Genomic DNA, 240431 nt, shown 5'->3' on the forward strand with positions numbered 1-240431 from the left:
CCCCAAGGCTCCATCCTGGGCCCACTCCTGTTCTCTCTCTACACTCGCTCTCTGGGCCCCCTCATCGCATCCCATGGTTTCTCCTACCCAGGGGCGTCGCAAGGGGGTAGGCATCCTAGGCAATTGCCCGGGGCACCCAAATGGGAACCCCCCCCGCTCTCAAGGAACCAAACTCCACCGCACAACTGCACCCCGACTCTCACGGGAGAAAACTCCGCCGCCCTCGCCCCCCCTGCGGCTTCACCATCAGGATTTATTTTGCCTGGGGCCCCCACTTACCCTAGAATCACATCTGCTCCTACCACTTCTATGCTGATGATGACCAGATCTTCCTGTCATTTCCCTCTTCTGACCCTCTCATCCCCTCTTGCATCTCTTCCTGTTTGTCTGCTATCTCCGCCTGGATGCACTCGCACCACCTCAAGCTCAACCTCTCCAAATCGGATCTCCTGTTTTTCCTCCACTTTTCCTCACCTTCTGCTGACCTCTCCATCTCAATCCAGCTGGAATCCACCACACTCTCTCCTTCTTCTTCTGCTAAAAATCTAGGAGTCACCCTCGATCCTGCACTCTCCTTCTCCCAGCACATCACCACGCTGACGCGCACCTGCAGATTCTTCCTGAGCAACATACGCCGGATCCGTCCCTTCCTCACCGACTACTCGACTCAGCTGCTCGTCCAGTACCTGGTCCTCTCCCGCCTGGACGACTGCAACTCCCTCCTGGCCGGCCTGCCTGCATCCACTACCCGCCGCTCCAGCTCATCCAGAACACTGCTGCTCGTCTGGTATTCTCTCTGCCCCGATTCACACACACTACTCCACTGCTCCGCTCCCTCCACTGGCTCCTGATAGTGGCACGCTTTCAGTTCAAGACTTTGACCCTCACCTACCACTGTCTCGACCACACTGCACCAGCTACCTTCAGTCACTCGTCTCTCCATACATCCCCTCCAGACCACTGCGCTCCTCCAGTGCCAGAAGACTAACTCTACCTCCTCTCCACTCTCCTTCCTCCAGAGCCGCTCCTTCTCATTCCTGGCCCCTAATAGCGCTTTTCCACCCACAAGGAGCCGGTGCTGGAGCCGGAGTCGCTGCTCGACCTGGAAGCAGCTGGTCTTTAGTGAACCTTCGCGCTTTTCCACCGGTTTTGGACCCGAACGCTGACGTCACTGGTGTGGGCGTTCCCAAGCGCGGAGTAGAAGAGAAACACAGCGATAATAATAATAATAATAATAATAATAATAATAATAATAATAATAATAATAATCAGCACCGAGGACTTTAAACCCTATTATACATCCCAATCAAACTCAATAAAGCGTCACACACAGCAGTAATAATCAGCACCGAGGACTGCGACTTTAAACCGTTATACATCACAATCAAACCAATTGTAAAAAGAAAAACAAAAAACACATCACATGTAGACAAGCAGAAACGCAAATACAACTATACGAATATGCTAAGATAACAGCCTTTTATTCGCTATTTCAAACACTTTTACTGTATTGAATAAAATACATCCATTCGTCACCGCGCACACAGTTCATTATGAATATACTTTGTATGAGTGGATACATTTTCGTTCATTTTGTGGCGTATTTTTACTTGTATTCTTGTTTAAACACAATGACTAGGGCCTGCCTATTGATTATGGATGCGGCTGTTTTGGGGGTGTTTGCGGCGCAGTCCTGGCAGATCAATAACCTGTCGGAGATCTCAGCTGATGTTAATGGTTTGATGGGAAATTGTGCTTATTGAAGTCTGTGATGATGGTCCCAAATCACTCGCAAAGCGCGTCACTGTCACAGATCTTACTGTGTATTTGATCTCTTACTGTACAATATGTATGTTTTCTGTAATTCGCCCTGCGCTAAGAAAATGAATGTATTCATAAATTATGAATCATGCGCAAACCAACCGCGACACATGACTCGTAGGGGCGCTGGACCAGTTAATGACCAGTTCATTAACAAACAACATTTCTGTCCAATCTATATCGTCGCATTAACTCTCCTCATAATCTCGCTGTAACACAGCTTTCCTTTCCCGGAAGCAGCGCTCAGTCGTCTCTCATTGCTGCCATTTGCCAACTCCTATAGTTATTGACCTGGTGAGACATATTGTCACTGTAGTGTCTCTCTGACAGACCGCTGTTGCTGCTGATTTCGCTCATTTCTAATCAAATCTCTCCTCGCTGCTCGCGTCTCTGCCGGCATTTTAAACATGGCGGCTGAACTCCAGCCAATCACTTTCTGTGGAGACGACGTAACCCCGCCCCCTGCCCCTGACGTCACTGGTTCATAGGTTCCAGACCAGCAGGTTTTTGGTGCCAGAAAAAGCGGCTCCGTGCGGCCGGGAGACGGGTCTTCTGCGGGGAAAAGCAAAACATGGGTCCAAATTAGGCAGCGGCTCCTTGTCGGTGGAAAAGCGGTGGAACGACCTTCCCAACGAAGTCAAAACAGCAGAGTCCCTGACCTCCTTCAGGCTCTTACTCAAGACACACCTTTTCAGACAGTGCTTGTAATATTAGTCCTTTTAACCCCCTGTAAGGTAGCACTTTACAACGTTTCACCATGATTCTTGCGTTGCTAATACTTGTATTATTGATTTCCCCCTTGCTCCCTTTCATGTAGCCCTTGACTGTGACCTAACAGCACTCCAGGATGTATGACCTCACTTTACTTACCTGTATAAATTGGAGTTTGTACAATGTATTATACTTTGAATTGCTTTGTATAATGTAAATTTGAATTTGTAATGTTTGCCTTGTACTTAACTGTATTCTTGCACTTTGTATTGCACTTATGGTGTAAGTCGCCCTGGATAAGGGTGTCTGCCAAGAAATAATAATAATAATAATAATAATAATAATAATAATAATAATAATAATAATAATAATAATAATAATGTCCATATTAAAAACTTGCGGGTCTAAGAAGTTCAAACCAGGCGAAAATGGTGTAAAGACTTAAAACATGTATTGCCCTTTTCTGAAGCCCTAAAGTGACGGCCATAGAGAGGATGAATGACACAAAGGCAAGGGCTTTTAAAAGTGATGAGATTATCTGGAACATGAAGTCTAAGATGATAGGTGCGAACGGCTTGATTATCCCTCACACTAATCAGTGCAGTGATAAGATAGCTGCCCTTTGTCATTGCAGATGTTTCCATTTGAATGACACCTCAGTCCCTGCCTATTCTTTAAGTGAAGTAATGATACCTACAGACTAGTGATATCGGGCCATATTCAAAACACTTGTTACCTGTGTGCTCAATTAATGCCTGTTTTTCCTAATAAACAGAAATAACTGTGAAAGAATTGCATAAAACATTAGACTTCTGATTCAAATTAACAAAAGTAAATAAAAACATGTTGTAGCGTTGGGTGTCTGTTTTTCACATTTTTTGATGTGGTGAATTTAACAATATAACCTTAATATTAAATATGTATTAATATGGGCTATAGGGCTAAGTCAGAGGTGTGAGTGTGTGTGGCTAATGATTTCAATCACAATTTTTTCTCTCTCTCTGTTTGACTGTCCTATCTGTCATACACATGTAAGACTGTACTTTTGAGAACCAAATGATCAAGTCTTGTCTCTACTTCCTTATACCCACACTCAATGATGGTAAATTTCACACCCCTGTGTGTTGTAATACAGTCCCATAGTTTTTTTTCCAAAACAACTCTCTAATATGAATAGATGTTGTTATTATTATTATTATTATTATTATTATTATTATTATTATTATTATTATTATTATTATTATTATGTTCTTAATTAATGTCCTTGTTTAAGTGGACAAAGGAAGTACACTTGTTGCCTGACAGCTCCCATTGTGATACTGGGGACGGGGGACGTGGGCTGCACACACACACCAAATATAGAGATAATTGTAGAGTACTCATTTATGGACTAGGGCTGAGGTAGTGGGATAGATTGTTAAGGCTGAATTGCTTTAGACTTTTAAAGAGGGCTAGGAATGTTCTCTTCACACCCAGGCTAGAGAATGGCCCAGTCGTTTGCCTTCAGGCACCGTGTATTCGAGTGTGTGGGTCCCAGCTGTCCGCAGATCAAACGGCCTGCTCTCCTGTCTCTTTGTCATTCCCACAGTGCTCAACACACACTCCACCTTTTATTATTCAATTTATAATTGAGACTGAATACAACTACCGCACATTATAGTGGAATTTATCAAAAACTGTTTTTAGGTGACGCAATATTAAAATCCACTTTCTGTTGTGTTGTAAATAAAGTTTTGAAAGCTAGTCAGCCTTCATATTATGGAGTGTCTACTCTTGCTCTGTTCATTTCATTTCTCTATTCTATTTCATTTCTGCTTTTCCTGTATGCAAACATGAACTGGGTGTACTTTTTATATTTCATCACTTACTTTCATTATCATTGAGGTTCTTCCAACATTGCTGGCACAACCATAACATATGAGTACATTATACTTAATGCTGCAGGCTACTGAAATACAACAACACACTTCTGTTATGTGTTTTTTGTTTTGTTTACAGAGTGTCAGCTTTGTCATGGCCAGCCTGCATCAACTGAATCTGTCTGGTTTCAGTTTGAAGTCTGGAAAAGATACAGTCAAGGAGTGTTGTTTTGAGTGACTGTCAGACAGCTAAAAAACTAAAACACAGCCCTTACATATTTCATTTCATGATTTCTTCATCGTGGTTTTGTTTTGTTTTGAAATCTAGGAAATGTTCTATCAAGGAGGATGCATAAGAAGATCATACTATAATCCTAGTAACTCTGTATCAGAAAGGGTAATGGCAACTTTGTAACAAAACCTGCGTTCTGTGCGTGCATGACCGAGGTGGTATCTGTCTGGTTCTCACAGCCCAGAACCTGGTATCTTTTTTCTGCTTGTGCTTTTCCTGTAATCCCTAAAATACTGCTTTAGGTACAAAGGTCCAGTTTCAGAGTTCTGTTGCTTAGTAGCTATTCCTGCCTTGACTACTGATAAGCAGTATCATTCATTTTCCATCACAAAGCTTGTGCACAATGTACAGTAAGTGAACAAATAAAAAGCAGGAAGTCGAAAGCCATTTCTCCAAATCTTTGTTGCAGGATAGGAAGAGAAATACTGCATTGTGTACTTTGCTCCAAAGCATAAGGAACTGTGGCGAGTTACAAGTTCTGTGGAAATGGCAGTGAAGTATGAATAAGACATTTGCAGTTCCCAAAAGCATCATGATGCATCAAGGGACAAGGAAATCATAATTATTATTTTTCAAATACTGGCTTTAATTTGATTCAAGCTACAAATCTGGTCAATAATCAGTGATTACATATATGATAATATGAATCAAATGCACAATTCCTTACCCACACGATGTTGAGGTGAATCTGAAGACCTAATGTATGCCATCAGGGCCAAAGCACTAGTTACACAAAGGCAATAGCCCAAAATGTATTACAACTCTGCTGAGGTTTTGTTATTCAGTGGGGGGCATCGGCTAGATTTACTCACTTTATTATGCTGCTGTCACTAAGTCTTGCAATTGTTTATTATTCGTTTTGCAAATCAGGACAAAAGTCAAACTACTGTTTCCAAGGGGGTAAATAATACATATTAGTGTATTGTTTGTGTATTTAGTATTTACAAGCTGTCATGTATGGTGTTTTTTCGACCATAAATACAGTGTTTGACGGCGTATACGAGATATACGAGTCCATCGTTTCGTTTCCAGTAAATCACCTCTCTTGGGCGAAACCCATCACTGTAATTCCCGCTCTGCTCTCCTGGAAATTACCATCTCTGTTTACCTGTGCGCGCCGCGCTGATTGGCTGAGCCGGGCGGGACCTGGTTTCTCGTTGGTGGGTAACTATGCAGCGACCAAACTGGTATTCAGTGTCAAAAGCACATGACCGGGCCAGCCGGGCCAGCAGCGCACGGATCCGCAGATCAGACCAAGAATGGAAAGGTGAGTTCGGGCTTCTTTGGTTCGGATACAGTTCTAGCGATGGAAAATCCCAGCGGCAAATAAACGACACAATTCAGCTGTAATGTCCTCCTTGTCAGCTAGTTTAAGAAGTGTTGGTGACATATTGGATGTCTATGAATCCTTCTACAATGAAACCCTAATTTTCAATACAACTACTGTAAATCAATTTAAATTTAGGACAATGCATTAGGGTAGCACATGGATAGTTTGTTTCTGTTTATTTATGAGAGGAAGTTAAAGAATAAACAGAGCTAACTGTTAATACCTGCCACAGGTGTACACATTTGGAATATTATACTTTTTTATTTTATTACAATTGCTACTATTCGATTAATTGAAATTAAGTATCGTGAAGCAAGTTGATTTGTTCAAAAAACAACGAAATCCAGTGTATTTGTACATCTTTATAATATCATGTAAGGCTAATACTATCATCAAAACAAATTGTTTATCATTAGGCTAAACCACCGAAAACATTGATCTTAGTCATCGCTTCTTTAAACACGCTTGTAGTGTAGTGGTGGCGTTCGTGTAGCGCAGATTTCCGTAGTTCTGCGCAGATCTACAGAATCCCTCCGTTCCCATTGGTGGAGCCGCGCAGACCCACGCAGACCTGCGGACATCTGCGCTGCAGGAATGCGAGCTGAGAATAGAGGAACTGCTCTGCTGTCCACTGTAACAACAGGCTGCCCAGCACCTAGAGCTCGCATGGCTTCCGTAGTAAGACCTGGGTGTTTCTGAGTCACAGCTGAGGTCTGTTGAAAGCAGACACCCTGACAGCCATGCGCCGACCCAGCGCCCTGTCGTCACACGGTACTTCCGGGTTCGAGTGCACTAGTCGGTAAGTGGGACAAACTGAGCGTCTGACTGCGCGATTTTATCATTTAAATCGGGTTCGTGTTTCGCACGCCATGGAATTACGTTTTTAATATATATGCACTACCGGTCAAAAGTTTTAGCACACACCCATTTTTCCAGTTTCCACTTTGTTAAAATGGGGGTGTTGTAAACCTTTTGACCGGTAGTGCATATGAACACAGTAGGCAGTAAAGGTGCTCTGTCTCCAGATTATGGGACATTGCTATGGTCAGCAAAACGCTTTTAAAAACTTTTATCTTCTGTGGAGTTTGGCTTACAAGGATAAGGCTCAGTAATGCGATATACTGTAAGGACTTGTACAGTAATGTCAAAGCCTCGCAAAGCTAAGGCATCAGCATTGTTAAAAAGCTGCTGGTGGCGCCTAATCGCTTTAATTGAACCATGTGCAATGTTTTCACCCTTGTGTTTCAATCTCCATTTCCGTTTCTAACGCCTCCAGGGAGTTAAACAATGGCCTTCAGTTGACAATGGCTTGTGTTGTCAGGGCTTGAAATGTCCACTGTATTCATAAGACAAAAACGCACATTGTGAAGCGCTTTATGCTGAATTTAGAGAACATAAATAGGCAGTATTTCTACAAGATATGGGCTAGGTACATCATGTGCAAAGTGGCATAAGTATGAAGAATAATAAATGGGGATTTGTGTGGGTATTATTAATGACATTACTCCAATTCAAGTCAGTCACGGCTGCACAATCGAGTATAAATACCCAGCGAGTAAAGCCCAACATCCTTACACTTAATCCCTCGCAACTGGGTCTGTACAACCGCTGAAGCAATGATAGTGGCGATGATTTAACTGCAGTAGCACCGCTTCACAAACTTCCCACAGGGCCGTTTGTAGTACTCATGTTGTGCTGGGTCCTTTTGCTGTAGGGGGGCTCATGTCTCTCGTTTGTCTTGTAGGGCTTCCACAATGGAGCCGGCAGTGGAGCGGAGAGCACAGAGGAGCCAGCCAGGGGACCCCCAGCTGATCTTCCTGGGGCAAAACGATGTCCAGAGGGTGCTAGAAGTGTATGTGAAACGCACCTTGAGCCTCAACGATGGTCAGATGGACAGCAGGCAGGCGGAGAGGAGATCCCGCAGGTGGGGCACCATGGTGGAAAGCCATAGCAAGCTGGCCGTTCGAAGGGCGTCTAGCGACTCCTCGGTGCACTTGGAGCCTGAAAAGAACTGGGAGGTGGTCTCGGAACAGGATCTCTTCGCCAGCCCTGCAGTTGCCCAGGACGGCTCCATGGAGCGGGGGAAGAAGGACACCAAGACCTCCAAGAAGATGAAGAAGGCATCCTTTTTTAAGAGCTTCATGAACTTGTTTACGAAGAAGGAAGGCGAAGACAAGGAGGACGCGGAGCTCCACCTGGAGGAGACCAGATGCTCCGAACCGCCTCCCACCCCAGAGAGTCCCCCCGCTGCGGTGACGTGTCTGCCCATTCCCCGGCAGGGTCCTGCACATCCCCCTGCTCTCCGTGCAGCCAAATCCCTCAAGAAGAAGAACTCCTTCAAGAGATTTTCTTTCAAGAGGGAGGATGAAGGAAAGGCCAGAGTGCTGAAGAAGCCCTCCTCCCTTGCTCTCAATGTCACTGTGCACAAGCCAGAGGGTGGGTGTATTATTATTATCATCATCATCGTAATTATGTATTCAATTGGCAGATGATTTTATTGAAGGCTGTTTCCAAAATGATGGGTTTATACGTCCTCAGGTGTTAGAAGGAGTGTGAAAATATAGTATCTGTGATTTGTCTGCTCAGTTCTGTCTGATTATCAACTTTTAATACTTAGAAGTGTAACCCTCTCTAAAAACGTGGCAACTGCCTGGTTCCCAACGGAGAGCCGTCTCTGAGTATGGGGATGTGGTGTGACATCACTTACCTGATAGTGAACGTGGAGAAACCTGTCAGTTTGTAATGCTCAATAAACTCTCATCCCCTTGTCCTGATGGATTATTATTGCAGTCATTCCCCCAGTCGCTCCGAACAACGAACCCCGGGTACAGCAGTACTATGAAAAGCTGTCGGAAGAGATGCAGCGGATTGTGAAAGAGGTGAAAGACAGCCCAGATGAGGTGATGGAAAGTGTGACTAGCAGCATTGAGGCGGACTGCACAACTAAGGGTAGGTGCAAAGTGGCTCTTTCTGTTCATATAGATCCTGTCTTCACGTTTTGAGGGCCTGCAGGGTCCCATGCCCCCCTCTGGTGACTGACTTGATATAAATACTTTCTCAATGGGAATATGGATTGTTTTTAGTTTTTACCCAAAATGGGACACTTTTTGGGGTCTTCAGAGAGCATTCTCTCATTCCCCAAATCCTCTGGCTACTTAAGTAACTAAGTGTTGGGATGAAAGAAGTAGTCATTCTTCTGAAATTTTTCCATGTAGTTTTGAACTTTCACTCATGGTGTTTAAACTGTGTTCTGTATATGTATCTATTCTCTATAGATCTAGATTAAATATGTCACATAAATTGTGGTCATTGAAGGACTCTCGCTTCGGGCACACTTATTATTTATTGTTCTGTTTTGTCCACTTCAGAAGAAGAAATCATTCAACAGATCGTCAGTTGTCTTCAAAAGAGCGGGGATGACATCAATGGAAAGGTAAATGCCGTTCAAAAAGTCAAAAAAGTGTAACACAGAGGAACTAAAGCAGGAAACGTCAGAGAGATCATGTGCAAAGTCTTAAAAGCAGCCGAGAAAAACTTGCCCCACCAGTTAATCAGTCAAATTTTCAGTGTAGACAGAGATAAGAGACCTTGTATGAAAAAAAAACTCAACCACTGAGGAAATAAAATAACCACATGATTACGTAATTATTTCTCTTGGTCTGCACAAAAACAAGCACTGACCTACCTTTTTGTTTTTGTGGTTATTACAGGACCAATAAAGTGCGTCTCTTATGTTTACAGATGCATGATTTTGATACAATTTTAGCTTGCATCAAACGTGTTCTTTTGGGCTGGAGTGTGTATAGTTGGTAAACTCCAATTTCTGAACGTTAGTATGAGGCAGCCTTGAAAACTTAACACAGTAAACCATGCCAATACTTGTCTTCTTCACTGTGAGATGAGCCCAGTACTAAGGGTGCAATAATGAATTTGAAAGTGTAAAATGTAACATGTTAAGACATGATTTAATATAGGTTTAACCTCTGCTAAGGGTTACTGTAAAGAATAAGACACTGCCAGACAAGAGGGGGGAAATTGAAACTGTATATGAAAGGTCTTCTGAGCACTGTTTCGTAAGCAAATATTTCTAAGCACTCCATTTCCTTATTAAAATGAGGAATATGCCTCATTTGTTTGCCTTCTAGAACGTCCCATTCAGTTGCTTCTAGTTGTCGATGCAACATGTTTGTGTGGCATCGCTCTCAAGAAACACCTTTCCTCCAGAGACCATGTTCCCAACCCCCGCAACTTGCTGTGTAAAGACCCATCTCTGGCTGAGGTTGTGAATGCTGCTAACCCTGCTTTTCCCGCTTGTTTGTTTTTATTCCTCACACAGCTGAAGGAGAGCGCCAGCCTGAGATCTTTCTTCCAGAGTCTGACCTACTCCTCGTTCCGGGAGCTGGCGGATCGCTACGTGGAGACCGAACTCCATGTCGAGAAAACCCCACAGGCACCCCCCCTGGAGCTGGTCAAGTTCGCCGTCACTCTGGACTTCACGGCCAAAGTGGCGGGGATCTGCAACCACACCGTCGGCCGCATCATGGGCTTCGGAAACCAGTACCTACAGGACCGCTTCACCCAGTACAAGAACGGGAGGGCACTGGTAAGGATTGTGGGAGATGCATTTATATTAAAAATAATAATAAGGAAAGTGGTTTTCAGTAGCAGCTCCTGGAGGGAATGTGTTTCGCATCCAAAAAAGAAAAGTAGTTTATGAAGGAACGAATAAGAAAATATTAAACTAATACAAGGCGATCCAATAGTATTAATTGTTGCGTGTTTTAATCCAGATGCCTGATATTTCTCGGTAATTAACCTTGTTATGAGACACATCTGGGCTTTTTTGTTGAGGAGTTTGTGTACTATATATCCTCTGGTTTGCCTTCTCCAGGACTCAAATTTCAACACAACAGACACCATGCAGAGTCCTGACTGAGGGCCGCTAAACTGGACTGGAATGGAACTGAGAATCATTGTGTGGAACTGGGAGCCAGCAGACGTCAGGGGCTGAGTCAGGCAATACTGAGACAACCTCAGGATTACACACAGTGGCAGGAGCTAAAGAACCGTCTGATCCCGAGAAACCTGTGAACAGAACGGACCGGCAGTGGAGACTTTGAGACGGATTCCTGTCATTCCTGGGAACGAGGGGCAGGTATGGGCGAAAATTAGACTGTCGGCACAGGGATTGTGTGCAGCCACTCCTGTTTAATTTTATAGTCAAATACAGTGTTGCCAGCCCCACCACACGGTAACATTAGGTCTGTTACTGAGCTTTCATCCATACAATATTGCTAGCTGTGGACATTACTTCAGTACTGTTAAGAGGTGGCAATTGTTTACATTGATCTTAAATGTTATTTTCATTTATTTTTGATTTTTGTATTTAAAAAAATATAAGTTTTATTTTACTATTACTGTAAATGCTGTCCCTGCTGTTACTGTGAGGCCAGCAATTGTGCTAATTCTCCACTAGTTGGCGTTCTTAAATAACAAGTGTTCATGGATTTAAAAAATTATAAAACGTGGGACATCAATTTATAGTTTTGTTTTTTAAATAAGCTTTTGGTACGCTATGCCATTTTACTCGCCTTTTACATTGCATGATTCAACTTTGTTTTGAAAACCATTTTACAGTCGCTGCTAATGAGTTACAGGTCGCGCTATAAAACATGCTGGGTTGTAAAATGCAGAACATGCAAGTTAATGGAACGACAGCGTTTATAGGATGTTTTTAGGAAAAAGAACATGATGACTGATTTATATTTTTCTTTTTTGTAATTCGAAAGACAGGATTTCTGAAGCAATTCAGTTTTATGCTAAACCACCTGAGAGTTTGTTATATCAGTCATGAGAGATGAGGATTTTAAAATGGGTAAATGTGAAGGAATGCCACCTTTTTCTATTTCTCAGATGTTTATTAAAATAAGCAGCATCTTTTACACAGGGACACATTTAAATGACAAATATGTGAATTCTGATTTGCTTGAAAACCTGTGCAATTTGTAAAAAAACAGTTTTCTCTGGATTGCTTTCCTTTCTGGTCATAATGTGACTTAGGGCTACTGAATGCATTGTTGAAAATTTGCGTTTTTGATATAAATATGTGTTCTTCCTATTTGATTATATACCAATATGGTGATCTTCCATATTGTGAGGTCATAATATTGGAAAATGTGAAATCTGCTTGTGTGAATGAATGCTAGTATTGTCCAGTATACGGACTGATCACAAGGAAATGGCAGAACGCTGACTTGAAGACGTACTGTAAGATCACAGGATCTCTCACAGCCATCACTTGTGGAAATGTGATTGGGCACACTTTGAACTTCTAGTCTTCTCAGAAACAGCCTCTTTGAAGCAAAATGGGACACCTACCAGATCCATGTGTCTTATTTTTGTGTTTACCAGCTGTTTCTATTGGGTTTAGATGAAAATGGATGTGCAGTACCATTTTATTTGTACAATAACATAAACCTACACACATTGTACTACTGTTGTTCCAATTGCAAAGAAATAAAACACTGTCAGTGTATTATGCTTTAAAATAAATGTTTTATTTTCTTCTGCTGTGAAAATGAAAAATGAACTCATTCCAATACATCAGTGCCTTTCTACCATCAACACTTTATAGCACCAGCCGCACATATCCCCAGTTTTCCTCCTGCCAGTCCCAGAATTTACTGTATAATAAAGGAAAACTGTACATAAATACGTTGTCTTTAAAAATATATTTAGAATGACTATTATATTCTACATGCAGAAAAATGTTGACAGTTTATTTTTTTAAATGTACACTCACCTAAAGGATTATTAGGAACACCTGTTCAATTTCTCATTAATGCAATTATCTAACCAACCAATCACATGGCAGTTGCTTCAATGCATTTAGGGATGTGGTCCTGGTCAAGACAATCTCCTGAACTCCAAACTGAATGTCTGAATGGGAAAGAAAGGTGATTTAAGCAATTTTGAGCGTGGCATGGTTGTTGGTGCCAGACGGGCCGGTCTGAGTATTTCACAATCTGCTCAGTTACTGGGATTTTCACGCACAACCATTTCTAGGGTTTACAAAGAATGGTGTGAAAAGGGAAAAACATCCAGTATGCGGCAGTCCTGTGGGCGAAAATGCCTTGTTGATGCTAGAGGTCAGAGGAGAATGGGCCGACTGATTCAAGCTGATAGAAGAGCAACTTTGACTGAAATAACCACTCGTTACAACCGAGGTATGCAGCAAAGCATTTGTGAAGCCCCAACACATACAACCTTGAGGCGGATGGGCTACAACAGCAGAAGACCCCACCGGGTACCACTCATCTCCACTACAAATAGGAAAAAGAGGCTACAATTTGCACAAGCTCACCAAAATTGGACAGTTGAAGACTGGAAAAATGTTGCCTGGTCTGAAGAGTCTCGATTTCTGTTGAGACATTCAGATGGTAGAGTCAGAATTTGGCGTAAACAGAATGAGAACATGGATCCATCATGCCTTGTTACCACTGTGCAGGCTGGTGGTGGTGGTGTAATGGTGTGGGGGATGTTTTCTTGGCACACTTTAGGCCCCTTAGTGCCAATTGGGCATCGTTTAAATGCCACGGCCTACCTGAGCATTGTTTCTGACCATGTCCATCCCTTTATGACTACCATGTACCCATCCTCTGATGGCTACTTCCTGCAGGATAATGCACCATGTCACAAAGGTCGAATCATTCCAAATTGGTTTCTTGAACATGACAATGAGTTCGCTGTACTAAACTGGCCCCCACAGTCACCAGATCTCAACCCAATAGAGCATCTTTGGGATGTGGTGGAACGGGAGCTTCGTGCCCTGGATGTGCATCCCACAAATCTCCATCAACTGCAAGATGCTATCCTATCAATATGGGCCAACATTTCTAAAGAATGCTTTCAGCACCTTGTTGAATCAATGCCACGTAGAATTAAGGCAGTTCTGAAGGCGAAAGGGAGTCAAACACAGTATTAGTATGGTGTTCCTAATAATCCTTTAGGTGAGTGTATAATATAGTTCAAATGCTTAATAGACTTAAACTGTGTAATACAGGATTTTTATATACAATAAAATGCGAGGGCTGCCATGCACTTCTGTATTCACAGGGCAAGGTGTAAGGTTCAGCAGTAAAACTGTATAGATCTGTCTTGATTAACTCAGCCAGTCGCTTTGCCAAGGCAGATTCAAAATTCAGGAAAGAAACGGATTTAAAAAATGTTTAACCTGCACTTCTAAATAAAATACACCTGGATGTTGGTGACCTGAAAAAAAGACCTTTTCTAAATGCTATATATACATCAGCGGATGAAGGCGTCCCCAAGATGTTTCCATTTGCGTCAATCTAATCTCGTTTCCATGTCACGCCTGCACAAATTCTTATTTCATCTTCTCATTGTTTATGTGCTCGTCTCTATGTCTTTGTCCATCTGTTGGGATCCATTCAATAGCTTCCTTTCTCCATCTTTGTTCATCTTGCAATATTTCTAGCTGATGTAGTTTTTTCTTTGTGGTTATGTTTGGAAGGTGGACTTATTGGCAAAGATGTCCTTTTTCACAAGGTCAAAGCGAGATCTCCTGTAATCCCAGGTAACTAAAAGGGGGCTCTTGGGAGATGGGGGCGATCCCTGGCATCACTGTGTTCCCATTAGAGTCTAAGAGCATTCCAGCTGCTGTGGGACAAAAGACATGGCACTGTACGCCTCCTGCGGTGCCTCGACCTCCTCCAACTCCAGCAGGGTGATGTTCGGGGAGCTGGGCACTTCTTCTGGGCTTTCCTTGAACTCCAGAGGGAAGTCTTCCTCGGTGCGTGTTAAGGCTGCCCTAGGCTGGCTGTCCAGCTCCAGCTGCAGGTTCAGCAGGAAGGTGAAGGCTGGCGGGTCTGGGTTGCCGTCGGAGTGAGAGTCTGTGTCCTCGGGGAACGAGGAGCTGGAGGTGGAGAGCTGGAGACGTAAAACTGAGCGCCGACGGAGACTGGGAGACTGGCTGGGGATGTCTGGCTCCATCAGGACCCCCAGCACAGGGGACGGGAAGAGCCCGGGGATGATTCTACAAGACACGACGGTGAAAAGCTTACGAAGGGTGAGCAGATCTAGCATGTTTTTTTATTTTGTATCTATGAATAGTGAAAAATGGTGGCACACAAAATGGATTTGGCAAGCAAGCAGAAACCATTCAAATATTGTTGCACAAAGCTAACGGGACCCAAACTGGATGTTTTTTAAAAGATTTCATAACTATTTAGTTATTCACTACCAAAATACTCAGTGTGAGTAACGTCATAATAAGGTTTAACATGCATCCAGTGGTATCAAATCTATCTATGGCCAAAACAAGGGCCAACAGTGTCTGTGTGAGTTTCAGAAAGTCATGCTTTAAGCCACTTTTCATTGGTAAGGCTGAATTACAACCGCAGGGTTACATCGTGTTTGTCCAGATGGGCTTGCTGTACTTCTCCAAGTCTGACTCGGGCTCAGAGGGGAAATTGAAGTCTAATGTGTTTTGAACACTGTCTACTTCCACAAAATCATAATGATACTAAAATCTGATGAGAATTGTTCTTTCATTTCCTTTTCTGTCCATGCACCTGTGTTGAGTGCAGACCAGAAAATAACAGCAAGCCCAAGGACTTGTCTATGTGACCCCTGTGTTGTCATTGATTCAGCCTCACCCATGTATATTTGTCACGTAAAGCACAACATTCTGCTCGACCTAAACACACATGAAAACCCCACTGTAGTTTCAGGATAGCTCTGTCTACACAATCCTAATATAGTTTACTGTAGTGTTTACAGTAGGGCTTACTACTGTTTTACTGTATTTAATATAAGAACCAACATTCAAAGTATCCAATGTCCTAGTTTGCTTTAGGTCCATAGTTACATATTTTCATATTAGGCACAACCACTACAGATTAGTACATATTACTTTGATGATTCGTACATTAATATAGTCATTTTGCAGTTTTGTTTTTAATAGTGTTTTATATTTTATTTCTTACAATGAGTATGGTTTGTTTAAGAGACACAGTGGGCGCCTCTCGGCTCACTGTTGATATCAGTAGTGAGTAAACTGCACTGTTATCAGTCTCGTCATCAAAGGTGTCAAGTGGGCGAGTGGCTTTTAATTTAGAAACTGTAGCCACCACAATAAACCTGGTTTACGTGTATGAAACATAAATGCTGTGGTTTGTATCTTGGTAAACCTGAACTACACAGAATCCCATCTTCAATTGGACCCGATCCGTATTTTTTCTTCTCACCTTTCTGCCAGGTTCTTCTGAAAGCTCCTGACCACAACGTTTGTGAGGACAATGCTGAGCTGCTTGACATCCTGCCACAGCCAAAACACCTCCTCTGGTATGTTTTCCAGCCACCGCAGCACCCTGCAGAGAGAACAGCTCAACTCCTCAAACACCGTGGCATAGCTTTCAACACAACAACCCAACCAACCCAATCTTGGTCCAGGAGAGACCCAGTCCAGCAAGCTTCAAGGGCCACCCTCAATGGTCAAGTTATACAGGCCTGGAAACACTAACTTCTGATCAAGTAAGAAGGTGTTTGAGTAATTTCAGACATTAACAGATCACTTACCCTGCCATAATCGCACAAGTGACTTGCTTAACTGACCAACGCATAACTTTCAGTTTTGGATCTAATTAACTGGTCTTGAGCTCTCCAGGGTCAAGGTTACAGACCCCTGAGGTACGAGATGAATAAGCAAGAGTCAGTGAAGGGTCATAGTTTTGAAAACAGTTGGGATTATTCTGTATTTCCCTATTTACTTTAATTTGGAGTCCACAATAGAGTCTTTTTTGTTTGAACTCCCTCCCAGTTTGGAATTTGTAATCGTTAACCATCTCCGCTCACCACGACAACGTCTGACCTGACAGATAGAAGTCAGGCAAGAGCGAAGACACAAATCCTGTTTAGCAGGTTAGGGGACTAGTAGAGTCTAAATGTTTTTTAATCACCCATTATCTGTATTTTCTTTATTCTGTAGGCCACTTATGAGCTGGGAAACGTCAATACTGTTCAGAGCTGAAAGAATGCAAAAATACCAGTGCCTTACTTCTGGCCGAAGGAGAAGACGACAAAGATGGGGAGAGTGTAGGGCAGGAGCAGGTACGACAGCAGGTGGGCTGGGAAAAAGCTGTTCTGGAATCCTGCAAGGCCCAGCTGTACCACTAGGTTGCACAGTAACGCTACAGCAGCAGAGAGAATCAACAGGGGCTCAGATCAGGGCTCATTGTTTTAACCGTACATTAGAGACTAAACACACACAGACCAGACACACAAATAGAAAAAACATCATAATAATTTCCGCACATCATTGTAACTGCCTTGGTAGATTGGCGAACCAGGAACTGTAATTATTCCCGCCCAGTTTTTGTCCTTGGTGTAATGCGACACAAATGTTGTGTGTATCCTGTGACTTATAAGAAATAGCCTCCGATCCAGTTTACATAACAGTGCCAGGCAAATTGAGATATTTCTGTACAGCCCCTGACATACAAGTCAACCCAGAAAACTCCTAAAGGAAGACCAGGACTGTGAGAACTAGCTCTGGACTGTGTTTCCCCCATGCACTGTTCCTCTGCCGCATTCTGTCATTTAGAGCCGTGTACCTCCCTGTATCCAGGCTGGCAGACCGTGATAGAAAGCCTGCTCCAAGGAGCTCAGATCCCAGCTCACATCGTCCACCGGATCGCACCGCTCCTCAGCCGAGTCTGGGCTCCCCTCAGGGCCTGCTGGGGTCTCCGTGTCGCTCTCAGCCTCACCCTGCCCCCGCTCCTCTTCCCACAGAACAGTCTGATGCTGCATTGAAGTGTCTGAGCACAGGCTGGACAGACAGGGGTCGCTGGGAATCCAAGGAGGCTTATTTTCCATCAGATCTATAAGCAGACATTTAGAGAATAAATACAGAAGGTGAGGCTTAAAGGTTTAACAGTGGATTCCCAACCCTTACCCTGCTTTACTTCATTACTTAATTGAACCCTTTCACACATGCCAATGATTTCAAAGCTCCATGCAGGTAAAGTTACAGATTAAACTGATTCAGTCTTACTTGTCTGTGCTCCTGGTGTATGTCCTTCTCACTGAATAAACAGGAAGTAACAGTAACCTTGCATTGACCTCCACTTTCTACGGGAGCTCAGCTGACTTCCATGGGGGGGGTGCCTCTGTTCGTTTTGGAGTGAGGGACAGGGCACCAATTCGTTGGAAGAGGTGTCTGGGACCCTGACAGTCTGTCCCTCTCTGCACTGCATGTTGCCACATTTCTTTTCAGCGAGTAGGATCAGAAATCTGGTCAACTGTTGGCAGCATATTTCAGTCTTTTTTAAACCTTGGCAATTGGTCTCTACTGCATTGTTGCCACTTGTTTGACAATATCTTTGGACTCCGTCTTACAGAATACCAGTATGTCAATGCTGTTGAACTCTTAAACCCTGAGAAAATCTAAATATGCTATAGGAAAGTGTTCACTGATTGAATTGATAGGTTGTGAATTTGACCTGGCCAGTGCAGCATTGCTTTTAGCATTTAATAATAGCTGGTCACCTTTTGGCACATAGTAGGTAGCTATGAAATTAGGAATAAGGTGAAGGAGAGGGTTGGAATATACAGCTTTTTGTGGAAACCGTTTCTGAGCTTCAGATGTTCTAAGATTCCAAGTGTTTAGTGGCTATGCATGATCGTAAATGTTTGCATGCCCTATGTCTTTGTGAAGGTACCCACTATCGCATAGAGGCAGCAGAGTTGCCAGTATCCCAGGGTTCCCTCCCCTTGGCCTGGCCACATGCCCTTTACTCGTCATGCCAATGAGAGAAGCTTGGCATTGTAGGACAATCAGCTTGTGTTGTAAAGTAGGCCTACTCTGGACAAGGAAACTGAGTTCTCCAAATTGTCAGCAGCTCCACTGTTGATAAATATTTATCCAGTGAAAACAGCTGCCACCCCCGGTTTCTTTTCCACAGTTTCTATTAATAGGAATACTACTACTACTCACCCCTCTGCAATAATGCTTGACTGCAGGGTGCAAAAAGTAAATCAAAACAAACAACCGTGATATTTACCATTGGACTGCAGGAAGAAAATTGTATCTTGGTATCCCCGGTAATAGGCCGTATTTAGAGCCTAGAAAATGAAAAGACACGTGGAGTTTACAGCCTTACAGATACACGACATCTAATGCCCACATTCTGTCTGTCTTCAAACGGTAGGCATGTGTAGTCTAAAATAGTGTACGTATCCCATCATGTCATGTTCAATCGTAGCAGAATATGCCACTGATAATTTACAATGTATTTTGGAACTACTAAACTTGGGTGTGTTTAAAAAAATATATGAATTAAAAAAATAATAATTAAAAAAGCAGTTTACTCTGCAATTTAATTAGGTCTACATATTCTGGGAAAGAGGATTTGAATCTGGCAAATGCATAGCAGCTCAATGCTGTGAATATCAGTCTTGTGATTCTGAGAGCATAAAAAAATCATTCCAGTATGAAAAATGCATCAAACCTTTCATCTACGTAAAAGATCACTGATTTGCTGTAAAGGGGTGTTTTTATACACCATGATCCCATGGTCCTTCCACACACAATATCCATTTAACACCATGGGAATCAACTAAAGGTAGACGTGGTACACTTACCCTACAGTGGACATTGTGCACTGGTGATTAAGTAGACAGGGTAAACATGTGCTTTGAACGAGTCAGGAATAAAGGACAAAGATGTTTGTTTATTGCCATTTGTTTAGTTTGGGAACAGGGACATTTGGGAGGGGAAAATTGGTGTTGAAATGGCTCAGTATTGCTTTAGCATATGGCAAATTATGTTTCAGTCTAAGAAGGGACGCATTTTACTGCCTGTGAATTTTATTTAAAACCGTCTTAACCGCCTGCTTACTTATTTACCAGCTATGGTATGCTGAACAAACGCCAACTAGGTTAAGCCACTGTGATGTTTGTCCTATAACTCCAAGTATCCGGCAGGGGGCGCTTTTATGCGTTTTTAATAGCAACTCCACTTTTTAAACTGCACAATGTTACAGGTAGAAGCACAGTGGATCAATTACACTACAGTATATGTAAAACTGCACATTGTCCTTAGTAGTAAGGACTAAGTAGTAAAGTAGGACTAGTAGTAGTAAAGACAAAAGCACATGGTAGACTTCTAAGGAGAAGTAAAAGCTTGATAATATTTGATTGTAAATAACGGGATTTGTTACAATTTTTGAGCTTACAGGCTTTTAATTGCTTTCAAAATTAAGTGACATTTCATTTTATGAATATATTAATCTAAAAAAAGGAAATTTACACAACTGAGAGTTATAATTGTTATCCAAGAAAAACAAGCTGACATTTTTTCTTCTGATGAATGTTATCAACAACTTGTAATTACAGATTTTTTTATAGAGCTGTTTATAGAATGTGCATTTTAAACATTTGACTAGCTATGTCACTGAAGCGCACTGTGTTCCTTCCAGGTGATGCTCTCCCAACATTGCCACAGCCAGGTCTAGCAGGCCAGAGCGCTCACACTCCCCAGCACAGTGTCTAGTGTCACGAAGGGTGAGTGCTCAGACTGCAGTGTATGTTTGAATGTTAATTAAATAAAAATCAAAGCCAAATGAAAACTAACATTGCAAAGCAGGAATTGTGAAATGAATACGGTATTCACCCAAACCCTCGCACATTGTAATCCAGTCACACCACCTTCCCAACACCACCTCTCCCATCTTGCCTTTTCTTTACCAGCAGGCCAGGTGCCGAGGCCTGGGCGCAGGGCAGGCCTTACCACGCACGCGGGGGGGAAGAGCGCGTCCAGCATCCGGAAGAGGTTGCGCGTGGTCAGCTGGAAGTTGAGGCCGCTGAATTCCAAGTTGTAGAAGTTGAGCGTCCGGTCCTGGGGGCAGATGTCCACCTCGCCAGCGAACGGGCACACGGTCAGGGTCTGGGAGGAGTCCTGGATGGGCTGGATGTTGGTGAAGCCCCCATCAATGTAGCGCTGAGCAGAAAAGAAGAGTCAGTCCCCAGAGCGCTGCAACTTGTTCTGCTTGGCAAGGGGGATCTTTCCATTAATCTAGTCCAGTGTTGGCCAGGGCTGGTCCTGCAGATTTCCCAGGTTTTTCCACATCGTCGCAGAATACCTTCAACGTGTGGTCATTATGACTCATTAACCTCAATAATTGAATCACTAAAATTGTTAATGGTCTGGATAAAACTACTCCTTACAGAGGAAACCGTGTCTCTCCAGGGCCAGGGTTGGCCAGCCCTCCTCTAGTATTTTATCAATCGGATATATTTAACAATCGACAGCTTAAAATACTATTTCAGTGTCAGGTGCCAGTACCCATTTAACAGATTGAAAGCCTGAGGAGAAGCATTTAATTTCAGTTTGTCAATAAATCAGCCCAATAATGAACCTAGGAGCTTGACTGAAACAAAGGCTTTGACTACAGCTGTATATCAGCAATTTCTGTAGACTGGGAACAGGCCAGTAATTGATCAGCTCCGCCAGTCAGTTGTTCTCTGCTCTGTGTGGGTATTTGATTTTGTTTTCCTATTGGTCTCTAAGTGACTGAGTTTACAAAAAGAATAGTCTGCTTAACAGGTACAAACTGACGTGCTTCCAATATGTTATATAGACCGGCAGTGAGATGTCCTCTTTAACTCAGTCTCCCAATCTCATATGCTAGGAAAGGGCAACTAGGAAATATAGGATACACGCATTAGCTACACTATTTTTTTCAAGACAAAGTCCTTCTGTTGTGTCCTTCTTGTCAGGAACTTACTTTGCTAAATCCAAGGTATTGCCAAGTCATTCAGTGTTTGGATTCCAGTCATGAATATTACCAAACACAATCTCGTTTCAGAATAACAAAGTTGTTTGTAAGATTAGTAAACCTTTTACAAACTTTTATATAAACTACCATGAAGCTGGCTCATTTTGTTTAAAAGGCTGCCTTTTATGCTCAATCTCAATAATACAGATTGCGGTTGTATTATTATACAGATTAAGAAAGCTTTTAAGTGGAACACTGAAGAAGATTTGAAGACTACCAAGGAAACAAATGTACCTTTACACCCACCTAACTCCAAAGTCAGAAAATTGACAATCTTCACTTCACTGCATTAATAAATAGTAGCATATTTCACACTAGAAATAAATGTGTGCTGTGCTGTATCCTTACCAATAATGTACATCTTTTTCTTGATAAATGTGTTGCCATCACATTGCAAATATGAAAACTGCATACTTTATATAAAATATAACTTGCAACCTTAAAACAGAGGAAGCTCAGCCGTACTTTATTCTTGGGTGATTATTTATTATTGTACAGTACATTATGCTCTCTCTCAAGATTCATGTTTTCTTACAAAAAGCTTTGGGAACTTTAGCCTTACCTCTCCTCTGAAGACAGGAGGCAGCCATCCACAGTAGATGGGAACAAAGCAACTGCATAACAGCGCCTTGAAGAGGAAAGGAAGCGCACTGGACTGAGTTACTGTGCTAAACACCTCTGATACATTCATTCAGCGATCAACCAATCCTGGTCCCAGCAAATCCCTGATCCAGGTGGGCTGTAGGTCAGCCCTGTGCTTCTAAAGACTGGGAATGAATGTCAGTTATTGTCCATTTCTGCAAGCCCCTTGTCCAGTTCCATTTCTTGAGGTGCTGAAGTGTGTCCAGGTGTTTGTTTCACGTGATCACGTGATCGTGGGTGTAATCCAAATAATGGTCACTCATACCATTTGTGTGCCAGAGGGGGCAGTGTGAGGTTGATATACCAGAACTTTGAGCAAATGACAGCAGAAGCCTGTGTGGTTCACTGCATGCAGTGCTTTTGTGGAATCTGGCAAATTGTGAGTTCAAATCCTGGTTGAGTACCACTCTTCTTAAAATGCCTTTGTCTTTGGTTTGTGTACCAGAGGGGGCAGTGTGAGGTTGATATACCAGATATTTGATCACTTGCACTCTGTGACCTCTGTGGCTGACTGCACAGGGTGTGGGTCTTGTGGCCAGCAGGACCCAGGTTCAAATCCACACTGAGGTAAATCTGTTACCATATGTATATAGACAATGGTGTGATGGGGTAGGATGTAGAGGGAGCATTGAGGACCTGCTTAGGTCTATGAGGCAGCATAGGATATCCTCTAGTAGATCGGAGCAGTGAGCAGAGGACCACTCTAGGGTAGAATGAATGAGGACTGGTCCATGCTGGGGAGAGGTGCCAGCTTATGGTCTGAGGGAGAGAGGAGGAAGGGCAAAATGTTCTCTCCCACACTGCTACCTTCCCCTATCTCACCTCATTGTGGGCTCACTCCACTCCACCTTATACTGGCCTTCTTTACTCCCTTTCCAATACTACCCAGCTACCTACCCCAGCACACTATTCTCTGTATATCTACCTCAGTCACCAGTGGGGATTTGAACCTGGGTCCTGCTGGCCACAAGACCAGCACTCTATACAGTCAGCCACAGAGCACTACAACTGAAGATCTGGTATATGCACCTCACAGTGCCCCCTCTGTCACCAAAACACAGAACAAAAAACATTACTGCACTAAGATTTGAACCCAAGGCCTGCTACATTTCATGCCAGCACTCAATGCAGTGAGCCACAAGGACTCTCCTTCTAAATCATCCAAGTTCTGGTATATCAACCTTTGTCCCCTCTGGCACAAAACCTGAAGACAACAAAGGCATTTTAAAAAGAGAGGGGCTACACCAGGATTTGAACTCGCAACTTTTCCAGGAAAAGAACTGCATGCAGTGAGCCAGACAGGCTTCTGCTATTACCTGCTCAAAGACCTTGTATATGAACCTCATGTAAAGCCAGTCACATAGAATATTTTGACTTGCGTGGTTTTCAGACAATTTTGCCAAACAACTTAACTGGTTGGGGTTTAATGGTAAGCGTTCATTATCCACAATGGCAATAAAGACCATGATTATACAGAAGTATAATTTTAACATTTAACATGTTTAATATATATTCTAAAATAATAACTATAGATGGTATAAACAAATGATTTATATTTCAACACCAAGTTACGTCATAAACATACCACCAAGTTTGTTTTCAAACCAATCTTCTGACTTGCTCCATTTCTCACCAACATAAACTCATTGTTATATGCGATTATAATAGATAAGGAATAAATTATGTATTTATATATTTTCATTTTAAAATTAATACTGTAAAATAGTAGTTTATATCGATTGAACCCTTTTTTGTAGAGAAAATGTATACAATAAATTCATGTTAATAAAATTGTTTTGTTCAAGTACTGCTCATTGTTGCATGCAATTATTTAACATACTGTAAAGTCCGTTGCCTACTGATTTATATTTGAAAATCCAGAGACTAAATTTAAATGTGAACTCCTCCAAAGCACTGTTTAGATTATGCCTACCTTTCTTATCTTCTTTTATACCTTTTGTTATTCTCTGTAATGTGTAGATTATTTCTTTACATAATTGCTGGTTAGTGCTTTTTAAACCATGCAAGTGGTCTTCTTGGATAAAGGAATCTTTTTAGTACCATCATAATAATACATTATGCCACATATATATATATATACACTCACCTAAAGGATTATTAGGAACACCTGTTCGATTTCTCATTAATGCAATTATCTAACCAACCAATCACATGGCAGTTGCTTCAATGCATTTAGGGGTGTGGTCCTGGTCAAGACAATCTCCTGAACTCCAAACTGAATGTCTGAATGGGAAAGAAAGGTGATTTAAGCAATTTTGAGCGTGGCATGGTTGTTGGTGCCAGACGGGCCGGTCTGAGTATTTCACAATCTGCTCAGTTACTGGGATTTTCACGCACAACCATTTCTAGGGTTTACAAAGAATGGTGTGAAAAGGGAAAAACATCCAGTATGCGGCAGTCCTGTGGGCGAAAATGCCTTGTTGATGCTAGAGGTCAGAGGAGAATGGGCCGACTGATTCAAGCTGATAGAAGAGCAACTTTGACTGAAATAACCACTCGTTACAACCGAGGTATGCAGCAAAGCATTTGTGAAGCCACAACACGTACAACCTTGAGGCGGATGGGCTACAACAGCAGAAGACCCCACCGGGTACCACTCATCTCCACTACAAATAGGAAAAAGAGGCTACAATTTGCACAAGCTCACCAAAATTGGACAGTTGAAGACTGGAAAAATGTTGCCTGGTCTGATGAGTCTCGATTTCTGTTGAGACATTCAGATGGTAGAGTCAGAATTTGGCGTAAACAGAATGAGAACATGGATCCATCATGCCTTGTTACCACTGTGCAGGCTGGTGGTGGTGGTGTAATGGTGTGGGGGATGTTTTCTTGGCACACTTTAGGCCCCTTAGTGCCAATTGGGCATCGTTTAAATGCCACGGCCTACCTGAGCATTGTTTCTGACCATGTCCATCCCTTTATGACCACCATGTACCCATCCTCTGATGGCTACTTCCAGCAGGATAATGCACCATGTCACAAAGGTCGAATCATTTCAAATAGGTTTCTTGAACATGACAATGAGTTCACTGTACTAAACTGGCCCCCACAGTCACCAGATCTCAACCCAATAGAGCATCTTTGGGATGTGGTGGAACGGGAGCTTCGTGCCCTGGATGTGCATCCCACAAATCTCCATCAACTGCAAGATGCTATCCTATCAATATGGGCCAACATTTCTAAAGAATGCTTTCAGCACCTTGTTGAATCAATGCCACGTAGAATTAAGGCAGTTCTGAAGGCGAAAGGGGGTCAAACACAGTATTAGTATGGAGTTCCTAATAATCCTTTAGGTGAGTGTATATAGGGAGTGAATTACCAGATTAAGGGCATATAAAGGAGCATATATAAAAGCTTATCTGAGTTGGGCCTTATTGGGCCATAAAATATTCATGAGCCTGCAGCAGGGTCTCCTACAGCTCTGGAAACAATTTAGACTTAACATTGATTTCTGAACTTGGAGTGGTCTCCTAATTTTTTCCAGAGCTGTATGTCTGTGTTCTGGCTCAAATCCAGTAGGCACATTTGCTTCAGAAGATGTGGGTCAGTTTTGGCCCATTGTGCAAATTGACACTCATATCAGGTATACAGTTTAGCAAGTTTAGGCCTCGTTTTCAGCTCCTAAAAACTCAACAGTGAATAGGGTAAGGAAAAAAGGAAGACAGGGTCCTGTGTTTTACCTGAACCAGGTCATCTTTGGATTGGAAGTCGGACACCAGGATGTTCTGTCCATCCTGCAGGCGCGTCATGGAGATGTGCAGGCGGCCGGCGGCGAGCTCGTGGGCGTTGTCCGGCAGGCTGCGCAGGAGGCAGCACTCCAGCTGCTTGAAGAGGCTGAAGGAAGGGTGCAGGGGGCCCAGCAGGTGCTTCCTGCTCTCCTGCGCTGTGGCCACCATTTCGTCCCGCAGGCGCTCTGTGCCGAAGCGGACAGCAAGGGTTACAGTCGAGAGGGAGCGGGGACGTGTGTGACATTGGGCCCCCATGTGTAATGAATTTATATTTAAAGTAGTAGTAATAATAATTACACATCCATTACTACTGTCATTAGAATATTAGTAGTAGTTTGTTTGTTTGATGGGCAAGAACCTGCTAATGTTTTTGTTTTTGTTGTTTTTATTAAGGGTTTTGACTGACGCTGTGCATTGTTTCACAAACAACTGAGTTGTAGATGTAGATGACTATTGTTATGATGTGGTATTGTATGGCTGGCGTTGTTCATTACATTAACAAATGATAAGCCTGATTTATTGGGACTGGATTAAACCCAGAACACCAGAACAGAGACGTCCAAACCAGAAAAATACTTATTCTTGGGATTTCAGCAGCTTGTGTTTTAATTGAAAATATTGTGATATATGATGTAAATAATATTAATAATTAAGTTACATTAGTATTATTATTAAGTATACACACATTTTCTACAATTTGTTAAACTGAGTAGAATTTGTAGAAGTAATAGTAGTTCCAAGATGAAATAGTACTATAAAAGTTTAATACTGGGGAACTATTTCCGGAACTGGGAATAGACACCCTATTGTTTCCATTTAGTCTATTAATGAGAGATGTTGGCTTTCCAAGGCTTACTTTATAATTTTTAAAAGAAAGTCCCCAAAATCATTCTAGTAAGTAGGAAGGGTCCTACAGTAGTTTTCTGCTGGGGAGCTAATTATGCAATGGCAAGTGTCCTCCCACCACAATTTTCTATTAGATTGGGTTGTTAGCGTTCCAAGGGTTGCTTTCAAGCGATAACCTTCTATGTTGTTTGAGGGTTTGTTTTTTTAACCAAATTAAATATATAGTCTGTACACTCACCCATGCTGGAGCCGCACACCACAGCCGCTGCAGCCAGAGACCCGGCCGAGGCCCCGAACACCTTGGGCGCGGAGCGGATGAGCCGGGGCGCCACGTCCAGCAGACACTGCGCGGCACCCAGCTGGTACACCGCCAGGAACCCGGAGCCGGAGAAAGACAGGGACAGGAGCGGCGGCGCCCCGGAGCACAGCCCGCCGCTCGAAGACATCGGTGACCCGCCGACAGATGCTTCTCCCGACCGCAGTGAATGGCGGGCTTCTTATATCACAGTTGAAACAAATGTACTAATTGCTACATTAACAACAGAACTCGTATAACAATGTGCCAAAGTGGTCCCGAATCAGTACGTTTGAACCAAGAGTAAGAGTAAAGGGTGCGTCAATAATGAACCCAAGAATAACAGCGCTGTGCTCCATCTCAATTTCTATCATTTAGAAATATAACCCTGTTTACTCTCATTTCTATCTTTGATTTAGGGTTCCTTTTAGGAAAAAAAACGGATACAAATCCCAGTAAGTATAGCTTTTCAAAATGAGTGCTATGAAACGGTCCCTCTGGTTCTAGCACATCTGTGTGAGAGGCTGCTGTTCCTGAGGTTTTAAACTCGGCTCTCCCCCCAAGCTAATGAATGACTGACGTCATAGGATTGATGACACTTAAAACGAAAACCCTTCTGGAAAATATCAGGACATGGATTTTACACATTTGACAAAGTTGTATGGCCATCATTGCAAGCATCAACAAAAAAACTCCACAGATAATGCATAGCTGGAGAATATATGGATGCTTTATAGGAGATTGGGGGACATGGAGACACCCGGACAATCTTACTGGAATTCAACTTATTGAGACTTTTTTTTAAACTAACATATTGATACATATAAATCTTAAAAGGCAACACAAGGACCAGTGAGGTTTTTGTTAGCTTCTACAGCACATTTTTCTCACCACAGACCCTGGCAATTATAGGAAGACTATCCCTCACATGTAGCAGTGCCTTTTGGTGTTACTGTAAGTGTACGCATTGATTGTACTCTCATCTCACTGCCAGACCCCACGTGGACTTCCTGTTCAAGTGACCTCCATTACTCCTCCCAGTCTGATCTCCGTCACGCTCTTCTCCCAAGTATACTACCATGCTACGCCCGCATGTGGGGTTTGTATCTTCTGCACAGAAGCGAAGAAAATCCAGGGAAATCAGTTGGACAGGCTATGGCAGCAGGACACACCAGTTCCAATCGGTTTGTCCTCCATTCAGACCCGAGGCACAAACAGCAACTGTTCACCGCTTCCTGCACACAAATCAATTCGTCCAGGGCATTGGAAAAAGCCTTTCCATCCTTTTCATGTCTTTGGCAGAAGAGCAACACTAATGCATCACATGGCCATGTTTTGAACCCTGTATGTTTGTACACAAAACTGATTTTCCATGGACAAAATGCATGACAAGAAATTGTAGCTCCAATGTGCGCCCCACCATGAGGTTAAAAGGACAGCCCCAAATGTGTGAGAAAGACATAACAGAGAAAGCTTCTCGAACTTCACGACATGGTGAGAGCACATCATTGTGGAATAAAAAAAAACTGCTCTTGCCCTGAAATAAGACTACTCATTTAAAAATACTCCACAAGCGCTGTCAGAAATACAACAGCAGTGTGTCTTTGATTTGTGAAGAAAGACAACAGCAAATAAATGCCTGGCAAAGAGCCCTGGAAGAAAGTCAGTGCTTCCAACTGTTATTTCAGCCCAAACCTGCACTGGAAATAAGTTCCTGCATCAGGTCTCCACCAAGGTCAGAAGGGTCAGATTTGAGCTCTTGCCTAAAGCTCGGAGTTAGGGTTTCAGCTAAAGCACTCCTCACACCTGCTCGAGTATACTATATTACATACCATATAACAAAGAAAGCTAGGTATTAACATGCTTTACATAATCACAGCATAAATCATACCTTTAAAAAAAAAAAGGTACTGTGGCAGTAACAAATGTCTACACAGTTTCAAAAAACAAGTTGAAGTTGTTTATTTCTCCTTACAAAGAAAGTATTGTTTTTAGAAAAATAAAAAAGCATAAAACCACAGGAGAAATCAGATTAAACATGACCAAAATAGATGGTAAACACTTGTTTTGGAGGCACATTGTCCTTAATTCAGTTAATAAACAAATTACAAAGGCCTTTGTTCAAATGTATTTTTCCTGTCTTTATTGCTTTTCCGATTGAAACAAGGTTAATCGAAGAGCCCAAAGCCCATGTCTTCATCAGACTCCTCAGATTCCTCTTTCTTCTCTTCCTTTTTCTCTTCCGCTGCAAGGACAGAAAACGTGTCACTAGTTATTACTTATATAACACATGTATAACTAATACACTGCACCATATCTTACTGGACCAACTGTAATGTCCACTATACTGTGTTTAAGACAGACAAGATGTTTCACGGGCTTCCAAGTGTTAGAACATACCTAGAGCCTGAAGAACTATCAACTACATACACTGTGATGGCAAAAGAGGGGAGAGAATGACATTTGGTGGAAAATGTTCACCCTTTGCAAAATGAGTCACAGGTGAACGACAGGAACACTCAGACTCAAGAACGAGAATCATCCGTATTCAAGGTCAATCTTACCGGCAGGAGCAGCTCCAGGCGCAGCAGCCCCCGCGGCAGGAGCAGCGACCACAACACCCCCTGCTGGCACGGAGGCTAACTTCGACAGTCCTGCGTCAGGAACAAGAGAGGCAAGCAGCTCAGATTGGCTCAACGCTCGAGAAGAGACTTCACTCTCAACAAACAGCGATATGAAGTGGCTGGTTTTTGTTCTCCTCAACCTCAGACTTAATGTACAAATCATTCATTCACATTAAACGTAATCAGATCTTTTGTTACAAATCGGCTTCTTTATATAAAATCTGTCAACTTTAATTTGCACACAAAACAACTTTGGCCGCACGTTGGAAAGACGGACCCCTAAGAAGTTAACCTTATTAACCTCTCACCTGCATTCATCACTTCATTGACGTCCTTTCCGTTCAGTTCACTGATGACCTAGAGCAATGCAGAGGGAAAGGTTATTTGCTATTTTTGTTTTTACAGGCTATTACTTCTCTACTCTACTGCTTTTAAGATCTGTGAGATGTTTTAGACCGTGAATCTATTAGTAATGTCCATTTTGAGATGTCAGCCCTAAAAAAAAAAGTCCCCAATCCTATGGATTCCAGCCCCCCAGCCCGAGCTCAGCCCACCTTGTTGAGACGCTCATCGTCGGCCTCGATTCCTACACTCCCGAGGATGTCCTTGATGTCTTTGGAGGAGGGGCTGGTTTTGCCACCCAGCACAGCCAGGAGATAAGCGGCCACGTAACGCATTCTGTACAGGAGAGAGGGCAACGCAGGCATCAAGAACGACACTGTGCACACATGTACATAATTCATCTTAAGGTGTGGTCAGAATTTCTAATATAGTGTGAAGCTACACACAGTTTAAAATACGAATATGTTTTGGGTTTTTAACACAGCAAACATGTTCAGTTGCGTAACCATGTGTGAGCACAGTAACTTATTGGTTCAACAGATGATCACTCTTGTTCTGCAAGTATGAAGTGTTTTGGACTGTTCACAAAAGGCTGGCAGAATATAGGGAAGGTCTGAATGGCTTAATGTGGAAAATGCTTAATACAGGTTAATGTATTTAAACATTTTTCAGAGTTTGTACATTTACAGTTCAGTATATCCTAATGCCACCTATACACGATGAACTTGTAGTAAAATTAACAATAAGGACGTTAAACCCTGCATATAATACATTTTAAAGTGAATTGCGTTTAATGTTGAAGGACTTGGTTACTATACTATAACAGTTCCATAAAATATTACAATTACATATATTACAACTGACAAGACAATCACCTCCCAGTCCAATATACAAAACATCAGATGTTATAATAAATATTAAATGCATAATTACCAAATTAAGCCCAATTATAATCAATCGTGCTTAATATTAATCAGGTTTAACATTATTTTTCTTTTAATATTCGTTTAAATCTTCAATAATGTGTCTATAGCACTGACAGGTGTCCGTTTTGTCATTTGTAAAATTTGGATGTAATTATTTACATTAAGTACATTAACTAGGTTAAGCATATTCTACATTATTCACGTTAGGTGGATTATATGCAGGGTTTAACGTCGTGGTTATTGCTTTTTATTGTTTCACAAAACATGTCCATCCCTTATGCACAGTATTATGACGTGCTATACTGTAAATGTACAAACTTTGAAAAAGTAATATTTAACGCACATTGATGCATGTGAAGCATTGTCTACAGTACGGTTTCAGGCTCTGCCTGTGTACAGTAGTACACGGTGGATCAACCTGCTCTAACTGACCACGCAGCGGCCGCATGTTTCTGCGTGAATGTGACCGCAAGAGCAGGCAGGCGGTAAAGTAGGCCTTACTGATCCATAGTTGTTCATAACCATTTATTAACGTATTAACGACAAAACAAATCAGAAAACTGCGACCTGTACAACTATATACTAACAGTGGAAAATACTACCGGTCAGTTCGCGGCCAATGCACTCCTCACATCCCTTCCGATATCGACGCAAGTTTCATAAGTTGCTACGTATTTCTCTGTCATACTGATCAAATGCTGCTTTAAGCATGAACGATGTACTTCTGTCTGATCCGATGTCAAAGATCTCACTACAATATTCAACTGTGTTAAAATAAACGGGTAAAGCAATGTCGGATCTGGGAAGCGACAGTGAATACTGTATTGATATCTCGGAGCACATGTCAACATCCTGCTGCTACACCAGCTTTATATAGAGCGCATGCGGTCACTTTCTGAAGTATTACAACAACACAAACGCCAATCTTTTCGCATTTATGGGCATTATAAATGCCTATATTTTAATTCGCCGACATATCTGACAGTTGAGACCTACAATTGTAGAGATATTTAAGAAAACGGTACCCACTTTAAGTCTGTAAAAGACACGAAACGTCAGATCCGCTTGAGAGTCAGGGCGAGAGGGGCGACACGGGGCTGCCAGAAGGTTTCCGCAGCTTTCGAGGTCAAAGTTCACAGTAACAAAATAATTCGATTCATTCACTGTTTTTCAAAATAATTGATTTACCCGCAATTCACACTAAATATAATGAAAATATTTATGTTAATACGCACAATATTATTTATTTAAAAATATTGAAATTAACACTCGTAATAATATACGCATGCGCAGTCAATCTCCACGGAATGATTAACCCAAATAACGTGTTTTAAGGAAGACGCCATTATTTCACACTTCGATGTTTTTTATCTTCATATTTTTGTGTTACGTTTATTTATACCTTTATTTATTTATTTAGGTGTGTGATGGTTTGGTTTGTTCGTTAAAGATCTGTAACGTCTGCTAGTCTCTGCTGCTTCTTTCTACTTGTACCACTTAGCTAAGTACTACAGTACTACTGGTTTTGTACGACAGGGGGCCCTGTAGTTTGTATTTGTAATATTTTAACTAAAACTTTGTGAGATAAGTGAAATAACTATTATTATTATTATTATTATTATTATTATTATTATTATTATTATTATTATTATTATACAGATAGAGGGCCATAATTGTTTCACAATTTGATGTACTATTGGACGTATAAATAAAGTTACTCTATAACTCTTGATTGTCTAAATCTTGCATCATTCATGACAACATTTATAATCAGTGGAAGCTTTATTACCACTAATTTAACTCCAATGTCAGAGACTAGGGGGCTTGGCAGGCAACATATACTGCTGGTGATTTAATTTTGTCAATTCTAACTTTGGAGTCTCTGTTAATGAGCACCTAAGAGGATCATATCTGAATGGATCAAATCTGCTTGAAGTCTGAATTTTGCACAGAAAAAAACAAGTTTTACACACGAACAGTGTGCATGTTTGGTTTAAGTGATGTAACAGCTGTGTTTCTATGCTTTTTCAGTTTTCACACTACCTTGGGTCCATTGAATACTAAATGAAGTCAGTGGAGATCTCAGTTACAAATGATTGGGTGTTGATCATGTAAACAACATCTTTCCTCCTGCCACAATCATGTGTACATGGGTAATATCAAGTCACAGTTATTTCTAAAATAGAATGTGACTGTTGATCCCCCACTTCCACAGAAAACAAGCTAACAGACAAATCTGATATGTATTTTCTTTATTTGGGAATGTGTGCATGTCAAGTGAAGATTAAATAAAACATCAGGCTCTGTTTTAACAAACTTTAATAGGAAATGTGAAATATACAGGTGATACATTGGGCATACCGCACCAAAATTGCATTAAATTGCAATTTTATGCTATAACACTTAGTACTTTTAAAATCCAGATTTTAGTTTTAAGTTTTAAATACATTTTATAAATGCTAGGCTACAAAGTGCAAACAAACTACATGTAGTGCTCAAAATGCTTAGATGCTCAATTCTTAGAAATTATGTAATTTTCCATCTGGAGGTTTGGAAGATATCAAGGAAATGGTCCTAGATTTTGGATATTTCAATTTGGTAATTTGATAATTTCTACAAATCTGCCTCCTAAAAGGATTTGAATGCTGCAGATTGTTTCACAAACCATAAGTGGAACAAATACAGAAAGAGCAGTTTGATTATTACTTCACAAGTGAGTTACACAGACATTAGATGTTGACTAACTGTACTACACATAACAGCCCAATCCAACTGTAAAATTACCAATTAAGTGAATCTAGCTACTGGACAATGAGAATGAAAGAAAGTGAGAAAGAAAATGAATCACGGGGTTTCAATGAGGGAAACACCGTCTCAGTCACAGGCCACTGATCACACGTGTCAATCCCCTGGGATCTTGTAGGATCTTAAAGTTCTAGCAGCTCCTCCTCCTCCTCTTGCGAAAAGAGATGGGTGATGAGGGCCACAGTGTACTGGTAAAGCCCTTTCCAGTTGGTCACGTACCACACTTTGTAGGCTGTCTCCCCAAGCAGCACCAACAGGAAGATGGCTAGAAGGAACAGGAAGATGCGATCCACATAGTACAGGACCCTTTCTTTCACCGTGCGTTGTTCCCACGGCAGTGTGGCCCTCATCTCGCTGTAGTTGCCAAAGTGCAAGAGCGCGGCATCCGTCTCGGAGGCTTCCTCCACCTCCCTCTCTCCTTCCGTGCCTTCTGCAGCCATTTCTCTCCTTCCCTCTCTCTCAATCTCGATTTTTAAATATAAACACGCGCCTTGCTTTTCCTTGCCTCCTATCTGTTTTAGTTCAGTTGTGTTCACTGTCTCCTTTGTGTGTCAGGTTGTTCAAAATTGTTCACTCTGTACACTCTGCCTGCCAAATGTGGGTTAGAAAGATCAGCCGTCTGCCACTGAGGGAGCCGGGAAGGGAGATGGACAGTGATGGTTTTCAGTGTGATCCACTATCTGTGCTCTTTTATTCATTCCAGGAGGCTTATCAGGCTTGATGGGAGAATTTGTGGAGGCGTTCAGGTCCTGTCTCTCTCAAGAGTGGTCTCTGCACATCACCCTTGTTCTTAGGTCAGTTGAGCTTCAAATGAAATAAATGTGCTCCTCTTTGCAACGCCTGCCCAGTCCCCACTGTGCGTCTTTACTGTGTCCTCGCAATCATACCGATTCCATTTGGGTCTGTGAACCAGAATGACAGACAAACTACCTAGATTTTCAAACACACACAAAAGTGCCGTACTTGCTTTTTCTGTCCTTCAGTAACAGCTCGTCCTCTGGCTCTGGCTCTTTCCAATGCAGGGTGATTATGAGACAGAGACAGCTTAAGGCCATGCCATAAGGAGCTCTGGGGCCGAGGAAAGGCCACTCAGCAATTTTAAATCCAGATCCAGCAGGAGAGATGTATGCTGTCATGCAGAAGTTGAGGGACAAAGGGGTTTGATGGTGACAGAGTTGATATGCAGGAAAATCTGAAGAAAAGGTGTCTATATGGGCAAAGCAGTGGTCTGGCACTATGGTGCTGGAGGGCAGCAGGGTCACCATTTGTCCTCCTGCTCAACTGTTAAATTGCTCCTTTTTATCTTTTACAAAAGATAATTTACAAGTCATTTACCAAGGGCTTCCTGCCTTCTTGCCTAATCATAAATGATGCCTAGAGATGCGACTGTACTCTGAAGTACTTCAGTTTGTGGAGAAAAGCATCTGATATCGGAATATGTAGAAGTGCACGAATTAATAAACAGTGGCTGAAGTGGGTAGTGGATGACTATGGCTGGGCATAGGTCTCGGGCATGTGTGGTGTAATTACACTTTCGGAGACGGAGGGATTAACATTCAGTTTTAAATGGATGCCTCTCGAAAGCCCTGCAAGTTTTTAGTTTTTATCCCAATTGATTGAAGCTTGCATATTTTTAGGCAAAGGGTTTTCTTTTCCGGGCTTGGAAATCAGACACTGTGTTGGTAAAAGTACTCACATGACAGCTGTTTGTTATGTATTTAAAAGGGTATGAAACACTGGGCCTTCATAACTGCTATATTCAAAGAAGAGGGGGCACTTTTCTACAGCTTTTGGTATGTGGCAGGAGGGATACTTTCAGATGCAAATCAGATGTAAGTCTTCACCAGCTGTCTTCCTCTTCTCATTTTCTTCCCTCTCTCCTTTGTTTTTTTTCTTTTGGGTTTTCTTAGCAAAGAATTTACAATTGTTTGTATGAGACCTTCATAAAATCCAGGTAATTGATTTTATGAGGATGATTTTCATATCTCATATATTGGTAGCTATTTAAATCTAGGATATATGACCTGTATTTTACATTAACTGTATATTTTTTCTGTACACTTCTGAACCTGTAATTGTATTATGTCTTGATCTGTAATGTTGTACCGTAATACAGCACTTTTGTATTGCTCTTATATTCTGTAAGTCGCCCTGGATAAGGGCATCTGCCAATACCTTGCTCAAGGGTACAACAGCACTGCCCCACAACCTTTGAATCATGAGTCAAGAGCCCTAACCACTACTCCACAATACATACAGTGTAGTATCATGTCAGTTTGTGTGGTCACAATAGTGGGCGTAATTCAGTAATTGGGAAGGTAGTAATAAATAAAACCTGTAGCTGTATTAGGAGGCCTAGTTTTAGGTTGTTCCTCCATTAAAATAGGAAAAGGAAATGAAAGTAAGATTACAGAAGCAATGGTCTGAAAAGAAAAAAATGGAAATTGTAGCTCCTAGCATTTTGTAACCTGGCCACACCTATACAATAGTCTGTGTGAACACAGGTTGTGGAGCCAATCCACAATTCAGTGTTGACGGAGAATAAAGTGCTGATGAAGGTGTTTGCCAGGCAGGAATTCCCCAGGCAGTCAGATGACACAGGGAGGTATTATACTGTAAGACGATGAAGGAAATAGTTGACCGCAATAAGGAAGTGCGCTGTGAAGCGATCACAACATAAGGCATTGTGCTCTTGTGCTTGTATCATTGTTCAAGATGACTGCAGGGGAGGTGCAAAATACGAAAAGAAAAAAAGGCACAGTTTCAGTCTTCAGTTTGGGTGATTTTGGGAGTCAAAATCTATTATTCTAAACCTTTAACTTGTTTATACTGTCAACATACTGAAATAAGAGTCCTCCATTGCCCCATTTTCTGCTTTCTACAAAATTTTATTCCAGCTGTAGACAAAAAGGCTCAGTTTATAAAAAAACAAAACAATATATTTACAGATCCACAAAAAAAACAAAAAGGGGACACAACATTATGTATAGGCACTCACGCCTGAGAACAGTGCATTTGATTCTCTGAGGACAAAGTCGATGTTTGATTCACAAGGATACCAGAAATTCTTGCTAATCTTACAAAAAATGATGTGCATGTTAAAAAGAACTTTAAAAACTGCTCTGAAGTAATCTTTTGTCGGTACATTTTCCAGAGATAATGAGAGTATTTCTGACTTGTATTTCTGAAAGATATCTTGCAATTTAAAGCCTGCTTTAGTGTCTTTTTAGTAGTTAACGGTCTACCTTTTGGTGTGTATATGTAGAGCCCTGGTTAAAGTTATATTGAATATCCTGATTTTGTACCATTATAAAATGTAATTATTTGTACCATTAATGTTTCACAGTAACAGTAGCTCTGTTGAATCCTATGCATTTTGGAGAATCCTGTCAAATGTATTTATTGATTAATTTGTTCATTTGTTCCTGCCTGATACATTTTTATGTGATTCACGTATTTATGTATGTCTTTGTGCTGCAGGCCTTCTGAGCTGTAGTGGTGCTGGAGGTGGGGGCCTGAGGCTGTCCACAGTGCAGAGAGGTTGTGACAATTTTTGTTAGGAGCTTATGGGGGATGGGGAGCTGATGGGCGGCTCAGGGGATACCTCCAGACCCTCCTCTCTGTACTCGGGGGAGTGCTGCTCTGGGGAGTCTGCCTGCTCCACACGGTCAGTGCGGTTCTGTAGGATCTCCTCTGGGGTTTTGAGAAACCTGGTGCAATGGAATGACAAATATATGTTTATTCAAGCAGATGAATCTGATGGGTCTTACTTTAGCACAAATTGCACATGGAAGAGCCCATGTAGCATGAGTCCTGTCTATACAAGTGCAAGCTTGTCTAATCCAGACTGTCTCCCTACGCCCCAGGGTTTGAGGGTGAAACGAAAGTGGTCCCGACCACCCAGGTTTCCAGTTGAGATATCGATGTTAATCCCTCAAAGTCTTTGATAGTTCTGAGCTATTTGATTTCCTGTTTTGCATTTTGGAGCTCAAGTTTTACAGAAGTCAGATGATTGCTCCAGAGAGGGACTGGAAACTACCTCTCCAGTGCTTCCCAAGCAGCATCGGTAGGTAGCATAAACAATCATATATTCATGTATCAAAAATTAACAAGTGACATCTGCTGTGACAGCAGTCCAAGCCATTTTTTAAATGCATCAATTTCACAAAGGGCCACAAACACTCATTAATGAATTGTTTTCTTTTTCTAAGTATTCAGAGATTAATGTGTTGATGACTTTTATCTGAAAAAGAGTGGCTACAGAGACACCTACAGCACAAAGAATAGAAATATAATGCAAATAATGAAGTAATGCAAAACACATGGTCCAATCTGAGATATGCTTCTAAAAACAGAGGACAGAGTTGTTGAATGTAATTGTATTTTAGCAATATTTTCTATGAATTATTAGTGAACTATCATGAAAGACAGGAACAAAAACAAACAAATTCAAAATCATTCTGAAATGCAGGGATGTTTGTAAGATTGCCATGCCCTGAAATGTAACCACAGAACTACTTTTGTATCACTGCTTATTTCTTATTTAATAGCTGTGTGACTGTCACGGAGACCCAATTCTATTCAGTTTATTGCAGAGTTTAGGAATGTGTTTTTTCCTAATGCCAAATCACCCACATGGGCTGGCCAATAATGAAAAGTAAAGTCGAGTCTCCTCTTTATAGCTCATGTTGAAAGCAGTGGTCTGCAGGCCTGGTCTTGGAAAGCCCTGATCCAGTTAATTTGAGAAGTCACCCTAAATCACCAATTTTTAAAGACTGCGAACACGTGACTGTTTATTGATCAATGAATCAAGCGGAGTTGAAATAATCTTGTGAGGCTTTTGGGCAGAAGGGTATCCAGCCACCCAATGATCTTCAAACTGAATTTATCAGAGTTGAGTTCCCACAGTCTTAATGAATGTATAGTGTAGGATGGAGTATTATGACCTAATCGTGCTGAACTGGAGCTTTCCAGGACCAGGTAAGCAGGCAGGCAAGGCTGAAGAAGATCTGTGAATGGAAACTGCTGGCTGTCAGTTAGTCACTTCCTTACCGGAAAAGTAGTTTCTGTCCCGGCTCTTTCTTGATGATGTTGAGTTTGTAGTAATGCCGAAGCGCTCTGGACATCTTTTCATATGTCATGTTAGCTCTGTTCTGTAACAGAAAGAGGAAGCATTGAACTGACCCCACTAACCTGTGCCACAAAGAGGAATTAACAGACCACTGAAGGATTTCAATATGTCACTTCCAACAAAAGGCATCTGTCACTTTTTTCTCTCTTAGTCGGGAAATCTGAATATCTATAAACTGGACCAGTGGGACTGGAAACAGATTGTTGTAATAATTAAAAAAATATTGGTAGACTGAGCTGTCAACGGCACAGTTCCTGTTTCACACTGTGTAAAAGGAAACAGACAAACCAGAGACAGATATGTGGAAATATACTTTTGCATTGCTGCCATGGAAATGTAACCCAAAACATAATCCTACTAGAATTGATCCTTTTCTGACTTGTATTTCCCTTATTTCCGTAACAGAAATATTGCTAAAACTGCCATAATTTAAAGGCTTTATATTGTGAATCTAGGCCTCTCTTAGCAACGTCCTGCTATGTATGTAACAGGACTCATTGTGTGCATGAGCTCGATAGGGCGACGTATAAACCTCCCGTGTTGGGAGACCATTTGTTTGGCGTAGCGGAGACTTCCTTCAAAACTCTTAATTTTAATCCAAATCAAAGGGATTCGGCTATACTGCAGAGCGCAATTATTCCAAACTGACCACATGGTATATACCACTCCTCTCTGTGGGGACGGCACTATACATGCCTTTGCTTGGCCTCACCTTGTGATTGCCCCACAGACGGGCCAGGCCATTGGGGTCCACGACCCGGAACACCATCGCCTCCCTTTCTTCCCAGCGGATGTACGGTTCATAGCGATTATCCGACAGCAACTGGTAGACATAGTCCCAGAGCAGCCTGCAGTCTAATGAAAGGAACATTGTATTTGTTGCCAGCAGCGTTACAGTTTATTAATTCTTTGTTGTGTCTTTTTTTCACAGTCTGTTCTCCCAAATTAGATCAGCAAATGTCAATGAACTGGGACCCTTATTCCACCCCTTGTACAAACACAGGAAAGATGAAGACAACCTGCACACTTCCTCAGATATGTGCACTGGCAGGCGAGATGCTTATTTTGAAATAAGTCTAGAGGACTAACACAGCTCTCACAGAAGTGACCACTGACTTTGCAAGCTCACAGACAGTAGCAGTAGTATCTCAGATGCTTTTCCATATATTGGGATCTCCCATTATGTTTTCCCTTTAAACCCAATGTTTGAATCAGCAGGCAAATCATGTAGCTGCTATAGCTTGAGACTTCCTCCGAAACACATTGTCAAATCCATCTTCTATGGCTCAACAATGCAAGGCCAGAATGTGCATGCCCCAGCTATTAATCCAGTTGGAGAATGTGATCCAGCAGGAACTGCCAATTGCCTGAATCGACAGTGGGGTTTGGGAGTTGAACCTGCTTGCAGACATTTTCACCTTCCAGGGGCGACACAGGCAGTAAGATTAGGTGTTGTGTCTCAGCAGTTGTATTCCAAACAGCCCTCTCTGCAACCTTACCTGCAATCTTGCCATTGGCTTCATTGTGCAGCTGGGGGGTGGAGTAGGAGGCGGGAAGCTCCATCCTATTGGACAGGTTCAGCGGCTCCTCCTTGCAGCGCAGCACTGCTGGAGGGCCTGGGTGCGTCTGATTGACAGGTGGGATGAGGTGAGGGGAGAAAACGACTGAGGGGGCATGCAGGTGCGACTCAGAAGCAGACTGAGAGAGACTCCTGGGGATGTCTGCAAACAGGGGGACAGTGAATCGTATTAATCCACACCTGCCATCATTTGAAACAATTATGATTCTGGCATTGTGAGACCACTCACTCTCTCCTCAGATACAAAGCCCCCCTTCTCCATTAATGCTAAGAGTATTAGTGGTCATTTAAACATACACGTGATCATATATTCTTCAGGAAACATGTCTCCCTGTGGATGCAGGGCTTTAGATCCATAGCCCACTCAGAGACGGTCTCTGTGCTGGGGGGGTGACTCACCTTGGAGGATATGTTTTCCAGGGAAGGTGAAGAGAGGCGAGGGATGATCTCTGAGCTCTGGGTACTGGTCAGCTCCTGCGGTGGACACTCGGACCATGGCCACTGGGGAGCTGCTGGGGTGAGTGCTCATTGGGGAGACCGGCACTGACCTGTAAGAGGGACTGGAGGACAATATAGCCAAGGAGCCTGGACAAAGGAGAGAGAGGGAGAGATATTACATTATATGATATATTATACAGAGTTCAATATATACAGTTCAGTTCAGTACAGCTCATTGACATGTGTTGTTGAATTTCTGATTTCTGGATATGTATTAGTGAGATGAATACAGCAGAGCTTTTGAACTCTGGGAAGTTATCATTTTGGTTTAACAATTGACATTTGGACCGAGAACAAATAAGATAAATAAATGCCACTCTTTCAATGCGAGAACACTCAGATCTGGCAAGGAATGAATAAGGAGTTAAAAAAAGCATTTTGGTGTATGAAAAAGCCAATTTGGAGGCAAGGGGAAGTGGTAATATGCTCTGAATTGTATTCTGGGTGCTTTTAAACTGTCTGTTTAATATTTAATGGGCTGGATTCACATTCCCAGATCAGCACGAGTCGTGAACTATCCAATGTTACAAGACTAGTGCTAATTAAGATTCAGGTGTGAAATATGTTGCAAAATGAAGTTCTCTCTCTCTCTTCTTCACTGTGATCCCGACAGAACAAAGCAGAGCTGTCAAGCTCTAGCAGACCGTCCCCAGCCATGAATGCAATCATGCAGTTGGTAACAAACAAAAGAAAGTGGAAAGTAAACTAAGAAATACAATATTTCACAGGAGAGAACAGATTTAGAAAAGGCACTTTATTTAACTTCTGGTTCTTCATCAAAAAAGCAGCAGACTGTACAGTTATAAGCCATGTAATATACTTTATAATATAACACACATATATACTATTACTGTCAATTCTGTCATTTTTTGTTTAGATGTGCCATGATGTAATCATTGGTCTTTTCAAATAGCTTGCAAACTATTCAAAGCATCTCACCACTTGATCATTTGCAATTTCTTTTAAACCTGCTGAAAGCTAACTGCACCATCACACGTTGATTACACAGTTCACGTTCAAAGCGCTCATTTTCTTGCTGTGACTTCCTTTCCCCAAACAACAATAACATGTCAATGCAGCAAAACAAACATAAGATTTGACCAGATCGCCAGGTTTTGTCGTTGCTTCCTCATTTAGTGACTATAACATGAATCCTCTGGCTGTGTAGCAGACGTGCTTTTCTACAAAGCCATTGTACCTGCAGAAGAAGGGGAGGGCTGGGCTGTATTTCCTCCCACAAGAGTTGCCAAACTAGCTCCGGCGTTGCCACACCTATTGGCACAATGTCCTGGCTTAGCCGGCACCTTGCCAAACTGCCAACCTGTTTGTAGCCAGTGTGGAAATCACCTTATCTGTGTGGGCAGCTGCTGGGGTGTGTCTGAATGAGTGCAGTGTGTGTGTGTGTCAGTAGCTGGTCAAAGTTAGATTATAGATAGGAGTTGGTAGAGTGCCGTATCATCAGAATGGCGGCAAACTACAGTACAGTAAAACTGCAACACACCTGGAGCTTGGACTAATGCAAATTTCCATTTTCTATTATCTTCCCTCTTCCTATTTCTTTCTAAGGAAAGGCACAAATGTAAAGCTTTATTGCTCATCTGAAGGTGCCATACATTGTATTTATTTATTTATTTTTAATTTGTGAAACCTGAAAACTGCCTTAAATTAAATTGTCCTATTGCATATTCTAGGAATTGAGGCAAACTCATGCAGTCTTGCTTCATTCATTGATATCTGCCATTACCCACAGTGATGTAGCTGTCAGAATACAGCAGGTTGGTTTTGTTCTGTGTTGTATTATGGATTTGAGTTATGGCAAACAAGGGGCGTAAAAAGTAATAATATTAATCTGATTGATGCATTTGTGTGTAGGAATCAGAGCTCATTCAAAAACAATCTCTAATCTGAGCAATGTCATCCATCGAGTACAATCACAAATCCAGCTGACAGATTACAATGCAACAAGTTTCAACTCTTATATTTGTCAATGAAAGGTATTTCAAGAGTTTAAATGGAGAGTTTTGTGAATCTGTGCAGTGTGTTTTGATTTCAGAGGCAGAGGAGAAGTCGTTCTAAGAGCTCAGGCTGCTTCTCTGACATGCCAATGCAGGCCTCTTGTGTTATTCCCCTGATTTCGGGTATGTTGCCAAGAGCCACACCAGGAAGTCCTCGATTTAAAACTGACAGCATGGTTTAAAAAAAAACTGGAAGACATCGCTCATGAGGGGATTGCCATAACTTCCTCATAGAGACTTTAATCAAGACAGTGTAGCAGTTTCACATCCACGGGTGCACTTACACAGCAGCAGAGAGTCAGAGTCCCTGTGCTAAATGTTTTCCACAAAATGTGGAACCACCATTCACTGGATTGTCACAGTGACGACCACATTGCTGTAGCGGGAATGAGACGCAGCACTCATCCCTCGATACGCACGCCATCAAAGCCTTCCACTACAGTTGTTTTGGCACCATGAGCCCTCAATGCCTAAACCCAATCGATCACTGCTGTCAGAGAATTTAATGCATCTGGGACTGCTGAAACCCTGACCTTGCAGACAGCTGAGCAACTGCCAAATGCAATTGTAATTAAAAACTACTACACTAAACCTATCAAACAATGACTGATTCCCTTCAGTGTGAGTGCAGTGAGTGTGGCACGTGTGTGTTGTGTATGTGTGTTGTGTGTGTTGTATGTGTGTGTGTGAGGCTGCAGTCTGAGCACTCACCCCCCATGACGCTGGGCTCTCGGTGCTGGGGAGTGTGGAGGCTCTGCCCTGCTAGAGGCTTGGGAAGAGAGTTACACACCATTGCTCGCCTCTGCTGTTTCACATGCTGGAGGAGCTCATAAAGCACGTCACCTAGAGAAGGAACACAGAGAACTTCACTGACACAGCAGCTCTGGGGCCTGAGCAGACACTACAGCAGCCCTGGGGCCTGACCAGACACTACAGCAGTGCCATGGGACATCATTTCCTTTCACTGTGCCTAGCACCAGCAGCCGCCTCTTATGCATGTTTACCTGAGCTGGGGCACCGAAGACGGAAGTCCTCCTTGGTGAGAAGACACAGTGCCTTGCCGTTCATCTCGAACTTGGCCTGATCGGTCCTGCACAGAGAGTATTCCTTTTGGGCCCAGCGCAGCCAGTGGCTCACATCGTCCTTCCCCCATAAAGATGGGTTGATCCCTGGGACAACAGAAGCTGCATAAACCACCTTTGTGTGTCAAATAATGGAAGCATTAAGGCCAGTGCAGCGTGTGCGTTCAGAGCCCCTCCATAAATTCAAACAACCAGTCTCGGGCACTGACCCTGCTCAGCCCTGGTCATGATGTACCTCAAAAGTTTATGTTTCTTGTTCCAGCTGAGTTCTCAGTTACTTAATTAAATCCTCTCCTGAAAAATCTCCAACCTGCTGACAAGATTTTCCAATTAACCAATTAAGAGATCAATTACATTGCCAATTAAGTAAAGACCAGCTGGGACCCAAGCCTGCATACACAGGGGTACTCCAGGACCAGAGCTGAGGACAACTGTGTGACTGTACTCTGTGAAACACCCTTAAGCTCAATGCTGAGGAAATCTAGAAGAGATCTTCAGCTGTACCATAGCACTGGCCACACCGGTATTTCTGCAGCACAGGGGACAGGTTCATTCACATGGCCGAAGTCACACAAGGCTTGCTAGCATGTGTCCTTCTTACTTTTGATACCCATCTCCTCAAACCACAATGTCTTTATCTGTGGGCCATCCCTAGCCTTTTTGATTGACAGGCAAAATGAAAACAGGAAAAACAAACAAACATAAAAATAATAACATTTGTTTGCAAACTCTATTTCTGTGCATACCTGACTACACAAAAATGCATAACATCAACATGAATATATATAATGCTCTGTATAATGAATGAAATGAGTGACTTTTTTTGTGGCTGTGGCCAAAATTCAATTAGTATTCCACTTAAGAATATAATCATAACCTCTTCCTTTTATTTTCAGTGTCATAAAAAAAAAGAAACATATATTGTTATCTGATATATTTTTAAAATGTAAACATTAACCTAAGTCTCTCCAGTTCAGTTCCCTATCAGCTCCCATACGTGTGGACTTCTTACTTCTTAGCTTACTTAAAGCTAATTTACATCTCACTGACTGATGAACCCTTGTTTATAACTTCCTAAATAAGCTGCTATTCCGGATACTCACGCAGTCTTCCGGGCAGTTTGCAGAGCTCTTCCTGGGTCCCAGGGTAGACCGGGGCCAGGGGACTGCGTGGGACCATCAACATGGGGGGGCAGCTGGGGGGACTGCCGGTGCCTCCACTCTCCTGCTGAAGGAACAGAGCAGGAGCTCAATATGGGAAGAAACATGATCACAGAAGGTCCAGATCACACTGGCAGAGATCCTTTGTGCTGGGCCTTACCATCTTAATATGTATTTAATGTTCTATTGAATAATCTATTTAATGATTTAAACAACACAGTTTTTCATATCTTGTTTTGTTTAATTTGTTAATGTATTAATGTAATAATTCAATCATGTATTCATATTTTTCCACACTCTTAGTACTAAGGTGTTAAATTTAACACATTCTGCGTTTTTTCAAGGACAATACAACCAATTCACCAAATTACAACACAATATGTGTCTTTTTAACACAATAATGTGTTTTCACCACACAGTTTGTGTTAAAAAGGTACATTATTGGGCTGTGCTTTGGTGAATTTTAACACAAAGTTGTATTGTCCTTGAACAAACACAGAATGTGTAAAATGTAACATCTCAGTTATAACAGTGCATTGTTGTATTAATTTTGAAACAAGCAAATCTAAGCAAAATAATCACATATGCATTTCAAGTATCATACAATAACCAAAAATAATTATATTAATTTTGAAATGTTTACTTTTTGCATTTCATCAACGAATATATATATAATATATAGTACAGTACATTTGGTTTTATTATTGGTATCTAATGAGTACATGTCTGTCCAATTAGTAATTAAACAAATTAAATAAATAACTTACGTTCTATAAGCACCACAACAGCTAATCCGCCCAAACTGAAGCATGCCTGACCCGTGAGAGATCACGTTTTCTGTAAAAGCGAAAGCAGACCCTCGAAGTCCTTCGCTCTTTTAACACATTTATCCGAAAGGGCAGCAGGTCGGCTCTGCAGCCGGACTCTCAGCTCAGCCCACCCGGGCACTAAAGCAGCCGCGCCGCTCAGCCCCCAGCACCGGACCCCCAGGACCAGAGCCCCCAGGACCAGAGCCCCCAGGACCGGACCCCCCAGCACCGGACCCCCAGGACCAGAGCCCCCAGGACCAGAGCCCCCAGGACCGGACCCCCCAGCACCGGACCCCCCAGCACCGGACCCCCATCAGCGGACCCCCCAGCACCGGACCCCCAGCACCGGACCCCCCAGCACCGGACCCCCCAGGACCGGAGCCCCAGGACCGGAGCCCCCAGGACCGGAGCCCCAGCACCGGACCCCCCAGCACCGGAGCCCCCAGGACCGGAGCCCCCAGCAAATCCCCCAGGGGATTTCTGCTGGACGACACTGCGCAATTTTATTTGTCTTATAATTCCGCAAAGCCTGTGTGTTATTAAAGACAAATATCCATAATGGCCGTGGTTTGGTGTTTTAAAAAGAAAACAACGTCGTTTCCTGGTGTTCGGATCAAACTGAACTTACCTTCATCAAAGGTGGTGGCGACGAGCCGTCACTCATGTTACTTCACCTGAGACAGAAAGAAAAACGAACTTTTCCAGAATTGTGGAAAGCAGCTTCAAACCCGGACAATGTTGCGACGGCCAGGTTTGCAAACGAAACGCATCGTGTGCATAAAGCCGCTCCTGTGAATAGGATTGAAAAGCGAGCTCTTCACTTATTGAATCGCCTGTAATTTTCTATTCTTAAAGGATCCTTCCGGGAAATGAAAACGAAAGGGACCGGATCTGCTTATTGTATGTGTGTGGGGGGTGTAATATTATATATATATGAGAGAGAGAGAGAGAGAGAGAGAGAGAGAGAGAGAGAGAGAGAGAGAGAGAGAGAGAGAGAGAGAGAGATGAGCAGCAGCTGCAGGTCAGCTCAGTACATTGCGCTCAAGTTCATGGTGTTTCTGTTCCACACAAAGGAAAAGCCCCGTCTCGCATTTCTGTAGTTATTATTGTTATTATGCTCGTCGACAGGTAACGCACAGATTAGCAACCAAACTGAAAGTAAAATGTTTCCTGTTCTGACAAAGCAGAGGAGTAATAGCAAAAACGTTTGCAAGTGTACTTTTCACTTTTATTTTAATCGATGCATTATAGTTATTATTATTATTATTATTATTATTATTATTATTATTATTATTATTATTATTATTATTATACTTTTATTGTTTATATATAATATAGACAGATACCTCTGGAAATATAAAATATTTATAATTATACATATATTTAATTTTGTATTTTTAGAATTATTTAGAAGAAAAATGCATGAATCTGTATTTTGTTAAAGTTATATAAAGTTCATATTAATAATAGTTTTTTCAGGTGTTCAGGTTACCTCCCCAATCCAGATATTGTGCTGAGGCTGATTATCTAATCTAAAAGCCCGATATGAATGAAAGTAATACAATGTATTTTCACTCCACCTAAATGAAAGCGCTCTTTCATTAAGTGCTGCGATGTTTTTGTGCGTCCCCTTATTAAACTCCAGTCATTGAGCGCCCTCCCGTGGCAGAAATCAGAATTGCCGTCAGCGTTTTAGATGCACTGAATTCCCCAATAAATCACGAAAACATTTAGATTTGAGCTAAACATATATATTTATAAGCATATAAGACTAAATATTTATTTCGTGAGTCAGAGAGTCAAGTTACATATTGATTTCAAAGTTAAATATTTAGTTTGCAAAGCTTCATTATTTACTAAATCAGTAAAAACACACCAGATTTAAGTTAAATATGTGGAAAAAAAAATGCGGGGAAAAATGTGCGTTGTTTTACGTCGGCATCCCATAGAAAACGGCTCCATTTACTTTGACATTATAAATGTACACACACATACATACATTCCTAAACTCACACATACACACAAATGAAGGTATACATTGGAAGGTATTAAATAATCCAAACTATATTGTTATAAATGTAGTGGTTTAGTAAATCTCAGGATACACCGATGAAGAAGTAACAAGTTTATTATACAAAACATAAATCCTGTGAATGAGGAAAAGAACTAGAGCTGTGATGTGGAAGAAGCCCCTTTCTATCTTTGATAGACAATATGTTACAGCAAATCCAGCTCAGTCCAGCTGTATGAGTTCACTTCACCCGATGCATACTAATACAATTGTTGATCAGGTATTCAATGACAATAGCTGTAAGCCTACATATTCAAGAAACAGTGAGCAGTGAACAGTGAGGCAGTGACTTGAAGACAATTGTTTTGTATACAATCCAAGAAACAATTAACATGTTGCATGTAAACTAATAATTAAAGTAGTTCCCACGAATGGGCAGAGACGTCGCAACGGGACAGGCAAACCAGACAATTGACTTAAATTTCCCGGGCAACTGTGCTGATGGTGAGCCCATTTGCCCACTGCGGTGCCTGACACGCTGTGCCCTCTTCTGCAGTGCTGTGTGGCAGTGAGGTCCATTTCTGCAGGGCGTTCAGCGTTGGTGGTGCTTCTGCAGCTATAGCAGGTGTGCGCAGATATCCTGCAGCACCTCAGTTACTCTCTTCCTCCTCAGATGAATCCAGGGCGGGACGGGAGATGCTCCGTGGAGGACAGCTGAGGGTCTGTGTGTCATCAAGCAGCGCAGTCCTCAGAGAGGTCTGCCACACAGGTAATCGGCCATTTATGACCATTTCCGATGGTCATGTGCAATCTACCTAATCTCTGTTTCCGAAGGTAGCCGCAATAGGAGTAGGAGCTATTCAAGAAGGCGGAGACAGTTTTAATAAAAGATTCACCGCAGAGGGAGGGGTTCAGACAAAAGACACTCTTCCCAATTAAGGAAAGAAACAGTGAGCATCAAATTAATCAGATCCACAAGACCAAAAGGAAAATCCAATCAATCAAGGTCTGAAGTTTGGCGTCTTCCGCGACACCTGCCAAGACGAGATTTATTTAAACAGCTGTTTTGCCAGTGAGTATGTTTATATTATAATATACATTATTATATATTAATACATTGTTACAAGTGTGTAACACGTGTTTTATGTGTTTTTTATTTTTAAACTTTATTGTATTTATTAATTGTACTATATGCCAGGTATAATTGTATTTGAGAGAGAGAGAGAGAGAGAGAGAGAGAGAGAGAGAGAGAGAGAGAGAGAGAGAGAGAGACGGGCTGCGTTTCAGTGAAGTTTGTGTAAGGGAAGGAGAGTGATTCTATTTAAATAAGAAATTGTACAAATGAGAGGAGGCCATTCGACCATCGTGCTCGTTTGGTGTCCATTAATAACTAAGTGATCCAAGGATCCTATCCAGTCTATTTGTAAATGTTGCTAATTTTCATCGCTGGGGAGTTTGTTCCAGATTGTGCCGCCTCTCTGTGTGAAGAAGTGTCTCCTGTTTTCTGTTTTGAATGCCTTGAAGCCCAATTTCCATTTGTGTCCCCGGGTGCGTGTGTCCCTGCTGATCTGGAAAAGCTCCTCTGGTTTGATGTGGTCGATGCCCTTTATGATTTTGAAGACTTGAATCAAGTCCCCATGTAGTCTCCTCTGTTCCAGGGTGAAAAGGTTCAGTTCCTCAGTCTCTCAGTAGGACTTTCCCTTCAGACCTGAAATAAGTCTGGTTGCTCTCCTCTGAACTGCCTCTGGAGCAGCGATATCTTTCTTGAAGTGTGGAGCCCAGAACTGCACACAGTATCCAGATGAGCTCTAACTAGTGCATTGTACAGTCTGAACATCACTGCCCTTGTTCTCAATTCTACACTTTTGACAATATACCCTAGCATTCAGTTTGTCTTTTTTATTGCTTCTCCTCATTGCTTGGATGGAGAAAGTGAGGAGTCCACATAGACTCCTAGGTCTTTCTCATGCGTTACTTCATCTAGTTCTATTCCTCCCATAGTGTAATTATAGTGGACATTTTTGTTACCTGCTACCTTGCACTTGTCCACATTGAATTTCATCTGCCAGGTGTCGGCTCACAACTGAATATTATCCCTTTGAATAACCTGTGCTGCCGAGATTGTATCTGCTGATCCACCTATTTTAGTATCATCTGCAAATTTGATCTCTCTTAGGGTTTGACTGGACTGATTGTTAAGCTGAGGCATGTCATCTGTTTTCTCTTTTGTAAAAACCTCTGTGAAATAATCATGTAGAACATTTGCCAATGAAAGCTTCATTTTACAAGATACCTCCATTTTTGCCCTTTATCTGTTTCACGTCCTCCTTTATTGACCTCTTGCGGTTGTAATATTGAAAAAAGCTCTTTGCATTAGTTTTAGCTCCAAGAGCTATGTTTCTGTCTTTGCTTTCCTGATCCTTCTTAATGTCTCTTTGCAGCTCAACATATTATATGTATTTTGTTTAATCTCCATCCCTTTTGTATGTGCTATACAACATGTTATTCCTCTTGATATTTTTTTGCATACCTCTATTAAACAATTTGGGCCAATGTTTTTTGGTCCTCAATTTGCTAAGTTTTGGTACAGGTATAATCCCTGTTAAACATCCAGGTATTGCACATATTTACACCCCAGGACCTTAGTTATCTTTATTTGTTTGTTTATTTTATGGGTGTCTGAAAATATATGCTTTAGCTTAAATTATTATATTCTTTTATTTTTGAGAAATGGTATGAACAGGTGGTCTTAATTTCTAATGCCCTACAAACAGAATAATCCTAATAATACTGGATAGGGGTATTGTCTAAAATTAGTTGCATTTTATGTTTATGTTAATGTACAGGACAGGGATGTTATAATATTATAATCATATAATGGTCATTGATATGTCACATTCCATGTTTGGAAAAATGCAAAGAAACAGGTGCCTTTACTAATACAGTTGCAGCTAGATACAGTATTTTCAAAAGTCATGACATTTCGGTTTTAACTTATGTTAATAATATATGTTATTACTTAACATAAAACTTATATTAAACAAATATAGAGTACTGAATGCATAAGTTAACCATGTTATCTGTAATATAATACATATGATAAACTTTATACTTAAGTTTGGGGGCTGCAAAAGTCCTTGTAGATAATCTATAAATGGTAATATCCATTGGTAGTAAACATGAGTAAAAGTCCTTGCAGCATCTCTGTTAATGTATTTTGTTATGGTGTATTTAACATATTGATAACTTACAAACACGCAAAATGTATAAAATAATGTATCAGGAATGTTTGAAGTGAAATTTGCTTTATACTCCTGTTTATAAATGATGTATAAGAGGGACTCTTTTTAGCTACCTGTTCGACATGGTGGTTATTCCATGTATTGCAATAATTTAGTTATACTGAATTTATAATGCATTTATAATGTTTTGTAAAGTATCTATTAATCAGACATTACATATGTATAACTCATTAATAATAAGTGTTATATCATAACATCTTATGCCTCAAAAAGTATAGAAAACGTCTATTACCCCACAAACTTTGCTTTTGTGACCAGGACAGTGATATTTTGAAATTTACCTATTTCCAATGAATATGCAAAATTGTTACTTTTCGTTCAAATAAAGTCAGAAAAAAACAACATATGTATCCAAAATAACATGTACACCGATCAGCCATAACATTATGACCACTGACAGGTGAAGTGAATAACACTGATAATCTCCTTATCATGGCACCTGTCAGTGGGTGGGATATATTAGGCAGCAAGTAAACATTTTGCAGGAAAAATGGGCAAGCGTAAGGATCTGAGCGACTTTGACAAGGGCCAAATTGTGATGGCTAGACGACTGGGTCAGAGCATCTCCAAAACTGCAGCTCTTGTGGGGTGTTCCCGGTCTGCAGTGGTCAGTACCTATCAAAAGTGGTCCAAGGAAGGAAAAGCGGTGAACCGGCGACAGGGTCATGGGCAGCCAAGGCTCATTGATGCACGTGGGGAGCGAAGGCTGGCCCGTGTGGTCCGATCCAACGGACGAGCTACTGTAGCTCAAATTGCTGAAAAAGTGAATGCTGGTTCCGATAGAAAGGTGTCAGAACACACAGTGCATCGCAGTTTGTTGCGTATGGGGCTGCGTAGCCGCAGACCAGTAAGGGTGCCCATGCTGACCCCTGTCCACTGCCGAAAGCACCTACAATGGGCACGTGAGCATCAGAATTGAACCTTCAGAGGTCTAGTGGAGTCCATGCCTCGACGGGTCAGGGCTGTTTTGGTGGCAAAAGGGGGACCTACACAATATTAGGCAGGTGGTCATAATGTTATGGCTGATCAGTGTATTTATACTGTAATTTTAAATTCCTCAATTGGATTGACGAAGGGGGAATATGGTGGAAGGAAAATTAATTGGATCTGGGGGTGTGTTGAACCTTTCTTGGAAATAAATGGAAAAGTTGTTGAGATAAAGCAAATAGAAACTTTATTAACAAGCTAGCTTGGAAGCACCACGTCAGGGAATTCCTTCAGTGAGAAATTAGTTTTTACAAACACAAGGGAAGCTTTATAAGAAGATGAAGAAGAATGTGGTGATTGTTCATCCAATCAAAAGGTGCAAGCCGAGTCTGCTTGCGATCGGTCTTCACGGGGAGAGGCGTGGGATCCGCAAACCAGATGGCTTCCTTTGATGTACTCCGAGAAGACCGATCCCATGGTCAGCATTAACAACTATCAATCAATCATTATTATGTACATCTCCTGCCTCTCTGGTAAATATTAATTCCACAAACAGATTTTCAACCAACAAGCAGCTGTGGGCTCTCTGTCTCCACTGTGTTGTCCTTTTGTCATAGAGATGAATTTCTAACAAATGTACCTTATTGACTATTGCTAGCCTGATAAATCTAATTTGCTCAGTCTGTATACATGCTATTATTTCTGCTAGTATTAATATACAACATTTAGTTACTACAAAACACTTTCTTCAACTTTACAATACAGGTTCTTCAGGGTGGTTGATGAACCATTCTTGGATTAGTGCTACACAGTGGAAGCTCAAATTGTCAAAAAACAAGGAAAAGGTCCGACTCAATATGATTGTCCCCATTATATAGTTTCACTTTTGGATTCAGTTCGCCAAGAAATAAAGAAAATATCATAACCACAATAAAAACATTTAAACACAAAATCCCCCTTCTAGATGTCGAGCCACCATTATTAATTAGCAGATATATAGATAGATTTTTAAACCGACCAATCTGCACATGGTTTCTTTACTAAAAATGATCCAAATAAATACAGATTTGAGTGTTGCTTCTTATCACTTATCTATGCATGTATTGACCAATTCCGACGATAGGTCAGTTGAAGAAAAAAGAAATAAAAACGAACCAACACCGTATCATGATAGCATATGTGAGTGACTGTATGTCTGGTCTTCCATGTCCCCTCGTCAGGGGGATACATTTTCTGTCCTGTCCAAAATGTACTAGTTCATAGGCTAAGCTAGCCCTTACATCTTCTGTAGCCTGTAGCATTCTGTACGTATGCTTGTCAATTCACTGGAGGAGAGACCGAATGAGCCGAGGTCAGGCAGGGAGTCTGTTCATTACAAAACCAATCATTAGTCACATTAGGGGTGTTGGAGGTTTAAATCAACACCAGATTACATAAACAGCAAAGATCAGTCATTACAAGACAAATGGAAATGGTCACCGCCTCGTGGGTAAATCGGGGCGACACTATGCCACCTCCTTTGGTTTACGAGAGGGGAACCCGTGCTACCCACTGTCCCGGGCAGGCTCGACAGGACCCCAAGACACTCAACACGCACAGGTGAAAGGAATAACAGTTTATTAAATCAAGTTCCAGTCAGGGCACGAAGACTGTCCTGAATATCAAGTTGTACAGAAGCAAATGTAAATTAATTATCAATAAAACCTAACTAAAATCGCCTTTGATCCGAGCACTTGAAACCTTACCCAAAAATATAAACCTAAGAAGGTAGTTTTAGAAGTTTACTGCTTCCATTTCCATAGCACTATAACACAAACACAAGGACATGAATAGCTTTCTTCCCCCTTCTTTCACAGCGGTGATCAGCGCTCGCCCCGCACTGGTAAGTGAGGTGCAGCCCTGCCAGCGCCCCGGACACCGGCCAGCTGGAAAACAAGAGGGATAGTTAAAAAAAAAAAAACACGAGTTACAGCCCACCTTTCAATCTGCCTCAGTGGGGCTTCAACTGACCCAGTGGCAGCGGAACCTCCGGTGGGAAAACTCCATATTTAATGGTTTCTCGTCTAATCCACAATAATACCTTGTCCAGCTGCAGTTCAGTTGGAAGAATGCCAGGTTGAGGAGGTAAACGGGAGATCCAGGTCTCCTTGCTGTAATGCAGACAAAGATCAAAATAAAGCCAGTTCCAAAAAGTGCAAACGTCTGTGGCTCTTAATTGCCGCATATCAAATCTTTACCTTTTACTCGGTGCACTCTCGCTTACTGCAACCCCACTGCATCCACAAATCACCAAAAACACCTGCAAAATGCTCCTCTACCAAGCCCTTCGCGTACGTGACCACCTCAGGGGCCAGGATCTTCGCTTGCACTATTTATAATCCACCAAGGGAAGGGAGAACTGAGAAAGAGTGTGTTTCTCAGCTTAAATACTGAAACAAAGAGCCAGGGCTGCAGGTGAAGGTAATTAGAAGAGATCGGGCAGTGAGTCCAGGTGACAATGTGGGCTGGTGCCATGCGCTTGACAAGAAAAACAATAAATCAATCTAAACTCAATAAACCAATTATACAGAAAAGAAAGCTGATGCAACACAATAAGGAAGAAAAAACATACGTCATAAGAATAAGTGCACACATCTTACTAAATAAGTGAAAGAATAATATAATAATGAATACATTAACAGATATATTGCCCGTCACGGGACGCCCGTGACAAAATAACCACAGCGGGGCCGGGGCCGTCCCTGTGTAGAGACCTGCGGATCTCGTCCTTTTCCGAGAGAGACAGGAGCTGACCCCAGGCTGGCCTCTACTGGCAGAGGACTTGTGCTATTTTGTAAATCAATACATTCATTTTTAAATTCTCACTGAATGTGAATAATAGGCCTAATGGAAATTAATATATTGACGAGTTTTAAATGAATCCTAACTATTCATATGAAACACTAATTGGAACCATAATGGACAGCCCTGAACCCATTAATCGTATTAAATATATAGCTCTGGATAAAATGAAGCGACCACTCCAAGTTCAGAAATCAATGTTAAGTGGTCTCTTAATTTTTTTCCAGATCTGTATCTATGTCAAAAATATATAACGAGAAAATTGACAAATTATTTCAAATAAATAGTTGTAACTCACTTTTACTTGCTCTCTGCTCATCATCATAATTGTGTTGGACAAATATACAGTCTTTCTCTACTTCAAACGTTTTTAACAAATGAACTTCAGTTATAAGGAGCTGGGGGCAGAGTCTGCTCTGAGTCTGAGTGTATTGACAGGACTGTGCGTGCGGAGGGGGGGCGATCCCACCCTTATAATAATAATAAATCTTACACTGTAGCAAACAGATTTCAAGTTGCATTATTATTATTATTATTATTATTATTATTATTATTATTATTATTATTACATATTACATATACAGGATCCTCAGTGCTCTTAGACGCTATGCAGTTATGTTATTGTGGGGGGTTTCGCTTTTTTGTAATATTTTAAATAAATAGTATTAAAATAGTATTAGAAAAAAATAGTAAAAGCAAGAAAAAAAATCTTCACTCATTCGGGCGCACCTATGGATGGACTGCGCCCCTAGCATTTGCCTATTCCGCCTATGCCACGGGCCGGCCCTGGGGTATAGTAACGCATGTTAAGGGCTGCTGACAAGAGGGAGGACTTCGTTAACGATTAAGGAAAGAAACGCGTGAAAATGAATCAATCAAATCAAACAAACCATCAATGGGTGAAAAACACGTATAGTATATTAAGGGCTGAGGCAGCGTCTGTGACACCAGTCAAGACGCGTGTTTGTTGAATCCTATCGCTGTATTGACGGTGAGTATGTGTAATCTCATTATGCATATGATTTAAAATAATAAATTAATACAATTGTGCAGGGGAAGAAGCCGGGCTGGTCCCACATTATAACACGCCAGCATTTGACTCCCCTCGTGGGAAAGGAATAGAGCCCCTGGCGAAGCTTTGTTAACCGGCCAGCAGCAGCGTTTCTAGATGCTGGAAAGGGGATAATGGTGAGAACCGCCAGAAGGTACAATTTTCTTCAAGGAATTGGTCTACAAGAAACGCTTCTCGGTTCTTTGTAAATGGGCAGGTGTTGGTTCCTCCTAATGCAGGGGTGAAATGCGTGATTTAACTTTCGTATTCGCTTCACTTTACCAGTCTTATTGACCTCTTGTAATATTTTAGTTGTATCGTTTACATTCACTTTCTTTGGCTTGTACTGCTTTTAGTCAATCCATAATGACACTACTTTATATCAGTGGGATGCTTTCTGTTGGATATAGGCCAATATGGATATTTTCTTTGGGTTTCTTTAATCGGCACAATCCATAAAGCGGTTTATTTCGGATGGCTTGTAAGCGCAGGTATTTGAGAGAAAATCTGTTTGCTGTTATACTTGGGTGATATCGTTTTGGTCAGTCTGGAGTTTCAAGCCACGTCAATTTTTGCTTGGTTTCTGCTGTCCTACTCCGTGGCGTGTGCAGAAAACTTTGAAGGGGAGGGAACATCCAATTTTTTTTTAACCAATATAATTATGATGGTTAAACCCATTAAATTCAGCTTCGGTTTGGTTCTTCAAAATTCAATTCATAAATTCAGTGTCCTCATTGAAGGTTAATTTTATAGAAGGGTATCTGCATGCATTAGTAAATGTGCCATAATGGAGAAACCGTATACAATAACCCAAACCGCAGCAGCACTATACATGAGTATTGCTCACTTGTGGTCCATAGCCCAATAACCTATCAAACGGCACCTTTACAACAACTGAATTCAACTGTTTTTGTGCTGGGTGGCAAAAGGTTTGATAAACTTGTATCTGGATGTTCTCCGCATTGAGGCCAGAAGTGTACTCAATCCGTTAGGTGTTGGTGTGGTGCCTTCTCAATCCGCATTGTGCCGGCTTTCAAAGCCATAGTGTCCATTTTAGGACATTCTCACGCATCGGTCGAGTCAAGTATCGAGCATCGCCCACTCGAGTCTCGCAGTCAATCCTCACAGCTCGTCCTCCTGCTCCGGCATCAGGCATCCCGCATCAGGTCTGCTCCTCACGGCCCACTGTGCTTCCTTTACGAAATCCCAGCTCGCCCGCTGATCCAGTCAATCTTCATCTAAGTAAGGAGCGGGTCTTAGACGTGTGGTTGGGTCACTGCATTGCGGTGTGAGATACGCGGGTTTGAATCCTGCTTTGGGAATCCTTGACAAAATTGATTTTCACCTCTTAATTGATGGAAACGCATCTTTACGCAATGAAATGTGCTGTGTTTATGTAACAACCTTGTGATCGGTTTAAATTTACTGTATTGATCATGCCTTTAAATATTTAAGAATATGGGATGGAAATCCAAGATTGTATAATTTTAAAGACAAATATTTGCTCATTGTAAAAGAAATAACGTTATACGTCAACATATGTATACGTTTATCAACCCCCCTAAAATTAGTATTATCCAATACACAGTACATGCTAAACGGAAAGCCTAATTAAATTATGCATTTAATATTAAATGTGCAGAAGCCACTTGGAGAAGTACAGATCAAAACACAACAGTACGTTTCCCACACCGGTAAGACTTGCAAGATTGTCTATTCAACCACTCAGCCGAAGCATTAAGGAATAACGAGCACCAATTTTATTGACAAATAGTAGATAAATCATTTAAAAGAAAAAACGACAAACGTCTTTCTGGCTCCGTGCTCACACGCGAGATCACGTGTAGACGAGCAGAAGCGAAAATGCCGCTATAGGAATATGCTAACTGATCATTTTATTAGTTTATAATTTGACCAGAAATGAAAAGCGTTTTCCCATTATTTCTTCCTTTATTTGGACGTCAAGGTGCTACATGGAATTAAAATGCAAGATTTAATTTCTCATTCATAATCCCAAATGTACTTAAAATTGAACATTGTGTCCTTCCGTTGTAAATCGGAAATTGTCCACAGGTGGAAACACTGGGGTATATTGATGAAGGGATTTATACCGATTGGCCATTTCAGATTCTGTGTGGACTCAAATCCAAATTAAAGTTGACATGCGTTGACAGCGCGTACAGTTTATGAATATTTGTATGAGTGGATCACTTTCATTTTGCAGCTTACTTTTACGGTTACTGTTGAATATAGAATTGGTGTAATGTAAAATCATTGAATATAGGCTAGCACTGAAAATAAATGTGGCTATATGGGGATATCGCCGCACAGTCGTGGGGAAATCCATTGACTCGGGGAAACTCTGCTTATTGGAGGCTGTGCTGGTCATGGAGGTGAAGGACATTCAACAGACCTTCAACAATAGCCTTTTAAAGCCGTAAAACAAAATTCGGTGACTGCCACAAACTTCAAACCTAGATGTGATTTATTCAAAAATTCTGGCATTCCTTTACAACCCATGTTTTGAATACAAATTCTACTTGTATTGCATTTAAGGTGATCCAAAAATCAATAACGAATTCAGTGATTGCCACAGATTACATTATTGTACATGGTTAATTCAGCATATCATGTCATCTCGCTTGATTCTCACGGAGAATTCCTAATGCATAAAAAAAAAAAAAAAAACTTGTAATGAATCCAAGCACAACTTCTGAATGTTACACTGCTATTCTTCCTCCTTTTCTTTGTTTTCCATAAAGCGTAACTATCCTGGTAATTGCAAAAACCATTACGTTCTACAAAAGATCACGTACAATTTATCTTGTTGGTCAGAAGGTGAATTATTGTCATGGCATACTATTACATGCACTGCAAAATAAGGGTTTACTGATTGCCATAGGAGTATGAATCACCAAAGAGGCCCCTTCCACTGTTCATCTTTTGCTGTTGAAACCTCTCTTGCTCATTCCCAGACACTAGGTGTGGTACCATCACTGGCAGCTAGAACACTATCTGCAAAATGAACAACAAACCTATATAACTGACTCAACATACAGTACATATACAGATTATATAATGTAAACTGATGGCTGATACCTCAGGCAGTAGAGAACTGCCGATCCTGAAATGAATGAATGTGCTGGCTGATTTGGATTTGAATGCCTCCCAAAATGTAAGCAATACTGATGCATATTTTTAATTATCTTGATGGATGCCCTTATCCAGGGAGAATTAATTTTTAATTTTAAAAATCTACTCTCGAGTGGAACCTGGCAGAAAAATAATTTTTACTTTAAACTTCGTGATGGGATGCATAATAAATAGTGATGAAAGAAATGTGTTTTAAAATCAAAAACTTGAATTTGTAGATGTAAGCAGTCGATTGCAATAGTTGACCTGGTAAATTGCCCAGAGCTTTTTCGCAGAAATGAGTTTGAACACGTCTCGACTTTAACGTCCATATTTACGCAGAAATGTCTAGGACATGCATTGACATTGAGCGAGTTGAAAGGCACAACGGAATTACACGCATTCGTAAGTGTGCGGCAGACCTGACCTTTGACCTGTGAATCGCTTCGCTTGTCCTCCAACATGGCGGCGACTGGAACACGTGACGCTCTTTCTCCTGATTTCACCTATGCGTGCAGCCAGTTATTAAAGAGTCCTGTCGTTTAAAATGTAATGGTACACTGGGATTTGTAGGGGATTGGAGTCTTGGCAAAGATCCTTACATCTGGTTTGGGGTGCAATCGGCAGATGGAAACCCAGTCATTCTTAAATGGTGTATATTGTGCCTATTTAAAATGAGAAATGTAACCCATTTCAAATATTAACTTGTTAGTTAATACACTGTCCATATCAATTTAAAAAGTGGGGGTGGGGGCAGGTATTAAAATCTCTGTGGGGCGTGTCTTAAGTGGGTCACTATTGTTTCACAGCTAAAATAATGGTGTGTCAACTAGAGCAAAAATGCGACTCACGAGTGTAGAAAATGCAGGATTTTTTTTTTTTTTTTTTTTTTTTTTAAACGCACGTCTTGCCAATGGTCCTTATTCTTGAGTTGGCTTCTGAAAAGGTGGTGTTGAAATGTTCCCAAATTAAATGTGTTCTAAAGTCTTTACTGGGAGAATCTTCAGGAACTCACTTGGTGACCGTGTAAGGAAGATATCAGGGGAAATGTGGTTGGATTTTAAAAGTGGTGTTCAAAAATCCTCTTGTTTCTCTAGACTTGGCAGAGATGTTGCCCAATAAACTCTACCAGCAGCTGGTCCATCCCTCAAAGTCCCTGCTTGGATGGGTGGTGACCAGGTTTTTCCTGTGGCACCACAGATTGGCGCAGGAGAATGCAGTGAAGCTGCTCCAGATTCAGCCTGATGACACCGTTCTGGAGGTGGGGTTTGGGCCAGGGCTGGGGCTCCGGGCAGCTGCCCCTCTCCTCACCGGCCCCAAGGGCAAGCTGATTGGAGTGGACTACTCTGAGTATATGGTCAGCAAGGCCAGCCAGGCGGTGAAGAAGCACATTGCTTCTGGGAAGGTCACGCTCATCAGAGGCGATGTGGTGGCGATGCCCCTGCCTGATAACAGCATTGACAAGGTCTACCACTGCAACACCTCTTGTCATTGGCCTGACCTGAAAGCTGCGACCTCAGAATTGCACCGAGTGATGAAACCAGGTGAGCCACAGCTTGTTAAAGTCAGTCTATGATACTATTGTAGCACATTGTTGGAAAACACAATTGTACAGGTTCTGAACTTACTGGCATGTCTATAACCCTCGCCCAGAACAGATCTGCACAAGGTAGTATCCTGTAACTTGACATTGCAGGCTTGGAAAATCTAGACCAAATCAGGGTGATGCTGATGGCTCTGTAAGATTAGTGTGTTGAGTTAACAGCCTCTTCAGTTGTGATTCTGGTTAACTGCGATTTCTGATAACCTTAACTATAATAAAGTGAAATCCAAATGTAAAAAGTTGGTAGTATTCCTTATCCCAGCTTCCGTTTAAGAGCTGGGGGGCACAGGCTTTGTTTGCTAAAGCTGTCATGTCCCTCTGAGACTGAGCACTTAATACAGTACTGTGCATGGGGCAAGACATTCTTCAAATGTGTGCAGATTAATTGTATACTACAGTTAATCATGTGCCCTTAACAGAGTGTCTATAATGAAGAAAAAGCATGATCATACCCAGTTTATCTGGTCACATGAACACTGGGGAAGAGATTTGCATTTGTCACTGCAAATCTGATGACTAGTCTTGGTGTAGAGCAGACATTTGATATCCTTCCAGTGAGTGTTGGTCCTGTGTTGGCTGTATCTCTCCTTGTGCCCTGGCAGGAGCTCTCATGGTGACCACGTTCAAACTTCGCTCACTCAAGTGCGCCGTATACCTGAACTCTGTAAAAGGTGATAACTGGAAGCCTGAGGTCTACATGGAGACCCTCTCTGCCACCGGGTTCAATGATGTTTGGATGCAAGAGCTAAAGGAGGGGCGCACATATTTCCAAGCTATTTTTGCCACTGCTTCTAAATAAAGGTTAACCAGTTGCTTTTTCCTGCAACATTTAAGGCACTTGGTTTAAGGTTTAGGAAAATGCAAGATAAGTGAGACTCAATGTGATTGTGTCCATTATTGCTGTTTTTGAAGTACTTTCACTTTTGGATTTGGTTTGTTTGCCAAGAAATGTCAGCACTACAATAAAAAAATTGGATCCCTCCTTCATACCTGGTTTAACTTATTCAGGCTAAGCACATGTTAGCTGGGTTCAATTAATCTAATCGTCTGAATCGGGTTAGCTGAATTGAGGTTAAACTTGTCTCGTTAACTGGATCCCAACTTGGACGGTTTTAAAGAAACCTTTGACTCCAGTACCTGGAAGAGCGAGAGTGCCAGTGGTTTAAATCGGTGAAACATCGGGCAATGTGACTGGGTCGGGTATTTCTTGTGAATGTGTTGTTGTGGATGACCATTCAACCCCTGACATCAGAGATGGGACATGTACACTTTGATTAATATGTGGCGGGCTGCTGTTGTAATCCCGGTGTACTTTTGAGACCGACTCCTTAACTGAGTGAAATTAACCTGATAATTAGCTCTGAAGAGTCGTAGAAATCCAGAGATGTACATTTCCAATCAAAGGTTTTTATTACAAGCAGCTGGTTCAAGAGGCAATCTCCAGAACAGTCTTGTAGAAGTTACAAACTACAGGCACTTTTATGTAGACCAGACAGGAGAGAAAAAGATCAGGCCCACATGTCTGTCCCATGATGAGTGGAAGTTTGGTTTCTGCCTGACAACTGCTCAGGAAGACTCGTATACAGTCAAACTGGGGAGAATTAAGGCATATGTAACCTAAATTGCTGGTGAAAACTGGTTCTTATCAGACCCTGTTCTTCTAGGTATCAGCACCGTGACCTTGTTTACACTGACATACTGGGAAAAGAAATGCAGTTAATCAGCTCCTACACCTTAAATCAAATTTAATATTGCTTAATTATGCATGGCATCTGCTGTAACTTGGATAATTTTTTTGCGTTCATTATGCACCATAATATTTAATCCCTTCATATGAAGGCACTAAGTTGTTGTAAGTGGTTTACTTTGTTAATACTGTATTAAATTGCCATAATGTGCAATTACTCTCCCAACTAGTATAATTAATTGATTTAAATTTAGCTATTTTTGAACCACGTTCTGCCTCAATGTCCCGGGATGGAGGCGTCAAGTGGCAGCACCACGCATCACTGAGAGGTGTGTCTCCCAGCTTGGGAATTCTGTAAAAAATAGTGAGAGTAAGTTTATTAGGGCCTTGATAATGCACATGTACCTGGGTGAAACGGTATATTATATACCTATACCATGGTATCTCTTCCCTGGGTGCATAACATGTTTTTGTTGGTGCTAATGCAGCAAAACCGCTTCAGAGACCGTGAGCAATAGCTGGGCCCGTTCCTCATACCTGGTTTAACTAATTCAGGTTAAGCAGCCGTTAGCCAGATTCCATTAGTCAATTAACTTAAATCGGGCTATCTCCCAATTGTTTTGTTAACTGGATCACAACTTCAGACATCCAGCTGTGTGCGCATGCTCGTGCTGCCTCACGAGGGAGGATTGCGGTGCATCGAAACGCTGATCTGCACCAGAGATGTCACAACGGCAACTGTTTTCAGCCTGACTGAGCAATGGAAAGTTGTGGAAATGTCTTTATATTCCTCAGCTAAATGTAACACTGCTGCTGCTAAGTCCAGAGAGGAAGCATGGCAAAAATCTGCTTCATTTTAAATGTATGTATATTTTTTTTAATGCATTTACCCTGTTATAATTTCACATCCACTTTAAATCCACATGCTTGTAGTAATGGAATATGACATGGACTGAGAGTTTGCTGCATCAGAATCATTAGTGCTTTATTGTTTTGTCATATTTTGCTATTGTTATTTTAAAAATATAATACTAATAATAATATGTTTAGCTACAATGAAGAGGATGCATCGCTCAGATAGTGAAAAAATAAGGTGTGGGGGGGGGGGGGGGGGGGGTGTTAAGAGGACCAAGAGAAAAGAGAACATGACAGTAGTAAGTGTGTACTGCACTTCCCCCACCCACTGCTAGAAGCCCAAAAAGTAAATTTGCAGTGGGGGTGGTTTGTTTTCTAATGGATGTAGCTAGCTAATGTAACCCTTTCTTAGTTGCTAGTAATGTGACACTATCACTGGCACTGTACTAGCAACACTAAGGTTAATAAAATAGTTTGCTAACTTAGCTTAGCTAGATTGCTAGAATACTTTTCTACAAGCAGTTACCCAAATTGACTCTGTTTTTGGTTGTTGGAGCAAAAGTTATTTTGTATTGTAAAGTCTCACTTGTATTTAAAAATCTAAAAAGGTTATATAGGCCTATGTGAAATGTAGGTCTAAATCGACATTAATACAAATATAGGCCTAATGGAGACTACATTGGTTTGTGAAACCAGCATGTGCAAACTATTTTGTAAATGAAATTGTATGATATCTATCCCTCATCCAGATTTAGTTGAAAACAAATGTTTTCAACTGCTTCATTTTCTGTTAATATTTTTTTTTTTTTACTGTTAACCAGTGGTGGCTCCAGGATTTGAAGATTTACTGGGCAGGACAAAATCATTGATGGGTAACAAAAGATTAAACAAAACCTAAGGTCCCTAGCCCACTGACACGCAATAATGGAAACCTATATATTTTTTTTTTTAAATGCATCTAGGGCTGCAAAATCAATCTAATATTTATCACTATCAGAATTTTGCTATACTGATAATTGACCTGCTTATATGCATGCAACAAATTAAGGGGTCAAAGTACATAATGTGAAAGCAATGGGCACCATTGAATACACATGGTTTAAAAACACTATGCCATTGATAAACAATAAAATGAAAACTGAATTACAACAGTTTTAAGGTTTACTTCAAACAAATGATTTATTATACCACAGGTTAAACTTTTTTTTAAATTCAATTCTCTTAATGGTTTACGCAGTATGTGGGCATTAGGAAATGGCAATTACTTATAACAGGAATCATAATGCCATGTAGAAAATTAGTGTAGTTGACCATTTTTAGCAGATCGTGAATATGTGGATATATTAGTAGTAGCCTACCAATGAAGAGAACATATCCGTTCCAAACTCAAATCTACTAGTCCTACTAATTACTACTAAAGTAGGAGGCTGTGAGGTTTTGTTTTAAAAGTGTCTGTAACCTCATCATAATTTAAGCTGTCCGTAAGGTCCCTCTCGAATATCAACAGACACAGTGAGTTCAGGCACCCTGTGAGCATGGACCTCCTACCCGCTGTCTTCATATGGTTGATGCTGGAAAAGAGTCGCTTAACAGTGCATAGTCATTGGAAGGGTAATAAGAACCTTGAGCAAATTGTGTATGTTTGGAAATATCTGGTCACTGCAGTAGTCCAACAGTTTGACTACAGTTGGAAACATCTCTCCGCGTGTAGACTTACGAATTATGTGCTGCATGAATATAGACACCTCTGCCTCAGTTAGATTGATGCCATACAACTTGGTTGCCTCATGCAGCCTGTCCGTGAGATCTGGAGGTTAGACATGTCATGCTGCAGCCTTCAAAGGGCATACGAGTCTGATTGAAATCTACTGTTCAATTCACTAATCTGGCAGTCCAGGATTTCATTGGCCATAGTGCACAGATCAGTGTAGCTGTTTACCCTTCTAGATTTTCCTAAGGAAGTTGCAACAAAGCCATCCTCAAGCTTTCATTTGCGCGATAGGTGTGCAATGTCCCAGTTTTGAATATAATTTGTCTCAATTAGTTCTTGTGATAATTGCACAACCTTTTGGTAGACATTGCTGTCACCTGAACGCAGACCACTAAATGAATGCTTAAGCCCTTCAATTAAATCCATACATTCCGTTACAGACAGGCTTATTGTAAGCCTTTTGTGGCAAAATCAGATAAATAGTTGTCCTAATAAAATGAGCAAGAAACAGATTTTCTTAGTTAGTATCTGCTGTAGTAGTGACTGTGCGTCCAGCTGTGTTTGTCCAGCCACACCCTCGGAGTATTCTGTCAAACAAATCCACAATTGCATCAAAAAGGTTGAGCACCTTTCTCACTGAGGTTGACCTTGAGCTTCACCTTGAGCTCCACCTTGTGTCAGATCCCCGTTCAAGTTGAAGTGGCCTGCAATCAGAATGCATCTCTTTCTGTAGCTCCAGGAACCGGGCGTGTCGCTGAGCCCCATTCATGTACGCGTATAGCAAGTTCAGAGTGTCAAAAAAAGTGGCAGCGTCAGCTGACGTCCGTGCCATGGCTGATAGCGCCAGGTTTAAGCGATGCGAGTGACAGTGGACGTACATGGCATTAATGAATTTGCGTCTTGGATGGATGGCTTGAACTCCCCCCTTATGCCCAGACCTGACTGACGCCCCGTCAAAGCTGAGACCAACGCATAATTCAGGATCTAGTTCAAGAGGGTTAACAATCTCTGTTATTTTTTCTGCAGTGCCCTCTGCTGTCATGTCAGCAGTGTAAGAGAATTTTGAATGCTTGGTTTTTGAGTCAATCTAAATAAAAAAATAGTTGAAAAAAACTAAAGGTCAAATGGTTTCTCTTTTAAGATTCTTTTTAGAGGGAAGATGCGGTCAAATCACAGATGTGCAAATAATCATTTATTTTGACAAAAATAGGAAACTAATATCATTCAATTATATTACTGAAAATAAGTTATATTAAGCTTCTGCTGGATTACAGTAAGAAACAGATAATACCCATTTTCTTCTTTCTCCTCACAGTACAGCTTATAGGCCAGTCTGGTCAGGCAGGAAGCGTTGTGTCTCTCTCTGTCTCTCCTCTCCAGCTCTGTCTTGTCTCGTTGCAGAATGAAGAAGTTAAGAGAACTCAAATTCTCTTTGTTTTCCCTTTTATAAGGTTTCCTTCCAACCAATAGCATTTTGCCACCACCATGACTTGGGTGCCTTATGCTAAAGTAATTTAGGAGTGGGGGTCATTTCGAATTTGGCTAGGAGCCAATAAGAGGACAGGTCCCTTTTGGTCTTCTGGACATACAGATACGGTTACCAGATAAAAGGGAGGAAGTCTGTTTCCTCTACCAAAGCAGATGGTATAGAATTTCCCATAGAAAAATATATTCTAACAAATAATATCTTACAGCAGTCTCCAGGAAGCCAATAGCCCTCCCTTTGATCTCCCCATTATAAATATAACATAGACAGACTGCTACCATTTTGAAATGTCCTTACACTCATCAGCTAGGATAGCAAAGTAGGTGTCCTTCTTCTTGTGCAGCTGCTTATTTATTGTGTGCAGCAAGAGAGTTGCTGCAGAATCAAGGAAATCATTTTGTGTTTCATGGTTGGTCATTGTGGCGTTTTTAAGGATCGCATCAATCCTACTTTGAATCTCTGGATCATATTTGCACAACAGTTTAAATAACTCCCAGAAATTGCTCCTGTTATGCGCATCTTCATTTTCCCGATGTCCTCGAAGAGCGATCTCCTGTTTAGCACACAGCATCACGAGATCCAATACAACTTTAATATGCTCCTGATTCATTTCTATTCTTTTTGAATTTATTGTTTCTGAATTTAACTGGTGGAGCACAGTTCCTCTATCAAACTCAAGGGTGTGTTTGTAGCCACTATACTTGCTGACAGCTATGGCGTGAGCCTTGCTAGTTTCATGCTTGTTGCAAGCCATTCATTTGTTTCCAGTCTGTGAAACCATCATGGGTGAAAACATCCCTTCCCAAATTCTCCCCAAAATGCCGGCACATTTGACAAAATACGGCATCTTTTGATATGCTATATTCAACCCATTTCAATTCCTTAAACCAATGGGATGAAAAGCAGCGGGCCTTACCAGCTTTGTGCATTGTAGTTGGATAGATCTTCAGTATTGGTTGGACTGGTGGCTCATCTATTATTATTATTATTATTATTTTATTATTATTATTATTATTTCTTGGCAGACACCCTTTTCGAGGGCGACTTACAACATAAGTGCAAACAAAGTGCAAAAGCTTTATACAGTAAATAAAGCACAAGGCACCAATCAGTACAAATTCAAGTGAACTAAAACATAGCAATTCAAAATAATACATTTTACAAATTCCAATTTACAATTTACACAAGTACAGCAAGTGAGGTCCTACATCCTGGACGGTGAAAGCTAAGTGCTGTCAAGATGTAGGGTCACAGTCAGGGGTTATGGGAAAGGAGCAAGGAGGAAAACAATCAAGAACGCAAGAAGCATAATAAAACTGTGAAGTGCTATCTAGCAGGGATAGAGGACTAATATTACAAGTGCTGTCAGAAAAGATGCGTCTTGAGTAAGCGCTGGAATGAGGTCAAGGACTCTGTGGTTTTGACTTCAGTCTACAGTTGATAGATCAGAGGCCGGGTCTGGGTCTGGGGCTGGAGCTGAAAAGCCGGCATCGCTGGGTCCCTCAATGGTGGGCGGCATAATCGCCCCGTTTGTCCTGTTATTTTCACCCTTTTGTTCCACTGATGATTGTGTTTCTAATTCATCATGGACAAGGTATGCTGCGGTGGTGGGAGCAGTATGGGTGGTACTACCTGCACTGTGCGCTGGCGATGGCTGCTCAATGCATGCTCTTTTTACAAATTGAAATAGGCTCGTCTGTTTTGACATCTTCTCAACAATCAGGTTAATATTGTCACAATAGCACGATTCATGAGGGACAATGCTTGGTAATTTGATGCTAAATAGGCTATAACTAAGAAAAGGGTGCTTTTCTAACGTATACTGTAGGTAAATACAATTTGAATATTGGGAGTACGCTATGATTGGTTAATGGATGTAATGATGTCTTATAGGACGTAATTTACGCGTATATGTACTGTTTCATAGCAACAGCAAAATAACAAAATTCATTGTTGATTGCAGAGCTGTTAAATTATAATCTCTCTAGATGGCTCTGGATTGAATTGGCCACAATAATTCTGATATTTTACATGTTTATCTTGTGTTTCACAGCAACTACAGAAGGACAACATGATTGGGTATTGTTTCGATCCAGATCCTCACAAATGTTTAGGCGGGCCAATGAGTAAATTGGTTGTGCAAAGGCCCGCCCAGGCCCAATAGTGCAGCCATCAATGCTGTTAACCAATGTGAAAATAAAACTCTAATTCTGGAAATGTTTTTTGACGTTTGATAATGTAATGCATGTTCCGCAAATATAATGGTTATGAACATTAATTAAAAGGGTTATGGGGAAAAAAATATGGGATTTTCTGCATAGGGCCACTTCAGACTCTAGAATCGCCTCTGTAAGTGAGGTCAAGTCATGGATGATGTACAGTATTATCCAAAATCTGATACCCTACTGTCTAGCACAGGCATTGTATGATTGTTGTTAACATTGTCATTAATGTCATCAGCACCTGTACACATTAATGCTGTGAAATGATTTCCTGTTCACAAAATCTGCCTCATTTAGTCCAGAGGTGCCTTGATGTGGATCTGACTGTACAGCACCAATGACTTTGTGGATCTCTGCATAATAATGTAGTCTGTAATACAATAACAATAGGCTTGCATATTCATTAAATTACATATAACCTCGTAGCAGCGGCTTTGACCTGACTATAGGAATGCGATAATAGTAAAAAAGCGCAGGGCTGTGCATATAGTCTGCGTTACTGTCAAAGCACAGCTGCACCGGGCAGTTTGGTAATGCACTGCTCAAGTAGATTTATTAGGTAAATTATACCTTGCCGACTGAATCTGAAGCGCTCAAATAGGAAATCATATGAATGATGCAAATTATATGTGCGATCTCTCGGTACCCGTTCCCTATGAAAAGCTGATCTAATTCAAATTGCTGCTTGATCTCTAAGGGAGGGCGTTGCCACTTCAGTGTCGAGTGCTTTCTTTGGGTAGAAGAAAGTTTTTCCGCACAGATCCGGCTAACTCAAAGTTAACCTGCTCTGGAGGTTAAAGTTATTGTGGGGGGGAAATAGAAATCCTTTTGTGCCTCTGTGCTTTGTGTGCTGCGACCCTGGGGTTTTCTAACAGTAACTATTACTTGCCTTCATTCTTTCAAAGGAAACTTGTTCTTTTTAACTTTTCACTTACTCCCTTAGTTTATCAGCAACTTACATTCCTTAATTGCTTCTTATTAAAATTTGAATTGTTTCAAACCGCTTTGCTATCAGCAAATGACCTTCCAGTGTAGCTGGCAATTTAGAGGATAATAATTATTATTAATGAGTAGTAATGGTAATAATATTGATGAGATGGGAAGGCTTAGTTTAGAATGCCAATGAAATCACTGCTATAGTTATTAGAAACGAGCAATCAGACACTGTTTGTAAAATGTTCAAACCCCTGGAGGGTATGTCCCAGAACTGATATATAAGCTTTGTACTTCCTTGAACAGTTTACAAACCTCTTGTAATTGAACTAGGGGTGGCGGGACAATTCCTACACCAAGGTAATGTAATTCTGCCACCACTTACCTGGGGAGGGTGGGACACTAGGTCAGTTAGACATTGCAGGGGACAGAATTTTAAAGTGCTGTGTGTGCCTCTGTTTAGCATTGGCTCTCACTAGCTGTAAAAATACTTTTAGCAGGCACTGTAATGAGGGCTTGGGGAAAAGGAAATGTATGAAGAATTGAATGAGTTCTGAATGCGGTCTATACAGCTCATATCCCTTTGCCCTAAGTGCAAATTGTGTTAAGATTTAACCGACTCTGTATTTAATTAATGATTTATGAATTTAGTTAAGGTCCAAGGAAATTATGTCACACAGCAAACAATTAACATTTCGACAAGGCTAGTGTTTGACAATGATCAAATACATCTTTCAGTTTACTCACCAGATTTAAATTATGTTTTACATACCCAGATGAGCACTAGTCTGGATTTTCCTTGTCATATTAGGTAGTCTAAGATTACTTATGAATGCTAGGAATATTCTAGGAAAGCCCAAGAATGGTTCCATGAGCATGACAGTGAATTCAGCTGACTGCAGTGGCCTCCCAAGTCACCAGATCCCAATCCACCTGTGGGATGAGATGGGACGAGCTATTGAGAGCAGAGATACTTATTTCTTGTTACTGTTCTCAGTTTTTCTGCAAAATAAGTAATGTTTACTTACTTTTTTATGTCTGATTTGTGGTTTTCGAAAAATAAGTAATGGTTACTTGTTTTCAGTTTTTCAACAAAATAAGTGATTTCTGAACCACAGTTTAAAAAAAAAAAAACAGTAATGATTCCTTCAATGTTTTTGAAGTATGGTTACTTATTTTTACTTTTCCTTGTTGGTTACTTTTTCAGTTTGCCTGTTTTTTTTTATGAAATAAGTATTTTTTTTGTTTCTAGTTTTATCAAGAAATAAGTAATGGTTACCCCTTCCTTATTTCTGTTTCCCTATTTTTCAAAAAATAAGTAATGGTTACTTATTCTTATTTCCTGTTTCCGAATTTTAGCACATATGACAATACTTCAAGGTCTGACAGAGACGCGTTTTTCAATGAGTGATGCTTACTTAACCTTTATTTTCATTTCCCAGTTTAAGGACACTTATCTCTACTAATAAATATTAAGATTTGTACAGCATTACAGCATTTTTACACACCTGATAAAACTTTTGGACAGTACTGTGTGTATATATTGTAACGACCCTGTCAGGGGGGTCTCTTCTTCCGACACCAATGTAGCATTTCGACTGCGCTAATTAATTACCTTCCCTGAATTAGAACACACATAATGACAAGGTGATCTGGCAAATAATAGGTAGGATTTATTTTCCTGTCTCTGAACATGACGGGCTTTGTTAGCCAAGCCCACGCCAAAACAATAAACCCACAACAACTACACGTTCACTACTCTCCTGTGTCTCAGTGCCAGAAAACTTGCTCTGGTTGCTAATGCCAATTATTTGTACGGGTTGTGCTCGATCAGCACCCTCTCTGTGCAGGGTCTTCTTCACCATCCCCCCAGTAATCGCTATTTATAACCCCTCGATTCCCTCCCTTCAATCATTGTGTCTCCTTGGTCTCACCACTGACCCCCCAAAAACGTGCCAAGATCCCTGCGTTCTGGAACAGGGAGCCCCGGGGATCCACAGGACCTCCCACCCTGCAGACACACTTTAACAGCCCCCCTGCCCCCCCTTTTTAATAGCGCGGCTGGCTCACATCACAACAATGCCAATTATGTACAGTCCCTCCAGGGGAAGCAATACAGCAGTCCATACAGTTCCAGGATTGCTACTATATATATATATATATATACACTCACCTAACAGATTATTAGGAACACCTGTTCAATTTCTCATTAATGCAATTATCTAACCAACCAATCACATGGCAGTTGCTTCAATGCATTTAGGGGTGTGGTCCTGGTCAAGACAATCTCCTGAACTCCAAACTGAATGTCTGAATGGGAAAGAAAGGTGATTTAAGCAATTTTGAGCGTGGCATGGTTGTTGGTGCCAGACGGGCCGGTCTGAGTATTTCACAATCTGCTCAGTTACTGGGATTTTCACGCACAACCATTTCTAGGGTTTACAAAGAATGGTGTGAAAAGGGAAAAACATCCAGTATGCGGCAGTCCTGTGGGCGAAAATGCCTTGTTGATGCTAGAGGTCAGAGGAGAATGGGCCGACTGATTCAAGCTGATAGAAGAGCAACTTTGACTGAAATAACCACTCGTTACAACCGAGGTATGCAGCAAAGCATTTGTGAAGCCACAACACGTACAACCTTGAGGCGGATGGGCTACAACAGCAGAAGACCCCACCGGGTACCACTCATCTCCACTACAAATAGGAAAAAGAGGCTACAATTTGCACAAGCTCACCAAAATTGGACAGTTGAAGACTGGAAAAATGTTGCCTGGTCTGATGAGTCTCGATTTCTGTTGAGACATTCAGATGGTAGAGTCAGAATTTGTCGTAAACAGAATGAGAACATGGATCCATCATGCCTTGTTACCACTGTGCAGGCTGGTGGTGGAGGTGTAATGGTGTGGGGGATGTTTTTTGGGCCCCTTAGTGCCAATTGGGCATCGTTTAAATGCCACGGCCTACCTGAGCATTGTTTCTGACCATGTCCATCCCTTTATGACCACCATGTACCCATCCTCTGATGGCTACTTCCAGCAGGATAATGCACCATGTCACAAAGGTCGAATCATTTCAAATTGGTTTCTTGAACATGACAATGAGTTCACTGTACTAAACTGGCCCCCACAGTCACCAGATCTCAACCCAATAGAGCATCTTTGGGATGTGGTGGAACGGGAGCTTCGTGCCCTGGATGTGCATCCCACAAATCTCCATCAACTGCAAGATGCTATCCTATCAATATGGGCCAACATTTCTAAAGAATGCTTTCAGCACCTTGTTGAATCAATGCCACGTAGAATTAAGGCAGTTCTGAAGGTGAAAGGGGGTCAAACACAGTATTAGTATGGTGTTCCTAATAATCCTTTAGGTGAGTGTATATATATATATATATGAGAGAGAGGGAACATATAATGTAAACAATAGCTTATAGTCAGGCTGGGTCATAATTAATTTAATCAATAAAAAGTGGCTGTGCTGTGTCAAGGCCTGACTCGTGTAAATAGTAGGACTTGTTGAACGTAGTGTAAAAATGCAGATTTCCGACATACCCCAAAGTAATTATCTTGAGAGGACCATACACAATAAAGAATGCTGCATACTCCTAGAAAGATAAAAATCTAACGTTTCTGGTAAAAGTTGTCATAAATTGCTCATGAGCTCAAGTAAAAATATGATGAAAATGACATATAATTGGTGTAGTTTCTATTCAACAAATGTCGAGGGATTGGGTATGAAATGACTGATATGATGCACATTAATCATGGCTGGCATCATGTTACTGTTACAGTTACCTAGCAGGGATGTCAAGTGTCGTTTAATTTAGTAAATGTGTAAACATTACAAATAAAAGTGTAAACATTTAAACTGTCATGCAATCCCTCCCCCGCCACATGCACGATGCTTGAAAAGTGCCCTTGACCTTTTTAACGTTTTCTACAGGTTACCACCCCCCAACTCCCTTATTTTTTTATTTTATTAAATACATTTTGATGAAGATGTAACATGTAGAAACAGTTCAGCAATAACCTGTCTAATGTATTATACATAACCAAAATTAGTTCCCAATTAAACTAAGTATTAGGAGTAGCAAGTGTCACATTTATCGAATTGTTAACTAAATTAACTACTGTTGTTTTCATTATTAGTACCACGTTTTAAAATAAAAATAAGCTAACTTATGAAGAAAAAAGATGAAGCAGTGTTCTATTTAAAAAGGGAGCAGACATATCTGGATTGATGAGCTCGGTCAGTGTTGGGCTTTTCTATTGGTGCAGTATTTTATAGAGACAGCACATTTTGTAATATGGCTCAAGAAATGACACAAGCTTCTTGAATCCAATATCCTGAGCAATTGGCCGCGGCCACCCTGCTGTGAAGCTTGGCCACGCAGTGCAGATTTCCGCAGTTGTGCTTGGGCGGGTCTGCACGGCTCCACCAATGGGATCGGTGGAATTCTGTGCAGAACTGCGGAAATCTGCGCTACATCAACACGACCTTTGCTCTCCACAACAGGACAGCACTTTTTGAAACAACTGAACTGTTACGGGTGAGCAAATAACATCTCAAAACAACTTATCTTATATGAATGTGAAAAAATGTGTTGTGTGATCTACCTGCTGCATGTATTGTGCTAAAGAGTAGCCAAATGGTTTTTATTCAGAGATTTATTAGTTGTGTCCATGTTATAAATCTACAGAGATAAGAAGAAAGTGCTCTGTCACTGAATAACTGTACATATATGTCCGACTTGTGTACAACTGGAGTTGTGTGGTGGAAACGTGGGACAGGCTTTTATTTCCTTGGAAACAGTATTGTGGCAATATTTTTATTAAAGGTATGCAATGTGTTACTATTGTTATATATTTGTGCACTTTAATATCCCAAAATGAATACAACATTCAAATTTGAATGTAATGTGTACATTTGTCATCTACTTTGAGATGTGAGATTGACTTATTTTATACATTACTCATTGGAACTGATGGTTGACTTTCTGATGACAAGGCACTCTACGCAGAATTATCTTTTAAGATACCATAAGAGGAGTTGACCACATTTCTCCTGATGTGTCTTTATAATCACCTGTTACGCATGGTGTTCACAACATTTTGCAATTAATTTGAGAAACCCTCTTGTTTCTCTGGTTTTGTGGCAGAAATGTTGGCCCACAAAATCAACCAGCAGCTGAGCCATCCCTCAAAGTCCCTGGCTGGGTGGCTGGCGACCAGGTTTTTCCTGTGGCACAATAAGGTCCTGGTGAAGAATGCAGTGAAGCTGCTCCAGATTCAGCCTGATGACACCGTTCTGGAGGTGGGGTTTGGGCCGGGGATGGGGCTCCGGGCAGCTGCTCCTCTCCTCACCGGCCCCAAGGGGAAGCTGTTTGGGGTTGACTACTCTGAGTATAAGGTCAGCATGGCCAGCCAGAGGGTGAGGAATCACATTGCTTCTGGGAAGATCTCCCTCATCAGAGGCAATGTGTTGGAGATGCCCCTGCCTGATAACAGCATTGACAAGATCTACCACAGCAACTGCTATTACTACTGGCCTGACCTGGAAGCTGGGACCTCAGAATTGCACAGAGTGATGAAACCTGGTGAGTCGCAGTTTGTTAAAGCCAGTCTATGATACTATTGTAGCACATTCTTGGAAAACACAATTTTCCAGGTTCTGAAGTTACTGGCATTTTAATACATCTCTATAACCCTCACCCAGAACAGATTTGCAAGTGGTAGTATCCTGTAACTCAGAACAGCAAGCTTGGCACATATAGACCAAATGAGTGTGACACTGATGAAAGAATACATTTCATCCCTAACCAACTCTGAAAGCACAAATGCACAGCTAGATATGTTTTTAGTTAACTATAATCACACCTGAAAAGACTGTTAGCATAAATAATGTCTTTGTTAACCAGAACTATATTAATGGAGGAATGTAAAAGTAAAAATGAGTTGGTCATCTTCCTTATCCCCGCTTCCATCTGAAACAGGAAGGGTTGTTTTAAAACCTCTGTAACTGAAGAGATGGGAGCACAGGCTTTGTTTACTAAAGCCATCGTGTCCCTCTGAGACTCTGTGAGCACTCAGTACAGTGCCATGCATGGGGCAAGGCATTCCTCAAACGTGCAGGGGGAAGGGAATACAACTTGTATGGTACAATCAGCCTTGTGCACTTGAGTTTCTATAATGAAGAAAAAGCATGATCATACCCAGTTTAACTGGTCACGTGAACACTGGGGAAGAGTCTGCATTTACCACAGCAGATCTGATGACTAGTCCTGGTGTAGAGCAGACATTATGCAGTCTTTATTTGATATCCTTCCAGTGAGTGTTGGTCCTGTGTTGGCTGTATCTCTCCTTGTGCCCTGGCAGGAGCTCTCATGGTGACCACGCTCATACACTCCTCAATCAAGAAATCCGCATCCAGGAACTTCTTACGAGGCAACAACTGGCAGCCTGAGCTCTACATGGAGGCCCTCTGTGCCACTGGGTTCACGGACATCCGGATGCAAGAGCTAATGGATGAGAGCATAACTTTTGAAGCTGTTTTTGCTACTGCTTCTAAATAAAGGTTAACAAGAAAATACCACACATTACATGTCACATTTTCCTAAATTCTCATCAGTAACCTACTTGCTGACAACTTCTTTGCAAAAATCTCAGTTTAAAACAAGGTTATCTTACACCACAGCCTGGCTCTGTACCTTTAGAACTATAGCAACACACTTTATTAACAAAATATGCTGAGAGAATTTTCCCTCATGTCTGTTTTATTGATGCTTCGCAGTCAATGGCTGAAGTATTGTATCAATTTTGCAAATGTCACAAATACAGTGTATATACCTATAGATTTACACATACACACTCACTTGCACATTTACATACACATTTATGAAAATGTATACACACACGTACAATAACTGTGCACAATAGCAAATATGTCCTTATTGTATCTGTCCAAATGCCTTAAAATGTTACATGAAAAAGCAAGGTAAAGGTCAGACTCAATGTGATTGTGTCTATTATGGCTTTTAAGTGATCAACTGTTATGAGGCTGGAAGTAGTTTCACTTTTGGATTCTCTGTAGAAAGAAAATGTCGTAAACAAAACCCCCTCTAGCTGTCTATCCACCTTCAAGGAGCCATTATTATTATCTAACTAATTAGCATTATTAACTAATTAGCAGACATTTTAAAAAACAGACCATTCTGCATTCTGCACATTATTGTTTCTTGACTAAAACTGATGTTCCAAATAAATAATAAATAAATAAATACATATTATTTCTGGATAGTGAGTGTTGCTTCTTATCACTTAGCTATGCAGGTATTGACCAATTCCCAGGATAGGTCAATTGAAAAAGACAAAAACATAAAAACAAACACATCAACACAGTATCATGATAGCATAGTTGAGTGAATGTATGTCTTGTCTTCCATATCCCTTCTTGTTAGGTGGATATATTTTCTGTTCTGTCCACAATGTACCATTTCATGTCAGCTAGTTCATAGGCTAAGCTATCCTTTATAGCTTCTGTAGCCTATGTTTTCTGTGCATTGACAGTGCACTTAACATCATAGCCTAATTAGCATCTACTGAGAGGCTGCAGTGCCTCCAAAGTAACATCTGTCAATGCTTATACTAGTCGTCAAATTGGCTACAATACAAATCTGAATTTCCATATGACCTTGTATGTCCTTTATTCCACACCTTTGTGTGTTTATCAATTACCATTTTACAGTTACTCATTTCATACAGTAGTTGCTATGAGTTAAAGCATATACTGTTGTATATACAACATAATAATACAAATTATTTATTATTTATTTATTAGCGGACGCCCTTGTCCAGTGTGACTTACAAAATATAATCGCAATACAAAGTGCAATAATACAGTGCAATTCAAGGCATATTACATTTTACAAATTCACAATTTACACAAGTGTATATGAGATATACAGTAAACAATATATAAGGTCTTACATCCTAGAATGAAAAAGCTGATAAGTGCAGACAAGATGTTAAGTCAAAGTTAAGAGCTAAGGGAAAAGGAGCATAGGGGAAATCAAAATAAACAATACAAGTAATGCAAAGGCAACTATGACAAGAAATTGTATAAGTGCTTATCTTACAGGAGAATAAATTACTAAATTACAAGTACAGTCTGAAAAGATGTGTCTTGAGTAATTGCCGGAAAGGAGGTCAAGGACTCCTGTTTTAACTTCAGTGGGAAGGTCGTTCCACCACTTAGGGGCCAGGGATTAGAAGGAGCGGCTCTGGAGGAAGAGGAGTGGAGAGGAGGCAGGGTTAGCCTTCTGGCACCGGAAGAGCGCAGCTGTCTGGAGGGGATGTGTTAAGGTACAACGCTTCAGTTGAAGCAACCCTTCGGATCCCAGTGAATCAGGCACCCCAGTGAGTGCTTCCAGTAACAGTGAACACTCTCAGCAGGAGACAGGCCCGGGAAGTAAATTCACAGACACCAAAGTCGTTTATCTTCATTTATTGAAAGTTTCACACAGCCTTTTATACATCTATAAGCAATATTTCAAAGAAGTTTCGGGGCCGTCCCGAACCTGGATGATATTTTCTTGGCATGTGTCCCGGGGCAGTTCCGAACACGGGAAGCAATAATTCATAAGGTATTCTTTATAATTAGGGAAACAATATTTCATCCAGACATGGAAGAACTGGTATCAAGGACACAGCACACACAATACTGATAAGAACATGTTATATAGTTTTGGTTCGTTAACTAAAGAATGCCCACGGCAGTAAAAATTATCTCTATCTGCCACACAGATAAGTCTGAGCAGAGAAATCATAATAAGAACAAAGAAACCCTTATAAGAGCAAGTTTTAAATAGTAACTTACTGGAAAGTGTATGTACAATACATAGGGGCAATTTTACCCCAGCAGGATGTATGGAGAGACGAGGGTCTGCAGGTAACTCGGTACAGTCTGTTCGAGACAGCGGTATGTGAGGGTCAGTGTCTTGAAATGAATGCGTGCAGGGATTGCGAGCCAGTGGAGGAAGCGGAGCAGTGGAGTAGCGTGTGCGAATCGGGGCAGAGAGAATAGCAGACGAGCCGCAGAGTTCTGGATGAGCTGGAGCGGCGGGTAGAAGTTGCAGGCAGGCCGGCCAGGAGGGAGAGGACCAGGGACTGGACGAGCAACTGGGTCGAGTAGTTGGTGAGGAAGGGTTGGATTTGGCGTATGTTGCTCAGGAAGAATCTGCAGGTGCGTGTCAGCGAGGTGATGTGCTGGGTGTAGGAGAGCGCAGGATCAAGGGTCACTCCTAGGTTCTTAGCGGAAGAAGAGGGAGAGAGTGTTGTGGATTCCAAGGGGATTGAGATGGAGAGATCAGCAGAAGGTAAGGAATGGGCGAAAAAAGAGGATATCCGATTTGAAGAGGTTGAGCTTGAGGTGATGCTAGTGCATCCAGGTGGAGATAGCAGACAAACAGGAAGCAATGTGAGAGGGGATGAGAGGGTCAGAGGAGGGAAAAGACGGGAAGATCTGGGCATCATTTGCATAGAAGTGGTAGGAGAAACCATAGGATGCGATGAGGGGGGCCAGGGAGCGAGTGTAGAGAGAGAACAGGAGTGGGCCCAGGATGGAGCCTTAGGGAACGCCTGTGAGGAGAGGTTGGGGGTGGATGAGGAACCTCGCCTCACTTGATAAGCCCAGTCATTGAGGTAGGAGGAGAACCAGGTGAGAGCAGATGCAGAAATTGCAAGGTCAGCGAGGCAGGAGAGGAGGATGGAGTGATCAACAGTGTCAAATGCTGCGGAGCGATCAAGGAGGATGAGGACTGAGGATAGGGAAGCCGCCCGAGCACAGCTGAGGGAGTCAGTGTCTGCCAGGAGAGCCGTCTCAGTGGAGTGGGCTGTGCGGAAGCTGGATTGCAGAGGACCCAGGAGTGAGTGATGGGAGAGAAATGCAGAGAGCTGACGATGGACAGCACACTCTAGGGTCTTAGAGAGGAAGGGGAGTAGGGAGAAAGGGCAGTAGTTCTGAGGAGAGGTGGGGTCAAGGGTAGGTTTCTTGAGGAGTGGGATGACAGCAGCATGTTTAAAAGCAGAGGGGAAACAGCCAGAGAGGTGTGAAGAGTTGAGGAGGAAGGAGATGAAGGGGAGTAGATCAGGAGCAGTTGCTTGGAGGAGGCGAGTGGGGAGAGAGTCCATGGCACACGTTGTGAGTTTGTGACCTAAGAGGAGTCCGAAGTTCAGAGTCCGAGAGAGGTGAGAATGAAGAAAAGGAAGCTTGGTCGGTGGGAGACTTGGGCGTGATGGGGGAGGAGGGGGGACTGTTGAAGAGCTTGCAGATGTCTGTGATCTTGGAGGAGAAGGAGGCAAAATCATCTGCAGTGAGAGACAAGGGAGGAGGAGGCGAGGGGGGGAAAAGAGGGAGGAGAAGGTGGAGTAGAGTTTGCGGGGGTTGTTGTCAGTGGATTCAAAGAGTGATTGGAAGTAAGACTTCTTGGCTGAGGTGAGTGAGTAGGATAATGTGGCCAGTAGAGAGCGGTAGAGTTCGAGGGCAGCTGGAAGTTTGGACCTCTTCCACTTCTGTTCAGTGGCATGTAGACTGGATCGGGTTGAGCGGAGAATGGAAGAGATCCAAACGCTGAGGAGGGGAAGGATGGACAGGACGAAACATAAGAAAGTTTACAAACAAGAGGAGGCCATTTGACCCATCGTGCTCGTTTGGTGTCCATTAATAACTGAGTGATCCAAGGATCCTATCCAGTCTATTTTTAAATGTTCCCAAACTTTCAGCTTCTACCACATCGCTGGGGAGTTTGTTCCAGATTGTGATGACTCTCTGTGTGAAGAAGTGTCTCCTGTTTTCCGTCTTGAATGCCTTGAAGCCCAATTTCCATTTGTGCGTGTGTCCCTGCTGATCTGGAAAAGCTCCTCTGGTTTGATGTGGTCGATGCCTTTCATGATTTTTAAGACTTGAATCAAGTCCCCACATAGTCCCTCCTTTCCAGGGTGAAAAGGTTCAGTTCCCTCAGTCTCTCAGTAGGACTTTCCCTTCAGACCTGGAATAAGTCTGGTTGCTCTCCTCTGAACTGCCTCTAGAGCAGCGATATCTTTCTTGAAGTGTGGAGCCCAGAACTGTCCACAGTATCCAGATGAGCTCTAACTAGTGCATTGTACAGTCTGAACATTACTGCCCTTGTTCTCAATTCTACACTTTTGACAATATACCCTAACATTCTGTTTGCCTTTTTTTATTGCTTCCCCATATTGCTTGGATGGAGAAAGTGAGGAGTCCACATAGACTCCTAGGTCTTTCTCATGCGTTACTTCATCTAGTTCTATTCCTCCCATAGTGTAATTATAGTGGACATTTTTGTTACCTGCATGTAGTACCTTGCACTTGTCCACATTGAATTTCATCTGCCAGGTGTCGGCCCACAACTGAATATTATCCCTTTGAATAGCCTGTGCTGCCGAGATTGTATCTGCTGAGCCATCTAATTTGGTATCATCTGCCAATTTGACAAGTTTGCTAACTATCCCAGAGTCCAGATCATTAATATAGATTAGAAAAAGCAAAGACCCTAATACTGACCCCTGTGGAACTCCACTAACAACCTCACTCCAGTTAGAAGCAACTCCTCTAATCGACACCCTCTGTTTCCTATACATTAACCAGTTTATAATCCATCTACTTACATTACCCTGAATGCCTACAGCTTCCAATCTGAGGATCAGTCTTTGGTGTGGAACCTTATCAAAAGCTTTTTGAAAATCTAAGTATATCATATCATATGCTTTCACATGATCTACAGCTGCAGTTGCATTTTCAAATTCTAATAAATTAGTGAGACATGATCTGCCTCGTCTAAACCCATGTTGACTATCTCCAAGAATATGATTTTCATTAAGATGCTCCTCTATTTTATGTCTAATCATTTTTTCCAACATTTTACAAGTGATGCAGTTGAGACTGATTGGTCTGTAATTTCCTGGCTCAGTTTTGTCCCCTTTCTTGTGGATTGGTTTGACATTTGCTGTCTTCCAGTCAGTTGGCACATCCCCTGTTCTAAGTGTCATTTGGAATATTTTAGTTGATCTCTCTTAGGGTTTGACTGGACTGATTGTTAACCTGTGGCTTGTGATCTGTTTTCTCTTTTGTAAAAACTTCTGTGAAATACTCATTTATAATATTTGCCACATCTTGTTTGTTTTCCAAGATACTTCAATTTTTGCCCTTTATCTGTTTCACTTCCTCCTGTACTGACCTCTTGCTGTTGTAATATTGAAAAAAGCTCTTTGCATTGGTTTTAGCTCCAAGAGCTATGTTGCTTTCTATTTCCCTCTTTGCTTTCCTGATCCCTTTCTTAAGATCTCTTTGCAGCTCAACATATTCTATGTATTTTTTTTTTTTTGCATACTTCTATTAAACCACCAACCTAAAACCCTCTTCCCTATACCAAGCTTTCAACCACGTGTTGAACTTTCTAATCTCTGCCTGTCTCCCTGGCCTGGCACGTGGTACCAGAAGTATTTCAGAGAAAACTACCGTAGAGGTTCTGCTCTTTAGTTTTGTTCCTAAATCTTTAAATTTGTCTTGCAGAACCTCCGTCCTACCTTTTCCTATGTCATTGGTTCCAATGTGGACCATGACCAGTGGATTCTCCCCAGCTTTGGCCAGTAGCCCGTCTGCTAGTTTAGGGAGATCTGCAACCTGAGCACCAGGCAGTCAAGATACCATGTGGGTCTCCTTATCACTAGAACACACTGTGTGATCTACACCTCTAAGAATTGAGTCTCCTACTATAACTATAACTTCTTCTGGGGGGAGTGGGCACCATGGTGCTCTGGTGCTCAACTGCCCCCCCATCACCCGCTGAGCCATCACTGTCCAACTCGGTGTCCAGCAGTTGGAACCTGTTGGGCAATTCAAGCTCTTGGGGTATCTCTAGGGGTTGTGCACGCCCTTTTCTGCAGTTACGACCTACTGTAACCCAGCAATTCTCTACACTGTCCTGCTCTAAAGTCTCAACTCTCCTAGGTTTTGGCGTGCACACCATCTCTCTCATAGGCTGATTGACCAATTCTTCTATATCCCTAATACAGCGCAGATCGACAAGCTGAGCCTCAAGATCACAAACCTTGATCTCTAGGATTTCAACCTGCCAACAACGTTCACAAATGAAACCTTCTTGGATGAGTTCATCCAGGAAGGCAATTATTCTGCAAAACTGACACTGTAGTGGCCACATGCTTCTAAATGTTTTTCAGTTTTTTTTCCCCTAAGTCTCTTGGTTCCTGTTCCCTAGTCCCTAACTGCTTAACTTTTTGTCACCGAGTAACAGCACAGATCTTTCTCAACAGCTGCTTTAAGTAGCGTTTGTCTACCTTCCCCCAATTCACACATAACTGGCCCCACCTGGCTCCTCCTGCAACAGAATTCCTGATAGTCTTTGACTAAATCTCCTTTCTACAACCTATTTACTTTCACCAACTCAGCAGATGAACTGAATTGGCTTCAATTTAGGCAAACTACAGACAATGCTAACTTCAATTAAGGCAAACTTCAAACAAAATGAGCAATGCTAAGACTGGTCTGAAACTAGTCAAACAAAAAGATGGCTGCCTCTCACCTGTACTCTCCTGTCTCTGTCTGTGGCAACTTGTAAATACTTCTGTTTTCAAGAGGACAGAGAGAATCAAGGGAGGAGGTGAGGGAGGAGAACAAAGAGGAGGTAGCACAATTAACACAGATGGGAAAAACAATCAATGGAAGGTAAGATAGTGAGAGCAGTGGAGGGGGAGATGGAGCAGAGATTACAGGTGACAGAAGGTGACAGAGGGAGTGAGTGGGGTGGGGAGGGAGGGGAAAGAAAGGGAGAAGGAGATTAAGTGGTGGTCTGAGAGGTCCAGAGGTTAAAAGCAGATGTGATAGAGGAGAGAATGGGGGGAACAGAAGAGGAGAGAAGGGGAGAGCAGGAGCCCTGTGCCTCCTCCCTGCGCGGTAAGATGGGGGAGTGGGACAGGATGAGAGGATAGGGCGGCAGGTGTGGGTGAGTTCTTAGGGGAGATCCAAGTCTCAGTGAGAGCGAGGAAATCCAGATAGAGGTGGGAGGCAAAAGTGGAGATGAAGTCAGCATTGTTGGAAGCTGAGTAGCAGTTCCACAGGCCTCGAGAGAGGGGAATAGAGGAGGGAAGAGGCAGGGAGATGAGGTTAGAAGGATTAGGGAGGCAATGGCGTGCAGGTGCATGCAGAAAGGAAGGAGAGAGCAGGACTGGAATTGGAGAAATAGTCATGGCTGCCTGGTGTTGCTATGCAGCGTCTCCTCACAGTCTTCTCCTCACTGGAGTACCGGAGCTAGAGTTAGACATTGAAGGGGACAGAATTCTATCCCTGCCTGCACAAACAATCCCCAGTATGTAATACACAATACACAAGCCAACAGGACATTTTATAATCTAAAACAGTGGTTCTCAACCCTGGTCCTGGAGGACCCCCTACCATTCTGTCTTTTGTTCCAATGGAGCTCTTGCTTAATTGAAATCATCACTTTTCACTTTTTAAATTGTGTCATTAAAAAGCTGGTTGTTTAAGTCCTTTATACAATTCTATACTTAACTTAAAAAAGTTCAAAGAAGTAATTGAGATCTCTGTTGGAATGAAAACCAGCTGGTTAGAGGGTCCTCCAGGACCAGGGCTGAGAACCACTGATCTAAAAGACTCCCCAACCAAACAATGCAATTAACAAAATAAGTTACACTCTCTTTATGCACACCATAAAAAAATAAATAATAAATAAATGCATCTTAATCAGCTTCAAAACAAAGCTACTCTCAGGCTTGTAGATTCCAGCATAAACTGAGGAAGGGTAAATACAACCTGTGTGTCTGTTTACATAAATTAATTTAAACTTGTTTAAAACACAAACTACCAAGTGGGAGTTCAAGAAAGGTGTTTGTGGTCAGGAAAGTGTGGTCTCTGCTCCATGGCCAAACTCTGGAAAGTCTGCTGTTTTTTGCCCTGCACTCTCCCCATATATCAACACAAGCCTGCACTGTTCTCTGCCTCCCTTCTCCAAGCACCAGTTACCAATTATTTTACTAGGAAAATCAGTATGATCATAAAAATATTACACAAGATATCTTTTGTTATGGAATATATATAGTGTGAAGGATGCAAGGTAATTTTACAAACCAAAATCAACAAATATTGGTGAACTTAAATATTCATCAAACCAATAAATAGTGACCAACTTATATACTGTATTTTGCTAGCCCAAAGATATGATTTCACTGTTTTTCTTCTTGTGTGTGGGGGGGGGGCTTCACTTCATCCTACTTCAGTTCACAACCAGAGGTCCCTTTCTCCTGAATACTAAACCCTGTCTCTCACATTCCCTAGCACAAGGATTAATCATCCACTTAACATTCCTCTGCACCATCTTTCTCCTCTTCCCATTGGTCCAGCACTCACAACCCAGTTTTCTGCTCCCCTCTACACAGTATATATTCCCCTCTGTTCCTCAAGCACTTTGCAAAGTCTTGCATTCTCTCTAGAGTCAATTCTAAGCATTTGCTAACCCTGTAACTACCTGTGTGTTGAGCTTTGTCTTCTCGTTACTGACTACCTCTTTTGGATCTCCCCCTCTAGCCTGCAACTGCATTCATCATCCTTGTCCCTGGGGTCGCTACACAAATGTTTACAGAGAAAAATAAACTATCAGTTCTAGTACAAGGAAATATTAATCTACCTTTATAACTACAGTAGAATACAGAGTAGTCGTCTCCTTCTGCCAGGTAGTGGGATAAGTGGGACAAACTTTGGTTAGTGCTGTTTCTGCTCTCTTACTGTGTACTGGAAGTCCTGACTGAGCAGGTTGAGGTTAATATATAACTATGAAGTAAAAGTCATAGTTTAATTTGTTTTGTGTTTATCATTGTTTTAACACAGGCTGTCTGACTGTTTGCAGAGCTCTAACCTTTGAACTTAGAGAGAGAAAAAAATCAGAAACAGTGGCAAAAGTCACTTCCTGTCAGCGATACAGAGCTGACTGCAGTGATCATTTCCCAGTAGTTTTCTAGACTGGATTGGAAAAAAGGTAGGGGATTGCTCTTTTTACACTCATCATCATTAAACAAATAAGGTTCATCCATTTATATCAAGTTCTGGATTTATTCTGCATGTTGTAAATGTGAGGCAGGAAACCCAATTCAGACGGGATACTTGATCTGTTATCTTTAAATGCATGAAGGAAGGCACTGCTGTAATGCTTACTTTCTTAGTTTCATAAAACTTTATATGTTTTCTCTTATCCACTTTGATGCAATCTGGATCCATACACTCGCTATGCCTAGACAAAATGTAGTGTCTTTTATTTGAGCAAGTGCTGTGTGTGCCTCTGTTTAGCATTGGCTCTCACTAGCTGTAAAAATACTTTTAGCAGGCACTGTAATGAGGGCTTGGGGAAAAGGAAATGTATGAAGAAATGAATGAGTTCTAAAGGAGGTCTATACAGCTCATATCCCTTTGCTCTAAGCGCACATTCTGTTAAGATTTAACTGACTTCTATAATTAATTAATGATTTATAAATTCAGTTAAGGTCCAAGGAAATTATGGCCCACAGCAAACAATTCTAAAACAAGGACAGTGTTTGACAATGATCAAAGTCTTTCAATTTACTCACCAGATTTAAATTGTTTTACATACCCAGATGAGCACTAGTCTGGATTTTCCTTCTGATATTAGGTAGTCTAAGATTAGTTATGAATCCCATTCTGTGAAACCATCTGATAATCTGTTATTTCCTTTAATTAATATTCCTTATAGGAATATACACTGAGTGTGCAAAACATTAGGAACACCTGCTCTTTCCATGAGGTGAATCCAGGTGAAAGCAATGATCCCTTATTGATGCAGTCTGTTAAATCCACTTCAATCAGTGTAGATGAAGGGGGGGGAGACAGGTTGAATGATTTTTAAGTCTTGACACAGTTGAGACATGGATTGTGTATGTGTGCCATTCAGAGAGTAAATGGGCAAGACAAAAGATTTAAGTGCCTTTGAACGGGGTATGGTAGTAGGTGCTAGGCGTGCCGGTTTGAGTGTGTCAAGAACTGCAATGCTGCTGGGGTTTTCACGCTCAGACGTTTCCCGTGTGTATCATTAGTACATGCTTACATCATGCCACATGCCAATATTGAAGGCTGATGGTGGTGGTGTGATGGTGTGGGGTGTTTTTATGGCACACATTGGGCTCCTTGATAAAAGCAGAGCAACATTTAAATGCCACAGGCATCTGAAAATCACTGCCAATCAGGGGCATCCCTTCGTGGCGGGAGTGTATCCATCTGTTAATGGATGTTTTCAGCATGATATCGTCCCATGCCACAAGGCTAGGAAAGCCCAGGAATGGTTCCATGAGCATGACAGTGAATTCAGCTGACTGCAGTGGCCTGCCAAGTCACCAGATCCCAATCCACCTGTGGGATGAGATGGGACGAGCTATTCAGAGCAGAGATCCATCACCAGCTAACTTGACACAACTGTGGGAAGTATTGGAGTCAACATGGGCCAGCATCCCTGTGGTACACTTTTGACACCTTGCAGAGTCCTTCCCCTGACAGATTGAGGCTCCTCTGAGGGCAAAGGAGGGTACAACTTAATATTAGGATGGTGTTCATAATGTATTGTACAATCAGTGTATGTTTTCTTCAAAAAGTGTGATCCATAACTTTGAGCTTTCTTACACACTTTTAATAGCTTTTAAGTCAAGTTTGATCCTTTAAATGCCGAACATTGGTCAACTGATCTTTTCAGAAATATCTTTAGATTTGAATTGACTCTGTGAAGGAGTTGAAATCGCCTGACAGGAGTGTTTTGTCTTGCTATTAAATGGCACCCCTCCTTCACTTTAAACAAGAAAGAACTTTCTGTGATTTAAGAAAATACAATGTATTGTTTACAATGCAAAAGACGTGTACACATTCTTACCCGGTTTTATGAAGAAACTGAAGCCATCGCATACAGGGTGCACACTGTGTGAGATGGGGCATATTGTATTCTTGTTAAATGACTACAGGTTGCGTGAAAGTATAAACCTCTTTCAGAGTATTGATGCTGTTACTGTTTGCAACTCCCGCAGAAAAAGGCACATTTAAAAGCGCGCACACATTATGGTAATTAACATCGGAGGCTTGGAAAGAGAAGCAATGTGTATGGAAAGGGGGAGTCGGTAATAATGTAAACATAAAAAGTAAATGTGAAATGTATGTCTACCCTTTTAATCCTTGCCATTAATTCATTTGGAAGAGAGTGAACAATACATGTATATAATACTGTTATTATTATCATTCATGTTTCTGTGAAGAACATATTGTATCCATGGTAGAAAATGGTATGAGCTAGTGAGAGGGGCAGCCCATTATATAAAGGGCTCAGTTTTCCAGAAGAAAGAGAGTGTTACAAGTCAGAGTGAGTGGATGGGCCTGTTTAAAGAACCCAATTCTAAGTTAGGGAAAAACATAAAAAAAAATGTTTTGTTTTGTGTTTCCACTCTCTATATATTAAGAGTGTGTATGTATTTTGTTATTATTTTCGTTTTGTTTTATTTTGCCCTTTTTTGTTTTATTCCTGTGGACCTGCGCTGTCTGAGTCTTGCTGGCATAAAATAAAATCTTTTGATTTCCTTTTGATTTGTGCTCCAGTTGCCACTTCATTAATAAGGCACAGGGCTCCCTGATTACAGACTCACTAAGGTGTTCAATGGTGAAAATAAAATAAAAACTGTCCTTTATCAATGCTGACCAGTGCTAATTTCCACCATAAGAAGTATAGTTATTCCCAATATTCTTCATTCCTGAGTAGGATTCTGAGAAGGTGGTCTATTGTATTCAAAAGTTCCCACATAAAAGGTGTTCTAAAGTCTCCACTGGGAGGAAATCTTCAGGAACTCACTTGGCAAGAGAGAGCGTAAGGAAGGTTGACCACCTTTCCCCTGATGTATCTTTATATTCCCCTGTTATGAATGGTGATGCCAAAATACTCGTGTTTCTCTGGTTTTGTGGCAGAAATGTTGGCCAACAAAATCAACCAGCAGCTGAGCCATCCCTCAAAGTCCCTGGCTGGGTGGCTGGCATCCAGGTTTTTCCTGTGGCACAACAAGGTCCTTGAGGAGAATGCAGTGAAGCTGCTCCAGATTCAGCCAGATGACACTGTTCTGGAGGTGGGGTTTGGGCCAGGGTTGGGGCTCCGGGCAGCTGCCCCTCTCCTCACCAGCCCTAAGGGCAAGCTGATTGGAGTTGACTACTCTGAGTATATGGTCAGCAAGGCCAGCAAGGCAGTGAAGAAGCATATTGCTTCGGGGAAGATCTCCCTCATCAGAGGCAATGTGTTGGAGATGCCCCTGCCTAATAACAGCATTGATAAGATCTACCACTGCAACTGCTATTACTTTTGGCCTGACCTGAAGGCTGGGACCTCAGAATTGCACAGAGTGATGAAACCAGGTGAGCAAGTATCTGTTAAAGCTACTCCAACTTCTCTGACAATGTGGAAAAGTATTCCTCAAATGTGTGCAGAGGGAGGGGAAGACCGACTTGTATGGTACACTCAGCCTTTAGTGTCTATAATGTAGAAAAAGCATGTGATCATACCCAGTTTAACTGCTCCCATGAACACACTGAGTCGCCCTGGGAAGAGTCTGCATTTACCACAGCAGATCTGATGACTGAGATGACTAGTCCTGGTGTAGAGCAGACATTATGCAGTCTTTATTTGATATCCTTCCAGTGAGTGTTGGTCCTGTGTTGGCTGTATCTCTCCTTGTGCCCTGGCAGGAGCTCTAATGGTGACCACCCTCAAACACTCCTCAATCAAGACCATCGCATCCAAGAGCTTCTTACGAGGCGATAACTGGCAGCCTGAGCTCTACATGGAGGCCCTCTGTGCCACTGGGTTCACGGACATCCGGATACAAGAGTTAAAGGATGGGCGCACGTCTTTCCAAGCTGTTTTTGCCACTGCTTCTAAATAAGGGTTAACAACAACAAAAATACTTGCATGTGTACAAGGCCTTGATCTGAGAAAGTCTTAGTGTGACACAGTTGAGTTAAGGGACACAGAGGAGCTAAATGAAATTGTCTTGTGTGATGTGAAGACTTTTGTAGTTGTACAGTAATTCAAGGAAATAGACTGCAGTTCCAATGAAGTAGGATAGTAAGGACTCTGGATAATGAGTGATGAAGGGAATAGAATTTGTGCATGACCTGGCCATGAGGATAAAGCCATCGGAAGTACTTTCACTTTTGGATTGTTTGATTTCTAAGAAAAAAATAAAATGTCATAACTACAGTAAAAAATAGTCCTGCTAATAACTTTTGTAACTGTATTGTGTAATCTACTCCACAATGTTCTCGTGACTGCATGAAAGTTTGTATCACTCTTAACTATGTGTCTGAACTGAACTGAACACAAATGTCAAGTACATTTATATCTAGTGGTCCCTCTAACTATACTAATTCATTCCATGAAATCCATCATTAATTGAAATTACTGTTAATCGAATATAGGAAAGACCTGTCAAAGGTTTAATTAGTTCCAAGACAATTGGAAGTTGACATTTTTCACCCAAAAAACTTTCAAATGTTTAAATACACAATTTTAAACCTTAAGAACATATGAATTAATAATATCCACTGAAACATGGATAAATAATAAATTAACAGACATAAAAAGGTGCACAGAGAATAAAATAAATATTCTTACCTTAGGCTAAAATGGATAGCATAAAATCACAATACAATGTTTAGGCATATCTGAATTTGTTTTTTTAAATATCTCAAAATATTTCTCACTAATGCATCAATTTCCTACACACAGGCATGTACAATGAGAATTCTCTTCTACTCGTGCATTCAGACATTGTTAAATTATACTGTGCACAACTGGAAAAAATAATAATTCATACATTATAGTATGGTTTACTAAAAAAAGTTGTTGTGAACTTGATAGTGTGACTTTAAGAAGTTCATGGAAAGGTTGAGAGAGAGAGAGAGAGAGAGAGACATTTTCACAAGCAACACACATTAAACACTGAAAAGCAAAGCATCTGAGCTCCAAACACTCATAAAAAGTCCCGACTGGCTGAGGCCTGCGGAGCGCTCCGATTGGCCAAACTGTCTGCCGTGTGATATCATTAATTGAAAAAATGGGATCCTATGGGAGCCGGATCGTTAATGCTAATATAATTAATTGATAGCATGGTAAATCGAGGGACCACTGGATATATATTAATCATGCATATATAAAATATTAAAATGGCAATTGGCCAGACACAGTGGACTAAAGAATGGATATCAAGAAATTAAAAACTGCCAAGAAGACAATCACATACCAAATGGAAGATGACCCTTACAACCTGACTGTCTGTGCTCGAGCCACATGACCACAACACCAGGGAAACAACATATAACTCAACAGTTTTTAACTTTATTAAATCAAATTAATCACTACAACCAAATGGTCCCCCCACCCCCAGCACAGTCCAGCCAGTCACATATAACTCCAAGCAAGTCTGCATTCCTGAATATTAACTCCAAAACATATTCAGGCACCTCGGTCTGATATAAAGGCAATCATTCCTCGCTGTTCTTGGTGTGTTCGCTTGTTTTGTCAGGGCTGCTGACAAAGAGACCCACTACTGTTTCAAAAAGGAAACAATAGCCACAGAACCACTGAAAAAACAACTGTACTAAACTACAGTTTTTGTGGCTCGGGGAAATAAATGTCAATGTTTAATTTCAACTGTGGGGAAAAAAAAGTTAAATCAAGAGATTATAAAAAAAAAAAAAAAAAAGTATTACAGGATCCCTGATCAGCCTTTTGCTGGCGGTCAACTCCTGTGACTGGCAGGGGCAAGGAAAAAACAGACCAACTCCGTAAACACAGGTGAGTGTCCCCCCCCACTACAGCAGTGCGTTGTGTGCATCCCTGCCAGGCTGACAGGGCGTCCTGCAGGGCTCTGTGCCATGCCCTGGGGGGCTCTGAGTTAGAGCAAACCGGGAGTGTGGGACCTGCGGAAGTGAGGGCAGTCCAGTGTGCCCCACCACAGCCCTCCTATTCATCCTGCGTTCTCTCGCTGTGCGCCCCCCCCCGGAGCCGGGACAGGATGTGCTTCTTGGGGAATTTGAGTGTGGTGCAGCCGAACTGGCTGACCCCAGCCGTGTCCACAGGCAGCTTCTCCCGGCGCTGCACCCAGCTGCGCCAGCCAGGCTTCCAGCAGAACACGCTGTCGTAGAAGCGCGAGCCGTTTTCCCCACCCAGCACGTAGATCCTCCTCTTCCAGCGCGCCACCCCCCCCGCAGCGATGCGGCGTGGCAGGCCGGGGAAAACCACAGGGCTGGGTGCCCGGTCGCTCCCCCCACTGCCACTGGTGCTGCCCCCCTCGCGGCTGGAGCCCCGCCCCTCCCGGAAGAACAGCACGCGGCCTGTGGCATCCAGCGGCTCCAGCTGTGTGAAGTTCCCGTTCAGGAATTTGGTGACGTCGCGGCAGTACCCTCCCACAGCGCAAACACCTCCCCGCACCGCCACCCCCCCCGCACAACAGGTGGCGCCGGAATCCAGTCCCACGCGGGTCCACAGCCCACTGAGCGTGTTGTAGATGAGCACTGCCGGGTGCACCGCGGCACGGTTCTGCTCCAGCGTGGCACCGCCCAGCAGGTAGAGCCGGCCACGCAGGGCGGCGCAGGCGAAGGAGCGCAGGGGTAGGGGCAGCCGGGGGCCGGGCCGCCAGCAGAGGTTGCGCAGGTCAAAGCACTCTGCCGAGTCCAGCATGGCAGAGCGGTTGCAGCCACCCAGCGCGTACAGTGTGTCGCCGCAGCCCAGCAGCCCCAGCATGGCGCGTGGCGTGGCCATTGGGGGTCGTTCCAGCCACCGGTCCCGCACCGCGTCGTACTCGTGCAGCGTGGCCGACACCTGCCCGCTGCGCTGCACCCCCCCTGCCACGAACAGCCTCCCCTCCACCGCCGTGCAGCCCGGGCACAGCAGCGAGCCCAGCGCCGCCAGCTGCTCCCAGCGCCCAGTCCGTGGGTCAAAGCAGTCCACTGTGAAATCACCCTCACGCAGGGAGCCGTCCTCCCGCGGCTTCAGGTCGATGCACACGATCTTCTTCTCGAACATCCCCTCCCGCGGCCGCAGAGGCCCCCCCACCACCGGCCCCCCCAGCTCCTCCTGCAGCCGCCAGCTCTCCTCGGTGGACAGCAGGCCGGGCCGCAGGTGGCGCAGCAGCGCGGGCATGTGGGGGTAGCGTTGGCGAGGCTGGTGCTCAGCCCAGCGCCGCGCCGCGTCGTATACCTCCACCTCCGACTCCACACCCAAACGGTCAGAGCCCAGAAGGCTCCCCAGCGTGCCCGGGTCCAGCAGCAGGAAGTCGCGCTGCCGGGAGACGCGCGGGAAGTGCTGTGCCACCAGCCGCAAGGACGCGCGCAGCAGCAGGGGGTCATGGTGCGAGCGAGCCAATGAGTACATGCCCAGGCAGTTCTCCACAGACAGGTGCTCGAACAGGAACCTGCGCACAGAGAAAGACAAAACAAAAGCACACTAAGGTTTATATGTCTGTCATGGAGGCCTGGAGCTGATGTTGTGAAACAGGCACGAAGACTGACGTCATGTGTTAAAGATTCTTTACACTGGGCTTCTGCTAAACAGTTTGATGTCATGACAGTGTGCACGAGATCGCTGCCCTAGTCACCTGGAGCACAGGTCCTGCAGCGGCAGCACCTGCAGTCGATTTGCCGCCACAAACAGATCCTCCGCCGTGTCAAGGCTCAGCCCCGCCTCTCCACTGTAAACGAATCGGATTACAGTCTCCATCACCTGAGGCGTCACCTCCTCCAACCGGATCTCGGTGAGGCGAGACTCCACCAGAGGACTGGTGAACATCGCACGGAAATACGGACTGACTGCAGCCAGGAGAGCCCTGAGAGAGAGATTTATATGAATCAATTATATCACATGCTTTGGCAATACTTATACCAATAAAGCAATAAACCAATAAATTGAATTGAATTTAATTGAGAGAGAGAGGAGGGGGGGAGAGGGAGAAGGAGCAAAAGAATCAGGGATAGGCAAAGAGAGAAAGAGAGAGGGAGAGAGTGAGGAACAGGGGGAGAGCGCGAGAGCAGGGATGGGGGACAGGTTTTGCTTTATTAGCACAGAGACAGCACCCCGGGGTGCACTGGGCCGGTCTCTGGGGTCAGTGTCCTACCTGTGACACATGAACCGCCTGCCCTCCACCACCAGTGTCACATCACACAGCTGCTCTGCATCCAGCAGTTGCTTCAGACCTGCAGAGGAACAGGAATGGGAGGTGGTGAGGGAGAAGGAGAGTGAGAGAGAGAGGAGGAGGCAAAAAAGGGGGAGGGATAGAGACAGGGAGGAAAGGAGGGAACGAAAGAGAGAGGGGGGGTGCAGGGAGAGAACAGAAGAGGTTAATACACACTAATAGTGCCGTGTGAGTTGACAGTGAGAAGGTGTGTGAGGACTGTGCGTCTCCTCTAAAGGCAGGGGGCGCTGCACTGTTTTCTCCTCCAAACAGTGCGAGAGCCACCGTGACCCCTGACCCTAGTACCTTGTGTGACATACTCCCCCAGAGGCGTGGTGCTGTCATCAGGGAAGTCCTCCTCCTCAGAGTCGCTGTCAGAGAGGGGCTCCCCCCCCCCACCGTCCCCATCCTGCCAGGGCTGCGGCCTCCACATCGCCACGGCACCCCTCGCCGCCCTGCGCACAGACACACAGCCGGTCAGGTGCTGCACCACCTTCCTGCTGCACAGTGTCACACCACACACTCCCACTGTACACTGTCATTCATACAGTCACATGCCACTCCATACCACACACACGCACACCCTCATAGACAATCAGACAAACATGTAACCTCATGCACACACAGACAATTAAACAAACACTTCACACTGTAATATCTAAAGGCATATTTCTCTAAATCTGATCAAGCCATTTTATATGTTTTAATTAATGTGTTTATTTGATTATATATACAGTTATTATACATAAATATTTGGACAGTGACACAGCTGGGTTGTCAAAGTCAACAATCAAGAGAAGACTTCACCAGAGTAAATACAAAGGGTTTACAACAACAGGAAGACCAGATTAGAGTTTTCCAAAAAAACATCTAAAGAACCCTGTACAGTTCTGGAACAACATCTTATGGACAGATGAGACAAAAATCTACTTATACCAGAATGATGGGAAGAGAAGAGTATGGAGAAAGGAAGGAACTGCTCATGATCCGAAGCATACCACCTCATCTGTGAAGCATGTTATGGCATGGGCATGTATAGCTGCCAAGTGAACTGGTTCCCTTGTATTTATTGATGATGTGACTGCTGACAAAAACAGCAGGATAAATTCTGAAGTGTTTAGGGCTATTATGTGCTCAGATTCAGCCAAATGCTTAAAAACTCATTGGACGGCGCTTCACAGTGCAGATGGACAATGACCTCAAGCATACTGCAAAAGCAACCCAAGACTTTTTTAAGGTGAAGAAGTGGAATGTTCTGCAATGGCCAAGTCAATCACCTGACCTGAATCCAATTGAGCAGCATTTCACCTGCTGAAGGCAAAACACCCCAAGATCAAGCAGGAACTAAAGACAGCTGCAGTGCAGGCCTGGCAGAGCATCACCAGAGAAGAAACCCAGCATCTGCTGATGTCTGTGGGTTCCAGACTTCAGACAGTCATTGACTGCAGGATTTGCAACCAAGTATTGAAACTCACAATTTAATTCATGATTATGTTAGTTTGTCCAAGTACTTTTGAGCCCCTACAATTGGGGGGACCACATATAAAAATGGGTGTAATTCCAGCACCATTCACCCAATCTGGATGTAACTACCCTCAAATTAAAGATGAAAGTCTACACTTAAAGGACATCTTGACTCTTTCCTTTTAAATCCATTGCGGTGGTGTAAAGAGCCACAATGATGACAACTGTGTCAATGTCCAAATATTTATGGACCTAACTGTATATGTGTGTGTGTGTGTGTGTGTGTAGTTTACAATGATATGAAATGCATACAGGGTGAATATGAGTGAACATCACGTCCCTGATCTGCCCAGAAACAGAAGCAAAACAGCCAATAATATAATTATAGTTTTGCATAATAGTGATTGTATGGAAACATCCCCCAACTAGATTACGTCTTAAACTAGTAACTTGTATCTCGTCCCAAGATGTGAGAGCTGCTCAGCACCTAGTGTCTCGTTGCCAAAGAATGTGGCGAGTTCTCAGTTAGTTGGCAATAAGAAATGATCTCAGGACAATGACCCAAAATGACACTGTGTCCCTTCGAATTAATCTCACACAGGGAATAAAAGTCGTGATTATATGTATTCAGAGAAGCATTCGGTCATTCATATTGAAAGACAATGGAAAACATATTACAGAAAAACATCGATCTTTCATATTAACCCTTCACCAATCAACCCATATCCCACCATTCAACCACAGATCTGTCAGTTTAACAGGCAACTGCGAGAATGACAGACAGACACATAGGAGGTAAACAGCGCTTAAACAGCAAATCACAGCCGGTGCATCACCGCCCAAGCGCCCGCACCTCTCTGTCCTGGACCCGGGTCACTGCGGCCTGCTGTACCCGGAGAACCCCTCGGTCAGACGGACACGCTCTCCACCAGCCTGCCCGGATCCGCACACCGTCCCGGGCGTCTGTGCGCGTCGTGTCTGCGGCTCTGCGGCTCTGCGGCTCCGCAGCGGAGAAGCAGCCGGACAGCGCAGCCCTGCTCTCCAGACGCAAACCCCCGCTCCCAGCCCGGCGACCCACCCTGCCGGCAGCAGCGAGCGATAGCTGCCGCAGATGTCTCTCTTCTCTCCGTTTGTCGACAACGAGAAAAGAAACCAGTGGAAATGTGAACTGTAAACCAGCTACTCCATCGTGCCCAGCACAGACACCCGCACCGCCAGCACTGCCCCGCCGCCGCCGCGTCGCAAAACACTGGAATGCATTCGCCCCTCTGATTGGTCGACCCCTGAACCTGCAGGGGCTGGACTGGGAGTCCGCTGCTGCGATTGGTGCGTAACTTTTCCGGTTCAGCTTTCGTTACCTTTCCCTTCTCCAACATGGCAGCGTCCATGGTCGTGTCTCTGCGCCAGGGGCTTGTCTCTGTCCTGAGGACAACTGTCCCCCGCCGGCTCTGGGGGTTAGCGAGTATCCCGGGCCGCCGCAGGAGCCACACTATCCGCAGCAGACTGTACGAGCACGTCTGTGAGGGATACAGCGACAGACCTGACCTGGACATGCCGTTCGTGTGCGAGAACACGGACAGTGTCATCGCCGATGTTGAGAACAGGAAGGGGGATCTGCGGGGAGAGGACGTGCGGAGGATAGTGAGTCTCTGTGTATTAAATCCTCATACAGAGTTTATCTTATTGTGCAGCAGCAGCAGCATCACACCGCAGCAGGCGGATCCTCGGGGTGTAAAACCGTACAGACAGTGAAGGGTAAGGGGATGCTAGGTCCACCTGTTTTGTATTTTTAGGGGACAGTGTCTCTGTGTCCAGGGGACAGTGTGACACATTCTCTGTGTGTCCAGGGGACAGAGTAAGGACAGTGTATTGTGAGGTCAGTGTCTCTGTGTGTCCAGAGGACAGTGTGACACAGTGTCTCTGTGTTTAGGGGGCAGTGTGAGGACAGTGTCTCTGTGTGTCCAAAGGACAGTGTGACACAGTGTCTCTGTGTCCAGGGGGCAGTGTGAGGACAGTGTCTCTGTGTGTCCAGGGGACAGTGTGACACAGTGTCTCTGTGTCCAGGGGACAGTGTGACACAGTGTCTCTGTGTCCAGGGGGCAGTGTGAGGACAGTGTCTCTGTGTGCCCAGGGGACAGTGTGACACAGTGTCTCTGTGTGTCCAGGTGTCGGTATGGCAACAGCTGCAGGCTGTACAGTCTGATATTTTGAAGCTGGAGGAGGAGAAGCAGAATATCAGTGACAGAGTCCGGGCTCTGGTGGTGAGTCTGTCTGTCTGTCTGTTTGTCTGTCTCTGTTTACGGGCTGTCTGTCTGTCTGTCTGTCTGTCTGTCTGTCTCTGTATACAGGCTTTCTGTCTGTCTGTCCATCTGATTCCTCTTTCATTACATTTCAGGAGCAGCAAGACAAGGCCACCCTCCCCAGTGTAAGTGGCCGTGTGTCCCATAACGGTGTTTCTACTACTGTTGCTATTATGATGATTATAATGATTATTAGCTCCATATAATTGTATTATATTGGCCAAGCTTTTGCTGAATGCTTCAGTCAGGCAGGGCTGTGATTTAGTTGATTGACTGTGGGCTGCCAGACTTCTGCAGTCGTGTCAGTTTCAGAACATCGCCACTAGATGGGAGTAGTGTGTTAAAATGTAACTGCATGAGTTAGTTTACATTTCATTACTTCTGCCTTTTTTGTTTTCCTTCTATTTTTTCAATACTGTGAAGTGAAAGAGGAAGACAGAACATAATATGCTCTGTGTCGTGTCTCTGTCACTGTCCTTCAGCTGCCGGAGTACCAGCGCCTGCGTGTGGCCGGGCGGGACGCTCGGAACAGACTGACCCTACTGTACCCCCTGCGCAGTGAGCTGGAGCAGCAGCACTACAGCGCCGCCCTCAGGCTGCCCAACTGCACGCACCCCAACACTGTGAGATACACACACTCACACACTGACACACTGAGAAAAGTGTATCTCAGCAGAACGACACAGACCTGACGCTTCCATCCATTTCTTTACAGCCAATCGGGGACGAGAGCCAGGCACGGCTAGTGGAGCTGATTGGACAGAAGCCAGGTAAGACAGACATGTAATATGTGGGCAGGGTTATTTTCAGGGTGGGCGGGGCTGTGCTCTCACCCTATCTCTCTGACTCTTTTCCAGAGTTCGACTTCGAGGTGAAGGGGCACCTGCAGATCGGAGAGGAGCTGGACATCATTCGCCAGAGGTGACCGACAGCCTCCTCCACTCCCTGTCCTGCCCCACCGCCCACAGTCTCTCTCCTTCTCTCGCAGTCTCTCCCTCCCCTGCAAACACTCCCTCTCTCACACAATCTCCCCGTGTGCTGGGGGCCCATGGGCTGTGGTGGGTGTGAATGATGTATGAGATGTTTATGTGGCAGCTGCAGCCTGTGGGCAGTTTCCAGGTGTGACACAGTTATTCAATATCGGCTGGGGGGGCATTTGAAGCATTTTTTCCACTGTTTTGTCCTTCAGTGTAATTGAGGTAATTGACTGCAGTCACTAGTTGGTAAATGAACCTCCTCTCTTTCTGCCCCTGTCTCTCTCTCTCTCTCTGTCTCAGGCGGCTGGCCCATGTGTCGGGTCATAGGTCATACTACTTGCGGGCAGCAGGGGCGGGGCTGCAGGCGGCTCTACAGAGCTTCACCCTGGACAAACTGCAGCGCAGGGTGGGCACTCTGTCCGTCAGTCTGTCAACGTGGAACTGTCCAGTCAAACTTACTATACACACCTGGCACACGCAAGCTAACATGTAAGGTATTAAAAAACATTCCTCTCTCTCTCTCTCTCTCTCTCTCTCTCTCTCTCTCTCAGGGGTTCATCCCAATGGTTGTGCCAGACATCCTGAAGGGAGCAGTGTTTGTGAGTACTCCAGCGTTCAGGCCCATGCTGAACTGAGCCGCCGGCACAGAAACCTGCTCTTTCTCAGCGTGGAACTCAGTAACTCTCTCTCCCTTTTTCTCTGTCCCTCTCAGGAGGGCTGTGGGATGCAGCCCCATGCCCATTGCTCCCAGGTGTATTCTCTGGACCCCTCTCGCTTCTCTGACCTCAACTTGGCCGGGACGGGGGAGGTGGGGGTGGCAGGTAGGAGTGTTACTATATTAGTACAATAGGCTGTACAGTGTGCGTTACTGCAGTGACAGGGCTGTACAGTGTGACACAGTGCTGAGCTTGTGTTCTTCCTGGCAGGGTATTTCATGGACCACGCAGTGAGCTGGAGGGACCTGCCTGTCAAGTGAGTCTGTCTGTTAATGCCGACGCCCCTCTGAGTCTGTCTGTCTGTCTGTCTGTCCGTCCGGCCCTGGCTCCGGGACGTCCCTCCCCAATAAATGCTTTACTGCCTTATTTATGCCATTAGAAATAGAATTTAAAATATGTTGGGGAATAACACAATAGTCCAAATTTGCCTCTGATTCCCTCTCTCTCTCTCTGTCCGTCTGTCATATAGGACAGTGTGCAGCAGTACCTGTTACCGCGCTGAGACAGACACCGGCAGGGAGGCCTGGGGGCTGTACAGGGTGCATCACTTCACCAAGGTGATCCCACACATATTCATATTCTATGTTGCGCACACACTGACCAGGGTGTGACAGATTCTGCAGGCCGATCATGGCACCCCTGCAGCTCTCTGCTGTGTGTGCTCCGTGGTCAGAGTATGTCTGTGTGTTACAACGTCTGTTAGTGTCAGCAGTGTCCAGTGAGTGTCCCAGTGAGTGAGAGTTACAGTGGTTGAGTGTGCCAGTGTCCCATTAAGAGAGAGTTACACTGGGTGAGTGTCCCGGTGTAAGTGTCACTCTGACGTGCGCGTGGCTGTGCCGTGTGCAGGTGGAGATGTTTGGGGTGACCGCGGATGAGACGGGGCAGGAGAGCTCGGAGCTGCTGTCAGAGTTCGTCTCGCTGCAGAAGGAGATTTTCTCTGAGCTGGGGCTGCACTGCAGGTCAGTGTGGGCTGGAAGACAGTGCGGGTCCGTGGGAGGGAGAGCAATGCTGGGAGTTTCAGTGGGGGCTGTGTGCGTGTGTTTCTGTCTCTGTCTGTCTGTCTGTCCTGGCGCTGACCTGTCCATCTGTCTGCCTGTGTCCAGGATGCTGGACATGCCCACTCAGGAGCTTGGAGCACCCGCGTACAGGAAGTTTGATGTGGAGGCGTGGATGCCAGGGAGGGGCAGCTTTGGGGAGGTCAGTGCCAGAGCATTCCTGGCCAATCAGAGCCCAGCAAGCACTGTTTATCAAAATGAAACAATTGCAAGAAATTTAAGAAAAGAATAACTATTATTATTATAATAATTATAATAAACATGCATTATAAAATAAGTTTCGTTTTTCTCTGTACCATACTTTACTGGCAAGACAACAGTAATATTAATAATAATAATAATAATGATGCTCTCTCTCAGATCTCCAGCGCCTCTAACTGCACTGACTACCAGAGCCGCAGATTGCACATCATGTATGAGAACAAGGAGGGCGACCTGCGCTATGCACACACTGTGAGAGAGGCTGTGTGTCAGAGTGTGTGTGTATGTGTGTCAGTGTGTGTATATATATCTGTGCATCAAGGTGTGTTTGTGTATCTTTGTGTGTGTGTCAGGGTGTGTTTCTGTGTGTATTTGTTTGTGTGTCAAGGTGCGTGTGTTTGTGTTTATCTGTGTGTTTGTGTGTCTGTGTATCAGTGTGTCAATGTGTGTTTGTGTGTATCTGTGTGTTTCTCATTGTAAACTCTGTGCTGCAGGTGAATGCCACAGCCTGCGCTGTGCCCAGGACCTTGATCGCCATCCTGGAGACACACCAGACCAGGGTGAGCGGCACACAGGGGGAGCAAGGGCCATTAGTTATTGATTTCTGCCTACCAGGAGGAACTTCACTTGCTGCCACTCACTCCCTCTCTCTCCCTCTGTCTATCTCTTGCTCTGTCTTTAGGATGGGACAGTGCAAGTGCCCAAAGTATTGCAGCCCTATCTGGGGTCAGAGGTCATTGAGAAGCCCAAATACACCCCTCTGAAATATATTGGGCCCAACCAGCCGCAACGCAGAAGCAGCAGGTCTCCGAGCAAGGCCTGAGCCCCACACCCCACACCCCCTGCTTGTAAATAAAGTCCTCACTACATCAATAAAACTCTTTTTTTTTTTTACTCTGTCTGTCTTTCTGTGAGTGTAGCGCAGTAAGGAAGTAAGGGGCAGTGTGTGTGTGTGTGTGTGTGTGAGGATGTGCCAGTGAGACCGTCAGTGTTTCTGTTGGGGTCTGTCCCGGTGTCTGCTAGGGGGGAAGGGATCCAGAGAGACTTGCACCCACACACACACACACACACACACACACACACACAATGGTGAGCGAGAGACAGAGAGAGAAGAATGTTTTGTTAATACCTTACATGTTAACTTACGTGTGTCAGGTGTGAACAGTAAATCTGACTGAATCTCATGCAGTCACAGATCATTACACACAGACAGTCGGATCGACTGATGGACGTGCACACACTCACACACACAGGTGGAGCTGCAGGTGCCGTCTCTGTGACCGTCGGTGGGTGCGAGTTGCCGCGGCCCGAGGCAGTTTTCCCTGACATCACTCCAGCACTCTGGCTTTTGTGTTTTGAATCAACAACAAGTGTTGGCGAGACAAAGGATTCCCAAAAATAAAACAAAGAGTCATTGTGCAGCTTTTGTTAGCAGAGAGACAGCCAGTGTGGTGGGTAGGGCAGCGGTGCCCCCCGCCGGGCACCGGTGAAGCTCCACTCAGCCAGGTGGTGTGGGCGGGCTGCTCTTCACAGACAATCACCTTGGTTAATTATTGACACCTGCCTGGCTGGCATCACTGAGGCCCATTATATTAATCCTGCAGCTCAATTGTAGTGGCTGATGATCGTACTTAATTTTTACTTTCCTGTGCAACACATTCTGTTGTGTTAAATGTTAAACACGGAAGATCTTTAACACAGTTACTTTTAATGTATGTTTCAGTGTGTGTTTCATTAAATTAAGGCATCAGAAAATGTGTTAATAATAATAATAATAATAATAATAATAATAATAATAATAATGTAATTAAAAAATGTTTTTTTATAAGAGAGAGGACCTGGGGGGATTAAATGAAACTGTTTTCTGACTGAACTGTGTGTGTGTTTATACTGGAGTTACACTTACACTCACCTGTGTGTGTTTATAGAGCCTCAGAGTTGTGACAAACTTGTATGTAATTATCTGGCACTTTTTAACATTATTATATTTTTTAGCAGACGCCAGTGCAACTTCCAACTGTTACAATATATCACATTATTTTTACATACAGTTACTCATTAAAACCGCCGGGTTTGTACTGGAGCAGTCTTGGTACAGTACCTTGCTCAACAGCAGTGTCCCTCACTTGGGATTCACCCACAAACTTCTGCGCCTAAACACTACTCCACACTGGTGCCCACTGGATATGGACAGAATGCTATCATCTATTTCAATGCCCGTCTAATGTCTATTTTCAATAAAGTTCTGAATTCATGTTTTATGATCCTCGATCATTGCATTGCGGTGCAGGTGCAGGTGCAGGTGCAGGTGCAGGTGCAGGTGCAGGTGCAGGAGGGTCGTTTCAGCACCGCCTGACGGACGGACAGCTCCCGTTGTGCCACTCTCGGGGATGCATGTGGCTTTAGACTCCCCTGCCTCTGGCTTGGTTTGATAATTTATGTATTTATGTATTTATACCCTCTGATGGCCGAATGATAACAGAACACGGTACTCACACTGTACACACTTCAGACACGCACCGCACTCACTATGCACCAGTACAACCAGACTCTGGAGAACCCGCGGACACACTGCACGCAGGGTACAAACTAAAACACACTGTTCATTTACACACTGTGTCACTAACCCCCCCACCCAGTCACACACCTCTTCCTCCTGTAGCACCACCGCCTCCCTGACGTCACCGCCTCGCCGCTCTTAAAGCCCCGCTGTCGGCGCCGCCGCAGCACCGCTCGCCGCTCTTGGACTGAACACTGAGCATCCGCAGCCTCATCGACAGCCTGTGTGAGAGAGACCCAGAGACAGTGGGGATAATAATACACACACACACATCGCTCGACCCCTGTGCTCGGCGTGAATTTGCTCTGCCTTTCCCTGGATCCGGAGAACAGACGGCGACGGAGGCGGAATGCTGCTGCGAGTGTCGGCGCTGATCTGGGCTCTGAGCGGAGGTAAGCCCGGCCCGGTTTGTCAGTAGATGTGTAAAAAGCAGGTGTCACTACCGATAATAATATGATAATGTGCAATGTCAAATGATTGTGTGATTACGCATTCGGGCTGTACGGTTCTGCTTTGTGCTTTGTGGTTGCCCGGGTCAGTATAGCAGCATCCCAGCGACTCTCCCGTCACCGGACAGCAACAGCCTGAAGTTTCCAGCGCTGCGTAGCTTCCACTTATCATGCGGGATGGGAATGTGCGTCTGGATACTGCATCCACACACCTGCACCACTCACCGAAGTGAGCAGCGAGTGGGAGCAGGGCAGAGAGAGAAGAGAGGAAGGAGTCACAGCAAAACGGAGTGAGAGAGAGTGATAGTGTGGGAATGAGAGAGTGATGGGGAGATGGGATTAATACCGAGAGGGAGTGAAAGAGCGAAAAGGACAGGATTGGAGATGAAGACCGAGAGGGAGAGAGAAGGGGACAGAGACACAGAGGGAGACAGGGCTCCAGCCGTGGGGCCAGTTATGTAACGGCACAGTCTGTGCTCAGACAGGCTGCTCACTTTGAAGGAGCAAAACTCGCTGTTCATTGGTATTATATTTCATCACAAGTGTTCTTTGTGCACACACACGCACACACACGCACACCCACACAGTGGCCACACATGGTCTGTAGAAGTTCTAAAGGGACCTGAGCCCAGCTGGCTGTGCCCACAGACACAAGGACCAGACAGACCAGGGCATCTCCGGCAACCTGCCACAGTGTTGGCACCGACTGTGTGAAGGCTCTCTGTGTTAAAAACTCTGTATAGTAACTCCAGTATGGTGTCACCCAAACCCCAGGCTGTGGGGGGTGGGAGGCGCACTCCCGGGTGCAGGGATGGTGTTGGGGGCACTCCTCTCAGGACCCAGTGACAGGATTATTCTCACGTTGCCGTGTCATAGAGCCGCTGAGCTCTAAGCTGAGCTGCGATGATCACAGATTACCGACACAGAGAGAGTGAGTCTGTCTCCCAGTGCACATGTGCCCCCCCTGGCTCTGTCACCCTCACCACAGCTCTCCATGTGACTGACACTACAGCCCAGTCACCCACACGGCTCAATACACTCCACTTCAAGAACAGAAACACCAATAACCGGGACACTGCGGTAAAGGAGGTCTCCTGGTGTTTATACAGTTGGAAACGCACGTAACCTACCATTTCCTAAGACCCAGTGTGCATTGTTCTCATAGTTACTATATGTACACAATCAATCGGGGCTGAGTGGAAGTGTTGTGCTGCAGCGCAACTCTTTTAGTGCGGCTTTTCCCACGGTCCTTATTTCCAGCAGTCTAAGCCCCTCTGACTGATGGGGCCTGCGGTGATCAGCAGAGATAAAGCCCCTAAACTGGGATTTCAGCCCCTGGGACAGAGCGCGCAGTGGGGCAGCCCGGCCGGACGCAGGGCATATGAGTAGCCCTGGGTCTCGGGCTCAGTTCATGACAACGGGGCTCTCGCAGCTTTAGGGCGGGCAGGCAGGCAGGGCATCCATCCATTCGTGGTCGCGGAAAGATGACTTTCACTTTCCACTTGACTATTAATAGTGGAGTTCTAAGAGAAACTCTCCACAGTTAATCCACTTACCTCGTTACAGAAGCTCTGCAGAGGCATTTTTGAGTGATGGCCTGCACGTCAACAACAGCAACAACACAACACACTAAACTAAACTTACTCACTCTCTGTGCTCTCTCTCCATTCTCAGCCTGGACCCTGACCCTGGCCGCCCCTCTGCTGAAAGATGAAAAGGTCAGAATTGCATTTATATACTTATTTTGACATGTTTGTTTTTCATACATTGATACATTTGTGGAGCTTCAGGATCCTTGTGTGTATGTGTTTATGTATGTGTGTAGGGCCCTCACCTCTTTGTGCTGTGTGCAGGTGAGCCGCTGTGTGATGGAGGTGCTATCCGACTCGCTGTCCTCAGACAGCCTGGGGCCGCTGGACAGTGACTGTGCCCAAACTTTGCGCCAAGGTACCCCTCTCCCTCACACTGCCACCACACTGATAAACACACACACACACACACAAACACACATACATACACACCACTGACACCCAGCAGCTGGGACTCGAACCAGAGACACCCAGGTAACACAACCTATACCTGAGCTACTGAAACACACACAATATAGACAAATTAAACAACCCCACACACAGTCAATGCTATAGATACAGCCGCTCACCATCACCTGAACTCACCAACTTAGTCACTGACACTGTGTACTATAGAGACCCGCATCAGGACTAATGCCTGTCTTTCTCTGCCTCTGTCTCTCTCTCACTGCGTCTCTCTGCCTCTCTGTCTCTCAATGTGTCTCTCTGCCTCTCTTATCTCTCTCTCACTGCCTGTCTGTCTCCCTCTCTCTCTGCCTCTCTGTTCGTCTCTCTCACTGTGTCTCTCTGCCTCTCTTTCTCTCAATGTGTCTCTCTGCCTCATTATCTCTCTCTCACTGCGTCTCTCTGCCTCTCTGTCTCTCTCTCTCACTGTGAATCTCTGAATCTCTGTCTCTCACTATGTCTCTCTGCCTCTCTGCCCATCTCTCACTGTGTTTCTCTCTCTCTCTCTCTCTCTCTCTCTCTCTCACTGCGTCTCTCTCTGTCTCTCTCTCTGCGTCTCTCTGCCTCTCTGTCTCTCTGGGTGACAGATGAGCAGGTCAGTGCTCTGGTGAGACACCGTGGGCTGTTGAAGGAGCTGCAGGAGCTGGCAGTGCAAGGTCAGTGCACTGAGACCACAACACACAAACACACACATACACACATACTCACTCACACACAAACACGCACTCATGCTGTGACAGAAACATGCACACTCACTCTGACACACACAGTAGATGAAACAGCACCGTGTGTAAAATGTTCTGTCCTTCCGTCTGCAGAGAAAGAGGAGGACGCAGACCGCCTGGAGAAGAAACAGGCAAAGAGAGCGGGAGGAGAAGAGGAAGAAGAGAGAGAGCAGAAAGAGACAGTGTATACAAAGTCCACAGTGGCCAAAGAGGGAGAGACAGAGAGTGGGGAAATGGGGATAGGAGACGAAGAGACGAGGGGGAATGAGAAGAAAAATGACAAGGAGCTGGAAGAACTGCTGGGGGAATACAGGAGGAAAAGGGAGAATGAGAAAATTAGCAATAAAGAGCTGGAAGAGCTGCTGGGGGAGGAGATAAAGAGGGGGGATGTGAAAAAGAGCGATAGAGAGCTGGAAGAACTGCTGGAGGAGGTTCAAAAGAAAAGGGGGTATGAGTCAGAGAGAGAGAGAGAGATAGAGCAATTACTGGAGGAGGAGAAAAGGAAAAGGGGAGAAAAACAGGGAGAGAGTGAGCTGGAGGAGCTGTTGGAGGAATACAGGAGGAAGAGGGGGAACGAGAAAAAGAGTGATAGAGAGCTGGAGGATCTTCTGGAGGAGGAGATAAAGAGGGGGAATGTGAAAAAGAGTGATAGAGAGCTGGAAGAACTGCTGGAGGAGGTTCAAAAGAAAAGGGGGTATGAGTCAGAGAGAGAGAGAGAGATAGAGCAATTACTGGAGGAGGAGAAAAGGAAAAGGGGAGAAAAACAGGGAGAGAGTGAGCTGGAGGAGCTGTTGGAGGAATACAGGAGGAAGAGGGGGAACGAGAAAAAGAGTGATAGAGAGCTGGAGGATCTTCTGGAGGAGGAGATAAAGAGGGGGAATGTGAAAAAGAGTGATAGAGAGCTGGAAGAACTGCTGGAGGAGGTTCAAAAGAAAAGGGGGTATGAGTCAGAGAGAGAGAGAGAGATAGAGCAATTACTGGAGGAGGAGAAAAGGAAAAGGGGAGAAAAACAGGGAGAGAGTGAGCTGGAGGAGCTGTTGGAGGAATACAGGAGGAAGAGGGGGAATGAGAAAAAGAGTGATAGAGAGCTGGAGGATCTGCTGGAGGAGGAGATAAAGAGGGGGAATGTGAAAAAGAGTGATAGAGAGCTGGAGGGGCTGCTGGAGGAAATTAAAAAGAAAAGGGGGTACGAGTCAGAGAAAGAGAGAGCGATACAGCAATTACTGGAGGAGGAGAAAAAGAGAGGGGGAGGGCAAAAGAGAGAGAGTGAGCTGGAAGAACTTCTGGAGGAATACAGGAAGAAGAGGGGGAATGAGAAAAAGAGCCATAGCGAGCTGGAGGATCTGCTGGAGGACGATAAAAAGAAAAGGGGGTACGAGTTTGAGAAAAAGAGAGAAAGAGAGCAATTATTGGAAGAGGAGAAAAAGAGAGGGGGAGAAAAACAGGGAGAGAGGGAGCTGGAGGAGTTGCTGGAGGAATACAGGAGGAAGAGGGGGAATGAGAAAAAGAGTGACAGAGAGCTGGAGGAATTGCTGGAGGAGGTAAAAAAGAAAAGAGGGTATGAGTCTGAGAGAGAGAGAGAGATAGAGCAGTTACTGGAGGAGGAGAAAAAGAGAGGGGGAGGGCAAAAGAGAGAGAGTGAGCTGGATGAATTACTGGAGGAATACAGGAAGAAGGGGGGGAATGAGAAAAAGAGTGATAGAGAGCTAGAAGATTTGCTGGAGAAAGAGATAAAGAGGGGGAATGTGAAAAAGAATGATAGAGATCTGGAGGGGCTGCTGGAGGAAATTAAAAAGAAAAGGGGATACGAGTCAGAGCAATTACTAGAAGAGGAGAAAAAGAAAAGGGGGTATGAGTCTGAGCGAGAGAGAGAGTTAGAGCATTTACTGGAGGAGGAGAGAAAGAGAGGGGGAGAAAAACATGAAGAGAGTGAGCTAGAGGAATTACTGGAGGAATACAGGAGGAAGAGGGGGAATGTGAAAAAGAGCGATAGAGAGCTGGAGGAATTGCTGGAGGAGGTTAAAAAGAAAAGGGGGTACGAGTCTGAGAAAGAGAGAGAGAGAGATCAATTACTGGACGAGGAGAGAAAGAGAGGGGAAGGGCAAAAGAGAGAGAGTGAGCTGGAGGAGGAGAAGAGAAAGAGAGGGGCTGTGAATAAGAATGAGCAGGAGGAGGAGGAGAGACTGGAGGAGCTGCTGGAAAAGATGAAACACAAGAAAGCAGGAGAGGAGAGCGAGAGAGAGCTGGAGAGGGAGCGGGAGAGAGAGGAGGAGGAGCGTCAGAGGGAGGTGAGGGGCCCGCAGCGGAAGCGGGTGATGGAGAACGCCAGTGATGAAGAGAGCAGACAGTTTGCGGAGGAGGAGAGGGAGCTGGCGGCCTGGGAGCACAGACACGGCCCTCTGAGGGACGAGGAGGAGCAGATGGAGGAGAAAAGGGAGGAAGAGGACAGGGGGCAGGTGAGTGTCAACCGGACAGACAGACAGTACTGCCAACTGTACATCACTGACCTGGCAGATCTTGTGATGCGGCTGTGTTGTTCCTTTGACAGGGGCTGTCGGAGGTCGAGATGGAGCTGCGCAGGGTCGCTTCAGAGCTGAGGGAGCTGCGCAGGGGCTGACCGGAACCGAGACTGCTGTGAGGACACACACACACACACACTCACACTCACTCACTCCCTCACACATACACACACACACACACACACACACACACACACACACACACTCACTCACTCACTCCCTCACACATACACACACTCACACTCACACTCACACTCACACTCACACACACACACACACACACACACACACACACACACACACACACACACTCACACTCACTCACTCCCTCACACATACACACACACACACACACACACACACTCACTCACTCACTCACTCACTCCCTCACACATACACACACTCACACTCACACTCACACACACACACACTCACACTCACTCACTCCCTCACACACACACACACACACACACTGGCACACATATGCACAGACATACTCAACAGGCACCCATACACTGACACTCATACACTGACACTGTAGTGTGTTCCTCTGCCGTGGCCTCATCAGACCTCTGTTTTGCACAGTTCTCCACAGCTCCGCCCTGCTGGGCCCCAGGGCCACCTGCAGGGCATTCGTGTCCCCGCTCTTTAACACAGAAACTGCAGACGCACTGACACTGCTCCCCTCTCCCTTCACCACTCCTCCCAGACTGCTAATTTATTTACTCTTGTTATACAGAGATCGTTTTCAATATTATTATTATGATTATTTTTATTATTCTTGGTATCGTTGTTGTGATGCTGATGGTGAATGTGTGTGTGGTGAGTATTCTCTGGCTGAGCACTGTTATTCAGCCTGTCAGGGCAGCTCTACGCTGTGCCGTTACCAGCCAGGCACAGTGCAGAGAGCAACGCAGGAGGGACAGGCAGGGCTCTGACGCCCTCTGCAGCGCAGTGTAATGCCTGCGTCACACAAACACTGCCTCCCAGTCAGGCTGAGCGTCAGGCAAGCAGCACTGGCAGAACTGGACCTGCAGGACTGACGTTTAAGCACCAGTCTTCCTCACCGCTACCACCGAACGCTGAAGAAGACTGCTGCCAAAATTACTATTTACCAACCCAGTGAGGGTTAGTCCTCTCCAGCACTGAAAGGAGTCAGTATCAGTATAAACCCGCCTTTCTGTCGTGAACTAGTTTTGGCCCTCTAGTGGGTACAATGTTGTATGGCAGCTGTGGCCGAACTTAAGGTCCATCTGAGCAGTCAGACTTCCACAAAAGTGGAAGCAATGCGCTCTGAAGGACTCAGAAGGGGCAGTTGTGAGGTATTGGGGATCCCTGTATTGCATTAGCACACAAGGGGTCACAAGGGGAAAGGCCAAAGGTTAAAGTTTGAAGGTCAAAAGTAGAGGTGTCCAGGGAGGTGGGGCTTACCCTGGTCATGGCCAATCAGAGTCCTATGTTGTGCCTGCTGTCTACGCTGCTTTGTCAATCAATAAAGCACAGTTTAAAAAACAAATCTACTGTCTCTCTCTCTCTCTCTCTCTCTCGCTGTATCGGTCTCTATCTCTGAGTGAATCCAGAGTCTCTGTCCACAGCTGACGGCTCTCCCTCACCTCAGCTTAACCACTGTAACCAAAAAGCAGCCCTCAGTAAAGCAATGGTGAGACTAGTAAAAGACAACGCAGAGACAAAATGAACACAGCAAACACACTACATGAAAAAACATGGACCAAAGAAGGCTGATCTCTCTGGTGGAAGTAGTGGTTTATTAAAATCGGGGAGCCGTGACACATCTGTGCATCTGTCTGGGCCTGCTAGTCCTTCTCGGGGTGCGCCCACTGTGAGGCTTTTCTAGGCTGGGGAGGGTGCAGCAGAGCTGTGGTTTTCACTCAGGCGAGTCCCTGGCTTCACAGGACTCTCCCCCTGTCGCCCCCAGAAGAGTCTCAATATGACTGAGGAGAGCGGAGAAAAACTGATTCACACCTTCATACCCTGAGAGGAGAGGGAGACAGTTTGTGTGAATGTAGCCCACTGTCCCTCTAGTATACAGCAGTGTCACTGTGCTGTAACATACTGACCACACTGTCACTGTACTCTACTGAACTGTACCGGGGAAAATATTGATGTCGATGATGGTGAGTCTCTGCGTCTTGTTGTCCACGATCACGTCCACCCCAAACAGAGCCATGCCCAGCTCTGTCCTCAGCTCCGCCACCATGGCACCCAGCACTGCGTCACTCGGGGGGGTGGGGGGAGCCACCTCCTCGTCCAGCTGCAGAACAGAGAGAGAGAGGGCGGGAGGGAGAGAGTGAGAGCCTGTCAGAGTCTGTCAGTGTAAGGGTGTGTCAGTCTCTGTCAGTGTGAGTATGCCTGTGTCTCAATGTGGACAGTGTGGACAGTGCCCTGCTTGTCAGACTCACCGCTGTGAGGTTAGAGCAGGACTCTGGCTTGGACACCTCACGGCTGTTGAAGAAGATGGTCTTTCTGTCTGGAGACACAGAGCAGCATGAGACTGATCCCCACCCGATCCTGAGTTGACCCTGCCCTGACCCAACACTGCTATTACAGCACACCACTGAACACTCCCAATTGCAGGGGCAGGAGCCGAAATGTTTATGGAGAGCAGAGGCAATGGGGTAGACAGTCCGTGGGGGGGAGCGGCAGGGAGGGCAGTGGGGCAGCAGGGTGGAGGGCAGTAGGGGGGACTGACCGCAGGGCCCCGAGGGGAAGTTCTTGAGTGACGGCCGCTCCACGGTGAAGTGCGCCTGTCCCACCACAAAAACCTTATGCAGCACCGCGCCGTGACTCACGAAGCTCTGCAGCACACAGGGCGGCCGCACATCGCTCAGCCCGGCCACGCTGAAGATCAGAGCCATCTGCAGAGACAGGCACCCTGACACACTGACACACCAACACACAGACACCTGGACACACAAACAGTGCAACACACATGAACACTGACACACAGATACCACCAGACACTCACCTCATGAGAATTGGAGCCATGGGCCACTCTTGTTTTGCAGACTAGGAGCCACAGAGACAAGGGGACAACGAAGGGTGGGAGGGAGGACACAAACACAGAGGAATGTCACTTCCTGCTCTGAGGGAAAAATATTTTTTTACCGATAACATGAGCAACAACAGTGGTGGTGTCACAACACGGGCAGTGCTACAGTAATGCCCCCCGACATCATTCAATGGATATTAAATCATTTTATCAAACAGTGCAGTAGCAAGTGTTGCAATATTGTTGAGATATTGTTGCAGTAGTGTTGAGGTATTGTTTATGTATTGTTGCTGTATTGTTGCAGTACAGCTAAGGTATTGTTGTGTTATTTTGTTGCGCTACTCACTCAGGGGGAAGCTGAGCTGGTGCCGTGCCACAGCATCCCTGATCTCCCCCGGCTCTCCAGCGCTGAGCTCCAGGTAGGGGGGGCTGCAGATACGGTCATCTGGGAAGAGGTACAGCCGGACAGACAGCAATGAGAGAAACACAGACAGACAGCAGAGAGGGAATCACAACCAGACAGACAGTGTACCTGCCATGCTGTGCTGCAGGTGGCTCATGATGCGGTAGGAGGTGAAGCGGTCCAGTAGCCGTCCCATCGCGGGCAACGGGTCCAGCAGCACCGTGAGAGGATGGGCTGCCATGTACTCCTGAGAGTCACAGGACTGCAATCAGGAGTGCGGGAGTGTGTGTGTGTGTCAGTGTGTTTCAATGTTTGTGTGTGTGTGTGTATGTGTGTTTGATAGAGATAAAACTGTCAAAAATAAACACGTGTCTTACCTGGAAGTTTGCAAGCAGCTGCTGTGATTGGCAGTCGTGTGCAGCTTCCACCATGACATCAGAGAGTTTGTGCACAATGACATCAAATGGGCCCTGTGCTGCCATTGGGCGGCTCAGGTCTATCTGTAACACAGGGGGCGGGGCTGAAACTGGGGGAGGGGCTGGCTGTGACTGAGTGGAAAGCACATGCACTGCACACCACAGATACAATTAGTATAATAACATGGACTACCAATATTATTCTCATCATTATTATCAGTGTTATTGTAAAAGGTAGTGTTAGTGTAACAGGCAGTGTAAGTGTCATCATGAGTATTGCTGCTGGCAGGTGATCTCAGCTGGAGGTGACAGGGTCCTGACCGAATCTGCCACCATCTGCTCGTGACAGAGAAAAAGAGAGAGAGAGAGAGAAGTGGGAAGGGGAGGGAGAGAGAGAGGAGGATTGGAAAGACAGAAAGAAAAAGTGTGTGGGTGTGTGTGTCCAGAGAGGTGGGAAGTTTGGTCCCCAATCAACACCCCAGCTGACCCCGCTGAGGCCGCAGGGGGGGTTATATTATTATCTTTCTTAGCAGACACCCTTAACTAGGGCAACTTAGGGCAATATATCACTTTATTTTTACATACAATTACCCATTTATACAGCTGGGTCTTTACTGGAGCATTCCAGGTAAAGTACCTCGCTCAAGGGTACAGCAGCAGTGTCCCCCACCTGGCATTGTGGTGTCAGTGCGCATTCGCCAAGAAAACAGCTGCGCTGCTGCATTCTTAACGCTGGCGTTACAGGGATGTGTAGAGCGCCTTACAGCACAGCAGCAAGAACTCACCTCCACCACCTCAATACCTCGAGTCCTGCAGAGAGAGATGAGAGATCAACAGAGAGAGATGGGAAGATTAGTGGAGAGAGAGAGAGAGAGAGAGAGAGGCTAAATGTTGGCACTGCTGCGCTCCAGTACAGCATTAGCCCTGGACTAGAGTAGGATGGTAAGTTGAAAGCAGGTGATGAGAATCACACTGTGGGCAGGCAGACACTGTATCCTATAAGTGATATATCATTTACAACGTGTTATTGTTGATATTATTAATTATTATTATTATTTCTCACCCGCAGAGCTCCGTAAACGACGCCAGGTTAATTTTCTTTCTCTTCTTGTCGCTGAGACAGAACCCCACTCTCCTGCTCCTCCGAGCACCCTGCATCACTGACAACAGTAATAATGAGAGAGAGAGAGAGAGAGAGAGAGAGAGAGAGAGAGAGGGAGGAGGGCGGGAGGGGACTCCCACCTGTTGAAGGCAGGTCGGGCTGGTGAAACTGACTCCTGGGTGGCTGCGATGCAGGGCTTTTGACACACGGACAAGGGAGTATTCGGAGCCAACATGGCGCCCTAGTGGGAGTCAGTTGCTCAACCCCAGCTCACTCGGCTACCCCAGTTCCAGAATGTCTGAACTGGTGTCGAATTAGATGTTACCAACCCACAGTCGCAGGCATGTGTAGAAAATAAAAAGTCACTTTTTCGGAATAACTACGTTTTTCATATTGCTATAAAAAGTTAGCGCACAAAACGACCTAATAAAACACAGTCCAGCGCAGCGCAGCGCAATCTCCAGACGAGCGCAGGACACGCAGATGGACCGCAGAGCGACGCGCTGCACTAAAACAGCACAGTGACTGTACAGCGGGGTGTTTTTAAACGGACAGGGATGTTTGACCCTCTGGAGGAGGGACAGCAGTTATTGCTAGCGCCCTGTACAGCGAGCCCGGTCCTCATGGGCACAGTCCGTGAAAAAGAGAAAGAGAAAGTGAAAGAATAGGCAGTATATGGGAAGTGTAACACTGTCCTGCATCGCCTGCTGCTTCAGTCGGCCTCACAGACTGAAACACTCACTCACACAGACAGATAGACGGTTATCTGTCTTCTTCGGATCTTCTCTATCTGTTTTGTTATTTATTTAAAACTAACTGAACATAAACCCGTCGCGATGTCCCGGGGCTCGACCGCAGGTTTCGACCGGCACATCACCATCTTCTCCCCCGATGGCCGCCTGTACCAAGTCGGTGAGTCGGTGTCCCACAACCCGCTGTGTAGAAACTGTGGAAATGTATAACAATGTGTTGTATACTATTGGTCTGTTTTCTTAATTACTTAATTATATGACATTTCTTAATTGAATCGAGCTGGAGCGCAGAGGTAACCCGTCCTCTGTGTCAAACTTTCATTTATCTCCGGATGAGAGAATGCCAATGAAAGCCGGGATTGTTCAAACACATTTATCAACAAAACACACAAAGTGCACAAGAACCAGTGAAGGGATACCCAGTCAGCTCGGCTCAGTCCGGTCCTGATTGCCAGCTCTGACATCCCGTAAAACAGATTAGCAACACATACTCCCGACGTGAGTCTGCACTTTGTAAAATAAATTAGGCCTAATTAATCAGGTGACTAAATATAAACTGTACTTTGAAACATCCCCGTCTTGTGTTTTTAAAGGATGACAGAATTGAAAATTAAATTAAACTATGTGCACTTTCTTGGTAGTACAAAATGCCTGCGTCCAATGGTCTGAGCGTTTTCCACACGTTGCTTACGGGGTTCGCTTGAAAAACAAAATCAGGGAGACATACTTCTACATTTATTTACTTTCTATATATATAGCACTATACATATGTTCCCCCGGCCGATTTGTTATAAGAAAAAATCTAATTAACAACTACAAATTATTTCAAACAGCAAGAACGAATCATTTGTGCATCTTCCTGGATATCAATACATTTTCTCATAAAGTAATATTCGTCAAGACTCAACCAAACATTTAAGAGACGTAACCTGTAATTCTTGTAACATATTATTTAAATATTGTAAATAAATAAATTGCATTTTGGACAGTGCAGGAGTCTGTGCACAGCCGCCCTCACACTGTGAGTTGTGTACAGGATACTTTATCTGCCATTTAAGGCACTAAATGGTATGTGGCAAAATAATGTGTGTGTGTGTCTCTCTCTCTCTCTCTCAGAGTATGCGTTTAAAGCCATCGCTCAGAGCGGCCTGACCTCAGTGGGCATTCGAGGGAAGGACTCTGCGGTGGTGGTCACACAGAAGAAAATCCCGGTGAGATGGGGAGGCCAGGAGGGAAGGGGACAGGGGGAGACACAGAGAGACTGGAAGTGGGAAGGTGCAGAGAGATATGATTTGTGTTGTAGAGTGATTTTATGTATTTGAATTATGTAAACAGGGAATCATGGTCCTAACAGTCTTGCACAGGTTTTCACATAGATTCATAGAGAGAGAGAGAGAGAGAGAGAGAGAGAGGGAGGGGGACTCTGACAGGGGCAGTGGAGCGCAGAGGCGTCTGACTCTGCATCACACGCCTGCAAGTCCAGCCTTGCTGTGCTGGGCTGGCATCGGACCCTGTCACTGCAGCCTCACCCGCCCGGGCCTGCTGGGGTTGTTGTGAGTGTGGAGATTGTGACTGGCTGCCACTGTGTTGATTGTCTTCCAGGACAAGCTGCTGGACGCGGCAACGCTCACAAACCTGTTCCCCCTGACGCCACGCATCGGCTGCCTCATGACCGGACAGGCCGGTGAGAAACACTGTGACTACTCATCCCTGACCAGTGACCAGTGACTGCACCGACTGACCACTGACACTCTCTTGCTAGCTCACACTCACTTCCCTCTCCCCTCCGTCTCCGCAGCGGACAGCCGCTCCCAGGTGCATCGGGCACGAATCGAGGCGGCGGAGTGGAAGTACAAGTTCGGTTACGAGATTTCGGCTGACATGCTGTGCCGCCGCATGGCTGACCTCTCCCAGGTCTACACACAGAACGCCGAGATGAGGCCGCTGGGCTGCTGTAAGTCTCCCCAACAGCGCTATACTGTCAGTGGCCGATTGTTAGCTTCCCTTGTTTCGAGGCGGTGTGTGTCCTGGGTCAAAGTGTGCTGGAGCGGCCCAGACAGCCCTGTTTGGAAGCAGAGTTCTGGTGCTGTCTGTTAAGCACAGCACAATCGAGACGTATTTTAAGCTCAGGGTTTTCACCTAAAGATTTGAACCAATGAGTGAAATTAATGGTCTAAATGACCCCTAGTATCCAGGTATTCAGCCCTTGTTGACCCTGTAGCAGGGAGGGAGGGGGCCGCACAGCTCTGTGCCTGGGGTGGGGTGGGGGGGCAGCATCTCCAGTGTCTCATCCCCCCCAAAGCTCCTCCTGCCCTAGTTGAGCTCATTACTGTTACCCTCACTGACCAGTGCAGTCAGAAGTGATTATGACTCGGAGACCTATAGACCCTGCAGCCTGAGCTGTGCAGCGCTGGTCTGCCACACTCCTTACCTCCCTCCCTCACAGGTATGATGCTGATCGCAGTGGACCCCCAGCTCGGCCCCATGTTGTACAAGTGTGACCCGGCTGGCTACTACTGCGGATACCGGGCCACCACCGCCGGCGCCAAGCAGACCGAGGCCAACAGCTACCTGGAGAAGAAGCTGCGCAAGAGACCTGACCTGCCCTATGAGAAGACAGTGGAGGTACTGGTACTGACTGGCCTGGAAAACACAAGATAGTGTACCAGTGTATATGCTGTGGTGTGTCAGTGTAAATCTATATGCTGTACTGTGTCAGTGTACCAGTCCATATGCTGTGGTGTGTCAGTGTGACAGTTTAACAGTCTATATGCTGTGGCGTGTCAGTGTAACAGTCTATATGCTGTAGTATGACATTGTGTACAAGTGTAAATCCGCCCCAGTCTGACAACTCCTCTCTCCCCAGCTGGCGATCACCTGTCTGTCCACCATCCTCTCCCTCGACTTCAAGCCCAGTGAGATTGAGGTGGGCGTTGTCACCAAGGACAATCCCAAATTCAGGTAAGGTGCGACAGGACGGCTGTCTCCCACTGTCTCTGCACAATTATCAGAGTGAGTGTCCGCTTATTGCGCTGCAGTGCGTCTCTTGATTTGTGTGGTCTCGCTGCCCTCCATTGGACAGATTGAAGAACAGCTGAGCAGAGTATGACACACTAACTGTCCCTGCCTCTCCCGACAGGACGCTGAGTGAGGAGGAGATCGACACACACCTGGTGGCAATTGCTGAGCGGGAATAGACCAACAGACGCACACAGATAGACACACTGACACCCAAAACTGACCCGTAGACTCACACATCAGACACAGGGACACACATACCGATCCACTAAACCAACAAACACACAGACATTCCAGCAGACACAGACTGACACGGTCACAGAGACAGAACGCTTGAACAGTCCGTATCTGTGTGTGTTACTATGCAAGTCTACAGCGTCCATGTTTGGTTACATGGTGTTACTTGTGGACCCACCAACGTCTCCATCCCAGCCAATCGCAACGATGCAGCACCACATCCGAAGCATCCTATTGGTGTGTCACGCCTCCACTTTTCCTGTCACAGAAAAGCGTCTCTGAATAAAGCCCAATTCCCTCAGCGCCGCAGTCCTTGTTTTCTCTGCACACACGCCATTCCTGAAGGCCTCCCAGCCTTCTCTGAGGCACCAGCACCTGCACGGGTGAATTCAATTAGGGCACTAACGAAGTAATTGGGTTGGAATGGAAACACTGAGTGTGACCCACCGGCTTGGCGAGTCACACAAGTCACACTTCTGATTCAAAAGGCTTCTGGGATTATTTCTAGCTGAGCCCTAAATTACATAAATGACCCCTTAATTGAACTAACAATGTACTTAATTGTATCTCTTTATCTGTGTTTAGCTCCTAGAACCACTGAGAATTTTAAGCACAATACTCTCTTTTTTAATTAAAAAGGTCTAAACATGAAACTAATAAAGAAATCTATTTATAAAGTAACTGAGCTCAACTGTCCCTGACTGAAGAGTAGCAGCGAGACACACTGAGGTTTTACCACAAGAAAGAAGGAGCATAGTTCTGTGTTGATATATGGGTGTAAATTTATTTATTTTAATATTTAAAAGTGAAATGCAGAGAAAAACTGACTCTCTCACATCCCAACTCCCTCTCTTCCTGTCAACTCTTCTAATTGTTTCTCTCCATCCATCTCTCATCCCTCTCTCACTTTTTTAAACTCTCAAAATGAGTATACAGGTTCCCCCAACTTGATGTAATAATTTGTAAACAGAACTGATTAACTGAAAATAGAAAGTTAAAATAAAGAAAAGTAATAATATATTTTTAGGATTAGAAAGAAATTAATTGAACGGAGGAGGAAGAAAGTGACCGTGAAGCTCTGCCCCGACTCTCCGGATTGAGAAGCTGCACTGAGAAAGGAGAAAGGATCGGAAAAAATAAAACTCAAATACGTAACAACTGACAATAAATTACAGTGGGTGCACTGCACAGCCCCTCCGCACCGGCGCAGTACAACAGCTTTGTTCAAATGAATACATCTAGAGGCCACCCCTCTCATCTCAGTGCAATGGTATTACCCTCTTTAGAGCAGGACTGCCCCGCTAATCAGCAACCAGAGTTCGAAGAGCCCAGGAAAGCCACACACATGTACACACGTACACACATACACACGTACACACACACACTGACATGGTTACACAGAAGGACTCCTGGCAGTCACAGGTTCAGGGGCTTGGCTCCATATCAACATCTGTGATTACAGCACACGATGGCCATTGATGGTCAGGTCGTCAAACTCCTAGAAAGAGAGATCACCACTGATTTGTACCTTAATTTGATTGAATTACACACACACACTCTTACACAAGACCGTTTGCTGTTTTTCTCTTCCTGCACACCCTCACCTCTTCGCTCTCAATCTCCTCCTCCTCATCCTCCTCCTCGTCCTCCTCCTCCTGTGGCTCGGCGGCTCCCCCGGCCCGGAGCAGCCGCCGCACCTCTGTGTTGGGCCTGTAGAGGGCGAACTGCAGCGGGGTGTGCCCGGCGTAGGTGGGGGCATTGACCACCGCCCCCCGGCTCAGCAGGAGCTGCACCAGCGTGGGGTTCTGCTTCTCCACAGCCCAGTGCAGGGGAGTGTGGCCGGAGCCCTGGTCCTGCAGCACACAGACAGGGGCTGAGTGCCACGGCTTGGCAACAGTACAGCGTAGTTATAGACAGGACGGCGCAGTGCATTATGGGTACAGTGCAAAGCGGTAGTGCTCGGACTCACGCTCTGGTTGACATTGACTCCAGCGTCCAGCAGCAGCCTGACGATCTCCTCGTCTCCCCTCTGTACTGCGAGGTGCAGTGCCGTCACTCCTGAGAGAGAGAGAGATGACTAATTGTACACTATGTCCCATACTGGTCAGCTGGAGCCGTGCGGAGCGGCGACAACGTGTGTATCCGGGCGCTCTGACCTGTGTAGTTGGTGACGTGCAGCTGTGCGCGGTTGCCACCGATTGCCACGAGCGCCCGCACGCACTCCACCCGGCCCTCCCGGCAGGCGATGTGCAGGGCGGTGTTGCCCCCCCGTTCCTGCAGCTCGGGATTCGCGCCGGCACACAGCAGCCTGTGCACACACTCCCAGCGGTTCACGATCACAGCAATGTGCAGGGCGGTCTGAGGCACACAGGAGTCAATACAGAGAGGGAGTCAATACAGAGGGTGGTTTTATTGCCCACTATGCCAAACTGACACTACACTGAGAGAGTAGGAGAGAATACACACAAGACCTTCACACCTTCAGTCAAAGCGAACAACTCAGGGAGGATATTATGACACACTACACACAGCTTACATCTAAACCTCAGTCTCTCTCTCTCTCGCACACACACACACACACACACACACACACAGTACCTGGTGCAGGTGGTTCTGGATATCCAGGTAGCACGTCCAGGCAGAGTTCAGAGACACCACACTCAACAGGTACTGCAGGAATGGCCAGTGCTCATGGATCAGAGCCAGGTGGAGAGCCCTGAGAGAGACAGGGGGAGATTAACACAGACACATAAACTCTACACAGCCCTGGAGGAGGGAGGAAGTGTGTGTGTGTAAGAGAGGGAGTCACTTTTGGAGCAGTGGGACAGACCGGTGTGTGTGCGCGTTTGTTTGTTTGTTTATTTGAAATGCCTGCGGCCACTCACGTGTCTCCATCCTCCGAGATAAACGTCATCGTCTTGAACAGCTCATCCCTGGCCAGCTGCTCCTGGGCTGGATCCGGTTCGGCTGAGCTGGTACCTGCCGTGTCTCCGCCCTCCCCCGCGGCCAGGTCCATAGTACCGAGCCCCAGGGAGATACTGCTCAGCAGCTCCTCTGTGATGGAGTCTCCCAGCGCCGAGTCCAGCCGGTCTCCACCGAGAGAGGCGCAGGTGTCAGCAGCGGGGTCTGGGCCGGGGCGAGCCGGGTCGCGATCCACAGAGGGGGGGGCCGTCTTCCACTCGCAGTGCAGCTCGGCGTCGCCGAACCCAGGCGGGCCGAGCGAATCGAGCCCGCTGTCGCACCATTCCCCCGCCTCCTGGCACAGCGGCTTGCTGAGCCCAAACCCGAACTCGGCCGGGGTCGTGGGGCCCGTCTCCGGGTGCTGTCGCTGTATCCCGGCCATTGTGGGGTGAAGGTAACGGCGGCTTCAGTTCGCAGTGTGCAGGCAAGGCGGCGGGTTGCAGCTCGTTCTCGGGCACTGTTGCTCCGTCTCTTCCTCTTCAAGCTCCCTCCTCATCCTCGGGGCGCCAGAATCCCCCGAATCGATCAATCCGACTGGTTTCGATTTCTGTTCGACAGTTCCTATCGATGTACAATTAGGTGTTTTCTCCACCGCTGGGGAATCCCCAGATCCCGTCTCAGCCAATGGCAGCAGCCCATTCACTGCCTTCCGTTCTGCGCAGGAAGTTTACCATGTTCGCTTGCCTCTGTGCATTCTGGGATATGTATTTTATTTTATTAACTATACAAATCCTTTATATTTGCTGTTGAATAATCAGTAGCAGCAAAAGCAGTAATATGAAGTAGTGGCCTTTTTGACGCATAGACTATGCTTAAATTATTTTGTTTCTTCACAAAGTAAAATGTTTAAAATGAAATAAATACATAAATAAATTGGACTTGTGTTCAAGTCTATATCCCAGATAGAAAACATGTTTTTGGCTATGGACTCTTACATAGTATACTTTCATAATGGGCAATAACGTTTATAATGTGTTGGCTGTAAAGCACCTTAAGAGTCCCAAAATAATATTTGTTTCCGAAAAATACCGAGAACGCTGCGGAAATGTACGAAGTGGGCGTGACGTCACAAGTGGAACTTCTACCAGTGAAAGCGCCTGTTGGGTTGTTTCTGATGTTGTAAGTAATATTATAAACTACTGCAAATAATTATCTACACAGTTCTCACAAAGAATACTACCGTAACATTGTAAGGGAACTATTGTTTGGGGTATTATCTTTATTTAATCACAAAAGTTACATATTAAAACTTGTAGTTGAATGTATGTTTTTGGTCACTGTCCCTCTTATTTTGTTGTTGTTTTTAATCTGCTTGTCTATTACCATAATTCACAGAATCCTTTCTTTTTATTCGCATTATGGGATACTTTGGGAAATGGTGGATAGTATGTCCACGTTTTCTATAAAACCGCGCTGTGACGTCACTTCCTGATTGCGGTTTTCTTATTCTTAAATTTATCGCGCAAAACAACACGATGTATATTTATTTTATAATAATATTATAACATAGTTATATAATATATATAACACAAACTTCGAGGGCCCCTATCCTTGAGGTTTTATAGGTAACCTTTAATTCTGCCCTCAATTTCCAGAATTCCCTTAATTGAAAAAGTTAATTGCTTAATTGATTAATAGCATTCATGTGGTCATATTCTGTCGAAATTAGAGATTTAGGGTGACTGACAAAATGTACTGGATAGGGGCTCCCCATGCCTGTGTTTAGGCACCACTATACTAGTTTAAGTGCAGTGTTAAGGGAAGGATTCAAACAACATATCGTGTTCCGTGGTGGTACACTAGATGGCGCCAGATTCGCACGGGTGTCGGAGCTGAGACTCCTGTATTGTTGCGGTGCGAGGTGCTGTCCTTTTCTGAAACACAATAAAAGATGCGTGCTGGACACCGCAGCCTGTCCTCTACAGAGGGGTGCTGTGCAACAGAGAGAGTGAGCTGTGTATAGGAGACAGTCTGTGTGTGTTCTTCCGAATGTGATTAGGGGGTCAGACCAGGGAAAAAGGGAAAATGTGTGTGTGTGGGGGGGGGGTCACCATGACAACAGCAGCAGTGTCTCCTTGGCGACAAGCTGCGGAGAGTGAGGCGGAGCTTAATACCCCCTTTTCTGGGGATTAGAGGAAATCGGTGTCACCTCTGTGACGTCACGAATGGGTCTGTCGCGCGGCGGGATGATAACAGTCGGTGTTCACCTGAGAGAGAGAGAGAGAGAGAGAGAGAGAGAGAGAGAGAGAGAGAGAGAGAGAGCACCGCGAATATACTCCGTGGTTATTGTCGTATGATCGTGGACTTCATAGTAGTAGTAGTAGTAGTAGCAGTAGTAGTAGTACAGTAGAATTAGGTTAGTAGTAGTAGCCATATTAATCCTGTGAGTAATAATAGTAAATACATCATATAATACACAAATTATTAGTAATAGCAGGAGTAAAACCAAATTATTATTAATAATAATTATAATAACTGAAAAAAATGACATCACAGTGTTTAATATGACCTCACTAAGGGGTCAGCTGGTTGTCATTGTGGGGTACCCAGCTGAGTGGTTAGGGGCCTCAACAGCAGTCCTGTTCATGTGCCTACTCTCGCAAGGATGTAGCCTATATTATTTCTGTAATGTCAGTATGTGCTTCACCCTGGCCGTGCTGTGACGATATGAAGGCAGGCAGGGATTCTGGGGGGCCACACCCATCTCCCCTTTATCTCAATGTGACCCACAGCGTCTCTCATGTGCAGGCGAGACGGGTCAGTGACGTGTTCATGGGCAACGCGTCGCACTCTTTATTACTTAATTTCAGTGTTCAATGACGTCAGTGACAGGCTGATCACTGAGACCGTGAAATCGATCTTCTTTTCATCTTAATTTTAGTCCTTCTCCTTAAATTATAAATAGTCTAATTGCTCATTAAAACAACATTTTCTCAACTTGCTCACTTGAAAGTTTCTGTCTGCCGACTAACGCTGTCAACTGTTTCAATTCACAAGGCACAGAAAACACAGTCTGAAATAAAGCCCAGGCAATCAATTGAGTTCAGTTCATCAGAGTTTGTTTTAGAAGCCAATGTCATTGATATTTAGATGCATCCTGTTTGGTAACGTTTGGCTTTGAGACCTTGGCTGTCCTGTACGACACTTTAGCTGTCTTTCCTTATTTGAATTTAAAATGTTACAAACTGCTTAGTCTTTGTGACTGTTTCTTCTGTCCTAACCACTTGCCTGTGTAAAGGTAGGTGTTAGATCATCTCCAAAGTAAAAGCCTCTAAAAGAGACTCTACAGCAACAGTGTTTTTGTCCAGACACATAATAGGCTATAGAATCGTGCAATTATCATTATTATTATTATTATTATTATTATTATTATTATTGTTGTTGTTGTTGTTGTTGTTGTTGTTGTTGTTGTTGTTGTTATGCCTATCAGGTAATCCTGTGCCACAGTGAACAAAAGAGACAGTTACCACGCTACACTTTACTGTGTTTTACCACCGTGCACCACACTGGACTGTTGTATGAGACACAATTGTCAGCCGGGATGTGTGTGTTTTGTGCTTTGAGGTGAGTGGGTGAGAGCAGCCCGTGTTGTGCTGTGCTGACGCTGCACTCAGTGACTAAAGTTCTGGATGAGGATCAGCATCTCTCTTTGGGGGGGTTGCAGTGTGGCAGCACTGTCTGCATTGCAGGTACCTGGCTCCTGTGGCAATCTCTCCACAATCACAGAACCGCTACTCTGTAAGAAAACACACTGTGACAGACACACATACACACACACACACACACACACACACACACACACACACACGGACGGCTGCACAGTCACAGAGTGATGGATCGGCACAAACTGCCTTTCGGTGCAATAGGAAATAAAATTAGTCGGCTTTCAATTTGCTGCCCGGGCAAGGTATTGATCAGGGAGAGAGCGGCAGGCCAAAGCGCTGAGTGCGGTTACTGTCCGCCGGGACTTGCTGCCCACCAGTGTTGCCAAACACACACGATACGCAGAAAGCAATAAACAAATAAAGGGGTAAAGAGCCCCTACTGATTGCGCCTGGCACGTCACTGCACCGAGCTGTGGTGGGCTCAGAGTGAAACTCCAGCACAACGGCCTGTAACTGCTGACGCCAAGTCCTCAGGGGCCAATCCGAGCGGTGGCTATAGTTTGATTTCATTTTATTTCCTGTTGTTTACGTGTTTTTTTCTTTGTACCCCCGAGTGAAATCCACTCACTGCTGTTAACCTTCTGAAGGTGATATAGTGCGAGAAAAAGCATGAAAGCAAAAGACAAACCTTTCATGTTTTTCCTTGTGTTTGTTGCATTCTCACTTAACCCAAACATTAAGGAAATTACCGTCGGTTTGTTTATTCGTTAAACAGAGAAATGTAAAAAATGAAACACTTTTGAGTGTGTTGTGTGTGTCTGTTTGTCACAGTCTGTGTATCTGTCCATAGTGTGCAGTCATGGGACTGGAAAAACTGCAGCTCTTACAAGGAGTTTCAACTGTCAGCAGATTGAGATCAAAACAGTACAAGTTCCCCTGTCTCACTCAAGTAAATAAATTATCTTAATGAGTCACTCAGAGGGCTGAGCTGCAGCCAAAACCACCATGCCTGTGGCCGTCTGGGGCTGCAGAGAGTGAACACATACGACTGGACTGAACAGAGCCCAGCGCCATCCACTCTGGCAGAGAACAACACAACACAACGCAGCCTCGCCTTATTGAACCGGCTTTACACAATGTCAAAGGGAGAGGAGGGAAGGAGGGAGGTATTGAAAGAGAGGGACGGTTGTTTGTTGTTTGTTTTGTGCCGCTGTGTCTGCAGTGAGGTGTCCTGTTCTGGCTGCTCAGTTGGAGCGTCCAGTGAGATAAGGTCAGGCCTGGATTAATGAGCTCTGCGGGGACACCCGATTACAGTGATTTCCTCAGATTATTTGCTTTTAATAATTTAAACAGGAAGAAAGCAGAGGACCTGTCCCCAGGCACCTCCCAGCATGGGGGGGACTCCCCCTCTCTGTCTCTGTATCTGTCTCTCTCTCCCTCTCATCCTGTCTCCATCTCTCTCTGTCTCTCTCTCTCACCCCCCCCCGCCAAATTTCAATTTCAATTAGGTCTATTGGCACGACAACAATAGTGTACTGCTATTGCTGAAGATTTACCTTTTTTTTAACAAAACATAATTGATGAAGCTAACAATAGTCCCATAAATAAACACTATCGGTGATATGGACAATATTATAATTTTTTCAGAGCCACAGCCCCCCACCTCCAACCAGAATTCAAACATCACAGCACCCCCCCACCCCCGCCCCTCTCCCCCTCTCTGTGATTCAGAAGACCTCTGTTGGCAGCACTGAAGCTCTCTGGGTTTGCCAAAGCTTTTTAAGACACTACAGAGCAGCAACATAAATAACTGTCCAGCAAAAGCAAAACACTGAACTAAATAAAATGGCACACATCCACAATACGTCCACCCCCCTACTCTTCTCCCCCTTGCAGATGCAGCCCTGTGAGCACACATCTGAAAGCTGTGCATTTCTCTTCTGAAGCATGTGATTTAATTTATTTCCCCCTTCTCTCTCTCTCATCTTTCTCTGTGCTGTACTATGCCCTCTACTCTCGGCACTGCACAAGGCTGTATCATGCCCTCTACCCTGTGCTGTACTATTGTATACTGTGCCCTCTGCCTACTGCACTGTGCTGTACTATTTTGTATCGTGCCCTCTGTACTGTGCTGTACTATAATGTACTGTGCCCTCTTCTCTCTGCGCTGTGGCCTCTTCCCTCTGTGCTGTACCATGCCCTGTGTACTGTGCTCTACCATGCTGAACCATACTCTCTGTCCTCTGCACTGTGAAGTACTATGCTGTACCGTGCCCTCTGCCCTCTGCACTGTGCTGTACTATCCTGTACCCTAGTAGTGTGTGTGTATGCAGTGCCATAGCATGTGATGTGTGTAGTGTGTACAGTGCTACAGTGTGTGTTGTGTGTAGATGTAGAGTGAGTGCCGTGTTGTGAGTGTGTGTGAGACGTGCTGCAATGTGTGCAGTGACGTAGTGTGCTGTGTGTGTGCGTAGGGAGTGCTGTGGTGTATAGTGCTGCAGTGTGTGTTTGTGTTCTGCAGTGTGTTTATGTGCTGCACCACTCTATCCCCCCACCCTTTTCTGTTTCTCTCTCTCTCTCTCAGTCTCCCTCTATCTCATCTCCGTTCCTCAGTATTATTAACTCATTAAGCCTGCATTCTTAATTACACCCCCCTCCTCCTCTCTGTCTTCCTCCCTGTCCCCTATCTCTCTCTCCCCCTCCTTCTCTCCTTCCCCCCCCCCTCCAACTCTATCTGCTGACTCGGACAGTTTTGGTCCAGTGATTGATGGATTGCCCCCCCACCCCCACCCTACGTTTTCTCGCTATTCATTTTCACACATTCATACTTTTTCTCTCTTTGTCCCCTCTCCCCTCTACCTTTCATTCCTTCTCAAACCTCTCTCTGTCTCTCAAATGCTTTCTTATCTCTCATCCCATCCCTCTCCTTCTCTCTCACCCCCTCCTTCCTCTCTCTCTCTCTCTCTCTCTCTCTCTCGATAACCTCATTAATTCTGTATCCTGTGCTGGCCTGTGTATGTTGGAGGTCAGGCAATGGAATGTCTCTCAGATTATACTAATACCAGCTGGCTATGACGCTACCAGCACACCCCCACACACACCCACACTACCGCCACCCCCACATGCCCACTCCCACCCTCTCACCCTCCCTCCCTCCACACCCTGTCCTAGCTGGCACCACTACAAGAAAGACTCCTCTCTCCTCTCTCCTCTCCCTTCCGTCGCAGTGTATCACAGTGTGTGTCACAGTGTGTCTCAGTCTGCAGGCTCTGTCCCCTATTCAGTGTCCTCTGTCACACAGCTGAGACTGGAGAGACCCATTGGGAAGGGTCTCTCTCTCTCTCTCTCTCTCTCTCTCTCTCTCTCTCGCTCAGTTACTGCAGTGCTGCTCTCGAACTCTACCTCACAGCTATAAATTCCATTACAAAATATAAATCCTGAGAGGGAGCTATACAGAGCATGTTCCAAGAGGAAGAGAGAGAGAGAGGGGGAGAGAGAGACCAGGCCTGCAGTGACACAGAGAGAGGAGGAAAGGGAAGGAGGGAGGGAGACTCAGAGAGAGATTCAGCCAAGGCAGAAGTCAGAGTGGTGTTGTGTGCTCACCTTGTGTTCACGTCAGTGGAAACGATTAACACTGATTTTCAGCATATGGCTCCTCTGTGCGCCATGAGTTTGCAGTATGAAGGGCTCTGGAAAGAAAAGTTACATAAAAAGAGCTGAGGGGCTTTGCTGAAGCCTTGTCTTTCCTCAGGCGCACATTCTGATGTGATTTGATGTGCGTCTTTGTGTGTAATCATACCTCTTGTCCGCTTGTTTGTCTCGGCACGGTCCGAAGTTCGGACGGCATTGGGATGGTTCGACTTTGCCACCAACAGCTTGTCTTTAGTCTCAACCCAACTAGTCCCCTCTCATCTGTCCCTCTGCCCTTCTGTCCCCCTGTGCGTTTGTGGTCTATGCCCACGTATCCAGCGATGCTCAGTGTTCGGGTGCCACTACAGCACAGCAGCAGCCGCAGCAGACAGTCACAACACACCTGAGCCAAACCCCCCCACCTCCACATGAGGGACGGGCTGTCAGTGCAGGGGCTCAGTGTAGCGTGAGGCCTGTGCTACAGACAGACACCTGGCTTGGATACAGCCTGCTCTACACGGCTCTGTGCTGCAGCGTCACATGAGAAGAGGCATAACAACAATGCTGCTAATACGTCTACTATTTCTACTATAACAAATTAAAATAATAGTAGTAGTAGTAGAGCAAGAGGTGTGTACACTGTGTGGCTGGGAAGCTGGTGTTGGGGCAGTGTTGGCACAGTTTTGGTGCAATATTGGCGCAGTTGTGGCACGTGCCGGTGAGATTTGCTGTATTGTGTTACTTCTGCCTCAATGCCCCCTCCCACCACCCCCAGAGAAACTCACTCTCCTCCTCCGACTCTCTCCTAGACAGCTTGTGCCCCCCCACGTCCTGCTCCTTCCTCCCCAGCAGCTCTGCTCACCCCCCAGACACGGCAGGAGCGTCCAAGCAGAACAGCCGCCCTGCCCCCCCGCCTTTGCTGCTCATCTACTGCTCTTCTCTCCTCCTTTCCTTTTCTTTCACCTCTCCTGTGTCCTCCTTCTGTGTCTGTGAGTCTGTGTGTGTGTGTGGATGTGTAGATGAGTCTGTGGATGTGTCTGTGTGTGTATCTGTGTGTGTGAGTGGCATGGTGTTCAGTCATGCTCTGAGGACACAATAAGGCTCTGAGAACACACAGGGGACACACTGAGGACACAATGAGGACACACTGAGGCCACTGCAAGAACTGCAGAGCATCAGACAGCAGCTCTCTCTGCAGCCCCAGTGACTGCGGTGTGTTTTGTTATCGTTCTGGGGGTTCATTTGGTTTGGTTTTCCGCTACTCGGTTTGTTTAAAGAGCGCCGGGTTTGTTCCGCTGTGCTGCTTCTCTCCGCCGCAAGCCAATCAGAACGCAGCGAGACCATGAAGCGCAAAAAGGAGCAGCAGCAGAAGAAACTGAAGAAGAAGGAGACTGACAGTAGCAGTACCTCTGACAACAATACTGACTGCACACCACTGTTCTGCTGGGGGGCAGCACACAGCTCCCTGCCCATCTGGCGCAGAGATTAATCCCCCTGGGCGCTTAGCGCTGATAAAGCCTGGCTTAGCGAGCAGACAGCAGGCAGCCGGCACTCAGCACCAGGCAGCATGTGAAGAGGGGCGCGGGGGGGCAGGGTGTGGTGGTGGTGGGGGGGTGGAGGCACGCCGCCATCATAGCTTTCTCAGGGCCCTGATATTATCACTGGGACTGCATCACCCCCCCGCCTCGCCACTCTCTCTCCCCTCCTTTTCCTCTCCCTCTCCCTGTCTGTACCCAAACCTCTCCCTTGCAGTATTGGACATTGTTACAGGTGTAATTGTTGTAATAGTTACAGATGCAGGTGTTGTTATGGATATAGATGTAGGTGTTGTGATGGTAAAGGGCAGGGGAACGTCCCTGGTTGTAGGTGGTGTTATGGTTTCAGGTGTAGGTGTTATACATTACCAGTGAAACGTTTTAGTACACCCCCATTTTTCCAGTTTTTATTGAAATTTAAGCAGTTCAAGTCCAGTGAATAACCTGAAATGGTACAAAGGTAAGCGGTAAACTGCCAGAGGTTAAAAAGTTTAGGTTACCAAAAACTTAAAAATATTGTACATTTCAGAGTATAAAAAAGGCATTTTTTAGGGAACAAGTAATGGGTTAACAACTTACAGCTGTTCTGCAGCAATGGAAGTAAATAAAGCCTTGAAAGTTGATGCTAACAATTCCTACAGGTGTGCCAATGTTTGATGATTACTTACAAACCCTCTGTCTGTATAAAAGCAGTGTTGGAACAGACTTACTACACCCTCTTAAGGATTATTTGGACGGTATTGTACTGCAGGAAGTAGTATATTGTTATCATAATGGTGAGAAAAAGGCAATTAACAAAGGAAGACAGACAGACCATTATAACCCTTAAAAGTATAGGTCTTTCCTTGAGAAAAATTGCAAAGAAAGCCAAGGTGTCAGTGAGTACAGTTTCCTACACCATCAAAAGGCACTTGGAAACTGGAGGAAACTCTGATAGGAAGAGGTCTGGCAGACCCAAAGCCACAACAGAATCAGAAGACAAGTTTCAAGACAAGAGAGTCAACAGCTTGCGTGAGAGGCGGCTCACAGGACAACAGCTTCAAGCACAGCTGAACACTGGTCGAAGTAAGCAAGTCTCAGTTTCAATAAGAAAAAGAGGCTTGCCTGGGCCATGAAGCACCGCCAGTGGACTACTGAAGACTGGAAGAAGGTCTTATGGACTGACTAATCAAAATTTGAAATCTTCGGTTCATCACGCAAGGTTTTTGTATGCCATCGAGTAGGCGAAATGATGGTTCCTCAGTTTGTCAAACATGGAGGAGGACGTGTGATGGTCTGGGGCTCTTTTGCTGGATCCAGAGTCGGTGACTTGCACAGAGTGAGTGGCACCCTGAACCAAAACAGCTACCACAGCTTTTTCAAATCATGGAATTTCCAGCACAGTCTCCAGACTTAAACCCCATCGAGCTGGTTTGGGATGAACTGGACAGAAGGGTGAAAGCAAAGCAACCTGCAAGTGCAACACATTTATGAGAACTTCTGCAACAGTGTTGGGAAGAACTTTCCGAACAATATTTGATTTCCATTGTAGAAAGAATGCCATGAGTGTGTTCAGCTGTTATATCTGCAAAAGGTGGCTACTTTGATGAGTCACAAATTCAGATGAATTTTGTTTAAACAAAACGATTCCATGATTTATTTTTATCTCCAATTGTTTATTTGTTCTATGCTTTAATTTCAGAGTACATTGAGACATTAAACTGCGTACATTTCAATAAAAACTGGAAAAATTGAGGTGCTCCAAAACGTTTGACTGATAGTGTAGGTGTAGGTGTTGTTATGGCTATAGATGTAGGAGGTATTATGGTAGTTGTAGGTGTTGTTATGGTTGTAGGTGTAGGTGTCGTTATGGTTATGGGTGTAGGTGTTGTGATGGGTATAGATGTTCCAGCTGTAGGTACTGTATTGCTGTGTTGGTTCCCTGGAGGCTGTCTTCCATCTCCTCTGCATTCTGCACAGGTGTAATGCTTTACCTGCAGTCTCAGCCTCTCCTGGGACTGAGATAGAGATGAAGAGAGAAATAGAGATAATGGGGCGGGTACAGAGAGGGAGACAAAGACAGTCTTTGTTGTGTCAATCACATCTCTTTGTGTTAAAACACAACCCCCAGCTCCCTTTAAAATATGCAGTCTCTGAATCTACTGATACAGCACTGGCTCCTATATTTAATATGAGTGAGCGTGCAGTACTGTGAGTGAATATGTGAATGTGAGTGTGTTTGAGTGTAAGCCTGTGTGCCACTGAGTGAGTGTGAGGTTTAGTGTAAGCATGTATGTGAGTGTGTGTTTGAGTGAGTGAGTGTGTGCATCAAATACATTAGGAATGCAGAACTGTCCTGTGGAAGAGTGAAACACACACAACGGCAACATTCAAGGTTTTTTTATTCAGTCTCTTTGATCGGTATATGCATCGTATTTACACATCACTTATTTACAACAAACAACCTTCAAATAAGGTCAATAGTATATAAAAGAAATCTGTGCATAAAACAACAGATTTGTTTTTTCCTGTTTGTTTTGTTTTTCAAAATTTGCAAAATTCAAAGAAGCGGAACCAATGAAGCAGGACAGAGGGGACTAGAGGGACTGGAGAGATGGGGACACGACCTGTCAGTGAATTTCTTATTATATATTTATTTTTTACATTTTTTGCATTTTTTTTTAAATATATTGAAGTGAAAACCTCAGCATCAGGATACTAAACCAGCACACTGTGAGAGTGAGAGTGAGAGTGATGTGTAGGGCAGTTAGAGTGACATTAGAGTGAAAAAGAAAGTGACACCTTTCAAAGGTTTGTCTATGGAAAACAGGGACAGGGAGATGGAGGGGAAATATGTAGAGGGAGAGACGGAGAGATGGGGGAAAGGGTGAGAGAGGGAGATGGAGGAATCAAATAAAAACAGTGATAATTGCTGGGGAGGGGTTCTCTATGGCTTTGCTGACCTCTGACCCTGAGTTAAAAGTACAGGGGAGGGAGGGCACTGTGTCATAGCAATAATAAGCAGTGATTAGTAACAGTAAGCGATAGAACTTCTCTCTCCCTCACTCCCTTGCCCCCTCGCTCCCTCTCTCCACTGCTCTGTCCTGTGTGCTGTGTAGCAGTTTTCCTGAGTCAGTGGGGTGCCAGTGTGATGTGTGGAGTACTATGGGGGCGCTGGCGTGATGAAGGGCAGTGCAATGTAGTGGGGGGGGGGGGGGGGGGTGGTTGGCTGGCGCGACGTCGTACGGCAGCAGCTGTACCCCCTGCGGCTCCAGATGTTTCTGTATGTTCTTATTATTCCAGATGTTGATTCCTGTGAGATGAACTGACAATGAGCTCTGACAAATCCCCCCCCTCATCTTCCTCCTCCTTCTTCTGCCTCCTTCCTCTCTCTCAGTGTGGGCTATGGCTTCTATGGTTACTGTGGCTAAAACCTCACTGCTGATACAAAAACAGTGCAGTGCAGTGCAGTGCAGTAGTGTTTAGTGCAGTGCAGTATAGTTCTATGGTGTGTAGTGCAGTGCAGTGCAGTATAGTGCCATAGTGTAGTTCGGTGCGGTGCAGTGTTGTGTGTTTGTCTCTTGTTGTAAGTGGCTGTGTGTTCTGTGCGCTCGGAGGCGTGCCTGAGACGACGGTTCGAATCTGAGCCAGTCTGAGCGCCCGTGTCCTGAGAGCAGAGACTCAAATCGCTTTCCAAAAGTTTAACAAGAAAGTCATGCTACTCTAACAACAGACCCATGCAGTTACATGAACTGGTTTTGCATTTTCAATCAGTGCAGGTTTTGCATATTACAACACTGGGGAGTCTCTTTTTTTATCCATTACTCAAAAACTCCCAGTGTGATATCACTGCAAATTCAAACACCAGCAATGCAATTTTTTTTTTTTTTTTAAAGAACAGTCTACTCTCCTTCCTCCTGCTCTCCGAATCATTTGGAAAACATTTTGGGAGAAAATAAATGAAAAACATTGCATAATTTTCACATTATTCCTAGTACCAATAAATACAGTAAAGACACTGTGACAATCTGTACAGTACAGGAAACAGACGACCATAATCTCACTGCCCACTTTCTCAGGTGGAGCTCTCCTGCCAGTGACTGGGAGGACCGAGGGAGAGAAGGAGAGAAGGAGAGAGAGAGGGGGAGACAGAGAGGGAGGGAGAAAAGGAAGGAGAGCGTGCCCCTGACATTAGCAGAAAGACAGACAGGCAGGCAGGCAGACAGAAGTTGTGTAGAGGTATGTACACAGTCTTTGCTCCTGTGTGGTTACAGGGGGGTGGGGGGGACGGTGTCCCATAGGCGTGTCTGCAGGGGTCCAAAACCCCCAGAACCACACCCTCCCTTGATCTCTCTCTCTCTCTCCCTCTCCTTCTCCTCCACTGTCTCTCTCTCTCTCCCTCTCTCTCTCACAGGTAATTGTGCTTCTGTTCTTTCCTTCTTTGCTTTCTCCCTCTCCCTGCAGTCGAGCTCCACAGTAACAGTATTTTATTGCCAAAGTGCAGAAGCGCCATTTCCTTTTGTATAACATATTTTTTTCTATTTTGTTCTTATTGCTGGTGCAGAGGCAGCATGGCCAGCGCCTGCTCCTACTGTATGTGTGTGTGTGTGTGTGTGTGTGTGTGTGTGTGTGTGTGTGTGTGTATGTGAGAGCGAGAGAGATGAGAGAGAAAGATGGAAGAAAGAGACAGAGAGGGAGGTCAGACCCCCCCCCAGCCCCCGCCATCCCTACTCCCACCCCCCTACTCACACACACACTGTGTGGCAGAGGCAACAGATACAAAATCAAAAAAACATCACAAGAATATCACAATCCCGGCATTCCTTCATGCTGTTTAAACATGCCCTCCATTCAGTGCTAACCCCCTCCCCCCACCCCCCCTAGTAAGAAAAAAGCCCCTCTCCCATTACCCCCCCCGTTACCAACCCTGCGTTCTCCACAGACTGCAACACTAAACACTCACAGACAGACGAAGAAATTTACATATGAAATGATGTAGCACCAGTTCCGTCACAGCAAAACCAAACGAACAAACAAACCAACCAAAAATATGAGGAAATAATAATGATAATAATAATGATAATAATAATAATAATAATAATAATAATAATAAATAAAAACAACCCAACACACACAAAAATTAAAAAACATAAAAAACAAATAGGGATGGCCCTGATTTCTGTGGCGCTGTCCAGTCAGAGGGACAGTGAGTGATCCAGCAGCAGCCGAGGTTTGCCTCTCAGACGCACTGACCGTGGGGCGGGCGGGGCAGGGCGGGGCAGGGCGGGCCCAGCAGGCTGTGCAGGGAGAGCTGGCTCCTTGCTCCTCTCAGCAGGACAGCACCAGACAAGTCCGTCACACACAGAGACACCTGCCCTCCTGTTTGTGCCCTGCAGCTCCCTCCCCTCCCTCCACTCTCCCTTTCTCCACACTCTCTCTTCTCAGTCCCTCTGTCTGTATGTGTGTGTGTGAGGAGGGGTGGTTATAAGTCCTCCAGACGTCATAAAGAAAAATAAATTAAACTCCAAGCTGCTGTGAGTTTCCACTGCTGGGGTAACTGACCCCTGACCCTCAACCCAGACAGGGAGAGAATGGGTACCCCTCCTATCCCCACATCTCCCCTCCTTTCCTCTGTTCTCCTTTCTCCTCTCCCCGTCTCTCCTCTCTCCTCTCCTCTCTTCTATCCTCCTGTTTCCTTTTCTCTCGTCTCTCTTCTCCCCTCTTCATTCCTCCTGTATCCTTGTCTCTCCTCTCTCTTCTCTCCTCTCTCTTCTCTTTCCTCTCTCCTCTCTCTCCTCTTCTCATCTGTCCTCTCCCCTCTCCTCTCTTCTATCCTGTTTCCTTGTCTCTCCTCTCTCCTCTACCCTCTTGTTTCCTTCTCTCTCCTCTCTCTCCTCTCTATTCTATACTCTAATTTCCTTGTTTGTAACTCTTATTTTTCAGCTTTGCTGTGGGGCCCCTCAGGGGTTAAGATTAGATTCCCGGGTTTTGGGGGTTGGGGATTTAGGGTTTTACGGGGTTATGGGAGGGGGCGGGGGGCGCAGGCAGCGCAGCATGAGCAGCAGCGGTCACACGTATGCGGACTCGCTGGACTGCGTGCGGCCCAGGTTGGGCGCCTGCGTGAGGTGGGACACGTCCTTCTTGCGCACCTCGCAAATGGACTTGCGCCGGGCCTGCACGCCGCGGATCGCCGTCTTGATCTTCCGCCAGCCTAAATGGTTGAGCTCGGCCAGGTTGAGCAGCACGCAGATGCCGCTGACGGCGAACATGAACACCAGGAAGACCGTCTTCTCGGTGGGCCGCGACACGTAGCACTCCACCTCCTTCACGCAGGGGTAGCGGTCGCATTCGAAGATGGCCGGCACGTTGAAGCCGTACAGGAAGTACTGCCCCGCCAGGAAGCCGATCTCTAGCGCGTTTCGGAACACCACCTGAATGATGTAGAAACGTGAGATGCCCTCTTGCCGCCGCACCTTGGCGCTCTTGCCCTGCGTCAGCCCGCGCGGCGCGTTCGGGATCTCCTTCACCTCCAGGCAGTCCGGCTCCTCCTTGCCCCCCCCGCCCCCGCCCCCCCCACCCTCGGGGTTCTGCAGCAGGATGCCGTTGATGTTCCGGAGCCTGCGCGCGCCCCCCCCATGACCGTGGCCGTAGTCGCGCTCCAGCAGCGGGTACAGGAAGGAGTAGCGGCGGTCACGCTGCTTGGCAGACTGGTGCACGGAGTAGGTGATGAAGCACAGACTGGGCGTACACACCAGGATAATCTGGAACACCCAGTAACGGATGTGCGAGATGGGGAAGGCTTTGTCGTAGCAGGCCTGGTTGCAGCCGGGCTGCAGCGTGTTGCACATGAACATGGTCTGCTCATCCTCATACACCGTTTCCCCCACGATCGCCACGATCAGGATCCGGAATATCACCACCACCGTCAGCAGAATCCTGACCCCGGGGGGAGTGGAGGGGAATGGATCAGAATGGGAAGGGGATGGGGGATGGGAAGAGGAAGGAGAAGGGTGGAGAAGGTGTGGAAAGAGGGGGCACAATGCATGGAGGCATGCAGAAAAGATGGACAATGACAGAGAGTGAGAGAGAGAGAAACAGAGAGCATGGTTATTACAGTTTTTCACAACCATTTACACACGTTTAATGAAATTATACTCCATTTTCTCAAAACTATAAACATAAACAAAATAAAACACAGTGTAGTTGCCAAACCTGTTATCTTCCATTTAAATGAAACTCTGCCACACTCAAATGGCACACAAAAGCCTTCAAATAAATAGAGCCTACTGAATACATTACACACAGGTGAGATCCACACTTCAAGAAAGATATCGCTGCTCTAGAGGCAGTTCAGAGGAGAGCAACCAGACTTATTCCAGGTCTGAAGGGAAAGTCCTACTGAGAGACTGAGGGAACTGAACCTTTTCACCCTGGAACAGAGGAGACTACGTGGGGACTTGATCCAAGTCTTCAACATCATGAGAGGCATCGAGCACATCAAACCAGAAGAGCTTTTCCAGATCAGCAGGGACACTCGCACCCGGGGACACAAATGGAAATTGGGCTTCAAGGCATTCAAAACAGAAAACAGGAGACACTTCTTAACACAGAGAGTTGTCACAATCTGGAACAAACTCCCCAGTGATGTGGTAGAAGCTGAAAGTTTGGGAACATTTAAAAATAAACTGGATAGGATCCTTGGATCACTTGCTTATTAATGGACACCAAACGAGCACGATGGGGCAAATGGCCTCCTCTCATTTGTAAACTTTCTAATGTTTTTATGAAAAACAACTATTATAAAATATGTTTTCTCAGAATTACCAGTATAAATCTTTCACTTTGCAACAGCATGCTAATGTAAATGCTAATGTGTAAATTGTGTTAGAGAGTATGCTCAGGTATACAAACCATACACAAATACCAGAATTTACACATACACAAAAAAACTGAATTTCAACTGTCAAGAAAAGTAAAAACACTTCAACTAAAGGAGAACATAAACTCATTGTAGTTAAAGAACGAAAAAGGAAAAGTTTATTCGGCCTCAGCATCCTGGCCTAAACTCACCTGTGGCCCTTGCATTCATGCCAAAGTTCTGATTGCTCATTGAACAATTAAGTTTAATTGTGTTTGCACCTTGAGGACAGTTTTGTTAATAGTGTTGAGTTTTAGAGATTCGATTTTAGAATATTGAATGGCAGTGAAAAACTGTAATAATATTCAACCAATCAGACCCCCAGTCAGTGTGTCAGTGCTGGGGGTCAGTCTGCAGCTTCTTCACAGAGCAGCCACTCACATCTGAGACACAGCCATCAGAGTAGGACAGTGTGTGTGTGTATTTGTTTCTTTCTTTCTATATGTTCTTTCTGTATGTTGTTTTTTTCCTTAGCAACAGCCTGGCAGCCAGCATGAGTCTCTGTGACGGTGGCATGACGGTGACGTGACCGTGTGAGGTGCTGGACTAAAGATAGATCATGCGTGAATTTATTCTGCGCTGAAGGAGGTGTGTGTCCTTGGGGGGCGGGGGGGTGTGGGGATTGTCAGTGGAGTGGGAATCTACAGTCAACCATGTGTGTGTGTATGAGGCATGTGTGCGTGAGTGTGAGTGTGAGTGTGTGTGTGTGTGGGTAGGAGTGTGCGTGAATGTTTGTGTATGAGGCCAGGGGCAGTGGTAGGACAGCCACACTACAGTCCAGCACTGCAGATAACAGCTCAGCTCCACGGATGATGCTCAGAGCCCCTAGTCAGCCTGGAATCAGGGGCTTTAGCATTAATCAGGCTTTCACAAAGCCACTTTCCCAGTGAAAACTGTACAATAATAATAATAATAATAATAATAATAATAATAATAATAATAATAATAATAATAATACAACAATCTTGTCCTCTTGCCATGCTGTCAGTAAACCTATATCCCATGAGACCTCTATTGTGCTATATGATATTGCATTGTGCTGTTGTATTGTGTCATGTTGAGACTTTGCCTAGAATTTTTGGGTCTTTCTGTCAATTCTGGAACCTTAAAACTTCCAGCAAAAAGTGAAATCCGCAGAACGTCTGTGTTCTGGAATTCTCCAGGGCTGGAGAACCTGCTGTACTGCACTGTGCTGACCATAGTGTTTCAGTAAGTGCTGTACTGCCCTGGCCATACTTCTCTCAGGGTGCTGTGCATATGCATTTATATAAGGGACAGACAAGCTGTCCATATTTAAACACGTGGGAGCCAAGCAGAGCTGTGCAGTGTCAGTTCAGTGACTCTAAAGAATTCACCCTGACACACATGCGAGAGGGGGATTTCCTGAAATTAATTAAATAAATAAACAAATAAATTCAAACCGAGAAAGAGAGGGGGGAGGGGACTTGGAATATAAAACGACGAGGCAGAAAATCTCCCAGAGAGAGTGAGTTATATAACAGCTCTTCCACACGCGACCCATAATCTGCTGGGAATGTTTCTTCCATCGGTTTACAGCTAAATATCAGCGAACGGCATTATTACAGTGACCCCTGACTCTCCTCCCTCCTTCCCTCTCGTTCTCTCCCTCTCTGTCTCTCCCTCTCTCTTCAGTGGCTCAGCACACTGCACTCCAGTTGCAGGGATTACTCTGCATCTGGAGAGAGAGAGAGAGAGAGAGAGAGAGAGAGAGAGAGAATCTGTCCTCTGTGGATTCAATCTCCTCTATAAATTGAGCAGGGAAGTTGACAGATTTTGTGTGTGTGTTTGTGTGTGAGTGTATGATAGTATGAGTGTCCGTGAGTGAGTGTGTACATGTACACAAGTGGGCAGGTGCGAGTGTGTCAGTGTGTCATCAGCCTCCCTGTGTCAGTCTCTCATTTCTCCCCTATCCTCCCCTTATCTCTCCACTCTCTTCCCTTCTCCTCAAGATACCTTTAACTCATACACCTATTTCTCCTCTCCTTCCCTCTCCTGTCTCTGTCACTCTCAGTTCCACAGCCAGTTGCCATGGCAACCGCATGTTTAAATATCTCTGCTGACTAGTCCACCAGGAGGGAGGGAGAGAGGCAGCGAAATGAACAAGTGTGAACGAGCGATGGAAGGAGAGAGGAAGGAAGTGTGTGTGTGTTTAGAGGCATGGATTTTAAATTTGTGTGTATGTGTGTGTCATGTGATTTTGGTTCGTTTGCACCCATATGTATGGAGAAGAGGGAGGGAGGGAGGGAGAAGGATGGAGGGAGGGAGGAAGAGGGAGAGAGAGGGAGAGAAAGGGAGGGAGGGAGAGAGAGAGAGGGAGAGGGATGGAGAGAGGGAGGGAGAGAGAGAGAGAGAGAGAGAGAGAGAGGCAGGGAGAGAAAGGGAGAGGGATAGAGAGAGAGAGGGAGAGAAGGACAGGGAGAGGGAGGGGGGGTGGGTGTTCAGCTGAGAGGTAGTTGCAGTGCGAATGACACAGAGTAGCAGTTTTAAATTTAGATGTGAAGTGTTTGAAAATAATTTGCAGGCTGAGTCTGACTGTCTGACTGAGGCACAGAGCCAGTTACTCACAGCAGCCTCTAACCCAGACAGACAGAGAGAGACAAAGAGAAAAACACAATAATTAATAATAATAATAATAATAATAATAATAATAATAATAATAATAATAATAATAATAAATATATATATCAGTGACATGTTTTCGCATGATCTACTCTCCAAGATAGAAGAGATCTGGGAGAAGGCAGGATTGTATTTATTTATTAAATACAATGCCCTAGGATGTGCAAGGCATATTGAAAGCATACACTAAGTGTGTGGCAAATGTGTGGTATGTGTTTGGTCAGTTTGTATTAAGTGTGTGGTATGTGTGGTAAGGGTGTAGTAATTGTGTAGTATGTGTGTTATAAGTGTGTGGTGAGTGTGTAGTAAGTGGAAGGCATGTGCACTACAGAAGCTATAGAGGCATCACCACGTGGCAGTGAGTGAGGAGCGAGGGATTAGAAGAGAGAGACAGTAAGAGAGGAAGGAAGAGAGGAAAGGAGAAAGTAGGGAGGGACAGAGAGAGTGAGAGTTGGTCCTGCCATCAAAGCTGGACTTTGCCTTTGCCCTCTCTCTCCTTAGGTGACCTCTAACCCGGAAACAGAACAGCAGATTAAGATAGAGCAGAACCTCACCATAGAGAAACATCTTGAGAGACCCCTCCCCTCCGTAGTATCTCCTCATCCCTCTCTCTCTCTCTCTCTCGCTCTCTCTCTCTCTCTCTCTCCCCCTCAGCACCTCCTCATCCCTCTCTCTCTCGCTCCCTCTCCACTCAGCACTCTGTAGAGCTGTCCTCAGTGCTCTCCCCTCTCCTCTCTCACTCGACAGAGGACAGGAGTCAAAGCAACAATTAACAGTAATTATGTCATAATGGCTCTCAGAGCAAGAGTAATAGGGCCTTAACTGCACACACTCATACATACACACTACACACAGACACACACACTCTCACAGACAAACACAGTAGTCAGGGGGTTAAACCAATGAGCCACTCAACAGGAACACAATGCCTTGAAGCCCAATTTCCATTTGTGTCCCCGGGTGCGTGTGTCCCTGCTGATCTGGAAAAGCTCCTCTGACTTGATGTGGTCGATGCCTTTCATGATTTTGAAGACTTGAATCAAGTCCCCACGTAGTCTCCTCTGTTCCAGGGTGAAAAGGTTCAGTTCCTCAGTCTCTCAGTAGGACTTTCCCTTCAGACCTGGAATAAGTCTGGTTGCTCTCCTCTGAACTGCCTCTAGAGCAGCGATATCTTTCTTGAAGTGTGGAGCCCAGAACTGTCCACAGTATCCAGATGAGCTCTAACTAGTGCATTGTACAGTCTGAACATTACTGCCCTTGTTCTCAATTCTACACTTTTGACAATATATTCTAACACTCTGTTTGCCTTTTTTATTGCTTCCCCACATTGTTTGGATGGAGAAAGTGAGGAGTCCACATAGACTCCTAGGTCTTTCTCATGCGTTACTTCATCTAGTTCTATTCCTTCCATAGTGTAATTATAGTGGACATTTTTGTTACCTGCATGTAGTACCTTGCACTTGTCCACATTGAATTTAATCTGCCAGGTGTCGGCCCACAACTGAATATTATCCCTTTGAATAGCCTGTGCTGCCGAAATTGTATCTGCTGAGCCATCTAATTTGGTATCATCTGCCAATTTGACAAGTTTGCTAACTATCCCAGAGTCCAGATCATTAATATAGATCAGAAAAAGCACAGGCCCTAGTACTGATCCCTGTGGAACTCCACTAACAACCTCACTCCAGTTAGAAGCGACTCCTCTAATCGACACCCTCTGTTTCCTAGACATCAACCAGTTCATAATCCATCTACTTACATTACCCTGAATGCCTGCAGCTTCCAATTTGAGGATCAGTCTTTGGTGTGGAACCTTATCAAAAGCTTTTTGAAAATCTAAGTATATCATATCATATGCTTTCACATGATCTACAGCTGCAGTTGCATGTTCAAAAAATTCTAATAAATTAGTAAGACATGATCTGCCTCGTCTAAACCCATGTCGACTATCTCCATGAATATGGTTTTCATTAAGATGCTCCTTTATTTTATGTCTAATCATTTTTTCCAACATTTTACAGGTGATGCAGGTGAGACTGATTGGTCTGTAATTTCCTGGCTCAGTTTTGTCCCCTTTCTTGTGGATTGGTTTGACATTTGCTGTCTTCCAGTCAGTTGGCACATCTCCTGTTCTAATCATTTGGAATATTTGAAAATAATTTCCCTAATTTCTTTAAGTACTGTTGGAAATATATACAGAATATATACAGAAATATATACAGTTGTTGTGTGTATAGCTGCTGTGTGTGTGTGAGAGAGAGAGGGAGCAGTCCAGTGCAGTGTTGCAGCTGTATGTATAGATGCTGTGTTTTTTTTGCTTTGTGTGTGTGTGAGATAGAGAGAGATAGAGAGAGCAGTGCAGTGCAGTGGGAGAGAGAGAGAGAGCAGTGCAGTGTTATGTGGGGAAGCAGTGCAGTGTATGAAAGAACAGTGCAGTGTGGGAGAGCAGTGCAGTTGGAGAGCGAGAGAGCAGTGCAGTGGGGGAGTGTCGTGCAGTGGGAGAGAGGGCAGTGCAGTCCAGTGCAGTAAGAGACAGAGCAGTGCAGTGTGGGAGAGCAGTGCTGTGGTGGAGAGAGCAGTGCAGTGTGGGACAGAGCAGTGCAGTGAAGGAGAGCAGTGCAGTGTGGGAGAGCAGTGTAGTGAGAGCATGCAGTGCAGTGTGAAGGAGAGCAGTGCAGTGTGATGGAGAGCAGTGCAGTGAGGGAGAGGAGTGCAGTGCAGTGGGAGAGAGAGAGCAGTGCAGTGTTGTGTGGGAAAGCAGTGCAGTGTATGAAAGAACAGTGCAGTGTGGGAGAGCAGTGCAGTGTAAGAGACAGTAGTACAGTGTGGGACAGCAGTGCAGTGTAAGAGACAGTAGTACAGTGTGGGACAGCAGTGCAGTGTGGGAGAGAACTGCAGTTTGGGAGAGCAGTGCAGTGTGGGAGAGGAGTACAGTGAGGGAGAGCAGTGCAGTGTGGGAGAGCAGTAAAGTGAGGGAGAGCAGTGCAGTGTGGGAGAGCAGTAAAGTGAGGGAGAGCAGTAAAGTGAGGGAGAGCAGTGCAGTGTGGGAGAGAGCAGTGCAGTGAGGGAGAGCAGTGCAGTGTGGGAGAGAGCAGTGCAGTGAGGGAGAGGAGTACAGTGAGGGAGAGCAGTGCAGTGTGGGAGAGAGCAGTGTAGTGAGAGCATGCAGTGCAGTGTGAAGGAGAGCAGTGCAGTGTGATGGAGAGCAGTGTAGTGAGAGCATGCAGTGCAGTGTGAAGGAGAGCAGTGCAGTGTGATGGAGAGCAGTGCAGTGAGAGAGAGAGAGCAGTGCAGTGTTGTGTGGGAAAGCAGTGCAGTGTATGAAAGAACAGTGCAGTGTATGAAAGAACAGTACAGTGTGGGACAGCAGTGCAGTGAGAGACAGAGCAGTACAGTTTGGGAGAGCAGTGCAGTGAGGGACAGAGCAGTACAGTTTGGGAGAGCAGTGCAGTGAGGGAGAGTAGTGCTGTGGTGGAGAGAGCAGTGCAGTGAGGGAGAGGAGTACAGTGAGGGAGAGCAGTGCAGTGAGAGCATGCAGTGCAGTGTGAATGAGAGCAGTGCAGTGTGATGGAGAGCAGTGCAGTGAGAGAGAGAGCTGTGCAGTGTGGGAGAGCAGTGCAGTGATGGAGAGCAGTGCAGTGAGAGAGAGAGCTGTGCAGTGAGGGAGAGAGCTGTGCAGTGTGGGAGAGCAGTGCAGTGAGGGACAGAGCAGTACAGTTTGGGAGAGCAGTGCAGTGAGGGAGAGCAGTGTAGTGAGAGCATGCAGTGCAGTGTGAAGGAGAGCAGTGCAGTGTGATGGAGAGCAGTGCAGTGAGAGAGAGAGCAGTACAGTGTGGGAGAGCAGTGCAGTGAGGGAGAGCAGTACAGTGTGGGAGAGCAGTGCAGTGTGGGAGAGCAGTGCAGTGAAGGAGACAGCAGTGTAGTGAGAGAGTGCAGTGCAGTATGGGAGAGGGCAGTGCAGTGTGAGGGAGAGCAGTGCTATGCTGTGCTGTGTACAGGCTGAGTGTGAGGTCTTGGCGGGCAGTGGGAGGTTGGCTGTGGAAGCAGAGGTCTGCAGAGAGACAGGCAGGCGGGCGGGCAGGCTGGTGGCAGAGCTCAGACCTGAGGACATGGCACTCACATCAGCTCCTCTCACTCTGACTCACTGAGAGCAGCTGTTCCTGCCAGAGCCGCAGGGAGACGCAGCCCAGCACATTGACACAGGCAGACAGCACTGCCACAGGAGTCTGGGAGTGTGTGTGTATGTGTGTGCATGTGTGTGTATATGTGTGTGTGTAGTGCTGGGGTGTGAGTGTGTGTGAGTGTTGTCTGTGTCTGCCTCTGGTCGCAGTCAGAGGGTCTGTGCTCTCGTTGCTTGAGGCAATGAGATTCATTTGGTTTCTATGGATACATCTCATTAGTACAGAGCTGCAGGTATGAGGTATGTCGGGGTGTGTTTGTGTGTGGTGGGGGAATCTATTCAAGGATATTGCAGGCATGCATTTGTGAGTCTGTGCCATTTCACAGCATTTATATATTTTCACCGGTATCAATAATGCTTTGGCAATACGTGTATAAACATGTCATAACAATAAAGCTCATTTTGAATAGAGATACAGGAAGTGAAAGAGAAGTTGAGCAGAGGGAGAGAGGAAGTGATCTGTGTATGTGTGCACCAGTGGATCCCTGCAGATCCACTCGGAGACTGAACTCCATTCAGAGAGAGATCCCTCCAGATTCCTGATACCTGACTGAGCTGAGAGCCTGATACATACTCATACATAAATACAATGCCTTGCAAAAGTATCCAGACCCCTAACCAATTCTCTCATATTACTGAATTACAAATGGTACATTGAATTTTCGATCCGTTTGATATTTTATTTTAAAACACTGAAACTCAAATTATTGTAAAAAGTGGCATGGGTTTTATGTTGGGAAATATTTGTAAGAAAAATATAAAACTGAAATATGTTGCTCTGCATAAGTATTCAATACCCACACATTCATATTTGGTAGAGCCATCTTTCACTGCAATAACAGCTTTAAGTATTTTGGGCTAGGTATGTACCAGTTTTGCAGACAGTGTCAGAATGATTTTGGCCAATTTTTCTTGGCATATTTGCTCCAGGTTGTTTAGTTTGATTGGATGATGCTTATGGACTGCAATTTTACAATGTGCCACAGATTCTCAATGGTATTGAGATCAGGACTTTGACTGGCCCACTGTAGGACATTCATCTTTTTTTTCTTGAGCCACTCCAGTGTTGCTTTGGCCTCGTGCTTGTGCTTGTGCTTGGGATCATTGTCCTGCTGAAATGGCAATTTCCTCAGCTTCAGTTTTTTAACAGGTTATCTTGTAGTATTTCCCTGTATTTTGCTCCATCCATTCTTCCTTCAGTTATAACAAGGTGCCCAGTCCCTGCTGATGAGAACCAAAACCACAGCATGATGCTGCCACCTCCATACTTCACTGTAGGGATGGGGTGTCTTGAGGCGTGGGCAATGTTAGGTTTGTGTCACACATAACGCTTTGAATTTTGGCCAAAAAGCTCCATCATGGTCTCATCTGACCAACGAAAATCCAGATGTGCTTTCAGATGGTACTTTTTGAGTAATGGCATCTTGGCACCCTTCCATACAGGCCAGAGTTATGCAGAGCTCTTGATATGGTTGACTGGTGCACCATTACTCCACTCCAACACACTCCACTCTGTAGCTTCTACATATGGATTATTGGCCTCTCTGTGGCTTCTCTCACAAGTGTGCTTGTCTGAGCGCTGAGTTTTGAGGGACAGCCTTTTCTTGGCAGTGCCTGGGTGGTGAGATGCGGCTTCCTTTTCCCGAATACTGATCCAGCTGTGCTCACTGGGATATCCAAGCAATTTGATTTGATTTTGTACCCTTTTCCTAATCTGTGCCTTTGTATTACTTTATCTTTAATTTCTGTAGAATGCTCTTTGGTTTTCATTTTCCTTCACATTTTTTATTCAGAAAATGTGACAGCAAATGTAATGGTTCACAGGTTAGGGCAGTCTCTTTAATCTGTGTAAACTGGGAGCTTCCACAGCACAGAGGTTGAATACTTATGCAAGAAAAATATTTAAGTTTTTTATTTGTGTTACAAATATTTCCCAACATAAATCCAATGTCACCTTACAATACATTATTTTGAATTTCAGTGTTTTAAAATAAAATATCAAACAGAATGAAATTTCAGTGTACCATTCGTAATTCAGGAATATGAGTGAATTGGTCAGGGGTCTGAATACTTTTGCAAGGCACTGCATTTATATTCATATCTGTTTGCTCAGAAGTAATCAGCATGGCAAGTGAACCAGCAGAATCATGTGCTACAGAGAGGGGAGGAGGTGAGGAGAGAGTGAAGGAGAAGGAGAAAGTGTGAGTGTGAGAGAGAGAGAGAAAGAGAGAGAGGAGGGGAGGCAAGGCAAGGCAAGGACAGTGTGAAGGAGAGAGAGCGAGAAAGAGGATGAGGAGAGGGTGAAGGAGTGAGGGAGAGAGAGGGAGAGGGAGGTGACTGGCTGTCAGGGTAGAGCTGAGTCAGACTTCAGTCTCCCCGGCTGTGTGACAGAGAGGCTGAGACACGGAGCCGCAGCCCCCCCACTCTCCTGTGTGTGCGTGTGTGTGTGTGTGTGTGTAAGTGTGAGTGTGTGTGTGCTGTGGGGCAGGGGTGTTGTGCAGAGACAGGCCCCTTATGTAACTGCTGTTTCAGGGGAGGCCATGGGGGGGTCTTAGTCTGGGACCTGCACTGCACAGCCCCCCCTGGCCAGAGGCGCTGCATCCAGGGAGCAAGATAGGGTGGCAGCACAGCTCTGTGGCCATTGAGATGGGACCTATGGAATTAGACTGATCCCTCAGCACTGTGAGTGAGACTCTGACCCGGGAGTCTCTCTCTCTCTCTCTCTCTCTCACTCACTCTCTCTTTCTTTTCATCGCTTTCTCTCTCAAATTCCAGTTCAAAATTAGCTTTATTGGCATGACAAGTTTACACAAGTGTTGCCAAATAATTCTCTCTCCCTCTCTCTATCTCTCTCTCTCTGTATCTGTGTATCTGCTTTTGCCTCACACTCTGCCCCCTCTCTCTCTCTCTCGCTATGTCTCTCCATTTCCCTTTCTCTTTCTCTCTTTCTGTAATGCTTTAGCTTTCCCTCTTTGTGTCTCTTTGCCTGTCTGATAGGAGGCTCTCCCTCTGAGATCACAAAGTGTATCACAGTAGTGTCACTCACAGTGTGTCACAGCAGTGTCAATTCACAGTGTGTCACAACACAGTGTCAAATCACAGTGTGTCACAGTGCAGTGTCAAATCACAGTGTGTCACAGCAATGTCAATTAATAGTGCTTCACAGGAGTGTTAATCATACAGTGTCACAGCAGTGTCACTCCACAGTGCATCACAGTGCAGTGTCAGTCAGTGTGTCACAGCGCAATGACCCTCTAATACAGTGTATCACACTGACACTCCCCCTTCCCCCTCCCAGACACACACTTACACACACACATACAGACACACACAATCACACACACAGTGACCCTCTCTTTTACACAATACATATTGACCTGCAGTCCTACCCAGTTACAATCCCAGAAAACGTCAATAGTAAAAGCATATACATCAGAATATGAATCTATAGTAAATGCACAATAGAGAGATCTATAGCAAGAGAGAAAAAGAGGGAGAGATGGAAAGAGAGAGCGCATTATCAACACAGAGACCCCGTCCCCCAGTCTGTCTATCTCAAAAACAGCAGAACAGACAGACAGACAGTGACCTATTAACCATTGCTGCTGTACAGCACTCATTGCCCCAGAGGCCTGCCCTGCCTCTAGCCTTCACCATCACCATCCTCCCTAATGCCAGCACCCTGCCCTGTGACCTCTGACCTCCCTCTGTGACCGCTATGCTAGTGGCACACTCTCACATTAACACAAACACTCACACACACGTTTATTTACACTGATACACCTGAGACACTGAGACACAGCCTTTACCCGTCCCTCAGTCTGTCTCCTCCCTCTCTCTCCACTGTGATACTCCTGTGTAAATGTATAACTGAATGTTTCCCTGTCCCGCTTACCTCTCTCTCACTTCCTCCTCAATCACGTAATCCTATGTCAGACATTGAATTTGTCAGTCAGTGTGCCCGTCAGTCAGTGTATCAGTCTGTCCTTCTGTCTTGGGTGTCTACCTCAAGGCTGGGTAGTAAAAGCACACCCCAAACAGCCCAGCAAACCAACAACCATGCGCCGCGCCACCCCCGCCACCCCCCAGCCTTACCTGCCGATCATGGTGGAGTGCTGCTGCACCGCGGCCTCCAGGAGCCGCTCCAGGATCGTCCATTCTCCCATCCTGCCCCGCCGGCGTAAGCTGCGCTGGTGGCTGCAGCCGCCCTTGCGCACGGCCCCCTCAATCAGGCACGCTGGTCTGTCTGCAGCCCCCCCACTGCAGACTCACTGCACGGAGTAACTGTCCGACCACTCCCCTCACTGCAGAGCCTGTCTGCACCCCCCCGCCTCGCTGTGTCCCCCTCTCAAACACTGCAGGACCCCCTGTCTGCAGTGTCTGAGCCCTTGGACAGCTACACTACACTGTATAGTACTGCACTGAACTGCACTGCTCAGGACTGTGCTGTACTGGATGGTATGGCACTGCACTGTCTTTGTTTACACTGCACTGTACTGACTGGACACTGTGCTGTACTGTCTTGCACTGTCCAGGCAATGCTGTCTCCCTGTGGGGGAGATGCCGACTGCAGGGCGCCGTGAAACGCACAGCCCCCCCCCCACACCTGCCCGACTGCGCCTCACCTGCACACGGCGCTGAACACACCTCACTGAGCAGCGAGCGCTGAGCCCTGAGCCAGTGTGCGCTCTCTGATCTGCACAAACACACGCTGACAGCAGCTCTGGGTCCGGCACACTACTCTACACTACACAACTACACACACGCACAAACACGTATACCTGCATGGGCTGAACACACTGTCTAAACAAAGCAGTGAGCCTGTCCACTTTTACACTCACACACACACACACTCTCACTCACTCACATACACACACACACACACGCACACACACACGCACACGCACACACGCACACACACACACGCACACAGTCCCTGTCTGTCTTAGTGCATGCACACAACACTGTACCTGCTCTCCCTCACTCCTTCTCTCACTTGCTCCCTCTCTCCCTCCCTCCCTCCCTCCCTCCCTCGCTCGTTGCCAGGGGTCCTCAGCTCGACGCACTCATCTGCAGCTGGAACGAAGGATCATCGAAAACTGCAGGCAGAAGAATCCCTCTCCTCCATCATCCCTCTCTCCCTCGCTCTCCGACTGCCTTTGCTCCTATGCTCGCCCTCCTTTTCTCTATTTTGTCCCCTTCTGTTTCTCTCTGCCTTCCCTCCCTCCCTCTCTGTCTATATCTATCTCCCTGTTAGTGTGCTTCCTTCTCCCTCCTCCCTCGCTCTCGCTCTCTCCTCTCTCTGACTCTAATCACTCCCTCCCTCCCTCTCTCTCTCTCTCTCTCGCTCTCTAATCAAGATGTTCTGTCTCTCTCTGCTGACTCCTGCTTCACTGGTGTTTGTAAGAAATCTCTTTCTCCCTCTCTCTCCCACCTCCTCCCTTCGTCTCGCCAAATTATGATTTTTGCTATTGAATAAGAGAACCCTATAGCCCTCCCTCTCTCCCCCTCTCTGCAGTTCTTTCTTTCCTTGCTCCCCCCTTCCCCCTCCCTCTCTCTGTCAGTGTTGGGGTCCTGGCTGCTCTCTCCTCTCCGTCTCTCTCTCTCTCTCTCTCTCTCTCTCCCTCCTGACACCTTGTTGTCCACCTGGCTGCCCCGTCGCTCCGTCAGGCTTCTGCGTGTGTCCAGAGGATTAGAACGCAATCACTGCGCTGCTCCTCCCTCCCTTCCTCTCTCTCTCTCTTTCTCTCTCTCTCTACCCTGTAACCACCAAATCCCCTTTCCCCTCTCCCTTCTCTGTTTATCTGTGGGCTCTGTGCCTCCGTCTCCTCACTCTCACTCTCTCTCTCTCTCTCTCTCTCCCAGCCTGCCTCAACTCATTTTATCACAAACACCTATTTTTTCTCACCTGTCTCTCCCCCACCTCTCTCTCTCTCTCTCTCTCTCCCCATTTCTGCATCACCGCAGTAGATCTGGATTCTGAAATACATTTTATGACATGGATAACACCCCCGTCCCCTTCCTTTTCTCTCCCTCTGTAAGTCAAGGTCTTTCACACACACATTCAATATTCACACACTACCCCCCCTGAACAAATTCTCTTGGCATGCCCCCCAGGGAGAGAGAGAGACAGAGAGAGGGGAAGAGGGAGAGGGGCTTCAGGCTGTGTGGGGTTACAGAGAGTGTGGAGAGAGAAAGCCGGAGATTTAGTCATTGAGTCAGTTCTCTCTTGTTAAGCTTTTTTTTTTTTCCTTTTTATTTAGTGCCGAGTGACAAGTGTCCTTGCTTTGCTTGGGGAGGCTGTCTGTCTGCACCAACTGATTTATACTGCTTGACTGTCTATTGATCTTAAGCTCATCCTGCCCCCGAGCTCTTAACGAGTTATATTGACCCCTAATTGGCTTAATTTGGCCAATTTAAGCACATTCCCTAGTTGCTGAGTGAGTGAAGGAGACCTAATGCAAAAGGACTCTGGCCCCATCTAGTCACTTGCAGATATTGCCGTGTAGTCACTATACATGATCAGTGTGTACAAAAGTAAAGTCAGTTTGTGTAATGGTGCCTGTGTTCCTTTAAATTACTGTGTGCAGCCAGTGTGTGCAGGTGTATCTGCAGAACTGCCCAAATGTTACGGTGTTCAGTGTGCGTTGAGTTCACTTTAGATGAACCCGAGACCTCTACCCAGGGCAGAAGAGTGAGAGGGGAGGGGAAAGACAGACAAAAGACACTGTCCCACAGCCTTTCAGACCAAGAGAAAAGAAAGAACAAAGAATAGTGGCTACAAACTTTAAAAAATGTCTTTATTGATTCCTTTGCGACATAGAATTAAAGAGAAAACACAGCCATTCATCAGGGATTATTAATTGAGCAAAATGTGAGAGAAAACTGACATCTGTGCATCCTGTAAACTGACTGTTTTTACACACACACACAGTATGCTGTAGCTCAGCAGAGAGGAAACATAGCATCCCCTGCAGACTGGCACAGCTTGATCGGGTTCAAGGATCAGGGGAGCAAGTCATGGTGACTGATTAACACCCCCCCCCCATCTTATATCACTCCTACCCCCTCACTACCTTTTTAGTGGATAGTGGATATTATGGATGGATACCAAAATAAGAGTAAAAACAGGATGGAGTCCAGCCAGCAGAGGATTGACATGGTGATGGGTTATAGAGAGATCTATATAGATAGTTTCTATATAGATATATAGACAGTTTCCCTTAGGGTAGTAGTGTGGAGGAGTAGTCAGGGCTCTGGACTGTGGAGACGAGGGTCAAGAGTCAATCCCAAGTGGGGGACACGGCTGTTCTCTTGAGGGATGAGTGAGGTACTTCATAGGCTGCTCCAGTAAAATCCCAGCTGTGTAAATGGGCATTTGTGTAAAATGTTATATATAGTAACAATTCTAAGTCATCTTGGAAAAAGGCATCTCTGCTAAGAAATGTTTGATGTTCTTAATTTCAGGTTTGTAGACAGTGTACGGGAGCCCTCTGCTGGCCTGGAGATGGAGCGCACTACAGTGACCATAGCAGAACACCAAGAGGTCAGTGCATCTGTGCAGGACTGTGTGTGTTCAGTACCCTGTCTTTACAGGGTGTGCTGTACAGAAGGAGGCCACATCAGTGTGCAGTACAGTCTTTATTATAGAAAAGTGTGAGTGCACATGTGTGGTGGTGGGGGGGTCCAAGATTCAGCAGCAACAGAGGCAGGTCAACTACAGCCTGGAACAGGAAAAAAATATATATATATCACAGCAATGCACTGAACACTGCAATACTGTCACCCTACAATACACTGAACACCGTACACTAATACAATCACAATGCAATACACTGAACACTAACCCCCTATTCACACTGGGTTCGTTTGCTTTGAAACATTGCATCACACTTGTCGTGTACAAACATGCCAAGTTCATCTGGAAACTAACTCGAGTTAATTTTCATGGTTCACATCCGTGTTTTCTCAGGACTCAGATCACTTGCGTTCACATTGCAATAATCTAGTGAGCTTGGGTCATTTTGTATTAATAAAACACCGGATATTTACATTTTACATTTTATGATTAGTGCATATAAGAAATGGCAGCATAACACCTACAATAACACATTTATAAAAGGTAATTAAGTAACTATATACAGTAGTCCGAACATTTCAGTCTACTTCTGATGCAACCGAATACGTGTGCATTCATGCTGTGCAGGATGTGCGCAGATCTGACCAGCACAGTAATTCATTTTCACAATCTGTGACGATTGTACCATGAATGCATCCAATATTTAAAAATACTGTATATGTAGTTATTGAATACAATAGGCTGCTATACTTCTGAATATTATAAATCAGTGTTGCGCTGTCAAATGGTGATTGCTTTGCCTATATACAAAGAGTAGTGTGACGACCCCGAAATATCCATTTAAGGGTATTTTACTGCTACTATCATAACTTTAAAAATAGTGTTACTATACAGAATACATTAAATGAAGGGGTTTCATAGCAATTTGTTATTTCTGACACTTATTTTCTTACACGGTCAACACTGAAATACACTATTTCTGTCATCAAATACAGTCAATCCCATTAAAACATGTACTAATAGCACACAGGGCTGGATTAACACTAGTCCTGGACTACCCACTGTTATTTCAGGTAGAGTAGTGCAAGACCAGTGCTAATCAAGGGCTGTGAAACCAGCAGAGAGAGACCAAGAGACACTTACGTGATTTCCTTGAAAGCTCTCTTCTCCACGTACTTCAGTTTGTGTTTCAGCTTGAACCTGCAGAGCAGACACAGGACAGGTGAGCAGAGACAGACCAACATACACAGCCCAGGACAGAAAGGCATTCAGAGACCTGCATTAGGGCTCACAGTTTGTTCAGGATATGTTTTGTAAAACTATAATGATTCTCTACAGCTTTTGAAATTGGTATTAACACAGACAGCTTTGGGCTAGTGACAGGCTTGGGGGGGCTCTTACTTGGCTCTCTCTCTGGGCTCGATCAGGTTCCTCTTCTGCAGGCTCTTGAATCGGTCCTTGAGGAGACTGCCCTCTGGCTGCAGGAGGAGGAAACAGCACAGCTTCAGTCTCACGGGGTGATGCTAGTGAGTACAGTGTGTGAGTGCGAGAGAGAGGGACTGAGCGAGGACCCGGGGCGGGGGGGTACCTTCAGTTGCCTCAGGGAGCCGGGGAGCTCGTCACTCAGCTGCACCTCCAGGTCAGGAGCCTCGAATCTGCAACCACACGGACAGGAGTGCAGAAACGGTCAGACAGACTCATGGGTGTAGTAGGCAGTCGGTCAGTCAGCAGTGCCCAGACAGACACAGGAGTTACTCAGTGCGCAGTGTGTCAGTGTGGAGTACAGTATACAGTGTGAGTAGTTAACCCTGTTTAACAGTTCACCGTGTGTAGTGCAGTATAGTGTAGTACACAGTGTGTGGAGTACAGTGTTCGCAGTATACAGTGTGTGCAGTGACTGACCGCAGCCTCCCCAGCCGGCGGGGCTGTGTTTTCTCTGCCTCCCTGCGCTCCTGCCGCCGCTGCCGCCTCTGGGCCGTAACCTGGGCCCTGCGCTGCAGCTCTGCCTTGATGGACCGCAGCCGGAACCACTGCTGCTGCTTGTCCGTCTGCTCCCGCTGGGCCAGCCGGGTCCGGGCCTACAACACAAACACGGGTCACACACTCGCGCACACATATTTGCACGGTCTTGGAGAGCGTCACACAACTGAAACTCACACACTGACATACACTCCTCCCGTCTCCAGTCTGCTGCGCTCACCTTCTCTTTCTCCTCTCTCTCTTTCCGTCTCTGTTTCTCAGTTTTCTTCTCCCTGGTGGTGTTCTGGGTTGTTAGGCTGGCCCTGGGATTCTGCTCCTCCTCCTCTTCCTCCTCCTCTTCCTCCTCCAGCAGACCCTGTACCTGCTCCTGCATTACTGACTCCTGGACAGAGAGAAAGCGCAAGTGTGAGAGTTCTGAACTGAACTGAACACCGTCTTTTCTTCTTCTTCGCTTGGTATGCCCTCAGTTCCCATACCTATGCCCACTTGGCAATGCCTGGGAAACCCTGTCTTCTCCTCACATTCCCAGCAGCGGGAATTCTGTGAGCGCAAGGATGCGTCTCCTCACTGGGCAAACTGACACACTGACAATTTAGAGAGAGACTGCCAGAGAGAATAAAAGACAAAGACAGATGGACACAAAGAGAGACAGACGCACAAACGGATGTACCTCTGTGGCTCGGCTTTCACGGGGGACGGCCAGCTGTCTCTGCAGCCGCTGCTCCACCTTCTGCCTGCGCTCCTCCACCTCATGGGCCTGCAGTAGCAGAGCCTGTACAACAGCAACAACACTCATCTCAACAACTGTAACACCACCACAACCGTCAATACAAACATCAACCAACACCATACACACCACTACACAATACAGAACAGCAGAAACAGGTGGGGGTTGCAGTACCTGGTGGGAGTAGAAGTCTGGGTTGTAGGAGCCTCCCGGGGCGATGACTTCCACAGCAGGGAGAGACGAGGGCTTCACACTGAGCCTGTCGGGACGCTAAGAGAGAGAAATAATACGCAATGGTGTTGAGTGAGTCAATATCACAGACATGTCTGTGTTAAAGGACAGGCATCCTCTCCCAGTCCACCCCTCACCTTCACAAGCTTCTTCTTGGTCTGTTCTAGGTAGTAGGGGTCCTCAGTAGACATCTCTGTAAGGAGAGACCATATCAGTCACACAGGGGGCACCAAAGCTAAGTCACTGATCATCACGCTGAGACAATAACCACAACAAACATCACACACACCCACAGGCAGGGACACTCAGCGAGATACAGGGTCAGACGGGTGCGGACAGAGCATGACAGACAGTGACAGGACTCACCACTGCTGCCCCACAGGTCGTAATAGTCTCTCTGCGGGTGGTTGTTGGGCACCGGACGCATCCCCCGCTTACTGGCCCCTCCCAGCCGTTTCTGCATGAGCCGCTGTTTCCGTGGCAACACCCCACGTGCTGCCAGCCGCTCGGCCCTCTGGGATATCCGGCGCAGCTTCTTTGCATTAGGCTGTTGGTGTGCGAGAACACTGCGGACAGCAGGGGAAGACAGGTACACAGTGACAAACTGGTACAAACCCCCCGAGAGTTGACTGTTTATTCTTACTAGACAGTGCCCTCAGTTCCCATGCCTATGCCCACTTGGCATCGCATGGGAAACCCTGTCTTCTCCTCACATTCCCAGCAGCTTTAGCAGCAGGAATACTGTGAGCGCAAGGATGTCTCTCCTCACTGGGCAGACTGACACACCTATGCTCCAACACCACTACTAAGTGAGAGTGACTCGTTCAGCAAGAGGACACAGTGGACACACGGAGGAGGGGAGACTCACTCTTTGGGCGCAGGGACGCGAGAGTCGGGCTGCAAGATCAGGTCTATCCTCAGGGGCCGAGTCTTGCCCACTGCAGGCTCCTCCTCTGCGGAAAGAGATTTGTGTGTTAGAATCTTTAAAATATAATGACTCACATTTTGGTTCCCATGTTCCTGAGCACTGGACCCATATGTCAATGCTTTGGCAACACTGTTGGAATTTAGCCATGCCAATACAGGGTTTTTGAATTGAGACTGTACCTTCCTTTTGGTCTCCTGTGTCCACGAAAAACAGGCTGTCATCAGGTTTCTCTGCAACCAGGCCCCTGAAAACACAGTCAATAATCACCAGGGAGTCAACATATGTGCTCACACACACACGCACATGCATGCATGAATGAATGAATGAATAGGGAATCTCTCTCTCTCACACACACACACACACACACACACACACACACACAATTCACCCCCCGATTGTGCGAGTTAATCTTCACTTCCCTCAGTCAGTGTGTTTAGATCACCCTCTCTCCTCCCACTCTCTGTGTGAGTTTGTTTGTTACAGTTCTGCCCCATTATGGTCCCTCTTCTTACTCTGCTACGTTGCTTACTTAAGTGTCTATGTAAGTTACAGCTCTCTATTTCTGTCAATTCAATCCGCTTTAATGGTATGACAAGAAACATGTTTACTAAAGTAACTCTCACCCAGTCGCTCTCTCCTGTAGTCGTACGTCGTCCAGAAACTCCTCCACGTCCTGTATGTCGCTGTGTTTCAGCCAGCTCTTCTTCTTGTTTTTGTTAACCCGTTTCCTCCTCTTAATGCCGGACTCGGTCCCGTCCAAACCCGCGTTCAGACTCAGAAAACCGTCGCTGCCCGCCGCCACGCGTCTCTTGCGACTGGCCGCCGCCATTGTGCACTCGGAAAGACTGGTGCACGCCGCTGACGTCACTCAAGCGACGCCTCCTCCCGGACGTGGTGACGCACAGACGCCGTCGTGCGAAATCGGATAATCGAACACTGATGTTCTTAATAATAATAGTAATTATTTATAAGTGACTCGCAGTCAAAAAGTATTGAGGGCTGCAACTATAAATATTCAATATTTCAAATATTGCTACACCTAATGCTCTATAGACTTATATCTATATTTATTTTGTTGACGCATTTAGTCTGCTCACATTCCACCAAAAATACGTTTTATATTTAAATTGTATTATTTACTGGTGCATGACATTTGATTTAAATTGCTATTAAGTGTATTGTTATTTTTACTAGTAGTAGTCTTTGTTGTAGTGAGAAATAATAATTGAATGTTGCAGTTTTGTTTCCCAATAATCACCAATAATAGTAACAATAAAACTTATTTTATTTCTCAAGAATAGTTGTGGCGTTGTGATTAAACAACTGCCCTCCTCCCCGGATAAACAAGATCAAATTAAACACGGCACAAAATATATATTTTAACCTCATTCTGCCCCTGTTCCCACCGGTATTTGGTGCAAATATGTGTCAATATTCACATTTGTTGAATGTGACGTTGAAATCTCCCGAAATGTATCAATTGGGCTCCTGAAAATAGCAGAAAACATGGTCACCGAAGCGGAGTGAGGTGCATTGTGGGAGCAGAGTGATTGACACGGCGGCCATTTTCCCGCTGGACGCTCCGCTCTCATTGTGTGAGAGACACAGTAAATACTGACACGGCCAGACTACCAAACATTTTATTTCACAAATTAACCCGCACTTTCCCACAGGTAAGTACCTACAAACACCGACATCTTTCTCATCAGGTACTTTTTTTCACTTTTGAAGTTTGAGAATTGTTTTATTTCTGTTTTTACGCGATTTTTGGCGTTTTTCCGTGGAAGGGAGGTAAAAGCACAGACCCGACAGCGGAGACGCGAGAGAGAAACACAGCCTTTCTACTTCTGCGGCTGGAAAGCGCGCTGAGCGCGGAGGGCTTTCTCTTCGGTTAAGCGAGGCGGCGGCGGGTTGAAGAGCGGCTGCCTGTAACTTTCCGGCCTCCTTGGGGTGTCTACTGTGCAGCCCGCCGGCCGTTTTGCGGGCCAGTTGTGGGGAATTGGGATAATTTTTGAAAGTTTCGTCCCGCCGCCGCCGCCGCGCAGGTCTCGCCCCGGCGGCGCTGCGCTCGGCGGCCATGGGCTCGGGCGCGGGGGCGGGGCGGGTCGGAGCGTCCCGCCCCCTGCCCCGCCGGGCGCGCTGATTGGCCCGCTGAGTCGGCCCTTGTTTGGCGATTCGCTGTGCCGCGGTTCTCCGGGTGATTGCACGGTTTTGTTTTTTCGCCTCACTTGATGGATGGTGTGTGCGCGATGCTGATTGGTTGGGAATTGCATCTAGTCCCACCTCCGTTACGTTACTATTGGCTAAACGCCTCTGTTGCTAGGACTGTTTTGCACAGTCTTCTGGGCATTGTCGTCCTTAGTCCGAAAGAATTGAGATTGTGGGAGATTCAAATAATACAATTATTATTCTTAAAGAATCACATTCAGATGTATAACTTTATTATAAACTAATCTGTGAGTTAAACAACTAACGTGTAACTTAATGCAGGGGTGTCAGACTCCAGTCCTGGGGCGCAGCAGTGTCTGCTGTTTTTTATTGCAGCAGGAGCTCCCAATTACTTAATGTCACGATGTATTCAGGTAGACTTATCCAATTTTTATAGCCAAGATCTAACAATTTGTGGATGACTCAAAACATTGAAGCCACAGAACATGTTAGAGTGGAGAGAAGTGTGCAATTAATCCAGTTCATTGTTTAATTAGACCAATTAAGGAGCCAAGAGCTGGGCTGGAACAAAATCCAGCAGACATTGCAGCCCCCCAGGACTGGAGTTGGACACCTCTGACTTAAAGTAACAAGCCACTACTGTACTGGCACAAGTATTACTAAATATCACAACAAAAGACACACACACAGATGGATAAACACACAAACATGAAAAACAGCTTTAACAATGTAACAAACATTGATATTGAGTGCATCTGCTGGGTAATGAACTCTCTCCCTTTGCCACTCTCAGCTGACAGCTCCTCTCCATGGCTCGTACTAAGCAGACCGCCCGTAAGTCCACCGGGGGGAAGGCCCCACGCAAGCAGCTGGCCACCAAGGCTGCTCGTAAGAGTGCGCCCTCTACTGGAGGGGTGAAGAAACCACATCGTTACAGGTGAGGCTGTGCAACACCACAGTATTGTATTACAATATAACACAGTACAGAGTGGTCCTGTATACTACAGAGCAGGTCAGTGTGGTATACTAGCACATAGTATTACTGCATATGACAGAACACTATAGTATAGTATTACTGTATAGTCCAGAAACAGTGGAGTACAGTATACTATAGCATTACCAATTTTTCCAATGAATTGGAAAAACATTCAGACATTTGCAGGGCATTTACACACTAACACCCTTTTCTCCACTGTCTTCCCCAACTCCCCCAGGCCCGGGACAGTGGCTCTGAGAGAGATCAGACGCTACCAGAAGTCCACCGAACTTCTGATCCGGAAGCTGCCGTTCCAGCGGCTGGTCAGAGAGATCGCCCAGGACTTCAAGACTGACCTGCGCTTCCAGAGCGCTGCCATCGGGGCCCTGCAGGTCACTAACTGGACTCTCACTCACCTGCTGACTGGACTCTCACTGACTTCACATAGGCTGCCTACTGACTGATGACTGGACTTCTGTGTCTCTTTTGGTGTGCATCTCTCACAGTGAGTGTGTCACTGTGTGAGTGTGTCTCTCACAGTGTCTGTGCGTCTCTCTCACTGTGTCTCTCTCTGCAGGAGGCCAGCGAGGCATACCTGGTGGGCCTGTTTGAGGACACTAACCTGTGTGCCATCCACGCCAAGAGAGTCACCATCATGCCCAAAGACATCCAGCTGGCCCGCCGCATCCGTGGGGAGCGTGCCTAGACGGCTCCTCTCCTCCTCCCCCTGTTCCTCCTGCTCTCCCTGCTCCCCATCCCCTTCCCTGCCTCCCTCTTTCCCTCTCCCTTTCTCTCTCTCTCTCTCTCTCTCTCTCTCGTAGCTGTTTGTCAGTGGTGGTGTTGATGAGATCAGTGTGTAGTCGCGTGTGTATTAGTCCTGTCGGACGCAGACTCTTAGGGTACCCTTCCTGTGCATGTACCGGCTCTGTGCTGAGCAGGCAGACGGACAGACATACTGACAGGAGGACATGGTGGGACAAGACAGACTGTGTGTGTGTCTCTGTGAATCAGGGGTTTGTGTTATTAATGAGAGAGAGAGAGAGAGAGCGCGCACGCGCGCGCTGTGTTGGATTGAACTGATTCACTGGACACAGAGACAGTCAGATGACTTAGACACGCATACCGACACAGACAAACAGCCAGGGACTCACAGACAGACAGCCGGGGTGTATCTGCTGGCCAGGGGCACATCTCCCTCAGCAGGGTGCTACAAATAACTGCCCCGGCCTGGTCTCGGCACCCCCCTCCCTGAGAGAGAGGGATGGGGGGGGGGTTGGAGGCAGGGGTATGTGTGTTGGGGGTGTATCTTCTTTGTGAATGTTGTTTCCATTGTGATAGATTGGTGTGTCTGCACTCCACAGCTTTGAGCAGAGAGGGGAGGGAGGGAGGTGTAAGCACTGTGGAAACAGAAATGCAGGGGGGGCAGGGTGTCTGTACAGTCTGTCTGTCTGTCCGTCCTCTGTTCAGCACAAAGTGAAACGTTTCAACTACAGGCAACTCTGAATTCTTATTTAGATAACAATGATTATGATTTATTAAGTACTTGTTTGGTTGGTGTCTCTAATTTTTTTAACTTTCTGCATTTTATTTTGTAGTATGTATTGCTATATTTACTCTCGTGCGTACACACACAAATACACACAGTCTGTTCTTAATGGCTGAAATCAATTTAATAAAGAAACAGACTATTTAAATGAAAAATGACAAAAACATGTTTTTACAAAACAGATAAAAGTTCTTTAATTTTCCTATTGTCTCCCTTTCTCTATCCATATCTTGTCTTCTTCCTCTGCTTCCCTCCCCCTTGTTTTTTATTTCTCTATCTTAGTCCATCTTCCTCCCCATATTTTTCCCTTCTGAATCACTCTCAATACCCCCCCCCAACTCTCTTGTTTCTTGCTGTCTGTCTGGTTGGTGTGATGCCATATATATTATCGTCTTTGTTTTTTTTCTATTTTGATTTAAATGTTTCAGAAGTTTAAAAGCTGATCTTTGTAATTTCCAGGTTTCTCATATTAAGGTGGTAATAAATAGATGTTACACAAACCTGTCTCTGCCAGTCTCTGTGTGTGTGTGTGTGTGTGTGTGTGTGTGTGTGTTTCCGTCCACCTCTGCCTGTCTCTCAAATCAAGTTAATTTCAGTGGAGAGGTGTACTATAATTAGTGTTGCCAAATAAAATGCTTCAATTATACAACATGCCATTTGTAAGCACATCTTACAGATTACAAAATAAATATAAAATACATTAAAGGGAGTTTGAAAGTAAATGAATAACCAGTGAGCGAATGGTAGGATATACACTGAACAAGAATGTACACAACGTGAAGTGTTGGTCCCATGTTTCATGAGCTGACTGAAAAGATCACAGAAATGTTCCATACAAAAAAAAACTTATTTTTCTCAAAGTATTTGTACAAATGTGTTGACAGCCCTGTGAGTGAGCATTTCTCCTTTAACAAGATATTCCATCCACCTGACAGGTGTGGCAGATCAAGAAGATTGAACAGCACGATCATTACTCAGGTACACCTTGTGCTGGGGATAGGAAAGGGCCACTCTAAAATGAGCAGTTTTGTCACACAACACAATGTCTTGGGTTGTGAGGGAGGGTGTGATTGGCTTGCTGAGTGCAGGAATGTCCTCCAGAGCTGTTGCTCATTTCTCTACCGTAATGCGCCTCCAACGTCATTTTAAAGAACATGGCAGTACATACAACCACTGAGCAGGTGTAACCACAGCCAGCTTCTTCACCTGTGGAATTATCGGAGACTACCCACCCGGATAGCTGATAAAACTGTGGGTTTGCACAATCAAATCATGTTTGCACAAACTGTCAAACTTTAATATTTGTGTATACTGTGTATACTTTAACCAGCACGGATCTCTCAGTAAGCGCCCAGGAGCCCCGTTTCGTTACGCACTGCCGCCAACTTGAGCTCAGAGTCGGTACTACGCCACCAAGATAGTCGGGGTGATGCGGTGCCAGCATTTGTCCAGAATATGGCAGCATTGTCTAAGAGAAGACCAATCACCCATGTGCAAAGCGTGTGTGTGGGGGGTCTGTGTCAAGCCACACCCAGATGCAGAAATCACCCACTTGAACCTCTTTGTATCACTGTAGCTAATAATAATACTTAATAATAATAATAATAACAATAATAATGCACTTCCAAGCTCCTATCTTAGTTTTTAACTACTATTTCAACATCATATTCGCTCGCTCTGCCTCTCTCTCACACAATACGCAGCACAGTATCAGTGTATGGTTTATATCTGTGTGTCTTGTGGGTAGTCTTGTGAACTGTGTGTAACAACACGTGTGTGGGTTGGCAGTTGTGTGTCTCAGGGTGAGGAGGGCTGGTCACCTTCCCCAAGGTCCCCTGGTCCCCTTCCCCTCTTTCTCTCTCCTTCTTTCTCTCCGTCTCTCTCCCCCATCTGTTCTGAGCGAAGGGATTAGGGCCCAATCTGTCTGTCTGCAGCTCAGAGTGCTGACTGACAGCCCTGCAGATTAACACAGCACAGCACCGACCGCGCGGGCCGAGAGAGATAGAGGGGGAGGGAGGAGAGAGATTAACCTCAGTCACAGGCACACACTGACACACGGTGACACACGCACGCACGCACACTCACACACACATAGACTGACCCGTCCACTTTTTAAAGTTTGGGTTACTGTACATTATTCTGCAAGTTCGGATTGGGGTTAGAGTTGTTGTCAGTAAATCTCAGGCTGGACATATCTTAGTATGTTTGTGAGTGTGTGTGGGTGTGTATGCGTGTGTTATTGTGTATGTGTATGTGTGTATGTGTAGGATTGTTAGTGTGCGTGTTTGTGTGACTTTGAGTGTGTATGTGTGTGTTAGTGTGAGTGTGTAAAATTGTGTTAGTGTTTGAGTGTTTATGAGTGTGTTAGTGTGTTTGAGTGTGTTAGTATGTGTATGTGTGTGTGTGTGTGTGTCTTCAGTAAGTTCCATGCAGTGTGTGCCGTTTTCTCTCTCTAGGGACTGAATCAGTGTTCCACTGCGCAAACATCACTGATGTCTCCAGTCCCAATACAGAACAGAATACCTCACACCTGTGACATGTGATAGGGGTGTGCCCAGCCCGCACAGACAGCGGTGAAGGGGTTAACAAACACTGATAGCCTCTCAGAGAATATCATCACCATATTATCATCATCACCACAACAACATCAAGAACGAAAACAACAACGACAATACTACTACTTCCACTATTAATACTACTACTACTACCACTAAAACAACTACTACTACTAATAACAATAATATTATGCCTTTAACTGTGTTTCAGTGATTGTTATTGCTGTGCTGCTATGATCTGCATTTTGTTGCTAATGTACGGTGGCTCGTTGGGGCCATGTGCAGAGAAATAAAACAGTAGAATGTGAGAGAGAAATGCCACAAATATTCCTCGACCCCAGGGAGCATCTGATAAGGAGTTGTAGGCAGTGTGTGTGTGTGTGTGCTTTCAAACTAATGTATTAATAATAATACAGATAATATTAATAATAAATAATGACATTATAATACTAATTATAGACAGACGGGCAGTGTAGGTTAGAAGCTGTAGTTCAGGACAGACAGACTGATGGATAGACGGACAGACAGAAGGCAAAGGATGGATAGAAAGACACAGAGTAAGATGAGATGGACAAACAGACAGACAGACAATTACACTAAGACAGATAGCTGTGCCCAGTACAGACAGGGTGACCAGTAGGACAGAGCAGACACAGACAGGAAAGTATAGATGCACGTAGACAGACAGGCAAGCAGAGAGATTGTACAGACAAAAAGCAAGACAGACTGTACAGATAGACAGGCAGACAGAAACCTGTAGTCAGATGATATTCTGTAACTTCGGAAACAGTCCCCCCCTCCCAGTCTGTGTGAGCTGTGCTGTGATTGGTTTAGGCTGCTCCAGCACTGCAGATTAAACCTCTCTGCCCCACATTCACCCCCCACCAACCCCACAGGTCACGTGACACATTACATCATGGGATTGAGGTCAACACAGGATTACAGACAAGCAGAACACTGGAATTACAGACAGAGAGGGAGAGAGGGGGGGTGTAGAGGAGATGCAAAAAGAGAAGGGGTAGGGGAGAGAGAGGAGAAGGAGGTTAAAGGGAGGGGGGAGGGGTATAGGGGTGAGAGAGGGAGAGGGGGTAAAGGGGAGAGGGAGAAGCTGGGAGTGAAATTGAGATGGGGAGATGTGGTGGAGGTGTGTCAGGTGTATTGTTCTCTCTCTCATTCCCACTCTTTCTCTCTGTCTCTCACTAACTCCAGTGTATAGTGTATAGATAAATAAAAAACATTACAACTTTGTGTAAAGTGTATGTATACACAGTATACAGTATATACTCAATGTGAATGGTGTATATAGACCTGTGTGTACATTATATACACTCACCTAAAGGATTATTAGGAACACCATACTAATACTGTGTTTGACCCCCTTTCGCCTTCAGAACTGCCTTAATTCTACGTGGCATTGATTCAACAAGGTGCTGAAAGCATTCTTTAGAAATGTTGGCCCATATTGATAGGATAGCATCTTGCAGTTGATGGAGATTTGTGGGATGCACATCCAGGGCATGAAGCTCCCGTTCCACCACATCCCAAAGATGCTCTATTGGGTTGAGATCTGGTGACTGTGGGGGCCAGTTTAGTACAGTGAACTCATTGTCATGTTCAAGAAACCAATTTGAAATGATTCGACCTTTGTGACATGGTGCATTATTCTGCTGGAAGTAGCCATCAGAGGATGGGTACATGGTGGTCATAAAGGGATGGACATGGTCAGAAACTATGCTCAGGTAGGCCGTGGCATTTAAACGATGCCCAATTGGCACTAAGGGGCCTAAAGTGTGCCAAGAAAACATCCCCCACACCATTACACCACCACCACCAGCCTGCACAGTGGTAACAAGGCATGATGGATCCATGTTCTCATTCTGTTTACGCCAAATTCTGACTCTACCATCTGAATGTCTCAACAGAAATCGAGACTCATCAGACCAGGCAACATTTTTCCAGTCTTCAACTGTCCAATTTTGGTGAGCTTGTGCAAATTGTAGCCTCTTTTTCCTATTCGTAGTGGAGATGAGTGGTACCCGGTGGGGTCTTCTGCTGTTGTAGCCCATCCGCCTCAAGGTTGTACGTGTTGTGGCTTCACAAATGCTTTGCTGCATACCTCGGTTGTAACGAGTGGTTATTTCAGGCAAAGTTGCTCTTCTATCAGCTTGAATCAGTCGGCCCATTCTCCTCTGACCTCTAGCGTCAACAAGGCATTTTCGCCCACAGGACTGCCGCATACTGGATGTTTTTCCCTTTTCACACCATTCTTTGTAAACCCTAGAAATGGTTGTGCGTGAAAATCCCAGTAACTGAGCAGATTGTGAAATACTCAGACCGGCCCGTCTGGCACCAACAACCATGCCACGCTCAAAATTGCTTAAATCGCCTTTCTTTCCCATTCAGACATTCAGTTTGGAGTTCAGGAGATTGTCTTGACCAGGACCACACCCCTAAATGCATTGAAGCAACTGCCATGTGATTGGTTGGTTAGATAATTGCATTAATGAGAAATTGAACAGGTGTTCCTAATAATCCTTTAGGTGAGTGTATATCAGGTGTACAGTATAATAAACAGGTGTATAGTGTGTACAGTGTATATAGACCAGTGTGTACAGTATATATACCAGGTGTACAGTGTGTACAGTGTATGTAGACCAATGTGTATACTATATAGACCAGCTGTACAGTGTGTACAGTATATATTCCAGTTTTACAGTGTGTACAGTGTGTATAGTGTATAAACCAGGTGTACAGTATATACTCCTGGTGTATAGTGTGTACAGTGTGTACAGTATATTCTCCAGGTGTACAGTGTGTACAGTGTACTGGTTTTGGTACTCTGTTGATATTGCGTGTCATTATTGTCATGTTTGTTGTATGTTATTGTTGCATTGCAGTAGTATGGTTGTTGTTTTATTGATGATGCTCTTGTTTCTTATTATTGTGTTGCTGTTGTTGTTGTGTTGTGATTTTTGTTGTTGCAGTGCATGCTGCCCAACCACAGTTTAATTAAAAATATTTTTCCCAGCATTCTCTGGGGCGTGGGGATGTTGGTTGGGGATTGGTTGGCTGTTGGTGGGGGGGGTAGTCGGGTGGCAGCTGTCGGGGGCAATAGCAGAACCAATTTGTCATCCAGAGAGAGAGATGCTAATCCTTCTAATTCACTTACTGAACCGCTGAGGGGGCAGGCTGTGTAAGAGGATTGGGACATTCTCTAAATTAGATCAGTAAAAATAACAAGGAGGCAGGAGGGAGAGAGGGAGGGTGGACAGGGGGAGAAAGAGACAGAGCAGGAGAGAGAGGACAGGGGGACAAACAGAAAAATGGGACAGATGGACAGAGAGATAGGGAGGAGAGGAGGACAGAGTGAGAGAGAGAGAGGACAGAGGGACATAAGGAGGAAGGGAGGACAGGGGGACACAGGGTGGAAGGGGGTATGATTGAGAGGACAGAGACAGAGAGAGGGGAACAGGATCAGAGAGACAAGAAAGGTGTGTGCAGGAGGGGGGGGGGCAGAGGACAAGGGGACAGAAAAAGAGTGTAACACTAACTCTAACCCTGACCCTCGACCCCTGAGCCCTTCTCACCAGCAGTATCCGGTCAGCAGGCAGAATGCCCAGTGCAGCTGTTCAGTGCATTTCACCTCCCCGCTCCCGTCCCTCCTTGCCCCTAGGTGGTGGAACGACCTTCTGGCGTCCATTCAAGACGCACCTGTTCACACTGTACCTGTACTATTGCAGCCAACAGCTCCCTGGGTGTCTTGTCACTCTTACACTTTTGCACTTTCTTATTAAACTGATTTGCTCTCTCATTGTCCGGATTACTTATGTTTTTTCACACTTTTAATCATGTTACTGTGATTCCTCCTGTACTTATGCCTAGCCCACCCCATGGCACACACCAGTGACAAAACTCTATTTTGCCCCTTGTTTTGGCTCATGTGTATTAGGGTTTATGTTAATTGTACTTTACAATTATTGTATTAACTGCACTTAATAGTGCTTTGAAAATGTTTCTCGTGAAATCTGTACGGCACCCTGGGTAAGGGTACCTGCAAACAATAGGTGCAGCATTGCATACTACAGTACAGACCCACCATCGGCACTATACTGCACTGTACTGTGCTCCACTGCACTATACTTTACCGTCCTACACTGTGCTATAGGGCCTACTGTGTGTTGACCTATACTGTACTGTTCTATTGTGTTCTATACTATACTCTACCATAGTGCACTGTATTGTAAAATCCTGGGCTGCATTGTATTATACTGTACTATACTATGCTGTACAAGATTGTACCATAGTATACTACACTGTACTATACTGTAATGTACTATACCATATTCGAAACTTAACTGTACTGTAATTTACACTTTAAAATTGTATTAGACTTTCCTGTCCTGTACTGTGCTAAACTCTAAAAGTCTGAAAGTTTGAAATGGGATGGAGATAGCAATATAGGAATTTAGTTGGCCAACCCTCCCCTCCACACCAACCTGTTTGTCTGTATTTCCTGGACTTGGTCAGTACCTCACCCCCCACCCCAGTTTGGACAGTCTATGTGTGTCTGTCCCTGCTGCTATGACAACAGGTCTGATCCGTGCGTGTGCAGCAGTCTGGTGCGCAGTCTGTGTGTGCGGATTAGAGCACAGAGATGAATCATAATGGAAGCCTCGGCCTCTCTCTCTCTCTGTCTTTCTCTCTTCTCCTCTCTCTCTCCTCTCTGCTGTCCATATGCTGCTACCGGAGATTACCTCTCCACCACTCCTTCCTCAATCTGTTTCTCCAACTCTCAGACTGAAGACTGGAGCCTGCACCGGTGTGGACTATAGCATATTATAGAGCCCAGACTGGAGCCAGCGCTGTGTGGACTATAGTATAGTATAGAGCCCAGACTGGAGCCAGCGCTGTGTGGACTATAGTATAGAGTCCAGACTGGAGCCAGCGCTGTGGGGACTATAGTATAGAGTCCAGACTGGAGCCAGCGCTGTGGGGACTATAGTATAGTATAGAGTCCAGACTGGAGCCAGCGCTGTGTGGACTATAGTATAGTATAGAGCCCAGACTGGAGCCAGCGCTGTGTGGACTATAGTATAGTATAGAGCCCAGACTGGAGCCAGCGCTGTGGGGACTATAGTATAGTATAGAGCCCAGACTGGAGCCAGCGCTGTGGGGACTATAGTATAGTATAGAGCCCAGACTGGAGCCAGCGCTGTGTGGACTATAGTATAGAGCCCAGACTGGAGCCAGTGCTGTGTGGACTATAGTATAGTATAGAGCCCAGACTGGAGCCAGCGCTGTGTGGACTATAGTATAGTATAGAGCCCAGACTGGAGCCAGCGCTGTGTGGACTATAGTATAGTATAGAGTCCAGACTGGAGCCAGCGCTGTGGGGACTATAGTATAGTATAGAGTCCAGACTGGAGCCAGCGCTGTGGGGACTATAGTATAGTATAGAGCCCAGACTGGAGCCAGCGCTGTGTGGACTATAGTATAGTATAGAGCCCAGACTGGTGCCAGCGCTGTGTGGACTATAGTATTGTATAGAGCCCAGACTGGAGCCAGCGCTGTGGGGACTATAGTATAGTATAGAGCCCAGACTGGAGCCAGCGCTGTGTGGACTATAGTATAGTATAGAGCCCAGACTGGAGCCAGCGCTGTGTGGACTATAGTATAGTATAGAGCCCAGACTGGAGCCAGCGCTGTGGGGACTGTAGTATAGTATAGAGCCCAGACTGGAGCCAGCGCTGTGGGGACTATAGTATAGTATAGAGCCCAGACTGGAGCCAGCGCTGTGGGGACTGTAGTATAGTATAGAGCCCAGACTGGAGCCAGCGCTGCGGGGACTATAGTATAGAGCCCAGACTGGAGCCAGCGCTGTGGGGATTGTAGTATAGTATAGAGCCCAGACTGGAGCCAGCGCTGTGGGGACTATAGTATAGTACAGAGCCCAGACTGGAGCCAGCGCTGTGGGGATTATAGTATAGTATAGAGTCCAGACTTTAGCCAGTGCTGTGGGGACTATAGTATAGTATAGAGCCCAGACTGGTGCCAGCGCTGTGTGGACTATAGTATAGTATAGAGCCCAGACCGGAGCCAGCGCTGTGTGGACTATAGTATAGAGCCCAGACTGGAGCCAGCACTGTGTGGACTATAGTATAGTATAGAGCCCAGACTGGTGCCAGCGCTGTGTGGACTATAGTGTAGTATAGAGCCCAGACTGGAGCCAGCGCTGTGGGGATTATAGTATAGAGCCCAGACTGGAGCCAGCGCTGTGGGGATTATAGTATAGTATAGAGTCCAGACTGGAGCCAGCGCTGTGTGGACTATAGTATAGTATAGAGCCCAGACTGGAGCCAGCGCTGTGTGGACTATAGTATAGTATAGAGCTCAGACTGGTGCCAGCGCTGTGTGGACTATAGTATAGTATAGAGTCCAGACTGGAGCCAGCGCTGTGGGGACTATAGTATAGAGCCCAGACTGGAGCCAGCGCTGTGTGGACTATAGTATAGTATAGAGCCCAGACTGGAGCCAGCGCTGCGGGGACTATAGTATAGAGCCCAGACTGGAGCCAGCGCTGTGGGGATTATAGTATAGTATAGAGTCCAGACTGGAGCCAGCGCTGTGTGGACTATAGTATAGTATAGAGCCCAGACTGGAGCCAGCGCTGTGGGGATTATAGTATAGTATAGAGCCCAGACTGGAGCCAGCGCTGTGTGGACTATAGTATAGTATAGAGCCCAGACTGGAGCCAGCGCTGTGGGGACTATAGTATAGTATAGAGCCCAGACTGGAGCCAGCGCTGTGTGGACTATAGTATAGTATAGAGCCCAGACTGGAGCCAGCGCTGTGGGGACTGTAGTATAGTATAGAGCCCAGACTGGAGCCAGCGCTGTGTGGACTATAGTATAGAGTCCAGACTGGAGCCAGCGCTGTGTGGACTATAGTATAGTATAGAGCCCAGACTGGAGCCAGCGCTGTGTGGACTATAGTATAGTATAGAGCCCAGACTGGTGCCAGCGCTGTGGGGACTATAGTATAGTATAGAGCCCAGACTGGAGCCAGCGCTGTGTGGACTATAGTATAGAGTCCAGACTGGAGCCAGCGCTGTGTGGACTATAGTATAGTATAGAGCCCAGACTGGAGCCAGCGCTGTGGGGATTATAGTATAGTATAGAGCCCAGACTGGAGCCAGCGCTGTGGGGACTATAGTATAGTATAGAGCCCAGACTGGAGCCAGCGCTGTGGGGACTATAGTGTAGCACAATACATAAGGGTCTGATACAGCTGCACCTGTAGAGATTAGTAAGGGCCAGTGAGTTTGTGTGAGTTTTTGTGTGTTAAGTGTTTATGTTTGTGAGTGTGAGTGTGTGTAGTATGCATATGTATGAGTGTGTGTGTGTTTGTTAAGAGGTGGGGGGGACACTAAATTCAGCAGTCTCTGTCCAAATCATAACCATTAAACAAGCCAACTAGAACCCAGCAAGATCAGGACTACAATGTTGTGTAGTGTAATAGAGGGCTGCAGTGTTGTGTTGTGTAGTGTTGTGTTATGTAGCATTGTCCAGGCCTGCAGTACTGTGTGGTGTTATACAGAGGTGTTGTGTTGTGTTGTGTTACACACCCCTCAGATCTTATTTCCGAAAGCAGTGTCTGTATAGGAATGCCACAGGAATGCAGACAGACAGTGAACCCAAAAGAAACACAACAATAGAAAGATCAGACAGTTGCCTAGACATTTGTTTGAAATCAGACATCATTGCATTTTCAGTTAAGGTTTAATATTTACAAAACAAACAAAATGATAATAATAGTTACAATCATGATAATAACAGTAGTAATAATAATAACAATAGTAATAATTATAGTAGTAGTAGTAGTAATAACAAGAATGATAATTGTAGTAATAATAATAGAATAATAGTAAGAATAATAATTGTAACCTCCAAACAAATTACCACAAGTTTACTCTGAAAAACTCACATTTAAAAGTAACATAAATAAGTTAGAAACTAAAAAACAAAACAAAAACAAAAAAACATTAAAGTTAGTACAGTTCTGTGTCTCTATCCAATAGGAACCAAGTGTAAAGGGCAGTTACAGTGCGTTCTGTCCTAACCCCCGCCTCTCTCCCTCCCCCTCTCTCTTTCTCTTTCTCTCCCTTTCTGGCATGTGCTTTGTGTTTGTCGCTCTAAGAGTCCCAGTTTGGTCCACTCCTATGTTCACATCTTATTTAGAGGAGTGTTCATGCCCCCATCACTCCATCCCTCTCCCCTTCCAGTCCTTGAGTCAGTTCTGGCTCGTGTTCAGAGCAGTTCAAAACAGTAACAGAGACGGAGGCAGAGAGAGGGTGGGCACAGCAGGAACACATTTGCTGCTATTTGTGTACACACTGTTTGTGTGCTTGTATATCCCTCTAACTCCCCCCCTGTTCCACCTGAGTCAGAATAACTCACAACCTCCCCCACTGACTCCCTGCAGCAGGACCAAACACTGGATTATCATTGCAAATTAATTGTGCATATATACGTATACATATGCATACATATACATATATATATATATATATATATATATATATATATATATAGAGAGAGAGAGATATCAAAACTACAAAATAGTGTTTAGTAATCATGCTCCCCTAATTAATAAATTACCACATCAATTAACCAATTAACAAAACAAAACAAAAAATAAATTTAGAAAATTCTTGTTTTTAAGTTTTAGTAAATATATATTTATGTATATTTTATGTTTCCAAAAATATACTGGAGGAATACCAAGGAAAACTGGACTACAGCTTTTTAGCTGTCTTCTCTTGTCCCCTTCCTTTTTTTATCATCGTTACATAAATTGACCTTTTTTCGCATCATTGATATCAAAAGCATTACATTCAAGCTATCAATACTTTCTGTATTTTTAAATATTTTTTGTTTTTAATTGGTCGTATTCAGTGTGGCGCCATGGTGTCTCCCCTTCCTCCTCTACCCCCTCCTCTATAATCATCTTTATCATCATCTTCATCTCCTTTAACTTCCTCCTACAAGACCTGGAACTTCCAGGAATTCTGGTCCTTGTAGTCCAGGCAGTCAGCTGCATTGAAGTTGAGCTTCCAGGAGCCGGTCTGGTCCTTGTAGTCCAGGCAGTCCACAGAGCCAAAGCCCAGGGAGGCAGCGCTGTAGCCCTGCGAGGACAGCGAGGCAGGGGACTGGCTGAGATGGGCACCCATGGAGGGGGCAGCAATGGGGCTGAGGGCGCCTCCAGTGGCGGAGAGCTGTGGGTGCATGGGAGATAGGTAGGAGCCACAGTCCAGGCCAGTGAAGTACGAGGAGGAGCCAGCGTAGCTCTGGGAGTAGGCCGGAGCCTGGGTGTAGGTCATGGGGTAGCCAGTGCTGGAGCGCTGCATGCAGGGTGTGGTGGAGGCAGACAGGGGGTCAGGCAGCGGGGAGATGGATGCCGGGCTCCAGATGGACACGCTGGCACTGGCGCTGGCGCTGGAGCTGGGTGTTATGGCTGCACCTGTTGCCGCCGGAGGGGCGGGGCTGTAGGGGCCATTGGCAATGGGTTCCGCCCCCGTATCTCTGGCTGGTGATGCCTTCTTCTTTGGGGGGCGGGGCTTCGTCTGGCCGCTGCTCTGCTGCTGCTGCTGCCGGCACTTTGCACGACGATTCTTAAACCACACCTGAGAGAGAGAGGGGGGGGTATCATTTAGACTGGACTGCACTGTACTGAGAGGTTATTACACACTGGTGATAACTGTACTGCACTGGGAGAGAGAGGGGAGCTCAGTGTTCAGAGTGCAGTGTTCAGCGTGCTGTGTAGGTCTGAGCATTCAGTGTGCACAGTGTGGGCTGTGAGTCTGATGCAGTAATCTGTGCTGTGTGGGTGATAATCCTGCGCTGCAGTGACCTACATCAAGCAGGGCCACTCCTGGGGCCCCACCTCCCCTCTTCCTCTCTTCATCCCTCTATAATGGGGTACAGATAAGGGACAGTGAGATTTCATGGGTATATACTAGTGTTCATTGTGGGAGAGAGAGATAGAGGCACAGAGGAACACAAAGGGACAGTGAGGGAGACAGAGAGACCCAGAGAGGTCCAGAGACACACACAGGCCAGTCTGACCTGAACGCGGGACTCAGGCAGGTTGATCTTCAGCGCCACCTCCTCCCGCATGAAGATGTCAGGGTAGCGCGTCTTGGCGAACAGCGCCTCCAGGATGTCCAGCTGAGCACGTGTGAACGTCGTCCGCTCCCGCCGCTGCTTCCGCGGGGTCGCTATGGAAGCCAGACACACCCTGTTAGACTGGCACCCTCCAACACACTCCTACACAAACACATACTCATTCACACGCTCACACCCTTATTCATGCACTGATACTGACACACACACATCTAAACAAAGGCATTTACTACACAGTTGCTGTTATTATTAATATTGTTATTATTGCCATTAACAGACTTTGACTTTGCCCGGTTATATTATATAATTTAACACATGGTGTGCAACAGATCCCGGCTGGCTCGGAAGCAGTAACCTCTATGTTGAGGTTTGCTCTGCTTTGTGCCTGGTGTTTTTTCGCAGACAGTAACTGACTGACTGATACACTGACTTAGACTGGTCTGAAGCTCTTGTACAATTCAGGGTGTTCAGGGGTTAGTTATCTACACAGTGAGCTAGTGGGTTGGCAGCTCTGTGTGTTTAGTGAACGAGGGAGGGTTCAGGTGTCTCAGCTCTCACCCACACCAGTCCAGTTCACATTGCTCAGAGCGAAGGAACACACACTCCAGCCCAGTTCAGTGCAGTGCAATTGAATATAGTGTAGAACAGTGCAGTGCAGTACAATAGTGTAGTGTAGTGCAGTGTAGAACAGTGGAATAGGCAGGGGACCCAAACTGAAACTGCATTATTAAATTGTTCATAATCTGGAATATAATAGATTATTAAGAGTCTCAATAAGTGATAGTGACTGGCCTGTGCTGAATATGAATGCTTCATAATAACTTTTAAATTATATGCAAATGTCGTTATTGAAAAAAATATTAACGTGATTAAGAAGACACGTGGTTAATTTTAACACAGGAGCTGTGTAGAAATATGAGTTACAGAAGAACAGTGTGCTTTATCCTACACCAAGTAAAAAAAATCACACTCACTAGTATGTTAAAACAGCGTGTTTGTTTTAAGTGTGACTTTCAATGGAATTTTCAGAACATGCAGAATAAAAGAACATGTGCATAAATAATACCTGAGCGTAACACCTTTAACGCATTTTAGTAACACTTTTAAATCGCATTTAGTGTTTATAATTTATATTTAACTTTTAACATTAAACAGGCAGGTCTGTCCGAAAATCACCTCTTGTATAATAATAATAATAATAATAATAATAATAATAATAATAATAATAATAATATTATTATTATTATTATTATTATTATTATTATTATTATTATTATTCAGATTGGCTGTCTGCACTGCCGGTTCACTGACCGAAACGCAGTTTTTAAGACACTATTTTCTCTGTAAAAGAATATGTTCTCATTACAGGATATCGCAATTAATCATAACGAACAGCGTGTTGAACTGCCCTCTGCTGTACTGTATTGCATTGCCTACAGTGTACTGCAATGCTTTACATTGTAGGCCTGCTGTACTGTATGGTAGTTGTGTAACGTGCATCATACATGTGCGTCCGTGTGAAACCGATTGCTCAGTATTCCCATTCATATATATTATTTGTTTAAAACTATTTTGTGTGTTTTTGTTAAAACGCTCAAGTGTTTTGTATGCATTTTACTTCGTTATTTTATGATCCTTGATTATTATTATTACTATTATTATGGCCATATTTTAACAGTCCGTCCGCACACCTTTGCAGCTCTGACGTCGTCTTACGTCAGGCGACCGGGCAGGCGACGTGTGATTAGTTACACGTTTCAAAGGCGTTTATGACAACATTGTCTGACCTATCGACTTCCTGGTGTTTTTATTCGTTTTTGTTTTTTTAATATTACACATTTTGAGTGGACGCGGGGTTTAGCTGTCTTTATGCTTATTGTTTTAATGTATCCTTCTCTATCTAATCCGACATTTCGTTCTGTTTTCTGTAGTTTTCTAGTTTCCACACAATATTATTTTCGTTTCTGTAACTATATTGTGGTTGGTATTTGTGTCTACATATTATTTCGTTGAAAAGCGCTTTTTAAATGTTACTTGCATTGCGCGGAAGTGTACTATTGTACCATGTTATTTGCATTGCAATACTGCATTGCATGTACTATATTATACTATAAAGTGCATTTCAATTCAGTGCAATATAATGCGGTGTACACTACAGCAGGCGACTGTACTTTAATGTAATATTTCACTGTACTGTATACTCTGTAAAAAATCTCGTCGTTGTTTGTTTCCTAACAAAGTATTATATAATACTACTACTACTACTACTACTACTACTACTACTACTACTAATAATAATAATAATAATAATAATAATAATAATAATATAGGCAACGAAAGCAGAAAGATCTTCCAGTCGTTACTTTAATGGTTATAAACAGTAACTGTCGTTATAATAGTTAATATATGCTTCTAAATGTTATTATAAATTAGGTAAAATATGTATTTATTATAATAAAATAATTATATATTATGTGTGTGTGTGTGTGCGCGCGTGTCCTTGCGTGTCTGTTAATCATTTTTTTAATCAGTCGTATTCATTCGTTCGTTGTACTTCATTTTTAGTCTGTAGGCCACATTATAATCTGTCAATAACCTGAATAGCTGTTCTCCTTAAAAAAAAGGAAAAAAAAAACGCTTCAATATAATAATCATCATCATCATAATTTGCACAAAGTTTATTTTTAAATTGTAGAATTTTAACTGGAAATATAACCTTTAAATAGCCTCCGTGTTCTGTTGTTTTAAAGGTATAAGCTAAACATATTTTACGCGTCTACATTTAAGAACGAAATTGGTTTATTATTATTATTATTATTATTATTATTATTGCAAATAATACATATTAATAATACAAACTATTTTTCAAACACAAAGCTCGGTAACTGCCGTGAGAGTGCAACCTCTTCTCTCTGCTCCCTGTCTCTATCCCTCTGTCTGTCCCACCCCTGTCACTCTCTGTCACTGTCTTTCTGTCCCCCTGTCTGTCTCTTTGTCACTCTGTTTGTTTGTATCTCTGTCTTTCTGTCTCCCTTTCTGTCTCTCTGTCAGTCTCTGTCCCTCTCTATCTAACTCGCTAAATCGCGCTGCACTGGACTGACTTAATAATAATAACACTATTTTCCGATATCGTACAAGCCGCCCCGACCCCAACCCCCCAGGACAGAAAATTCTAACCCATCCACCGTGCTGCACTAAACTGCACTGTGCAACAGAATAGTGCAACGGCAGCCTAGATGGACAGTGAAGCCGTGTACAGTGTATATAACTGTTGTACAGTATAACTGCACACTGTTGTTAGTATACACCTGTATTGTACCCGCCTCCCCCCTCAGCCCCAAAGACCCCCCCCCTTCTCCCCCTCCGCATAAGTCTTTCCCTCAGCCAACACTGAGATTCAGACGCCAACAGAGAGGGCAAGTCAAATATTATTAATAACATGATTAATAATTACAGCAACAAAGACCTTCTAGAAAGTGTTGTGAATCTAACGTACTTATGACAGTTCATTACAACTTATACAAAACACAACAGCACTACAAATTATAATTATTATTGTAATAGTAGTAGTACAGACTTACTCGGATATCCGACGGCGGAGTGTAGTAGGTCCATGCCGGGCGCGGACAGGGTTAACCCGTTCACGGCGTAATGTGGCTGTTTAATATAAGACATCATGCTCGGGTCTGCACTTTAAACCTCTCTCTCTCTCTCTCCCTCTCCCTCTCTCTCTCTCTCCCTCTCTCTCTCTCTATCTCTCTCTCCCTCTCTCTCTCTCCCTCTCTCTCTCTCTCTCTCTCTCTCTCTCTCTCTCTCTCTCTCTCTCTCGGCGAGGGGCCGGGATTTCTTCTGTTGGGGTGGGGGGGGGTCTTTCTCTCTCTTTCTACCGCTTTGTATTCGCTCTTGATCAATTCGTTTTTGTATGTCTTTCTTTGTTCTGGTGGTTGTTGTTCTGGCTGAGAGGTACCCGGACGCTCCGGGACGGGCTGTGCCGCGGGAGAGTGCAAGGTGGCCGGGCGGAGAACAGGTGTATCCCCGCTGCTGCGCTGCTGTCTCCCAGGGCACCTGTGGATGTCCAAGCGCAAAGAGTTCACGCGTACGCTTACGACTATAACACAGTTTTTTTACCACTACCCACTGAGACACGCAGACACACACGCAGACAGATGCGCACAGTTACGGCAGGTGTCCCTGTTAAGTTGCGCTTAAAGCAATAATCTCCGAGTGGCTTTTAATCGGTGCGCCTTGAGTTCCCAACACACCGGCCGGAATTAAACAGGACAGGGCGAAGACTTTTCCCCTTTTTAATTTTTCCTTTTATATTCCACTGACGACTTGTTTTCTGCCCTCCTGTCTTTCTGACTCTCTCTCTCTCTCTCTCTCTCTCTCTCTCTCTCTCTCTCTCTCTCCCTATATATATATATATAATATAATATAATATCCTGTCTCTGTCCCTCTTCGTGTCTCTGTGCGGGACCCGGTGCAGCCCGTGTGTCCCTCGGCGGCAGTGTCCAGCGACTCGGGGTGTGAGAGGAATAAGTGAGCGGTGCAAGAAAGGGGCCGGCTAATTACTGGCAACTTGGTACTGAGTGGACAGTGCCCCCTCCCTCCCTCCTTCCTCCTCCTCCTCCTCCTTTCCCTCCTCCTCCTCCTTCCCCCCTCTGTGACGGGCTGGAACATAGGACACACTTCTATACTGTCCTCTGCTCCACATCTTTACTCTCTCCCCATCGCTCTTTTTCTCTGTCTCATTTTTTATTTGAGCTTTTTTTTCTCCCTTCTTCCTTTTTGTATTAGTATTACAGCTGTGCCCTAAAAGACGAAGAGAGAGAACGTGTTTCTGTAGCGTTTACGAAAGAGACAATAACGGCTTATGGCATTTAGGCACTAAATTCAAATTATTATTAATATTACTATTATTATTATTTTGTAGTTGTTGTTGTAAAAGCATTGTACATTTTTTTATTTACTTGTAGCCTGTGCGGTTTTGTATGATAATATGTATTGTGGAAAAAACGTAGCATATAATAATAATAATAATAATAATAATAATAATAATAATAATAATAATAATAATAATAATAATAATAATAATGGTAAACCTATTTTTACCCTAACTAGAATTGAGTTTGTATTGTGTTCATTAGCTACTTTCATTAGTATATTTTCTGACAACTGTTCTGGCTAAGGGAGTGTACTAATAATAAACAGACAAGTAGACAAATAAAGAAAGAAATAATGAAACACACAGGTTAAAGTTCCTTTAAAAAGGCGCAAGACAGTTGGACGCTTGGATACATTATTACAGTCGGATTGTTTCCAAGAGGTCATAGTCAATTGACACATTAACTCTTGGAAGAAACATAAATCAGCACATACAGCGCCACAGATGCATGTCGTAGTACTCTCTTAGAAACAATGTGTTAAATTTAACACATTCTGAGTTTGTTTAAGGACAACACAACTTTGTGTTAAAATTTACCAAAGTAAAACACAATAATGGGTATTTTTAACACAGTAATGTGTTTATCCCACACATAATTGCGTTAAAAATACACATTATTATGTACAATTTGGTCAATTGTTGTCCTTAAACAAACTCGGAATGTGTTAAATGTAACACATTAGTTCTAAGAGTGTACCGTTAACACAATTTCTTCTGTGTACAAATTCAAAACACTAGTTCTAACAGTGTATTATTATTATTATTATTATTATTATTATTATTATTATTATTATTATTATTATCCAGCAGCCAGACAGGGTCACGATGTAAAATTCAAGATTGACGTCAGCGCGGTGCGGGACGGGTGGTTCTAGTCTGCTGTCCTCAACCGACCTATTAGCAACTGAACGAAGACACACACACACATACACACACTATGACACACACACTGATACAACATTGATATAATTGAATCTATCATAACCTCAAATTCAAAGCAACAGAAGCTGATGGTAAATGGTTAATGCGTTGTATATTTCGCTTCTTTGTATTCCTGTATTGGAAGAGCTGCTCAGTTCTTTTCAGCAGTGTGTTTTGTAGAGCCCCGTCTGATACGTGTTACAGTGTCGCTGTTTGTGTGATAGCGGCTTCACTGCGATACAACAAAAGGGGTAGTGGGCTGGAGCAAAATGTCACACTTTCGTAGTTTAGACTGACTGACCGAATAACCAAATAATACATTGACTAGCTGACTGACACACTGACTGACACACTGACTGACTGAAACACCAGCGGAGTTTTCCTTGTGCGTGGAGAGGTGGGGGGGTGGGGGAGCAGGCGCGGGATTACCAGAAACAAAAGGCGTGTTGTTGAGTTAATCTCCGACTGAACCGCGCTCACACCTATCTGTCAATATTATTATTGCATTTCTGAGCAGACGCCCTTACCCAGACTCATATTGTTACAATGTATCACATTATTTTTACATACCATTTACGCATTCATATAGCTGGGGTTTTACTCGAGTAAAGCACCTTGCTCCAGGGTGAAACAGCAGTGTCCTGGGTATGGTGGACCAGGAGTGAGGAGTACAAGACTCCAGCCACTGCTCCACACTGCTGCCATTACTAGCATTAGTTAATAGTAGTTGCAGTCGTATTATAAGTGGTTGTAGTAGTAGAAGAAGTAATAGTATTCTTATGTAAAAAGCTATAGTGCAACAGCTGTATGCTGTAGTCTAATAATAATTGCGTCAGCACCAACAATATCTGACTGTAAACGTTGAATAATAATACAAATATATTTAGCTGACTCGTGTCTCTCTCTGTATCGACTGCGCACCGATCCGCAATGTCACTGGCCGAGTTATCATGCTGTTCAACAAGGTCTGTTATTTCGTGTTTCCGAAATGGCAATACCTGGACGTTATTACACACATGAATTCATTAATGAATTCATTAACCGATTTGTTTTATTTTAGGCTGTTTTTTGTCCGGTCAGTTTAGATAAAATGTTACTCCCCGGTAAATGCTAATATTTAAACATTAATATAATATTATAATATTATTATTATAAATAAATAATTATTATAATTACAAATACTACTACTACTACTACTAATAATAATAATAATAATATAGAAAAACGGCTCATATTGTCGTTTTAAAATCAACAAACAACACAATCAGACAGATACACACACACACACACACACACACACACACACACATATGTATATATTCATGTTGTGTTTTCGTTCTGTAGATTATAAAATACAATATAATAGAAGTCGGTTATTTTCGCCACTCTCATTGTTAAGATACTGTCCGTAGTAGTTGTTGTTGTCCAAGGCGTTCTTACAGGGGGTGCAATAATAATAATAATAATAATAATAATAATAATAATAATAATAATAATAATAATAATAACTCCTCGCATTATCTCTGCAGCAGGTGTCGTTGGCCGGCGGCATGTCGCCCGTGCAGACCCCCGACTGGTCTGTTAATTCCGTGCAATTAACCCCCAGTCAAAACACACACACACACACACACACACACACACTCCTCTCTCGCTCTCCTAGGCCCGATCTGCACTGTACAGCTCGGTGATGTGTGTATGAGTTGTGTACTTCTTTGTGAGTGTGTCCTGTACACTACATGTGGGTGTGTACAAGTATGTGAGTTGTGTAGGCCTACTGCATGTGGGTGCTGTCTAGCCCTGAGGCTCCAGGGTCAGTGTGTGTGATTGTGTTATGTAGCTCTGACACTCCAGCTTCAATGTGCATGTGTGCATTATGTAGCTCTGAGGCTCCAGGGTCAGTGTGTGTGAGTGTGTTGTGTAGCTCTGAGGCTCCAGGGTAAGTGTGTGTGAGTGTGTTGTGTAGCTCTGAGGCTCCAGGGTCAGTGTGTGTGAGTGTGTTGTGTAGCTCTGAGGCTCCAGGGTCAGTGTGTGGCTGGGATTTTTCAGTGCTGCCCAGGGGCACTAAGACCCCACAGACGTCCCAGATCAGGGACAGGGCTGTTTTCTAAGAGGATTACTGCATCTGACCTGTACTCTGAACACTCTGAACACACTACACAGAACCCACACACACCGAACACTGAACACTCAACACGGAACCCACACACACTGAACCCTGAACAATTAACACACTACACGGAACACACACACACTGAACACTCTGAACACACTACACAGAACCCATACACTGTACACTGAACACACTATACTGAACACTCAGTACACTGATCACACTGTACCCTGACCACACACTCTGCTTTGAGCCAGGAGCAGACAATAATGGCATACTGAGAACCAGGGGGAAGTGCCACCAAACATAGCATTATATTTTGTAAGTCGCCCTGGATAAGGGCGTCTGCCAAGAAATAAAAATATTAATAATAATAGCAAAACACAACTGTACATTTGAGAGAGGGAAGGTATGTTGGTGGTTTTGTGTGTGTGTGTGTGCATTACAGAGTGTAATTCAGTGTTTTGTGTATCTGAAATAAGAAGTGTAAACAGAGTGTGAATATTCAGGACTGAACAAGGAACAAATCACACTGACACACTGATACACAATGACATACACACGGACACACACATCTGCCTACGATGAGAGAGACGTTTCTCTGTCACTCTGCCAATACAGACACATTGGCACACACACAAACGGACACACACAAACACACACACACACCACACACTGATACACACTGGATTCACTGACTGATAAACCAATACACACACTGAGAGACACAACAACACACACAACTGTGTCGACTGGGACTTCAGTCTGCCTCTCTTTCTGTAAGGGACACACACGCTCTCCCTCTAGCTCTGGCTCACACACAAGCTCTCTCACACACACACACACACACACACAGAGTCCAGACGAATTATGATAATATGCTTTATCTGAAAAGTAAGTATCTTACCTCGGGATAAAGTGTCCAAAACAGTTGATTCCCCTCAGAGCAGCCTAGCGCTGGACACAGAGAGCCAGGTGGACAGCAGAACAGAGGAAAGCACCTTGCTGGACAGCCCCAACAGACAAACACAGGGACAGAGGGACAGGTGGGGACACGTACAAACTGACAGAGATATTGAACAGCACCGGGAGCAGTGGACAGGCAGCACTGATGGACAGACACAGACAGACTGATGTGGATGGAATGGGACACAGAGAGACTGACTTTGTGACACAGACAGAGAGACAGACTGACTCACAGACACAGGGACAATCTCAGAGGGTGGCAGAAAGATGGACACAAACCAGAAAGACAGACTGACAGACAGATGCGTGTCAGACAGACAGATGGAAGGATGGGTGGACAGAGTGTGAGGGCCGGGAGTGGAGGAGTTGTGGGTTTCTTGGCAGGGGAAAAAAGAAGAAAAGTAAGGAGTGAAGACGGAGCGAAGGAGGGCAGGAGTGAGGGATACAGACGGAGAGAGGGAGAGAGGGGGGAGGGGGAGAGCGGGGATTAAACGGCAGGCCAGTGATGTCGTGTGTGTGTTTGTGTGTCTGTCTTTCTGTCTGTGTTTGTTTGTGTGCACGTGTGGCTGTGTGTTTATGTCTGTCTTTGTGTGAGTGTGAGGTGTCTCTCTGTCTGTTTGACTACCTGCTTGTGAATCTGCACAGGTGTCAGTTTGTTTCTGTGTGTGTGTGTGTGTGTGTGTGTGTGACACTGCTGCACTATGTTTGCTGTATAAACACTACACTTTACAGAAATAAATGTATTGGACTGTACTGGTCTGTACTGTACTTTACTGCACTTTACTGGACTGTATTGTATTGGACTGTACTGGATTATATTCTACTGAATGGGTCAGAAGTGGACAGTACTGGATTGTATCGGGGGGTTATTGGACTTCTACCTCTCTCTCTCTCTCTCTCTCTCTCTCTCTCTCTCTCTCTCTCTGCAGTTTTGGTATACAGCTGTGTGCGAGTGTGTGTGTGTGTGTGTGTAGTCATTGCTGTAGGTGTGTCTACCTGTTAATGCTGCTGTTGTGTTACTAAAGTTGTCATTGCTGTTTGTCTGTGTGTTCTCATGTCTGTGTGGTGTGTGTCAGTGTCTGTGTGAGTTTGAGAGTGTGAGCGTGTATGCTTGTGTGTGTCATTGCGTGTGCATGTCAAATGTGTGTGTGTGTGTGTAAGGGAGAGTACGTGTGACGTGACAGCACGTGTGCTGCTGGGGGAGGGGGGTCATTAACAAGCATTGCTAACGAGCGGGTGGCAGCAGGCAACAGTAATTGCAGACAGTGGAGCAACCAGGCCTGAGCTGCACTAATCCCCCCCACACAGACTGATACACACACACACACACACGCACACATGGATAGACACACACACACTCACTGACACTCACACACTGATACACATTGACACTAACACAAAAACAGTCACACACACACTGATTCACACACATTCACACACTGATACACATACACACAAACTCACACACTGATACACACGCACTGACAGTCACACTGCACTGACACATTCACACACTGACACATACACACAAACTCGCACACTGACACTTACAAACACAGACTCACACACTGACAGTCACACTGCACTGACACATACATACACTGACACACACACACACACAAACACACACACTGATACACACATACATACAGTCTCCCTCATTGTTCCGTGTAATCCTGTGGAATGTCGTCTGGACTCACACAGCTCTGACCTAACACATTATACAACAACACTAACACACACACGCACACATAGGCTGCCACACACTGACACAGACTAGCTGACTGACACACACATACACACAGTGCACACACAAACTGACACACTCTGACACTGACTAACACACACTCCACACACACACTTATCACTGACACACCCACACTGCAGACGCACTTACACACACAGATACATACACTGCTCATTGACAAACACTGATATACTCTGCAGTCACACTCAAATTGATACACAAACTGATAAACACACACATATATAAGCACTGCACTCACACACCCTCTGATACACACGCATGTACACACTAGTACACAATACAATATAAAACACTGCACGGAGTGGGGGTTATTTTTGCTGCAGAGAGTGAGAGGAGGAGGAGGGAAAGAAAGAGATGGAAAGAGAGATGGGGGTGGGGGGGTGTTGTGCAGAGAGAAAGAGAAAGAGAAGGAGAGGGGAGGGAGGGAGACAGGCTGCAGTCAGTGCTGACACAGGCAGCCATAATCCAGATTACTGCTAAATCTGTCCCCAGATCTCCTGTCAGGACTGGAATACAGCGCCCCTGTCAGCCCCAATCACCATCACTGTAATCCCTCCGACCCCCGACCCCTGACCCCAGCCCGGACACGCCCCCCTGGCCTGCTGACTGACCGGACAGAGCAGAGGGTCACACAACAATTTGTACTGTTCTTCATACACAGACACAGCGCTGGGCAGTGTATAGTCTACTTTCATTTATTGTCATTATTATTATTATTATTATTATAATGCTGTCTCCCCTCTCAGGATTCATTTTTTTTCAATCAGTGGATCCCAGTAAATCTGAGCACGTATTTAGGGGTTAGCATGATTCACAGTGTGTGTGTGTCAGTGTGTGTACGTGTGTGTCTGATTGTGTGTTTGTTTATATGTTTGTGTGTGTCAGTGTGTGTCTGTGTTTGTGAATGTCAGTGTGTGTATGTTTGGGTGTGTCTGTGTGTTTGTGTGTGTCAGTCTGTGTGTGTCAGTGTCTCTTTGTGTCAGTGTATGTGTATGTTTTTGTATGTGTTCTGTGTGTGTGTGTGTGTCGGTGTATGTCAGTGTGTTTGTGTGTCAGTGTGTATGTCTATGTGAGTGTGTGTCAGTGTGTGTGGTTCAGTGTGTGTCTGTCTGTGTCAATGTTTGTTTGTGTTTGTGTGTGTCTCGGTGTGTGTGTATGTCTGTGTGTGTGTGTGTGTGTGTGTGTGTGTGGCAGTGTGTCTGTGGGTGTGGCAGTGTGTGTGTGTGTGTGTGGCAGTGCGTCTCTGTGTGTGTGGCAGTGTGTCTGTGTGTGTTGCAGTGTGTGTGTGTGTGTGAGTGGCAGTGTGTGTGTGTGTGTGTGTGTGTGTGGCAGTGTGTCTGTGTGTGTTGCAGTGTGTGTGTGTGTGTGGCAGTGTGTGTGTGTGTGTGGCAGTGTGTCTGTGTGTGTTGCAGTGTGTGTGTGTGTGTGTGTGTGGCAGTGTGTCTGTGTGTGTTGCAGTGTGTGTGTGTGTGTGTGTGTGTGGCAGTGTGTCTGTGTGTGTTGCAGTGTGTGTGTGTGTGTGTGTGTGGCAGTGTGTGTGTGGCAGTGTGTGTGTGGCAGTGTGTCTGTGTGTGTGTGTGTGTGTGTGTGTGTGTGGCAGTGTGTGTGAGTGGGAGCAGTCCAGGTCTCAGTCAGACAGTAAGTGCAGTTGATGCTGAGCGGCTCAGAGGATTACTGAGGGTAAAACAGGAACCAGAGAGAGAGAGAACCAATATAGTTATAGAACAGCAACAGCAACAGTGTCCACTGCTCTTCCTCACAGGTCACCACACACACAAACACACACACACACACATACACGCACTATATACTAATACAGTGACAGTGTGGTCAGAACAATATAGTGGCAATGTAGTACAGTACAATACAGTACAGTGACCATGTGCTATAGTACAGAACAGTATAGCACAGTGTGGTACATTAACATTTTGAAATGCTGCAGCCAACCGGGAGAGAGAAGAATGGTCCCTCACACTTCACATCAGAGCCCCCCCGTCCATACACACATATACATACACACATTATCATCAAGGCAACCAATTCTATTGCAGATATGTGAGCATTTGTAAGAAAATGAACAGGTGTCTGTCACACTACCACCACCCGGTGGACAAATAATATAACAATATATTTATTATTATTATTATTATTATTATTATTATTATTATTATTATTATACTGCAATGGATTGGCGTCCTGTCATCCTCCACAGATTTCAATGCAAGTAAACAACACAGACCAGGATACATTATAAAAATATATCACAAATAATTCTATAAATAACTATCATCCTCACAGTCATGATTATAAATATGATTGCTGTTTTATTTTACATACACTGTACCTATATTGGGTTGCCATCTCTGGCAGAATACAGTATGTAGTTTGCTTAGTTGACCAAAGCAAGTCCACAGCACACAGACACAGAGGGTCTCCTAAGTTGATGATGATGTTGATTATTATATAAATCGGCTTCATTTGATTTGCCATCTTGATTGAAAGTGTCACACTGAAGCAAACACACACACATTGCAAGGCTGTACATGGGTTTATTATTTCATACAAAAAGTTTATAAAAAGTCTTACAAAAAATCTTACAAAAAAACACAAACTGACGACATAGGTCAAAGTGAAAGACAAACAATTCACTTGTGAGAGCCGGTGATTAAAAAATAAAAGTATATTCTCATGATCGGGTAGTGTGTGCCTTTGACACTCGACTCCACAGTACCGCCCCCGACAGCAGTGCACACGGAGTACTGGCTTTGTACGGGTTAAAGATAGCAGGTTAATGTGTTACTGTGCTGCTGGCACACTCAGATGCCTCTCTCTTTCTCTCTCTCTTTATTTTCTCCCTCCTCCACCCTGTTTTGTCCATCTCCACCTCTCCTACTGCTCACTTCACACACACAGCTATGGAAGGGGAGAGAGAGTATATTGTGCAGAGTGTGTTCTCTTATACTGCACTTGAGTGTAAATGCTTTGGCCAAACTTGTACAGCTTTGCCATGCCAATTAGCAGACTCTCAAAAGATAGAGAGAGGAGAGAGAAAGAGAGAGGGTGAAGAGCAGAATCACAACTCTCTCTCTCTGAACTATTCTCAGTCAGTGACAGGATTAGTTTTCTTCTTCATATAAAGACGCTTAAGAGTCCAGCCGTCATGTGACAGGACTCCGGTGCTCAGACACTAGCCTTCGATGCACAAATCAAATAAAAAATTACAACAATAATGATACAAAAAAGCAGTATAAACAAATAGATAAAATTATATTTATATTTATATATATATATATATATATATATATATGTATTTTATGTATACTGTATAGAAAGAGAGCATGAAAGAAATATATTTATATTAGTGCAAAATATGATCTCAGGTTTATACACTGTGTAGGAGCGTGGTCGCTCTGCTGGAATGACATCTTATTGCTGGACCGGGACAGGCTTCGTACAGAGAGCAAGGGAGAGTGATCCAGTCCAGACCAACATAGTACAGACCAGTCCAGCTTGCCTCCCTCACGAATGTCCTTTGATGTGTTGTTTTGGGTTGTGATGTTATGGATGCCAAGCTGAGCTGTTCTATGCTGTGCTAAGCTGCACTGTGCTGTACTATACTGTTGTGCTATGCTATGCTGTGCTGTGCTGTGCTGTGCTGTGCTGTGCTGTGCTGTGTTGTGTTGTGATGCTGTGCCGTGCCTCACTATGCTGTTCTATGCTGTGCTGTGTTGTATTGTGCTGTGCTCTGCTGTGCTCTGCTGGTTTGTGTTTACAGGTTTACTGGCTGTACTGCTATAGATTTCTGGATGTATTGTTTTTATACTGGCTGTTTTGGTTTACAGGTTTACAATAAATGTACTGGTGTTTACCGGCTTTATTGGCGTAGGATTACTGGTGTGTAGTGGCTGGGTAGCATCACTAACTTTCTGACAACATCAAAGGCAAGTAGGAGAGACAGCGTGCGAGTGTGTGTGAGTGTGTGAGTGAGTGTATGTGTGTGCGTGTGTGTATGTGTGTGTGAGTGTGTGTGAGTGTGAGTGTGTGAGTGAGTGTATGTGTGTGCGTGTGTGTGTGGTGTGCGTGTGTGTATGTGTGTGTGAGTTTGTGTGAGTGTGAGTGTGTGAGTGGGGGTTGGAGCTGGAAGGCGGGTGGTTACTACCAGGGGGCTCTCTGTTTACCAGGCAACCCGTCCTCCCTGTCCCTCTCCCTCTCCTCTGCGCCCTCGTTGTGCGTGTGCGCGGGGGTGTGATTGTGAATGGGTGTGGGGGTGGCTGGGGGTGAGGGGGGGGGCAGGGTCAGGCTGTCCAGACTCTCAGCGGGCAGCAGGCGCTGGTGCTCGGGAGCGGGACACAGGACATAGCGGCCCGGCTGGTGCACCTCCACGCTGGCCTTGAGGGGAGGCAGGGAGAAGGGCGGGGGCATGTGCGAATGCATCTTCAGGCCCCCCCTGCCCTCGGCCCACAGCGGCTCACCCCCCCCCACGGCGCCCAGCTCGCTTCCGGGCTCTTCCATGTTGACGTACAGGATGTCGTCCACACCCCCTTCGCCCCCCCGCAGCTCCTCCTGCACTTTCTCCAGTGACATGCGCAGCGCCTCAAAACTGGGACGGTCCTTCGGGCTCAGCAGCCAGCAGGAGAACATCAGGGCATAGCTGTACGGCAAGACAGACAGACGCAATGTGTCAGTTGGTGCATCTGGCAGGCAGACGGCAGGCAAACAGACTGACAAGCTGACAGACAGACAGGTTAACCGACAGGTAGACAGACAGGCAGACGCAATGTGTCAGTCAGTGTAACTGTCATACAGACAAACAGACAGACTGAGAGACAGACAGACAGACAGAAACGCAGACAGACAGACAGACAGGCAGACAGGCAGACAGGCAGTTGGGTCCTCACATGCAGTCCAGGCAGTCTGGGGGCTGGCGCAGGCGGTTGCCCTGGCGCAGGTAGTCGTAGATCTCGCTGTTCTCCACGCCGGGGTACGGGGTCTGCCCCCGCGTTGCAATCTCCCACATTGTGACCCCAAACGACCACTGAGACACACACACACACACAGACAGACAGGGTTAATAACATCGCCCTGCACTGAGAGAGAGAGAGAGATTGAGGGCTCGACACACACACTCAACACTGCCCCTTCTCACCACGTCGCTCTTGCTGGTGTACACCCGGTCCGCCAGGCTCTCGATGGCGATCCACTTCACTGGCATCTTGGAGATGCGGCCCTGTCTGTAGTAATCGCCATTGTAGATCTTCTTGGACAGGCCGAAGTCTGCCACACACACTGACATGTTCTCATTCAGCCTGCAGGGGGCGACACACAGCTCAGACACACCAAACACAGCTGCACCGGATTTGTTTGTGTATGATTAGTGCATGTGTGTTTGTACTTTTCCATAAGTACAGTTGTGTGTATGAATATAGTGTACAGTATATACATATATAGTGTATAGTGTGCATCCAAGAAGTACAGTGTATATCATCAGTGTGTACACAGTATGGCAAGCCAAATTATAATTCTGAGAGTTATTTCAAGATATCTTGAATTGAATTTCAGATGATTTCTAGATGATTTGGTGATATCTACATCATTGATATATCTGCAATTTACTTCCTGTTCATTTCAAGATATCTGCAAATCATTTCAAGATATCTTCAAATGACTTCCTGTATGTTGGCTAAGATTATCACTCTGTTTCCTCATTCATAGAAATTACTGAACAAGTGAACAAGTGATAATCTTGGGCTACATACAGGAAGTCATTTGCAGCTATTTCGAAATGATTTGGAGATATCTTGAAATATTTGAAGATATCTTTAAACAAATTACAGATATACTACGGATCAAAAGTTTTAGAACACCTCAATTTTTCCAGTTTTTATTGAAATTTACACAGTTTAATGTGTAAAGCATAGAACAAATAAACAATTGGAGATAAAAAATAAATCATGGAATCATTTTAACAAAATTTAACCCCTTACACTGACAAACCCCTCTGGTACCGTAATCCATGTGCTTCTCTTTAATCCCATGTGTACTCTGCACTGTTGTGTTGTTTGCCAAGTGTTTGGAATCCCATGAAAGCCGAGACTCTCAGCTTTCTAATGATGTGAAGCATTCTCTGATGTTAAAAATTTGGTTTCTATGCACAGGAGCTGTGTGTAACACTGCCAAATAATGCTTAAGAGGGTGTATTAACACAGTAGATAACTCTGAAATGTACATTATTTTTCAGTTTTTGATAACCTAAACCAATAAAACCAACTTTACCGCTTTGTACCATTTAAGGGAATTCACTGGACTTGAACTGCTGAAATTTCAATAAAAACTGGAATGGGGGTGTTCTAAAAGTTGTGACCTGTAGTGTATCTCTAAATGATAATTTGGCTTGTCATAACACAGTGTGTAGGGCATATAGTGAGTATCCAGAGTGTGTAGTATATAGTACAATGTGTTCTCACATGCAGTTGCGTGCTGCCAGGTCTCTGTGAATAAAGTTCTTGCTGCTCAGATACTCCATCCCCCGAGCCACGTCCAGCATGAAACTGATCAGCATCTGACAGGGAAGGAACTGAGGGACGGAGAGGGAGAAGGGAGAGGGATGGGTTAAGACACATAAGAGGTGAAAATCACTGCAACGCACTGTTGTATCTCACCAGCAGAGGGCGCTGTTGCCTCACTTGGGATGCAGTTCACTGCACCTGAACACAGTACAGCAGGACCAGTGTTATTGCATATAACAATGTGTTGCAATGCAATATATAACAGTGTAGTACACTGTAGTATATAAAGTATATTTTACAGCAGATTACCTTACAGTGCACTGTATTTGAGTGTATATCTTATAATACAATGTATTGCAGTACAGAGTACTGCAGTAGTTCAACAGGGTTATTACAGTAATGCAGTGTATTAGAGAAAACAGTGCTGTGTATTAAAGTATATTGTAGTGCAGTCAATGTATATAATACAGCAGTGTGTATAATACAGCAGTGCAGTGTGTATAATAACAGGACAGGACTGACCACGGGGGTGTCCCCCAGGCGGGAGTACAGCAGGTAGCTGTGCAGGTCTCCGTGCTTCATGAAGGGCAGGATGACCACAGGGGAGGGGTAGCCCTCACTCTCCACTGTCTGTAAACACACACCTGCAGAGAGAGAGGGGGGCACAGCATTAGACTGGTTCAGTGACTAATACAATAATTAATAAAATGCCATGAGTTCAGGAGAATTTACACACACACTGCACTCTCACTACACAATGTAGGCGACACTCTCCCTCCCTCCCTCTCTCTCACCGATCAGTCTCATGACGTTGAGGTGGTCGAACTCCTTCATGCAGGCAGCCTCCCTCAGGAAATCCTCCATCTCACTGCGCGTGCAGATCGCAACTGAGAGAGAGAGAGAGAGAGAGAGAGAGAGAGAGAGAGAGAGAGAGAGAGAGAGATTGTTTATGCACTGTTCACTGAGGGTTGAAGTGAGAGGTGAAGTGATAGAGTGGAGAGAGAAAAGTATAGAGAAGAGGGAAGAGGAGGAGGGAGGGAGGGAGAGAGAGAAGAACTCACTCTTCATGGTCTTCACAGCAACTTTCAGGACAAACTCCTCCTGAGAGAGCAGCCCCTCCATCACTGAGCCGAACTCCCCTACAACAACACAACAACACAATAATCACAGTCATAAAAGCAGACAGAGGCAGACAGTGAATCATGTGTACAGAGTGTGTAGTCTGTATAGTATAGTGGTTGCAGAGTGTATTTTGTGTGTAGTGTGTACAGTATACTGTACAGTGTGTATATTCGGTTAAGTGTGTAGAATCTTGCGCAGGGTCAGAGAGGGACAGCACGTGTAGCGTGTGTACAGTGTATAGTATGTGTTGTACAGTGTGTAGTGTGTAATACAGTGTGTAGTATAGCATGTTCACTGTGTAAGTGTGTACACACCCTCTCCTAGTGTCTTGCCCAGGGTCAGTCTGTGTCGGTCCACCATCACATCCTGCAGCTTCTGCTTCAACTCGTCACTGATGCCCAGAGTGTTCACTGCAACACAACACAACACAACACACTGTCACTATACAACACAGCACAACACAACACACTGCCACTACACAACACAATACACTGTCACAACACAGTCATTACACAACAAAACAACATACTGTCAATACACAACACAATGCAACACACAGTCACTACACAATACAATACTGTCACTAAACAACACAACACACTGTAATTACACAACGCAACACAACACACTGTTACTACACTACACAGCACAATACACTGTCACAACACAACACAACACACTGTCATTACACAACACAACACACTGTCACTTCACAACAAACCAGCACACTGTCAATACACTACACAGTCACAACACAGTCATTACACAACAAACCAACACACTGCCAAACACAACACACTGTTACTACACGACACAATGCATCAGAACCCTGTCACTATTCAACAATGCAACACAACACACTGTCTGTGCGTGTGTTCGTGTGTGTGTATAGCAGTTTGGTACTCTGCTGCGCATCAGTTGCTGAGAGTGGAGTCGTGCCAATAATAATGTTTTGGAGATTTGGATTTGATTTGGATTTGGAATGCAATGACTTCCTGCCCTGCATCCAGACCAGACCCCCACCCTCACCCCTCCCAATGCACTGACACACAACACCCGGGGAAGGAGGGATGGGGAGACGGGGTGGAGGGAGGAGAGGCGTGTCAGTGATGTGTGTGTGTGGCTGCAGCTTTTGGACTCTTGGAGCTGAACACAGGAAATGATGTCAGTGCCTCTGAACCCAGTCTAGACACACAGCCCCTCCCCTCCTCTCTCCCTCTCTGTGTTACAATGCGTTACTGTAGAGTGTGGTACAGTACAGTACTCTTCAGTGACAGTGTGGTACAGTACACAACAGTGACTGCACGGTACAGTACACACAGTGAGACAAACAGACAGGGAGAGACGGACAGTCAGAGTGTCAGTCTGTCAGTCAGTGTGTCAGTGGTCAGTGTGTCAGTTGTCAGTTTGCAGTCACTCAGTGGCTTACGTGTGGCCTCGGTGGCTCTGCGGCCGTATGATCGTCTGGCTCGGTATCTGACCACCATCTCCCCACTCTCCATCATGGGCTCAAACGCCTCCCTGTAACACGCAAAGCATATGCTCAGCACATGCTAAACACACAGAAGATGCCTGACAAATGAAACACCAAACACACTAAGCACACGCAACATACACATTTCCCACCACAAAACACACTGCCACACACAGGGACACACACGCCAAGCACACACCACAACACACTGCCCAGAACACTAAAGCGACACTACAGTTTTACAGAAGTCACAGTAAACACTGGCAACATGCTAACAACACACACAAAGACTGCACTAACCACACCCTCCCTGACATGCTAACCACACGCCAGCGTCTCACCCAAAGCGCGTCTCCTTGCGCCGCAGTCTCGCCACATAGACAGAGATGAGCACGGCCAGGGCGATCGCCACAGCGGCCGCCATCACCACGTACCACCAGTGCCAGGAGAACACCTGGAGAGATTCTGTGAGAGAGAGAGAGAGAGGGGAAGAGAAAGGAGAGAAGGAGAAATGAAAAGAGTAATGTCATCACTACATTGTGTGTCACACATCCTGACACGCTGACACATACACACACACTCACATCCTGACACACTGACATTGTAGTGGTTTCAGAAATTCTCAGGATACAACGATGAAGAAGTAACAAGTTTCTCCCACAAAAATAAATACAAGTTAACTGAGCTCTATTCTCACATTAAGAGAAGAATAGGTCTAGGGGTGTGAGTTTGGGGAAGGCTTTTAATATCTTCAGATAGATAATGGGTTGCAGTCTTATCTATCAAAACTGACTCCATCTAAACACAGTTGTACAAATAGATTTACCACATGCATAATAATTAACATGAGTTTGAGCCCTGAGTTTGTTAGTGTTGTTGTGTTTGATGTGTTGATTGGTGCTGGTCAGCATTCTTCAGGAACAGATGTTATCAAAGACATTGTTTAAATTCCTCAACCAAATACCTGTGCCCCAAAACACACAACCTTTATACTGTTCTAGCTGATTGAATATCCTAAAGGCAATAGTCATATACAACTCCAAGAAACTAATAACTAATGTAGCCCCCAGAAAGGAGTAATTTACATACAAATTATTGTTTTATAGACAAAACGGAATTAACAACACTAAACCATTAACAATATAAAGAATATAAAGAAAATAACAAAAGTAAATTTTCCCACTACAACATTTACACACACACTTTGACACACTGAAACTCACCTGTGTAAGGTAGCTCTCTAATTTCTGTGTATAAAAAAAGAAAATAAAAAAAACATTATTATTTTATCATTGCGGTTCTCTCCCTTCTCTCTTTTTCTCTTCCCCACTCTCCCTATTCTATCCCCACTCTTCTCTCTCCCCTTCCCTCCTCCTCCCCCACCCCTCTCCCACTCTCATCATCCTCCTCTCCCTCCTCTGTTCCCCCACCTCCTCTCCCTCCCTCTCTCCTATCCCTCGGCCCCTCTCTCACCGAGCGGTGTGAGTGTGAGCGTTTGGGGGGGGCTCCAGGGTCCGTGCCCCGCCCCAGTGTAGGCGCTGACCCGCACTGTGACGTTGGACAGCGGGAAGGACAGGTTCAGAGCAGCCTCCCTGGAGAGGCCAGTGTCCACCTCCACCTAGAGAGGGCAAAGGGAGGAGAGGGAGAAGGGATTTTATTTCAACAAAAACATTAATCAAATGAATTACAAGACAAGTCATCAAAAAATATCACAGAAATATAGAGAGCGGTTGTGAGCATTGTGAGTGTGCGGGTGTCAATGGTCAGTATGTGTGTGTGTGTGTTTACCTGTGCTGTGTTAGGGGAGTTGTACTGCAGCCTGTACCCCAGCAGCTCTCCGTTCATGGCCCCCGGGGGCCCCTCCCAACTAACCCACACCTCGCTGCCATTCACCCGCACTGTCACTTCCGAGGGCGGGGCATCTGGCACTGCAACACACACACACACACACACACACACACACACAACACAATGTTTACACACACAGCATTTTTACACACATACTACTGCTACAGACTGCAGATCTGACTGTGATACATGAGATCGCTGCGGTTAGACACGCGGGCTGTGGGAATTTCTCTGTTAAATGAAGGCAGCGAAGTGTGTGAATTACTCTAGATCTGCTCTTATCTGCCCATCTTGTTCATCGCACACACACAACTCCCCAGGGTAAATAAATAACTGATAGTCAGACGTGTCCCGCACCACACTTTGGCTTTCTCTCTCCTTCTCTCCCTCTGCTCCACCTTCTTTCTCTCCCCTCTCTCCTCCCTCTTTCACGCCTCCCTCTCTCTCCATCTCTCCCTCTCTCGCTTTAGTGATGTCAGTGATTTGCTCTGATTGTTTCCACATGTGCCTCTAAGTGCAGTCTGCCCAGTGGTAATGTAACGGCTCTCCCTCTCTCTCCCTTTCTCCCTCCCTCCCAGTGCTGACTCACACCTCTCTCCCTCTCCTTCTGTTGCTGTCTCCTTCCCTCTATCTGTCTCTTTCCCCCTCCATCAGTGCTGACTCACCTCTGTTTGGCTCTTTCCCTCTCTGTCTTTTTTCACCTCTCTACCTCTCCATTTGCTCCCCCCTTTTCTCTCTTTCTCTAACACACCCCTTGAACTTTCTCCTCATCCTCTCCATCTTTCTCTATCCTAATCTGATCATCTAACAGAAGCTAGGGTCCACAGAAATATCCTGAGCGAGAGACCAAAGCAGAGAGCCAGATGGAGGGAGAGGGAGAGAGGGAGAGATTGAGGGAGAGCCAAGCCAAGAAAGGAAGTTGTATGATGCCAGTAAACGTTTTTACTTGAATCTGAATTTGAATCTGAGAAAAAACAGACAGAGAGAGGGAGAGGGAGAGGAAATGATGGAGAGAGGAGGAGAATGAGGGAGAAAGAGTGTGTACGTGTGTATGTGTGCTGTGACATTGCGCCCTGACCCTGAGAGATAGAGACGGAGAAACATATATATAAATATAAATTCCAATTCCAATTCAAATTCAAAGTGCTTTATTGGCATGACCAGAGTCGTATATCTGTCTCTGTCTGTTTCTGTCTGCTTGACATCTGTCTGTTTGACCTGATCTCTCTGTGTCTCTGTTTCTTTGTGTCTGTCTCTGTGCGTCTCTCTCCTTTCTCTCTCTCTCTCTCTATCACCCTGCCAGCACAGGGTCTGGGAATTTAGTAGAAAAGGATGTTTTTATAACCCACCACTCCTCCTCTCTCTCTCCCTCTCCCTCTCGCCATCATCCATACACCCCACCTCCCCTCCATCCCACTCTCATTTTCCCACAGGGCCCGAATCTGTTTTTATCTCTGTTTCTTTTCTTTGTGGGGGGAAAACACAATCACAGGCACCGAGAGGGAGAGAGAGGGGGAACACAGAAAAGGAGAGCGGTGGGGAAAGAGAGGGGGAGAGAGGGAGAGTAGGGGGCAGGGGTGAGGGATGTAGTGTGAGAGAGAGAGTGGGAGAGGGATGGCAGAGGGAAAGAGGGTGAGCGAGGGGAGCTGTGCATTTTTGGCGAAGCAGGAAATACATTCCAGAGCTGAATATTTGGGATGTGTGAATCACCCAGAGAGAGAGAGAGAGAGAGAGAGGGAGATGGGGAATGAGAAAAGGATAGATAGAGCGACATGGGTGGGGAGCCTACCTCCCTGCGCGGTCATCACGGTGACCCAGGGTGTCCACGGCGACGCGCCTTGATTGCTGTGACACGCCACACGCACACGGTACTGCGAGTGTGCTGCCAGGCCCCTGATCACGTGATGTGAGGGCGGTACGTTCACATTCTGGTTGTAGATCACGTGACCCGGTGAGGCGTTGAGATCGTCTAGTGGGGCCGCCTGTCAGGAAGAGTTGGGGGGGGGGGTCTTAACTGAATTTGTTAATTGCGTAATTGGTTAATTGCAGTGACTGGGGTAAGGAGTGCTAGAGAGAAGTAGAGAGGATGGGGACACACTTCCAACAGAGAGAGGAAATACAGAGAGAGGGAGAGAAAAATGTCAGGGATGACAGCCAGACTTCATACGTAAGGAGCGAGAGAGAGATGCAGGCGGACTGTTGGGCAACACTGACTGAACTGGTCCAGTCAGCACTGACTTCAAATAAGAACATGAAAGTGAAAGAGGGAGCAGGGAAGAGAAAGAACTGGTGTAGAAAGACAAGAGAGAGAGACAGGGGGGGTTATTGTTGATAGGGGATTAAATCAGACTGATCTCTCTCTCCTTGCCTGAACACAATCTCCCTCTCTTTCTCTCTCTCTCTCCTTCTCTTAGTTTCAGTTCCTGCAAAGCAGAAGCAGGATATCTCTCTAAAGGAGTCTCTGTGATACTTCTGCTTTCTGTGAATTGCTTCCCCTCTCCCTTCCCCATCCCTCCCCTGTCCCCTGTCCCCTGACCCCTGTCCCCTCTGTCCTCTCCCCTTTCAGTGTATCTGTGTTTTTATCAGTGTATCGCTCAGTGTATCAGTCAGACAGTCTATCAGTGTATCAGTCAGTGTCTGTTTTCCTTGTTTTGGCGAAACAGTGGAGTGGCCCATCATTGAATCTGTATTTCAATCGTGAAAGAAAGAGTGACAGAGAGGGAAGGAGAGGGAAAGAGAGAGGGAGAGAGATTGACAGAGAAGGAGGAAGAGGGAGAGGGAGTAGCAGTGCAAGGGTTAACTCTGAGAGGCCACTTTCCCAGAGTGAAACCTGATCTTTAGACACAGCTCACTGGAGAGAGAGAGAGCGAGAAAGAGAGAGAGAGAGAGAGAGAGAGAGGGAGGGAGGGGAGATGTGTCCATAGTAGTGCAGTGTGTCTGTCAGTGTGTGTGTGGTCGTGGTTGTGGTCTAGTCTGTGTCCAGTATATGTCTCTGCCTGTGTCCTAATCTGTGTCTCCCTCTGTCTAGTCAGTCTTTGTTTCCTGTCTGTCTGTGTCCAGTCTGTGTCCTGGTCCAGTCCTGGTTCTGCGCGGTCCTGACCTGTATGGAGCAGCCTGTGACGGGGTAGACCCCTCCGAAGCTTGTGTCCCAGGACACGCCCACACTGCTGTTACTGCTGGAGTCCTGACGCACACGCTGGGGGGGGGCAGGGATTACTGCAGAGAGAGAGATAGAGAGACAGAGAGAGAGAGAGAGAAATCGGGGATGGAGGGATTGAGAGAGTGGGAGCAGGGGGAGAGGGAGAGATGGAGAGGATAGAGAGAATTAACATCTGAGTGTACCCCAGTACCCTGATACCCCACTTTACCCTAATATCTCGTACTGTACCCCAGTGTGTGTGTGTGTACCCCAGGGTGTTGGTGTGTGTGTGTGTACATCAGTGAGTTTGTATGTGTACTCTAGTGTGTGTGTGTGCGTGTTTGTGTGTACCCTAATACCCGACTGTAACGCACCTGTCACTGTGCCCGAGGCGGAGGTGGCAACGCCTTTACGGTTGTGAGCCTCACAGGAGAAACTGCTGGTCTTATTGAGACCTGGAAAGAGGAGAAGAGGGAGAGAGAGAGGGAGAGAGAGAGCTATAAATAAACTATAAATAAAGTAAATGTACATGTCTATTAAGATTTTATTTATAAATTATATTGTACTGTTTCAATTTTTTATTTTTTTTCTCCTTTTTCTTAACTTTTATTATTTTTCAATGTATGTATATAATATCAACTGCTTTGGAAACACTACGAAACTGTTTGTCATACCAATAAAGCACCCTTGAATTGAATTGAATTGAAATTAATTGAATTGAATTTAATTGAGAGAGAGAGAGAGAGAGAGAGAGAGAGAGAGAGAGAGAGAGAGAGAGAGTCAATGTCAGTGTCAGTGTCAGTGTATGTGACCGAGGGTTGAAACAGCTGATCTCCACAGTCCTGGTTCTGCTTTAGAGGGAAGGACAACCCACAGAGAGACACAACATACACACCTACTATTGCACACTCACGGAATTTTCCCCTGACCTCTCACTCTTTACCCATCCCAACCCCCTCTCTCTCTCTCTCTGACTCAGGCCCCAGGCCCCCAGCCTCGTGTTGTGGCTTCAGTTTCACAAACAAGAAGGAGAAGAAAACAAAAATCCTGCACTCGTGCCCGTGTGGCACGCCACCCTCTACCACACAGCCTCCGCCACCCCCGCACCCCCCCCCCCCATCACCCACACCTCTTCAGTGTGGACGGGGACAGTGGGACAGTACCTGTGATGTTCAGCGTGGATGGGGACAGGGCCACGGGCTGTGTCAGCGTGTTCAATGGCGCTCCATCCTGCAACCAGATGACATGTACAGGCTCAGGGGGGCCGTGGGCGTGGCACGAGAGGGTGAAGCTGCGATTGGCCACAACAGAGAGGTCAGCGGGCTCCTGAGAGAAGTGCGGGAGCCCTGAGAGAGAGAGAGAAAGGGGAAGGAGTCAGATAGACAGACACCGACTCCCACAGACGGTCACCTGGAAAGAGGGAGGAACAGACAGACAAACACATAGGCAGACTGACCCTCCAGCTCGATGTATCCCTCCTGGGAGACACTCTCCTGCCCCCCCGTCCTCACCACACAACGGTAAGAGCCCATGTCTGACAGCTGCACCTCCTCAATCCTAACACACAGACAGACACACAGACAGGTTAACACAGTCAGTCAGTTTGTCCGTGTATCGGTCAATCGGCCAGCCAGTCAGTTGGTCAGTGTGTACCTGAGCTCACTGATGGCCACCCAGCTGTCGTCGCTTTCGGTCACCAGCAGCTGGTCAGTGTCGGAGTCTTCCAGGCTGTGCCCATCCCTCTGCCAGGTGATGTCCGGCGGCTCCCACAGTGCCCCCCCACTGCCCCGCAGCGCACAGCGAAGGGACACACGCTTTCCCAGGGACAGAGTCACATTCTCTGGGCTCTGAGAGAACAACATCTCTGAGAGAGAGAGAGGGAGGCAGAGAGAAAGAGTGAGAATGGTTCATGGGTGTCTGAATTTGTCAAGGGGAGTGTAGGGTGGACCATGTGGAGAGTGGACAGATTGTGGACAATGTGTGGACACACTCTCTCATTCTGTAGTATCCCCTTATCAATCTACAGTAAGCTCTCTCCTTCCACTTCTGTCTCACTTTCTCTCCCTTTATCCCTCTTTCTATCTGTCTCTTATTAACCCCTCTTACTGTACAGTAACCTCTTTATCTCTCTCTCTCTCTCTCTCTCTCTCTCTCTCTCTCTCTCTCTGTATTAGGCCCTCTCAATCTTCTCTCCTTCCATTCTTTCTCTCTCTTTCTCTCTCTCTCTCAATTTCAGTTCAGTTAAGGTGCTTTATTGGCCTGACTTATAATTAGTAAATAAATACATTAAAGTATGGTATAAGGCCAGGAGTGTACCTCCTCTAGTTGGAGAGACAGTTTTTCTGCATTTTCCAGTTTAGTATTTTATTATATAAACTGTCCCTAGTTTGGGCGTATTTATTGCAGTGCAGAAGAATGTGCATCTCAGGCTCGACCTCTCCTGTCTCGCAGTGAACACAGTGCCAGTTCTCTCTGGGCAGCCAGGTCTGCCTGTGTCGGCCTGTTTCTAAGGCCAGGCTTTAGTCACTGAGCCTGTACTTGGTCTGACAGTGAGGAGATACTCTGTCAGGATGTTTTCTCTGTTTAGGGCCCGACAGCAATCCAGTTTACTTTGGGATTTATTTTCAATGTCCCAATGTTCCAGATACAACATTTTTGGTAATCTTTATCTTCACTGTCTTAACCCCTCTCACTCTACAGTAACCTCTCTCTCTCTCTCTCTCTCTCTCTCTCTCTCTTCCTGTGTCTGTATTAACTCCTCTCACTCTACAGTAGCCTTTCTCCTTCTCCTTTTCTCTTACATTCAGAAACAGTCAGCTGTATTGACATGAATATGTCCAAATCAGCAAATTTTACAGAATAGATATAAACATCTCAGTAAAAGGGTTGAAAGAGTGTTCTTTCTGTATGCCTCTCTCTGTCTCTCTCTCTCCCTGACAGAGATTTTTTCCCAGGCTTGTCAGCAGACCCCTCCCCCTTCCCACTGTCAGAGCCCACCCTGACCCCTGACCCCTCACCCTTCATCTCCGACCTCTCCAGGGGCAACAGAACACAGTCTATCATTCTGTCATAATAGAATAGACCCCAAGAGTGCCACAGTGACGCACACATAAACACACCCACATACAGTTACACACTGATATGCACCCCATGTGGGGAATCATACAAGTACTATACATATATATGTATATATGTGTGTGTGTGTGTATAGTGTTCACATATTTAGAATATATGTGCTTTCGATATGAGAAAAACTGACAACGCATGCACATTGACAGGCAGGCACATACCTAAGAAATATAATAATCATACCCCGTGTTAAGTTTAATACACATTGTTCAATCCAACTACTTTATTTAACAACGGTCTTCTGTCTAAAGACAGCCCTGCTGAAATACATTTTCATTTTCTCAAACATTGTATCACTGAGGAAAATAAATAAATACAGAAACTCGATTCCAGCTCCATCTGTAACCAGTACAGCCTTGCTTTATGACACATATGTCTGATTCCTGGCTGGAGACCCAGGACACACTGACCACTAACTCAGCCCTGTGTGCCAGCCTGCCTGACACACACACAGCTGGCTTATTAGTCACACTGGTTTATAAACACATTTTTATGTTCTGAAAATTAATTCCAATATCAAAAGTCATATAAACACAGTTTTCCAAAAGAAATCTGGAATTTCACTGCACGTACGTGGGCCGCTCAAAACATTTTCTGTGGAATTCCTCAAAAAATCTAAAAACATTTTCCTCTGTCTCACTCCAAAAAGCCACTGCTGAATATCCCACTGTCTCCCTGAGAGAGAGATGGGAGGGAGAGGGAGAGACGTCCACGTACACAGGGGAATGGGATAAGTACTGTAACAGGAAAGAGACAGAGAGAGCAGTCTTCTACATACCTCCTTCCCTCTCTCTCAAGTTCATTAGAGGTTGGTTGGAAAACCTGACATCATGTCACACACTCACATACACACTGACATACAACATTACACTGACACACCCACTTATACTCACACACACACATTCACACTCACATACTCTTACACTGACGCACACTCTCACACTGACACATACACACACACAATATTTATAGTACAGACGCCCTCTCTCTTTCTGCCCCTTTCTCCATCTATTTTCTTTCCCTAACCTTTGTCTTTACATTTCTAACTGCACTTGCCCCTCCCCTCTTGTTCCCCATCTCGTTCTCTCTCTCTAAATTTCAGAAGAGCTTTATAAGCAAGACACCGTTACACAACTTTTGCCAAAGCATTTATACCCCTATTCCCCCTTTCTCTCTCTTCCCCCACCCTCTCTTTCTTCCTCCTCTCCTCTCCCCTCCCATCCCCCTAACCTCTTCCATAATTTTTTTAGTTCTGAATCAACTCTGATTCATTCTTGCCACCATTCAGATCTACTCTCTCTTTCTCTCTCTCTGACTCATTCTTACACTCTCTCCTGTTGATCAATAGACTAGCATAGAGCATGGCCACTACACTACGCATTTGCCCCCACCAGTACACACACACAGATGCACACTTTTGTTTGAAAGACAAAAAATAGATGCTGTACTCTTGCCTTGCATTGTTTGAAATCAAATAAATAGGAAAAAGAAAGACAGAAAGAGATAGAAATGAAAGCAGTAAGCAAAAGAATCCCCAAGTTAATCCCTATTCATGCTTTGTCTTTTGCATACCTGATGACACACCCTGCTACACCCCCACGCCCCCATTCACAATCACAGACACAGAGAGAACTCTCCCATACAGTACACAGTACAACACAGCGCAGCACAGTATCTAGCCACAATACAGGGATGCCCTCCTCTAATTTTATTGGCGAGTGGATGATTAGTTGTTTTTCTATTTTGACTGAACTCAGTACTGTACTGACTGTCACGATTAAAAAAAAAAAGGAAAAATAGATATCTTCATACATTTTAGTGAATTCTTAAATGTTGGACACTGACTATACAGATTGTAGATATATTTCGGATGTAACCTACCCACCTGTTTATGGTGCACACAACCCGTTTCATCAATTAATTCAGTTTTATTAGTCTAGTGTACCGTGTCAAAACCGGTCACCGATATGTATTTTTTAAGAAAATATAGTCTTAAAAAACTTAATTAATCATGTTACGGGTTGTGTGCGCCATAAATTTGTTTTTCTATTGAGACAATTCAATATATGTATATTCCATTTGGATGCACCTGATTAGTTAACTTACTTTGTAATACGATTTGGATACCTGTAGCGCAATATAGACTATTTGTGTGTGTATATATACAGTGCCTATGGAGAGTCTATTACCCCTTTAATTTTATTTTTTAAAATGTATCTACACATCCTATCCCACAACCTCCAAATGAAAAATGTATTCTACAAATTTGCAGAAAATGTATTAAAAAATAAAACCTGAAATAGCTTAGTTGGAGAAGTGTCCACCCTAGCTCAGGTGTAAGCATTCACCTTCAAAATCACATACCAAGTTAAGTGCTGTCCGCCTGTGTTAAATTGTAGTGATTCACATGATTTCAGTATAGATTCAAAACTTCCTGTAAGTTCCCTCTGCTGGGTAGTGCATTTCAAAGCAAAGACTCAACCATGAGCACCCAGGAGCTTTAAAAAAATACTCTGGGACAATGTTGTTGAAAGGCACAGATCAGAGGATGAATAAAAAAATAAAGGCCTTGAATATGTCTTGGAGCACGGTCAAGAAGATTATTATGTGGATGGTGTATGGAATCACCAAGACCCTGCCTAAATCAGGCCGTCCCTCCAAAATAAGGAGACTGATCAGAAAGGTTTATGGCAACGGCAATGTGACAACAATATCCCAAGCACTCCACAAATCTGGCCTGTATGGTACTTAAGAATCCCATGTTGAATCCCATTTGATGTATGCAAAACTATGCACTCAGGAAATTCTGTAGCCTTGTGACCAACAGTTTTGTCATTTTATGAAGCTATATAGGATATTTTTGTCTTAAATGTAAAGTGTTATGTTCAGAGCAAACCCAACACACTATCACCCAAAGAACACCATCCCAACTGCAAAGCATGGTGGGGGCAGCATCGTGTTAGGTTTGGGTTAGGGTTAGGGTTTTCAAACCAGTCCTGGAGTACCCCCTGCCCTGCTGGTTTTTGTTCCAACCTAGGTCTTAATTACTTAATTGAATGGTATATTGCTTTGTTAGGTCAATTAAGGATTCAATTAAGCAATTAAGTCCTCAGTTGGAACAAAAACCAGCAGGACAGGGGGTACTCCAGGATCGGTTTTAAAACCCATGTGTTAGGGGATGTTTCTCATCTGCAGGTGCTGGTGCATTTGTCAGGACAGAAGGGGAAATTAATGGAGCACAGTATAGAAATGTCAATGAGGAAAACGTCCTGCCCTCTTCAAGAAAACAAAAATTGATGACAACGACTTGAAACACACAGCCAAACGTACCCTGTAATTGCTGGCAAAAGTATGCAAAATGCATGAAGGCACTGACACCAAAATGTGATAAAAGTTCAAGGGGACGTAGACTGTATGTATGTACAGGACGTTTATGTGTAAAGTGTTTAGCAGTGCTCCCACCCGTGTCTGTGGTCACTCACCCGGCTCCTCTTCCGCGACGCTCTGGGGCCACAGCAAGGGACACAGCGCCACCACGAAAACGGCGATCCGGTACAGTCCCCCCGGCCGCATCGCTCCTCTATCCGCTGTGGAGCTCATGTCTTGTACCCCAGCTCTCTGTCCTTGTCTCACCACGTCTCGCTTGGACTCTCCGTGTGTCTCACAGTCTGTCCGTCTCTGTCCGTGTCTCTAGGTATCTCCCCGTGGGTCCGAGTAGGTGTCACCATCCGCAGTGAGTCCCGAGAGACAGCGCTGAGACTCGGCCAGGTAGACCCCCCTCCTTATGTTCCCGGTTTTAGTTCCCTCTCTCTCTCTGTCTCTCTCTCTGTCTCTCTCTCTCCCCTTTCCTTTTTTCGTACCTTTATATTTAACTTTTTCCTTCCTTCTCCTTCTTGTTTTTCTCTCTTCTTTCTTCCCTTTTTATTCGTCCTGTCCCTTATTTCTTTCTCCCTTCCCTCATACCTCTCTCTCTACATTTCACTCAATGACAGTGTCCACTAACTTACACTAACTTTTGTGTTTACAGGCTGGCCAAGGACGCTACATCCAATCAGCCAAGATAATGAAATAAGCAAACACAACTTTATCACGAAAATTAAACCGAGCAATCTTGATTCTTCTTCTTATTCTTATTACATAATGATGAGGAGGATTGTTATTATCCCATGAACACACAAAAGTCCCAGTGTAATCCACTCGCTGGTGTCCCCCGTCCCCCCGCAGCCCCCCACCTGCTCTGAGACTCGCAGCAGGCAACTCAAAAACGAGAAGCCCGGAAAAAAATGGGGGAAAAATCTAGTTATTTTCGGCCGGTGTCTGTTGGGAGCGCTCGCTGCGGTCTGTCCTGCGCCCCGCCCCAGCACCCTCTATCTCTCATGCCCCTTCTCCGTCTTTCTGTGTTCACTTCTTTCTGCGCCCCCCCCCTTCCCTCTCTCCCTCGTCTTCCCTTTTTTTTTCTTCAAACAAGGCTCAAATTCCTTTACTCAACTTCTTTCCATTCTCCTTCCCTCCCTCCTGCCCCTCCTTCTCCTTCCCTCCCCCTCTCCTTCTCTCTCTCTCTCTCTCTCTCACACTCTTCTGTGTGAGCGGGCCACACTATCGCAGCCCAGTCGCTAAATAATAACAGCAGCAGCAACACTGATAACAATAATGATGGTGCTGTGACGTGAGAGGGGCAGAGCAGTGATACATTGTTGTCTCTGGGTCTCAGAGCGGCTGATCCCTGCAGCGCATTTTGTTCTGCTGTAACTTCACTGGAAGTCGGACTTCTGCTTTGTTCCACATGGCACTTCTTGTGCTGATTTCAGTTCTCTTGTCGGAGGCTGAATGCGGGGGATTGTGTTGAATTGTGGCCACAGTAGGATGTCGTGTTCTGGTGACGAGTGTTCTTTTCTTGTGGTGGCAGCTGTAAGTCAGCCTGGACGATGAGGATGAGGATGAGGATGAGGACGAAGAAGAGATGATAGTTGTTGTTGTTGATGATGGTGTATGTGTGTGTTCTGATGTGTGACGATTGGTGTTTTTTAATTTAAGCTGAACTCTGATTGAGCTGAGTAGTAATTGGTCTGTTAATGAATTAATTGGAATAATTAGAGTGTTTCTTTGTATTGCTGTTCCTGTCCTATTATTACTAATTATTAATATGAGGGAACAGCATATGATAATGATAATAATATGATTAATAATAATGACTCCTCTCACCACTACTTCAGTTCAGTTCAGACGTGTGTGTTTCTGTCCTGGGGAGTTCTGTGCCTCTCTCTCCTCTGTGCCTGATGGTTATAGAGACTCTTGTGGCCACAGTGATTGTACCCGTGACCGTGCCCTGTGGCAGCTTGTTTTTGAAGGGTGCTGCACCTCATATAGATCAATGGATTGTGTTTTCAGTCCTCGGTACGACACGGGCTGTGATGGATCAGAACAGAACATCAGACAAACACACTGACTGTTAGGATTCCAGTCCAGACCTCCGTGGTGCTCCCCAGACACCAGAGCACCGAGTGCAGTGTCCTTGTGTTGTATTGGAAGTGATCTGGCCGTCCTGTACAGCGCTGTGTGGTCGTCGGTGCCCATGAAGTCATCGAACAGCACACTGTGGCCAGCAGGGTGGGGACGGTTTCCACTGTGGCTGTGTGTCTCTGTCTCTCCACAATGAGATTGTCCTGCAGGGCACTGGAGCTGAGACACAGAGACAACCAGGCCACTGTAACGGAGCCCCAGAGAGAGAGAGAGAAAGAGTGTGAGAGGGAGTGTGTGTGTGAGAGGGAGAGGGGCTGTGTGTATGTGAATTTGTGTGTGTGTGGCAGAATGCATCTGCCTGACTGCAACACACTCACACACACACTGTCGCACACGCTCACACACTCACACACACACAGTGTCACACACTGTCACACAGACACAGCCTCCATTGTATCTCCCCTGCTTTCAAACTGGGGCTCCTTCACAACACAGAGAGAGAGAGAGAAAAGGAGAGAGGGGAAAAGAGGGGGTCAGTATACAGAGGGAGGCAATGAGAGGGACAAGGGGGGAGGGAGCTTCTGCAGAGGTACAGAGAGAGAGAGAGAGAGAGATGGGGCGAGAGAGACAGCAAGTCAGAGGAAGAAAGGGAGATAAATAGACAGACGTGGAGGTAGAGAGGGTTTTATGTGTGGAGCGCCGTTTTGTGCCAAAAGTGTTCGTCCGTCACTCTGGTAGTTCATTGTGAAATTCATTCAAAATTCGTCAGTTTGGCCAGGCAGCCGGCAGTGTGGCCATAGAGTAGTAAATTCATCCAGGAATCTGTCAAGTATCTTTTTAAATGTGTCCGATTCGTGTGTCAATTAATTACATTGATCAACTATGTAATTAATGTGTCTATTCATTAATATAAACAGACAAACTTTTAAACAAACCGATGATCTTCCAGACAACCAGGCCTACTGTCAATCATGCTCTGTGCCAAACCCACTTGAGTCTTTCTAGCCAATGGGAGCAGACGCGCATATTGTAACCAATAAGACTGCAGGCTCACATAAAACGGTTTCAGCCAATAATGTTGCAGTTTATTAGAAAGGGCGTTTCTTGTGTCTCTGTGTAAGCGTATGGAAATTAAAATCACCATCAATATAGGATCGATAATGAGAAGATTAAGAGTTAGAATAGACAAGGCTTAACCACAGCTTTGCAGAGTAAAATAAGTGTTTTTAATCACTATATATTGTACATGCAGCGTAACATATTTATAAGTGACAAATGTGTTAAGTTTCTTTTCTTTTTTTCTTAAAAAACGGATTGGCAATATTAAAATATAGAAAAAAAATATATAGAAAAGGGTGTTGTTCCATGTGTCTGTACTAAACACTTACGTAAAGTATTATCGATAATAAATATCGATTTATTCTAATTATGTGACTGGTTACAGCGACCGATGTCTTCTCTGAATACATACATACATACATACATACACACATACATACATACATACATACATACATACATAACTTCATGTTTAGATGAGCTACAGATTATAAAAGTTGAATTCTGTGAACAACTTCAGCTTGGCGGCTCTGGGGGGCTTGCGGGCTACAGCTGCCCCAAATGTGTCTTAGCCCCCTCAGCGCAAAGGTCAAATGTAGTATTTTACTATAGTATTATTATGGGCAGTGCACCGTGTGGTGTTGAGACACACATCTGTATGTCTGAATGATAACGGCCAGTCGGCAGCACTCACTGACAGCTGGATATACTGCTCTACTACAATGCGCATGATCTATGACACATGCCACTGTTGATGTTCTTGGTATTTTTGTATGAATTCGTTTGGCTAGGGCAAGGTGTTTCGTGTTAGTGTGTTGTTTATTTGGTTTTAGTACGTACTGTTTATTTTCGTGTACACATATTTTAAAACATACAGTAGGTTATCCCACTTAAAGTAATTAGCTAATTGCAATGATTTGCAATCGGTAAAGTTTAAAACCAACACCTTTCTGTATGAACACACGTTTTACACTCTAAGTAAAGGTTCTAATAAGTATCCCGGGGTTGATACTGTGGAGCAACCCTAAAAGGGTCTGCAACCAAGGATCCTAGAAGAACCTTAACTGTATTTGAAATCATCCGCGATGATGATGAGAAGGGGTTCTCAAATGACCCCCTGTGTTTACGATGGACCTCGCGGTTCTTAAACGAACTTTGAACTCACGAAGAACCCAAAGGTTCTAAATAGAACCGCGGAAGAACCTTCCATTTTCAGAGTGTAGTGCGTACAGTTAAATAAAGAAATGTGTGCCAACAAGGAGTAAAGACAATGCCAAGCCCACCTCTGCCCGCCACTGATAGGCTGGCACAGCCCCTGCGATCAAAGACACAATCTATTTTCAAATAAATATAATCCATTGACGCTTGTCTTTCTGTCTCAGGAGAAAAAACGTGGATCGAGATGAGACACAAGAAACGCCCTTTCTAATAAACTGCAACATTATTGGCTGAAACCGTTTTATGTGAGCCTGCAGTCTTATTGGTTACAATAGGCGCGTCTGCTCCCATTGGCTAGAAAGACTCAAGTGGGTTTGGCACAGAGCATGATTGACAGTAGGCCTGGTTGTCTGGAAGTTCATCGGTTTGTTTAGAAGTTTGTCTGTTTATATTAATGAATAGACACATTAATTACATAGTTGATCAATGTAATTAATTGACACACGAATCGGACACATTTAAAAAGATACTTGACAGATTCCTGGATGAATTTACTACTCTATGGCCACACTGCCGGCTGCCTGGCCAAACTGACGAATTTTGAATGAATTTCACAATGAACTACCAGAGTGACGGACGAACACTTTTGGCACAAAACGGCACTGCGTGTTTATGAGAGATAGAGAGTGTGAAAGAGTGAGTAGAGGTTTGTTTCCAGAAGTTAAAGGAGGAGAGAGAAGGGGGCGGTTGCAGTAGCAAATAAATTCATCCATTAAGAAAGTGAAATACTATTCAGCTGTCTACGTGCGCCCTGCCGCTCAACCCCGCTCTACGTGTACTGTGTCTCCCTCTGGTGGCGGACCACTGGAAACACACGTCTGCCGTCCCGCTCGGTTCAGATCGGAGAGGATTTACAGCGACGCTGCTGCTGCTGATAATAATAATAGCAGAACTGAGCCAATATGACACAGTAAACACTATGAGAGCATAAACTGTGAGCCTCCCTCAAACACATTGATACACACACATAGAAACACACTGACACACACAATGTCAGTGACTGTGTGTGTGTATTACTTACTGAGTGTGTGTGACTTAATTTCACCCAGATTGAAGCTCTGTCAGTTATTATTTTGTATGTGTTTATTTAAGGATATATTTGTATTTTTAAGAATATGTTTCGTGGTGTTTTTATGATTTATATTGTTTATAGTTCTGATGCCTGTTGTGATGTGTCACTGTGTGTCTCTGAGCCGGACTGCAGCTGTGCACAGATTTAAAAGCTGGCATTATCACTCACCGACTCTCTCTCTCTCTCTCTCTCTCTCTCTCTCTCTCTCTCTCTCTCTCTCTCTCTCCCTGCCGCACGCTCTCTCAGTCTCCCACCCTTCCTCTCTTCATCGCTCTAACTCTCCCTCCCTTCCTCATCTTTCTCTCTGCCTCCCTCTCCCTCCCTCTCTCCCTGTCTCTCTCTCCCTCACCACCTCTCTCTCGGATGGAGTGGCTGCAGTAAGATGAGTGCCGCTGGAATTCATTGCGGCTTCCTGAAGAAATATGGTGAGAGGAGCCTCAGGGCAGAGACAGGGACAGAGACCAGAAGAGCAGCACCACACTATTACACTGGAGTAGTGCTGTTACACTGGAGTAGTGTTGTTACACACGAGTAGTGCTGTTACAGTGTAGTATTGCTGTTGCACTGGAGTAGTGCTGTTACCCTGGAGTAGTGTTATTATAGTAGAGTAGTGCTGTTACACTGGAGTAGTGCTGTTACAGTGTAGTATTGCTGTTGCACTGGAGTAGTGCTGTTACCCTGGAGTAGTGTTATTATAGTAGAGTAGTGCTGTTACAGTAGAGTAGTGCTGTTACACTGGAGTAGTGCTGTTATAGTAGAGTAATGCTGTTACAGTAGAGTAGTGCTGTTACACTGGAGTAGTGCTGTTATAGTAGAGTAATGCTGTTACAGTAGAGTAGTGCTGTTACACTGGAGTAGTGCTGTTATAGTAGAGTAATGCTGTTACAGTAGAGTAGTGCTGTTACACTGGAGTAGTGTTGTTACACACGAGTAGTGCTGTTACACACGAGTAGTGCTGTTACATTGGAGTAGTGCTTTTACACTGGAGTAGTGTTGTTACACTGGAGTAGTGCTCTGATAGTGGAGTAGTGCTGTTACACTAGAGTAGTGCTGTTATAGTAGAGTAATGCTGTTACAGTAGAGTAGTGCTGTTACACTGGAGTAGTGCCCTTACAGTGGAGTAGTGCTCTTACACTGGAGTAGTGCTCTTATAGTGGAGTAGTGCTGTTACAGTAGGGGGCTGTACTGTAATGTTGTGCTGTGCTTTGTGTTGTGTTGTATTACTTTGTTTTGTGTTTTGTGTTGTGTTTTAGTGCAGTGCTCAGTGTGGTGAGTGTGGTGTTGTTTAATATCACATGTTCAATGTGACATTTCGTGTCAGTTAAAGATAGTTTTGTACACAAAATATGATGCACTCTGCAACCTATAGGCCACATCACTGGACTGGATGCAGTGCCTGAGTTAGTGACTCAGTCAGTGTATCAGTCAGTCAGTCAGTCAGTGTGCTGGTGTGCAGGTGTGTGTTGGTATGCTGTGCAGTGTGTGTCGCTGCATTGTGCAGTGTGTGTCAGTGCGCTGTGCAGTGTGTGTTGGTATGCTGTGCAGGTGTGTGTCAGTACGTTGTGCAGTGTGTGTCAGTGCGCTGTGCAGTGTGTGTCAGTGCGCTGTGCAGGTGTGTGTCAGTGAGCTGTGCAGTGTGTGTTGGTATGCTGTGCAGTGTGTGTCGCTGCAGTGTGCAGTGTGCGTCAGTGTGCTGTGCAGTGTGTGTCGGTGTGCTGTGGAGTGTTTGTCTGTGGAGTGTGTGTCAGTGCAGTGTACAGGTGTGTGTCGGTGCGCTGTGCAGTGTGTGTTGGTATGGTGTGCAGTGTGTGTCAGTGAGCTGTGCAGTGTGTGTCGGTGTGCTGTGGAGTGTGTGTCAGTGAGCTGTGCAGTGTGTGTCGGTGTGCTGTGGAGTGTTTGTCTGTGGAGTGTGTGTCAGTGCAGTGTACAGGTGTGTGTGTCGGTGTGCTGTGCAGTATGTGTCAGTGCGCTGTGCAGTGTGTGTCAGTGCGCTGTGCAGGTGTGTGTCGGTGTGCTGTGCAGTGTGTGTCGGTGTGCTGTGGAGTGTTTGTCTGTGGAGTGTGTGTCAGTGCAGTGTACAGGTGTGTGTGTCGGTGTGCTGTGCAGTGTGTGTCAGTGCGCTGTGCAGTGTGTGTCGGTGTGCTGTGGAGTGTTTGTCTGTGGAGTGTGTGTCAGTGCAGTGTACAGGTGTGTGTTGGTATGCTGTGCAGGTGTGTGTCGCTGCAGTGTGCAGTGTGTGTCAGTGCACTGTGCAGGTGTGTGTCGGTGTGCTGTGGAGTGTTTGTCAGTGAGCTGTGCAGTGTGTGTTGGTATGCTGTGCAGTGTGTGTCGCTGCATTGTGCAGTGTGTGTCAGTGCGCTGTGCAGTGTGTGTTGGTATGCTGTGCAGTGTGTGTCAGTGTGCTGTGCAGTGTGTGTCAGTGCAGTGTACAGGTGTGTGTTGGTATGCTGTGCAGGTGTGTGTCGCTGCAGTGTGCAGTGTGCGTCAGTGTGCTGTGCAGTGTGTGTCAGTGTGCTGTGCAGTGTGTGTTGGTGTGCTGTGGAGTGTTTGTCTGTGGAGTGTGTGTCAGTGCACTGTGCAGTGTGTGTCGGTGTGCTGTGCAGTATGTGTCAGTGCGCTGTGCAGTGTGTGTCAGTGCGCTGTGCAGGTGTGTGTCGGTGTGCTGTGGAGTGTTTGTCTGTGGAGTGTGTGTCAGTGCACTGTGCAGTGTGTGTCGGTGTGCTGTGCAGTGTGTGTCAGTGCACTGTGCAGTGTGTGTCGGTGTGCTGTGCAGTGTTTGTCTGTGGAGTGTGTGTCAGTGCAGTGTACAGGTGTGTGTTGGTATGCTGTGCAGGTGTGTGTCGCTGCAGTGTGCAGTGTGTGTCAGTGCACTGTGCAGGTGTGTGTCGGTGTGCTGTGGAGTGTTTGTCAGTGAGCTGTGCAGTGTGTGTTGGTATGCTGTGCAGTGTGTGTCAGTGTGCTGTGCAGTGTGTGTCAGTGCGCTGTGCAGTGTGTGTCAGTGAGCTGTGCAGGTGTGTGTCAGTGTGCTGTGCAGTGTGTGTTGGTATGCTGTGCAGTGTGTGTCGCTGCAGTGTGCAGTGTGTGTCGGTGTGCTGTGGAGTGTTTGTCTGTGGAGTGTGTGTCAGTGCAGTGTACAGGTGTGTGTTGGTATGCTGTGCAGGTGTGTGTCGCTGCAGTGTGCAGTGTGTGTCAGTGCGCTGTGCAGGTGTGTGTCGGTGTGCTGTGCAGTGTGTGTTGGTATGCTGTGCAGTGTGTGTCAGTGCGCTGTGCAGTGTGTGTCAGTGTGCTGTGCAGTGTGTGTTGGTATGCTGTGCAGGTGTGTGTCGCTGCAGTGTGCAGTGTGTGTCAGTGCACTGTGCAGGTGTGTGTCGGTGTGCTGTGGAGTGTTTGTCTGTGGAGTGTGTGTCAGTGCAGTGTACAGGTGTGTGTCGGTGCGCTGTGCAGTGTGTGTCAGTGTGCTGTGCAGTGTGTGTTGGTATGGTGTGCAGTGTGTGTCAGTGAGCTGTGCAGTGTGTGTCGGTGTGCTGTGGAGTGTGTGTCAGTGCGCTGTGCAGGTGTGTGTCGGTGTGCTGTGCAGTATGTGTCAGTGCGCTGTGCAGTGTGTGTCAGTGCGCTGTGCAGGTATGTGTCGGTGTGCTGTGCAGTGTGTGTCGGTGTGCTGTGGAGTGTTTGTCTGTGGAGTGTGTGTCAGTGCAGTGTACAGGTGTGTGTCGGTGTGCTGTGCAGTGTGTGTCAGTGCACTGTGCAGTGTGTGTCGGTGTGCTGTGGAGTGTTTGTCTGTGGAGTGTGTGTCAGTGCAGTGTACAGGTGTGTGTTGGTATGCTGTGCAGGTGTGTGTCGCTGCAGTGTGCAGTGTGTGTCAGTGCACTGTGCAGGTGTGTGTCGGTGTGCTGTGGAGTGTTTGTCAGTGAGCTGTGCAGTGTGTGTTGGTATGCTGTGCAGTGTGTGTCGCTGCATTGTGCAGTGTGTGTCAGTGCGCTGTGCAGTGTGTGTTGGTATGCTGTGCAGTGTGTGTCAGTGTGCTGTGCAGTGTGTGTCAGTGCGCTGTGCAGTGTGTGTCAGTGAGCTGTGCAGGTGTGTGTCAGTGTGCTGTGCAGTGTGTGTTGGTATGCTGTGCAGTGTGTGTCGCTGCAGTGTGCAGTGTGTGTCGGTGTGCTGTGGAGTGTTTGTCTGTGGAGTGTGTGTCAGTGCAGTGTACAGGTGTGTGTTGGTATGCTGTGCAGGTGTGTGTCGCTGCAGTGTGCAGTGTGCGTCAGTGTGCTGTGCAGTGTGTGTCAGTGTGCTGTGCAGTGTGTGTCGGTGTGCTGTAGAGTGTTTGTCTGTGGAGTGTGTGTCAGTGCAGTGTACAGGTGTGTGTCGGTGCGCTGTGCAGTGTGTGTTGGTATGGTGTGCAGTGTGTGTCAGTGAGTTGTGCAGTGTGTGTCGGTGCGCTGTGCAGTGTGTGTCAGTGCGCTGTGCAGGTGTGTGTCGGTGTGCTGTGGAGTGTTTGTCTGTGGAGTGTGTGTCAGTGCAGTGTACAGGTGTGTGTGTCGGTGTGCTGTGCAGTGTGTGTCAGTGCACTGTGCAGTGTGTGTCGGTGTGCTGTGGAGTGTTTGTCTGTGGAGTGTGTGTCAGTGCAGTGTACAGGTGTGTGTTGGTATGCTGTGCAGGTGTGTGTCGCTGCAGTGTGCAGTGTGTGTCAGTGTGCTGTGCAGTGTGTGTCAGTGCGCTGTGCAGTGTGTGTCAGTGAGCTGTGCAGGTGTGTGTCAGTGTGCTGTGCAGTGTGTGTTGGTATGCTGTGCAGTGTGTGTCGCTGCAGTGTGCAGTGTGTGTCGGTGTGCTGTGGAGTGTTTGTCTGTGGAGTGTGTGTCAGTGCAGTGTACAGGTGTGTGTTGGTATGCTGTGCAGGTGTGTGTCGCTGCAGTGTGCAGTGTGTGTCAGTGCGCTGTGCAGGTGTGTGTCGGTGTGCTGTGCAGTGTGTGTTGGTATGCTGTGCAGTGTGTGTCAGTGCGCTGTGCAGTGTGTGTCAGTGAGCTGTGCAGTGTGTGTCGGTGTGCTGTGCAGTGTGTGTTGGTATGCTGTGCAGTGTGTGTCGGTGTGCTGTGCAGTGTGTGTCAGTGTGCTGTGCAGTGTGTGTTGGTATGCTGTGCAGTGTGTGTCGCTGCAGTGTGCAGTGTGTGTCGGTGTGCTGTGGAGTGTTTGTCTGTGGAGTGTGTGTCGGTGTGCTGTGCAGTGTGTGTCAGTGCGCTGTGCAGTGTGTGTCAGTGTGCTGTGCAGTGTGTGTCAGTGCGCTGTGCAGTGTGTGTCAGTGAGCTGTGCAGGTGTGTGTCAGTGTGCTGTGCAGTGTGTGTTGGTATGCTGTGCAGTGTGTGTCGCTGCAGTGTGCAGTGTGTGTCGGTGTGCTGTGGAGTGTTTGTCTGTGGAGTGTGTGTCAGTGCAGTGTACAGGTGTGTGTTGGTATGCTGTGCAGGTGTGTGTCGCTGCAGTGTGCAGTGTGTGTCAGTGCGCTGTGCAGGTGTGTGTCGGTGTGCTGTGCAGTGTGTGTTGGTATGCTGTGCAGTGTGTGTCAGTGCGCTGTGCAGTGTGTGTCAGTGTGCTGTGCAGTGTGTGTTGGTATGCTGTGCAGGTGTGTGTCGCTGCAGTGTGCAGTGTGTGTCAGTGCACTGTGCAGGTGTGTGTCGGTGTGCTGTGGAGTGTTTGTCTGTGGAGTGTGTGTCAGTGCAGTGTACAGGTGTGTGTCGGTGCGCTGTGCAGTGTGTGTCAGTGTGCTGTGCAGTGTGTGTTGGTATGGTGTGCAGTGTGTGTCAGTGAGCTGTGCAGTGTGTGTCGGTGTGCTGTGGAGTGTGTGTCAGTGCGCTGTGCAGGTGTGTGTCGGTGTGCTGTGCAGTATGTGTCAGTGCGCTGTGCAGTGTGTGTCAGTGCGCTGTGCAGGTATGTGTCGGTGTGCTGTGCAGTGTGTGTCGGTGTGCTGTGGAGTGTTTGTCTGTGGAGTGTGTGTCAGTGCAGTGTACAGGTGTGTGTCGGTGTGCTGTGCAGTGTGTGTCAGTGCACTGTGCAGTGTGTGTCGGTGTGCTGTGGAGTGTTTGTCTGTGGAGTGTGTGTCAGTGCAGTGTACAGGTGTGTGTTGGTATGCTGTGCAGGTGTGTGTCGCTGCAGTGTGCAGTGTGTGTCAGTGCACTGTGCAGGTGTGTGTCGGTGTGCTGTGGAGTGTTTGTCAGTGAGCTGTGCAGTGTGTGTTGGTATGCTGTGCAGTGTGTGTCGCTGCATTGTGCAGTGTGTGTCAGTGCGCTGTGCAGTGTGTGTTGGTATGCTGTGCAGTGTGTGTCAGTGTGCTGTGCAGTGTGTGTCAGTGCGCTGTGCAGTGTGTGTCAGTGAGCTGTGCAGGTGTGTGTCAGTGTGCTGTGCAGTGTGTGTTGGTATGCTGTGCAGTGTGTGTCGCTGCAGTGTGCAGTGTGTGTCGGTGTGCTGTGGAGTGTTTGTCTGTGGAGTGTGTGTCAGTGCAGTGTACAGGTGTGTGTTGGTATGCTGTGCAGGTGTGTGTCGCTGCAGTGTGCAGTGTGCGTCAGTGTGCTGTGCAGTGTGTGTCAGTGTGCTGTGCAGTGTGTGTCGGTGTGCTGTAGAGTGTTTGTCTGTGGAGTGTGTGTCAGTGCAGTGTACAGGTGTGTGTCGGTGCGCTGTGCAGTGTGTGTTGGTATGGTGTGCAGTGTGTGTCAGTGAGTTGTGCAGTGTGTGTCGGTGCGCTGTGCAGTGTGTGTCAGTGCGCTGTGCAGGTGTGTGTCGGTGTGCTGTGGAGTGTTTGTCTGTGGAGTGTGTGTCAGTGCAGTGTACAGGTGTGTGTGTCGGTGTGCTGTGCAGTGTGTGTCAGTGCACTGTGCAGTGTGTGTCGGTGTGCTGTGGAGTGTTTGTCTGTGGAGTGTGTGTCAGTGCAGTGTACAGGTGTGTGTTGGTATGCTGTGCAGGTGTGTGTCGCTGCAGTGTGCAGTGTGTGTCAGTGTGCTGTGCAGTGTGTGTCAGTGCGCTGTGCAGTGTGTGTCAGTGAGCTGTGCAGGTGTGTGTCAGTGTGCTGTGCAGTGTGTGTTGGTATGCTGTGCAGTGTGTGTCGCTGCAGTGTGCAGTGTGTGTCGGTGTGCTGTGGAGTGTTTGTCTGTGGAGTGTGTGTCAGTGCAGTGTACAGGTGTGTGTTGGTATGCTGTGCAGGTGTGTGTCGCTGCAGTGTGCAGTGTGTGTCAGTGCGCTGTGCAGGTGTGTGTCGGTGTGCTGTGCAGTGTGTGTTGGTATGCTGTGCAGTGTGTGTCAGTGCGCTGTGCAGTGTGTGTCAGTGAGCTGTGCAGTGTGTGTCGGTGTGCTGTGCATTGTGTGTTGGTATGCTGTGCAGTGTGTGTCGGTGTGCTGTGCAGTGTGTGTCAGTGTGCTGTGCAGTGTGTGTTGGTATGCTGTGCAGTGTGTGTCGCTGCAGTGTGCAGTGTGTGTCGGTGTGCTGTGGAGTGTTTGTCTGTGGAGTGTGTGTCGGTGTGCTGTGCAGTGTGTGTCAGTGCGCTGTGCAGTGTGTGTCAGTGTGCTGTGCAGTGTGTGTCGGTGTGCTGTGGAGTGTTTGTCTGTGGAGTGTGTGTCAGTGCAGTATACAGGTGTGTGTTGGTATGCTGTGCAGGTGTGTGTCGCTGCAGTGTGCAGTGTGTGTCAGTGCACTGTGCAGGTGTGTGTCGGTGTGCTGTGGAGTATTTGTCTGTGGAGTGTGTGTCAGTGCAGTGTACAGGTGTGTGTCGGTGCGCTGTGCAGTGTGTGTCAGTGTGCTGTGCAGTGTGTGTTGGTATGCTGTGCAGTGTGTGTCGCTGCAGTGTGCAGTGTGTGTCAGTGAGCTGTGCAGTGTGTGTCGGTGTGCTGTGGAGTGTGTGTCAGTGAGCTGTGCAGTGTGTGTCGGTGTGCTGTGTAGTGTTTGTCTGTGGAGTGTGTGTCAGTGCAGTGTACAGGTGTGTGTGTCGGTGTGCTGTGCAGTATGTGTCAGTGCGCTGTGCAGGTGTGTGTTGGTATGCTGTGCAGTGTGTGTCAGTGAGCTGTGCAGTGTGTGTTGGTATGCTGTGCAGTGTGTGTCGCTGCATTATGCAGTGTGTGTCAGTGTGCTGTGCAGTATGTGTCAGTGCGCTGTGCAGTGTGTGTCAGTGTGCTGTACAGTGTATGTCGGTGTGCTGTGGAGTGTTTGTCTGTGGAGTGTGTGTCAGTGCAGTGTACAGGTGTTTGTGTCAGTGTGCTGTGCAGTATGTGTCAGTGCGCTGTGCAGTGTGTGTCTGTGTGCTGTGCAGTGTGTGTTGGTATGCTGTGCAGTGTGTGTCAGTGCGCTGTGCAGTGTGTGTCAGTGTGCTGTGCAGTGTTTGTCAGTGCAGTGTACAGGTGTTTGTGTCAGTGTGCTGTGCAGTATGTGTCAGTGCGCTGTGCAGTGTGTGTCTGTGTGCTGTGCAGTGTGTGTTGGTATGCTGTGCAGTGTGTGTCTGTGTGCTGTGCAGTGTGTGTTGGTATGCTGTGCAGTGTGTGTCGGTGTGCTGTGCAGTGTTTGTCTGTGGAGTGTGTGTCGGTGTGCTGTGCAGTATGTGTCAGTGCGCTGTGCAGTGTGTGTCAGTGCGCTGTGCAGTGTGTGTCAGTGAGCTGTGCAGTGTGTGTCGGTGTGCTGTGCAGTGTTTGTCTGTGGAGTGTGTGTCGGTGTGCTGTGGAGTGTGTGTCAGTGTGCTGTGCAGTGTGTGTCGGTGTGCTGTGGAGTGTTTGTCTGTGGAGTGTGTGTCAGTGCAGTGTACAGGTGTGTGTGTCAGTGTGCTGTGCAGTGTGTCAGTGCAGTGTACAGGTGTGTGTCGGTGCGCTGTGCAGTGTGTGTTGGTATGGTGTGCAGTGTGTGTCAGTGAGCTGTGCAGTGTGTGTCGGTGTGCTGTGGAGTGTGTGTCAGTGAGCTGTGCAGTGTGTGTCGGTGTGCTGTGGAGTGTTTGTGGAGTGTGTGTCAGTGCAGTGTACAGGTGTGTGTGTCGGTGTGCTGTGCAGTATGTGTCAGTGCGCTGTGCAGTGTGTGTCTGTGTGCTGTGCAGTGTGTCAGTGCAGTGTACAGGTGTGTGTCGGTGCGCTGTGCTGTGTGTCAGACTCTCGCAGAGCAGCAGGCTCTCAATGATGTCTCAGCTGGTCTCTTAAGTAAAAAACACCCATCTCAGCTCCGGCTAAGAAGCATACATTACATAAATAAGTAAATAAATAGAGACAGTAGTTGTAACCCCCCACAGAGGCCAGCTGCTGCGTGTCCCAGATCGAACCCGGGCTCGGAGGCGGTCACCATGGAAACATGGTGCCTGTCCATCAGCTCCTGTGAGCCCTGTCTCTTACACACTCACCAGCAGGGGCAGTGCGGACTGTGTGTGAAGTGTGTGTCTATTCAGAGTGCAGTGTGTGTACTGTGTGTGTATTCAGAGTGCAGTGTGTGTTGTGTGTGTGTATTCAGAGTGCAGTGTGTGTATTCAGAGTGCAGTGTGTGTACTGTGTGTGTATTCAGAGTGCAGTGTGTACACTGTGTGTGTATTCAGAGTGCAGTGTGTGTTGTGTGTGTGTATTCAGAGTGCAGTGTGTGTTGTGTGTGTGTTTTCAGAGTGCAGTGTGTGTATTCAGAGTGCAGTGTGTGTACTGTGTGTGTGCAGTACAGGCTTCATTTGCAACACAATTTAGAGGAGGGCATTATATTACGCTGTCCTGAACTAAACTATAGTACCATATACTACACCATACTGCACTGTACACAATCACATGGTACTCTACTGTACCAACCTGTCACACTACAGTACTGTACTGACCACACTGTCACTGTACTGTTCTGTTCTGTACCACACTGCATTGCGCTGTACTAAACCACACTGTGTGACAGGGGCTGTGGGCTCTGTGTTTCCTGCTGCCCCCTCAGACACGCTTAGTGCGTTCCACCGCTTATCCCCAATCCATCTGACTGAGCTCTAATCCCAGAGAGAGAGAGATAGAGAAAGAGGTGGAGGAGGAAGAGAGAGAGGGATGAAGAGACAGACTAACATGGCAGTTACACACACACCAAGGGACACACACATACATACACGCCAACAGAGACACACACGCACACACACACATACACACACACAAACAAGCACACACACTTCCTCATAAACACACACACACTCATACAATCACTGACTCCATTACTCCTACTCACACGCACACACAGATTAATTTTATCTTAAGCTACTCACACACTGCCCCTTCATCCCTTGTTCTCCTCCCCCTCCCTTTCTCTCTCTCTGTCTCCATCCTACCCAACCTCCTGCCCTCTCCCCTTCCCTAAACACCACTCCCTTTCTCTTTCACACTAAACTTCCCTTTCCCCTTCTGTCCCTCCCACCCTCTCCCTGTCCCCCACCCTGACCCCCACCCTGACCCCCACCCATCTCCCTCTCTCTCTCTCCCTCTCTCTCAGGTGGGTTCCTGTTTAAGCAGTGGAAGGTGCGATTCCTCCTCCTGACAGCAGAGGGCAGCCTGCTGGTGTGCCGAGATGCAGACTCTCCTCCAGACCAGGCAGTGGCGCTGCAGGGAGGCTGTGAGGCTGTGCTGGAGGGCCGCGAAATCCTGGACCTGCCCAGGCTGCCCCCTGGGGGCCGAAGGGAGTGCTGCCTGGCCCTCATACTGCCTGAGGACAAGTACCTGCTGCTGATGGCGGACAGTGTGCAGGACTGCAGGTCTGTACTGGGGAGGGACTGGGAGGCACAGGAAGAGAATGGGAGGCACTAGGAGGGACAGGGAGACACTGAGAGACTGTGGGAAAGACTGGGAGACACTGAGACACTATAATAGTGAGAGACCGAGACACTGAGAGACTAAAGCACTGACAGAGACTGGGACACACCAAGACATTGTTAAACCAGCTGCTGTACCTGGGGTAGGAGTGTAGGGGGTGTGGGGGGCTGCGGGCACTCACCCTGTCCCTGTCTCTCCTCAGTCAGTGGCTGAGCATGCTGAGGAAGGTGCGAGAGGTGAGAGTCTCTGTTCAGTGTGTGTGTCGGTGTGAGCGATGTAATTCTGGGTGGTGTCAGTCTGATGTCAGTGTTAAGGTGTGTGTTAATGATGTCAGTCTGATATCAGTGTTAAGGTGTGTGTGTTAATGATGTCAGTGTTAATGTGTGTGTGTTAATTATGTCAGTATGAAGCTGTATGTGTTAATGATGTCGGTGTGATGACAGTGTTAATGTGTGTGTGTTTATTATGTCGGTGTGATGACAGTGTTAAGGTGTGTGTTGATGATGTCAATGTGATAACGGTGTTAATGTGTGTGTGTTAATTATGTCAGTGTTAAAGCTGTATGTGTTAATGATGTCCTTGTGATGTCAGTGTTAAGGTGTGTGTGTCTGCGTGTCTCAGGGCATGTCCTCTCCCTGCTCTGCTCTTCGCTCCTGCTCACGTCACATGACCTCGCCGCTGAGGCTCAACGACTCCATGCCCCTCGGCCAGGACACCCCGCCCCGAGACCGTGGTAAGAGCTGCCTGCTGCACCACGCTCCACTGCACAACTGTGTGCCTGTCTGTGTCTTTGTGTGTCTGTGTATGTTTTAGTTGTTACATCTTTGGACCGTGTCTTTCTTTCTCTCTCCCCTCCATTCTCCAGCAGTGTGTGTGTGTCCCCCGCCCCACATGCTCAGCAGTGGGGCGCCCCCCCACTCCCCGACCTGCCTGCGTCACGGCTGCAGCCCCCAGACTCGCCCCCCGCTGCGCGCTGTATGCCTGCTGATGGGCGGGGCGGCCGGCTCCTCCGCGCTGGGGTACCTGGGCTCCTGCGTGCCCTCCCCACCCCCCAGTGCAGCCGGTGCGGCCGCCGTCTCTACAGAGATCCAGCCCCCGCCCCAGCCGCTGCCCCCTCACGCCTTCCAGGAGCTGGGGTTCCAGCCCACCACCTGCAGCCCCCTGCCCCACCACCACCACCACCACCACCACGCCGACCCCCCGCAGTTCCACGGCCTGGACTTCGAGGCCGACCCCGACTTCGACGCCTTCGACTGCGGAGGATTCACCTTCTAGGGAGGGAGAGATGATACTCTTGCTGTTATTGCTGTTGTTAATATTAATATGATTATCTGTATATTTGTATTCGTTTATTCTCCTGTCTTTATGTGTGTATTGTCAAAGGCAGAGGAATATAAACATTGGCTATTCCAGCAACTCATTGACAGTGATCTCTCAATTATTTACAAATAACCACACTTTTTTGGGGGGGGAGGGGGTTGATTGTTGTTAGTTTGAGTTATTTGGGGTTGTATTTTCAGGGTGTGGTTTGAGCAGAGTTTGTTTGTGAGTGTGTGAGTGCAGTTTTTCTTTCTCAGTTTCATGCCCGGTTTTCTTTTTGCTTCCTGGTGCTACTGCATCTCTATGCAGTGTTGCCGTATGGGACTCTTCAGCTGTCACTGGAGTCTGAAAATCAACTTGTTTTTAACTAACAGTCTTGGCATTTAATGTAGTACTTTATATTAATACCAAATAATAAGATATATAATGGTAAAATTATTAGTGTTTTATTTAATTGCAGCAACTGCCTCATTATACTACATTAACAAAAGGAAAAATTGAGAACATATAACTATATTCTTAGCTGACAAGTTCAGGTTCAAAGAAGAGGTCAACTCACTCCTAATGAGATGGATGGGCCTGTACATCCTTTCATAACTGATCAAATAAAATAAGTTAAAAAAAAAAATCTATCCCTCTATCCCTTTATCCTGTTCATGTGGTTTCTGTCCTTCTTTACTTCTTTTGCCTTTCTTTCTTTTTAATTTCTTTGTTTACTTTCTCTTCATTCTCTTTTTCTTTCCCTTTTGTTTTTACATATTTGTCCTTTTGTAATTCCTGTGAATTCCTTACAATTTTTTGTTAGCTTTTCAATTGACTTAATTTGAAATAATTAAAATATAAAAGCTTCTTAGGAGCTTATCTTATCGGTGGCATCTCTCTCTGACTCTCTCGCCCCCTCTCTCTGTATCAGTCCATGCCAAGTTTATTTTTTATTACTTTTATTTTATCGCAGTGGATTTCGTAACTTCTTTTGCTACAGTGTAACTTCTGTCTCGCTCTGTTTTGCACGTTCACATGTTATAATAAAGTGCTCATTTACAGAGTGTCTGTGTGGGTGTGTCAGTGTGTGTGCAACAGAAGAGCGAAAGACACAAAGACAGATCAAAACAAAATAATTGTGGTGAGGCAGAAAGAGAGACAGAGAGGGAGGAGAGACAGTGAGAGTCAGACACACAGAGCAGTGCAGTTGCGTGTCAGTCTGGTGCAGTTGCGTGTCAGCGATGGAGCTCCTCGTCAGTGTGGTTCTGTGCGCTGTGGTTCTGATTCTGCTCATGCTGCTGTCCCGAGGTGGGGAGCGGGGGCGGGCGCTGCCACCAGGACCTACCCCCCTGCCTCTCCTCGGCAATGTCCTGTCCCTGGACCGCAACAACATCATCCAGAGCTTCATGCAGGTGAGAAGGATGTGTGTGCACGTGATTTAAGTGTGTGTTTGTTTGCATGCAGTGTGTGAGTTTCTGTGTCCAATATGTGTGCAGTGTGCTGGTGTGTGGTAGATTGTAATGCAGTGTGTATGCCTGTGTGTGCAGTGTCTGAGTTTGTGTGTTATTGTCTATGAACCCATCTCTCCCTTGCACTCTCTCTCTCTCTCTCTCTCTGTCCTCAGCTGTGCTCACAGTACGGCCCGGTGGTGACGGTCTACCTGGGGCCTCAACGGACGGTGTTGCTGGAGGGGGAGGCGACGGTCACGGAGGCACTGCTGGCACAGGCCGAGAACTTTGCTGGGAGAGCGCAGTCACCACTGTTGCTGGACATGACAAAGGGATACGGTGAGAGGAGGGAGATAGGGGGAAGTAAAGCAAGGGGCAAGGGGATGGGAAGGGAGGGGAGAAGGAGGATGACAGAATGAGGGAGAGGGATTGGTCAAGGAAGAGTGTCATGTCAAAAAGGATCTCTAGAGTGTACTGGTTGAATGTGACTGTGTGATAGTGAGAAGCTTGCCAGAGTCAGAGTGAGAACGGCCGGACGACTTTTTCCAGTTTTTCTTATTTATTATTTCTTAAAATTGTTTAGATTGAAACAGGGTTATTGGGGAATTTGTTTTGGCCAGGATGACCAGGTCAGGAGTGGAGGAGGGGAGTGGGGGAGACACCTTAAAAAAATGAAAAGACACAGAGCCTCCTCCCCACCACACACACATCCCGCCCCTGAGAATTGACGTTAGCACCCCAAGCTATTTTGCTCCATTAATCATAGTTTTTTAATCTTACATAACTGCTTTTGATGCTGTGCCCAAACAGACAGCTTTTCTGAGTATTTAATTAAATTACTTTGAATAAATAGTTTGAAGACAAATACTTTTTACTGACGGAAGGTACTGCTATGGGAGCAGCTTATGCACCCAATTATACAAATCTTTATATGGGTTTTTGGGAGTAGAATTGTATCTTTAGTAATGTAAAGGTTTGTTTATCATATGTTATCTAATGGTGGCGGTATATTGATGATATACTTTTAATCTGGTCAAGGACAGATTCACAACTAAAACACAGTGTGAGTCTGATCAACAAAGAATACACTATTTGGACCTTGATATTTCAAAGGGAGTGAATAATACCATACATACCTCTGTGTTTGCAAAACCTATGGATTGAAACTCCCCATTACGAGGAAGTAGTCATCATCCTCGCCATATGATAAGAAATATACTGTCAATTTAAATGTAGAAATAGAGGATATAACACTCAGAACACAGCAAAAAAGGCTAAATACACACATATTCCTCAAAAAGAAGGGGTAAAAACAACATTTATTTCTCGACTGAGTTTAACTACCTGTCTAATGATGTTAGAAGGATTCTTTATAAACATTGGCATGTTGAAAAGTATATTAAAAGTAATACAGGATAATGTAAAGAACATCAAGGACAAACTGATACACTCGCTAAGCCTTGCAGACTAGTCTATGTTGGACAGATTAAAAGACCACTTAAGCAGCAATTAGAAATCAATTAATCAACTAAAATGTGTATTATAAAATCAAATATATATATACCGGGTGCTCGAGTCAGCAAGGGGCCCATGCAGCTTGGGGAAAATGTGTAACAAAGTATTTATCTATGTCTTCTTTGCCTAATTAAGCTCCATGTGCTGTCACTGTGCTTAGTCCCGCCTTCAAGAAGTAAATTACCCAATCAGACGTGTCATATATGTCCTGCCTCCAAAAGGCATGTGAAGAGCCGGTATTAATGTTTTGTAATAACTATATAATGTTTTATATTAATACTAGCATTAGAAATAGCATGTATACAGACTGAGCAAATTAGATTTATCAGGCTAAGTAAAAGTCAACAATGTACATTTTTTAGAAATTCCTGTTAATAATAAAAAGATCACACAGTGGAGAAATAGCCCACAGCTGTTTGTTAAAAGTCTGTTTGTGGACTTAATTCGTTTCCCCAGATTGGCAGGAACTGTTTTGTTAATGAGCCCTTGCATTAAGTAGGGCTTAATATTTGTGACCACTCCAATGTGGCTGCCAAACCATGTGAAGGATCGACTTGAACAAAGAAATCCACCTCTCCCCGGATCCCACATCTCCCCCCGGCAAGACAGATCGTAAACGCACTCGGGCTAGTACCTGATTGGATGAACGGCCACAACATTCTACGTCATTTTCTTATAAAGCTTCACTCATGTTTGATGTGATGGTGAATGATGTGATAAATGTTGCAGGTTTGTTTACTAGTATCTAAAAAGTGTGGCCTCGATGCCCCGGCATAGAAACAACATTACTCTGCTTTTTCAGTTGGCTTATTTCAATCATCCTAGCAATATTATAGTATGGTAAATTATCATTATTGATGTGCTTTTAATATTTTGGAAAGTGGAAACATTATCTTCAGCTTGCTATGCGTGGACACTTCAGACTATACAACGTCTGCATATTGCTGCCTGGGAATGGACTGGACAGGGATGAGGGGAGGGGTGCTTAGAAAGGGGGGCCTAGAAAAAGCCCCAGGGCCCAATGTGGTTTAATGAGTGAAGTGCAATTGGAGCCTCAAATTATCTTACTACATGCTATATCCATTCAGATATGTTTAGCTGCTTGTAGCTATGTTGATTTTTATATTTATGTACTAGCATCATCATATTGTAGCCATTCTGAAAGCTTGCTCAAAAGGCTGGGCCGTTTAGTATTGTGGTAAGCGTTCTGCACTGCGGTATGGGAGACCTGTGTTTGAGTCTCATCATGGTCAAAACCCCAAAGTATGTTAAATATGCCATATCCCTACATATATGCTTGGCAGTGCTGTGCACAGCCTTGTGGGGGGAAGGGACTCAAACAAAACAAAGGGACATGAAGTGTGGTTGGGGGGGGTTCTTGTGAAGTGTGGTCCAGATGGAAAAATCAAGAATGAAATATAACATGTATGTTGTGTTTCATATTGTTGGTGAGAAAGTCTCTGAATATTTCTCTCTTTGAACTGTGATCTATGATTGTAAAGAGCAAGGAAGTCTGGTGAGGTATTTAAATTGTAGTAATGGATTTATGAGGTCTGGAGTAAAGGTTGTATACATTTCCAGAGAAAGAAAACACTAAACATCTTAATAGATGATTTGTGATGATTGGTGGAAAACAACAGATAAGGTGCTTAGATTACCATGGGAAAATATATAAAATGTGGCTTTTCCAACAGTAATTTGAGTATCTCTGCAGAGAGCTCCCAACACGTGTTGCTGAAACTGAGCCGACTGTTAAGCAAGGAATTGACTCTGTATGCTGAGGCTAGAGACTTGTTTGCAAACAAGATGTGTTTGTCTGTGTGTGTTTGTTTCTGTGTGTAAAAGCACTGTATTAAGGGATCTATGGAGAACTTCCAAGTATAGTATTTTGATTTTGTGTGTCCAATAAATTGGAACATTGTATTTTTGAACCTGTTTCTTTTTCCAGAAAAATCCTTTTTGCTGATGCCTTTATCCAAGGCGATTTACAGACACTAAAATACAATGTTCTATACATTACAAGATACACGCTGTACTCACAGTACTGATTACTGTGCCAAAGCCAAGATTGGATCACAATATCCTGGGAGCACAAGACATACTACTTTAGCCAGACTGAAGGAGGTGATGGGCTCTGAAGTGCACCCAGATCAAACCCATTGTATTACAGGGAGTTCCATTTCTGATATATTTTTATATTCGGGATGTGACTGGCAGCCTGTAGGTGCTGGGGTTCAGTGCAGGGCTGGTTCCTCAGGACCAGGAGAAGGTGTTTGACAGGGTCAAGCCTGGATACCCATGGAGAGCTCTGCAGATCTTGGGTTTCGGGTCCATTGTACGAATGCTGTACGATGACATCAGTGGTGGGCTGAGTGTGCCCATCCCAGTGCACAGGGGGTCATACAAGGTGACCCTCTGTCAGGGATACTCTACACCCTGGCCATTTAGCCCCTGCGCAGGGTCATCAGCAGCCTGGACCTGTATGTTTTGAGTCTCCCTGTAAGGTCCCTGTTGGACCTGTAAGTCAAAAGTCTCCCTCTCTGTTTCTCTGTTTGTTTGTTTGTGTGTGTGTGTGTTTTAACCCCCACCTCCCCTCCCTCCACAGGGCTGCTGATCAGTAATGGTCCACGCTGGCAGCAGCTGCGTCGCTTCACGCTGACCTGCCTGCGGGACTTTGGGATGGGCAGGAAAAGGATGGAGGAGTGGATCGTGCAGGAGAGCAGGCATCTGGTCACTGCGCTGAGCGACACACACTGTGAGAGTGGGAGGGAGGAGACTCGTGTCTCAGCGTTTCTCAGAGTGATTCAGCCTTTTAGTGCATCTGTGTATGTAGCTCTGAGTCCCTGTCGTCTCGTGTCTCTCAGTGTCTCTCAGTGACTCAGTGTCTCACTCTCTCAATGTTTCTTTCCCCACAGGTACCCCCTTTGACCCTGCCCCCCTGCTGCACAACCCTGCGAATAATGTGTTGTGTGTGCTGGTGTTCAGCCAGCGCTTCAATGAGCAGGACGCCCACTTCCTGCGGCTGCTGGAGCTCATTAACACCATCCTGCACATTCTGGGTGGACCCTGGGGACAGGTGAGAGGTGGGGACAGGTGAGGGGGGGGGGGGGGGCAGGTGAGAGGTGGGGGAGAGTGGCAGAGAATTGCAGGTGAGATGCAGTTAGGGTTACAGTTACTACTCATTCTCTCATTCTCTCTCTCATTCTATGCCCTCTCTCTCTCTCTCTCTCTCTCTCTCTCACCCTCTCTGTCTCTCTCCAGCTGTATAACGTTTTCCCAGGGGTGATGCGCTGGCTGCCCGGGCCACACAAGCATGCTCTGCAGGCGGGGGAGGAAATCAAGTGCTTCATCAGGGAGCGGATCCAGCAGCACAGAGACACACTGATTCCACACTCCCCCCGCGATTTCATCGACTACTACCTGCTCCAGATGGACCAGGTACCGCTGAGACACACTGGGAGACATTGGAAGACTAATACACACTGGGACACTGCCACACTAAGACACACTGAGACACACTGAGACACACTGGGACACTGAGTCTTCCTTCTTATCTCACTCCCTCTTCCCTCCCTCAGGAGAAGGACAACCCATCCACAGAGTTCAACTATGAGAACCTGGAGTGCACCATCCTCAACATGTTTCTGGCCGGGACAGAGACAGTCAGCACCACCTTAAGATTTACCTTCATGCTGCTCACCAAATACCCCCACATACAAGGTAGGGGCACTTACTGACAGTCCAAAAACACTGGGACACTTACTACGTATTGTTGTGATGACAGTCAGAGTGTGTGTGCGTGCATCCCATTCTTTGTGTCAGTCTGACCCTCTCTCTATCTCTCCTTCTCCCTCCCCCCCTCAGAGCGTGTGCAGTGTGAGATAGACAGTGTGGTGGGGGGGGACCGTGCCCCTGTGATGGAGGACCGGCGGAAGCTGCCCCTGACGGAGGCGGTGCTGAGCGAGACTCAGAGGCTGCTGGATCTGGTGCCTCTCAGTGTGCCTCACATGGCTACCCAAGACATCGCCTTCAAGGGCTACTGCATCCCACAGGTATGGTCCACTCCTCCTCCACATCCCTCCTCCCATCTCTCTCTCCATCACTCCCACTATCCCTATACCTCCCACTCTCAGAGCAGTATATTAACCCATCTTTCTCTCTCTCTCTCTCTCTCTCAGGGCACAATGATCTTGCCAATACTCACCTCTCTTTTGAAGGATAAGCAGATCTGGGCGGACCCTTACTCATTCAACCCTGACCACTTCCTGGACAGCCAGGGCAACTACAGGAGCAACCCCGCCTTCCTGCCCTTCTCTGCAGGTAATACGCCCTCACCTCATGACCCCTTGCCCAACTGCACTGACTGACTGTTATACTGCCTCGGTGAGTCTGTGCTGCTGTGTGAGATGGTGCACTGTTTCCTGGTTCAATTAACCTGTGAGAGGCTGTCAGGGCCTGACCTTGATAAGTGTAGCATATAAATTTGATAGAGTAGAGTGCACTGTGTGTGTTAACTCCTTATCTCTCTCTCTCCAGTGCAGTCTCTCTCTCTATCTCTCTCTCTCTCAATGCAGTATATAGATGCCTCTCTCACTCTCTCAGTTTAGTGTTGTGTGTATTAATCCCTCTCTCAATTCAATTCACTTCGTATTGCCAGTGCATTATACACATTTTAACAAACAATATAACAATATTTAAACAATACAGAAAACAAATATATATATATATATATATATATATATATATACACTCACCTAAAGGATTATTAGGAACACCTGTTCAATTTCTCATTAATGCAATTATCTAACCAACCAATCACATGGCAGTTGCTTCAATGCATTTAGGGGTGTGGTCCTGGTCAAGACAATCTCCTGAACTCCAAACTGAATGTCTGAATGGGAAAGAAAGGTGATTTAAGCAATTTTGAGCGTGGCATGGTTGTTGGTGCCAGACGGGCCGGTCTGAGTATTTCACAATCTGCTCAGTTACTGGGATTTTCACGCACAACCATTTCTAGGGTTTACAAAGAATGGTGTGAAAAGGGATAAACATCCAGCATGCGGCAGTCCTGTGGGCGAAAATGCCTTGTTGATGCTAGAGGTCAAAGGAGAATGGGCCGACTGATTCAAGCTGATAGAAGAGCAACTTTGACTGAAATAACCACTCGTTACAACCGAGGTATGCAGCAAAGCATTTGTGAAGCCACAACACGTACAACCTTGAGGCGGATGGGCTACAACAGCAGAAGACCCCACCAGGTACCACTCATCTCCACTACAAATAGGAAAAAGAGGCTACAATTTGCACAAGCTCACCAAAATTGGACAGTTGAAGACTGGAAAAATGTTGCCTGGTCTGATGAGTCTCGATTTCTGTTGAGACATTCAGATGGTAGAGTCAGAATTTGGCGTAAACAGAATGAGAACATGGATCCATCATGCCTTGTTACCACTGTGCAGGCTGGTGGTGGTGGTGTAATGGTGTGGGGGATGTTTTCTTGGCACACTTTAGGCTCCTTAGTGCCAATTGGGCATCGTTTATTGTTTCTGACCATGTCCATCCCTTTATGACCACCATGTACCCATCCTCTGATGGCTACTTCCAGCAGGATAATGCACCATGTCACAAAGGTCGAATAATTTCAAATTGGTTTCTTGAACATGACAATGAGTTCACTGTACTAAACTGGCCCCCACAGTCACCAGATCTCAACCCAATAGATCATCTTTGGGATGTGGTGGAACGGGAGCTTCATGCCCTGGATGTGCATCCCACAAATCTCCATCAAATGCAAGATGCTATCCTATCAATATGGGCCAACATTTCTAAAGAATGCTTTCAGCACCTTGTTGAATCAATGCCATGTAGAATTAAGGCAGTTCTGAAGGCGAAAGGGGGTCAAACACAGTATTAGTATGGTGTTCCTAATAATCCTTTAGGTGAGTGTGTATATATATATATATATATATATATATATACACCACTCCCCACACCCCACCCTCATACAACACAAATACAAACAGAACAGGTTTCCGTCCTCCCCTCCCTCTAGCAGGTATGGTGTCTATACACTGTACTGTCCCTCAGGCTGTGACAGTTGCACACATATTTGGCAGCCAGTGGGGCTGTGTGTCCTTCTCCCAGCACGACTGACAGTGTTTCTGTGTTTGTCATTTGTGGGAATTGTGAGATGGAGAGACTGATTTTATTTATACAATTCTCCCGTATTTGGGAGTATTTTTTACAGGTCAGGAGAAAGTGCATCTCTGTCTCGACCTCTCTTGTCTCACAGTGACCACAGATCCTGTTCTTCCTGGCCAGCCAGCTCTGCCTGTGTCAGCCTGTCTCTGTGGCCAGGCTGTGGCCACTGAGCCGGTATTTGGTCAGGATCTGCCTGTGCTTTGTGTTTCTGACAGTCACCAGGTATTCTGTCAGGCTGTAGTTTCGACTGAGGGTCCGATAGCACTCAAGATTGTTTTGTGTTTTAGTGTTGGTTTCCCAATGGCCCAGATAAGAGTGTTTGAGGTGTTGTATAATTTGGTTCAGAGGAATTGGCATTGTTAGTGCAGTGCTGTCCTGCAGCTGACTGAGCGCAGCATCGCTCTGCTCAGAGAGCCTCAGGACCAGCTGGCTGAGGGGACTCTTCTCTGGGCTGAGCTCCTGGTTTTGCAAGGCTTTGAAATGGAGTGAGTTAGAGTCATGTTTTAAGTGAATCCAATATTTCAGTGCTCTTTTTTTAATGTTAATAATTAGTGGATAAAGGCATAATTCAGCCCTGCGTTTGTTGTTTGGTGTATTTCTCTGTACTTTCAATATATTTCTACTGAATTCTGCATGCAGGTGTCTGTGGGGTGGTTGTCGCAATTTGTTAACTCCTGGTTGGGGATTGGATATTATAGAGCCTCCTCTTTATGGCATTGAAAGCCAGGTCCAACACAGTACATTCACTGCCTGACTCCCTGAGGTGCTGATGATCAGACCCAGGTGTGTGAATCTAGTGCTTTGCTCTAGGGTGGTGCTGCCTAGAGTGGAGTGGTACTTGTTTCCTTGAGCTCTGGCTTTCTTCCCGAATATCATGACTCTGGTTTTATTCATGTTTACTGCCAGGGCCCAGGTCTGTCAGTACTGCTCCAGCAGTGACAGGCTTTGCTGAAGCCCCTGTTCTGTGGGCGACAGCAGCACCAGGTCATCTGAAAAAGTAGGAACTTAACTTCAGTGTCATGTAGGGTGAGGCTGGAGACACTGTGGCCAACTCGTTGATGCAGATGTTGAACAGTGTTGGGCCCTGCCTCACTCCCTGCCCTTGTGTTATTTTATTGTCAATCTTTACTCCACATTTATTTTCTGAATACATTGATTTTATGATGTCGTATACTTTACCTACACCACTTTGTAGAAGTGAAGGAATAGTCCTTTGTGCCAAATTGAATGAAATGCCTTTTAAAAAAGTGTATGAAGCATGCAAATATCTTTCCTTTATAACTTTGATGGACATATTTATTTATTAAGGTGTGTAGAGTGTAAATATGATCAGATGTGCGGTGTTTTGGGAGGAAGCCAATCTGACTCTTACTCAGGACACTGTGCTCGGTAAGGAAGGCCAGTATCCTTCCCCAGGTTACTGCTCACCCAATGTCCCTCTCTCTCTGTCTCTCTCTCTCTCTCTTTGTCTCTCTCAGGTAAGCGCTCATGTGTGGGGGAGTTCCTGGCCCGTACTGAGCTGTTCCTGTTTCTGGTGTCAGTGCTGCAGCGCTTCACTGTGTCTGCGCCGCTGGGCCCCGACTCACTGGACATCAACTTACAGATTGGCTCCTTCGCCAACCTGCCCGGCCCCTGCATGCTCATTGCCAAGCCTCGCTGATTGACCACGCCTCTCATGACCACGCCCCCGTTCACATGTGGCCACACCCCAGCGTCTTTCCCTCTTCTCTCTTTCTCTTTCTTGCTCTATCACTCTCTTTCTCCTTACCTTTCTCTCCCTTGTTCTCCCTCTCTCTCTCACTAGCTCCCCCCTCTCTTTCTGGGGTCCTTAATTAACCTTTGATTTTGTCATTGGTTACAATGACAGACACACTCACATATAATATTGAGGTCTTTTCAGCTGTTGACTGTAAACCTGTGCAATGTGCTCTGTGTTTAAGCTGCAGCCTGTAGAGAAGTCATACACAAATAAATCATGAACCTTACAGGCATGATCTGTTGCTCCTTGGTGTTGCCAAAGCTGTTACTCAACAGAAATTATAGATCAATACATAAATAAGGCATGAGAAACACATCCACAACTCCCTCATTTCCTAATATTAAGAGGAAAGAGAGTACAGACTGAACAGCTTCCCTTAGCCCTCTGAACATCTTCACAACTGCCCTCTCCCTCTGCATAGCCCTGCCCTCCCCATCAAGACTGAACAGCACAGGTCAGTGAAAGTCAGTATGTAATAAATTAACTGTGCCATACTCCACTGGACTGTAATCCACTCACTATACTATACGGTAATACTATACTGTAATACTGTAATACGAAATATACTGCAATACAATGCATGGCACTGTACTCTACCATACTATAATATTATGATATTATTCCTATAAATGTTATATTTGAAATGTGTATGTAAAGTTGTTGCCCTTGCTGTGTCGAACATTGTCAGTGATTGGACTATGTGAGTCATCTGGAGTATTGGTATGTGCATTAGTAATAATAAAACACATTTCCATTCATAGTTTCTGCATTTGTTGTGTCTGTGCATCGCCCTGAGTGCAGCTGCATATTTAAATCTGTGTGTTTGAATTCCCCTTTCTTTGGCCCTCTCCCAGCGGGGTGATACGGTCAATGTTGTCGTTCTTATTTTTAATGCGGAAAGCCATGTATATTACTGTATTGTACCGTAGGGCACTGTGTGTAATACTGCTTTGTTGCACTGTGCTCTATACTCTACTGGAATACAATACACTGTATTATTATTATTTATTTATTTATTTATTTATTTATTTATTTATTTATTTATTAGCAGACGCCCCAAGGCATAATACATTTTTCAAATTCCAATTTACACAAGTGTATACAAGATATAAAATAAACAATATACAGTATATGGTCTTACATCCTAGATTGTAAAAGTGCAGACAAGATGTTAAATCACAGTCAAGGGCCAAGGGAAGTTAGCATAGGGGAAATCAAAATAAACAATATGAGTACTAGTGAAGCTAAAGCAAGAAGTATGACAAGCGTCGTATAAATGCAATCTTATAGAAGAATAAATAACTAAATTACAAGTACTGTTTGAAAAGATGTGTCTTGAGTAAGTGCCGGAAGGAGGTCAGGAACTCTGTAGGGGATGTATGGAGAGACGAGGGACTGAAGGTAGCTTGGTGCAGTGTGGTCGAGACAGCGGTAGGTGATGGTCAGTGTCTTGAACTGAATGCGTGCCGGTATCGGGAGCCAGTGGAGGGAGCGGAGCAGTGGAGTAGCGTGTGCGAATCGAGAGAATATCAGACGAGCCGCAGAGTTCTGGATGAGCTGGAGCGGCGGGTAGTAGTTGCAGGCAGGCCGGCCAGGAGGGAGTTGCAGTAGTCCAGGCGGGAGAGGACCAGGTCGAGTCGAGTAGTCGGTGAGGAGGGGACGGATTCTGCGTATGTTGCTCAGGAAGAATTTGCAGGTGCGTGTCAGCGTGGTGATGTGATGAGTGTAGGAGAGCACAGGATCGAGGGTGACTCCTAGGGTCTTAGCAGAAGAAGAGGGAGAGAGTGTCGTGGATTCCAAGGGGATTGAGATGGAGAGATCAGCAGAAGGTGAGGAATGGGGGGAAAAAAGAGGAGATCCGATTTGAAGAGATTGAGCTTGAGGTGGTGTGAGTGCATCCAGGCAGAAATAGCAGACAAGCAGGCAGAGATGCAAGAGGGGATGAGAGTGTCAGAGGAGGAAAAAGACAGGAAGATCTGAGCATCATCTGCATATAAATTGGTAGGAGAAACCATGGGATGCGATGAGGGGGCCCAGGGAGCGAGTGTAGAGAGAGAACAGGAGTGGGCCCAGGACAGAGCCTTGGGGAACGCCTGTGAGGAGAGGTTGCGGGGTGGATGAGGAGCCTTGGTAGGTCCGGTCGCTGAGTTAGCAGGAGAACCAGGTGAGAGCAGTCCCAGAGATTCCAAGGTCAGTGAGGCAGGAGAGGAGGATGGAGTGATCAACGGTGTCAGATGCTGCAGAGAGATCAAGGACACATCAAACACCCCTACTACAAATGGAAGATTGTGCAGTTCCTTCTAATTTCCCCCATGTTGTCACTTCAGTGAAAGTTGCAGCTGGCTACAGTGAAGAGCCATACATTCAGAATTCCCCCATTGGCCTTAAAGTTATGTCACAGTTTACAGAAAATCAGTAGCATTGTGGAATGCAAATCCATGATTGACAGAAATTATTCAATGGCAGAATCTGCTCGCAATTTTAAAGGAATATATGAAACTAGATGGAATGAAACCATTTCTTCTGCTGTCTTGAGCACTCCACGAGAAGCACAGTGGAACATGCCTCAACTTCTGCCTTTCACGGCAGATGTAAAAACCTTACATGTTTATCTTGAAGATGAACAAAGTGAATAAATAAGACATGAGCAATATATCCACAACTCCCTCAATTCCTAGTATTGAGAGAAAACAGTACACAGTACAAACAGAACAGCTGCCCATAGCCTCTGTGTTACAAGAGGTGCTGTGAGGGGTGATTGGTGTTGGCTAATAATTGGTGTGTTTATTATGTTTTCTTTTATTATGGATTGTTGTGGGTTTATATTTTTACTTGTTTCATTACTTCTGTTATATTTTCACTTGTTGTATTACTTCTGTTAATTTTCATTTTTGGTTTGCTTTTTCTTCACTTTAATTATATTTTCACATGAAGGCAGCATTTTTCACAAGCTCCAGGCACTAATTAAGGACACACCCATCCTATTCTCCTTCAATTAGCACACCTGTTTCCTTTATCTCCTCACCCATAATGAGGAAAACCTGCTTTTACAAGACCAGTGCAGAGAGCAGCTTGGGTCCTGCCTGGGATTGAGAAGGGAACAGGACAGCACTTCAGGGAAGTAAGGCAGGACGGTGTGCGGCAAGTGGGAACAATAAAGGCTAGGAAGACGGATCCTTGAGGAACAGAGGAAGCCGCTGATTGGAACAGGGGAATCGTTCACGGCAGGATAAGTGCTCTGATGTTCTATGGGACAACTCTCTCGTTTTGGTTGATTGCTGTGCACGTTTCCTGACTCCTGGCTGTCTTTTTGTAATGGGAAAATGGCATCCTGAGAGAGAAATAATCAACCTAAGTATAGATACTGGACTGATTTTGTACTATTTCTACTTCTTTTGCAGGGCTGGTAGAGACGGTTTCCCCCTATAGTCCGCTGGGCCCGAGGTGGAAAGTAGTGCACCTGTGAACCGAGACACACTGGGGAAAAGGATAGCAGAGGGACGTGAATGAGAATCACATTTGTAGTGTGTGTGGTTTCATTTACCCGGCCTCAATGACGCGTCCATCCTGAATTTCTTTTTCTTGTTTCTCTCTCCCTTCACAGGATTGGTGACACTGCAGAGCTGGGTCCAGAGGCTTCCACTGTGGAAGGGGGACCCCATGCTGCCAAGCCTTATAGAGTTCTACTTGCTACAACCTCGAATGGAGACTCCCTTTTGTGTATTTGCACTATATTTTGGGGACTTTGACTTTGGGGGCGCCGGGACAGGCTTAATTTTTAGTATATTTTTATTGGATTTTTTAGGATTAGTTTTAGTATTTTTATTGCCCGTCTTAAATATGTTTGCTAGCGCAATCGCCTATTAAAACCACTTGGGTATTTTTAGTGTTGGTAATGGGACCTCTAGCCCAGTGGACTCTGTGCCCCAACATTTATCCGGGGCACAGAAGTCATTGTAATGAACTTTTTGCTTCATGACTCCAAATATCGATTTGTGGTGTGTACATTGGGATCTTGCTAAAGCCTGTGTGGGGAGAGTGGAATAGTGAGACCCCCTCCTCACTGGAATAAAATGGGGGTAGCGTGGTCACGTGATGGTGGCAATTGTTTCCCCCTTTTGTTATCGTCACACTTTCCACTGAAGAGCTTCACAACTGTATCAGAAATGGCAGTGTAAGCACGCCTAGTGTTGTGTGACTGTGGTATATAGGAGTCGCTGAGCCTTGTGCCTTTACAATGAAGGGGTGACTGGAGCAAAAAATGTCAGGAAGAGGTTTAATTTTATGCCAGCAAGACAAGTTGACAGAAACAAAACAAAATGGAAAAAGAAAATAACACGAATAATAAAAATTACTCACTCTCAATGGAACCGAAAGAGAAAATGAACACAATGAAATGCTTTCGAGCTAATTATAAGTATGGGAACTTCTGCAATCCCTCAGGGCCCAACCACAGGACCTCACTGCATAACTTGCTAACCACGAATCTCAGATCACTTATATAATGAGGCCCCTCCCACTAGTGCTTTTTTTTTTTTTTTTTTTTTTTTTTTTTAAACTCATTCAGTGGCATTTTGATTCTTTGTGGTTCATTCTTTTTACTAGTATAATTTCATTTAAAAAGGATAAAAGAAGGATAAACAAATGTTTTCATTTAACAAACTCCCTCTTTGTAGAAAACAGAATAGTTTTTTTCCTTGGTTGAGTTGAAGCCTCGGATATAAATGGCTATTAACTATCATGTGCGCTCCTTGAAACATTCCCTTTAATTCGGTGGTTTACAAACAGTCATGATTGGATTCCGAAGGTCAATTCTAACGAACTGAAAGCAGCACTAACTGTGGCTAGTATGCAGCTATGGACTAAACTAGTACCCAAGTTAAATACCCATTGCAATGAACTTGGCGGTGGATTAAATTAGGCCTACTTCAGCTACGGACTAATTATGGATAGTACAGTAAGTGAAGAAATGTGAAAAACCACGATGTATTGACAACTTGAACTTAAACACCTATTTTTTAATAAAACCTATAACATTTACATTTTTGACATTAACAACAATGAGTTATGAACAGCGGCACAGCTAACAATTAAAAAATAAGATGTTGAAAGGTTAAAGATGTTTCTTTAAAATAATTTAAAAATAAATGTTGTATTTAATGTTTAGGTACACTTGAGGAGGGAATGGGAGTGCAATGGAAATGCAATAGCCTTAGCTATATATGTGTGTGCCCTGAATACATTTTCATACACAATTCTCTTGAGTTTAAACTAAAAAATCTGAAGAAAAAATATGATCAACTGTGCTACTAATATAAGTGTACTTTAAAAATAGAATAGAACAATAGCTCAGGTTTCCAACCCGATGAGGCAATGCCCGGCCTCTTCACAGATGTCACTTACTGTTTGGTAGCATAACGGATCCCTGAAAAAGAGCCTTCTGACCTGCCAATCAGTGAAAACATGTACCAGCCCAATAGGGGCCCTGCTGGCAGGAGGAAGACCTGCCCCCGGTGTCTGTGAAAAGTCTCCTCCTGACTGCAGCTGCCTGCCATTTCTTCATCAGGAAGGTCATCTGGCCGAGCGACCCCTGAGGTTATGATAATAACCTATCATTCCCTTTCAAATCAAAAGACAGCCATTACCAAATGGGAAGACTATACCAGAGCTGTCGTGAGTCCTGACAGCAGATTTAAGCCCTAATCCCATCATGGCAAGCATAGCAGAGCCTCACAGTGCCTGAGGGCCAGCTGTTTGAAGCTGAGGGCCAGCATGTTGAGGTCACCATCAATGGGTGGTGTTTGTCTCTCGCTGGGTGTAGCCTGTGGGCGTTTAACGGGTGTTTAATAATGGATGCATGTTCATGAGTCCCAGGGGGAGAATATTCGAGGCATTGGTCGAGCCTGGTTGGTCTGTTGAGGGGTGGTGATGACGGCCGCGTCTCCAGGCGTTGTTCAGGTTGCGAGCCACTGGTCTGTTGTGGCCTCGGAGGAGGTTTCGCTGGTCTCGGCCACTGCCTGTTGAGCTGTTGGTAGCTCCACTGGTGCTGTTGTGGCTGCCTCCTAGCCTGCTGGAGATCCGATTACTTCGAAGATGTTTCCTTAGCCTTAGCAGACCACTCAATCGAGAGGTCCACCATCTCACCAAACGTCTCCTGACGGCAGCCGCGCCCACATGTTGTTCAGCACGCGCTGCTGACTGGCCAAGGTCTCCATCACGTCCCCAAATCGGCGGAGCATCATGCTCTTAAACTCCTCCTCTTCCTCTCTCAAGGAAGGAGATACCCCTTGCCTTCTAGGCTGTGGCGTAGAGCGCCGAGATGAGCAGGATCGGGACCTTCTATCCCTCTGGGATTTCCTTCTGGGGGAGCGTGGCCTCCTCTTTGGAGAACGCCTGCGAAGAGGCAGAGCGGGGGAAGCAGACTGCACCTGGATGAAGATGATCCCTGTCTGGCTTGTCGTCACAGAGACACTTGCAGGAGGGGCCTTCGTGGGGCTGAACCTGCAGAAGAGCGGTGGGTAGAGCTTCCACTGAGACGGCTCTTGAAGACGGCGGGGAGTTCCTAGCCCTCTTGCGGCGTGTAGCCTCCGTGAAGGCTGTACAATGCTCTCAGCCTCCGTCACCTGTCAGTGCTTGTTGGGCACCCAGGCATTGGACACAGAGGTCATGCCCATCATCAGAGGGCAGCTTGCTCTGTCACCTGGAGCACCGATGAAATGCCCCTTTAGGCTTCATCCTGGGCAGCAAGAGGTCTGTCCTGATGTCTTCCTTGTCCAGACCTTCGATATATATGGACAATTCCTGGGGTAAGAGGACTTTGCTGAACCCCTCACAGGAAATACTGTCTACCTCGATGTTGTCAAATTGAACGTCGATTTCAGTCAAGGTTTTTTGACTAGTCATCCTGGTGCCTTGAAAACGATCAAAGTTGTCAACGTTGAGGGTCGAGATGTCGACAGGATCATCGGGCGGTAAATGAAAGGTTGAAATGTCAATGTCGATGTCGAGAGGTCGAT

General features: G+C 45.3%; 19 protein-coding genes and 1 long non-coding RNA gene across 31 annotated transcripts; 9 read left to right on the top strand and 11 right to left on the bottom strand.

Annotated features, from left to right (window-relative positions):
* Nucleotides 1-5887: 5887 nt before the first annotated feature.
* LOC136749415 (uncharacterized) lies at nt 5888-12548 on the top strand. Of its 2 annotated transcripts, none has more exons than XM_066703705.1 (6): nt 5888-5950; nt 7758-8449; nt 8804-8962; nt 9382-9446; nt 10350-10616; nt 10905-12548. In XM_066703705.1, exons 1-6 carry the CDS (start codon nt 5943-5945, stop codon nt 10947-10949), a joined length of 1236 nt encoding a protein of 411 aa, XP_066559802.1. In that variant the 5' UTR covers nt 5888-5942; the 3' UTR covers nt 10950-12548. The 2 variants fall into 2 exon arrangements, with proteins under 2 accessions (XP_066559802.1, XP_066559801.1); XM_066703704.1 differs by lacking the exon at nt 5888-5950 and adding an exon at nt 6681-6812.
* A 34-nt stretch (nt 12549-12582) lies between these two features.
* On the bottom strand, nt 12583-27886 carry pnpla1 (patatin-like phospholipase domain containing 1). Its single transcript, XM_066705687.1, has 9 exons — nt 27346-27886; nt 26214-26446; nt 22433-22498; nt 20823-21032; nt 19096-19156; nt 17647-17913; nt 17091-17223; nt 16282-16404; nt 12583-15068 (listed from the first exon to the last, which is right to left on the bottom strand). Exons 1-9 carry the CDS (start codon nt 27551-27553, stop codon nt 14675-14677), a joined length of 1695 nt encoding a protein of 564 aa, XP_066561784.1. The 5' UTR covers nt 27554-27886; the 3' UTR covers nt 12583-14674.
* Nucleotides 27887-29348: 1462 nt separating this feature from the next.
* LOC136749416 (large ribosomal subunit protein P2) lies at nt 29349-32459 on the bottom strand. 2 transcript variants are annotated; one of them, XM_066703707.1, is made up of 5 exons: nt 32324-32459; nt 30581-30704; nt 30335-30383; nt 29967-30056; nt 29349-29647 (listed from the first exon to the last, which is right to left on the bottom strand). In XM_066703707.1, the coding sequence occupies exons 2-5, from the start codon at nt 30701-30703 to the stop codon at nt 29571-29573; spliced, it is 339 nt and encodes a 112-aa protein (XP_066559804.1). In that variant the 5' UTR covers nt 30704; nt 32324-32459; the 3' UTR covers nt 29349-29570. The 2 variants fall into 2 exon arrangements, with proteins under 2 accessions (XP_066559804.1, XP_066559805.1); XM_066703708.1 differs by lacking the exon at nt 32324-32459 and adding an exon at nt 31897-32061.
* Nucleotides 32460-36947: 4488 nt separating this feature from the next.
* On the bottom strand, nt 36948-47322 carry etv7 (ETS variant transcription factor 7). Of its 3 annotated transcripts, XM_066703711.1 has the most exons (10): nt 47002-47320; nt 46332-46401; nt 45508-45631; nt 44327-44491; nt 44034-44165; nt 41209-41394; nt 40730-40951; nt 39943-40085; nt 39152-39252; nt 36948-37809 (listed from the first exon to the last, which is right to left on the bottom strand). In XM_066703711.1, the coding sequence occupies exons 3-10, from the start codon at nt 45587-45589 to the stop codon at nt 37656-37658; spliced, it is 1185 nt and encodes a 394-aa protein (XP_066559808.1). In that variant the 5' UTR covers nt 45590-45631; nt 46332-46401; nt 47002-47320; the 3' UTR covers nt 36948-37655. The 3 variants fall into 3 exon arrangements, with proteins under 3 accessions (XP_066559808.1, XP_066559807.1, XP_066559806.1); XM_066703710.1 differs by lacking the exon at nt 46332-46401 and having other exon boundaries at nt 45508-45628; nt 47002-47322; XM_066703709.1 differs by lacking the exon at nt 46332-46401 and having other exon boundaries at nt 47002-47321.
* A 6891-nt stretch (nt 47323-54213) lies between these two features.
* Nucleotides 54214-55018, bottom strand: LOC136750553 (uncharacterized). Its single transcript, XR_010816891.1, has 3 exons — nt 54851-55018; nt 54624-54763; nt 54214-54538 (listed from the first exon to the last, which is right to left on the bottom strand). It is a non-coding gene; the product is annotated as an uncharacterized LOC136750553 (long non-coding RNA).
* Nucleotides 55019-56402: 1384 nt separating this feature from the next.
* LOC136749418 (uncharacterized) lies at nt 56403-76914 on the top strand. Its single transcript, XM_066703712.1, has 4 exons — nt 56403-56445; nt 60735-61181; nt 75292-75729; nt 76508-76914. The coding sequence occupies exons 2-4, from the start codon at nt 60746-60748 to the stop codon at nt 76702-76704; spliced, it is 1071 nt and encodes a 356-aa protein (XP_066559809.1). The 5' UTR covers nt 56403-56445; nt 60735-60745; the 3' UTR covers nt 76705-76914.
* Nucleotides 76915-86155: 9241 nt separating this feature from the next.
* On the top strand, nt 86156-90459 carry LOC136749419 (uncharacterized methyltransferase YdaC). Its single transcript, XM_066703713.1, has 3 exons — nt 86156-86217; nt 89187-89624; nt 89955-90459. Exons 2-3 carry the CDS (start codon nt 89189-89191, stop codon nt 90149-90151), a joined length of 633 nt encoding a protein of 210 aa, XP_066559810.1. The 5' UTR covers nt 86156-86217; nt 89187-89188; the 3' UTR covers nt 90152-90459.
* A 1126-nt stretch (nt 90460-91585) lies between these two features.
* LOC136749420 (kelch-like protein 3) lies at nt 91586-97190 on the bottom strand. Its single transcript, XM_066703714.1, has 5 exons — nt 96756-97190; nt 94745-94893; nt 94382-94460; nt 93866-94093; nt 91586-93682 (listed from the first exon to the last, which is right to left on the bottom strand). The coding sequence occupies exons 2-5, from the start codon at nt 94869-94871 to the stop codon at nt 92233-92235; spliced, it is 1884 nt and encodes a 627-aa protein (XP_066559811.1). The 5' UTR covers nt 94872-94893; nt 96756-97190; the 3' UTR covers nt 91586-92232.
* A 67-nt stretch (nt 97191-97257) lies between these two features.
* On the top strand, nt 97258-102045 carry sars2 (seryl-tRNA synthetase 2, mitochondrial). 2 transcript variants are annotated; one of them, XM_066703715.1, is made up of 16 exons: nt 97258-97543; nt 98068-98163; nt 98298-98327; nt 98685-98825; nt 98918-98972; nt 99060-99123; nt 99480-99585; nt 99731-99778; nt 99892-100000; nt 100106-100151; nt 100365-100452; nt 100742-100854; nt 100999-101092; nt 101311-101403; nt 101646-101711; nt 101834-102045. In XM_066703715.1, the coding sequence occupies exons 1-16, from the start codon at nt 97277-97279 to the stop codon at nt 101972-101974; spliced, it is 1557 nt and encodes a 518-aa protein (XP_066559812.1). In that variant the 5' UTR covers nt 97258-97276; the 3' UTR covers nt 101975-102045. The 2 variants fall into 2 exon arrangements, with proteins under 2 accessions (XP_066559812.1, XP_066559813.1); XM_066703716.1 differs by lacking the exon at nt 98068-98163.
* A 1846-nt stretch (nt 102046-103891) lies between these two features.
* LOC136749423 (trichohyalin) lies at nt 103892-110947 on the top strand. 3 transcript variants are annotated; one of them, XM_066703719.1, is made up of 7 exons: nt 103892-104103; nt 105835-105878; nt 106014-106107; nt 106781-106849; nt 107012-109374; nt 109467-109552; nt 110023-110947. In XM_066703719.1, exons 1-6 carry the CDS (start codon nt 104061-104063, stop codon nt 109533-109535), a joined length of 2682 nt encoding a protein of 893 aa, XP_066559816.1. In that variant the 5' UTR covers nt 103892-104060; the 3' UTR covers nt 109536-109552; nt 110023-110947. The 3 variants fall into 3 exon arrangements, with proteins under 3 accessions (XP_066559816.1, XP_066559814.1, XP_066559817.1); XM_066703717.1 differs by having other exon boundaries at nt 109467-110947; XM_066703720.1 differs by lacking the exon at nt 106781-106849 and having other exon boundaries at nt 109467-110947.
* A 237-nt stretch (nt 110948-111184) lies between these two features.
* LOC136749425 (inositol-tetrakisphosphate 1-kinase) lies at nt 111185-115038 on the bottom strand. 4 transcript variants are annotated; one of them, XM_066703723.1, is made up of 11 exons: nt 114509-115038; nt 114330-114426; nt 114052-114076; nt 113228-113350; nt 112980-113097; nt 112794-112892; nt 112424-112464; nt 112148-112313; nt 111858-111925; nt 111547-111709; nt 111185-111389 (listed from the first exon to the last, which is right to left on the bottom strand). In XM_066703723.1, the coding sequence occupies exons 2-11, from the start codon at nt 114422-114424 to the stop codon at nt 111289-111291; spliced, it is 999 nt and encodes a 332-aa protein (XP_066559820.1). In that variant the 5' UTR covers nt 114425-114426; nt 114509-115038; the 3' UTR covers nt 111185-111288. The 4 variants fall into 4 exon arrangements, 3 of the variants coding, with proteins under 3 accessions (XP_066559820.1, XP_066559819.1, XP_066559821.1); XM_066703722.1 differs by having other exon boundaries at nt 111185-111429; nt 114509-115034; XR_010816747.1 differs by having other exon boundaries at nt 111298-111429; nt 111858-111921; nt 114509-115037.
* Nucleotides 115039-115043: 5 nt separating this feature from the next.
* On the top strand, nt 115044-118676 carry LOC136749426 (proteasome subunit alpha type-6-like). Its single transcript, XM_066703725.1, has 7 exons — nt 115044-115280; nt 116237-116331; nt 116723-116804; nt 116919-117074; nt 117567-117745; nt 117987-118081; nt 118260-118676. The coding sequence occupies exons 1-7, from the start codon at nt 115205-115207 to the stop codon at nt 118315-118317; spliced, it is 741 nt and encodes a 246-aa protein (XP_066559822.1). The 5' UTR covers nt 115044-115204; the 3' UTR covers nt 118318-118676.
* A 463-nt stretch (nt 118677-119139) lies between these two features.
* On the bottom strand, nt 119140-121968 carry nfkbib (nuclear factor of kappa light polypeptide gene enhancer in B-cells inhibitor, beta). The gene is made up of 6 exons (XM_066703721.1): nt 121261-121968; nt 120974-121091; nt 120532-120733; nt 120345-120433; nt 119980-120228; nt 119140-119873 (listed from the first exon to the last, which is right to left on the bottom strand). Exons 1-6 carry the CDS (start codon nt 121716-121718, stop codon nt 119832-119834), a joined length of 1158 nt encoding a protein of 385 aa, XP_066559818.1. The 5' UTR covers nt 121719-121968; the 3' UTR covers nt 119140-119831.
* A 13043-nt stretch (nt 121969-135011) lies between these two features.
* On the bottom strand, nt 135012-149802 carry LOC136749427 (gap junction delta-2 protein-like). The gene is made up of 2 exons (XM_066703726.1): nt 148919-149802; nt 135012-137021 (listed from the first exon to the last, which is right to left on the bottom strand). The coding sequence occupies exons 1-2, from the start codon at nt 148987-148989 to the stop codon at nt 136154-136156; spliced, it is 939 nt and encodes a 312-aa protein (XP_066559823.1). The 5' UTR covers nt 148990-149802; the 3' UTR covers nt 135012-136153.
* A 2649-nt stretch (nt 149803-152451) lies between these two features.
* nop53 (NOP53 ribosome biogenesis factor) lies at nt 152452-157246 on the bottom strand. Its single transcript, XM_066703727.1, has 13 exons — nt 156892-157246; nt 156448-156512; nt 156209-156293; nt 155707-155906; nt 155478-155533; nt 155284-155379; nt 155053-155154; nt 154603-154764; nt 154305-154480; nt 153991-154057; nt 153804-153880; nt 153546-153602; nt 152452-152547 (listed from the first exon to the last, which is right to left on the bottom strand). Exons 1-13 carry the CDS (start codon nt 157095-157097, stop codon nt 152541-152543), a joined length of 1356 nt encoding a protein of 451 aa, XP_066559824.1. The 5' UTR covers nt 157098-157246; the 3' UTR covers nt 152452-152540.
* A 567-nt stretch (nt 157247-157813) lies between these two features.
* On the top strand, nt 157814-161459 carry h3f3c (H3 histone, family 3C). The gene is made up of 4 exons (XM_066703728.1): nt 157814-157941; nt 159231-159374; nt 159652-159805; nt 159991-161459. The coding sequence occupies exons 2-4, from the start codon at nt 159247-159249 to the stop codon at nt 160117-160119; spliced, it is 411 nt and encodes a 136-aa protein (XP_066559825.1). The 5' UTR covers nt 157814-157941; nt 159231-159246; the 3' UTR covers nt 160120-161459.
* A 9814-nt stretch (nt 161460-171273) lies between these two features.
* LOC136749431 (homeobox protein otx5) lies at nt 171274-178213 on the bottom strand. The gene is made up of 3 exons (XM_066703729.1): nt 177277-178213; nt 173639-173790; nt 171274-173196 (listed from the first exon to the last, which is right to left on the bottom strand). Exons 1-3 carry the CDS (start codon nt 177371-177373, stop codon nt 172555-172557), a joined length of 891 nt encoding a protein of 296 aa, XP_066559826.1. The 5' UTR covers nt 177374-178213; the 3' UTR covers nt 171274-172554.
* An 8725-nt stretch (nt 178214-186938) lies between these two features.
* Nucleotides 186939-206092, bottom strand: axl (AXL receptor tyrosine kinase). The gene is made up of 20 exons (XM_066703731.1): nt 205106-206092; nt 200148-200358; nt 199951-200051; nt 199658-199840; nt 198869-198949; nt 198456-198571; nt 197145-197337; nt 195296-195435; nt 194981-195125; nt 194731-194754; nt 193849-193972; nt 193463-193554; nt 192348-192443; nt 191973-192050; nt 191706-191798; nt 191434-191555; nt 190870-190979; nt 189552-189711; nt 189304-189440; nt 186939-189056 (listed from the first exon to the last, which is right to left on the bottom strand). Exons 1-20 carry the CDS (start codon nt 205221-205223, stop codon nt 188561-188563), a joined length of 2820 nt encoding a protein of 939 aa, XP_066559828.1. The 5' UTR covers nt 205224-206092; the 3' UTR covers nt 186939-188560.
* Nucleotides 206093-210684: 4592 nt separating this feature from the next.
* LOC136750546 (uncharacterized) lies at nt 210685-222465 on the top strand. Its single transcript, XM_066705691.1, has 5 exons — nt 210685-210857; nt 220874-221132; nt 221393-221426; nt 221812-221923; nt 222059-222465. Exons 1-5 carry the CDS (start codon nt 210815-210817, stop codon nt 222463-222465), a joined length of 855 nt encoding a protein of 284 aa, XP_066561788.1. The 5' UTR covers nt 210685-210814.
* A 1151-nt stretch (nt 222466-223616) lies between these two features.
* Nucleotides 223617-234175, top strand: LOC136749433 (cytochrome P450 2B11). 2 transcript variants are annotated; one of them, XM_066703733.1, is made up of 9 exons: nt 223618-223904; nt 224117-224279; nt 228061-228210; nt 228371-228531; nt 228717-228893; nt 229034-229175; nt 229320-229507; nt 229634-229775; nt 233135-234175. In XM_066703733.1, exons 1-9 carry the CDS (start codon nt 223734-223736, stop codon nt 233314-233316), a joined length of 1476 nt encoding a protein of 491 aa, XP_066559830.1. In that variant the 5' UTR covers nt 223618-223733; the 3' UTR covers nt 233317-234175. The 2 variants fall into 2 exon arrangements, with proteins under 2 accessions (XP_066559829.1, XP_066559830.1); XM_066703732.1 differs by having other exon boundaries at nt 223617-223904; nt 229320-229775.
* The last annotated feature ends 6256 nt before the right edge of the window (nt 234176-240431 follow it).

This window comes from Amia ocellicauda, chromosome 5 (genome assembly GCF_036373705.1).
Source record: "Amia ocellicauda isolate fAmiCal2 chromosome 5, fAmiCal2.hap1, whole genome shotgun sequence".
In the NCBI taxonomy this organism is placed as follows: domain Eukaryota; kingdom Metazoa; phylum Chordata; class Actinopteri; order Amiiformes; family Amiidae; genus Amia; species Amia ocellicauda.

What these genes read in the sequence shown, in the direction of transcription:
- LOC136749426 (XM_066703725.1), top strand. Translation starts at nt 115,205, where the DNA reads ATGTCCCGGGGCTCGACCGCAGGTTTCGACCGGCACATCACCATCTTC. An exon ending in TGGCCGCCTGTACCAAGTCG is followed by an intron (nt 115,281 to 116,236) that starts GTGAGTCGGTGT and finishes TCTCTCTCTCAG; the next exon opens with AGTATGCGTTTAAAGCCATC. An exon ending in TCACACAGAAGAAAATCCCG is followed by an intron (nt 116,332 to 116,722) that starts GTGAGATGGGGA and finishes ATTGTCTTCCAG; the next exon opens with GACAAGCTGCTGGACGCGGC.
- LOC136749425 (XM_066703722.1), bottom strand. Translation starts at nt 114,424, where the DNA reads ATGCAGGGTGCTCGGAGGAGCAGGAGAGTGGGGTTCTGTCTCAGCGAC. An exon ending in CCTGCAGCACAGCATGGCAG is followed by an intron (nt 112,893 to 112,979) that starts GTACACTGTCTG and finishes ACCTCTTCCCAG; the next exon opens with ATGACCGTATCTGCAGCCCC. An exon ending in ATGGCTCCAATTCTCATGAG is followed by an intron (nt 112,314 to 112,423) that starts GTGAGTGTCTGG and finishes CTGTCTCTGCAG; the next exon opens with ATGGCTCTGATCTTCAGCGT.
- LOC136749433 (XM_066703732.1), top strand. Translation starts at nt 223,734, where the DNA reads ATGGAGCTCCTCGTCAGTGTGGTTCTGTGCGCTGTGGTTCTGATTCTG. An exon ending in TCATCCAGAGCTTCATGCAG is followed by an intron (nt 223,905 to 224,116) that starts GTGAGAAGGATG and finishes CTCTGTCCTCAG; the next exon opens with CTGTGCTCACAGTACGGCCC. An exon ending in ACCTGCTCCAGATGGACCAG is followed by an intron (nt 228,894 to 229,033) that starts GTACCGCTGAGA and finishes TCCCTCCCTCAG; the next exon opens with GAGAAGGACAACCCATCCAC.
- nfkbib (XM_066703721.1), bottom strand. Translation starts at nt 121,718, where the DNA reads ATGGCCGGGATACAGCGACAGCACCCGGAGACGGGCCCCACGACCCCG. An exon ending in ATCTCGGAGGATGGAGACAC is followed by an intron (nt 121,092 to 121,260) that starts GTGAGTGGCCGC and finishes TGTCTCTCTCAG; the next exon opens with GGCTCTCCACCTGGCTCTGA. An exon ending in AGGAGATTGAGAGCGAAGAG is followed by an intron (nt 119,874 to 119,979) that starts GTGAGGGTGTGC and finishes CTCTCTTTCTAG; the next exon opens with GAGTTTGACGACCTGACCAT.
- pnpla1 (XM_066705687.1), bottom strand. Translation starts at nt 27,553, where the DNA reads ATGTCTTCGAGCGGCGGGCTGTGCTCCGGGGCGCCGCCGCTCCTGTCC. An exon ending in CTCCTGTCTTCAGAGGAGAG is followed by an intron (nt 21,033 to 22,432) that starts GTAAGGCTAAAG and finishes TTTTCTGCTCAG; the next exon opens with CGCTACATTGATGGGGGCTT. An exon ending in CAGAAGAACCTGGCAGAAAG is followed by an intron (nt 15,069 to 16,281) that starts GTGAGAAGAAAA and finishes CGTGTCTTGTAG; the next exon opens with AATCATCCCCGGGCTCTTCC.
- LOC136749415 (XM_066703704.1), top strand. Translation starts at nt 6,754, where the DNA reads ATGCGCCGACCCAGCGCCCTGTCGTCACACGGTACTTCCGGGTTCGAG. An exon ending in CACTGTGCACAAGCCAGAGG is followed by an intron (nt 8,450 to 8,803) that starts GTGGGTGTATTA and finishes TTATTATTGCAG; the next exon opens with TCATTCCCCCAGTCGCTCCG. An exon ending in GGGATGACATCAATGGAAAG is followed by an intron (nt 9,447 to 10,349) that starts GTAAATGCCGTT and finishes TTCCTCACACAG; the next exon opens with CTGAAGGAGAGCGCCAGCCT.
- nop53 (XM_066703727.1), bottom strand. Translation starts at nt 157,097, where the DNA reads ATGGCGGCGGCCAGTCGCAAGAGACGCGTGGCGGCGGGCAGCGACGGT. An exon ending in CTACAGGAGAGAGCGACTGG is followed by an intron (nt 156,513 to 156,891) that starts GTGAGAGTTACT and finishes CTGTGTTTTCAG; the next exon opens with GGGCCTGGTTGCAGAGAAAC. An exon ending in CCAAGAAGAAGCTTGTGAAG is followed by an intron (nt 155,380 to 155,477) that starts GTGAGGGGTGGA and finishes TCTCTCTCTTAG; the next exon opens with CGTCCCGACAGGCTCAGTGT.
- LOC136749431 (XM_066703729.1), bottom strand. Translation starts at nt 177,373, where the DNA reads ATGATGTCTTATATTAAACAGCCACATTACGCCGTGAACGGGTTAACC. An exon ending in CTCCGCCGTCGGATATCCGA is followed by an intron (nt 173,791 to 177,276) that starts GTAAGTCTGTAC and finishes TGGCTTCCATAG; the next exon opens with CGACCCCGCGGAAGCAGCGG. An exon ending in TGCCTGAGTCCCGCGTTCAG is followed by an intron (nt 173,197 to 173,638) that starts GTCAGACTGGCC and finishes TCTCTCTCTCAG; the next exon opens with GTGTGGTTTAAGAATCGTCG.
- LOC136749418 (XM_066703712.1), top strand. Translation starts at nt 60,746, where the DNA reads ATGTTGCCCAATAAACTCTACCAGCAGCTGGTCCATCCCTCAAAGTCC. An exon ending in GCACCGAGTGATGAAACCAG is followed by an intron (nt 61,182 to 75,291) that starts GTGAGCCACAGC and finishes GTTTTGTGGCAG; the next exon opens with AAATGTTGGCCCACAAAATC. An exon ending in GCACAGAGTGATGAAACCTG is followed by an intron (nt 75,730 to 76,507) that starts GTGAGTCGCAGT and finishes GTGCCCTGGCAG; the next exon opens with GAGCTCTCATGGTGACCACG.
- LOC136749420 (XM_066703714.1), bottom strand. Translation starts at nt 94,871, where the DNA reads ATGTGGAGGCCGCAGCCCTGGCAGGATGGGGACGGTGGGGGGGGGGAG. An exon ending in GGGGGAGTATGTCACACAAG is followed by an intron (nt 94,461 to 94,744) that starts GTACTAGGGTCA and finishes GTTCCTCTGCAG; the next exon opens with GTCTGAAGCAACTGCTGGAT. An exon ending in AGGCGGTTCATGTGTCACAG is followed by an intron (nt 94,094 to 94,381) that starts GTAGGACACTGA and finishes TCTCTCTCTCAG; the next exon opens with GGCTCTCCTGGCTGCAGTCA.
- etv7 (XM_066703709.1), bottom strand. Translation starts at nt 47,037, where the DNA reads ATGAGTGACGGCTCGTCGCCACCACCTTTGATGAAG. An exon ending in CGCCACCACCTTTGATGAAG is followed by an intron (nt 45,632 to 47,001) that starts GTAAGTTCAGTT and finishes CTGTTCCTTCAG; the next exon opens with CAGGAGAGTGGAGGCACCGG. An exon ending in AGAGCCCAGCGTCATGGGGG is followed by an intron (nt 41,395 to 44,033) that starts GTGAGTGCTCAG and finishes TCCTTTGTCCAG; the next exon opens with GCTCCTTGGCTATATTGTCC.
- axl (XM_066703731.1), bottom strand. Translation starts at nt 205,223, where the DNA reads ATGAGCTCCACAGCGGATAGAGGAGCGATGCGGCCGGGGGGACTGTAC. An exon ending in ACACCAGCAAGAGCGACGTG is followed by an intron (nt 189,441 to 189,551) that starts GTGAGAAGGGGC and finishes TGTGTGTCTCAG; the next exon opens with TGGTCGTTTGGGGTCACAAT. An exon ending in CCAGACTGCCTGGACTGCAT is followed by an intron (nt 189,057 to 189,303) that starts GTGAGGACCCAA and finishes CTTGCCGTACAG; the next exon opens with CTATGCCCTGATGTTCTCCT.
- LOC136750546 (XM_066705691.1), top strand. Translation starts at nt 210,815, where the DNA reads ATGAGTGCCGCTGGAATTCATTGCGGCTTCCTGAAGAAATATG. An exon ending in GACAGTGTGCAGGACTGCAG is followed by an intron (nt 221,133 to 221,392) that starts GTCTGTACTGGG and finishes GTCTCTCCTCAG; the next exon opens with TCAGTGGCTGAGCATGCTGA. An exon ending in TGCTGAGGAAGGTGCGAGAG is followed by an intron (nt 221,427 to 221,811) that starts GTGAGAGTCTCT and finishes TGCGTGTCTCAG; the next exon opens with GGCATGTCCTCTCCCTGCTC.
- h3f3c (XM_066703728.1), top strand. Translation starts at nt 159,247, where the DNA reads ATGGCTCGTACTAAGCAGACCGCCCGTAAGTCCACCGGGGGGAAGGCC. An exon ending in AAGAAACCACATCGTTACAG is followed by an intron (nt 159,375 to 159,651) that starts GTGAGGCTGTGC and finishes CAACTCCCCCAG; the next exon opens with GCCCGGGACAGTGGCTCTGA. An exon ending in CTGCCATCGGGGCCCTGCAG is followed by an intron (nt 159,806 to 159,990) that starts GTCACTAACTGG and finishes CTCTCTCTGCAG; the next exon opens with GAGGCCAGCGAGGCATACCT.
- LOC136749416 (XM_066703707.1), bottom strand. Translation starts at nt 30,703, where the DNA reads ATGCGTTACGTGGCCGCTTATCTCCTGGCTGTGCTGGGTGGCAAAACC. An exon ending in ACGATGAGCGTCTCAACAAG is followed by an intron (nt 30,384 to 30,580) that starts GTGGGCTGAGCT and finishes GCATTGCTCTAG; the next exon opens with GTCATCAGTGAACTGAACGG. An exon ending in GCCTGGAGCTGCTCCTGCCG is followed by an intron (nt 29,648 to 29,966) that starts GTAAGATTGACC and finishes CTGTCCTTGCAG; the next exon opens with CGGAAGAGAAAAAGGAAGAG.
- sars2 (XM_066703715.1), top strand. Translation starts at nt 97,277, where the DNA reads ATGGCAGCGTCCATGGTCGTGTCTCTGCGCCAGGGGCTTGTCTCTGTC. An exon ending in GCTGATTGGACAGAAGCCAG is followed by an intron (nt 98,973 to 99,059) that starts GTAAGACAGACA and finishes ACTCTTTTCCAG; the next exon opens with AGTTCGACTTCGAGGTGAAG. An exon ending in GGGTGCATCACTTCACCAAG is followed by an intron (nt 100,453 to 100,741) that starts GTGATCCCACAC and finishes TGCCGTGTGCAG; the next exon opens with GTGGAGATGTTTGGGGTGAC.
- LOC136749423 (XM_066703717.1), top strand. Translation starts at nt 104,061, where the DNA reads ATGCTGCTGCGAGTGTCGGCGCTGATCTGGGCTCTGAGCGGAG. An exon ending in CTCTGCTGAAAGATGAAAAG is followed by an intron (nt 105,879 to 106,013) that starts GTCAGAATTGCA and finishes TGCTGTGTGCAG; the next exon opens with GTGAGCCGCTGTGTGATGGA. An exon ending in GCAGGAGCTGGCAGTGCAAG is followed by an intron (nt 106,850 to 107,011) that starts GTCAGTGCACTG and finishes TTCCGTCTGCAG; the next exon opens with AGAAAGAGGAGGACGCAGAC.
- LOC136749419 (XM_066703713.1), top strand. Translation starts at nt 89,189, where the DNA reads ATGTTGGCCAACAAAATCAACCAGCAGCTGAGCCATCCCTCAAAGTCC. An exon ending in GCACAGAGTGATGAAACCAG is followed by an intron (nt 89,625 to 89,954) that starts GTGAGCAAGTAT and finishes GTGCCCTGGCAG; the next exon opens with GAGCTCTAATGGTGACCACC.
- LOC136749427 (XM_066703726.1), bottom strand. Translation starts at nt 148,989, where the DNA reads ATGGGAGAATGGACGATCCTGGAGCGGCTCCTGGAGGCCGCGGTGCAG. An exon ending in CACTCCACCATGATCGGCAG is followed by an intron (nt 137,022 to 148,918) that starts GTAAGGCTGGGG and finishes CCCCGGGGTCAG; the next exon opens with GATTCTGCTGACGGTGGTGG.